We start from the raw sequence: 288,358 nt of genomic DNA, 5'->3' as shown, positions 1-288,358 counted from the left end.
CCTAAAGAGGACCAGACTGGTAGCCAGAAAATTGCACTACCTGTCAGTGAACGAGATATACATCAGGCCTTACCTGCTGGCCTAGGACTCCTGCAAGGCATGGAGCTAACCACCAAAATCAGCCAGAAGGAAAAATGAGAGCTATTTCACAGTTCTTCACGCAGTGATGTGAAGCTGTTTTGCAGTGAAAGGATAAAATCAGTGCTGATCTGTTCAAGCTTTGGCATGCAGTTGAATAAGTACATGGAAGATGAAGAAAAATATTCTCTATAATTATCCTCTTTTTAATTTGTTCTGAATTTTACAAATTCTAATGTTCAGAAAGGTTTAATTTAAAGCATAAGTGGAACAAGCCAGGGCACATTGATGGAATTTTTGAAGATTACACAGCCAGTTAAGTATGTGGCATCTGTCTGCTTTTGAAAGTATTTGAAAGTGGACAGTTGGCCTTCTGGTCCTTCACTAGGATGGTGTCAGCATTCTGAGCGAGCAGATAAGACAAGAGCTTACTGTGGAGGATGCTGGTTGGCAAGGAGAGCTCAGCAGGCTAATTCCTGACACTCTAAAAGAGCAGAAACTCATGAAATATATTTCCTGGAGTTGGTAGCACTGTTTCCATCCAAGCCAAGAATAAATGAGCAAATAAACTAAAAGAAAATGCAATGCTTTTAGCTGAACTTTCTCCTCGGCAACTTTGCTCAAGCTCCTGGTGTTTCCCTTGAGTCCACACTGACATGCTATAACCAGCACCAAAAAAAGGTACTTCAAGGAGTTCTGATCTCCCTTCTCTCCTTAAAATACATCTGAGATTATCCCAGGAGCTTGCTCCCTAGGAAACAAAGACAGAGAAGCAAATGAAGACTCAGCTGCCCCATAAAATATCCAAAACATACGAATACATGGTAAAAGTTCAATACTATTTTTGATCTTGCACAGAATGTGAATAAAAAGAAATATTGAATTTTTCACCCTCCTCTCAGAAAAAGACTCAGTATGAGAAATACATACTTTCATTATAAATTTGGAAATTCCATGTTATAGGTAGCCTTGGAGACATAAGGGACTCTTAACTAGAGATAAAAACTTTTGTGGTTGTTTCTAGCTGCCAAGAAGGCACTGCAGAGACACAAATCTAAGTATAAAGACACATTTCTGGATATTAAGACCAGCTGAGATATCGTAGTACCATATCAAAATGATGAGTGTTAGTAGCACAGAGGAAAATAAGGCTTAAACTCACATAGCTCAGAAATGAAAGAAGAGGAAAGAATTTACTTGGAAATCTTCCTCCCTTCTCCCAGGACCCTTCCCATTAGCATGGTACAGTGTGATGGTTCAGTGTCTCCTAGTCCAAACCACATTTGTACTTACCCCATAATTTCCAGATGAGAGAGAGCTGTTTTATGACTGTAGTATATTCAATGACTCTGCATTACCAGAACAACCTGCCAGAGATTCAGCTGCTAAATTTTCAGCTTTGCTGAGATCAATGACCAATTCAGCCCCAGCTGGATGGGGGGAGTCACTGCAATGTAATTTCCTGCAGCGCTCCTAAGTGGCACCATTAGACTCTGGAACTGTGGCCAAGTGCTATTGATATGCCACAGAAGCTATCTATGAATGCTACAGAAACATATGGCCTCTAGCATATCCACAAAAGAGCAGACGTTGTCATTCAGAGTCTTCAGAAATAGACCTTAGGGACATCTTTTACTCTGCATGTCAGAAGGGCACTGTAAACCAAGGTCTGAGAGTAATACTGGGAGTGGCTGGTAACATAATGCTCCCCAGGTGCTGCATGCTAAGCACTCAGCAATTAATCATCTAATGTCCCTCTAGGCAGCCCCAAGCTTCCTGAAACACTTGATCATGTTACTCACAGAGGAGTCATTGAAAAAATAACTGGTCTGATGGAGATGAAAATGTGTCCCCTGAAACAAAAAACAACTCAGTATCAGGGAGGAAACCCTCTGGTGGACAGCTTTCATAGTCCCACGGACCAAAGCACTGACTATGAATTCCTGTTTAGTAGGAATAATTCCTGTTATTAAATCTGTGAAGGACACAGGAACCCATTCCTAGGGCAAAACTATCTCTTGCCAGCAGCACTGAGAAGTCCTTGCATAATAAAGAAGGTGGTTAGCTTTCTTAGCAAAACTGACAGAGAGGTAAAAATACTGTTCACTCTGATCTGCAGGAAACATCAGCCAGGGTCTAGAGGTTAAGTGTGAACTGAACCAAGGGTCAGAATTTCAGCAAGGATTCTCTTGGAGGAACAGAGATGAGGCAAAGACAATCCAGGAACATGATATTAAGTTACATAAAATTCTTTGCAAGTACTTTAAGCATAATACCAGGGAGGCTGTCTATCCATCAAACATAAAATATTGAGGACATGAGAAAGACTCCAGCTGGGTCATCCAGAAAATGCTCAGACCAACGAAGCAAAAGTACCTTCATATCCTTCACACAGCTTAGAAGATCCTGAGGATACTCAAGGCAGCCTGTGCATGCAAGTGACCAGAGGAGATGGTCAAAGATCTGGGAACAGATATTTGACTGGACAGGTGAAGAAGTAAGCAGAGAAGTGTTCCTAGCAAACTGCCACTAGATTAATATTAGTGAAGAGCTGGCCCATGCACCAGCCAGAACTGTGCTGCTGTTCAGGAGAGATCTGAGACTGCAGACTTCATGCAGTCCCCGTAGTTTGGAACACATGACACAGCCTTGGCAAAACAGAAGCTGTTACAATAGGGGCTGAAAGCAAAGATGGTCACTACTGGTGGCAGAAATACTGAAGAGCACATACTTTCTACAGCACCACACCATAAAGATTTCAGCCTCCTGCAATAAGCTGACATGCCTGACTGAAGGTTCAAGACAATGAAAAGGAAGAGTTATTGTGGGTGCTCAGAAATTGTTCACAGGCAATTAGTCTGTTTAGGTTGTATGAGGCAAATGTACCTTCTTGCACCTCCTGCTGCTGGGTGGAAGATGTGGTCCCCATTCAAGACTGGATTCTCTCTGGGGGAACTTTTGTGCTGTTCCAGAAGAATTAAGAGATGACAGCATGAGATGAGCAACACAGCTGGATAGGCCATCCACCACAATGACAGAGTGAAGGCCAAGATGCAACAACACACAGATGCCAGTCCAAGTTGCCAGTTAATTATTTAATTGCACAAGAGAAAAAGCAGAACTCTAAGATGCAGGAAGTGGAAGATGGCTATTAAGGGGAAAAAAAATTAAAAAAAAAAAAAGATGGAAGTAAAATCAAAGACAACTGCAGAGTAGCTGCACAGTAGATGCTCCTTATCTGCATCAGGCAAAATTGAGCCAACTCCTCTGACATGGGCAATTCAGCCCCTTGGAGGGCCAGCAGGAAGCTGCCCAGTACTATGCCACCTGAAATGTTAAACAGAATGTTACCACCTCCTGGAACAACATGAGCTAGAAAGGGGAGGTTAGTGAGGGGTTATTTAGAGGAATATGAAGCCTACTGGGTAGAATGGGCTGATGGGCAAAGCACCAGCAATCTCAACAAAAAAAGAAAATATTTGCAAAAATATACAACGTCCTGCAATGACAAAAACAGAAATAGAAACCTGTCATAACTTGCACAACACTTGGAAAGAGGAGCAGATCTTGCAGAGAATGCAGACTGAGGACTGATCAATCTAAATGTATCCCCATGGCTGGCACTGCAGCTATACTTACAACATGTCTGCAAATAGCTAATTCAGTTGCCTGCTGTTACATGACTCATGAAACACAGTGATTTTCCTTTCCTTGCTGAAAAAGATTAAAATATTACTTCCATATACTCAGTGGAAGGAATACTAAAGTTATTAGCAAAAAAATTGAAGTGAGTTCAAGCTTTTCAAAACAGTTTTATTTTCCCTTCGAGTTCTGCTTGAGCAATAACTCATTTTTAGTTCTGTCTAGTTTTAATTTTTGCTCCCCAGGTTTTTCTGAAAATAAAAACTTTTTTTTTGCCCTGCTTTTTTGTTTGCTGATGTATTATCAAAGATAACAGAAAGTATCTATACTGTCTTAAACTTTAATTCTGGAACTACAGAGATTTTATTCTAAATACTACAACTTGCGATGTATGATGTTAGAGAGAGAGTAAGAATAAACTTTCTCATACTAAACATTTATTCATTTTGGTAATCCTAATCAATCCTTCAACCAAGTTAAGAACAGATGTGGATTCTAGTCAGATCAGGTTCTCTTCACCCTGCTTACAAGAATCAGAAGGAACAGAAATCTCACTGCAGAACTACTTAGAAAATAACATAAGAAACAACAGTGAAGGTGAATATCTGATGATGTGTCTCACTGAGATATCACCCACCTTCAAAACGGAGGGGGGATATTTCCTTCCCCAGAAATAGAGAAAAACCTCAAAAGAAAGCAAAAGCCCTGGCAACTATCATATATGTTTTGTTAAGAAAAAACACTTGTAATCTGAGAGCTCATTAATCATTTTTCATTCCTGAAGAATCAGCTTTCCTCAGAGTTATGCCATAAGGAATATAATAGATCATGCATGCCACTGACACAATGTAATTTGCTCTGTATGCATACATTTATGGTTTCATATTGACCTACTTCACTTATGATATAATAACGTCAACCTGTGGTTTTTAGAAGGAAAAAATAAAGTAGTAAATCTCAAACAAATGGCCACTGTAGCAAGAAGCCACATTTCTCAGAAGAGGACCTGATCCTGCCATTAATGATGCCACCTCCTGTCAACCAGCTCAGTTCCAAGGAATGCTGTTTAAAAAGTGAAGTTGTTAGTGTCATTCTGTGGGACTTGCATCCCCCAGCATGAAGCTCACACAGAGAGGCATTGCACTGAGCTGGTCACAGCATTGTGCAGCCTGGGCTCCAGATTGATGCCATCACTGATGTGATGCTGGCCTACGCCAAGGTAATGGCAAATTCTCTCAGAATGGTGAGAAGTTGGGTCTGCTGCTCTGATGACAAAGTGGTGTGGTAATCCCCTCATTTCTGAGAAGATCTCAACTTCAGGTCTTGCTGCTTCATCTCTCCTGCTTCACCAGCCATACCAAGGCTGCCCTTCCAGAATGCTGGCTCAAGAACCAAGAGCAAAGCTATTTGCTCCCTGACCTCAGCAGCTGCCAGTGGCATCTCTGCCAGGAGCCAGCCCTGTCCTCTTGGCCTTTGGGCCCTGTCTTTGCTAAACTTCAGCTTATCTTGCATCCCCTCTGGGGCTACTGTGACTTTCTCATCAGCTCCCCATCAGGGTGGCCTGCTCTCCTTCCCCACCCAATCCCATCAGTCGCTCAAACGTTTCACTTCTCCCTGAAAAAATTCCCATTACGCTTATTCTCCATCTCCTTTCTGTTCCCATAAAAAAGAATTTCCTCCATTTCCTCTATCTATGATCTTTTAATTAATCTGCTTTCATTTGTTCAACTGCAGCACAATGTCTTTGCAGTGCTATTTTCTGTGCTGTGCACTACCTCAGTTATCTTAAATTCTTCTAGAGATGGCTTATTTACAAGACATTCTGTAATTATAGGAAGGTTTTTACATTAAACTGGAAATGAAGTTGTCATTGTGAAAGTAGCAGTGAAATAAACCGTAGGTTGAATCCACTGTTTAAGTCTTATACTCAAGAACAAACAACACCCAACTGCCAAAGCCATGAATGCAGGTTTCACAGTAAATTAGTTTACTCCCAAGCAAAACAAAAACATCTTCCCATAATTGCACCCACTGAAATGATTTATTAGTTACATTTTAAAATCAGTATTTGGAAAAGTTGTTCTAGCAGGTACTACTGTATGTCATTCACAAATGTTTCAGTATGCCAACTGATGTTTAGGTACAGTGTTTAATGAAAGCAAACCCTTGTCCCTGCTCTAACAGCTGGGAAATGGCACTGCTGGGACTGGCATAACATGGGTCTGAGGTCTGTTCTGCAGTCCATGGTGGCACACAGTGACAGCACTGTTCTGGTGTGCAGGCAAGTCCTTATGTAGGGAGTCCATGTAAAATGTGTTTCTATCTCAAGCTGCAGCAGAAAGCAGGAAATATCAGAGACCATCATTAATGTATTTTCAGTATACTGTAGGATGCTGGTGACTGCAGTCAGTAAAAGAATTTCTAGCACCAGAATCCCTTCCTCTACAACCACAGACAAGGAACAAATAAAAGGATGAATCCAGTACACATTGATGGATTTCAGCAGCAGGACGCCAGGACTGCTGTGCCAATGCTGTCACTCTGGTTACTCACTAATGGCTTACACTGGTCGAAAGATGTAAATGAGAATTTAAGAAGTACTTTTTTTGGACTAGGATTCTACAGCAGCTTTAGGCATTCAGGTTTCTATATATTGCATACCAGCTTGCATCTAGGACTGCCAAATGCATTGTTTATTCGAGGAGGCCAGATTTTCAAATTCAATGCAGACTCCTTATTTATACATCAACTTCTTGGGATTTTAAAAGGACAAGATTCCTCTGCTATCCTCGTGGTAAATTTAAAATTCTTATTTAAAGGGCAAAAGAAAATGCAATAAAAACTTGTTTTAAGGTACTCATGATGGAGTAACTATAGTTGGCCTAGCACATTGCTTCTTGTACATAATTCAAACTCCTTCTCCCAACACACAACTAAGTTTGGATTTATCTACTTAGAATTTCATCTACTGTCATGCTGCCATCATTATCTTCAGTTTGTTGGGTCCCATTAGGGATTTGCAGTCTTCTTCTAGTTTTCCCTTTCCTAAATAATCCTTTATTATCTATAAATGTCACTGTTCACCCTGCACAGACCCTTTCTATTTCCTCTCCCAACTGCAGTCTCTGATCTCTTTCATGCTTTCTCAGTGAATACAACAGATTCTGCCATCCAGTTGTGACTGAGCTCTTCCAGCCTCACACTTTTTACCTCACCCTAAACTACCTTGGAAATGTGTATTTAAGGTTTGCCCTTTTACTATGAACCATCTCTTTCCTAGAAGATCAATCCTGGATCAAGAAAGAATGAGCCCCTCTCCGTGTGCATATGTATACATATATAAAAAAAACTACACCGCATATTTAACAAGTCATCATGACAGTTCCAACAGTAACACTCATACTTGTCACCTCTTCAAAATACTGTTATAACAATATTCAAAGTCTAATGGTGTTAACAATCCTGATTTCCCTTGAGAACTGCATGTTAAGAAAGAAGATCTTGCAGGCAGCAGTAACACATAGCAATATGACACAATTCTCCCAGTGCTATCTCCTTCCAAAAAATTGCAAATATAATGACAAGATAGGTAAAGCAACACTTTGGAACAAAACTACACAGGATAACAGATGATTGCCTATGAGGCTGTTAACTTGGCCAAGCAGCCTGATTTGAATGCCAGGGGTGCTTTTGACTCAAGAGTGTTAAATAATAAGCTGGAATAAAAGTAAGTTCAAGGCAGAGCAAAATGCAGTGTGCAGGTAAACTCACTTAAGTTAATAAAATGTAAAAAAGCTCAATGGGCAATAAGGGCAGTGAGGCACTGGAGCAGGTTGCCCAGAGAGGTGGTGGAAGTTCTGCCCCTGGAGGCATCCAAGGTCAGGTTGGAGGGGCTCTGAGCACTTTGATCAAGCTGTAGGTGTCCCTGTTCATTGTGAGGGATTTGGACCAGATGACTTTTAAGGGTCTCTTCCAATGCAAATGATTCTTTGATTCTATGAAATTGAGCCAGAGTCACAGGTGGACAGGCCAGGAAGTGAATAAAATCAAGCTGCAACTCAGCTGTTGCCCTACAGGGTTAGGAGAGATGTGCAGCACCGGGCCAGGTGTACCTATGGGGCAGAAAGCAACAATGCCCTGGGTCACAGATAATTGAGATAAACATTGCACAGTGTGCCAAATGCACAAAACTTGAGGGTATTTAGAAGTACCACCATGAAAACTCTTGCCAAGATCCCATGTTTCTGCAGCATCCACACTTCATTCACTTGATTAAAAGCACAGCAGCAATCTAATATTTGAACATTCTGACAATTCAGAGCCTCTTATACTTCAAAGTGAATCTTTCACTCTCAACACAGTTTTTCTTTTGATGGCCGCAGGATATTTATTTTCCAATCCTGTTTTCTGCTCTTCTAATGGTCAGCTATTTAGCAACTTTATACCAAAGAATTCACCATATTCCGTGACCAAGAAAGATAACTACTCATATGGAAAACACATTTTCTTTGTGAGGAAGGCATGAAAGAGATCAATTCCCCAAATACACGGATTTTTAATTATGTTTGTAGTCCTAAGACATCAGGAATTTCTTATTTTTGTTATATAAATATGGAAAAGCTTTCTTCTTTTCAAGATAACTGAGTCTATATACCATCAGAGATGATTGAGATAAAAGCCATAAAATGCCAAAGAATGAACACACAAGTACTGACTTCAGCACAAAGCCACTTAGCCTCAGCTCATCTCACAGATACCTGGTTCCTGTCCTGTCATAATGGCAAACAATATAGTTCTGCATTACACTTTTCACTCTTTGCCTTATTCTACCAAACATGGTATCACTGCAATATGGGCTGCAAAGCCCCCAACCACATTGCCAGTGTAACTGCTTACAGATGTGGAATGGCTGAACATTCACCTATTAGTGCTATAGGAACATGACAGAAACATCCAGAAACCTCAAAAGGCACTTGCAGTTTGTGTGCCATGACTCTCAGAAAAGGTACATAAATCTTATTTTTCTCTGCTGTTGCGTGTGAAAGTTCAGGTTGATTTGGACAGATGCCAAATTGTAATTGCAATTATTCTGTCTTAATAAATCCACATTTTCCTAGCACAAGACACAGACCATTGCTGTCTTACTATATTTTAACCTTTTATTGTTATTATTTGGCTAAAGTCATCTTAGCCTGTTGGCTTTACTAAAAAAGGAAATTCAAATGCTTTTCTTTTAGTGTTTTGTTTGATTCACAGATGTAGGATTTGAAGTGACATGATAAAATGCCGCTTTGGTGCCAAAGCATCTGGGAAAACTGATCATTTTTATATGACATACTTTCTTGGGCACATCTTTATCTCTAGCTCCTGTAAATAGATTAAAATGACTATTCCCAAGTCCTTTAGAATAAAGTTCACATTTCCTTGAGAAAAATACTGTTACCTGGAAGCTCTGAAGCAAAACGAACTGATGGTGCTTTCCTCAGCCATCAATTGCCTCAGAGAGGAAGGTTCATTTCAGTTTGAGTGGAGTGATTTTTGACTACATAATTACCACCTGGGTTGCCTTTAGCGTGATTTTTGCTATACAGTTCTTAGAAATATCAGTGCATTGCTGATCTAGTTCTATGTGTGTTATAAAACTTCCTTGGGATTCACAATGGCAAGTCAGTACTAACATTACTGCTGAGCTGAAGGCAGGAAAGAGCTGGCAAGCGAGCTCATTCTTTTTCTCAACACAACTTGAATTAAAATGTCACCACAAGTTCATTATACTAGGTTTCATACCATTTACCACTTTACATCTTTGTCACATTTCCTCTTCTTGTTTAAAGCATACAAGGATTGCTGATTGTCTGCTTAAGCCAATTCTGTTTTACTGAGGATACACTGTAACTGGTTTTTATCAGATGAACTTTTTGAAACTGGTCTGTTAAAATACATCCACACTAAAGCACACTAACCCTTTTCTATACGAGTGATATTTGCTCACATAACAGTGGTTGGCTGCACAGTGGCTTAGCAGCAAGGTGCACAAGCGGCTGTAAGTGCAGTCCAACTCTTACATGCTGCCCACAGAAGATGTGGATGCCCCATCCCTGGAAGTGTTCACGGCCAGGTTGAATGGTGCCCTGGGCAGTCTGAGCTGGTGCCTGATTTAAGTGGCTGGCAATTCTGCCCACAGCGTTGGGGTTGGAACTAAATGACCTTTGAGGTCTCTTCCAACCCAAGAATTCTATGATTCCATTTTTTGTTTAACAGTTTAGGAAGACAATTTCTTAGCCCATAACTGTTCTCAGATGCAGTAAGAGACATTTAAGAAGTGAGACATATGAAAGACAAATCTCATTATGTGAAATGAGGTTACTTAGTAACTGGGGCTCTTTTAAAGTATTACCTGGAGACATCCATCTTAAAGAAGGCTCACACACAGCCTTGCAAAACTGAAATATTAGCAGGAATTAAAGCCCTAATCCTAACAGAGGGACAAAGCATCACAAGGACAGCAGGCATGAGGATACACTTAGTCCAGAGCCTGGCAACTTGTCTGGATTCAGAAAGTCAGAGCCCGGACTGATACAAAGGTGCTCTGCAGCAGTGTAAAACATGCTCTGAGACCTTGTTCCCTTAACAGAAACACGTAAAGCCTACGTGACCTTTAAAATGTTGTCCACAACATAGTGCCATCATGCCCCCAGGAGCATCAGCTGGGGCAATGCTCGCACTACACGGTGTCACTGAAGAGCTCTGCTGGAGTTACAAACCAGCTTTGCCAGGGCAAGTGTTTCAACAACATGGGAAACAGGGCTAGGAGGAGCTTGCAAGGCCCACCAGCCTCTCCTCTGCCCTCTACTTTGGGAGACCAAAGACACAAGGTAGCTTCACCCCCCTTCCCCACCCCCCGCAGAAAAATTCCAGGCTTCATTACACAACCCTCCTATTCTGTCTCCTCTTTCAGACTTCTGCTCTCCTTACAATTATAAGGTTTTCCTTAATATCCAGAGCTCACATACTGTAGGTTAAGATTTTTATTCCCTTATCTACTCACTGTGGACAGAGAACAGATTATTCCTTTCCTGTCTGCCACCACCTTTGCTCTGAGATAACAGATAACCAAAGGGACATGCACAACATCCTCAATCTTTTCCCTGGGGGTGCACACTTGGAAACCTTGTCTTCCAAGCCTTGACTGCCCTTGCTGTTCTATACTGAAATTTCTTTCCCAGCTTTTCCATCTCCTCCTAAAAGGCAGTGCCCCAAACAAGGCAAAATACTGCAGCTGAGATCTTCCTGTTGAGATCTGCCAGCAACAGAAGGAGGATTTCTCCAGGTATCTTCCAGACAGCTATCTTCCTCCTACCTCACAGTACGCTGTCTGTTTTGCAGCACTACAACATTATTGGCTTATGCTCATTTTTTATATCACTGTAACTGTCCTACCCACGGATCTTTTGCTAGAAAACATCTGCTTCTTGCTCCCCATCCTTCAGTTGCAGGGTTTTTTTTTCCTACCTAAATGCAGTCACTCTGACTGAAGAGCATCCCATGTTTTCAGACCACTTTTCTATTTTGCAGTGATCATTCTGAGCTTGACTCCAGCACATCTGCACCCCTGAAAAGTTTGTGTCATTTGTTAATGTTCTCATAGTATAGCATATCCTATCACCTTAGTATCTAACAAATTATTGTGCAGTACCAAACACTAGATGGACTTCATGAAAAGCCCTGTTTGAAACATCCTCCAGGGTAACAGCTTCAGTATCTAATCTTTGCCTGTTTTGGGTGTTTTTTTTTGTTTATTTTGTTTTGTTTTTTTCCTGAACAATGAGGCATTCACATTATGAGTGATACTTTCATAAGTATAAAGATTCAGCAGCTTGCAAATGAGAACATCATCAAAGATTTTGTCAAAAAGCTGAAGAAATATGCCAACTACTATTTCTCCCATATCCAGAATACTTGTTATTCCATCACAGAAGAAAATCATGTGGCTTTCATACAATTTCTTCTCAACAATCCCAAGGCTTCTACTCATCTCCTTGTTATATTCTATGGATGCATCAAAAGCTTATTTGCTAAATAACTTTTCCCAGTCAGTTTTATTCCAGGGATTCATGCCAAAATAAATAGTCAATAATTTCCTGTTTTTTGTTTTGTTTTTGTTTTGTTTTGTTTTCTAGATGTGCTAGATTTATATGTTTTCTAGTAAAGCTGTCCTGTGCTGTCTCCATTAACCATAGTTCTTCTTCAATACATGAAGGTAAAATTAGCTTCTCTGCCTGCACTGTAAGATGGAAAGGAAAGCTTTCTCAGCATTGCTCTTTCCCTCTAATTACCCTAAAAAGGTCTTTTTAAAGCCAGCCTCTCCACTTTTCTTTCCTTCTGCCTTTGAAAATATCTCTCCTATTTGCTTCAAACATAACTCCTTTGTAGTGGGATTCTGCACTGGAAGGCTGCTTGGTTTGAAACCTCTGAGGCCAGCAGCAGCTGCCAGATGGGTGAGTTTTCTTAAATTTGATACTCTGGCTGCACATATCCAGAGCTTCAATCATCATGGTGTTTTAGCTTGGGTTAGCAGTGGTTTGCTCTGAGGTGTCTTTATTTAATTCACACAAGTTGTATGTCAACATTGCCCCAGCAGTACCAGAATACTAAGTCTGCAATTCTGCATGGTAGGTTTTCAGAATCAGAGATTAACTGTTTCCTTTGAATAAACTCTTTGCCCTCCATGTAAGCTTTCTATATGAGGACTTGGGTCAGGAATTTTTTGAGCTGGGGATGTGTTTAAAAATTATCTTTCTCCCACCTGAGAACACCAGAGCACTTGGATGCTGGTGAATGAGGCAACGTTGAAGTGCATCTGCTGTTCTGAAACATAGCACTGCCATTGCTTTCAATATTTTCCATTTGTTTCATGAGGCTGTCATTGCTGAATTTGACTTAAGTTTTCAAATCAGTTAAATCAGCATAAAATTGTATACTCTGCTATTTACTTATGGTCAAATAAGCACTGAAATGTTTGCTGTGTGCCACTGTTTTCTGAATCAGTACAATTTTGTCACTTACTCTTGGTCATATAATTAGTTTCGATTTTTATAAGGCTTGATATCTTGGAAAATTATGATAGTTTTTCATCAAAACAGCAAAGGTACACCACTCTGTCAAAAAATATTTACTGTAAAGATTTGCTACAGCTACTGAGCAGAATGGTTATTAAGCTCTTACTAATATTAGCAGAACATTTCTACAATGATATATAAAATAACTGAAATGCGTTAGCAGAAACTTCAGACAGGTAAAATCATCTGACAAAAGAAACACCAAACCTCATCTGTTTTTTCATAATCTGCCCTTTTCCTTGGCCCTCACTTTCTTGCTGCTGCTCAGATGCCACAAAATGCAAAACCTAACCGCTCAAGCTCTGCACAGATGAGTCCTACCCAGAGAAGCAGCTGTTCAGTTCTGGCTCCTTATTCATCTGAAGTATTCTCCAGCAAAATTTTAGGGCACCAGGCCAGCACAAAAAGAACAAACAGAGAGCAGCTGTAAAAGATGTGTTTCTTCTTCTTAATATAAAAAATATGGGACTTAAGTAATTACAAGAGAGTGAGAGAGATAAGAAGGGGAACATCAAGGTTATCAGCAGAGCACACAAAACACTAATCCTGGGTTTGACCTGAATTTTTCTAGTAAATGTTGGATTAGCTCAGATACTTTGCATTAATCTTTTCCATCAGACATTATAATTCTGTGGGCTGAAAGTGGCTGGTTTTACACAGCTTCCCTCCCAGGCCATTTTCATGATCATTACATTATATTAATTTAAAATAATACAAATAATCTGCCGAAGAGATAATGGTCTTCCCTATTTATTTTACATCTCACTCACTAAATTGGATTCAACTTGTCTCCTCCAACATCATATATAACCCTATATTTATTTATTTACAGCCAAGCTGCCTGACAGAATAGACTCTTTCCTCCCGAGCACATACACTCTTCAGCTCATGGCTCATTTAACTTGAAAGAATGACTGTTGTAATAATTACAAGTTTTCAAGATTATGCAAAGGAAAAGTTAACTTTTTTGTTAGGCATTCCAAACAACTAATTAATCAGTTCTAAATATTTTCTGGATATTTCCTTAGGAGAGCTTGTAGGAGAACAAATTCTTTTCTGTCAGTTCATCAATGAAAATGTTCTTGAAGAGTAACGGGTATACTTCAGCAATGCTCAGCTTTGCTGGCAAACATGTTTTTTAATGGGTCACAGTATGACAAGCTTGTTCTGAACCTCACATGACTTATATTGATCATTAAACTTGAATGTCATAGATAATCTCTTGGTACAGGAGCTGGGAAGTAGTAAAACCAAAAGTGAATGGAGTAAGAGAACGAGTGAGACAAGATGATACACTTTTCAGATATAAATGTAATAGTATGTATGGGTTAATAGCAGTATGATTACTGTAATGATGGACTAAGTATATAACATTGTTACGTACCTGTTTCTTCTAAAAAAGAGGTAAAGCAGTTGATCAAGATGATATATACAGTAGTAAAACTACAACAAAATTCAAATTTGTGAACGTAGGAAACTGTGCTCACTGAAAAAGGACGTTACATTTCAACAGATACAACTGCAGAAAGAAATTCTAAGAAATCTGGTCATAAAAAAATAGAGATAAAGTATTAGCAGAAGCTCCTAAGTTTCCAATACAAATTAAAAAAAAAAAAAAAAGAGAGAGATGAAGAGGAGATGAAGTAAGCAGACAGTGCAGGCTTTGATAAAGACCTCAGCAGTGCCAGCTTTCCCTGGGCTCTCTCCTGGATAACCCGTGGCCTTTTCCTGCTATTGCCCTTCTGCTACACCTCAGGAAGTCCCAACAACAGAGAGGTTCAAGCAGCAAGGCTGGATGCTGCTCCTGGAATCAGGGGAACGGAGAAACTTGGTACAAATAAAACTCAGCCTTTCTATTGTTGCTTGGCCTGCTTCATGCCATTAATGTTTGTTTTGCTATGGAGCAAAAATGAGAGGGAGCTCTGCTGAATTCAAATCAATTATGGCATAACTACTTTACATCAAAGAAGATGAATATATTCATGCTCCAAATAAATATTTAAAGAGCATTCAGTTTCCAGTTTATTCAAATTACCACATCTTCAATCCTGCATTCAGTTCCTGGCAGGAACCTGCACCAATGGGACCAACAGCACCAGTAATTGCCCACTTCACAGTCCACTGCTGACAGTAACTGTCACACTTGAACCACAGAATCACAGAATTATTAAGGCTGGAAACATCTCTAAGATCATCTAATCCAACCACCAACCCATCACCACCATAGCACTAGACCATGTCACTCCCTTCCACAGGCTCCTATTCCACAGTTTGGACCTTTCATGCACATGCTCATCAATCAGATTTCTTTTTCCTAGAAGCTGACTCAGCTTAAAGCAAACCTATGAGAAAGGTAATGCCCTGTGCAGTGTTCCAACATACTGACTCCCCACAGGACTGCTGCTGTCACTCACCACACCGGGCACACTGATGCTCACAACATCAGAGGCACCACAACAAAAAGCAGAAACCAGAGCTTCCCCATCATGGTGTCAGACAGCAAGGTCCTGGATGCTACATCCCATCATATCCAACTTTGGAAGCAGCTTGGCCCTGCAAACTCACAAATATGAATAATCTTGTCTAAAACAAAAGCAGAGAAAATATTCACATGGAAAGGGAATTGCAAGTGCAAGCCCATTATTTAGCAGAGCACACAGCTGATTACAAAACCAGTCACTTTACATTCATAAGGCCCTTAGGCATTATGCCTGCTGTTGCTATTTTTTTTTTTTTTTTTTCCTTTTTCATAGACTCGGTTTATTTGAATCACTTAGCTTTGGAGCCTAATTAAATAATAAAATATTCTGTTTGCAAATTGTGGCACATTGCCCTCACACAATGTAAAGCACCAGATGGGGATTTGCTCGGTTGCTAGAGGTTCAATGGTTGTTTATTGTTTTGCTCTCACTTTAAAAACTGTTAATTTCAGGTCATGATTTTTTCAGCCCCAATTTGCCAGGGGTGGCTTTTCAGCCTGCAAAACTGGTCTCTGGAAGGCCTGCAGTACAAAACTAGCTGTTTGCTTGTAGAAGTCTGAGAAACTTCTAAGTGCTCCATTCTTTTGAAAATCAGACTATCTACTTTATCTCCAAGTACACAGACTTGGGTGCTCTGCTTTTCAAAATGCTGTCTTAATTAAATAAAAGAAAGCCAACTCTGTTGTTTTCAAAGATATTTTTGAACACCTATTCACTTGTTCTTCAATCTCTAGCTTTCACAGTACTACAATACTTACCAGTGCACTGTCAGCAAAATGCAACATGGTGATGCTGCCAGTTGTGCTGGAAGTACAAAAGAAAATGAATACTATCAAACCAGTGCTGGCATCTGACTGTCATTGACCAGAGTGCCATAAACATCTCTACACCTGAGGAAAAATGGGAGTACTTCATTGACAATGATATATGTGAAGTGGCAAGTGCACATAAGAAAATATGATTAAAAAAGATGCCTTGTGGGGTGTCTAATAATTCATATTAACTACATTTAAAAAAAGAAGATAATAGAATTACTTTGACCTCGTGAAATGATGCCACATAAAGATATATTGCTTGTGTTCCTAGCATTTATCTTTTTTAAAGTACATGGATCAGCCTCATGTCTCAGATATTCTCCTGGGTTTATTATCATTAACAGAAAAAAAAGAACCAACAAAATAACCCAAAAACAAGACAGAAAAGTTACTCTCCTTATCCTCCAAGATGCACATTGCCTGTGATTCCCCTACGGTCTCACAAGGAGAACAGGGGCAGCCCAGACACAGCTACTGTAAAGACCTGATCCATCAGCTTTCTTAAATCTACTCCTTCCAGCCAACAAATCTGGCAGAATGAAAATACAATCATTCAGAAACATTAAAATGTTCAAGGCTGTGTGATGGCCATATCATGTCCACCATAAAAGTCAGCAGTGCAAACCCAAAAATGCAGCAGCTCTGGCCTACCAATATGTAGTCTTGGTTATAGCACTATTAAAGAGCTGATATATCAGTAAGCTTGACTTCTCTAGAAAGAAGAAGATTAACTAAAGTAACTTATTCCTCTGTGCATCTGTTTTTAAATAATCCACAAGTATACATTTGTATGTCTATGTGTGCTTAACTCTATTTGCGTCATAGATATCTGCACTTGAAACACTGTCCTGTATTTAATAATTTTCTTTACCTGAAACCAGTATATTTCTTAAGAAGCTAGGTGGTTTGCCTGAGATCACATAGCACACCACATGGCAGAGATGCAGCTGCCACAAGGAGCTGAAGCTACACCCTGCAACTCTGTGGAGAGGATCTCTGTCTTGGCACTTGGATTGTGTTTTTTCTGCTGCTGCTGGCCTTCCAATTGCTGCTGGAAACAGATGCAGCTTGAAGAATAACTATCTGTAACAAAATGGCTATGTGACATTAATAAGCTCAGTATCATAGACTCATAAAATGCCTTCACAGAATCACAGAATCACAGAATGGCCAGGGTTGGAAGGGACCTCAAGGATCATGAAGCTCCAACCCCCCTGCCACATGCAGGCCACTAACCTCCCCATTTAATACTAGACCAGGCTGCCAAGAGCCCCATCCAATCTGGCCTTGAACACCTCCAGGGATGGGGCATCCACAACCTCTCTGGGCAGCCTGTTCCAGCACCTCACCACTCTCTCTGTAAAGAACTTCCCCCTGACATCCAACCTAAATCTTCCCTCCTCCAACTTAAAACCATTTCCCCTTGTCCTGCTGTTATCTACCCTTTCAAAGAGTTGGTTCCCCTCCTGTTTGTAGGTTCCCTTTAGGTACTGAAAGGCTGCAATGAGGTCACCACACAACCTTCTCTTCTCCAGGCTGAACAAGCCCAGCTCCCTCAGCCTGTCTTCACAGGGGAGGTACTCCAGTCCCCTGATCATCTTTGTGGCTCTCCTCTGGACCCTCTCCAACAGCTCTCTGTCCTTCTTGTACTGGGGGCTCCAGACCTGGACACAGTACTCCAGATGGGGCCTCACAAGAGCAGAGTAGAGGGGGACAATCACCTCCCTGTCCCTGCTGGCCACCCCTCTTCTGATGGAGGGTTCATAGTAGTGGTTCATAATCCAAGCTTGATCCGCTATTTATATTTTAAAATGAAATTCTTATTTTACAAAGCATATTCAAGAAGTCTCCAGTTCTCTTTTCTAAGCTACAGTTCAGAAAACAGGATCAGGAGAAGATCCCTACCCAAGTCTGTGTTTTCTTTGGGTGCTTCTTCCGTATTTCATGACACACTAGGATCTTCCTGTAAGGAGATTAAAAAAATAAGGGAAAGAACAATCTGTTGTATAGTTCAATATTTTCCCTATGTTCTGCTGCCTTGTGGCTCTTCAGGAATAGTAAATTAGCTTGCAGCACTGATTTTTCCCCAGACACTTCTATTACTTTGAATTTGCATCCTATGCCTGTGCGTCACTGTGCCTGAATTAGACTACAAGTTCCTCGTAGCACAATACCTTATTCTGTTCACAGCACTACACTCAATTTTCATGTTCAAATAATAAAGTAACATAGAAACATAATGGCAAGAAAAATCAACCAAAATACCCTTAGCGCAAGATTGACAGTAGGTCTAACAGCTACTTGACAAAAATCAATAGGCCTCACAACCTAAACGTTTACAGTTGAAGACTTAAAAAAGTAGCTCCGCAGACTTCAGATGATCATTTCTTTTCCTAAACGTTCATCGTGGGAGCTTTTCTACTGAGGGAGAAGAGCTCTTCCTAAAATAGCTCCCTGCATGGAAAGTCTTATTCTGAGATCCTAAGCATAAGCCATTTCCTCCTTTTCCTGGCTCCCAAGGCCAGTGGGATGGAAAGGGCCAAAGTCCACCTCGGGGCTGGTCTTTCAGAGATGAAAGGATCTTCTCATGTCCAGGTGTGTGTGGTGGCAGAAGCGACCCCATCTTCAGCTCAGTGCAAGAGAGCATTAAGAAAACGTCTCAGGACTCTTCAGAACTGCATGCAGAAATCTTGGAGATGCATGAGGAGGAAGAAACCCAGCTTGTTCTGAGCTAAGAGCAGAGCCATGGATAGAGTCTCACCAGCTGAGTCAAATACAGAACATATACAAAATATATAGCATTAAGAGTAGCCCATTTCAGACAAAAGGCAGCAAATGAAGAAATGGCTTATTGAGCAATTTCTATTCTATTTTGTAGTCATTCACAGACTTTCATAGTGACTTCATAATCTCAGTTTTTTCCATCAGGACCTTGTTTTTTAGTAAGGAGACAACATTCAAACAAATTACACTGCTATATAGTATATTGAAATTGTACCATGCCAGGCCTAGAATTACTGCAGATGAAGAGAATTAGAAGAAGGGAACAGTATATTCTGTCTTGTCAGCTGTTTTTTTTTTTTTTCTTATGTGCTGGATACTCTATGTATGTTTTTTTACTCAGTAGTTCCAATACCCATTTTCATTTTCTGTTCTCCTGCATTTATCCTGCTTTCCAATCTTATAAGTCCTGACTTCCCTGCACAGCTGCTGCAGGGAATGGATGCAACTGGTGCAACTCTCTCATTTGGCAAAATGTTTGTTTGGGGTTTTTTTTGCATATATGACTGTACAAAACATTTATACCTGCTACAACAGTTATGCAGCAAGCGTTAAGTTTTAGCTATACAGGTGTGATCCCTCGGAGCCCCAACTTCTGTGGAAGCCCCTCCTGGTGGCATCCCCATCTCACAGCTCTCACATGTGCTTACCACTCTCCCTCAACCTGCTGATGGGGGATTGCTGCTCAGAGCCGTGCAGGGCATAGGGAGAGGTGATATCATGCTATGGCAGCTTCAAGGAGATGTAGTGGTTGTTTCAAAGACAGCAATTCTTTCAAAATGGAGAGCAAAGCTTAATCAGCAAAAGTTAGTGACCTGGAAAGACAGGTAATTTAGTGCTTGGCTGCAAGATGAACACCTAATTGAAGCTTTTTCAAGTGCGTGCAGAATTTATTCCCACAGCTTGCAAATGAACCTAAATACCCCATGAAGCAAAAGGATTTGGTGATTTCTTCCACCATCCAAAAAAGATGTCTTGTCTTTCCAAGCAGCCAAGCAAGCCAGATGGAAGTAGGTAGGGCTTCCTAGCACTCCAGTGCCTTCCATCCTCCTGGCAGGCAATTTTCTGTGGTGCCAAAACAGCCACAGATTAAGCACTGCAGGATAAGCATCAATGCTCATGTTCATTATCTCTAGTCTAGGGGCATGCCTGTATTCAGACAGCTCTTGAGTTCTCAGTTTAGACCACATAGGTGTCGATACAACTGGAATAGGATCAAAAGCACCAGTTCATTTTTCATCTACCATTGGTAAGCTGACCTCCAGCCTAGACTGGGTTACAAAACACAACCAAACAGCAAAAATCTCAGCAACTAATTGCCACCTGCCCATAAATGCTAGCTACTGTGCTGCATCTATTGACTTGTGTGAACTGGCTATGGAAAATGGACCAGTAAAAGCTATTATGTTAATTCTTTAATTGACTCTGGGCGTGAATAAGAAATTGGGATCAGTCTCCAGCACTTCCGTATGGTCATCTCCTGTCATGAGTGTTGTCAATGAACATAAATGTCAGGGTTTGCAATGCTTCTGACCAAACTAAGTATAACTCTGCCACGTCAGTTCTTTCCCCTCTCGTCATCTGGAAAGTACAAATAGGACATAATTTGGTTCTAATTGCCAAATGGAAATCAGCAGCAATGGAGGGGAACTCTCAGCAGGAAGAAAGGCAGCCAAGGCTGTGCCCTGCACAGGCAATGGCTTACATGAGAAGGGAGAAATCTTGTCTGCAGCCTGCTTATGCTGATGCGGCAAGGGCACCTGCTCAAACAGGTATCAGCAAAGGGCAGTGTGAGAGCTGTGCAAGAACTGGAAGCTGTTGTTAGTACTTCCACACTTTGTCAAAGCAAAGGATGGAACTTGAGAAAATTTGGACCTTTACTTCAAGTGTTCCTATTTATCAGAAGTAAGTAGAAAGCCAATGCAAAACCTTGATCTAGAGGTTAATTAGTTTTAAGACATAAAATAAATCTCCATGAGGCTGTTCCTCATGATTCTTTCAAATGTGTATTCTTGTAGCAGTGGGTGAGATACTACACTCCAGTTCTTCTGAAACTTCTGCTGGTGTTGCAAAATGCACAGTCAATTTAGTTTACTGCAGTGGATTATAGATAAACCTGCTGATCTGAAGAAATGACCTTCAATTTCTTTTTTATCAGGAGCTCAGTAAGCTCTTGGATGTCATTGGCTTGACAGCACAGCAGAGCATTTCTCTAAGCCACTTACAAATACAAGTAAAAATGCACTACAATGGAAGTGATGAAGTCCATTTTAAACCCAAGCATTGTACACTGCAGCTCTGCCTGTTCTGTCCCCATACCCTGCCCCAGGTGCCACAGTCTGATCAGTTTACTGCAGATAATCAGTCAGACGATTACATTAAGCAATCGCGTGACATTTCCCTCCTCAATTTAGAAATTTACAGCTTTAAATGCATACATTTATCATCTGTTTCTAAACTTTGGCTAAACCATCTTTCAAACCTCTTCTACAAGACAAATTGCACTTTACACACAAGAAAGAGAAGATATGAAAGGCTGCCCATGTTTCAGTGATTGATGTAGCATTATTGATGGACAACATGACATGAACAGCGGTAGGTGCCACTCATTCCTGTGTGGATCTGGTGGAGTTAGAGCAATGGCTGTAACATATCCTAACCAATAAAGCAACAGGCAAAGCCCAAGTGATTGAGGGCAGACTCTTAAGTATTGCCAGGATCAGAAAGCAGGTCCCCCTTCTTTACATTTTCTCCACTGAGATCATTCCATTATGCCATTTTTATTTCTCTCTAGAAGAGATATTTAAAAACCAAAAAGGGCTAAATAAAAAAGAAAAAATACAGTGATTCAAGACAGTTCAAAACAGTGAACTCATTGTAATGGGAAATGAACCTGAAGAAATCTACCAACGATGTATTTGGCTCCAAACATTTACTATATAATAAAGTAGTCAAGAAAGCCCATGCTTAAAAATTCAGCATCTTCCTGGGTCTGAAGAAGTACTAGGCTTGGATTGTTGCTATCCTATACTGACAGTTTCATTATGCTCTATATAACTGCAGTATTATTGAAGAAGATACCGTAACATACACTGGCAGTACTAAGTACATTGTCTCTGGCTAATCAAACCCAAGTAACGCATCTCAGTGTAACTCAATAATCACTTCAATGCTGTGTTCCATACATCTGCACTTAGCCTGTGCAGTGACTTTGCACTTTCTCTTGCTTGGTTATTTGTTTTTGTTGTTGTTTTGTTTTGCTTGTTTGGTTGGTTTGCTTTGTTTTATTTCAATAACAGGGTAGACTTTCTAGCTGGCTTGCACTGCAGCTATTTAGATTCAGATGAACCCTGCAGACACCATCAAAGCAGATTTAAACCGTGTCAATTTTTTGCTGCATTTAGGAATACCTAAACAAGATTCCTGGTTGTACCATTACTGGTCATTGCTGATGGGCTTTCTTGATTGCTGTATCCACAACATTTTGGAGGATTTTGCCTTATTTTCTCTAAAAATCCTATGCATTTAGATACATCTAACACGGAATTTCATTAAGCAGTTCAAAATCAATTTCAACACTACCTGTTTTAATACCTTGCCAACAACATCAATATTTTCTTGTCTTTTTCTTTGGGAAGTTGCATGCCATCATCATACCCAAGGGAATTTTACTTCCAGATACGATCATCTCAAACTAGATTTTATGGTCAAAGTGAGAAGTTTGAAAAAGAGCAATTTTTATCAAGGGAGATCTGTGAGATATTACAGAATTAAACCTCACCTAATCCAGAATCTCAACACGTTCACTCTGATGATTTGTAAGAGCTGCCGTCCTGAAACTTGCACTTACATTCTGTATTTTTTGTACCATCTTATTATGATTGTGCTGAGGTTATATCAGGGGAATTATGGTATTTTTAAAAACTGCATAATTGTCTTCCACATTTCTCTCTTTTGTAACGTGCTTAGCATACTCACTGAATAAAAGGAAATATAATGTATAATTACTTTCCAAATACTTTGAGCTGTTTATGGAAAGAAGAAAACATTTGTTATTGATGCCTTTTAAGTCTTTAATTCAGTGTGAGGTTTACCCTTGCATATTTATTTTCACAACCAACAGTATGAAAATGAGAAGTAAGAAATGTAATCCAAACTTTTCTGTGGATAATGTTGAAAAGTGGCCATGAAAAACATGAGCTTAGCCTCCTCATAATACTACTTATTTTTTCTCTGTATAAATTAATACTGTGCAAATTGAATGCTGATTTTCACAGGACCAAATCAGCACTGAGAGTACCAAAGAACAAAATGTCCAGTTTGAATGCAACTTTTGCTCTTACTATGTTGTCTGCAGGTTGTCAAAAAATGTCACAACTCTCTCACTGAGCATTTTTGGCATCAGTAGCTCTAGATGGACATCTTTCTCATCAGTTTCATGCCATAGTAGAACCAGTTCAATTGTTTGCAATATCCTCAACACTCTAGTCTCCTAAAAAGGCTCTTCAGAGACTCCACTGTTACAAACCAAGCAATCCCTTGTTGCTCACCAGTCTAACCACAAGAAGAAACACTCCTCACTTCAATCCCAAATTAGGCGTTTTCCCACATAAGCCTCCTGCAAATAGCAACACAAACAATAATGGGAATCAGCTAGCTGGAACTGAGGAGCTTCTTCTGTCTGCAAATTAATGTCTCATATTAAAAATTAATTGAAAAATTAATCTGTTTATTTATTTGGTGCTCTTTCTACCCAATGATCCTGAAAAAAATGTTATATTAAGGTAGAACATTTTTTTTTTTCTTTTCTTAGTTGTGCATTCTATAAGCTTCAAGCAAGGCACTGTTAATTTCTAGTTATTTAGTCATCAAACTCAATATAAGATTCAGAGCCCGTGAAATCTATGGGTCTTCTGTGATTATGGCATGAATATGAACGCCATTTATTTTACTTTAATAATCTAATTATTTCTCTGTGCTGGCTGAAATATGTTTATGAAAGAGAAAATTATAAATAAAATTAGAGCTTAATGGCAGTGAACAATGTAAGTTTCCAGATACTATATCCTATCCTCTTTCTTCTGCAATTTTTCTGTGTTAATGCTATATCTGAAACATGCTTCCCCATCCCAATTCATTGTTCTGCCTTCAGTTCCCCTTTAACAAAAAAACAAAAAACCCTCATTTCTTCCTAGAGGAGAAAGGTACAGCGTGGAACCAACTTTTCTTTTCTTTTCTTTTCTTTTCTTTTCTTTTCTTTTCTTTTCTTTTCTTTTCTTTCCTTTCCTTTCCTTTCCTTTCCTTTCCTTTCCTTTCCTTTCCTTTCCTTTCCTTTCCTTTCCTTTCCTTTCCTTTCCTTTCCTTTCCTTTCCTTTCCTTTCCTTTCCTTTCCTTTCCTTTCCTTTCCTTTCCTTTCCTTTCCTTTCCTTTCCTTTCCTTTCCTTTCCTTTCCTACCCTGAAGAATAGAAAAGCCTAATTAAAACCAAAAGTACACAATTCTAAATTCCCTGGGCTGATGCACTTTTCCTGCAGCCTGTATCTGCTCCTTGCAGGCTGCTGGTATGCATCAGAAAGTGGAACGAGACACTGTCAACACCAAGAGTAAGTGACAATTAACAGCTGTCAGCTCTCCCTTCCAGCATGGGCAAGAGAAATTGAAAACACTCTACCTGATTTCTTGAGCGTCCTCAGTAAGATCCAACTCTAAGCTCAATACATCTGTGCCACTCACAGACTGTGAGCTGTGCTGGAAAACTCTTGACACTGCTGCTTCTCATCATTCACACTTCCCCTTGTTCTTGACATTCATTTCTACTGCTCTAGCAGGGTTGTTCCTCTTCAAACACTGGGAAGCTTTTTTTGAGTTGGCCAAGAATTTGCATAGAAACAAGAGGATATTTTGCTTCTCACCTCTACAAAAAATTTCTGTCCATTGTTCAAAGCAGACAAAGAGGGATTTGATCCCTGTCCCCACTGATAGGCTCATGTGCTGACATCTGTATTCTCTGGGACTTTCTCTGTAATAAATTTCAAAATTACCCAAAACAGGCTAAAAAAGTTGGGAGCTTAGAAATGTGGAGGGCAGCAAAAATTGTTTACCAGCAGAATTCAAGAACCCACAATATCAGGTATTGGACATCATTCACTTTAAAAAAAAAAAAAAATCTCCTGTCTCAAGTGCTTATGGAAACAAAATCAGCAAAAACCAGAAAGTAAGATGTGCTCAATAATAAACAAGAATTGGAACAAACTTTGCTTGCTTGCCTTTCTCACTCATTCCCCATGACAAATGTATGGACTATTTTCTAAAACTCCCGGAATAATACTTCATAAAAACTGATACCATTTCATGGAAGAAGAGGTGACTCTGAATTTTAGACTTAACACCATCCAGACAGCTATCACTAGCCACAGGGAATCCATTGACTGCAGCTGAACAGCAGCTTCTGCCTGAGCCAGGCAACACCCTGGTGCAAGAGCAAGATGAAGAGAAAAAGCATGCATTTTTACTTATGGATTTCCTCACAAAATGGAGCACTAGATTCTATTTCACACTTTCACCACAGATTTTCAATTACATCAAATCCTGCTGATGCTTTTATGTGGGGAAGAAGTTCCTCACTGCTTCCATTTATCAGAAGCACCTGCCGCTGAATTAGTTAATCCCACTTGAAGTCTGAGCTTGCTCAGCAAAATAGCAATACTAAATCCAGAAGGATTAACATTGTACATAAGCGTTCAGCATCTTGCAGTTAGCAGGGTGCAATATTTATTGGCTTGTCAGACTGCTTATGAGAGGAGTAACAAAAAACTTCTCCACTTTCTCAAAGTGTAAAATTCAACAAAGAACTGACCCTTTGCAAAGGTTGCAAGCCTGACTTTTTCTATATCAACTATTAAGTTGCGCAGGGAGGAAATGGTCTTTGTGGGAAACCAAGAGTTCTGTATATCCTTCAGAGTAAATCAATAAGTCTCTAATTTCCTTGGCACAAAATTAGGTACTTAGTGCCCTAAAAATGCCCTGTGGAGGGGCTGAATGTCCTATTTTGCCCTCTGTGCTTCTATTTATGCAAACGGCTGCCTCCGCTTTCTGAGTGTACTGTTATCAGAAAACCATAAGCGTGATTACAGGTAAAAACATCTCCATGATACATTCCAATTATAAGAGAGAAACAGAGATTGGAAGATCATCCTTAGTAGTATTTCCTGATCTCTGAAATTTCTCTGTCTTCAGCTTACAAGCGCACTAAGATCATGACATATCCACTGCCTTAATTCAGAAAGAATCTAAAGTGAAAGCATGAGAAATTTAACTCATCATGAGGCCCAATGGGTGGAGACAAGGGAAGGCCCTTTTCCTGGGATCATGTGTTAAACACAGCTCTTGTTCTTGCACTGGGGCTGAAACAAGCAGGTAACAAATCCCCACAAAGCCGCATGCATTGCAGGATGCCGTGCTGTGACAACTGTCTGCAAATGGTGCTCCAAACAGCATTTCAGATGCTTTTCTCATTCAAAATTTGTAGTCCCATGACTGTGACTCACAGGCCAGACCTTCTGGTAAAGCTTCTGAAGCATGGCCATACCCCTGATAGTTTCAAGGGCGCTCAATTGAAGTTTTAGCTGTTTTTCTCATGGCACTTAGGACAGAAGAATTTCTGAGTTTGACTGATTACAACTATTACTTGCACTATTTGTATTATGTCCTTTAGTAAAAATTATAATAATGTGTAAGGAAAACATTTTCACTGTTTAACTGGGTTTACATTTAACACCAAAACTGTAAAGATAAAACTCATGCTCTCTTAATAGCTAATCAAGAATTTCCTTTCTTTTAAAACTGGCAAAGTATCTTTTGGGTGAGATAGTCAGTTACAGCCCTTACTGCCAGCTTATTTAATTCTCAAGGAAAAGAAAAGATACTCAGTTGCTTAGGATAGCAGAAGTAAAAAGAAGCACACTTTGGTATGCCAAATATATATATATATATATATATATACACACACACATACATATATTCTCCATATGTTAGAGCAGGATTTGATATTTGATGGAAACTCAATATCCCATTAAGACAGACTTTCATCAGCCATGTGAAATCTACAAATTTTTTTTAAACTAAAAACTTGGTAATATTCTCATGCTGTGGTCAAGAACACCTTAACAAGGATAATGTTTTCTCACCTGCACTTAATCCTGTTACAGCTCAAGGGCATCCCTGCAGCAGTTGGAGTAAGAAAGCAGAGACCCTCTTTCCTGGGATCTCCTGGACAGCAGCCATACCATATAGCAACAAAGAAAGAATTATCCTGATGGAGCAGAAAAAAGGCTTGTAGCTGTAGAAAATACTTTTTTCCTTTAAATTACCCATTACACATTATGAGGGAACTCTGTAGTAACAGACATGTTTTCCCCTTGTGACCCCTCTGCCTAGAGATTAAACAGCATGGCTCCAGGCTGACTTTGCAATGCGCTCACACCTAGGACGGAGAAAACTGAAGCTCTTAAGTATCTGTCCTACATATATTGCCAACGTTTTTCTCAGTAACAGAAGATGAAATTCCTGGATTTCATATTGCCTTTTAAAATATTTAGTTGTTGACATATTAAAAAACTACATCAAAAGAGTATTTAGTTTGCAATATCAAGCCACCAGACTTGAAGAAATGCCAGGTTTAAGGCTGCAACAGTGAAATATGCTCAACATTTTATGCTTATGCAATATGATACGACCACAAATAATTTTTATCTTCAGTGTGCACTTGGGAGACATTTCTGAGACAACCACCAATTCCGTGTGGCCTCTCCTTCAGCAGAGGGGGAGCTGCATACAAAAACAGAAATTGAAGCTGCATGAAAAGAAATGTTGGTCTCTGGTTTAAAGAATCTGAACTTTTGTCTTTAGGTAGTTGATTGTATACCCACCTCTGCCTTCAATGCAGAAAAGGGTAGATGTGGCACCGAGGGACACATTTAGTGGGCATGGTGGTGATAGGTTGATGGTTGGACTAGATGATCTTAGTGGACTTTTCCAATCTTAATGATTCTATGATTCTAAATAAATGGCTTAAACGGGTACCCAGCTTTCAACACAAGATTAATAAAAGCTATGATACTCACATCTCTGGCCTCACAATCTCAGTTCACACCTTATTTTGATTATATGAAATGCTACAATACTATAAAGGCATCGAAAAAATCATGCTCTTGAGATTTCAAATTCAGCGCCCTAAGCTAATGGGCATTTGTCATTTTCATGCAAAATCTCACCTTATCTATAAAGGAATAAGAACTGGCAACGACAACAAGAAGGGAAAATTATTTGCCATCTGGTGATCAGCAGAAGTTATGCTGATAAGACATAAAAATACATCTATCAAGATGGCTTTTTTTGGAGCACAGTTTGAATCATACATACTAACCATGAGACAAGGAAGACAAAATGGAACACAGAAAAACTCAGAGAAAACCACTGCATGTGAACATCTGACTAAAGTCTACAGAATAATGTATAGATGCAGCCAATTCTACCATTTATTAATTCTTAAATCATGGATTTTACACTCTCACATGCCTTTTAGTATAATAAAGCATGCCTAGATTACACAATGCAAGCACCCACGAATCTACTGCACTACTCACAAAGCCATATCTGAGGCATAAAATCTATTTGTAGGCTTACAGATGTTTCCAGAAAATGCAGTTCAAAAGATACAAGTGGTAAAAATTTGTCCTCAGAAAATGTTTTTCCTCTGGAGTCTATAAAGAGAAGAGGACATATGTTTGACAACAGTGAAGCAGAAATATCACTTCAATTGCAAGTCAGTTAGCCCAGAGTGCACTGCAATACTAGAGAGCTTCAGAGGACATAACAATCTAACCAGGCATCATGATATGCCCTGGAAAGAAAAATAACTGAGAATGCTTAGACAGGCAAAGGCAAGCATCAATGATATCAAAATTATTTTGCAAATATCCCAAATACTTATTTATGTTCTGTAACAATATGATAATTCCCTTTTCCCCTCACACTCTCTGGAAGAATAAGCTATCTGACATGAGCAGGGCACTGGCATAGGTTTTGAGAGGCCTGAGTTCTGCTAAGACACATATTTTTGTATGATCCTGAGCAAGACATGTAAATCTTTGACAATTATGAAGTTTCTATGCAGTAATTGTCACAGTGTGACTGAACAGCAGAAAGTGCATAGCAAATCCCACACATAGGGATCATCACAAACTGACCTTAAGAAAATGTTGAAAATCATTGAATCTGTGTCACATCACTCTCACTGCTTCTCATTCCGCTCCCTCTTGGGACTGAAATGAAGCAGATATCCTAAACCCATCTGCCTTTCCTCACTACTTGTCTTTTCAAAATAACCCAAGAGCCAAAGTGTCCTTCAGCAAACAATGTCACATCAGGACAAGCAATGACCTGCTGTACACCCTCACTGCAACACCTACTGAATTTCAATTCTATCATTTGCCTTAAGTTTAGGAAATGAGATTATCATACTGAAATTTCACATGGCACTTTTGGTCTTTTATGCCTCTGCATTGAAATGTGACCTTTAACTCTGTCATTGCGTTGTTTTCCAAACACTTAATGGAAAATCATTGTTGTTGCAAGGAACGTCAATCTGTGAAACAATCACTGCTGAACTGCTGTAATTCAGAGGTGTGACTGCGTTCCCTTCCTTCTCCTGAAGTCTGGAGAGGTTTCAACTTTATTTTCCCCTTCTCATCTAAAATAGAGAACTTCTATGGCAATAACCTCAAAAACCTTGGATGTTATCCAAGGCAACATTGCCAACTTCAGTATGAAAAGCTTGAAACAATTCTGGCCAGTATCAATTGCCTTGTTCTTCTTCATTATGTTTTTTTGACCTCTAGATTTCATAATTATGGAATATGCTGTTTTCCTAGTGTATTCAGGAAAATAATATTCTTGCTAATGAAGTCATCATTTTATTTGGCTCTTAGGTTCCAATCCTGTTGTCCTGCTAAATCTGCCTGTAGCTGCCTCTTGTCCAGTTTTCAACACGAGCTTCACAAACTCTTGAGACATACCAATAGTCTCACAAAGCCTTGGATTTCAGCTGACATTTTATAAGAACTCATCCTCGAGGAACTCTCAAGTTCGTTAACAAAAAGTCCAATATGACCAGTGAAATATTGTGTCTAATTTTCACAAAAAAACAGTTTTGTCAAAGAAAATGATCTGGAATGGGAATAATCTGCTGGGAATCCAAAACAGATAGTCACCAGCCAAGCTTTTCCCTACAGCAAATTGGCTCAGAGGAGGATCAGTCTTGCTCCTCTTAAGTGATTTTGATAATTAACTTCTTCCTTAAAAAAAAAAAAAAAAGAAGCACAATTTTTCTATACTTAAGGCCAAAAGCACCATATAGAATATAGAATTAACATCAGTACTGCAAGGGGCTACAAATAGGAGCAAATAAATGAAGTTTAAAAAAATCTATCCTGAAGCAGGCATCTATTTCAACCACCAGCAGTGGTGATATAAAACTTACAGGTAGCTTAAATTATACTGAAACTGCTATTCCTAGCTTCCTATCATCAAATAGCCATAGGCTCTTATGAGAGATTTGGGACACAGATCTCTGATATGCTTCAAATTGCAATCCAGAATCTCTAACTTCTACTATTGTACCTATGGAGGAAGCATGAGGAGCCAATCTGCTAGGATCATGGTGTTTTAGACACACTGCCAATATAACACGGTCCTAATCCTGGCTTGTGTTATACAAATATTGACTGTTCAAAAATGGTTATGTTTTTAGGGTGCCAGACTGGTGCCCAGGTGTGCTGATGGCTCTAATTTCATGTTGATGGTGTGCTAGTTCAGATTTGACACTCAACAATAATTACGAAGAGCTAACGCTAATACTGAAACAATGCCAGGGAGTGTATTAAGAATAACTCAGATCTTATGTAAATAATAGTAATAAAAATTATCCATTGGTAATATGGGCTTTCAGGTGAAAGCTGCGTAAAATTCTTGGACAGCAAGCCTGTCGGCAAGCCTGATGGTTAAACCCTAAGTGAAGAGTCTGGAAATCTCTGAACTCAGACTTCACCATCTCTCAGGTCTTCTCTCAGGGCTGGATTTGGAGACACATTTGGAAGTATGCTTGCTGTAAATCCTCCTTAGGTGGTAGAGGGAAGGGACGGTATTTTGAGTGTTGAGGCCTTGATTGTTGAGCCTTGCAGTGTTGTAATCTCTACATCCAACTCTAAAAAAATAATACTGTTCTCTCTACTGAAAGAAACATGAGTCTTTCTTAAAAATTATCTCTCAGACTCATGCTCTCTTAGGCCAAAATCCATCCATATGCACAAAGCTGTGTGCCATTAGGTCTCCTATCTGGGGACTTAATTGCAGCTTCAATGATATTCATCCTGCTCAGAGACATTGTTCTTAGAGATCAAACACTTGCATTAACATACTTCAGTACTAAAACCCCTTCCACTGGGATGCTGAGGAGCTGTCCAATACCTTTTCACCAGATTATTGTTTCATTTTATTCTGCAGACAGAACAGCATAAACATCTTGATTTTAGACATCTCAGATGATCAGAACAAGACCACTTGCATTTGGTTGACTTGAGTTTAGGTAATCTTATCTTCTTCATACCTTCCACCAAAAAAAGACTACGAAGGTTTCTGAAGTAATTCTGAAGTAAATACTTTGTCTCTAAACTTTGCAATTAAATTTTATGTTCAGAAGTGCTAAAGAAACCTATAAAATAGAGCAGACCTTCAGGAATGTTTTAATTCTTTGATTTTCCCCCAAATAAGCAGGCCTAATTCTGCCCCACTGGTTCTGAAATGACACAGTTGTGATTTATTCTATGCAAGAGAAAGTTATTTAACTTCCAAAGTTGCTCAATTTATTGTCTAGTATTTCCTATGAAAAAAAAATTGTTCCAAGCAAATCTGCATGGCATGAACAGAAAGCTCACAGTTTCCTTGAAGAGTCAATCAGATCTACACAAGTGCTATACTGTTGTAAAGACAGAAAGCACAAATGTCTGAGATCTGAAAGGCATAGAGTGAAAGCACTTAGTAAGAGGGCAATGCATCCACAGAAGATGTGTTGGACATATTTAATAATGCCCAAAAGGTAAATCTTCCACACAAGTATGGAAAAAAACCACAAACACTTCCCAAAGTACCAAACTCCTTCTGACATGTTATGTAGCATAGCATCCAAGCACTGAGCTTTTGGACATCCACAAACTGCAAATGTAGCAACTGGGCTGAAGACAGCTAACTTGTTAATGCCCCCAGACATATAGAGACAGATTTGTAATATTTGCAGTATTAGAGCTGCAAAGTCCTTGAAATCAACGTGTACAAAATCTACAAACTTAGAGAAAATATTCAGATAAATCAGTAGAAGTTAACTAGATGAATAAAAGAAAGCCTAGAAATTGCAGTCAATTCTTGATACATGTCAATACTTGTATTGCTATGGAAGAAGCAAACAAAACTACAATTAATACAACATGTAATACATAAATGTAGTGGATATTATAACATGTGATTACATGAACTATATAAGAGTATAATGTAGCACATTACCTTTCAAAACATTTGCAAGCAGTTTTCACAAGGTGCTTTGAAAATCACTAACCAGTGCACTGCCTGGTACTGATGACTTGAGCTCTGCATCATGCACATCCCAGCATCACATGTATCACATGTCAGTCTGGGACACAGAGGGAAAATGTGGTGCAGTTAATCCACCGCTTGCATTCTTTAGCTGGTGACCATCAATAGCTGCATATGTCTTGTCCAAAAGGATATGAGTACACAGAAAGTATAAAACTAACAAGACTAGTTTTAATGGAAATTAGTGAGCATTTTGTAGGAAAGTATTCCATTCTGTTTGTAACATAAATGCATATGACAGTATTTGTGGAGTATGAAGTTTTAAAGAATTTGGTTTTATGGACAAATCAAGTGAGGAATGCATAGTTATCACACACAGAGAAAAAAAAAATAAAATAATGCAGTGACTTCATCAGACCATTGGGTGATTTCAGCTGGCTGCTTTTTTTTTTTTTCTTTCCCCTCCCTGCGGTTGTTTTCTATGCAGTCTTCAGACATTCTGCAAAGGAATTAACATGACACCATGCTGTGAAACAAGGAAGTACTATGCATGCATCCCTGTATCTCAGCATTCATGGGATTCCTAAGAACCAAAAGCAACATCTGCCTACTTGGATTTCTTGTTATTTGGGGGTTTCCCTCTTCTCTCTACCTCTCAAGGCTTTTACAGGAGCTTGCATTTTTATTTTTTAGCTCAAGGCTACAACAGGATGTGCTGGCAGAATTTAGGTGCAGTCATCTCAGTTGCAGTACACAGATGTCAGATTCCAAATGTAAACATCCCATTGCAAGCTCATGTGGTTTAAACTGGAAAAAATACTTCAAATTTATTATTTTTCTTCTTTCTCCTTTGCCTCAAGACTATTTGAAAAGCACACTGCATTATATATTTCAGCTTTTAAACTTTTATTGAAAAAATACATGATTATGCTTTTAGGTTGAAAATCAGCTTTTACAAGATAGTCTTTCAGACGTGACATTTTTCAAGTGAGCACAGTCCTTTGGATTAAATGTTAGGTATGAGTGTAGATTTTAATGTAGGAGAATGTCTGATATTATAATAATAGCTTGAAAATAATAATAATAATGTGCTGTGCCACACTTAACTGATCTTCAGAATCATTTTGATTGCACATGTATTTTGTACATCCTCTTACTTCTAAAGTTTAAAATAATTTTCTAAGGAAGAAAAAAACACAGTAAGCACCTCAATGTGCAGATGCCTACACACAATTACTTATTACTTTTAATACAGAGAAGTCTAAGCTTTGTCTCCTAAAAGCAATGCTGTGACCTACAGGCACTCAGGACCATTTCCCCACGTGTGCTAACAAGATCATTGCTGGTCTTATTTCACAACCAAAAGTTTCTTTACTGCTGCAGTTATGTCAGAGCTTATTGAAACAGAGCAAATACAGACATCTTTGTTCCCCACTTAAAAAAAAATTAAGAAACGCAGACCTTAGAGCCTTTTTATAATAGACACTGGGGAGGACTGCTTTAGGGATAAATGTTGCTTAAACAACTCATTGAACTGCACAGATACCAAGAGGAAAGGCAGGTCTGCAGCATGCCCTCCTGGATTGGTGAAGAGAGAAACAGGTCTCTGCTGCACCAGTGGGTGCAGCATGATGCCATCATGAGCTGATGAGACAGCTGACTTGGGCCACTGGCATCTGGGCATGTGCTGGCCCCTACCGTACTTTTGTTTCATTTTTTTTTCTCCTGAAAGCAATGCAGCAGGTACCTCACTGCGCCATGAAGTCCTCTACCTGCAGATCTGTGTGAGGACTTCTCCCCCTGTACCTCTTGCAGGTGCTGAACACTGAATGTCCTGCTTTGATCCCTGAGTGTCCTTCCTTCTGCAGTGCGCACACACACACCAAGCCAACACACACAAATACCCTTTCCTGTCTTTTCTGTACTTGAGCACAAAACAACTGCAACATCTGAAAGTTTTTACTCATTTGGGAGAGGGAAGAGGTACACAAACTCTGCTGATCTAAGCAGCTCATGTGAAACAAGCCCCTCTGAATTACAGCATAAACCACCAGCAAAATTATTTTATTAAGCCATGGCATAAAACACATTAAACAATGAAAATAATTTCTGGATACCGGCATTTCTCTTTCTAGAAAAGGGCACTGCAGAGACAGAATTAAATCTTTATTCTTATCCTACTTCATTAAAACAAAAGTGTAAGAACACATCACCCCATTGCCTCCCTTTTAAGGCATGTGAGCCTAGAATGAGTTTGAGCCTGTGTTACATCTGACTTCAGCAGACCTTTAAAGATTTAGTCAAGTCGTTATTATTCCTGCAGTGTGTAACTGCTATGCGTACTCAACTCACATAATGGATTCACAATATAAAAACATGTAACTTAATATTTTTGCAGTTCTCTCACACTAAAAGGCAAGTATTTGCATTTACTTTTATGTCTCACACAACAAACAATTATGTCTAAGGTCAAAGACGTCTGTGGACAAAATAATGACCTTTCTTACTTGCAACATCAGTGCTGTTAATATAGATTAGGACACGGATTAAGTAAGAAAAGATTTAATTTAGTTGCACTTCTTTTCTACTGTGGAGTTGTAAAAGAGTAAGAATTTGCAACTGTATAGATCAGAGAGGGATGAGAGGGTTGCTTGTGCTGTAACTTCTCGTCCCAACCAGTCAGCACTTTAAAGATGCAGAAGGTCCAACTAAAATCTATGTCATCAGGTGTTTCTACGTGTAAAATGCTGGAAGAGTGAGTCCTTCCTATGCCAATAACACACACAGGCATAAACCACATGTACTCCGCACTCTTGCACACAAGGGTGTCAGAGTTTTCTGGATGACTAGCCAAAGCAGGAACTATCCTTGCCCTTCTGCCACAGCAATGCAGACCTACAGAAATGAGTCATCTTCATCAAATCTCTCCTTCAGTTCCCCAGAACCTTAAGCCATTGCTGCCACGGGTGATCGCGAGCAATGTTCAAGCCTCCTGTTTCAAGGACAAAGAGGCAGCACTCAGATTGCAATCACTACTTCAGAGCTCTGAGTCAGAGAGGGGAAAAGAGCAAAAATCAAGAGAAAACATATTTCAGTTAGCTCACAACTGCTATGAAGTAGATGAAAATGGTAACTAGCACTGAGTGAAGGTCACGAGGATTATCTGAGAACACAGGGGGAAAAACAGACAGGGAAAGGAGAAAGGGGAGAGGGAGGGAGGGAGAGAGCATGAGCACTGCAGCAAAGAAGCTATGCTCAGCCAATACATGCTGGCACTTACCATAAAAATAGAAAGATCCAAAGAGAATCAGATTAAAGATCCTTTTTATCTCTCTTCAATAGAAAGATTTCCACCTGAAGCTCTGAACACAGCTGCCCAGGGAAAAGCAAGGCATTTTGATGCTACACAGAAAACATAACACAGCAGTGACAAGTCCTTGCTCAGCCTTCCAAAACCTGCTAGCAGTTTGTGCTGAAAAATCTACGGTAAGAAGTCTGGAAACGACTCCTACATAACACTGCAGCTAAAGCAGACTGCTGTTTTCCTCCAGTCACTCAGGCTGCACTGTTTTCATGTTCATCTTCTCACCATTACTTACATCCTAGAGGTGGGCTTGGGGGTGGGGAAAGAGATTTCTCCTCCAAGTGGAAAGGAGCGCAGAGACAGCATCAGCATTTTTAATCAGTGGCTGAGAGTACCCAATCAGAGGAACTGAGTTATGCCAGCGTGACAGTTGTCCAAAGCACGGCAGCCTGGCGCGGTCCCTGCTCACACAAGAACACTTTAGGTAATCTGCTGCTTAACCCCTGCAAGCTTTTTCGTGCCCACACGCAAACAAACTGTCGTCATGCACTGTGCCTTCTGCTTTGAAAACTATGAGCTTTTTCCTGGGATGCTACTCTGATGTGCTGTTTTCTATATCGAGCAGTAGTATAAAAGCAAGAAAAGTTTGGAGGTTTGAATCCCAGCATCATTTTACTTTGCAGTTTATTAATCGGTAGCTTCCATGTGTGAAACACACATGAAACTCCTCCTTCTCTTTTGGGAAGAGAAAGAAGTCTGAGAGAGATTTTACAGCACAGATCCATTGCTGTGGAATGTCTTATTAAAAGCAGCACTGTTTTTGATGTGAAATCATGAAACTCTGACAGCAGCAGATCCCCCAAAATATATAATCAACATCTCCTCCAGCATCCCCTCAAAAAACAACTTATGTTAAATGTTTGTGATGTTATCTATTTTGCTATTGGACATTTTAAAAACAAAATTAAACAGATAGACCACAACCTAATTTGCAATAAGGATACCCACAGTCTGGAAACAAACCATTCTGTGGCGTTTAACCCAAACAGGACAATAGTGCAGTCAACATTAAAGCTGCCAAACTCTGCAAGTTCCAGAGAATGCTTCTCCTTCCAAAATATAAATGCCTAGATTTAACTGTGGAGGAGAAATTCTTCTGGTCCTACTGCACAATGCAATCCATAGTGGCACAGGCAAAAATACAGCATGCAATTTGCATTTAATTAAAGCAGACACTCTGCTAGTAGACATGCAATGTTAAATCTTCATCTTCTAAAAGCATTTTTAGAATGGTCAGTCCCAAATTTCTGCCATGCCGTAAAATAAACATAAATATCACCAAGCTCATATTCACATTTTAGAAGTTGGCCCAGGTACCTATAAAGGTATTTTGGAAATTAGTCCCATTAGTCCAAGATTCAATTCTTTCTAAGGTGCCCTGTTGCCACAAGACTTGATTTTCAAGGCCCAAGGTAGCATTTTGGGCAGCAGCATGGTGCTTGATATATGTTTTCCGATCTCCAGTGGTTGCTTCTACCATTGTAAGTACACAGCATTTGTCATGGCGGGTTTGTGGGAGTGTGATATAATCAACCTGTGAGGTCTTCCCATATCTATACTTCTGCCATCATCCTCCATACCAAAGAGGTTTTATGTGCTTGTCTTAATTGCAGCATACATTTCAGATTCATGGACAACCTATGTAATAACATCCATAGCCAAATCTATCCCTTGGTCCCAAGTCCATCTATAAACTAAACCTTCCTTGACAGCCTAGAGGTGTCATAAGTCCACCAAACTAGAAATAGTTCACTCTTACGTTGCCAATCCAGATCTGCCTGAGCCACTTCAATCCTCACAGCCTGATCCACCAGCTGATTGTTTTGATATTCTTCAGTGGGATGACTCTTAGGTATGTGGAAATCTACGTGATTTGCTTTTATAATCATGTTCTCTACCAATAGAGAGAACAGCAGCAATATTGAGCAGTAATACCTTTCAGTAATGCAGTGGCAAACAATGACAATGCACTCTTTTACAACTTTTCACCACCTAGATTCCAGACACCTGATATCATCAGAATCTTGGGATAACTGATCATCATCCAGGTCATTATTATACATCATCTCCAGCACAGACAGTCCCCTCAGGTACTGAATATCTTTCTCCATGGTGGCTCACCTGCCTGGGAAATATACCAGATCTTCCTTGAAGGACTATCTTTCCTTGATGGCTAACAAGAGTCGTCTCATTAGGGTGAAAGCTTCCAATCACTTTGTCAATGCCCCCTTCCTTAGAGAGGCCTTCCAACTGCCTGGCTTTGCTGCCTATTAAGTCCAGGTTACTGGCCCCTTTAGCATTGGATCAACCAAGTGACAATACATACGCTTGCCTAGATGACATCTGAAGTCTATTCACGTATCTGATAGCTCACTCAGAGTTAGAGGTTGGAAAATTATGACTCTTCATGCTCCCATCCTCATGATGTCCCTGCTTCATCTTCGTCTTCTCCTTCCATCATCATTTTAGTACGAGTTTGTGTCCTTACTAAATGAGCTGAATTTTGTAGCCATTTTTGTCTTGTGTATAGCAGTGACCGATGCTGGCACAGACTGGTTCCTGATTGAGCTGCAGGGTTTGAAGCAACCTCAGGGTCTGTTGCACTGTCATCAGATCTGGAGACCTCTTTCCCTTTAGAGTGCTGAATAATGTTAAACTTGATAGTCACTAGCCAGACCTCAGGATGTGGCAGTGATTTGTGCCCCTCTAGAACTGCCAGGGCGACAGCAGACCTTTTCAAAATATTTCACTTGTTTCTAGGGATTCTGCAGTTGTTCAGGAGTGAAGTTGCAAAACACTGGGATTGCCCACTGTTCAAGGTACCTGCCAAATATCCCACTCTTCATAACTATCCAGCCCCAGGGCAGATCCCTGGGGGATAGTCATAAATAGTTAACTTTAAACAAAACCAGAAACACGTTCAGTAGACAGAGCAATAATAACATGCTGGCTTGAATACTCCCGCTTTTCTCCCTCATAGCTAGGCTTCCCGAGGAGAAAACTAAATAGTGAAATTATAAATAGTTTCCAAGATATAGTTTCCAAAGTGTGAAGATGACTGCATTCAAAGATGAAGACTGTATACAAATACCAGATTAGTTTCTCAACCAGAATTACACCGTGCACAGAAGTGATAACCTTAATCCAGCCCCTGGAAATGGTAAACAGTGCAACAAGGATCATATGAAGTCACTAACACGGTTCGATGAAAAAACTCTGAAAGATCTCCAAAAATAGAAAAAATATCACCATGACCAGCAACTAATAGACTACTCTAACACATCAAGTGTTTCAACATACTCTGGTTAAATCTGTCATTATCTCAATGCTTAGAGTTCCACACTGGGTGCCAAAAAGATTGTTGTGCTGTAACCTGGCAGCAGCTCAGCACCACACCTCTGTGTGCTCACTGCCTCCAGGTGGGTTGAAGGAGAGAACTGAAAACATAACAGAACTCACAGGTTGAGATGAAAACTATTTACTAAGACAGAAGAGGAGAATGGAAGCAAAAATGCAATTATTATATATATATATCTATATATAGCAGCAATGCATTCACTTGCCACCTGCTGACTGACACCCAGCAACAACACAACTGGCACCAACTGACACCAGTAACACAAGGCCTCAGTTGATACCCAGCAGCTCCTGAGCAGTAGTTGACCCCACCCAACTCCCACAGCTTTATGGCCTTCCATATGGTATGGAACAACCGAACAACCCTACACCTCATTCAGGCACTGTCCTGTCTCTTCCCACCATGCAGCTTGGCCTGGCCCTGGGCACACTCCCATCACTCAGCAACAACCAAACATCAGTGCGCTACTGAAACTGTTTAGGCTGAAACCAGGACATGGATGTCTGAAGACACTTTGTAGAAGAAAGACTTCACACCTACTCCTAAGATCATGTTTTAATATTCATTTTACAGCCTTTTTCCTTGCATCAATTCCCTTTTTCTCATATAGGGATGTATGCAAAGCCTAACACTGTTATAACAGCTCTTCAAAGAGAAGGAAGCAAGGCAGACTTTGGTGGACAGTGCTATGAATATTTTCCAATGAATCTCTTAAAAAATAAAACTGGATCTTATCTTTGTAAAAGGAAGGGATAGCATGGTCTGTCCCCACTCTTTTCATTTAAGCATAGGAGATGCAAGAAGAGGCTGCCCACAGAGGCAGGAAGAACTGCAGTGGTGCCATCCAGATCCTCTCTGATGTCAGCTATAACAACACATAAGATATAAATAAAGGCTAATAGAGTCATTACTTCAAGTTTTCTGCTAAGAGCAAAGGATTGAACACTCAAGTATTTTATGTAAGCTCATATTGAAGCCACCTTCAAGAAATACAAAAAAGTCTCTCAGAGATGCTCAGAGTATATATAATAATGGATCAATGTTTCTGGTGAACAAAAGATCTCAATTTCTTTGGAAAAAACATACATATGTCCTCAGATATTTAATTACCTCCTCTGTTCCAGTACAACGACTGCTGCCTGAGAAAAAATACTGAAACCAGCTCTTTTTCTACATCTAGTTAGAGGGGAAAAAGAAAAAAAAGTGTTTTTGTTTTGATGAAAGAGAGCCAAAAGAGCACTGCTCATCAAAACTGAGGTTTCTTTTGTCCTACCTACGTATCTGTTAGTCCAGAAAAGAAAACAAACTCAGGACTGGGTGATTCAGAACTATTCCCTCTATTCCTCCTCAATAATTTATGTGACACAGTTCAAAGCAACATTCCTGAGGTGGAAGTTAAAGATGATACGTATGATTTAATAAAGATCCCTACTGGAGTGTCAGATGAACTGTCAGCTGCTCAAAGAAGTGAAAGGTTTAGGAAGGCACAGGGGGGATGGACTCTGCCAGCATGCAGGTCCCATCTTCATAGTATACTTTGACAGGTGAATGTGTGAATGCTGCAAGGAGCCAAGGGAAGAAGTAGAACTGAGCATAAAGGAATAAAACAGAGTGCAGTGAAAGACGTCTAAGGTTTCATTGAGTAGTTTTGGTGCAAGTGTTTTGTTTCTCCAATACATCAGGATCAGAGAGACCTGGACAAGCTGGAGAGTTGTGTGGAGAGGAACCTGATGAGGTTCAACAAGGACAAACGTACAGTCCTAAACCTCAGGAGGATCAGTACATGCATCAGTACAGGTTAGGGGCTGACTGGCTGGAAGGGAGCTCAGGAGAGAAAGGAGGACAACAGGTTGACCATGAGCTAGCATTAAAAAGAGTGTGACCAGAAGGTTGAGGGAGGTTATCTTCCTCCTCCGGTGAGGCCACACCTGGAGAACTGCATCCAGTTCTGTGTTATTCAGTTCAAGAAAAACTGGGAACTACTGGAGAGAGTCCAGCAGATGGGCACAAAGATGATTAGGGACCTGGAATGTCTCCCCTATGAGGAAAGGCTGAGAGACCTGGGATTGTTCAGTCTGGAGAAGAATGAGAGGGGATTTTATCAATGCTTATAAAGGTATAAACAGCAGGAGTCAAGGGAATGGGGCCAGGCTCTTTTTGGTAGTGCCCAGCAACAGGACAAGGGGCAATGGGCACAAACTGGAGCACAGGAATTTCCATCTGGACATGAGAAAGAGTGACAGAGCACAGGAACAGACTGCCCAGAGAGGTTGTGGAATATCCTTCTCTGGAGATATTCAAGACTCGTCTTGAATGTTTTTCTGTGTAATCTACTGCAGTGAACCTGCTTTATTGGGGGGTTGGACTAGATCTCCAGAAGTCCCTTGCAACCTCTACGATTTTGTGATCACTCTTGAATGCAGAATGTTTCCAAGCTCTGAATTAAATGAAGGAGACAGGAAGGAAATAGAAAAATCAAGAATGTAAGAAATGCATAAAACCTTCCTTCTCTGCTTGGCAAGAGTGTTGAGGCACCTGTCCAAGGAATTCAGCACAACTCTGGTACCCTGTATTGAGGTTCTTGATGAGAGCAAGGAAAAGCCTAAGCTTCTGCCAGCCAGTTTTGCCTTGGGTGAAGGTAACTAAGAAAAATTAGTACTGTTCAATTCAAATACCCTTCAATTTTATTTTTGTTTTTGTTTTCCACTTTGTAATTGTTATTATCCATTGTTTTCAGTTATCAAAATTCTAACCTCTACACTGATCACTGAGTGCTGTGACGTTTCTCATTAGTCATCCTCTTGGCAGGCTTAAAACATTTTCTGGTCTATTCCCTGCCACATGATGGTTCTTTGCATGTTTTGCAAACTTTCAGGACTATTTTTGAGGCCATACAGGATTTTAACTAATTCTTTTAAAATACACCAAGAGAAGGTATCTTTCTGTTGATTGTAAAACAGTTTGCTTTGTGCTTTCTTACTAGAAAACTCTTGAATTAGTGCTGGAGCAAAGTATCTCAAGTTATGCTTTTTTTTTTTTTCCTAAAGGCAAAACAGAAATAGTTATTGCATTTTTCTGCTTTTAAAATTATAATTGCCTATCCCAGTATTTCTACAAAAGAACTTTAACAGACAGGACCAGTTTAAATAAAAATACAATTCCTATCATACTGTAAAATCTTTCCTCACTCTAAGAGACGCTTTATCTATTTTCTACTGCATTACACATTAATATTCATAGTTGTCAGCATAGCAAATTTTCAAATCTATTTTATGGCTTTCCTTGTAAAATAAAAATGATATATTTTTAACAAGAGAAGACTTCACTCTTCAAAACGTTTTTTCCTTGGAAAAACTAAAATAATCTTAAATTTCTTCAGATAAATAAACAATTCCTAATCATATAAAAGTGGCTTCCTTTTTCACAGAATTACAGAATCACAGAATTGTAGGGGTTGGAAGGGACCTCTAGAGATCATCGAGACCAACCCCCCTGTCAAAGCAGGTTCCCTACACCAGGTCGCACAGGTAGGCGTCCAGGCGAGACTTGAATATCTCCAGAGAAGGAGACTCCACAACCTCCCTGGGCAGCCTGTTCCAGTGCTCCGTCACCCTCACCGTGAAGTTCTTACGCACATTCGTGCGAAACTTCCTGTGCTGCAGCTTATGTCCGTTTCCCCTCGTCCTGTCTCCACGTACCACTGAAAAGAGACTGGCCTCACCGCTATGGCCGCCACACCTCAGACATTTATAAACTGGATCAGGTCCCCTCTCAGTCGTCTTTTCTCAAGGCTAAACAGACCCAGTTCACTTAGCCTTTCTTCATAGGGGAGATGTTCCAGGCCCTTCATCATCTTTGTGGCCTTCCGCTGGACTCTTTCCAAGAGATCCCTGTCTTTTCTGTACTGGGGAGCCCAGAACTGGACACAGTACTCCAGATGAGGCCTTACCAGGGCAGAGTAGAGGGGGAGGATCACCTCCCTCGACCTGCTGGACACGCTCTTCTTAATGCACCCCATTTTTCATGTCTGCTGATAAGAAAAAGCAAAAAGAATCAGTATCTGTCCAGGGAGAAACTTTATTTATCTTTGTTTTCTAGATAAATGAAAACCAAGGAGTTCACAAACTTCCACACATGCTGCTGATGCAGCATTTGGAATTGAGTACAGGAGGTTCTGAACTGCTCATAGAGATGGAAAGGAAAGAAAAACTGAAAAGCATGATGGAATTCAAGGAAAGATGCTGCTAACGCAAAGTCAATATGACCACTAATACTTTCTACCTTGGGTTATTTATTTATTTTATGTCATTCATATAGCAACTTCAGAAGTACCAGAAGCATTCAATAGGAAAAGATGAGCATAATTAATCATCTAGACCTTCATTTCTACAACATAAATTTAATTCTAATGCAGGTGGGAAGCAGTACAAATAATTGACAAGACTGTGTGGATAAAAACTACAGCTGCTGAGTATGCCATCTTTAGTCCTAATTAGAGTGTTTGTAAGACTTGTTTGATAAAAATAAGAAAATCTGAGTTCTTCAGTGATTAAGCCAGAATCCCAAGTAAAAAAGCAGTTCGGGGGGGGGGGGGGGAGGAGGAGGGGGGAAATCCCTGAAAAAACAATGTTTATAAACATAATTTGGCAGAAAAAGCTATGATATTCATGACCATATTCTAGAGACTCTCTAAAGGAAATTTATCTAGGGAATAATGACAAATTCTCCCCATAGGTTTTTTTTTCACTAATATTGAATTTCCCTGTTTATTACTGCATATAAGTTCTGACATTTAGCTTCATCATGGGGAAAAAGGCACAGTCTTGCACCCCCATTTGTCAAACAAAGCCACAAAATCTAATGTCTAAGCATAAAAATGGAATATTTTTCATTTTCTTTCTACAAGAAAAGGTTTTCCCCCTCCTCACCTCCTTTGCAAAGAGGACTGTAAATCAAAGCCACAGAGAGGTAACTGAGGGCTATGACTCATACCAAGCATGCCATTACTAGTTCTACATTTAGGGTATCACATTTGGTCTTTACTTCAGGATCTCAGAATTAGACTCTATAAATCAAGAAAATTATACATGTATTACTTCTTTAAGTATAAAGTACATCTTTGAGAAGGCTGTAATAAGCAACAACAACAAAAAACCCACAGCAATGTAGCCTGAAGCCAAAACTAGTAGGTACAAGTAGGGAATATACAGAGCCCACCAAAGTGAAGTCTTAATTTAACATTGCTTTTTTTCAAGTGGGGAATCAGTATTTATGATTACCAATTTTTAAAATATTTTAAACTGAATGATACTACTAATGGTGTTTTCAGTATATTAATGATATTATGCACAATGAATATAAAATTAGCACTGATCAAATCAAAACAAAAGCTTAGGAAGCAATTTTAACACTCTTTACAGATCATACTTTAATGGTTCACCATATTCTATTAATTTCTAACTACTTCCCTATTTTAATCAAATTAAACTTAGGGCAATGAAATGATCTTATAATAGGCCATAAACCTTACATTTCTCTCCTAAATAATGCATTTATCCCCCTATCCATACTAATTCCAGAAAAAATGGTCAGGAGATAACCCAGTTAAATAGTAAAAAAAAATACAAAAAAAAAAAATTCCTTTTTTGTTGTGATTTTGTTGTGCTTTTATCATTAAAAAAAAAAAGAAAGAAAAAAAAAGAAAAAAAGAAAAGAAAAAAAAGAAAAAAGAAAAAAAAAGAAAAAAAGAAAAGAAAAAAAGAAGTTTGCTGCTTATTTGAACCAAAGACAAAAAGGACAAACCCTTTCAGGATGAGTGACTGGAGAGAAATGACTTAGAATACACAAAGGACATAATCTCCTGAAGCCCAATCCATAGGTTAGTTCCTAGAGTAGATAAACATGGCACAAAGAAGATGGAGTGTCCAGTAAGAGATTAAACTGAGGTCCACTTACTTTTTAATGACAGAAGTTAGATCTTGTCCCTGAAAACACTAAAGTTAGCAAACAAGTCGGAAGTGACAGTGTGCTAATCCATTACAAAAGAAGGAAGCAAACACAAAAATATTACAAATTAGGATACACATGCAGACATGCACATGAGAGACAAAGATTTTACTTTACAATATTAACAGCATTGCTGAGCATATAAACACTTGGCACCTTTCCTGCTAATTTTAATAGGTTTATAGGCAATCATTCAACATTAAACAATAACTGAGTATGTGAGATCTCTACAAAGAAATATTTTTATTAACTATAGTTTTGAAGTTTAACATTACTTGATTAAAGGGTATGAACTTGATCTAACCAAATTGTGAACATAGATCTAATCAAATCCTGAACTAATTAAGCTGATTGTTGGTCCTGTTTTCTGTGGAGGGCTGGACAAGACAAGCTTCAATCCCTTTTACGCTAAATTATAACAATGATGAACTCTCTCAAATAAAAACTCTCAAATGAAACTGTAAAACTGATCAGTCCATCAGTGATGCTTATGCACACATATACATGTACCATAATAAAAAACCGGAATATCTTTTAATAGCAAACGAAAAAAGAGAAATTCATAGGAACAAGAGGAATTCAAACCCTCTTTCCCTGCCAAGCAAGGATCCAAATGAAAGGGTTCTTGCTGAGAAGCTTCAAAAAGTAACTGATCAAGCTTTGGATGCTGACTCCATCTAATGATAAACGTCCGTACTTGTTACCCATATAAGTGCTCCATTACTTATAGAAGCATGGACCTTTTAAACATGCTCTATTTTTGGATTCTCCGATAAGTTAAACAAAGACTCACGACTTAGGTGAGATTTCAGATTTTTAATGGATTTTTAGTGTAAAAAAAGAATTCTAGAAATTTCACCATTAACAAAAATCTTGAAGTATTGTTGGAATTATACTTCTAAATGCATCACGCTAAGGCACAGTCATATATACTGCCAACCACTGACAATACTATTTCAATAAAACCTTTTATTAGCAGCTGTATTCCCTTATAAAAGATCTTTTACAAGGATCTGAAAAGTACTAACTCCTCACCAATAAGTAAATGGTATAACATGCACTTAAGCCAGAGTCAGTGTTATTTTTACAGGTTCTTTTGGTGTAGGCAAAGAATCTTTCTGGGACAGCGAGAGTTAGCTTTCACTGAAGCAGACCAAAGTAGACAGAAGTGCTACATTTAGTTCTGAGTTTATAAATCCTTCTATTGAATTCCCTCCCTCCTCCTTCCCTTCCCTTTACTTAGATGAATTTTTAAATGTGGAGAAGAAAAGTTTGCAAAACATTTTTGACAAAGCTTCAAAATACATTTTTTTGGAGAGAGACCTTAAAAGAGAATGCTTGTCACATAATACTTGGCTTTTCCCATTCACCTCCAGCACTTGTCCTGGAAGTCTGCTAGGAAACCAATAGCCTCAGCGCACAAGGAAACCAAATTTGCAGTGAAATGGGTCCTGCACCTTATCATAAAGCTGCGTATTGCTCAGACACACAGAAGCAGCCACGAATTTGGGAAGCAGAGTCATGTGCCTAATGTTATAAATCAGAACAACAAAAAAAGCACTCAAACCATCAATAATTTGGAAAATATCAGTATTTCCCAAGTGAAACACACTAATGTGAAAAAGGAAATCAAAAGCAAAAAGACGCTGACATTGCAACAGTTACAGTTAAATAATTCATACCAGTGATAATAAATTCACCCACTCCAGAGTAGCTTCTCATTTCTAGGAAGAAGCAAGAATCTGCTCACTCTTGGATGCTTGCTGGCACATTCCTGCACTATTCTTAGGAGATGCTAAAAGTGTGAAGTCCTACACAGCTCAGCAGAAAGAGTCAGGAAGAAAATCCAGATGTAGTCCAACAAGCCTGTTCTTACTACTGGCTATAAAGAATTGACATCTAGGATTTAAGTTGCTTTAGGTCCTAAGCAAGTTACTCCTGAAACCAGTAAGTCATATGCAAGGAAAGAAGATTAAACTGTTTGAAAGTGTAGATAACAGCTGGACAAGGGAAATGGTTTTAAGTTTAAGGAGGGAAGATTTAGGTTGGATGTCAGGGGGAAGTTCTTTACCATGAGAGTGGTGAGGTGCTGGAACAGGCTGCCCAGAGAAGCTGTGGATGCCCCGTCCCTGGAGGTGTTCAAGGCCAGGTTGGATGGGGCCTGGGCAGCCTGGTCTAATATTAAATGGGAAGGTTGGTGGCCCTGCCTGTGGCAGGGGGTTGGAGCTTCGTGATCCTTGAGGTCCCTTCCAACCCAGGCCATTCTCTGTGTGATCTGTGTGATTCACAGGGCACTGTGAATGAGCTCCCTAATGGAAAAAAAGCTGTTGTAATAACTTAAAGGATTTGATAACTCCCCATGCACCCCATGCATACTCTGAGGGGAAATCCTGTGCACACTGCAGGAGATATTAGGGCCAGAGAGATCAGAAGCACAAATAAAACACACCTCTGGCTTTTGATCTACTGTCAGTTCTTCAGTACCACCACAGACTGATTAATGGCCACTGCACACTTTGAAGTATTAGAGGCCATGTGATCTCATATTTTTTCACCTTAAATACTGTTACCCCCTGATGTCAAACACAACTTGAAGACAATCCTGAAAGCTCGAAGAGGTTTTGTAACCAGATATGCTCTCACGCTCTTTTCCTGTCTTCACCTGAGAAAGGAACCTTGCAATTCACAAACCAACATTTTGATATGTTCAACACTTTCCAAAAAAACACAGATTCAGAACAGTTTTGTAACTTGATATCTTGCCTCATCTTTATATTTGTCAGGTGTGGATCTGAATCAATTGTTTTGCTCTTCAGATTCATGGTCATTTCTACACTGACAGTCCATTGTAAAATACATGACATGAGAAGGCAAAAGAAAATCAGCTGAGGAACACAGAAAATACGTCAAACAGATTATTATATAAACTCACTATTTTCTTCCACCCTCTTCCCTTGTGTTTCTTCCACTTTATTGCCTGGGGCTAGGAAAAAGAATTGACTAGGTCTCTGTGAAGAAGCAGAACAGTCTTATAGCAATACACTCAGAAACGTACCTTGCTAAATTTAAAGACAGTAAGACTGTGTATAATTAACGTCAGAAAAGCAGCTTACATGGATACATTCACATACATTTCTTCCCAAGACAACATGGGGCCGTGCACACTTTTCAGATTGCTGTGGCTACAGAGCAGACTGGAGGAAAGCAAGCATCTCCACATTCAGAGCCCAGCTAGAGCTCTACTGGTACAGTCACAGAATAACACAAGCCAGGTAAGCAGGGCAGACGGGTGGCAGACTCCTGCAGAGCTCTTGCAGTGGCTGCTGTAGGGCCCAGCTATCAGCCCTCACCAGCCCTGATCCACAACCCCAAGGCAGATGTTCCAGATTAGCTCATCCCCAGAAGACACACAGGGCCCGTAACGGTGCCCAGGGTCACCTCACTGCCACCAGTTGTCCTGCTGGCTGGTAGGACTAGCTGCAGGGCTTTACCATGACGGATGCAAACAAGCCTCTCTCATTCCATCTCTGCATGACTGAAAGATTTCCAAAGAAAGCAATTGTTTTTTAGAATGTTCAATTATATCATGAAGTGTTCAGTTCTGCTTGAACACATGTGATCAATTCCCTTGCTTCATATAGTTTGCACAGGTTTTTGGGTTTTTTTTTTTTTTTGTTAATTTTTATTTGGAATACAGTCAGTCAGGGGAACTTCAGAAGTTCAGATTTCAATCTTACATACACCACTGGCACGTGTGCTTGCTGCCAACAAAGCAGAGCGTCCGACTGCCCTGCTCCCTTCCTTCCTTCAGCAAGAAGACCCAAGTGTCCATCCTGTAAGCATCCTGCATCTAGCTCCTCAGCTTTAGGAAGCCTCAGCCAAGTGCTTCACCTTATCTCTCTTCCATTGGATTAGCTCACTGGCAAAAAGACAGTTCATAACTCTGAGGATGCTTCAGGGTATATTTTTTGATAATTCAGATGTAGGAGAACAAACAGAACAGCACAACCCTATGCCCTTGCACATGGCCGTCTTCTCTCCTTTGACTGAGCTTAGGCATCCTCCCCATTACGCATGCTCACTAACATTTAACACTGTTTTTGTGACTTCTATATATGCAGATGTGGAAATGAGCTGATGAGTGTTACCATGGATCTGTCTGCAGGTGGGATGACATGCCAATGCATGTCTCCTCACTGCTCCTCTTCCCATGCAGAAGTGTGTGGGCATATACTGCTGCAACTGCCTCCACAGACTCAAGAGACAGGACTTCTTTAAGGAGGACTACACTCTTCCAAGTCACAAATCCCACCAAAGATATTCTAATAGCAGTGAAGCAACAACAGCAAGCATCACAAAAGGGACCTCCAGTTTCTGCTGCGTGGGTCACTTGGTGTCTCTGGTAGCCACGAACAGCAAAGATTCAGGTAAGGGCTCGTTGTGTTATAAAAAACAAAAATTTAGAGAAACACATGCAACACTCTCTCCTGCAAACTTCTGTGTGTCTTAGATTGAGCTTGAGTTGACAGACAAGATCTTTCGATTCGCAGGTTTTTTCACGGTTACTAGGGAAAGTAATAGCATGATACCAGTGAAAAAGAATGGCTGCAGGAACCAGGACAGTGTAAATGACCCCTTCATGCAAAAATCAAAACCTTTCAACAGCTTCGCACGGAGATGAAACCATTCCAGCTTCAACAGCCCCTTTTCTCAAACACAGCACGAGGTGTCCAGGGGAAGATTGAAATGTTTTTCTTCCACCTGTCCTTGTGAGGACAACACTCATCTATGCCAACGCTCCCGTTTTACATTGTAACTTGGCCTCTCCTAATACCAGTCCTCAAACTGCCCTTGCCATTTGGAACATGTTACCCATCCCCTCCTCTCACACCTCCCAAGTGGCTGTCTATATGTACTCACTGTAATTGGAGGAGTAACGTACATTAAGTTTGCGAGCTTCATTGGGATTCATTTTTAATAACAAGATTGAAAAGGTGAAAGAAGTACAAATTCATTTTGTCAGAGCCAAAGACTTGTTCCTGATGACAGAGTAGCAGGAGAGAGCAGAGGAACCCAAACCTGTTTTATGATGACACATTCCTTCCCTGGGCTGTCACGCAAAACCCTTGGAGCAGCTTTTTGCAGTAAGAAAAAAAAAAAAAAAAAAGTGGGGCAACTGCACTCCCTCAGAGCAGAGCCTTACAGACAGCCCAGATGCTGGAGCACCAGACTGTTCCTCTTGCTCAAGCAGAGCCTCCTTGCTCATATATCCCCTTTATTCATAGTATTTCTATTGTTGCTGGTCTCACTGAATTTCTTAACGTACAGGAAAGCTGCTCCCAGCTTCATGCTCCTTTTTTAACAATTGTGCTGCTATTTTTCAAGTCTAAAATCCGAAATCTAAAAGTGCAGGAAGCGAGGCCTCTCCTGTTCCTGCAGCCTCTCTGATCACATAGAGCCATCATGACAATGTATTTCTCCTAGGCTTAGTAGTTTTTCAGGTGCTTGCAGCGTTCTCAGGGCCATCATGCTTTTCTGCCTATAGCAATCCATCACAAGGGTTTGTCATACACATGCCTTATAAAACTTGACCAAACTGCAGAATCAAAACACAGGAGACAGGTCTAGGTTGTAAAAGCAGCCTTGCAGTTGTCCCATTGATCAGAGCCCACAGAGAATTTCAGCTTTCTTGTACAGGCCCACTTCCTTAGCACCCTTTCTCCACATCCTGGCTGCCAGTGAGTCCAGTACAGCCTGCATCAGCTGCAAGACGTTACAGAATAAAACAGAAAAGGGGAAAAACCTTTTTCTGAAGTCTGATAGTCACTCATCAGGTGAAGAGAGATATTTAGGTTCCTGAAAGTGCTTCTGTGGGTACCCAACTTTACATATTGTTAAAATTCCTTAAGAATAAATTCGTTTTGAGGCCATTCAGCCCAATCTTTGCCTATTATAGCACCATTTAAGGACTTTGTTGTTGTTGTTGTTTTTTTAAATAAATTTGAGTGCAGACTGAATTCTTTCTTCACTTAAGCTGTTAAAGAGTTTTCATGAGTGGAACCACCAGGAGGCCTCACACTGACAAGTTTCCCTGCAACTAGCAAAGGAATAATCTTAGGTCATGTGCACAGGGGACCAAGAGCCTTCACTGGAAAGGCATTAATCAAGATGCCAAAAACTCAAGGTATCATCCATGATGCTGAGGATTTTGCTGTTCTTAGCAGTATGCACTATCTGCTGGCTACTTAAGCTAAGAAAACTATGGGTCTTTAAAAAAAAGCTGGACATAAGGTCTAGACCTACAATGTGAATATGCTTCAATTTATTACAAAAGAAAAAGCAACTATTATAAAAAACACATTAGCATGAATAATCAGCTAGTATATTCAGAATGGTTTACTGACATATTTATACTGATTAACTATTTACCTTCCCTAAGTGTGCTGCATAAAAGTGTATTAATTTATAAAATTAACCCAGCTAACTCAATTAGAACATTTATCATCATCATGAAAAGTCATTTCTTATTAAGTAAATGCACCATTGAAAGCAAACATATTTTTACTTTAAATGAAAGAAAAAGGTTGAAAAAAAAAAGGAGGAATTTAACAAGAAGTTTTAAACAGAGGCAATAAAACAAATACCTTTGTACAGTCTGTTACGTACAGATTTGGAGAATTCTTTTCAAACAACTATACATAGAATCTGCAGAGTGAAATGCTTATCACATTTGTTAAAACAGGTATAAATGTTTTTAAATGAAATATCCAAATATGCAAATAATTACGCATGCAACTTCTAGACAACTAGCAAGCTTGAGGTGAAATGCATCTTTAAGTTGCTTCAGAATGAAATCTAAATCAGTATAAAACAACGTTACAAATGAAATACAGCTAGGAAGTCATGTAGCCTTCTATGTCACATCCCCTTAGCTGCCAAAGAGGGTTTTAAACAATGCTTGAAAACTAAAAATGAAGCCTCTGAGATTCAATTATTTTGAAGAATCACTAAACAGGAAACTACAGTATGCCACCAAAAAGGATTCTACCAATGAAATATGTTTGATTCCTAGCTAGAAGAGGGTGGGAAGGCAACTTATTCAAAAGAATGTCAGAATGTTGACTTAAAGCACAACAAAATCCTACACTATTTTCCACAGCTAAAGAGGAAGACAAGAGTTAGAGTGCCTACTGGAAATAACAAAATAAGATGGTGTTACAGTAGTACTGATCAGAATTCTATCACCTGGTGAAAAAACTCCAAACACCTAATCAGAATATGTTATACTAATACATCATAATTATCCTAAAATACAAATTTAATAGACATTGATAATGAATTTATCAAAAAATGATCATATAATTTCCTTATCTGAAGAAAAAAATTGTACACCACTAGTTAAGCTTATATGCATTAAAGTTTGCAATTAGATTTCTTCAAAGGTGGATTTATTAAGTCACAATAAATAAGAGCAAACAGTATATTCACCATCCAAGTACGATATAAATGAGCTTGTGAAACCACGGACAATGGAAAGATTTCATCCTAAAATATGTGTTGACATTAGCACTGTATCAGTTCTATGCATAAGGACATTAAATAAGAATTTCAGGGGTCCATTTCTGTAAAGATAACCTTGTCTGATGTTATTCTGAAGTATCTCAGGAGTTGTATTACTGAAGCTTATGTCAGTCAAATCTCCAGGTTTTTAAGTAAAATTCTCTTTGTTCAACCATTGATAATTCTTGTGGTTCAGTTTTGGATTATGCACTGACCAATTTATATAATTGAACTCAGAAAAACTTTTTACTGGCAGGTTTCAATAATATTTTTAGCAGAAGGTACTTCTAAAAGCCATAAAAAGTTAGGCAAAGATCTTATTTCTGGACTAAATAGCAGTGTGCAAGATATGTATGAATAATTTTACTGAGCTCATGAGGCTCTCTGTGTAGGATGCCTGAATGTTTACAAAGAAATGCAGTGGTATTATTTCTGAAAATGACCAATTTTAGTCACTGCTTAATTGAAAGAATTCTTGACTGTGCTTTGAAATAATTGGTCTTCAACCTTGATGCATGTCCTAAGAGCTAAGCACTAATACTCTTGCGTGGAGCCAAGAGCTGGACTCAATGATCCTTATGGGTCCTTTCCTTGGGGAAATCTATGTTTGTAATATTTATTTATAGTATTTTGCCATGCTTTAAAGATGATTCTTGGTATTTTGCAGTTTCATCATCTCTAACATCTAAAAAGCAAGGTAAAGCCGAAAAGAGGAGATGAAAAACCTGAACCACATAGATATTTATGGTAATTGAAAATTATTAGAAAGTATTAACAAATATACAGCCTCTTCATCAGAAGTCTTATTTCCAAGATGAACAGCATAGGATGCTGAATTAACTCAAAGAAGGATGCTTTTATTTCCCTCTAGAGCCTTAACCAAGTGGACGTCAAGACTGGCATAATTCACAGTACTGTTTAACCTAAAGAAATGGGACCCGATTGTGGGAAGAATCACTAGTACTTATGCTACTGTACTTATGGAAAATGTTAAAAGATTTTTTTTTTTTTTTTAAGTCATCTGAATTACAGTGAGAAGCAAGTGAACCACTGTTCAGGTTCATCACACTCTACCTTTAAGTTGTGGAGGAATATAACCTATAGTTCGGTACATTTTGTTAGATGAGAAGCATTCTTAGTCAACTTTCTGAAACTTTCTGTCCACAGTTCTAACCAAGTCATCATTTCCTGTTGTGTTGATCATTAGAAGTGATCGCTTCTTCACCCACTATTAATTGGCCATGAGACAAACTCCATTGTTATCTGCTAAAGCTTAAAACCAAGTTGAGCTCATGATTTTCCTTATTTACTGATATAGCCTCTTTTTACTTTTGCAATTTCTACTTGCCTCATTAATCACTTGACCACTTACCACTCACAATACTCAATATGAAGAAAGATTTAGAAGTATTGTGCTTCATTTGGCTAACCAGTGGACTAGCCAGATGCTTTACTTTTCCTTTGTCAGTTGTAACAATACGCACTATTCCGCAATCATTTTCCTTTTCAAGCATTTTTTTTTTAAACAACTAACTAAAATTGCCAGTAACCCATAATAACAATGAGTTTATTTATCACCTAAGGTTTTACATAGTGTAGACACAGCCAATTCATCACAGCAAATTGCATCCTTTATTCAGCTGCCCATCTAATTCAGGTCCAAGTCCTATTTTTAACAATGACTCATTTAATTTCATCCTCACCATCCCGCTATCTCAGCTCAAGATTATTACATAATTCAACCCAACAAAACACACTAGAAATTTTTGTGTTGCAGATTCATTACTTACTCAAAATCAGTGATGCCTTTTACTTCAGGTCAGCAGAGAATGTTTACTAACGCCGATTTGGAACAATCAGCTCTATTAATAACAGGAGAGACAACAGTTTCTTTGCTATCCTGAAGATAACCTAGAGGGGTCTGATTTCTGCTCCTACCGAAAACTAATTTGTGACCTTGCAGAGTAGTTGGAAAACTGTTCCACCTTTCTGTCTCTTCTTCCATCACCTACCAACCATATAAATTGCAATTTAATATCTCTGCCTAAGAAAAAAATATTGAAGCCTATTTTCAGCAACCACTTGGTGCAGAATGTTCTTATCTTTATGTATAGAGCTACAATGATACTCTCCCCTCCCCCACAAGCTTCCTTTCAAATATCTCATTTTCTTTTGCAGTATTTTCATCTTAAAGACTGAAGTTTTCCAAGCATGTGAATGATGAGATTTCTGGCAACAGAGAAATGAAGCATCTAGGAGAAGTATTTAAGCACGAAAGAGGTATGCAGCTTCTTTTACATGAGGTGTTTCCAGTTTTTATTCTGGACACGCAAAAGATGACTGGGCTTTGAGAACTTGTCGTTTGCAAAGCAGCAGTTATTTCTGTAGCCACCAATTAGCATCTTGAATGTGCATTTCTCTTCTCTGCAAACAAAAAGTAAGTGTCCCTTCCAAGAGATTTTTGAAGTTTATTTCTAAGGTAAAAGGAAACAAGGGGATAGCAAATATTTGGACAAAAGGAAGGATAGGCAGTACAGAGAGAAAACTCTTGTGTGACAGCAAAACAGAGCTTAGTCTTTAAACACAACTGAAAGATAATGCATGATTTTACACAGGAGGCAGCAAGGAGCACTTCTAAAATACATTTGAAGAGGTTCAGTCAAATCTGAGTAAAAGTTTTGCACATTCTGGATTATATCACCTCATACTGCACCACAAGTAAGTCTTCCCATTGATTCCAGTGGAGCATAAACACAGTCTTGAATTTCAAACTGAAAAAGTAAGGGGGCTCTTGTACTCTGGTCAGAGGGATTCAAACACAAGCACATCAGTGGACTTCAGAAATCTGCCTGAGGATTCTCCCCAGAAATAAACACTTCTCAGACTTCTCAATCAAAAGACATTGCCTAGGCATAAATGCCAAGAGAGTATTAAAACCGATGATACACAAATACAAAGCAGCTGATAATCTACTGAACACTAGATCAGCAAGTGCCAAATAAGCCCCTGCTTCCCTCTTACAGCTCAGGGAGTTCTCTGCAGAACAGCTCTCCAGAACATGGGGATCTGCTCTCTCCTTGGCCCTCACTAGCTAGGTCAGCAGCCTGTATCTCCACAAGCCCACAAACATTAATCCTGATTTTGAGAGGTATGCAGTGAATACTAGGAGAATGACTAAGAGGAAGAAACATAAAATTGAAAGAAAAATATGAGCAAAAGAGAAAGAAACAAATAGGTGAAAGAAAAAAAGACAGGTTTCAATTAATATTTTCAGTTTTGCATATCCAGCTTTTTTGAGGAAATCAATAATCTGTCTTCTAAATGGGGGAGCGAGGAGAAACCAAGCCAGTTACCTTAAGCCAAGCTTTAAAGGCAAAAGGACAAAATAAAGAAGGGCTTGATTGGAGCTGTTCTGCATAGCTCATTCCATTTTAATTTTACGGCTCCTGCTCCCTGTCTCAGTCTTGAACTATAGTGCTACATTTGAATGCTTCCTACTTGACATCTGCAACTCTGATACATCCTTTCTCTTTCAAAAGACCAAGACTTCATTACCTATACTGAACTGGAAAAAAAACCTCATTAAGAATTTGTGTTTTCTTTATAGTTTTGCCACATTAACCATCATTTTTCCTTCTAATTCAGTCTCTTCAATATGACTATCAAAAGGAGACTTATTAATTTTTTTAATATGTTTTTCCAGCACAAAGTTACTTATACACACAACACTTCGGTGTTTAACTGTGCTATATTCACTAATGACTAATAAACAAACATTCTTCTGGACACTTAATTTCTCTGGAGACATAGTTGGGAAATGCACCCATTTTTGTTCTGTGAAGTTAATAAGATTTTAAATAAATATTTTATCCTTATCTTTTACTATTCACTATTAATTTGGTTATAAAATATACAAGATAGGTACACAAAGTAGGGCATGTCGTTGACAGAATAGCTAAACAGACTGTTGTTCTGCAGAATATCCATAAATCAGATTTAAAGTGTTAATTAAACACTTCCATCTTGCACTAGGACTCCATAGTGCTAGAGGACACCATTGAAAAAGTGTGGAAGAGGCACATTCTTATGTATAAACAATCTTGTACCATCCATAACTCCATCCTAATCCTTCTCTGCTTTAACTAAACAGTATGCAACAGAACGATGGCCAGATGAAAGGAATCTCCATGAAGTCTGAAATTCAAATAAATTTTTTGCAGCTGTTGTGGTCAATGCACATTACAGATGCAGGCAACTAAGAACATGGCAAGCAAAATGAAGGGACACTTATAAATCCAAGACTGTTAGCCAAGCAGCAATTTGAGGAGAGTGCATTATAGATCCTGCTGAGTTTAAGCAATAGCAATGAGCAAATGGTGATAGCATCAATTTAAATTTGTGCAATATCAGGCCAACCTCAGATCAGCAAAAAGGGCAAATACCCACAAGAAATACCTTGCAGTCAACTTCAGAAGAGATGTTAGCAGAAAAGTCTGCTGTAAATGCACTTGTATCTCTAAAGATCTTCTATAAGTACAGCATTGAAACACTGATGCAGTACTACAAGAGGCACATGTTAGCACTGTCAGTGCTGAGTGCCTTCAGTCAGCAGAGCACAATCCAGGCTGTTGGCATCTCTAAAAATATGACTTACTAAAGGAACTGCCAGCTCACTGTTCTTAAATGAGTTTTGGTTTCTCATTGCTAAGTGGGAAGATCCGATAGAGAATCAGATTGATTTCAGTGGCATAACTCTCAAGTTCAAAATTAAGCATATACTTAAATGCTTTTCTGGATCAGAACCAGACACTTCAGTAGCTTCTGGGCTTGAATCTATGATAAAGTCAAAAGACATAGTAGTTCCAAAATTTTTCTTTAAGTACACGTATTCAGATATTTGAAAATAAATACCTAATGGTACTCTGTGTCCCAAGAGTCAGCAAGGATGGCTAATGTTACCAAAACACTTAATATTCTTTTGTAGGATCCCAGTTCATCTAATTCATCATACTCATTGAATGCAGTATGGTGCTTTTTTTTTCTTTTTTTTTTTTCTTTTGCCATCACATGCTTAAATTTAAACACTTTTTGTCTGATTTTTTCGCGAGTGATAAAAGCATACACTGACTTTTAGGAGGCAAAGACAACACTGCATTTCAGGAAAGGTATTCTGTAACAACTTGTACTCCCTCTAATTTTGATAAAAGTAGTCAGAAGTTGTTGTTCATTACACTGGGAAACTGCTGGTAGCTGAATGAAAGAACTGAGGGGGTAAGCATTCTACCCAGGGCCACGTACTGCAGCAGAGGCAAGGTGATGGTTAGTCAGGCCACAAGTCATCACCTAGGCTGCATCATTTTAGGGTTCAGCTTCCTTTAGGGTTCCCAACTTACATTTCTGGAAGCAATATTTTTCCTCTTTATAAATCCCATTATCTTTATGACTGTCTAGCATAGAGCTCCTGGACTGCTGAAACCTCATTCTGTTTCAAATTCTTTGAATACGCTTATTGAAAGAACATCAAACAAAACTTCCCCAGCTAACACCTTTCTTGATATAAGCGTGCAGAGTGTAAGCAAAGAAGCAGAAGTAGTCAGGACCACAGCGAATATTGCCTTTGGCATCAGTACATGAAACAGCACACAGTATCTGGATTGTCAGGTGAAGACTCTAACTAGAATCCAGATGTCTAATCAGAAACATGCACTTTCTATTTCTCAATTTTATGATTTCATTAACCCCTTTGCAGCTGAAAGCAGAGCAAAAAGAAAGTAAAATCTGAAGAGTAATAACCACCATCTTTCCAGTTCTGTCTTCTCCTTCTTTTCCTCTGATATAAGGAGTCCCCTTATTCAGAGCCCTTGAGAAGAATCTATGCGCAATGACAAATCGTGGACGAAACTGAGTCTCCGACTGGAGTCACTTGGTGGACGAACACGGAAATGCCACATACACCAAACATCGCACGTTGCTCTGCTGCTTTCATAACGCTTCCACTCGTGATAAGGAGAGGCAGCACCATCTTGTGGCATTGCCCCTTGTATGCAGTCCCGAGAAGTCAGTCAATTACCAGCACTCCTAACCACGATTTGCTACCAGAACCCATTAACCCATTCAGCGTCTACCATCGGCAGTTGCACCACTGGGTCACCTAACAGTTTCATCAATCTCAGAAGCTACTGAGATCGGGATATGTGAACAGATCAGATGCCTGTTCTTTTTGTAAGAGGTATTTCTCAGGCTTAATAAACAGTAAATCATTAAATAAACAGAAAATGAAACTTACTGGCATGGTATTTCTTTATTTCTTTTTTAAAATTGTTTTTGCTTTGCTAAACACAGCAAGCTTTTTTACCCCCTTTCAATACAATACGCTCTCCTCTACTATATTGTATTTTTCTGCTTAAGTTCCAGTAATCTCTGTCCTTTTGTGAAAATAAGCAGTCAGTTTTCGTTAGACAACTTTAATCTCTCCTTGCGCATCAAATATTTCACCTAAGACATCTCAGGCTTCCATTTCCTTTTTCACAGCTGCAGCACACTTTTTATTAGTAGCTGACTTTATATTCCTCTGTCTTTTCCATTTGAGGACTCCCAGTTCACCTGACAAAATAAAATCCTGTTATGCAGTCTGGAAATCTGTGCTTTGTATTTTATCACGCTTCCCTTTTTCTGTTCCCAGAAGTCATCCTTTCCTTCCCACATGGCTTTCAGGTTCTCCTCTGCAGTCATGATGACTCCAGCTTACAACCATAAATTCATTAAGGTTGTAAAAGACCTCTAAGATCACCTAGTCCAACCATCCACCCACCACCACCGTTACTCACTAACCCGTGTCCTTCAGTGCCACATCCACACGTTTTTTGAACATCTCCAGGGACAATGACTTCACCACCTCTTTGGGCAGCCTGTTCCAATGTACCACCACTCTTTCTGAGACAAAATTCTTCCTACTATCTAACTCGACAGCTCAGACCATCTGTGCGCTTCTTCTTTTTCCTAAAAATATTTATCTTCTTTCCAAGACCAACAGTGAGGAAACTCCACTATTAATCTTCCTCCTATTTAATATTCCTTCTCCCAGGATTCTTATCATGCCCCCCTCAATCACCTCCTTACTCACATTGTAATTCTAAGCCTCAATTATCTCCAAGTAAAAAAAAAAATTAAAAACCCTAGGTAGGCCTATAGTATGCCTGTTACAAAATTCAGCTAATATTAGATCTATTGCATTATCTTTCTTTAATTGGATTCCTCCATCATACTAAAAAGTAGTCACTGTCACAAGTTATTTCTTCTACAGCTTTTTGCTGTTATTAATGTGTGATTTAAAACAGGCCTTAAAAGCTGCATGAAACAAGATGAGTGTAAAAATATAAATATATGGAAGCTACAGAATCAAAGAATGCATTTAAGTATGCACTTATACATACAGCATCAAGAAACACAAATTAATTTGATTTTTGTCCGTGACAAATATAGCATTCACAGCAGATGGCAATATTATTGTGAAACTAAATCCTGCGTCATAGAAACAAAGGGGGAAGGTTCAATGCTATAATCACATCAGCAAAATAAAGCAGAGATGCAGTGCAAATGTAAAAGAAGCAATGCATCTTTTTCATGTCTGCTCAGAATACAAGTTCTCCTGAAGTAGCTCCATCTCATACGTTCACACATCAGGCACACAGGCACAGACCCAGGAAGGACAGAGAGGTGCCTACTTCACATTTCCCATAACTGCTATTTAGGAACATATATACCTTTAAAGGTGTACACCAGCTAAGCAAGGATGAGGTAAGGTCTAGCAGTGGAGAAGGGCATAATAAAGTGCTTTGGGTAATTACAGCACAGTCAGCTTAATGTCGATATTTGAGAAGAGATGGTGACAAATTAGAAAGCAAGCAATAAATCAAGCAGTCGGTAAGTACCTTGAAGAAAGACAAAGAGCTAAGAGATTTTTCAGAAACAATTTCTGGTAAATCAATATAATTGCTTTCAAAACAGCTGATCTAGTGTTTGAGGGTGACAAGGTGCTATAATAAACAAAAAATAAATACAGTCTAGAGGAAGGTGTGCTAATTTCAGTACGGAAATGGTTGAAAGAAGAAGGTGAGATTATTAGTAGTAAAACTGGGAAGTAATTTCAAGATTTGTTTTCATTATGATATTTTGTACTTAAAAGCTGTTGATGACAAAAATTGGTCATGCAATGTAAGCCACATGTAGGACTGGTTCAGAACTCAAAATGAACCTCATGAATGTAAAAGAATGGCCTAAAGATCAAAGGCAATTACAGGTAGCAAAATAAAAGAATCTAGGAAAGATATAACAAATGCATTACAAAAAGTTTAGAGGAGAAGAGATATTTAAGATGGTGGTTAGCAGGTTATACTGGTAAACACATACAAGTGGAATCAATAATAGCGCTCTTCAAAAAGATGTTTTAGCTAGGGAAATTAACTTGCATCTTCATACAAGTCAGAGCTGGTAACTATTCTACACAAATTTGAGCTGGTTATACTTTCATTGCAGAGTTATGCCCTGTTCTAGATATCATGCTTCAAATGAAGACAAACTGGAGCAAGCTCAGACAAAGGCAAAGATGAAAAATTGTTGAAATAACAAAGCCTATGAGAAGAGGACCAGGTTTATTAGTTCTGGGAAAAAGAAAACTAAGCATGGCTATGAAAACAACACCCCATTACTGAAAAATTATGCAGCAAGCGGCAGGTGAGGTATTTTCCAAGTTTGTAATATCTATTTTAAAACCTTCAGAACATATTATACCCAAAGAAATCAATATATGTCACACAATTATCATAAAATATTTATTTTTATTATGAAGCACCTGCATTTTAAATAAGTAATTAAATTACCATTGACTATGAAGACCATTCTCAAGTATCACTTCAATTTGATAGAATACACATGCATGCATTTCCAGTTTTAATGTAGTCATCTTCTTGTCTGGGCCCAGCACCAGCAAAAGCAGAGTAGATTACATTTAGCTTTTTCTTTTTTTGCTGCTTTTTTTTTTTTTTTTTTTAATAGGCATTTTAAAATTTATCTGCAACCAGAAATTCACATAACAAATGTAATCCAGTTTAAAATGTAAGGCTTTTAATTAAACAGTTATCAAAACTATGTTCTCTGCCTGTACTCTTGACAAGATTTCTGAACTGGGAAATTAGTACAGAATAATTCTTGATGTTTTGTCCTATTCTGAGCAGAAGCATGGGGTTTTTGTTTGTTTGTTTGCTTTTAATCGGTTAGTGTAAATCTCTCAAAAATGTTGTTTTTTTTCTCTTCAAAACAGAAGTTATATTAGAAACTCAAGATTTCCTTCCTGAAGTACAGAAAATGGATTCTGATGTTTATTATACTCTAGCATGCAAGAACAATATTTGGTACCATTCTGTAAATTATCTAGTTTTACAGAATGCTGTGAAGCACCAAATGCACTGAATTGAAACTAATGTTTGAAGGAGGATGCAAAGTACCCACTGAAATGTGCTTGCCAAATGCTGTTAGTGGCAGCTCTACATCTTTCATACTGCATATCTAAATGCACAGTTTTATTGTGTCAATACCTCATTTTAAGCACCATTATCTTGTTCCATAATCGAAATCCAACCCAGACATCCCAAGCACAGCTCATTACAGGGCTCTGAACACACGCTGCTATGGAAGAAACAGTCAGAATTTTCCTGGTATCAGTGTTAAGAAAATAACTCGTCTGAAAATACAGTCTTAAGTCTTTATCTCGTACTGGTGGTTTAGCATAGTTTATTTTTTCATTATGCTATCAAAATGTTACAGTTTGGTATGAATCCACAAGAGAGTAGCTGCACAACTACCCTGTGGCACAGTATTCTTTCCCATCTTTTCTGTAGATAAGCTGATCAAGTAGACTTGGACACGAGCCTGGATACAATGTTATGATATACTCTATCTCATTAATCAATTTCTAAATTACCCTCTCTCTTTTCAGAAAATCCCCCCATTTCAGCTGATGCAGTGCTCTTCCTGAGCTTGCACTGAACTCTGTATGCTACTGAGCAGCTGTTCTCTTTTCTCCAAACCAACTTCTCCCTTATTGCAAGAAAGACTCTGAAAACTTGGTCAAGTTAAAAAAAATAAATTGAGAAGCCTTTTTGTTATAGGAATGTTACATAATAATGTATGGATTATTAGTGTGGCAGTCCAGTCACACTGAATAATCAGATAATCAATTTTTGCACTGGTAAGGAAGTAAGGAAATTAACTCAGCATAAAGGTTGCACCTCCTTGGGCACGAGTCATGCCATGCAGCAGCACCTCCCAGCCCTGTTAAGAATGGACATTGCCTCAGCCAAGCCGCCCTGCTACTGGGTAGCTCTTTGGTAGAATACCTACATACATTTCTTGATATGTTCTCTTCAAAAGCACTATAATTTCCTAAAGAACAAAACTAGGGAACTTGTATTTGACTTGCTAGTTTCATACCAGCACCTTTGGCTATACGTAGCCATGGTTTAGACCTATGAAGGCGTTTATGCAGGGCTGGCAGTTCCTTATCAGTCTTTACTATAGCTTTATTATTGTACTACTATTTTTACTAGTATTTCTCCCTCATCCACAATGCCAACTCTAGGTGGCAGGTACACTTGAACCTTGGGGTAATGCGCACATGCCAGTAAAAAACTTCGCAATTAAAACTGAAGAGTCATCACTCCTCATATGGGAAAGATATTGACTATTTCACAGCACATACAGTATTTATATAATTACAATTGGTGGTAGGATACATAAATTAAGCTTCTAGGATATAGTCATGGAGTTCATAAAAAGATCACCAAATTGTGCACAAGATGTGGATTTATACTGCTCTTAATTTGAACTACGAATGTAGATAAGTGAAAGCCACATTTACCCTTGCATGAATTGCTTAGCAATTGCATTAGCACTCCTGCTTTACAAGTGTAGCCATCAGAGCAGACATTAGGAGTGTAGTAGTCCTAGTAGTGTAGAGCAAGAAGTACTTGCTCCCAGAATTTTCGGCTGCCACGAGAATCCATCCAATTTGAGAGTACAAGTCATTAAATTAGAAAGCTCTGGGAAATAAAAAATCAGTTTTGCTTGGATTTCAGCACCATTCCCAATTTTCAAGCCCATTATATTTTGGTGACATGATTACATCAATTACAGTCAATTACAATTACAGCGTTTTATGTACTAGAACAAAAATTAAAAAAAGCAGTAATACAATCAACTGAATAATATCTACTTGATTATACTTTTCACTACGAAGACATTCGGCCCCTTGTTGTCAGCAAGTATTACACTATTACATGTATTTTAAGAACCGGAACAGAACTAGGAATTCAGACTGGCCCTTTTGCAGTAGTACCCCATTCAACACTGGATCCACTAAGACCCCATTCACCATACAAACCTTTCTGCTTCCTGGCGCCTAGGCAGAACCTTGCTAATCCCACCCTATTATCAACACAAGAACGGAGATATTAACCAGTCCTTATACGTGAATCCATTTAGGAATCATAGAGATCAGGGCCTCATCTGCAAGCCAGAAAATTCACCGAGTTCATGACCAGTTTCCTTATCGACACCTTAATCAGAGATCCTCCAGATATAAATGGGAGCAGACTATGGGTCAAGTGATTTGTCCTGTCACCACAGTCCCTTGCCAGTCATCCTCTTTCCCAGACACCTTCAGATGCTTCTGAACCCCTGAGTGGAAGCACCCCATCACTGACCAACACACTTCTTTCTCTAATTTCTGATAGACATAAGCCTGTAATGGCCAGAAACACAAATGCATTCCCATGCACATAACTGGATACTTCTTGTACATTGTAGCTTGTGATAAGCCAGATGCTCATGGTGTTTTGAACACATGATGAGCATATCAGGGTATTCGCCATCACACAAGCTTTTACCATAGACACAGAAGAGACAATGGTGCCCTGAATACCTCCACATGCTTGTCAAAATGTTTCTACCAGTATCTACCAGTTTTAAAGTAAGCATACATTAATTCAATAATATTATGGTTGAAAACATGTCACTATTTCTGATACTTTTTAAATCATGAGAAAATTTGTTTGAAAAAGTATTACTTGGTACAATCTTAAATTCTACACGGAGCTTCTGTGATCTAATCCTTCCTTGGGAGCAGACAAAGCTGTCTGGCAGCAGAAAGCTATTTCACTTAAGTAATAAAACTGCTGATTAAGTTCTGATGTGTAAAAAAGAAATAGTCACTTACCTATAGACTCTAGACTTAAAGTTTCTTGACTACTACTGCTGTACGAAGGCACTGGAGTGATAGAAAGTGAAGCTGGACAGGATAATGGATATAAGTCATTTTGTGTAGGAAAACATTGAAATGCTGGACCACAGGCATCTTCAGATAAGATGAGGGGGAGATGAGGGTTCCCATACACATGTATATTTTTCCAGCGAAGCAGTCCTACTGCAAGAGTGCCAGCAGTGTTGGAACCTGACAACAAACATCTGAAGTTAAAACTTGTGCCCTTGTTATGTAATAACTTACGATTTTGGAGAAGGAAGCTATAATAAGATAATATAATTTCTATTTAGAGTTATATGAAGTAGTCACTGATAGATATACACATACATCAAGATCTCGCAAGTGTGGCCACTCTATAGAAGGAGCAGGGTAGCAGTGCAGAAAGTTAAGTAAAATATAAAATATTGCTAGATAATAGAGAGAACTATTATTAGTAGTAGACTTATTAGCAGCAGATATCATTTAACAAAAACCCTTATTTCCTACTTTAATTCCTTTCTTTAGATAAATTTTTGGTTCTTGTTTTTCTTGGAAACAGGATTGGTGGATTTTCTAGGTAACTAACCTCCACAATATTGTTAGATTACTATTGGAAATAGGCAACGTTTCAGCGTATCAATAATACTGGCAGTAGAGCTAGTAATGCATAGCTTTGTCTTGGTGTACCTGAACCATGGCTTTTTAGTCAATTTTTCTTGTTATTTAGACTTCTCTGAATACAGGTACCTACCTACTAAATAACTTATATCATTGTGCCTGATTACTTTATTAAAAATCATAGAATCACAGAATCATAGAATTGCTCTATGGTTGGGAAAGACCTTACAGATCATCAAGTCCAATCACAACCCAACTAGACTACTCTAACAGCCCTCCGCTAAATCACGTCCCTGAGCACCACATCCAGACGGATTTTAAACTCATTCAGGGATGGTGACTCAACACCAATGTTGAGGAAAATGAAAGTATTGACACATCCACATATGATATAGAATTTATAGCTACTTTTTAACTTGGATATAACAATGAAAAATCCATAAGTAGTTCTAGCATCTTACTCCATGTCCAGATTTTTGAAATAAGCTTGCAGCCCCTTTTTCTCCATTACCATTTCCAGCAGACATTGATTTTCACTTTTAGAAATAAATAATCATTCTACAAACTCATCTGAAAGCACATAATTGATTTTTTTCTGTGAAAAAAGAAAACCCCAAACCACAAATATAACACATGGAGGAGACCTAGTTTTCTTGTTTATCCATTAATCAATTCAGGAACATGCTGCCTGTACTAAAACTCCAGTTTCATTTTGAGGTTTATCTGTTAAAGAGCACATGCTGTACAGACTGAGACTGACAAACTAAATTTATAAATAAAAACTACTCAGAAGCCTTGAATGAAGACAAGACCCTCCAAGGTTTTAGCTGATGTGGCTATCAAGCTTAAACAAAGTAAATAACAGCTGTCACCATAACCACTTTTTGTAGTCACACTGTCTAATGAAAATGTTGTGTACAGAAATGCGTATGTACTGGTGCACCCAGGTATAAATATCTAGATATAGATCTATTCCTTCACACATAGAAGCATGAGAGAGAACCTGGGACACTCAGTGAATGTCAATTCTAAATCCATAACAGTTGTGTCTGGTGAAGTTGTGGAAAGCTCTTGAAGAAAAAGAAAAAAAGAAAAAGAAAAAAAAGGCTCCAAACATGTACCACTTCAAAAAGCACTTTATAAAATAGTTGTCAGAATTCACAAATCTATCTTCCAGGGTGTGTACAACTCTGTGGATCACAACCAAAGGCAAGGATCTGGCTAACCTTGCTGCTGCATGGACAGATGTGCTCAACTGCATGGCAGCAAAGCAGCAGCAGAGACAAAACAAAGTACTCAAATAAGAAACCTTGCAGTGATATCTGAACAAAATCTGTGCCAAGATTTTCTCAATTTGAAGCAAGCACAGAAAGCTCTATCTAGTTCTCAGTGCAGCTCCTCGATTGCACAGCAGGGAAGGGGTTGCTGAGATGAGCTGAAGAGTGCTTCACAGCATAACAGTGTACGGTTGGAAGCACAGCAGCACTTATGAATCTGTGACAGCATTCCTGCCATGAGCTTAATGCTGTTCCCTGGTGCGCTGGTACGGTTATGCTTCACAGAACAACAAGTACACAAACCCTTCATTAGGTAAATGTAAATTAAATTGTACATTCTGGAACTTTTTCTTCTAGTGTAGACAACGGGACTTGATATTTCCCTAGAGCTGTGCAGATGCATTGCCCCAAGGATTCAGTCTTAAGGTTTGAAAACGGATTCAAACCTGGCTACCCCAGTCCCTCAGGTTTCCTATCAGCCAACAAGTTTTTGTGCTGTCCTGCTCTAGATGCCTTCCTCCCTCTCTTCCCTTCCCATAGCATTCTGTGAAGCAGTGGATCTACATCACCAAGCTGTCACTGCTGCACACAGATGCTCCCAGGCTGGTTCTCTCTCACAGACTCCACCATGCACAAAAACTCCATGAAAACCTAATTTTTTATTTTTAATATCCTCATACACCAGTAATCCTTAAAAACAATCCCTAATATTCCTCCTCCCCTACCACCACTGGAGGGCCATACAAAAATGCATTACACAGTAAACTCCTGTCTCTGCCCCGTGACAGAACAAACTCAAACTACCTAAGCAAGAAAAAAAATATATTTACCCTGTGTTGTCTGTGAGCCTGCTCTGCCTGGGCTGCAGGCTGATGATGCTGTGGCAAGGTGACAGTGGCCGGTCCCCTGTGCCCCACGCACCCGCAGACCCCTGCTGCCGGTGGGGGTGCGGGATGCCCCCATCCTGCAGAGCCTCTTCCCTCCGCCGCTGCCGCCCAGAGCCTGCAAGGTGCACGCTGTCACATGCTACAAGCTCAGTCCTGCTATACAAAGCTTCTTTTCTTTTTCCTCCTCCTCTCTCCTTTGCCAGCTCGTCCCAACCCTCACAGTCAGACAGACACGGATGCTGCTTCAGCCAGGCTGCTCCATAGGGATCCAAACTCCATCAGGAGGCTTTGCAGAGTAACACAAGTGTTTGTTCAGTTAGCACCTTCTCAGTGCACAGCCCTCCCTGAGTGACAGTGGTAATGACAACTAGGCTCAGCAGTCTCACACGAGGGCATGAGCTTGCTGAAGGCTGAGCCAAACGCACCTGCAGGAAAGATAGTATAGCAAAAAGAGCGCATGTATGGAGAGCTAACCCCCACAGCATTCCTTCGACAAAAACAACAGGAGACTTTGGGGATTAACTTCAACCCTATGTTTCTGAGCAGGCTGATCTCCTGCCTCACCTGCCCCTGCCCAGGGCACAAGGTAGAAAGCCCAACAGAGTTTGAAGGGACTCATAACAATCATCAAGTCTAACTCCCAGCTCCACACAGGCCTGCTCAAAAAAAAAAACCCTGGGTCTGAGAGCGTTATCCAAATGGTTCTTGAAGTCCAGAAGCCTGGGGAGCCTGTTCCAGAGCCTGACCACCATCTGATGAAGAATCTTTCCCCAATATCCAGCCTGGTATCTGGACCTCATTGCCTGCTACGGCAAGCAGGGCCGGCTCCCTGCTTCCCCTCCTCAGCTGAGCACACAGAAGGGAGACTTAAGATTGAGATTCCTATCCAGAGACTCAATTCCAGCTGTGTATGTCCTGCTTACAGCTGCTCAGAAACACCAAAAACTTTAATGCACTGGGGATGCCCTGACTCTGCTCGTCACACCCAGACCAGGTGGCTCAGACATCCCATGTCTCCTGGTCTAAACCTGGCCCAGTTCTAGCAGCAGCTCTGGGTCTGTTCCATGGGGGAGAATCAAAAGCTCTACAGGACAGGGAAGGAGGACTGAACAGGAGCAGGACTATGCTTTAGATCAGAGTTCAGCTTGCTGCCTGCTCAGCTTGCTTAGGAGCTTGATTCAAAGCATTTCCTTGGGTACTTGCTCTGGAAGTCATTCTCTTCATCTGCTGGTTAACCCTTCTAGGCAGTTAAGGGGGGTTTAGACACCACATTTCCAAATATCTTCTGCAGTTTGAAATGTCTTGTTTTCTTTTGTTCTCCACAGATACTGATTATTCTTTTTTCAGGTGACCTATTTAATACAGTACCCTCACAAGGAAATACTGTTCTTCATTTTACTGAATCAGATCTTTATGTACATACTATTAATGAATGTTAAAGCAGCACCTACAAGCTAAAAGGTCACATTAAAAACAAACAAACAAAAAACAACTAGTAACCAGCCCACAGAAACAATAAATAAAGTTAGAAAATAATGCTTTGTAAGCCCATGATTCACAAACAACATCCTTAAAAGAGTAGGAAATTAACCTACTCTAAAGTGGGTGTTGAAACAAAAACAGGATTTGGGAGTGGGGAAAGAATAGGGTTGAAACATTTCATCCAAAAATGAGCCCGCTTCACCCCATTTTGAGATTGATCCTCATCAAGTGGAATCTCACTATCTTAAAAGTTTCACAGTCTCTATCAAGCTACACACTAATTTGAACAAAATTGCAGAAATGCTGAGTTTGTAACAAATTTAAGCTTGGCAGAGCAAAGGAACAGATGAACGATTGCTCAGAAAATATTCAAGAATGTTTTTATTGCCCAAAAAGAGACAGAGCATTAGAGGAATGGGGTGTTCAGAGCCCAACAGCCAACATGTGTGTGTCTTATTTAGATCAAGCTGATGAAAATCCATTTCATTCTAATTTTTCTCACCCCAACTATTCTGTTTCAGGATTTCTGCCCCCAACAGATTCTGCCCTCACTAACTTTAGAAAACTTTCGTTTCTAAACAGATCAGCACTCGCTCTGCAGCACTATACTTGTCTAGCTTCTTCACCCTCACCCTACACCCACCCTGCTCTAAACTCATCAATCAATCTGACATTTACAATCCAGAAAGTGGAGGATCACAACTCTCCTGTACTGATGGGCCACATGAAACTATGGTAGTTCAGCATACACGTTAATAGGTTACAGGTTAATAGGTTAATACCTGATAAGTCCAGTGCAATTAGACAGACAGATGTACATAGAATATTCATAGTCTTAACTGCCACTCTTCATGAAAAGTATATATAATAACCAAATATTTACAAAAATATGTTAAGAATCAACAATATTTTTAGCATAAAGGTGATTTATAGGTAATATAGCAACAAAAATCACAGCAACAGACCAACAGTACCAATCTCTACAAAGCAAAAAAACTCATAAGTTTATATCAGCACTTTTTTGTCTTGCATATATTTGGTACATATACGTATGTAGAGATATATTTAGCCAAATGGGATGACACTAACTACTTTCAAGAAATTCTGTGCCAACTAAGCATATTTGACATTTGCACACAGCATAAAACTAAAAGTGCTTGTGCAGGACTTTTTTCCAAAGTTTGGGTTAAGCAGAAAAACAGCTTTTAGCCTCACTATATTTATATATGCTCCAATTCAAACTTTTGAACTTAACATCTCCTTGCCCAACTTTCAAATGCTGGCATTAGCTGTTTGAACATCCAAGACAATTGAATACAAAAAAAGCAACTTGACTACATTATGTTAACAAATGTGTGAAGTGAGAAATTTGTTTTCCCTATTGGCAACCACTATTTTTTCCCCTTTGTGGAAAGGGAATTATCCTTTAGTTGCCTGTCATTTAGATATTTACTCTCAAAGGAGAACCAGATTTCCCATGGCTGTTTTTACTTGCTTCACATCTAGATTGATCAAGAACTGACGTTTGTGCAAAGTTTTGCTAAAAGCTAAGCATAGATCTTTAATAGAGAAAATAAAATGTGTCACTTTTATACACATACACACATGCATATACACATTAAAGAAATAAAATGAGTACTATGATTGCACCTACTGATGTCCAAGCAACTTTCCATGGTTCACATCAAGACTGAACCTTCACATCCAAGGACAGAATTTGTGGTTCAATCACAGAAACAACTGAAGCATGGCAAACCCTAAGGCATAATGCAGAAGGGCACATAGTCTCTAACTAATTTAGATGGCCGGTATTCCCAGGTTCTTCAAACAAATTGCAAGAGCAAGGATCATCTCAAGAATCATTTGTAGCAAGACCGTAGCTCTGGTCTGTGAATTATTCTCAAGAGTTTTTGTCTGATCCTCTAAGTACAGATACAGCATAAAGGAACTAGCTACCTAATTTGGCTTGTTAAATTAATTCCCTGATGAGGGACAGTGCAAACAATCACTTCAAGTATCCATTTTGTGACTCAGTCTTCTTGAAATTTTTGCTGGGTTCATCAAGCACTGAAAAGCTTATCATGGAGAGGCAGTTCCATGAGGAAGGGTTAAAGGAGAAGAAATCAGAGACCTAAAATAAATTTACATACTTTTAAAATTTATAAACCATTCTGAAACAAAATCTTGAAAATCTTCTCATACAGTATCTTCTTTTTTTTTTTTTTTCTCCCCTTTACAGGAAGAACAATTACTGTCACTTATCTAAGTACTCATTTCTGTTAAAATGTTCAGAAGGAGCTCGTTGGCTCAGTAATCAGTGGCTGTTAAAATCAATAAACAAACAAAGAAAGTCATGGGATGTATATTATCTGCAGTTACTCTTTAAAATTTCTTTATTTCACCTTTATCACAGGAACTGGACTGTTCCTTGGTAGCCCAAACTGAGAGCCCTGTCTGAATGTGGCTTACTTTTTTCACAAAACACTTAACAGGAATGCTTGAGTTCTGAGCCCTCTGACACAAGGAGGACTTTGAATTGTTGGAGTGGGTCCAGAGGAGGGCCACAAAGATAATCAGAGGGCTATAGCACCTCTCCTGCAAAGAGGGGATGAGAGACCTGGGACTATTCAACCTGGAGAAAGGAAGGCTCTGGGGGAAAGTGGCCTTCCAGTACCTGAAGGGGACCTACAGGAATGCTGAGGAGGGACTTCTTATAAGAAGGAACAGGATGAGGGGAAATTGCTTTAAACTGCAAGAGAGTAGATTTAGATCACACATTAGGAAGAAATTCTTTACTGCAAGGTTCATGAGACACAGGAACAGGCTGTCCAGAAAGGCTGTGGATGCTCCCATGCTGGAAGCATTTAAGGCCAGGCTGGGTGGGGCCTTGAGCAATCTGGTCTAGTGGGGGGTGTCCCTACTTAGAGCATGGGGGTTTGAGTTAGATGATCTTAAAGGTCCCTTCCAACCCAGACCGCTCTATGATTTATAGTATGATCTAGAGCTTATAGTGCACCAAGTACAGTTCAGATTTTATTTCTCAGAGGAACACGTGAAGCCTCACCTAAAGTGCTGCAGAGTCAAATATTATAAAAATAGGAAAAAAAATTATCAGACTGACGCAGGCCACTTGAACTCAGATTTCTTACACGTTTTTAAGATGAGCTGTAATTTCCTAGACTCACTGCTTCTTTTTCCATAGAACTGATGGATGATCCCACTTCAGGAAAATTGGGTGATTCTTTTGCCTTCCGCATCAGACATCCTAGAGGCAACTTATGCCTCAAGGCATATAATATATAAGTCCTTTTTCTCCCTCAGAATTTCAGCATTGTACCAGAGAAGGAAGCTAAGCTCACTCTCCCATAAGGCAGCAGAGGAGGGTTGGGGTTTCACTACACATTCCACTTCATGCAGCTGCCTTAAGTCCATTAATCACATTTACTAGTTGCTAAACACTCCCAGCTGTGAGTAAAGTCTCCTGAATTTATTCAGTCTTGTACCTCACTAGCTACTTTGACTAATGAAGTGCAAGACAACTCAATTACCTCAGCTGAGTGAATGCTTTAATCTCAGCAATTTAGAGCCTTGATTTTTCTTTCTGTTTAAGGAGATAAAAACTATTAGCTTTACACCTCAGGAAATAATCAGATGCCAGTGACATGACCCTGGAGAAACTCATATGACAATGAGTCATGGTTTTCAGCACGGTGTGGAGAACTGACCAAGGGACCACATGCTGAAGTACAGGGAGAATCCCAAATGCTGAACGGCTACTCTTGCACTCAGAGCTCTCTCCTATATGATATCCTGAAGGAAAAGATCCAAATCATGTCTTTTAATGAAAACACGTGTCAAGATGCATCCATACGAGAGAAATTTGAAGGTAGCACTAAACATCTGAATTATGATACTTTCTAAACTATATTTCATTTTACAGTCCCGGTAAATCACTTTCACAGTCTAATTAAAATGGGCTGTGAGTTAAGTCCCAGATTTTCAAGAACACTACTGAGTTTTGAAACAAATATTCCAAAAAACTTCCCACCGTTTTCATTTGCAGTCTCAAAACCAGGCATAATCTAGTGTGGAGGCTTCCATGATCATTTTCATACATATGGGCCACTGGATACCAAAATTGCTTCTTTATGCATTTGTTCAGTAATCTGACATAGCTGAATATCATGCTATATCTGAGAATGCATTAAAATTTAACCATACAACTGTGTATTCACAAAACCCTCCCAAATCTAATGTACAGTACAGGAGTCTAATTCCAGCACTGCAGACCCAAAGCATACATATTTGCCTTTAAAAAAACTCTTTCTGCTGGTCTTTTCTTTGGATGCAGCAACAAATAATTTCAAAGTACAGCAGTGCTGCAGTATATACACAATAAACATAATTAATTGCAGTCCTGTTTCACAGGTGTCTATAAAATAGTATGCTCAGCAAAAAAAAAGAAAGCATACTGTTCATCATCAGAATGACACACCATGGTAATTATTTATGTTATTCGGGGAATATAGGTTCCAGTACAAGGTGCTCTCTGTTGCAGTAGCTACACTTCAGAAAGGTATAAAAAATGATAACATTTATATAAATGATCAGAAAATTGCAAGATTCTGACCCTGAAGTCCAGCAGTTACTTTTACCTTTAAATGCAAGAGAGGGGTAGAGCACATTTTTATTTCATATCTGCAAATATGCATATAAACATCTTAATATGTTTCTTGAAACATGCTACATTTTACTATTTTGACAAGCGCTATTTTGTGCTACTTTCCCTCTGTGTGACTACCTAGCTTTTTTTTTTTCTTGAGGAAACATGCAAGCTTGGCTTTATTTTGTAGGACTGCAGTTTTGCACAGCACTTTCTGACTCAGCACTTCGTGCCAAGTTGATATCTAAGTTCTACACTGCAAATCTACCACCAAAAACCTCTTAACACAACTAATCTGTCAACTTTTTCTGCCTAGGTACGTGCCCCAGAGAAATGGCCGGTTGTCTCCTGCCCTGTAAGGTTTTTCTTCTATCTGGAACACAGTACTCCACACAAAGTGCCATAACAGCATTGATCTGAGGCAGCATCAATTCTCCTCTCCAACTGAAAAGCCATCTGCTGCTGGCGACATACCAGAAAGTTCAGCTCCCAGTTAATGGGGATTACTGGGGAGCTAGGAGAACTGTGCTTTGAGTAGACCACACCTCTCAGATATTTTAACGCTTTAATCTTTCTTAATGGGCCTGAAACTGTGTTCAGCTTATTTACATTTAACACCATTTATTTTTCAAGACTTTTATTAATGATCTTGGCCCTCATGAAAAGGAAAATTTCAATATGCACGCACATTAAATGAAAGCGTCTTACAAAATTAAATCTCTTGCATTCCACACCTGGATTTTACTAACCTAGAGCTTTAATTTGAATCAAAAAGAAAGGTTTTGCCTGTGGATTTTAGGAAGATTCAGAGGCCATCACTTGCTTGAGCAGCACCTATAAAATTGTTGGGCAGCAGAGGGCTCCATAACACTCACTGATCTGCCAAACCGATTTCGGTTTCCCGATAGGGACACAAAGAAGGATCCATTCGGTGTGCTGTTTGAAGCTAAGGCTGCTTGAGCCCTAGAAGGAAAACTGCCTTGAATTTTAACAATTAATTTACGTATATAAAATTGCCAAACAATAAACGAAGTCTTTCCAACTGTGTACATACTAAGCATTCATGATTGTGTTCTTCATTAACCCAGATGTTTTCCAGATGATAGTAGGTATCTGCTGCTCACACTGTCATGTTTCTTCTGAGCCAGGTATTGATAGAGAGGAGAAAAAATTTGAAGCGTCACAGAGCACTGCAGCTCTACAGGGCTCTGGTATCCGCCACATGCAAACAAAGGTCTCAGAACTTTACCTGCACACCTATGTTTATCAGTGACTTTGTTTGTCTCTTAAGATTTTGTCATCAGCCATAAATGACCTACATTTTAACTATTGTGGAGCATTTTCTTACAAGGCCAAAGTCCATCTGAAATAAACAAAAGGCAAAAAGGTAATCTGTTCTGAACAAGATTTGTCAGTGAAATGGTCCAAATGGCTTTTTTTTTTTTTTCCATTATAAGCAGAACACCATTAAACTGTGTGAAATATGTAAGACTTTGGGAAGAAAACAGAGTAATCTGTAGCTTCATATAACTCTCTTGCATTTTTCAGGATGAAACAGTAATAAATAAATAAATAAAGGCACTTGGCTTCTCCAGGTTAGGAACTCCACTTAAGTGTGAAAGATGGAGCTCTAAGTCAATCACTTACAAACCAGCAGAGAAGCTGCCCGCTTAGCAATGAAGCTGTATTTTCCATTATCTAGTTGTGAACAGGGCCAAAACTTGAAGTTACATTCTTCTCTGGAATTTGAGAAGCAAGAGCTTAAGATTTCCTCTCCACTGAGTTAGAAGTATAGATTTGGACTGTGGATATTAGAAATATGAGATACAAGCAATGTAGAACAGCAGGTAATAAAGAAGGAAAATTAGCTCACCCCTTCCAATGACCTGTGACAGCTTGAGAAGAACCCACTCTCACCAAAGAGATGCTACTCCCTCAACTGCTAACCCTTAAATGAGGTTGAGGAGGGGTGGTTCCAGGCTCCACTTCTGGTCACTCAGTTACATTGCTTGCACCTGAGCTTCCTGGGTTAGTCATGCCTTCTCACCTGGTATTCAACTATTGATTCAGATCATGACCTGGCAATTCTACTGCAGAGGTTTATCTGAAAATACTCAGGCCAAGTAGGAAAGAGCAAGAAGCCTCTTCTTCTCACATACTGTTTTACTGAAACACAGTTCAGAGGTCTTGAACTCCAAACAAAACAATAGCTATTTATGTCTTCATAATACCCTGACACGGAAGCTATTAATTAAGTCGTGATCAAGCAAAAACATAACCCTTCTGAAACAGCAAACTCCATTCCCTCCCCCTAAACACACAAAAAAAATGACAGCAGAAAAAAATGTGTGCATGTAAAAAGGTGCAGTATATATTTATTTAGAATAAGTACTCAAAGACATCAAAAGCATACAGAGAAGTAAGATTCTTGTTCCAACTAATCTTTCCCAGTCAAGAAGTAATATAAGTTGAAGATCAAATTTACTGTTTGGCAATATAAACATTGAGAAAAGAGTATTTTTCACCAGGAGGTATTTTCTTGTGTTTTGATTATTGGCTCACCTTGTGCCACATGACATCATCAGTTATAACATGACTGAATAAAAAGTTGAAGACTGCAATTATTTGCACAAGTTAGATCGTACTATTTTTGTAATAAAAAAACAAACCAAGCTAACCCATACGTAGCACATGAAGCATCTTTAGATTAACTGTTTAGGTTTTCAACAGTCAAATGATTTTTTTTTTCCTTTTTCAGTGCCTGTATCCTAGTTTACATTTTTCCATTTTACTTTGAACAACAAAATTCAATCTATAATGTGAGATAACAGATTACAAAGTTGAAACCCTCCACTTTACTTTCTCTCAAGTAATTGCTCTCAAAGGTAGATGCTGAGATAACTGTTATGCAGGGATCCAAGAGTCTCGGTTTTATAGTAGTACTGTGAAACTTGTAAACAGTTCAAAAAGTGTTGAGGGTTGTTGAACCCAGCAAGAAGCCAAGCACCCACTCCCAACCCACTTGCTGTCAGGGTCAGCACGGGGGAAAAGAGAAAGCCTTGATGCCATGTAAACAAATTTTGGCAAGTGCCCAAATCCTGCTGTGCTATCAGTACTGTGTCAGCTACAAATCCAGAACACAGCACCATATAGGCTGCTGTGAAGAGAGCAACCTCTATCCCACTCAGACTTAGTACAGAAAGAAACCCCAATTCATCTATTGCATGAGATATTGCATCACAGCTCATTCTATGGGAGATCAAAATTAAAAGCAAGTCATCTATTGCAAAATACTTTCAGAGTATGAAATAGCATGCCAATTTTAACCTAACTCCCCTACAATCAATACTATTCTTAACATCTGCAGTAGTGGCTTTGGCCAGCGCATTTATAAAATAAGCAAGCAGTAAGGTTTTCCCCACACATACAAGTTTGAACATAAGTTTGTGGGAGCTGTTATTAAAATTGATATTTTCCTCCAACAGTTTGTATATCGTTATTTCCTGTTTACTCCCAGCAGGTTGTAAACGGAGTTGTACAGTAGAGATGCATAAATAGATTGATAAATAACTGAAGCTAACAAGGTGCTCAGAAAGGTAGCTTGATAATGTCACCGCTGCACATGAAAACTCATAATCAGTTTACAATGCTTGCTTATTCTAGTTCTAGGAAGAAAACATTCAACATATAGCATCAGAAGCTGCAGTTTCCATGTGCCTCTTCCACCCATAAGTAAATATCTTGACAGCAGGAGTAACAACAGCCTGTGGAAGTCGGCAGTCACGGTCTCTCTCCACAGAACCTGAGAGTTCCTTGACATTCATAGGATTGACTGTTCATTAAACCCCAAATATCTTAAACAATGCTACTTCCAGAGACAGTAGTTTTTATTCATCTACCATGAAACTCATTTCTGCTGAGTAACACGGACCTACTAAGAGCCTTCAGGAGTTGATAGTAAATGGCACTTCACTCTGCGGCACTTCCAAAGGCATTAAAGCAAAGACAGGCCCTTGTTAGCTCTTTGGGAAACTACTCCTCATCTCTGGAAAAGTAATACAGGAGAGCCAGTAGCAAGGTCTCCATAAACAAAACAAAGGCCAACAAAGACTAAGACTGCCCACACAAATAAATCTCAAGCATCAGTAACTATTCAGCAGTTCAGTTTTACAGAAAAAGGCCACTCCTGCACTGCAGCAAGGCTCTGCCCGAACAGGCCTTGTGCCAGCCCCATGGGGTCCATCCTGCAGGAAAATGACCTCACAGCAACTTCTTGCCATGCAGCGAGAGCTTCCTTGGAAAAAAAACAGGCTTACTTGTTTTTTACCTATAGTCACGTTGGAACACATACTAAGCAAAGTTGTCTCCTCAGGCCTTTACAAGTAGCATTGCTAAGGCACAAAAAAAAAAAAAAAAAAAAAAAAAGAGTGATCAAGGCCATGGTTTTCTATGTGCAATTTAAAGCAAGCCAAGGCTCTACATCCAAGCAAGCTGAAGCCATGTCAAGGCATGTAGGAGCACAGTGAATGCTGATAGCTACAGCAGTCAAACTGTAGAGAGAAATCTCTAATCTTCTTATCATAGAATGGTGTAGGTTTGGAAGGACATAAAACCCATTCAGTCCCACCCAGTGTCATGAGTAGGGCTGCCACCCTACAGTTGAGGCTGCCCAGGGCCCCATCCAACCTTGCCTTAAGTGCCTCCAGAGATGGGGCGCCCACTTTCTGGGCAGCCTGTGCCAGTGCCTCACCACCCTCTGAGTTTAAAAAGAAAAAAAAAAAAAGTCTTCCAATGTCTCTAATACACACAGGAGACCCAGATTTGGGGTCCTGGAACACTAACAAACTTAAAAATTAAACAAAAAAAAGAAAAGGGAAAGAACCCTCAACAATTTTGTTTGAGGTATTAGAAATTTTGTAGCATCTGCACAGCTCTATTGCTTGCCACAGGCCTTGATGCAGATGTGCTTAGAACAACCAGAATTGCTCAGCTTAACTCCCTGGAAAACAAACAGCAGCAGCATTCCCAGCTCCCCTTCCTCTCCCCTGCCTTTCCCCACAGCAGGTCAGGCTAGCAGCAAACACGGTTACCCTCTATTCCACAGTGCAAGCAAACTTACTTGTAAATATATCTAAAAAATTTTTTAAAACTGCAAAATAAATACAGTTGTTACTGTAACTTATGCAGCAAAATGTAATTATGCCTAACATTTGGCATGGCAAATGTAGTGTTAGTTAACTTATTTTTCTCCTTAGCATAGCAATTTTCAGAGGCCCATTTGAACGTTACAGGGACTTCCACAAAAGTTAACAGATAGGTTTATTTTCTGGGCTTTTTACTCCCAGTCATAACAAAATAATGATCATCTTGTTTGCTCTTCAGAAGAGACCCTTTTGGTGCAGTAGGTGCTCCTTTGTTACAAGCTGTTGCTGATTTTCCTTTAGAGAGAGGTTTCTTGGCTGCTGGGACCAAGTTTCCATTGGCTTGCAAGTCTCTGCTTGAAGGCTGACTTTTTGTGGAGGGCTGCACTGCTTTTTTGGTCACTGCCACTTTGGCTGAAGTTTGAGGAAGCCGCACAACAGAGAGCGGAGTGCGTTCAGGAGGTTTGGATGAGGAAGGCCCAACCTCAGGGGGCTTATTGACATTTTGGGTCTGTAGATGCTCTGTCGTTGGTGTCTTATTGACAGATGCTATGAGATTTTTGCTTGCAGATCCCGGCATAGGTGGTGACTTCAATGATTTACTAACCGCCAGGGAAGGTACAGAAGCTGAGTGCTTTAGGATTGAAGCAGTCTTCAGGTTCCTTGCCAGGTGAGAAGCTGTTTGTGGAGCTTTCTGAGGATGCTGAGACCCAGTTCCTGATCCCTGAGTAGTATTTTCAGAAGGAGATTTCACATAGAGCTGCTGGGAATGTGCAAACTTGGCAACAGCACGCAGATTGCTAGCAGGTGGCCGGGCTGGCCTCGGAGCAACAGAATTTACCTTGGTTTTAGTGACAGATACAGGTTTAGATTTCGAGGGGACACACTTCTGTTTCGAAGCCAATGCTTCACCTGTTGCAGGCAACTGAGACAACTGTCTCTTAGATGCTGAGAGCGCAGAATGCATCCCTGTTGCTGGGGAGCCTTGGGCTGGGGCAAATCTCACCTTTGGAGCATCAGGGGAACGAATACGTTCGCGTAATGTTTCAGAGTGAACAAGAGCTGCTCTTGATCTTGTAGATGAAGAACTCTTGCTTGCAGGCAGCGAAGGAACAGGAGCTGGCGAGTGGTGCGCAGGAGACGCCAGTTTCTTTGAGGTGCCCATCAATGGTTTGAAAGGAGACTGAGTATCTGCTAGTTTGGGTCTGGCTGACAACAACTTGGCAGCGGAGGATGTGTGCACTGGCACCTTTGTTGAAGTCAGGGCAGGAGACTGAGGATGTTTAGACAAAGGCTTCTTAGCTGTCGTCCCATGGACAGCTTTTAGGGCTGGAACAGGAGTAGGGGGGTTAGCTGGTTGCTTTTGAAACATATTGACAGCTGACATTGGGTTCATGACAGGAGGTTCCTGAATTCTGGCTGTTGAGTTGGAGATATTGTCACTGGTGACTCCCTTCTGAAATGCCAAGATTTTTTGCTCCAGGGTTGCAAACTGAAGCACTCGGCAGGGATCATACTTAAGCAGAAAGCCTTGGAGTGTGTCCCAGCCTCCACCAACACGGACCATCACGTGTTTGCCATGTAGCATCTGAGAATGTTGGAGGAGGGGTGGGAACAGAAGAACATTAGAAACCTTGTTTTATGCAGCACTGAGTCTTCACCTCATATTATGAAATATTTAAATTTATGTAGGATCTCCTTTCTTATGGAGAATCATTTTAAGAAAAAAAAATATGGAATAACTAAGAGATTTATACTTCCCAGATCTTTTATTAGTTTTTCCTGCAGACGAGTCATTATGTGTCAGGAAATAATGAAAGCGTATACGTAGAAAATATATTAACCATTCTGTCAGCATCCTTATTTAGTATACAATTTTAGACACCAGTTTTGATCAGTTTATGAATGCCCTCATTTTTTCAATCCCACAAATTCTTATTCCTGAAGAACTAGCTCAGCTAGCTGCAAATTATGTATAAACCCATATGTATGAATTTTGAACAAGCAGTGTTTTCAGGATATTATCTTGTATTACCCTTATTATAGTTAGTTATACTACAAATCACTACTGAAATTTTACAAACAAGAAAAGCATTAACTTTCTCAGTTTGGTGTGGTTCTAACCGTAAAATCAGTGGTTGTAAGATCTAGCTAGCCAGACCTGCTTTAAACAGGATTGAATCATGTGGTATCCCTAAATCATTCTGTAAACCTGAAATAATACCACAAAAATTAGGTATTTAAAAGTATTTCTCTCCCATTTTGAATGTAGATTTTAATATTGAGAAACTACTTACTCGTATGAATAATATTTTATCTCCCAGTCTATAACGTCCCTCAGATAAGTATTCAATGGAAAATCGATGGGAGCAGCTGCAAGGCGGATCTTCTGCTATGTGTTTAACCTAATTGTTTATATTGAAAGTATGTATTAGTACTTTGACAGAAGCATATGTTTAACCATTTATTGAGATTCCATTATCTCATTGCATTAAATATTTTCTCCCCTTAATTTAAGGAAACACGAAAATTTTATTCCCTCACAAGAAAAATCCTAGTTACATAAAGCTTCAAAACAAAGAACAAAGGACTGAACAAAACTGTACATGCAGTCAAATATTTTGGAGTCGTCTAAACCCAATTTTCACAATTTCTTCAATTTTAACATATTTTTATTTTCTTTTTAAAGATTTGTCTATCTATCTATCTACTATATAGTAGTATCAAACTCCAGACAGAATGCAAGAAATTGAAATGCAAGTACCTGGATCTCTTTTGTGACAAAATTGACACTCAACAGAACCAGTTCCATTGCTACACCTTACCCAGGGGCACTTCAGCATTATCCCTCACTTTTTAGAAGGCTTTTAAGTTAACATTTTATGTGACACCCAAGAAGGAAAACACTGAACAAAAGAGAAAAATAGCTCCCAAATAAGTCAAGTTAGAGAGGACGTGTCTGTTAAAGCCACTTAGAAGCTTCAAAGAAATTAGAAGGTCAAAACTATTGGTAAGCAGCAAAACTAGTGAGTTATCAGAGTGTGGAGATCTGGTGGTTAGCATTCTCAAAGAAGCAAAAGCTTGTAAAAACATTACAACACAAAGGACTGTTTAAATAAGTTAAATTTCAAATCTCATTATGCATTCATAGTTGTTCATCATTTCTGTCAGGCCTATTCACAAGTTGTACAAGTCATTTCTTTTCCTGCATACATTAATTTCCAATTGGTACAGCTATGCAGGTTTTTTTTTCTTTCCCCCAAAGCATTTCATCAAAACTTGCTTCAACATTTTATGAAGTTCACATTGGCCATAGCATATTGATGCACAACACTTCAATGAGAGGCAGCTCAAAGCAGCAGCGAAAGAAGGGGCAAATCAAGGTAAGTTACATGCATTGAAGCATTAATATATACAGTAGTATTTTTATAACATCAAAACAAATTTATTGTTCAAAGATGTGCATCCACTTCCGTTTTCTTTTTAAGAAGACTCACAGATATTAGATGAAAATTGGCATGTCATATCACACAAGCACTAAGCTAAGAGTTTAAGTTAAAGACCACTTCACAATAAATAAGTACTCACTGCCTCGTGTAGATCCCCATGATGACAACATGACTTTGCTGTGTCAACAGGTGATGCTGGACCAGAGGTCCTTAGCAGCGTTTCTTCTAGCTCAATTTCCTTCTCCAGTTTTACAAGCACAGGAGGTTCAACTCCATATCTCAACACAATCACATAAGTAGAAATTTTAATTGATAATTTGATAAAGAAAACAAAGAAGTGATTATAACAAGCAAGCAAAATTGTGAGTAGTTAGACTAGGAGTGAACAGCACTACAGCAGTCATAGGAATAACTGTCTTGATAATCCAAAGAGAAGGAGGAGCTCCAAGTTTCTGGAAGAAGTCCTCACAAAGGTGGTCCTAGAGCTCCCAGGGAAGGCAATAACAATACTGCTAAACCTGAAAAACTTAATGTATCTGAGTTGGTCAGGAACTACCTTAAAGCTTCCTGCTCTGTGCTGGAAACAAATCAGAAGTCAATTTAGAGAACAGTAAAGAGTTGCTTCCTATTTAAAGCTTTCTTAAAACTTCCAAGAAACTTAAAACATTAAAGACCTTCAGGACTATTCACCGAATTCTTCCAAGATGTACACATATCTATAAGCTGAAGGTAACATTTAAACATATGGTCATAAAAAACAGTGTAGATTAGCACTTCCCCATGAAAATAAAGTGATAAATATTTGGAAAAAATACTGATACAGTGGTCCCAAAGGTGCTACTCATTACTTTCTGCACATAATTAATATCTACTGCTTTGCATTTAATGGCCATAGACCATCATAGCTTTTGATTAATAGAGTACATTCTTCAGTTTCTACTTAAAGTCATGAATGGATCAAATACCTGGATACAATGCGTCCAATTTCCAACAAACAAAGATACACTTGTCTTGGATCCTTGTGCAAAACTAAAAAGGAATGAAGAATAAAAGGGAATTGTAACCCATTTTTATTGTGGGAAGGCCTCTGCAATTGGATAAAGAGAATAAGGAGCAGATGACTGCCATTCAGCCATCATTCTGCTCAGAGGCAAGAAAGAGGGTGGAAACCTCCGACGGTAAGAAAGGGGTGAGGATGATATTGATCAAACACTTAAACTCAAATAGCAGGTATTGGAAGTGATCACACTGAAGCAGAAACATTAGCTCAGATAAGTTATTAGCACTTTTGTGCTAGGCTTTGCTTCTCCACAACTCTGCCTACATTCACTGCACAGTACACCCCTTATTTCAGAACAGCTCTAACAGCTGTATGCACTTGATCACGTAGGCACATGAAATCATGAGCTCCTGAATCTTGAATCATGAATACAGACGAATCCTGAAGCTGAAGAATGAGAGGGAAAGATGAAGTGATAGCCAAATTGTATGCAGATGACTCTGGCAGCTGCCCTGGGTTTTCCTGACAACTTTGAAATGAGAGCACTGAATTATTTTTAATGCCACTCTAAAGAATGGAAGAGCACAAGAAAACAAGGTCTATTTTGGTTTTGCTTCTTGCAGCGCCTAGGGAAAAATAAAGGGACAGAGAATAGTTTAAAACATCACACAAGTAATTACCTCCTCCTCAGCCCCCATTTAAACCTCAAAGTTGAGACTGTCAACAATTTCTAAGAAGCCCACAAACAGCTGTATGAACACAAATGAGCCTCATGCTTTCTTAGCCATTGAGGAATGCTGCCCAATAACTCAGAAACCAAAGGCTAGAAAAAACGTCATTGAGCTTGCTTCACTCTACACACATGCCATTGTTCTTCACGCACCATTAAGCATAAGAAATGGGAAAAACTGTAGATAGAATTTTATATGGTGTATACCATTTAGATAAACTTCCTTCATGCTGCGCAGTACCAATATTAAACAGAACATGAAAATTCACTCTGAAGAGAAACTTAATAAGCCAGCTCCATATTTACAGATTAAACCTAATATCTTTCCAACGTTCAGCTTGGTAAGTAAAATGATTTCACTTTAAACAAGATTAAAACATTTACTAATGTATAAGCCGAGCATGAAGTCAAATGTTCTTGCTTACATAGAATGGCTTGTGTTGGAAAGATCATCTGATTTCACAAAGTTATTTAATCTACTCCAACTTGTAATTCTACTTATTAAAGGATCTGATTATGATGGCTAATTCAACAGAAAGTTGACCCAGCCGTAATCCAAAAGGTACTAGAGATTTTTTCTTCATCTTTTTTTTTTTTTCATAAGTGGTTTTGTCAGCTGTGAGAGAAAAGGTATAATTTGCCTGATCCAGAAGAGAAAAATTCAAATACACCCCTAGCAGAAACCAAAACTTGATGTTAAATGGCACCTCATAATGGCTACTTACTCTGATAACTCAGGAACAATTAAATTAATTTTCTCCATGGCCACCCACATTTATCAGGAGATGTTGCTACAAGTTTGACATGAAAAGGACAATTGCCAGGTTGTCTTTCCCCTATTTCATTCATAAAGAACAGCTTGAAAGTTTGATGGAGAACATCAATGGAAAGAATATGTCATCAAGGAGACTTCATGTCGGCTCATTTCAACTGCCAAATAGGCTTACAGACGATATTTATGCCACACAGCAAGCTTGTGTCATGAGTTACAATCAGACTTCAAAACACTTGACGATGAGCAAAAGCCACAGCATTATGAAATCCTGTCTACTTATCTCAGGGAGGCTAAACTGGTTTTAGTTACCCAGCCAGTTAAAGGAACTTAGATGTTTTAGCAGTGTAATTCCTACAAGTTAAAATTAAAAAATACTAGAACTAATTTCTTATATCTCAATTCTCCCGCTCATCTGTATTTTGTGGGTCTGAAAAGAAGATATGGTCCCTAGTTAAATCAGAATGAGACAGATGCAAATAAGGATGTTTTCTCAACTGCTTTGAAAGATGTGTGACGCAGTAGGGAAGGCATAGGTAGTCCAACTAGCAAGGAGAGTTTAAAAGAAAAGCAGCTAGTCAAACCAGCACCTCCCATTTAAATAGCATTAAAAGGCACAAAGACTTCAAGAAAATCTAGTAAGTTTTGTGACATATTCATATGATTATTGAAAAAAAGGATCTTTGCATTTTTGCTGTTCTGCTTCAGAGGAAGATTTCTCTTTTTTTTTTTTAAAAAAAAAAGTATTTGGCTTGCCAAAGAGAAGTTTATAATAATTATTTTCTAAAGACATAATAAGTGGTAGAAGAGCATTACATTATTTCCATACAATGGAAGCAGTTTCTCTTAATTAGCAGTAAAAAAAAAAAAAAAGTATTCCTTCTGGAATTATCTGTCTAGTAGTTGCTTATTACAAGGGATGGGCTGTGCACTGTGGCAGGCATAAAAATAAATATTGCCAACTGTGTGTATAACTATCCTGTTAAGACAGGAGAATACACATGGTTTATAGTTACACCAAGTAAGACTTGAACTAAACGTTAATTACCAACAGACTGTTGTCATTTCAGCCCCAACGCTCTGATGCAGTTACCAGACTTAGTAGTCGTAAGTGCATTATTCTGAATGCTTTCTCCAATAAGAATTATCTCTAATACCAAATAAAGGATCTTATCGTGAGTTGACTCCACGGTCCTGTGGTCTTCCAGCATACAAAAAGAATGAGGAGTGGAGAAGGGAAGGGACACCACAACTTCTCTGTTTCTTGGCAGAGCTTTTTACAGAAGAAAAACACGTGAGTTCACTGCACAGCTATCACTACCCTTCTTCCTCTCACGTGGCAACTTATAGAAGCCTGGAAAAGCATCCTTCACTTTAGAGAAGTTACTGAAATGATATTTCAGTGCTTTCACACAAAACCCTGCCCTATAAATAAATGTTTGCACAAGACAGACGCAGTCATGACAAAAGCTTTGTAGGACTACATGCAATAGTTCTCCCTGGTGAGGTAGTTATCCCCATGCAAACCATGAAAAGTCTTACAAAAAGGTAAATTTACCTAAACCTTCAGATTCAAAGAGGTAAGTCTCATCAACTCCAATGGCCCTACACCAGTTAAGAAAGTTGGCTGTGTTATCTCTGGCAAAAAAAGATCCCGATGGAGCATCCTTCTTACATGGAACTTTTCTCATTGGAAAATTCTGGCAAGAGAAGAAAACAAAGTACACTGTGCACATACATTGACAACAGATTTCAAAGCATGTTTTCAGAAAAAAAAAAAAAGCTAAATTTGGAGTACAGAAGCAGTGGTTGGTATTATTGGTTCAAGAAAAACAACATGCATTCTATTAAAAAAAGCTACTCTAAAGTAGATGATATTCAGTCTTATCCGCGTTAATAGTCACAGAATTAACAATACTTAACTCCGTATCCTCTCCCAAAAAGTTTTCTATACAGTTACTTCCCCATTTCCCCTCTGCTGGGTTATATCTGTTGATTTCACATGTCTAGATAATGATTCCTTCCTCCCAAGTTCTGTTCATAGCCACAGAATTAGCACAAACAGAAAACTCCAAATCAACTAAACTTAAACTCATTGCAACATTTTAGAGCTCAGTTTAGAAAACAGAGGAAATAATATGGGAACAAGGGACAATATAATTTTAAGATAGTAGTCTTAAAACAAATACTAATTTGCTTTAAAGTTAAACAAAAAGGTTTGGACAAAAATACAGAAGTTAGGCATCTTGCCTTCCTTACTAAAGTGTTTATCTATGTATTAAAAAATTAAATATAACTCACCCTTAAATTATTTGAGCTACATGATTTTTTAATTGTGTTTTGAAGAACACCAATCAATTGGCAGAGTAGTACTCCATTATCAAGTTCTTCCAGCAGTTGCTCTGCTGTGACTTCTATTCCTAAAAAAAAAAAAAAAGGCCAATACTGGAGTTACTCCACAGAAGACAAAGAAATTTCATGTGAACTCATAGGCAACTCCAAGACTGTTCCAGTGCTAAAGACTTCAGTTAAACTAGAGCCCACAAAGGAAGAGAAGCCTGGTGACCAATACTCAGCACTGTTGTTACTTAGGCTCATCTAACAGAGGCGGACTAACTTTAATAGTTCTTCCCGTCTATTGGCTAGACCAATAAAAGAAGTTGATGCTGAAATAATAAAATAATGAAAGCTTTTAGAAAGAAATTTCCAAAATATTCACTCTAAATACTTGATTATCCAGCCCAACTATATGCCACTGATATCTCCACATAATAAAAGAAAAAGGGATTTTATATTAGTAGAAATATAAATAAAGTAAAATCAAATATTCACTTAATTAGACTAACGAGACTCAGAACTATAAATTAGAAGGATTAATCTAATGAGGTTCAATGCAGCAAAGTGCAAGGTTTTGTACTTGGGCCAGAGGAATCCCAGGCATCTATCTATACAGACTGGAAGGAGCGGTCCTTGGGAGCAGCCCTGCAGAAAAGGAGCTGGGGGTCTTGATGGATGAAAAGCTTAACATGAGCCAGCAGTGTGCTCTTAAAGCTCGGAAAGCAAATGGTATCCTGAAGAGGGGTGGCCAACAGGGACAGGGAGGTGATTTTCCCCCTCTACCCTACTCTTGTGAACCCCATCTGGAGTACTGTGCCCAGATCTGGAGCCCCCAGTACAAGAAGGACAGAGAGCTGTTGGAGAGGGTCCAGTGGAGAGCCACAAAGATGATGGGGGGACTGGAGCACCTCCCCTACAAAGACAGGCTGAGGAAGCTGGGCTTGTTCAGCCTGGAGAAAAGAAGGCTGTGGGGTGACCTCATTGCAGCTTTTTGGTACCTAAAGGGAGCCTACAAACAGGAGGGGAACCAACTCTTTAAAAGGGTAGATAACAGCAGGACAGGGGAAAATGGTTTTAAGTTGAAGGAGGGAAGATTTAGGTTGGATGTCAGGGGGAAGTTCTTTACTGTGAGAGTGGTGAGGTGCTGGAACAGGCTGCCCAGAGAGGTTGTGGATGCCCTGTCCCTGGAGGTGTTCAAGGCCAGATTGGATGGGGCCCTGGGCAGCCTGGTCTAGTATTAAACGGGGAGGTTGGTGGCCCTGCCTGTGGCAGGGGGGTTGGAGCTTCATGATCCTTGAGGTCCCTTCCAACCCTGGTCATTCTGTGATTCTGTGATCACTTTACTTCTAACAGTTGGAAGCTAATAAGATCTGAAACCAGAACATGCATTTTTAATGCAATACTCCTAATCACTCAGGCTCAAATGCTATTAATATTATGGATATTAAGTGTCAGCATTGAGTTGGATATTTGAATGCGCTTTGAAATTTATTAGACAATGATATATTTTTAACCTCACCCAGCAAGCCAGACAGCCAGATTGACAGGTCTTCTTGCATAGGCACCAAAGTTGCTTCATGCCGCACAGATATCCACTGGTCATACAGGCACACATCTGCCAGACCTGGGCCGTGTCTGGGAGTCAGAGGACTTCGGGGACTTAAAGGAAGGTCATCTCCAAACCACACCTGCAGGAGATTTCAGTATGCGCAAGACAGTGAGCTGTAATATTTGCAGACAAGAGGACGGAATCTCACGGTTCTGAATAATACATCTTTAGCATAATTCAAAGAGTAAGTTTTAATTTCCCTTCAGACACACCAAACCAACACAGCAGTAATCAAGAATAGTACAGTTCTCATTAGTAACTCCTGCATCAAAAGCACTACCATGTTCATTCTCTCGTTTCTGGTTACCCTATCGTAATAATCTATAAGCAGATCTTCTTTAGTAAGCAAACAAAATAAACATTACTCATTTATGCTGTCTTCCTCCTCACCACATATTAATACAACCTGTAGTTTATCATATAACTTATTACAGACTACTGACTTCTGTGATCAATCATTTCAGATGCATTGAGAGTTTAAATCATTAAAGTGATGATACTGAAAGAAGAAACGTGAGCATAGACAGCTCTTGAACATGAATCCTTAGCATTTCTCTTAAGGATCCCATGTTCTCAGACTGATGGATACCTTCACACTTGAAGAGAAGGATCACGCTGAAATGGCATGGATAGAATTCCCAAAGAAAGAGTCCTTCCAATATTCCTAGCTACTTTCTTCAGCTCAGGAGGAATGTGTGCCTAAAATATAGACTTCTATTTTTGGAGCAATTTACTAATATGCAGGTTTTTTGTTGTTGTTTTTGTTTTTTAATCAATAAAGTTTCAAATATTCTCATCCTTTAACTTGGAAAACTTCTCAGGAAACAGCACTTAGAAACTGAAAGTATTGCCTAGCTGATTACAACATTGGGTTACCTATCTCACCACAGTTCTCCACTTGTTGAAAGGGAAAATTCCTATTTATTTATTTGTTTAAAAGGCTAGAGATTATTCTGGGGATTTTATCATTTCATCTGCTTCAGGGTAGATGTTTACATAAAAACATATAATATAGAATTCAAACATTACAAAAGGCATTTACCTGAACTGCATTCTGCATGGTCACCAGCATTTACATCAGTTTCTCCCTCTGGGGAAAGAGAAGTTTAAATACAGTCAATCCTGCTTTCTAAAAGATCCCAATAAAAACCCACCAGGCAAAACACGAGCAAGTCTAAAACAGATGCAAGAAAGGAATAATTATTTTAGCATTTAAGGTGTTAATTCAGTATTCAGGCTCCTTAGGCACTCTGTCTCTAAATAAAGTAGTAGTTATTACAGCTTAAAGTAGCAACTAACTTCAAGTGCATAAATAATGCTTAAAGGGTTGCACTGGTTTAAGGCATTTGCTTTTCCAAAGAGAAATACTAATACTCAATCAGTTCTCAGACTTGGCATGGCTGGCACTTACTCTTCCTTTCCAACCTACTACAAGCATATCTTGTACATGCACAGAGATGCACATACACATCCTGAGCTTACATAAAATACTTAAAAGATTAAGAACAATCCTGATGAAATCACTTCAAAGAATGAGATTTATTCTATATGGATTTTGACATGGATTTCCAGGCAGCTACCATAAACGTAAGTTTTTGATGCAACGCTGCAACCTATGAGGACAATGCCCTTGCAGAACAATCCTTAAGGAAAGTTTTAGATGCAATCAGGTCAACACTTCCCCGTTCCTTTTCCAGCAGTGTTTTCAACAACAGGAAAAAACAGTACAAACTCTTCACCAGACTGGGGATCATGAAGTCTCTCCTTACAGACTCGAGGTTTAGAAATGTACAGCATTAGCTATACGGGCACTTACTAGAAGGAATTTCCTCAGCATAGTTCTCCACAATGGTAGCGGAGTGCATTACTGCCTACACACACACATATCTGTGCATGTCTTGAAGCCAGTTAAAAACAATTTTCTTGGTGTATTAGTTAAGATCAGGCTGGAAATTAGACTGCAGACTGATGACATCAATAGTTGAAACACACATTTTCCTTTGAAACTTAATAACTCCTCACTCCTGTTCCAGATGCAACCTCGCCTTCCTAAGACAAAAGGTCCATCTCAGAGGATCTAATACTTCCACATACTTGAGCCTCACGCATTACATAGGACCACACATGTCAGAAATTTCAGACAACTTACCTCTATCATAAGAAATGGAGCAAGCACTTTGTTTCCAGACTGAAGCCACTTCCTTCTAGCAGAACAGCCAGCACTACTTCAACTTTACCAAAGATGCTTTAAGTGGTATCTTTTCCCATTCCTACTTTTATTTCCTAAAAGAAAAAAAAAAACAACAACAAAGAGCCATCCTCACCACAATGCCATTTTTCCTTTGATGAATGAACAAGGGAAGGGGAGAGTATATACCAAACATTACTAATGAGCATGTTATGCTTCCCACAGCTCTGTCCAGGGGAATACATTTTCCTTTAGCATAAGGAAGCTATTGTCCCAAGAGAGTCGCAGTAAGAGGCTTCATTGATCAAAAAGAAATAAATAAAACAACAGCAGAACAGCCAGCAGAGAAGCTGGTCTCATTAAAATAAGGAGCTCCACGTTGGCCAACAGTCTGGCATGCTAACTGCCATGGGAGGAACAAAAGGCAGCCTAATTCACAGGGTGTGCTCGAAGCAAGAACAAAGCAAAATATTCACACGACAGTTATCACAAGAATGTTCAGCATCTGCAGTTTTGCAGAAATGCCCAACAAAAACTAGTCATAAATATGGAGATTGAGGAGAAGAGTTGTAGCACTTGAACTTCAAGGGCCTGCAGTTCTAAAACAAGTTATTTTGTAAGCCTATATGCATCAGGGCCCTCTAGAAAAAGAAATGGGTTCACTTAGCATTGGGGTACCTGAATGGCATTTAACAGAAAAATTTCATCAGAACAGACTATCCTGAGTAGATTTTGAGCTGACAGACAGTTAACTTAAGAGTTTGTCATTCTCAGATCCCACATCTGTCTGTTTTCAGACTGCAAGGAATGCAGATGAACACAGCCTCATTGCTGGCAATGAGAGGGATGGTGAGGAAAACACTGCAGTAACAGGTGGTCATAACAAAATTGGATTTCTCCTAAAACCAGTGGTTTTTTCTGCATCAAGAATTTGTATGTAATGAATGAAACAAGTATTTGACATTGAATTCAGGCAGCTCCAGCTAGAACCATATCAGTTTCTTCAACTCATCTTCATTCAACAAGCAGTTAGTGCCCAGGGCTCACAGGTGTGAAAGAAAAGGCTCCAGAATGAATATATAATATGTCATTTGGCCACATCTGGCTGTCATTTCCATTTCCAGGCCAGCTGGTATCTTAAAGGTGCCTAGAAAGGCTGTCTACTTGCTTCCCTCCTTTAAACAGGGGAAGCAGTAGAAACTGGAAAGTGCTTCCCAATCAGGGAATAAAGCCCAGTGCTTGGCAGATGTAGAGACTCCTGACCACAAGCACCACTCCCAGGAAACACATCCCATCTAATCTCCTCTGGCCCTTCTGCTGCCCACTGGCTCCATGGGATGGGCGGAGAGGAGAAACACTGCTTAACAGCACCTGATGGCAAGATCGATACAGCAGTGCTGGTCTGCATCAAGACAGGTGGGCAACCTCAAATTATACACTGGGGAAGGCAACAGCTGCCTTCAGCTGGCTGACTGCTGAGCCTCCAGCAAAGGACTGGAGCTTTAATAAAGAGAGGTGGAAAATAAGGTACCAAACACAGCATAGCGACAGGCATTTCTCAGGACAAGGGGTGCAGATGCAGTCTGACAGCCACACAAAACCATTCTGACTGCTTTGTTCCCCAGTGCTCTGTCCACCACTTTTCCCCCAATCTGAGGAAGCACCAAAGCCCTTCAGCACCAGTACTGTAGGGTGCTAAGCACATGCTCTTAGATGCTGCCCAAGATATCCCACTCAGTATCAGTTGTATCAGGTTGAATACGTGGGCCCCAACCAGCAAGACATGCTACCCTAATTACAAGCCATTCTGTAGCACAAGATGAACCACATCCAAATCTCATTTCATTAGATGGCTCCGTTTACAAGGAAACAAAAAAGTCCACAGCTCTGCAGCTATTTAATACGCAGATGAAGCAGCCGTTCATGTATCATATGGAACTTAAAGGGATTCACAGGCTCATTAAAAACCCTTGGGAAGAAACACTTTCACATCCTCATCCTTTGCTTAAGAAATATCACACTTCATCTTCAGCTCCATCAGCACCCAAAGGCCAGTATAGCAGACTAGCCCAGAGCAGCTGAAATCCACAGGTGAGTCTGACAGCACCTATCGAAACCCACATTTTTAAACACTGTCAAATGAAAGAAGCTGTCAGATCAGGACCTGTTGAAACCTACCAGAAGACATCCAAGATTTTTTCACGCATAGACCCTAACACGCAGAAGAGAGGTTAGCACAACATGGCACATCCTCAGAGCGCTACTCCCTGTCACTACGGCAATTACAGAGCCCTTTCGCTCACGGCTGAGTCAGCAGGAGTTCTGCCTCCCTGGGAAGGCCTCAGAGGCATGAAAGGGAAGGAATCAGACGACTCGGCACGGCAAGGCTGTGGGGTGGCATCACAGTGTGCTGGCGGCTCTCCTCGGGGCTGCCTTTCCACATCCTCCAGCGAGGGCAGACACTGCCCCGGGGCACCCGGCAGGGCTGGAGCCCACCTGAGCTTCAGGGCAAGCACTTCATCCCGGAGGCTGCCACAGCTCCTTCCCCACAGGAGCATCCCGTTTGAGAGCCTCTGGTTCTCCCATGCCAACGTTTGCACTGAGCCATCCTGCTTCACCAGAACCAGCTTTATTTTCTCACTTTCCCACCTCAGTTTTCTTCCAGTGAAGTAACGCAGCGGGAAGCACTGCTCAATGCCCTCTGGCCAGCAGGAGGAACGTGCTGGGAGTTGATATAAAATCTCATCTCGTTATGAAAGACCCACCTGCCACACTTATCACTACCACGCACAAGCCAGCCATGCCCTGAGTCCCCTCGTCTCTGTCTGATACTTACGTCAAAGATGTCACACAGCATCCCTGGAGCACCGCCAGCCTTTCGGCAGAGAAAGGAACCGACGCTTCCCAGTTCGCTAAGCGACCCTGATGGGCACTGTAGCCCAAATCACGGTGCACGCTTCCTACATTACCAGCACCGCACCCCCAAACGCGAGAACTGATTCACGGAGTTCCGTGCGAACGCTTCCCTCTCCCTTCCCAGGCGGCCTCGCGGCACTTCCCTTGTACGAGAGTTACCGAGTTCCAAACCGCCGTCCCGCTCCAAGCGCCCACCACTCCGCACCGCCGCCACGCAGCACAGCACCCCCGCCCCGCGCCGGCCGCTCTGTTCGAAAGAGCCAATCAGCCTTCGCGGGGCGGGGCCGCACCTGGCTCCGCGCCACCGACAGCCGCGCCCCACAGCACCCTCTGTGAGAGCGCGATGTGCGGGGCCGCGGCCGCCGTCCTGCTGCAGGCTCTTGGACGTTACCGCTCTAGAGCAAAATAACGTGATTTTTACTTTGAAATAGTAAGAACACAGATTAAGTTACACGTCTGTGTCATGAAAAGGGCTTTGTGTGCGTGTGCGTCCCTCTGCCCGTGGTGGTTTTTCATCTTGTGAAGAAATTGGAGCTTGCATATCTCACGTGGCAAGCACATTTCAGTTACACACCGTGGCAATAATCATTTCTGCTGGTTTATTGTGGTAAATATTTGGAATATATTCTTTAATGGAGGCCAAGCACAAAAACACAGCAATGAAAAATGTGAATGGAAGCCCGCATCGCCCCATTTTGCAAGAGGAACTCTGCAAAGAGAGCAATTGCAGGAGGGATTGGTGGGGTTCCTGTGAGGAGCCGCTGAATTCTTTCTGATCAGAGAATATAAATACAGAGAAAATTATAACTCACGTGTGGAAATCTGACAGCTATACAGTATTCTGTGTATAACGCCCAAAACGGCTTTTGTGAGCTCCATGGCAAGTTTCTATAAAAATGCAGTAAAGAAAAATTAATGCACTGTGGTATATTGCTTTTCCTATGAAAATAAATGCTGCGTGGTCCTTTAAAAAGATGTTTGTCCTGAAATAAAAACAACCGGCATCCATCACTGCACATCCCAGATCTCGCAGAGGAGAGGAGTGAATTTGTGGTCGTTCACTCTCCAGGACATCAGCATCTCTGCGTGGTGGTGGTTAAACGTCCGTAACTCGGTGAGGCGGCCCAGGAGGCACGCAAAGTGCTGCGGGTTGTCCGGGTGGTGCAGCTTGCAGAACTTCTGCAGGATATCCAGCAGTGGCTCCTGAAGTCTTTCCACCGACTCTCTGTCCTTTATGTATTGTCGGTCTGGTTTCGGTTTCAAAAGGAAAAGAAGTAATTAGCAAACGTATGTGTTGATACAATCTAAGGATTTACTCTGATAAACAAATATCAATATATTTCATTGGGCATTGATGTTCACACCTAACAAGAACATTTTTTTTTTTCAAGTGAAAAGGGAATAAAAATGCCTCAGCATGATATTTTTTGGTTCAGCGTTTTCATAGGAACAAGTTCTTCTCCAAAAGAGTGGTTGGGCACGGGCACAGGCTGCCCAGGGAGATGGGGGAGTCACCATCCCTGGAAGTGTTCAAGAACTTTGTGGATGTGGCGCTAAGCGTAATGGTCAGTGGGCATGGTGGGGATGGGCTGATGGTTGGACTGGATGAACTTAGAGGCCTTTTCCAACATTAATTATTCATTGATTCTAGTAATTTTTTAGTGTAAAAACATTCCTAATCAGCGCTAACTCAAAGAGCAATGGAATTGCTTCAGTTTCACCATCTTGCATGAAACCTTACTTGGAAGCCTTGGTGATCCAAGTAAGTTTCACGTGAGATGGCAAAGGTGAAGCAATTCCATTGCTCTTTGAGTCTTTTGTGTTGAGGCATTGGGGTTCTCTTTTCCCTTCCTGCAGGAGTCAGTTTGTTTAAGGCACTGTATAACTTCTCCATAATTTGTAGATTACTTCTGTCTTGTCAAGGAATTGTTTTTTACAGCAAAGCCTGGCACTACTGTGGAAGATCAGTTTTCAGCTCTCTACAGCCTAAAGGACAACTCCCTGCTGTCCTTTTGCTCTCTCCCACTGCTGTTTGTACAATAGAGGCCAGAGCCCTTCATTGTCATTCTCAGTTCTAATACATGGGATTTCCCAACTGCCATTTAAAACATGTGCCATTCCACAATGGACTTGCAATGCACATGTAACACACCTGGGATATTCTAAGGGAGTAAGCCCATTGCTCTGAGCACTGATAAGCTACCAACAATTATTTTAAGCAAGGTATTTAAGCACTTTTTTTCTCATACACAAAGACAGATTGTGCAATTGGAGTTTGGATTGCATAGAATCATGGAATCATAATGTATCTCAAGTTGGAAAAGTCCTCTAAGGATTGTTGATTTCAACTCCTGGCTCCCCACAGGACCACCCAAAAATCAGATCCTATGTCTGAGAGCATTGTCCAGACACTTCTTGAATTCTGGCATTTTGGTCACATGCCCACTGCCCTGGGCAGCCTGTTCTATGCCCACTACCCTCTGGTGAAAAACCTTTTCCTAACACCCAGCCTGACCATCCCCTGATGCAGCTCCATGCCGTTCCCTTGGGTGCTGTTGCTGTCACCAGCCTTCTGGTTGAACAACAGAATATACTGAAAACTAGAATGTATGGTCACTTACTCTGTGTAGAAAGTGAGTCTTCATAAGTCTCAGGTCACACTCCTCACGCTTTTTTTCCAAACATACTAACATTGAATTCTGAATTAGGAATTACCTGGGGACAGGATCACTATTGCTGTGAGCAGTGCATATTCCTCCTGTGTCATCTTCAGCTCTCCAATACTTTTATAAAAATTAAACATGGGAGTTATGAATTCGTCTGAGATACCTGAGAGGAAAATAAAAGCTATGTTATTTCTTTAATTATTGAAATAGTCTGGCTTATTGCCGATGAGCATTAAGTTAATATTTAAAGCCATGATTGTTTGTCTTAGTGGGAGAAATTTACTATACAAATCAGGTCTGATGCAATACAATTAGTTTACAGAAGTGCAAGCATGTCCTTGTTTACCAGAACAGAGTTGAAACAGGTGAGTGCTGGCACTTTCACAGTTTCAAAGTCTTTCTTTCAAGTAAGTTCCTTTTCTCTCCAGGTTTGTCCACCTAGCTCCTCGTAACAGCACTCATTTGTGTTCTTGCTGTCTGCTGATTTCCCAGTTGTCTTCTTTTTCCAGTATTCACAGTTTGCAAAACAGTCTCATGTTCCCCACCTTCATGCTAAGTATATGGAAATCTCCCAGGGCAAATGGCTTAATTTTAGCCCAACTCTACTATACAGCTAACTGCCATGGGCAGTTACTTTGGTTGTCTTCATAAAGAGACTTAATTGCTCCTTTTATGTAGCCTGAAACTTTAGCTAGGTCTAGTATTACCTGTAGTCTGAGATCAACTTGCTTGCAACTATTACTACCTCCTAGCATGAACCAGTGTATTATAAAGTACAGAGACGTAAATAATGAAAACATACCCTAGTTTGAGTTGGGATCATGTGATTCTCTCACCATCATGAAAGCCACTGGGTTACTGCATTGGGGCATGCCGACTGGGCTTCCTCTTACGGACTTTGTCATCGGGTCACACTGTTCTTACACAGCCTTCAATTACAGTTATATTTCGCTCTAACCTTTGGTGCTTTGGTGTAAAACAGAAGTAGGTCCTGTGGCATCTTTTTTTTTTTTTTTTTTTTTTTTTTGGTGTTAGAGTTACTCATAGCAGCCACTGACTACTGCAAACGGCCTCTTGAGCTCAGAAGTGGATGCACCTACAAGGTCTAGAGATTCAAGCCAGTGGTTCTTGGCTGAAAGGAGAGGGACTTCCTCTGTTCGCACAGAGGAGGGCCATGGGGTTTCTTGTGCTTTCACTCTGTTTAGTTTTAAGCTGTTCTGTGATGAGGCTTTACAACTTAGTTCGGAAACTGCATGAAACCATGCAGTTTAGAGTGTTTTACACAATAAGAAGCTGAACCCGGGTCTGATAGTTAGAGGCTGTGAGGGCTGGAGTGCCTCCAACAGGGGAAGTTCAAAAGGAAACCCAGCAGATGCAGCTCAAAGAAAGGAAGTGTGAAGTCATTTGGCTGAACTATGAATAAGTTACATTTTGCTGTGACAGTGACAACTGTTAGGAGTTGGACTCATTGATCCCTTCCAAGTTGGGATATTCTATGATTCCATGAACTTATTTTGATCAGTTGAGTAGTTATGTGACACAACAGGGTGAAAAGTATAGTCCTGTGTGGTGTAGCATGTTTTGTGGCTAAATAATATATTTAAATATGTGACATTTGCAAGTTTGCTTCAGATTACAAACCACAAATCTAGTGTTTGTAACAAGTTCAATGTGATTGAGAAGAGTCCATGTTCATTAAGCAGATCTATATGGTAAGAGCTCACCTATGGTAGTTATAACACAGCTGGAGCCTTATACAGAGCAGGCAATAGTCACAGCACTGATGTGCTGCAAGCTTAGTCATTACAGTTAACTATTTACAAATTTGAACACTTGTCATTGCTAACTTTTGAGAAACTGCCTGTCTGTATGGCAGTTTTAAATGCCAAAATTTCTTACAGTATGATGTATGTAGGGAACACATGCATGTAATTAAAGGTTCACGTGAATCTGGAAATATGAAAAAAGGAAGTCTAGTTGAGCCCTAAAGTGAAGTAAGTGAATTCCTCTTGTGAGTAGTTTAGCAACAATGAGAGAAGTCAGAGTCAACTACAAATATTTTTAGTACTCCCCAGGCAAGGTGTCACACTGCACATCATCTTGGCAGCAGGCAGGGAACAGAAAGAAGTGGGCTGTGACTAAGAGTCTCCTCGTTTGTTTCACATCTTCATCACTTAACTAGTTTTACTTTTTTTTTTTTTCTTTTCTTTTGTGGAGAGAGGAGGAGGAAGATTAGTTTTCAGCTGGACAAACTTTCTCATTGTCTTACTGATGACAGAGCTTCTCAAGTTCCCTTGTCAATACAAGAATCATAGAATCATACAATCATAGAATGGCCTTGGTTGAAAAGCACCACAATGATCATCTAGTTTCAACCCCCTGCTATGTGCAGGGTTGCCAACACCAGACCAGGCTGCCAGAGCCACATCCAGCCACATGAATGCCTCCAGGGATGGGGCATCACAACCTCCTTGGGCAACCTGTTCCAGTGCCTCACCACCCTGTGTGAAAAACTTCCTTCTAATATCTAACCTAAACCTCCCCTGTCTCAGTTTAAAACCATTCCCCCTTCTTCTATCACTATCCACCCTCGTAAACAGAAGAGTGTGATGAAAGAGACACTGGTGAAATACAAGGTATGAAGTACCTAAATTCAGGTCCTCCTTGAGCTCATGTGCAAGTATACAGTAAAACAGTCCTTGCACCAGAAAGCTTATAGGCTAACATTAAGAAAATTAAGAAATGAGAGAGAGGGTAGAAGGGGTGAAAGAAAAGTTGTGAAAGCAAATAAAATTACATCAGAGGGCTTCTCTGCACTACTGCAATTCAGATAAATAAGACAGAATAGGTAAAAGGGAGTAATAAAAAGGAATGTAATAGCAATGCAGCTGATGTTTACTGCTTTTATGAAAGAAAAAAAAAAACAGAAATTTGAAATCTTTAAAGAGATGTATATCACTATGCAATTATGAACAAAACCATGCAAAAGAGCAATTTTAAGTCTAGAATAATGTTGTTGGTTTGTTTTTTTCTTGGTTACTGGTATTGCCCCTGTCCCATCTGTGCTGGCTTTTCCCAGTTAATTCCTCGTTTTGAATGAACACATTACACAAACTGCTGTTCCATCACAAGAGGGGGCTGTTTCCCAATGTGATTGAAAGCGCGTCAGTTTGGATTTAATAACCTCCAATAGAAAGCAAAGCAAAAAAAAAAAAAAAAAAGAAAAAAAAAAAAAGAAAAAAGGCAGGAAACAGATGTTTATAGTTCTTGCTTTTTTCCCCTTATCTACTGTACGAGATGTCACTTCCATTCAGATTATCAAAAAAAGAATTAAAGGCAATTTGTTCCAGCCCCCTGGAAGGGCTGGAGGAGTAATGAATTGTGTGGCTTTTCAAGTGTCATTCCTACCAATCACACTCCAAAAGTGAAAAAAAAATCAAATAGATAAAGTTATAATGTATTTCAGTTCTCAGTGAGAACTGAAAAGTGAGCTGTTTATATTTCTTTATTTAGCTCAGACAAGAGCACTGTACTTATCAGAAAGGCAGAACTTCCTGCTCTGTATTTAATGATGTACCCTGCTTAGACTTTTTTCAAGAAGGTTTGAAAAACTTTGCATGATGTTGTCTTAAGGCACTAGAAACTGGAGTCTCCTCTGTGTTTTGTTATGCAGCATTCTGAATTAGGCAGATTGCTACTTAACCATCAGCCCAGCTCTATCATCTGCTGAAGACACTGCAATTCAATTTAATTGATTTCGCTCTGTTAATGCCTGACTGACTGGGAACTCCAGGTAGTCAATGGGAAAAACTGCCTTTACTGAGTATGTTCCGGCAGCATTAGCCTAGAGGAGATGCAAATTTGTCAGCATTATTCATTCAGCACCCCTTACTTCTTATACAGTTTAGTTCACCTCTGTAACTTAAGACAAAGTATTGTTTCAGACTTTGCCTTGATTTTTATAGTTTTGTTCCTATGATTTCTCAATGAAGGTAAGAGGGCTTGCTTTCATAAGGTTTGCAGTTTCAGGCTATAAATAATTATGAATTTAACATAGCCCTGGAATAAACTTCATTTTTTTCCTGTGATATCAAGTCAATATTGCCATTTCTTGAGACCAGTATTCTCTCTTTTATTTTGTCTATTCATAAAAACAGAGCAGATCGATCTATTGCAAAAGAAAGCTTGCAAATAAATGCTAATTAATAGCAACTAGCACTGTGTTATTAAAATGGATGAAGATATCTTTTTTTCTTGATAAATGTGGAGATGACTAGATATTAAATCAAAAGTATGATAGTAGCTGTTTTATGAAAATAAAATATATTAATTACTCACAAAATTACACCTTATCTTTCACAATGCTCCATCTACCAGAACTGACTTCCGTGCTGTAAAGTATTTGTTATGAGCTCTGCATTCAAATATATTCAGCAGCCCTTTAAACATGGGCTGAATTCACCCTATTGATGCTAAGAGCTGGATAAGGGAGGAATATCTATCCAGTAGAGAAAATACACTAGGATATGGACATGGGACCTCTCTTCTACCTCCTCTTCTAGAGGTGAACTACTTAAACAAGAAGTTAGTGTGTGTCAGGGAGAACTCACAAGCAGGATTGCAAAACCCCTTCCTCCCAAAATCAATTAATAGTACCAGTGTGGAGCCATCAGTGCAAGTGATGAAACACCATCAAGGAGGATGCAAATGGCACTGCCACATTCCATCCTCTGGCAGCAGCCGTGTTGGGGCAATCTGCAGGGAGGTGTGGCCTAGCACACAACAGCAGCTGTGCTGCCTTCAGCTAGTCCTCATGGGCCAAAGCTACTTATCTAAGTAAGTTTCTGGCCTAGAGAAACACACTTATGCAGAAGGAAAGAGATTGGGTCCTCTGATATCTGTTCTTATTTTCATATACGTAAATTAACTCCGTAGATATGGCTTAAACAGTTGTGTAAACTTTATTTGTAATTCAGAAACATGGCACTCAGCAGGAGAGATCAGGACCATATACAAGCTGAGAAGTTCTTTCATATACTCTGTTCCTTCCTATAGTCTTTAATTAAAAGTGTCCCTAATTTCTAAATGTTCTGTGCAGGGTGCTGATTTTGGGTCGAGTCACAGGATAGGAAATGTCTCCTTCCACGTGAATGCGTGCAACTGGCAGAGTTGGACAGCTTAGATTTGCACCTATGTTTAAAAACAAGGAGTGACATAAAGAGATTACACTGTCTCAGATTATCTGTTCTCGACAGTGAAGATTATTTTGTTTCCCCATACGGCCTCCAGCACAGCGGGCTTTTGAAGCGCTATGGTTACTCAGTACAAATAATCAAATAATGAAAGCCAAAGGCAGCGGAAGTTGGTTAGGTACCATTGTTCCTCTGCCAAATTTTTGTCCTTGGTTGCAGGAGGCCCTTGTCCAAATCAATGGGAACTTTGTATCCACGTTCAAGGGCGAAAGGTGGCCTTCTGCCAATGCTTTGGAATAGCGGCTGTTTCGTTTTACTCTTGGATTGCATTGCACTTCAACACTTGTAACCCATCCAGCAAGACGAAGGTGTACTTCACAATGGCAGGTCTCCTGCTGCCAACTGAAAGTTTGAGTCCCAGTTCTTCCACTTCTATTCACATCAGAAAGTATGCTATCCCTGACACTGAAATCAGTAGAAAATGATGACGTAAAAATCTGTGGCTCTTAATGACTACTGAAAACAGATGTCCTTAGGAAAGGAAGGTATAAATGCTCCCTGAGAAAACATTCAGAATTTCAGCAGTGATTTTTAAATTATTGTCCTGCCCGACAGTGGGGAGTATTTGCTTTTAAAACAACAAAAAGAAACAAGATATTAAATTGCCCAGATGTCAGCCTTTAACAAAATGAGTCCATCAGTGACAACAAGGCATATGCGTAGTGAAACATCAAGTAAGATGAGTAAATTTTATGAGCTCTCATTAACATTAGATAAAATGTCTGTATTTCTCATTAGGTCTTAATATAGATTGAGTAAGAGAGGATTTCAGTTTCAGGAGCTGTGAGAGAAAGAATTGCTATAACAGGAAGACTGTACAGGCAAAAACGAAGGCAGATGTAGCAGGATTTATGCAACAAGCTCGAGCTAAGAAATAAAAATATACCTCATCAGCATGAGAATAAAAATGAATACCAATAATGCTCAAAGGTCATCCCGATCAAATCTCTGGCTTCTTTATTAGAAAAAAAAAAAAGCCATACGTTCCACAGAATCAGAGTGGGGAAGGCATAAATATTAATAGATGAGAGCGACTTCTAAATGGACACAGTGGCAGGTGACAGAAGTTTGGATAGCCTGTGGCTTTTAGGCAGGATCCCCCCATTCCCACTTGATTTTATGGATATGGATATCAAGGCTTGACAATAGGACTGTGTGACATTCAGACATTTGTCTGCATCTAAAAAATGCTGATAGAAGTTCTGACTAATGACAGTTTATGGCTGATGGCCTGATAACGCTTAGGACCTCACCAGGAGCTACGAATAGTCATGATGCTTTTTCTTTGCTAAACTCTCATCCAACTGTCACTGCCTTTGCTTTGCTACTCTCACTTGGTTTTGCAGGGTATTTTGGTTTGCTGTGTTCAGTCAGGTGTATGCTAAAGTTCCTGTCTCAATACCTATATATAATTCTCTTGGGCTTTCTTCTTTATGTAATTTAGATTCGATCTCTCCTGGCCTTATCTCTTGGACTAGTCTATAACATGATAATATTCAGCTGCAGCTTTTAGAAAGTAGCATGTTTCCTTACTGGTGAAGTATAGGAGAGGTTGCTAAAGTTTCTACTCTAAAATCTGTTGTGTTGGCTGAGCACCACACAGTCTTTTGCTTCACTTTCCCTGTTCCCAGTGGGATGGGGGAGAGAATCAAAAGGGAAAAAAAAAAAAAAAAAAAAAACAACAACAACAAAGGAGAACTCATGGGTTAAGATACAACTATACAACTATTTACTAAGATAAAAGGATAATAATTATGAAAAATATATATGTGAATATGTGTAAGAAGTGATGCACAAGCAATTGCTCACCACCCCATGACTGATGCTCAACTAGGCCCTGAGCAGCAGAAGAGAGTGAGATGACCTCCCACTTTCAAAACTCTCCTTCTATATGATGTCATATGGCGTGGGATAACCACTTGGCCCCTTTAAGTCAGTTGTCCTGATTCTGTCCCCTCCCAGCCCTTAGTGAACATGAGCTGAGAAGTCAGAAAGGCCATGGCTCAGTACAATACTGCTTAGCAATAACTATAAACATCACTGTGTTATCAGCATAGTTTTTCTCCTGGAACCAAAACATAGCACCATACCACACACTCTGAAGAAAGAGTTCCAGCTGAAAATAAGACAAAATCACATCTTTTCAAGCCAGAACCCTGGTGCTAGGTCCTACAGCAGGGCTGTGAGCTGCATTTTTAGTGCTTTTCAAAGCTGTATGTGTAAGCAATGACAGCAAAAGAATTTGGATGCTTTTCTTTTAATTTATTTAAACTCAGGATACCCGCAAATAATCATGAATTAGACCACAAAAGAAAAATGCCTCAGTAGTAGATACTTTATAATATTTTGAAATGAGTCAATTTACCTAAATGTGTAATTCTAGAATTTATCAGAAACCAAGACAAAATGTGCAGTAAAAATGCACTAAAGCAGGAGCTTAATATGAAAACAAGAAACTGATAGCTTGTAATGTAAGAACAATATTCTTTTGAAAAGTGAGGGAACACTGAGAAATGTCTTTGGGAAGCATGAGAGAATCAAACCTATCTCTCGACTCTTCCTCTTAGAAACTCATCTGCTTGCATTGCCATTGCAAAGAAAGAGATAACACTATTTGACCAGCACTGAACGGAGAGGCAAGGAGGCATTTTTAAAGCACATTTAAGCAGTTTCCTATAAGAGACATGGTCAACTTTAACTGATATTCTCTAACATGCAACAATGACGATGAGGCAATGTTCATCCAAAACAAGAGGGAATCTTGCACTCTTGGGAATTCTGCGTGACTTCTAGTTCTGTTCAGTAGCACTTACAGTCAACACCACCTTCAGCAGCATTGGTAGCAACAGTTAACACAGCTACAAACACAATGATTTACAAGCTGCTTTTGTTTACTGTCAAAACCCCATTAAGTGCAGTCAAGGAAACTGTTTTTAAATAGACTTGAATTTGCACAGGAGAAAGAGAATACATGACAACGATTGTTATCTCTTGTATTCTGGTTATAAATGGAAAGAAAAAGGTGCAGCCAGCAGCAGGTAAGATGGCTCATGCTTTACTCTCCTGCAAAACAGGGAGGGAGCAATTCTAGTAGCAGTATTTCTTTTTATGTTCCTAGCTTGATTGCAGCTTCAGGAGAGATGCTTTAGAAAGTCTTTTTTTTTCCCACAAGCAGTAAATACATGTGTATTTGTTCAGCTTGTATATATTTAAACACTAAAGGTTGTAGTGCTTCTTTCCTTGGGAACTATTCAACACAGGTTCTGATCCAGAACTCATTTTTAATTTACATAGGTGGCTTTTGTTCTCCAAGAAAAAAAAGAATTGCAGGAAATCCCTTTGGAATCCCTTCCCTCATTGGAAGTTGTTAGTTGTCTTGAAACTTTCTTATGCATATAATGCTTGGGTTTTTAACTAGTTCATGAGAGGTCAATAATATTACAACAGGATACAATGTCATATTACAACTAGTTATGCTATGGCAGGTAATGTTATCTTTAAGTCTAGTACTAACTCACTCAGAAAGAAGGACGTTGCATTTCATCTCGACTCAACAGTTGCAGAGAATTAAGACTATCTGAAAAGTACAAGTAAGGAAAAAAGTATTTGTATGACTTAATGGGCTATCTGATATTCAGGATCAAAATATTTCCTCTGCGTCTGGCCTTCCTGGCACATTCCTCTGCCCAGAAGCCATCTGTATCACTCTTATATCACCCTCAAACACACTGTCTCCAGTCCTTCAAATAATGGTCTCTTATAATTAAATAAAAGAAATATTAAAAACTGCAAAATGTAAACCTAGAAATGAGCATTCTAACTCAAACTAAAACCGTAACTTCAGCAAGTGAGTTATTCTCAAGTTTTCTGATTCCTTTTCAGGGTTTCAAATGTATAATTATTGGCATCATTTTGCATACATTGGTAGTCCCCTCACGTCACGGGTATTAATTGAATCAGAACAGAATTCAAGCCCATTTCTATGATTAGCATTGTTCTCCTATATATATTTTCCTTCTGGCCATTATAAAGGAGGGCCAGAAGCTAGAATCAAAGCAGCCTCTCTTCGATTCCGAATTTTTATTACATTTGAATTTTTAATGATGAGATGAAGGGTAGATAAAATTTGCTAGTCAAGACAGAAAAAACAAAACACATTGTATATTGCATCAGTGGAGCACAAAGGCTGTGTAACAATGCAAAACACGGCTTTGCCTGCATTAAGGAGCAAATATCAAGCCCAGTTCATCTTTTTGTAACGTTCCAGACTTATATCTTTAGAAGGACCTTAAGAAGCAGCAAATATACTGAGAATATTCCTTTTTTTTAGTTCTTCTATGCACTATGAATCATTTTTGCCAAATTGACCTAAGAATAGATGTTTCTCTTCTACAGTAACATCCTAAAATCCTCTTTTTCTTTTCTCTCCCTTTCTATCTTTGAGTAATTTCATTTCCAAGCAAAAATACTGGTATTTTATTTGAACAATTTGAAATGGAATCTGTTTTCTTCATTCTTCTATGCTTATCATTGGAAAGCTGTACTGGGTTTATTCAATGTTGCATTATTCATATCACTTGTGATGTATTTACGAATAAACCTTTACCTTATGATCTTTACACTCAAGGCTGAATTGGATTTGTTCTAGTTAATATGAAGAGCAGCTTTCAGATGAGTCTTTTTCAATACTAGAAAACTATTTTACTAGCTTTTCAAGGACAAAATACTGACACAGAACTGCGACTGTGTGGGGTTTTTTTGCCTTGTAAACAAGATGCTTACCACTATTACGAATTCTTTCTTCTAGAAGGACAGTATGTCCTGTAGGAAGTTTCCTACTGAAGATCTCAGCTGAACGGAGGAACATGGCTTCTACTGCTGAGCCCTTCAGCAAAGCAATCTGATCTTCATGGTCAAGAGTTTGGAAGCCTGGGAAGACATTAGAGACAAGTAAGTCATCAGCAGAAAACTCCCCACTACTTTCTGTCCTGAACTTCTCAAACATGAGGTGCTACACATCTGTGTAACCTTGATGCTGGTGTTAGCTTACTTGACAAGTACAGAGGCTGAAAGTCAGATTTCACAAAATAACAACACAAGCTCAGTCCTCACCAAAGTCAAGTGGGCAGCATTTGTGGAAATTTTTAATTCCAGGCCTTTGCCTTTTCCTCAGCATAAGGCCATTTGGCTTGCAAAAATCTGGTAGGACTTTTTGCCTCTTATCAAAATACTATCATGTTTCTAGCTCTCAGCCTTGCTTCCTCTCAGGTGTGTACATGCACACATAACCTTGTGCTTGACCAGTGATTGATTTCAACCAGAGCAGCACGTAGCATATTGAATTATTTCTTTTGTGCCATTAAGGAGGTGTCTTAGAACCTTTCAGCTGATATTGCTACACTTTTCTTTGCTTAATTTGTACCCCATTCATGTCCTGTGAGCCAGTTAGCATAAAAGTAAAGTTAAGGCTGAGATATTAGTCTTTGAAGTAAGTCTGTAACACACAGAAAAACTCAAGATCATGGGAATGCTGGGAGAATAATTTTTTCTACAGCTAGGCATTCCACTACACCTTCCTTAAAAAGAAGGGCCTGAAGAATCTCTTCTAGGGTGTCTCAGTTCGAGTCTTCAAGGCTGAGTGTAGGGAAAGATGCTGTAATCCCTTTCCAGATGGAGACTGACTCTGAATGGTGGGCAAGTGCTCAATGCTGGTGAGAAAGCACCTGCAAACACTGCTTCCTTGCAAAGAAGAAGGGACTTGTCTCACAAGGAATCTGTACCATGCCTAACATTCACTCCTGAGGTAACATCCACTTGATAGTTGAACTTAATAATAATTATAATATTAGAACTCATGTTTTAAGTGTTTGTCCATAACACACAATGCAAGATCCATAAATATTGGTGCCTCCAACTAGGCAGACTTGTTTAGCATCCACAGTTCACGACTGAAACACCTTTCCAGAACGGCAGCAAACTGAACAAAGCAGTTGTGCCAATGTTAGTTGTAATTTAGAGGAGACTATTTGGCATTGCACTGGTATATGAGAATAAAGTCTCTCTAGAGATATCACCCCTTCTCTGAACATTTTGTTTTCGAATAGGCAGAAAGTGCCACTTCTCAGAGAGACAGAATTTGAATTATTCAAAATATTCTCTGCAGAGCACAAAGCCCCCTTTCTTCAGATTACGTGTCTGAAGAATGCATGTGTCAGTGGAGGTGGCATTTTGATATAGCATTCAAAATACACACAACAATCAAATGGCAACTGAAAGCAAAGTTTTGAAATAACAAAATGTGGCCCAGCAGACCGCATATACCTGGTAGTTTTTTAGTGAATTCCACAAGAACTTGTACATGACTGGTAGCCATTTCTGTTAAAATCAGAAAATTCCCTTCAGCACTGAATTCCTCGTGTAACTATTAGAAATCAGAACAAACAAAACCTGTTAATATTCATCAGCACTTCACATTTAAAGACATAAAATATAAGAATTATTAGAGTGGGCCGGGCAGGAGGCCTATCTAACCCTGTAATTCGTTTTCAATCATTCACAAATCAGGTATTTTGCTAGGTGTTGTGACAAATAAAATATGTAGGAAGTGTCCTTTCCTTTGAGTATCTGTCTCACTTTCAATGTCATGTCTAGCAGTCAATGATCTAGGCACTTCCTGACCTAGAAATTACATGTGCACCACAATATTTTAAACTGTAAAATGAAAACCATCAAAATATCTCTTATGCTGTGTGTTAAAAAAGAGTTGGCTATTTCCAAATCTTTTACCATCTAAGCATGATAACTGGAAGTTTTTAAATGGAAAGCAGAATTTCTAGAAGATAGGGAGGAAAAGAAAAGAAAAATGAACTAACAAAAACCTGAAAGATGCTGGGAATTTGGAACAATAAACTGAAATATATTTAAGCATCCAGGCTTGTAATTTAAAGAAAGAAAGCTTGGTTACAGTCAAACTCACTGTCTATATTGATACCGCAAAAAAAACCCCGAAGTTCCAATTGGCAAAAATTAGATTTGAGCATAAAGTTGCATTTTAAAAGAGTAGAAAGCTTTTTCTTGGCATTTAATTTTGGTAAACAAAGATGAAGTATAATTAATGACTGAATAGGAGAGACTCTGCCCGCTCACAGCATGTTTAAACTTATACTCATAGCCTACTTAATCCTCTGCCTCTTCATCCACAACTCAATAATTAATTAATCAATGCACCTACTTACCAGCTTTTTTGACACCTCCTGAGGTATTTGTTGTTTGCTGTATGAATCCATGATGTAATCAAGAAGGTTCTGCTGTTCTGGGGTAAATTCTACTTTCTCCTATACTGGCAAAAACAAAAAGCCCATCATGAAATGCAGTTATGTAGAAATGACCCAGAATCACTTGTTTTAGGCAAAAGATATGCATCCATTTCTCGCACCTGGACATCAAGCAGACTAGGTTTGCTTGTCACCAAGAGACACTGGATTTCTACAGAAGTCAAAAGAGGAGAGGTGTTTCAGGTTTCTAAACAGCATGAGTTTGTGTGGTTTAATATTAAAAATAGGGAAATGATTAGCAACTAGCCAGGTGTGCTCAAACTTCAGTACCATGCCTCACTGTATGTGAAGTATACCAGACATGTATAACAGAAGATATATTTTATGGCTTTTGTGGAGGTTACTGAGTTTTGACTAAAGATACCAGAACTATTATACTCAAGGCATTTTTTTTACTTGAGTGAGAGATGGATTTTTAGTTGATGCAGATAGCTCCACAGACTTTACAAGTACTTATTCACTGTACTAACCACAGCTAGCTAAAAACACCACTACTATTGCAAGAATTTTATTACCCTATAAATTTTAGTTGTAGATGTCACTTGTTTCATGTCGTGGCCTTCATTATCTTCATTGACTGTCTGATCTGGGAGCTGTTTCACATTTTTCCGTAGCCTTTTTGACTTGCATTGTATTTCTGTTAATAGACCTGGAACACACAATACAATAGATTTTGGATATATATTATATCCTTCAGGCACTGAGTAGGTGCATAAACATGCCTTTGAATGCCCTTTATGCTAACAAACACACTTACCTGTACAGACCATTTCCTGAACATGTGTGATGTGAATCTAATGAGACACACAAGTATATACCAATGAGTAGTCCAGCCCATCTACAGAGGAAAACCAGTTGGTGCCCAGCATCTGCACAGTGTGCATATCAGGGGGATTGTTTTGGATCACCTCTTAAATGCTCTTACAGACAGAGTGTGATGGGATTGTGCCGGAATATGTCTTTAATTCAGCTTCATCCAAAAGAATGCCCTTCTTTGTGCTCCAGGATGCAAACGAATGCGCAGTAAATGAGGGCGATTAGAAGACTGTCTAATTTGATCCAAAACAGTAATCAAGGTGTGGCTGTTCTTACATAAAGGGCAGTGGATTTTTTCAATAAACTTTAAGTTGTGTTATGGCTATAGTGCAGCTTCTTTGTAAAGTTCTTTTAGAAGAGGACTCCCAGGCTTCAGCCATTAGTGTCAGTATACAGATAGACCAACAGCTGAAAATTTAGGCCAGAAGTAACTCAGGCTGGCAAATACAGCTGAAAAATGTATTAATTTAAAATTTTACCCAGTTGCTCTTGATAGTTTGCATTTCTTTGTCTTAGAAGACTGGATAAAACTGTAGTTTTACTCTAGGGTTTAATTTGCCCCAGTGAAAGGATGTTTGCATTGTTGTATTTTGTTTTAGACTACATTTCAGTCCTTTGAAGCAGGGAGCATCCCTATATGGATGTCATAAAAACTAACAACTTGCTTGTGTAACAAAAGGAAGGGACAATGTGTACCCTAAGCAACCAGTGGAAGACAGCCAAAAAGCACAAATGAAAAAGTAAACTGTTAAGTATTCATCTAAAAATAAACATATCACCACAGGACTTTTATTCAAGCATCCTTCCCATTCTTCACCTTTGAAAACACAGAGCAGGGAAAGGTGCTCATTCAGTGAGTGCATGATGGTAGAGGAAGATACCAGGGAAACAGTGAATTTCGTTGTGAATGTTTTTAATTTCCTGTTTAAGCACTATATAAAATAACCTACCTGAACTGCTGAGAGAAGAGGAAATTTACATGATTAAAATAAGACCTGCAAATAATACCTTGAAAGGGGGGAATAGGAATGATGGAGATAATAATTGGTATTGAGCCATGTAATTTGTGCTGCTGCACAGCATCATAGATTTCTTTTTCTAAATGATAATATTTGATACATCCTTTGGCAGTGCTAATGGGCTTGCACCATTTTCCACCAGCTTAGGATCTAGCCTGCTGCTTTCCTAAGGAAAATGTGTCTTACTTTTGCCTTAAGCAGTTAAGACTAGATTTTCCTAAGCTTCCTGCTACTGACATCTTATTCTAGCTCCAACTAAGTTAATTGGAAAACTCAAGCGAGAGACAGGACTTTACTTTTTATCTCAGAGCTAGCTGGCTTTCAATGGTTATTAAACAGTTATTAAATTCTAGAAAGAGTAGCATAATCTGGGTCTTCCCTAGGTAGACATTTCATACAAGAAACGTGCAGTTTGTAACAAAACCACAGGAAGCAACTGAAACTGATGGTGAGCAGTTTTGATCTTTCATGTATAAAGGGCAGGAGCAGGATTATTGAGTAGCCATACCATAAATGTTTATAAGACTTTACCTCCTTATTCATTGGAAAAAAAGGAATTCACAGTGCTTGTAATTACAATCCTACAAAATGAGTAAGAGAAACAGTGAAACAAAGTTCAAGGTTGTCTTTTATTTCCTAGTCACTTTTTTCAAATAAATGCTTTGTACTCCTAGAAGCTTCATGTTTTACTGTTCTGGATTGCCTTGAACTAAAAGCAATTATACAGCACACTCCTACTTAGAAGCCATTAAATAGTACCTTGCAAAACATCCTCATTGCAGTGCATTAAAGCACGCTTATGTTTAAGTCATGAGCGACACAAGATACCCAGTGTTTCCATTGCAGAAAGAGAGTCAAATGGCAGTGCCACTCACTAGCTTTTATTTCACATGTGCCAATTTCTGAAAATGATCAGCCAGCTTAAAACTTTCATGCATACTCTGCTGGTGTTATTTACGGTGACCTATTTTTTTTAGGGATCGCTTGTTTTTCTACTGAGTCATTCGGGCTGTTTTAAACCCTACAAACACTGAAACAATGGATCAGCACCACAGGGGAGTCATTTCCCTTTGACGTGGAGGGACCCACTGAGTGCTGTCATCACAGTGGTGGTGTCTGCTCATATATTTACATATTGCACAAGAATATGTTATATCATAGAATCTCTTTGGCCTGTTCAATTTGCAGAATGGAAGATTAATTACACTATGCTGGCAATGCATTCCAAACACCGATGGAGCTTATTGTTTCTCACAAAACCAACAGTTAATATAGCATCTTCTGATCAGATTGAGGGATGGAAGTATATTAAAAATTCCAAGTAGATTAATTTCCTGTATGAACCCAAATTGGTTTCACACATATGTGTATGCTAAAATGATTGGAGACGTCAAGAAAAATAAATTGTTGTCTTGTTCATAGAAGGCAGAAGAGCAGATATTTACAGACTATTTTCAGGAGCTGGCTTGAAAATATATTTTACTGAAAATGCTTTATCTATGCTTAAAGTTGCACTTCAGTATCTGTGTTCTAAGTTGGCCAATGTAAAGCTTAATGAAATTTATAAGCTGTCAGCCTGAACAGAGTATTCTCTTTAAATGAAACATTATTGAAGTCTATCTGCTTCATCTCTGGATCCAGTCCTAACTATGCATCTGTACGAGGGTAAGAAAATCCATAGTACCAGTCAAAAAGCAAATGAGACTATAAAAAAGGGCCAGCCCTCAGTAGTCTTAACCTGATTGCTGGGTGGGGTCTGGGAACGTACACTTGGCAAGTCCACAGACACTGCCTGCTCATGGCAGTCTTCCTCTTTTCTGAAAAACGGCGTTGTTTGAATGCCAGCATTTGGACTTGGTTAGCAAGAACTGGACAGGGAGAGGACCAGAAAGAACAAGAGGAAGCACCAGGACTTTTCCTGCCCTGCCTCCCATAGCACTGCAGACTGCTCACTGCCAGAGACTTGCTCCACCTCACCGCTTTTCCCTCCCACTCACCTACTGAAGGACAGCCTTTCCTTCATCAATTGCTCAGCTCCTATACCTTTGTGTCTCTGACCACCAAATCCTGTTCTTTATAAATGCGCTTGCCTTTTTCAGTGACACAGTAACAGCATCATCTTTATTGCACTTTCCACCCTCCAAACTGTATCTTTTATAAGTTTATTATTAAGACCAGCTCAATTAAACAAATACAGTATTTGGTGTGTTCTCTGCTCACTCTGACTGTATGATGCAAATACCTGTATACATACATTCAGCCAACATGCCCATTTGCTTGCATTTCCTTAGACGGCACTCTTGGCACTTCCTCCTCATGTACATGTCCATCTCACAGTTGCCTCCATTTTTACACTTGTACACTGCATTTTTTGTGATGCTTCTTCTGAAGAACCCTGTACAACACAACAGTGACATAGATCAAAGAAAACTCTCAAAGCAGCAAATAACAAAGACGAAGAACACCTCCATAATGATTTTCTGAATGACACTGGTTCTGCTACACTGCAGGTTTCTTTTGGTGCCTGGGTGATCAAATTCTTGCTGTTTGTGTTGAGAACAGTATCAAAATTGTGTAATTTAATAAATGAGCGTGTTAGATCACATGTCCACATTAGAAATTAGCCCCAAGTAAGGCCCTGCAACTGGTGACCTTGAGAAAATTCAGACCCAAATCTGAAACCTGCCAGGAGCAGTCTGAGCACCTGCTTTAGGAGTGATAGCATACATACTGGTGCAAAAAAAATACCAGCCTGTTAAGTCTCTTGAGGTACAGGATGCACAGGAAGAGAAATGAATAACTGGTTATACTTCCCTGCAGCTCCTGGGAGCTGCAGAAGCTCCACATGCTGGTCTACTTGCCTATTCCAGGTCTAGTAAAGAAGTTGTACCATATCCACCTATTGTACATGAGGCCTCCTCACCTGTTAACAAGATACCTCGATCCCTTTCCCTAAACACTGTCCCCCAATGAACTAAGCACTTACCTGATTTCAACTACTCAAGCACTTGAATTGATATCATCACTGGATTCATGCAAAAGTTGCGCAACAGTTACTGCAAACCAGAATTCATCCCAGAAATCTACAGGGACTTGACTCAATCTGTAGAAATCTACTATTTGTTTTTGCCTAGCACAGCTCTGTGAGAGGAACCATGGAGAAAATGTGCAGTGCTCAAGATATGAATTTTTTTACAGTAAGAGTCGTCACAGAAATATCAGAGTCTTTGCAGCCAATCATGACTTAAATGTTTCCTGAATTTTTAGAGTGACTCACTGTGCCATCACAATCTTTTGAAGTTATCCTTCATATGGCAGACTATCTAGCATCAGCTGCAGAGGGAATTAACTACCTTTGTCATAGCTGGGAAGGCTGATTCTCCTCCTCACCTGAGGGCAGGCTTTTGAGGTAGACTTCTGGGAGCTTCTCCTGATATGTCACTGACTTATAGCGCAATTGAAACTAGAACTCTGCGTAAATTTGCAACAAGGAGAACTATTCACAAAACTTTTGCTTTCTTCTTGCCCCTGGCCAGCACAATAAAGATGCCATTGTTTTCCGGCCTGGTACTTTCATGCAATACCAGAGGCACCGAAAAAGATCCAGTCTCCTACACTTAAATTGCAGGGCAAATTTAGATGTGATTCTGAATTTTTGTGCATTGAAGGATTTGTCTGTGTGTTTTCACAGTCAGTGTGAATGTGAATCCACAGAATGTGTGGAGCTAGGATAATATGCTGCTGAATCTGAGCAAGATAACGTGATATGCTATGATGATTTTGCCATTGTCAGATGACAATTTCCCAGTTTTGGCTCAAGTTTCTATAGCTGTGTCATCTCTTCCAAGTACCAATACGTAGCTTTGAGTAAAACTATTCCGCTCACAAAAAATCTAGTGTTTCTTTAAATCTGCTTTATTTCCTGCTTGAAATAGCTTTCATTCTTGGCTTCTTTTCAGATAAATATATTTGACTGGCATCAGCCTCTTTTGAAATGCAGATTGCTTAGAACCTTCTGCAGCCCTAGGCATTATTTTTATTCATCATTTGCACTGTGTTTAATACATTACCATTTAATGCTCAGGGAAGGAAGAGAAAGGCCTGGATTTAAGCTGTTGCTTCTCAGTGTCAGTTAAAGGCAACTATTTGTTAAATTTAAATCCTGTAATCCTGTGATAAGTATTAATTAGTAGTAAATATTAAAAAGCTCTGTTCAAATATTTATGACATTTTAAGTCCAATTTTTCTCTCACGCTCTCTGCTAGCTTGCTTTCTCTCGAGGGAGCAAAGGAAAAGAGCCTTACTAAATGTTTGCTTAAAAAACCTGAAAGAATGTACGGATCCAAAAATAGGGATGCAAAAAGGTAGAAGTTAATAGGACTCAAATACTTACTCTTAAAAGAAAGTTTTTGGAAAAGCAAAATTATATGGAGTAAGAAAATAAATAGTTTTGGTTGTTGTTTTTTTTTTACAAAAAGTAGTTTTATTCCTATTCTCATTGCAGTTCTATCATGAAGTGACTCTTGAATCATTTTCTTCTCTAATAGACTTCACAACTGATTTTGAAATAAAAATTTTGGTACAAGTAATTTTTTAATACATTGTCTTTACTAATAATTCCAAATAAACTTATGTTGCTTGAAGTATTTTATGCACAATCTCCAATACCAGATGGCTGTTTACAAAAATGTGGAGAAATGGCATCTGTCAGAACAATGAAGGGGAAGCCCTCAAAAGGCTTTTCTGGCACAGTCTAACTTTGGTTTGATCTTACCAAATTACAAAAATCTCACGTTGGCTGGAAATGTTGATTTTGCTTTGTTCTCTCAGCTAGTAATGAATATAATTAATTAAGACTACAGTTGCTCCTGTGTTACCGATCCTAATTTTTCCTAAGGAAATTATAAACACTGAAGGAAGATAGTTGTTAAAAACATAGATGAAAGCTTTGTAAGTATCTCAGTTTGCCATCCTGGTGTCTAATTGTTCTGAGAATCTCAGTCTAAAAGATTTGAAGTTCACAGTTGCTAACGAAGCACTACTCCACTCTGTCAGACTACCAGCACATGCTGTGGCACCTCCCTCCACCCATGCCCACATGGTGGGTGTGAATCTGAGGAGAAGATTAAAGTAGCACTTCACGTCACAGGAAGTATGCTCGGTCTGATATAAGAATCATTAAGCATCATCAGCAATGCTTTGAAGAGTGCCAAAACTGGTGTCGTTCTATGTAAGGGGAATTCACAACCAGCTTTTCTCTCAGCAAACATGCTCTGTAGATTCAATGAACAAATACAATACTGCATCAAACTTGTTCTGCAGCATCTCAAAATGGCCTTCAAAGCCCATTACCGCTATGCAGATTAAGCTGTTCCTAGTGTTTATTATCTTATTATGAAGTGGCTTAGTGTATATTTTCAAAGATGTGTAATTATAAACTATTGGCTGTTTTAAAAATGTCTTTAGGAGCTTTGATGTCTGCCTGCAAAGATTATCAGGGGATTGGCCTCTAGAGGAGCAGGCTTTAAAGCACAGTACAATGGTCCTTATAATGAAATGTTGCCCGTGGACTGTCTTATCCTTTATGGATCACAATTGTGATGCTAGTATTATTGTAGAGCAAGGTAGTATCTTCAAAACTGATGTGCTAGACGTGAGAGAAACCTCAAGAAATCCTCTTATTTAATTTAATTTCTATTTTTATATACTAGAGGCAACTATCCTATGAGAGCAAATGTTTTATCTGCTTTTATATAATATGTAAAATATTAAATAGTTAATAAATATTTCTTAAAGGATGTTCACGTACTGCAAAAAAATAAGATAGAAATGTATAATTCAATCCATATCTTCAGATTGCTATTCTCATGAGGGATGGTAAATAAGATCTTAATATTGCTCTACTCAAGAAAGAAAAATGGGGAGTGTTGCTGAATGCACTATCCAATAAAGTAATAATGGTAAAAAAAATTCACATATTCATCACAGAGAACTGACTCCCATATAAATATTTGCTAAGTGTCCAACTTTGAATCAGAATTTCTACAGCATCATTGGAGCAGGGTCACTGCAGGGTATGCACCTGGCCTGCAGAAAGAGGTCTGTGTATTATTCAGGACACTCAGTGAGCATGAATTAACAGTCTTGTTACTGAAAAGAAGAGTTAATGCCATGCTCAGATATGAGATGTGTGAAGTAATCCTACTACACTGATAAGAGTACAACTGTCTTACCGAGCCCAGTTTTGGTCAATGTGTCTTGAGGTAATAGATAGCAATGTGAAAAATTCCACAGAGAGAGAAGAATGATCAGAGGTCTAGAAAAGGCTATATCCTCTTGTAAAAGAGAATTACTGCCCTCAGCACATCTTTTTCCTGAATCAGCTGTTATTTTAATGGCCTCTCAAGTTTATTGTAGAAATTGAATGCATCGTCTTTAAATAATTCAAGTTTTACTATGTTTGATCAAGGGTACTATTCCTCATAATTGATGTTGCAATCATGAAATAGAGAGAAAACATAAAATAAATTATCCCAATAAAGTAGTATAATTATAATTATGCAGAATGATTCAAACTGAATCAGTAGAGAGATGAACACATATTACCTGTGTATTTACCTGATGGCTTTAACAAACTCCCAGAGATGTTTTTTAAACACTCTGGAGTTTGCAATTATAAATCTTTGAAAAATAGAGTAAGTCATTTCATAACTGAAATAATAAACAGTGGGAACAGCTAGCTAACAAAATAAATGTTGACTTAGAATCTTCACATTAAAACTGAATATAAATCTTGTTTATAAAGACAGCATTAGTAAAAGCTATTTATTTTATTTTTACTTTGAGCATACTCGCGCAGGCAGCTGAAAGAAACCAATCTCCTATTTATTGAAATTATTCAGATAAACTATATGACCTTTAATTGCATTTACGTTTACAGTAAGGTAAGTGAGGTCTGTTTTGCCCTCAGAAATGAATCTGTAAGAGGTAAAGCAAAACCTAAAAGTACTTCAAAGTCCACCCTCGATGACAGTGAGCTCCACATTAAGATTAGTATCCATGTTCATACTGCAGCCTTTATCCATGGAACAGAAACCTTAATTAAACATTTATTCACAAAATAGGATGAAAAACTGAGGGATTTTTCATCCTACCTTGCACCTTGGCCTCATCACAGAGTGACCATCTTAAGGTACAATAGTTGTTCCACTAGTATATCTTTTTTGTTTCCTCTGCTGAAATATCTGGCAATAATGTCTTCAATAAAGGCAATGATTTTCTATAGCGCCTTTATCCTGACAGATTTGTGAATACTGTTCCCCTAGGAAGTAAGATATCTAGGCTGCAATTGCAACTGGAAAAAACTGTCTTTCTAGGGATAGAGGCTGTTTCTAGAAACACACCTGGAATTAGAAAGGTTCATTCATTTCACAAGCCTAGAGACACACTGCTTCCACATTAGGACCTGAAGGAAGAGGGTTCTTTGGGAACACTTTGGAAATGGGGGCTGACAGCTTTCACTTCCTTTCAATGTACACTACATATGGACTGAAGTCACAGATGATTTCTATGGCAGCCTAGCCCAGAGAGAGATCCTAAGGGGTGGCCATAAGTTTGGCTCTTTCCATAGGAGCAGGCTGGGTTCAATAGCCACTGAGACAGCAAAACCAGGCTGCCAGGCACTGCATGGAAGCTGGTCTTAAGCTTAAGGAAACCTGATGATGGCTCAAGACCATCTGATGACCAACTGTGCTCTATATTCATAGGAAAATGGATTCATAGGTAGAAGACATTGACAATTTGTCTTGGGGTAAATCCAGAATAATATATATCAAATCTAAATTTAATTTTCTACAATACTTAATACAAAAAATGTAAAGAAAAAAGTGAAAAGCTGATACTGCTACACTTAACAGTCAAGTAGTATTCTGTAACTGATTTCATCTTACCTTTGCATCCTTCACAAGTGAGAGCATTGTAGTGGTACCCAGAGGCTTTGTCACCACAGACCACACAGAGCTCTTCTCCTTTCATTCTTCCCGTGGAGTGGCCCAGTCTAGGCTTTTTGGCTGCAGGGATATCCATTATCTCTGTCTCTCTTGTGAAAAAGGTCTCTGAGGGTATTCTCCTGAGCTCGTACATCCCAGGGGAATACCATTCCTCGTGCTGTGAAGGGTAGAAGCCCAGGTTGGAGTAATAAGGTGGTGATGAAATCTGAGGCTGAACTTGGGGAAATGGCACACTGTTGTACTGTGTGTAAGGTGAAACATCTGCTTCTTGCACTGGAGAACTCATTGGTTCTGAAAGGATACCTGGAAAATAATAAACAAACAAAGAAGAAATCCAAAACACAAATTATTACTACTGTGAAAAGACAATTGTCAGAAAAGTTTCCACTTCCTCAGAAATCCATCTCAAAAACAATATGGCATAGTCACAAAGACTGCATGGTCTGTGCATGTATTTTGCAAGGTGTTTTCAAATCAGCCACTCTCAGATACTCCTTTATCAGTGGTGGATTGTCACACACTGCCATTCACATTAAAAAAAATTGAAAGATACCACGTAGCTAGTAATATAAACGTTCAATTCATGAGAAAGAGTAATCATACCACAAATAAATTAGTAACCTGAATTAAGATTTGCAGTAGAATAAAAGAAATCCAAGTAAATTAAAAAATCCTATGGTATTGATGAAAGCTAGATCAAGACACAAAACATCGTGTTAATTTCTATATACTTCTGAATGAATACAGTGTGATGGGAAAGCTACAATGGGGAAAGACAAGAGAGAGACTTGATTATGTGGCTAAGTACGTGAAATAAATTTTCAGGAAAAGTCTGAAAGGGGGTAGTGAGGCTGCAAGGAAGAAGTAGGGAAGATATTCCTGATGTAAGTGGAAAAATGGGACTTTCCCAGCAGCCAGCCTCCATTGGTCACCAAGTCAGCCCCTGCAGCCCAGTCCCCAATCTCTACAAGCCTATGGGACTTCGAGCATTGGCCCACTAGGAACACCTCCCTAGCCTGCACTGTTCACCTTTGAGCCAACAACAAACTTGGTAATGGTGAATGAGATATGACAAAGAATTGCATCATTTCCTGTAAAAGTAGTTTGTAAAGTTGGTATCAGCAAAGTACCTGGAGGCTACCTTACTTAGTTCATTGAATTGCAGGTTCACATGCTGCTTGTCTTATTCAAAATACCAACAATTTAGATCTCATTTTTGCAGTAACACAAGTGGAATTACATCTAACAGTCCTTAGATGATATCAGTAAAAGAAAGCCCATGTCAACCAGATGAAAAGGCTAATTAAAAAGTTATTCCCAAACTATTCTATATTTTTTGTTGGAAAGTCACGTCTTGCTATTTTATGAAAATACTGACACTGCTCCTCCATTAATTCCAAGAAGATAATTCAATAAAAATAATGTATGTCACTGGAGAGATGCCTAGTCCCACTCTTATCGAAATCAACAGCAGAATTTACAAGGAAATCATAGATAAAAGTTTGTTGGTGACCATTACTTAACTGTGCTTCTAAAGCACTCAAAAAAAGCTTTTTCTGACAAAATCAATTCCTGGAAAGTTTCCTTCACTTCTGAGGAATCAGAAACAATGAAGAAATGCTAGTAGCAAAGAAGGAGCATTCTTTAATGACAGCTAGGAAGAAAAATCTGTAGCAGGGGATTTTTCCCTCTCCTTTGTCTCTCTGTGGTTAGTGACAGAAACTAACCTTTGCTTTTTGACTACTTCTTCGCTTTCAAGGTCCCATGCTTGCTGTGCAGCTCTCTGCCCCTCCTACTTCACCGTGCTGCAAAAGTGATACAGCTGGCTTGGATTTGGCTGAATGCTGTATTGTCCACAGCACATCTTTGCCAATAGCAAATGTAGAGGTTCAAGTTCAAGAATAAACAGAAAGACACAAGTCTGGAAAAATAAGACACAAGCCTAAAAGAGAGTGATGGCGCTATTTATTTTTAGCAGTTAGTTTTGTTATTGTTGCATTTTGTTCTTCCAGAAGATGCCAAGACCCACATACTACAATAGTATGTAGCAGAGGGTACTCCCCAAGCCTGTGTTTATGCCCTTCAAACAAATAACATGGACATCTGGACTCTTGAGAGAAAGCATTGGCATCTTCTATAGAAGAGCCTGAAGATGAAGTCAGAGCTTTGTCAGTCTAAACTTAACTGACACTCCAGTGATACCTATCAGCTGCAGTTGTGACAGAAGTCATGGAAGGTGAAAACAGCAATGATATAATGCTGAGCTTTGCTGTTCAGAATGAAATTCAAATGCAAGGAAAGGCCTACAACTATAGGTTTAATGAGTAGGTGGTCTTTCTTTAATTTTATTTCCAGTTTGTTGGGAATGCTGCCCTTTGAGATTGTTCAAAATACTTTATGCACAAAAGCAGTGTTAATTTAATGACAAGACACACAATCATTATACAAATCATTCAGTCTCTTTGGAAAGGAATCTGTTCACCATGGAAACCTAAGCTATTGCTTGCTAGTTAGGAATTAATTTGTTGACTAAGTTCCCTAAAGGAAAGAGGAAGATCCCAAAATGAAAACAAAGAAACTGTTGATTTTTATCTTTATGCCATCCACCGGAAATTCCACAAAAGCTTTTTATCAGTCTCTTGAACTGTTGGAAAGCAACATTCCTTCTACAGCAGAAAATCATCTCTGGACTCATTAAAAACTCAGGGCTGCAAAAGAACTGCAGCATATGCAGAGACAACATTGAGCGTTTATTTAAAGTAGCGTTTGCATTACAGATGTGTACAGAAATCTCCGTAATTATTAATTATATTCTACTAGTGAAAGACACAAAAACCATCAACCTATAAGGTAAAATACAAAAGAGAGATGAAGACTTTCAGCTAAATCTTATCATTGGTTAGATTAGTGGAAAGAAAAAGGGAGAACAGGGTAAAGAGAGACACAATCTTGTTTTCTGTAAAGCTAGTTTGCAGTTAAAACTCTGGAAGTATGCAGATGGCTCACTGATGGAGACCAAAGTGATTTTTAAGGATATTTAGTTACAGTGTAGGCTTTCCTGCTTCAGCTTAAGGCTTTATTAATTTGAACTGATTTGTCTAGTTTGAAGAGCTTTGGTGAGAACTTCTGTTTCATCCTTAGAAATTAGCAGATCAACAACTGCTGTTGAATGATTATTATTCCACAAAATAATCAATAAGGCTTGAATTAAACACTGCAAGACAAGCATTAGCTATTTAACATTTTTCCTAAAAATATTTGTTTAAAATTGTAGAGGTCTTCCATAAACACAATTTAAAAATGAAACTCTCATTCTTGAGTTGAAATGTCCTTTTATTCTGAAATATTTTCTTTAAAAATGAGAAGGCTGAAACAGAAATCAACTGCTTTGAAGTTACCACGATGAAGAATTTCTTTGGCCTGATCCAAAACATGTGGTCCGAGCAGTGTTCCTCAGCCAGCGGTGTGCACAGAGCTTTTCACAAAGGCTGCAGGGATTCTGCTCTCAGAAGCATACAGTGCGCTGCTCTGTCTTGCATGACCTTTTAAAATCACAGCAACTTTGAGAATTATGCTTTGCAAAGTATATGCGAGTCTAAAACACGTAGTTTTCTTATCGCAAAAAAAAGTACCCTAATCTTATCTTGCTAACCAGAATGCACATATGCTTTTATCAAGACATTAGAAGAAATAAGTCTGCAATGAGCTGGTCTCGTGCTACTGTGAAGCATGAGCCAGCCACTGAAATCATTGGAATTGAGTAGTAAAAAGCAGTGAAGTCAGAAATGGACTCGCTGGAATATAGTCATTTTTTTTATTTGCTTAGTCTTAGCTATTTTGAAACAACTGTTTTTCCTTCTGAAATACTACTTTTTACAATTTTAAAAATGATTTAAATGCACATAAATGTGGATCACTTACAGTTGTTGACCTTTTAGGTTATCTTTTGCAAATAAGTGACTTTCAATGAAAATATTTTACAGAAACCAGGAAAGCTTACAACGTGACATATTTATATGGATGCAATCAGAGTTTTGCAAATATTTTTCCACAACACTGCTTGCAACTGAAACACATGGGAGAGTTTTGAGTTCGTTTCTTCAAACTCTACACTGAGTATTTTGCATACAAATTAAAACATTTTTAATGTAGGTTTAAGCACTTGCTGAATTGAAAAGGAATTTCCCTTGAAGGAACTAAAGAAAGTGTTTTCAGTTAGTAGCTTTAAATTGAGATTCAAGACTCAAGAATAACACTGGTTGATTAAGAATATTACAGAAATTACAGTGATATCACATTTTAAGGTAAAATGTTATTATTCCATTAATACAAAGCTAATAAAGGGTCAAAAATATAAGAAGGTTTCCAGTATGAACTTTTGGCAGTCTTGAAGATATTCACAGTGGAACTTAAAGAAATCAGCACAAACTTCAGGATTAAGTAATTGGAAACCTTAGAACAGCCATTAATGAAATCCTGACGCGATTCCAAACAAATTCTTTTCAGAACATTAAAGATCTCTTGAGTTAAACAACCTTATAGCACCCTACGGTTTCAGTGAAGAACACAAGTTCAGATCACAAACACAACTAAACAAGAGCATAGAGATGTCCTACCTCAGCCAGTCTTCAGTCAGACCATATCTTGATGCAAAATACTGTCCTTACGTTACCCAGTCCTTCTTTCCCTCTTTCTCTGCTTTTCTCTTCCCTTGAAGTTTTTGCTTTGTCTAGATCCCGTTGCCTTCTTTACAGTGAGAACTTTCTTTAAGACTCACAAAGGAGTGACACAGGCCAGAGGTTATATCGTTTACTGATTAACTTCATTACAGAGAAACTTGTTAGTAAATGCCTAGAACAACAGCAACGCTAGCATCCACTAGTAATTTACCTGGATAAAATCTGGTTTCCATGTGAGGAGGTGCCTCCAAAAAGCTTAGATATTGTAATTTTCTGTAACTATAACAGTTTACTCATGGCAAAACGTTCATCAGTAAAGATTTAACAACTTCAGATGATTCTGAGCAATAGATTAACCACTTCAGTAGCCTGTTTTAGTTGACTGGATTAACAGGTGCTTTTTAAGCCCAGAAATGCTTGTATTCTCCAAAACAAGCCAGAGTGCTTAGGCCTTGCTGGACACATCTATATGATGACATAGAAGAGTCCCAGGAAGATGCCCTTGACCCAAGGCCAGTTGCCAATTCTTCTCTATGTTGGTTAGGGGTAAAGCTAACTCTCCAAAGAACAGGTAGGATGCAGCTGAATTTGTAGTCCATGTTGCTGACCTTACTCTTCTGGGCCCACGCAGCCTTCCTGTGGCTCTCAGGTATTATCACTTAATAGGTGTCACTTCAGCTCAAATCATCTGTAATATCATGAGGGTTCTGTTGTGTGCCACCATAGTGTATTGGGTCTGCTTGAAGCCAGGAGAGTATATTGTATGCCATCATTTGAAAGCAGCAAAGTTGTGAAGATGTGCAAAACCTACTGAGATAGAGTCTTAGAGAACAGTGTAGGGCAAAGCCAGCCAAACCTACAGCAGTCTTGTCCAAGCAGCTTTCCTGCTAGGTTCCTGTGTAATTTCACGAAACAGCCAGATTTCCAGGCTAAGATGCACAGGAGGAAGCAGTATACATGCATTTTGGTTTTGCTTTGCTCTGTGGTGCGATCTTCACTCTCAGTCCTGTTCAGTTGCATACTTTTCCTTTAATTTCTTGTTTTTTTTTTTTCCTCAGATCCCACTCGGTTTGCTTTAGCTTTCCTCATAATAATTATTAAGCATACACGATTTTCTGTTTTAATTTGTGTTGCTTTGTTTCCTTTTGGTCTAGGGGTCTGTTACAGGCCTAATTATCTTCTCTACAAGGATGAAGCCAGATGTTTCATCCCTGACCAGGTGTGCTGAGGACAAACAGTTATTTAACAAATCTTATGATCTGGAAGGTGTTTAATCAGTTTTGACACTTTATCCTACTACCGTTAAAAAGAAAAAAAAAAAAAAAGAGGGGAAAAGTGAAAAAAAAAGAAAAAAGAAAAAAGAAAAGAGAAAAAAAGAAAAAGAAAAAAGGAGAAAAAAGAAGATGGGCATAACAAAAAAAAAAATTATCTAAAATTGAATGAGCCTCTTTAGTTTATATTAGGTACTGTTCTATGCATAAAATACTTTCCAATGGCATTTTCATTGTTTTGTCAAATGCAGATTTAAAAAACATTTTTTCACCTTACAGTACTCTTCTCCAATAGGGGTATGCAAAATTAGGAAAACATTTCTTGCCTTGTTATGTTTTGATACTACATTACAAGAAATTTTAAAAATCAATATATGTGACCAATTTATGTGTCAGCTGTATTCTCACACTTGACATCTTGCATATGAATGACCTCTGTGTAAGGTGTGCTGACAGAAAATAGAATAGGGCTATTGTGATAAAGTCTGCTGCCTATGATTTGTCACATTCTCTAAGTTCAGGTTGAGAAGTTGGGCCAGTCTTCACACAGCTGGCCCTAATTGACTCAGAGGGACTTGTGAAATAAGAACAGTTTATCTGAGGAAGAGAACCATCTTAGAAGGACAAGTGCCATGCAAGCTCAGGCACCCCAGGGATTTCTTGTCATTAGGAGTCCCTTTCCCTCACTGTGAAAAGCAGAGCTGCAAGGAAGAAAAAGTTAATCTTACAATGCAGGTGCTATATAGAGTGCATTTTATGTAGCTGGTTTTGGCCACTTATTCAAATAGATGTTTTCTCTAAAGAGATCTACAAAGTTTCTAAATCACAGTGAGTAGTGAGGTAGGAAAATAGAAGCAGGTTTGTCAGAAGATGGAAGAGAGAGGTACCCACTTTTGCTGTGGTCAAAGAGCTTCCTGCTTTCTCTTTCCTGTTTTGAGTCCTCTTTCCAGAGGTTCATAATGACAGAAATGAAATATCTCTTAAAGCCAACTCTGAAGACATGAAGAGACAATTTACCATAGGCATACTCTGTTAAAATAGCAATGTACAATTTTCAACTCCTGAAAGGCAGAAAACCCTTTTTTCCTTTATGATGTTCTGAAATCTACTGTGACTATAAGTGTCGAGGGTAGAAAGGGGCAGCGCCCTTGGAATTACCATGGTGATGAGGCTCACAGCACCAGCAAGCCAGGATTTACAGCCTCACTTCTGAAAGACCTGGACCCAGTGCTGATGTTCAGAGAGGCACTTAGTTGTGAAGATCTACAAACACTCATTTGTAAGTTTCAGTGAAGCATAATAAGAAGAAAATACACTTTCAAGGATTCCTTTTTCCAGACTGTGAGTGCATATCTTTGAAAAATGAGGCTATTTATAAAGGCTGATGTTTATAAGTCAGCAGTTTCTCATTTATATTACATCAAAGCTGTAATGTGTGAGAACTCCTTTAAGAAATGTATATTCTAAAGATGTCATTTAAGAGAAAAATTTGCTTCCTATTTCCTTGGGTACACAAGTCTCTACTTGCCAAAACAGAATGCCAGATGCAAGTAGCTTACAAATACAAAACTCAGAGACGAAGCAAATTGCTACAAGAGTCTTGAATAGATAGATCCGTATCTTCACAATGAGTAACTTGTTGCATGGAATTGGCTGCATATTATTTCTAATTTTGGGGGGCTCTAAGAGCAGAAGACATCAAACTTAGGAATAACTCAGTACTGAGACTTAGTCGAGTGACAACGCACGAAATAGGACCAAGTGATCATAAAGAGCTGGAAGTCAGCTTAGGTGAAACAACAGGAATGCTAAGTCTCTTTTTTAATGGGACCCATAATTGAGCCCCATAAAATAGATTATTTCTTTCTGTTACTGAAATGCCAGTTTGAATTAAATCTCCTTAGCCCTAAGCTCTATATCTATATCTATAATGGGAGACACAATTCCAAGACCTGAAGTTTTCTGAATGTGATTTCAGTGTGGAGGAAAAGTCTTTAACATACTTTCTTGTGTTTTGAAGCTACCTGATCCTCTTGAAAAATAACTAGCAAAAAAGTAATTGTTAGAGGAAAAATGAGGAAAAAAAATCTGAAGTAGCACAAATTGTCAGGAGATTTAAAGGAATGAATGAATATAAAATTGAGTGTCCAGAATTTGGATGTCATCCTCTTCTTTAAGTATTATGGCCTGAAGTGTTTGAATAATTTTACATATACTTTTTTTTAAACTATTGGCAAAACATTTCATCCGCTAAAGTATTTCTTCCATTAAAAAAAAAGTAACAAAAACAAAACAAAAAACCACAAAACCACCAAATCTAGGGAAAGGAAAATAGCACAATAACACACAGTAGTGAAATGTTTGTGTTTATCTTTAGCGATAGTACTTTGGACTAGTTGTATGGGGTTGTGTTGCTGGCGGTGGCCTGATTCATGGAGATGCTCCCAGATTCTATGTGCTCTATGAGCAGGAGTGGCTCCATGTCCCTCTGTGCCCAAAATGCTATTCTTGTTTCAGATAGAAGAAACCAAAATGATTGCAGTGTTTTCCACCACTCAAAAAGACAAAATTTTGGTCTTATTTGGAAAGGAAATTTCTGAAGTTCTGTAGCTTTCTATAGGATCAGTATTATGTGTGAAGCTATGAATGTATCATGACTCTCAACAAAAGTCCTCTATGCTGCCAAAAGGAAGGATTAAAATTGTCTTATTCTCTCTCTATTTAGTTTTTTTTTTTTCCCCTGAGCAGAAGACAGCTTCCCCAAGGCCATAAGATACTGACCAAAAATTCTTCATTCATTAACAAGACTGTGTTTATCCTTGGAAAAAAAAATACTGGAAGAGGAACAAGGATGGATTTTTGCAAGCTGCATTATACATTGCTTTTGCATCAACATTATTAGCATAAGTTTTTAATGGTCACAGTTTTAATTTAAATGCAATTACTATCATAAAAACATATATTATGGCAATGCAAATAAATGGCAGTTTTTATTTGAAGCTAACTGAAAATATGTTTGCTTAGCCTGGTTCAAATAACCCACATGAAGATAACATCCAGCCTACATATGCAGGTCTGCCTTTCCCCCCCCCCCCCCCCCCCGCCTTTCAGGTATTAGAAGTGTTATAATAGATAATAGTATAGAAGTGCTGCTGTTAGCATTGATGGCAGAATGCAGAATTAAATGACAAAACACTACAGACTCATTATTTGTTCTTCTTTCCATAGGGACTGATGATTCAAGTACGTGGGCACATGTCCACCACATATCCTTGGCTTTGACTTGTTTTCAGTGCATTTTTTTCTAGGTCTCTAAGCAAAGTTAAAATACCAAACTATCCTTAATTCATTGACTTACCAAATAAATGAGGACCTTCAGCTAGAGAAAATCCATCTGCAGCAGCTAGCTGGGAATGTCCTATTAAATTCATTTCAGATCCCATTTATTCTTCAGTTCAGGAGGAATATAATTAAGAAACAGTTTGAAAGGAGATCCTGAAAGATATAAACCAAGAAGAATATTTAAAACAAAGTAATTCATTTTTGTGTACCTGTTGCAAGGCAGGATCGAGGAGGTTGTTTCAGTATTTACTGTAACAAACCTTGGATTGAAGTTACAGTATCTAGTTCAGCCTTCAAATAAAATGCTGCATCTAGTTTGTTTGTTTTTTCCTTGCTGTGCTGTATCTTATTTGCCATCCTTCTGCTGTTCGCTTAAAACCAGTTTATGCTCAGCTTTATTCAAATATTCACAAATTGAAGCACTGAGCTGACCTGCTGAGGGCAATGCTGCCCATACCCTCTCCCAGGGAATGGTAGTTGTTTCCATTATTTTTTTTCATCACTCTTTCATCGTTTCTTTGTTTTCACTTACTGAGAAACCGCAAGCTTATGGTTTAAGTCAGAAGACCCCAAGTCAGGAAACTTGATTTTAATTTCAAGTGACTGGTTCTTTATCTTGCCCTCAGTAATTACTGCCTAAAGAAAACAAATGGTGGCAAAAACAGAAAGCAAATCCTTGCTCTAAAAACCAGGCTAGCTCACCTGCTCCCTCAAGCAGCCATACAACTTTCTCGCCTGGGGAGGTTGAGAGATGCTTATGCCTGGTCACTGGCAGACTTTCCTAGTCATTAAACACAGCTGCCACCTCCTGAGGTTGCCAGTAGCACTGAACCCAGAAAAATAGCAGGGTTTTCTCCTTTCCACTCCAACCACTAGGCTGTTAGGAGGTGAGAGGCCTACCAGTGCCTCTTGCTCAGGTCGGGGCTACGGTGATAGCATCACCACAGTCAGCGGGAAAGCATGCCAAGAGTCTCCTGTGCCCAAGTCTGGCCAGTTTGGGTGGAGCAAGAATGGGGTTGTGCTCATTCATGTGTGGGATGGAACAGCTCAAGGTTACATGTGGGGCAGGACTGTCAGCAGCCGGAGAACACACTCAGGACGTCTCATAGGCTCAATGCAGACACCAAAAAGATTCTATCTTAATTCTTTCTTTGATTTCATTCCCATGGGACTGTTCCTGAATCTGTGTTTCCACTCACTGAAGCTGCTTGAGAGTTAGAGCCTGGCCTGCTACGCATTGAGGGCTCAGCATACTTCTCAAGCAGCAGTGAAGTCATCTGACAAAAACGTGAGTGCAGCAGGAGGCCTCAGAGCCCCACAGACTGGGAAGGAGCTTGTGAGACCAGCAAGCACGCTGTGTAATTATACTCAGATTTGTCCATAAGGATTCATTAAGTTCTTTCTTAACATAAACAGAGGCTCTCTAATTAGACCGATGCATCTTAAATGTCTGCCCACAGATAATTTAAACAGTTTACTCAGAAATGTCAAAAGCTACTTGTGTCACAGACCAGATTGGGGTCCTGCAGCAAATAACATGTAAACACTCAGTCTCAAATCTAGCACAGAAGCAGTTTTGCAGCAGCAAAAAACTCCACGTATCTTGGAATGGGGCTTAGCAACCAGCCTAACCATCCCAGCAGGTTCACATCCTCTTCCAGCCACTTCACTACCTTGTGTGTCACGTTTACTGGGGAAGGTTTCCATTGCCAAAACCCCTCAAGAAAAGGGGCTGTCCACTGAGGTTGCTAAGGGAAGTCAGCAGCAATACAGTAATTTTCTCATGAACTTCCCATGACAGGCTGTAGGGGGGGGCTCCTTTTACATCCCCGTACTAAGGGTCCTGCAATTGGAGAGGAGAGCAGCAAAGTCAGGACTGGAAAATTATAATAATGCAAAAAATGGAAAGCCATGGAGAAATGCCAAAATGAGGCCTTTTCGGAGGAATTCTGAAGTTTTCTATGAATTTTCTTGCTAAAGAATAGGACATCTTCACCTTGCCTACACATGCAAGCCCATCAGTAGTTTTCTTACTGCCCACAGGAGTGCAACCCATGCAGTTTAGGGGTCTGTGCTGGGTCCGGTCTTGTTCAACATCTTCATCAATGACCTTGATGAGGGGATAGTGGCCACCCTCAGCAAGTTTGCTGATGATACGAAGTTGGGAGGATTGGCTGACACGCCTGAAGGCTGTGCTGCCATTCAGCGAGACCTGGACAGGCTGGAGAGCTGGGCAGTAAGAAACCGGATGAGGTTCAACAAAAGCAAGTGTAGGGTCTTACACCTAGGGAGGAATAATTGCATGCACCAATACAGGCTGGGGATGAGCTGCTGGAGAGGAGCTCTGCAGAGAGGGACCTGGGTGTCCTGGTGGACGACAGGTTGGCTGTGAGCCAGCAGTGTGCCCTCGTGGCCAAAAAGGCCAATGGCATTCTGGGGTACATTAAAAAGAGAGTGTCCAGCAGGTCGAGGGAGGTGATCCTCCCCCTCTACTCTGCCCTGGTAAGGCCTCATCTGGAGTACTGTGTCCAGTTCTGGGCTCCCCAGTACAAAAAAGACAGGGATCTCTTGGAAAGAGTCCAGCGGAGGGCCACAAAGATGATGAAGGGTCTGGAGCATCTCCCCTATGAAGAAAGGCTAAGTGAACTGGGTCTGTTTAGCCTTGAGAAAAGAAGACTGAGAGGGGACCTGATCCAGGTTTATAAATATCTGAGGTGTGGCAGCCATAGCGGTGAGGCCAGTCTCTTTTCAGTGGTACGTGGAGACAGGACGAGGGGAAACAGACATAAGCTGCAGCATAGGAAGTTTCACACGAATGTGCGTAAGAACTTCTTCACGGTGAGGGTGACGGAGCACTGGAACAGGCTGCCCAGGGAGGTTGTGGAGTCTCCTTCTCTGGAGATATTCAAGTCTTGCCTGGACGCCTACCTGTGCGACCTGGTGTAGGGAACCTGCTTTGGCAGGGGGGTTGGTCTCGATGATCTCTAGAGGTCCCTTCCAACCCCTACAATTCTACGATTCTGTGATTCTGTGAGTTCCATGCAAGATTCTCTCTCACCCTGCAACCAAACTTGAAGATTATGTTCTGTTATTACTGTTAAGCCTCATGTTTCCTCAGCAAATCTAGCTAACACTACATAGCTGACAGCAGCATTGGTATTGAGAATTCCTATATATTCATACAGAGTGTAGTACCTCATGTTCTTAGAGGATTTCGGGTGTTATATCAGGACATTTTAAAGACAGATCCCCGTGGCATTATTTACTGAGTATTTTGGTATACAGTTAAAATTTTCATGTATAGTTCCTTAGCTTGTATGTTATTTATCCTGTATCTGTCTAGTCTGTGCTGCATATAAGGTAAGAAAGTTGCATGTTAAACTCTAATGATATTTGCATTTTTACAGTCTCTCTGAACTGTTCCTTTGAGGCTATCCACTTATTCTTTTCTTAACATATCATTAAATAACATCACTCAAGACAGAGTTCCTAGGCTCTGTTATTCTTTACACACACACATACGCAAATGATGCCATTAACAGTGCTTTGTTCATTGTGATAAATCTGTGGCATATTTGGTACAACTTCTCTGTATGCTCAGACATTACGAGTTTTGTAACTCCACCCCTCCTCCCACATTAATTTTGATCTAGAGAGATTCAATTCCAGTCAAATATTCATAAAGATTTTAGAGTTCCCATTTTTTTAATATATGTAAGTGCATATCTATCTACCTATCTATAATTTCCTTTAATATATTCAGCTGATGTAGACCATTTACTGGATTTCATGAAAGAAATTGATCATATCTTACTAGGATTTTTGTCATATATAAGGCATGATCACCACTGAAAAGGCTAGAAATATATTTTTCCATTACATGTAGCTTTGCTATTGTAAATTTTCCTGAATGCCAAACTCTTCATTAAATACTGATTTATATTTTCCTTTAGAATGCTCATAACTACAACCTGCTGTGAACCTGTTAGATTTACCCAATTAATTTAATCAATAATTCAAAAGCAGCAGCTAATGATCTTCAGCTTTCAGTTTTACATCACTTACACAATATGGGATATTTAAACACCACTTCTTCCACACTTCTTTCAGTTCTAGGAAATAGTACAGGTAGGTCAGCATAAGTCAATGTCACAAAGCACCACAGACCCAGAGGCAGTCTTCTCTGCTTTCAAATAGCTGTTACCATAACTTACACCATGTCATTAGCCACTTCTCAGCTTAATCCTCTGGTCTCAGCTTGCTCCAACTCTCATGGAGCAACTTCAGAAGCATTGTACTGACAGGCAATATAGTGCCACTCAGCAGGCATATGAAGGTACATTACTTGCTGGTGACATGGCTGGGAGACATACAGAGCCATCTGCACCACCTGTGCACAGAACCTCTCGACAGAATTTTTGTTTTCCTAAGATAAGACGTTTATTTGTTTTGGTGACATAAAACTATGTCATCACAGATTCTAGAGGCACTTCATCTCTATGAAGGGGGATCAGCAACCACTCTCTTAACTCAGATTTCTTTATCAATCCAAACCCTCAACTATCTTACCATACTTAACCAATGTTCCATCGTGATGTGTAACAAAAAAATCATCAGATGAGGGAAAAGCTGAAATAAGGGCAATAAGTGCATAGGAAATCAATACTGTTCTCCAAAATAAGAGCCCCTCAAGAGAAATGAAGAAGCATGAAATAAGCAATAAAACTCTTTGTTTCAAATGATTACTTTAAATAAGTTTATTCAAAAACTATTTGAGATTATTTTCATAGGGCAGAATAAGGCAGTAAAGAAAAAGCTCAGTACATATGCAGAAAAGCATGTGCTCAGTTTCATGAAATTATCTTCACCAATTATGTATGAGGAGCTCTGAATTACACAATTTTAGCATACATCAAAACAGTCAATACATGGTTATGCATTTGATATTTAACTGAGAAATTTGAGATATATACGGTGAAAGAAAAACATATACGTGCATGCATGTTTATTTGGCTTTCTTATGGGAGATGTTGCTGAGTGTATGCAAATGTGTGTATGTACACACACATGCACACAGATGTGGGTGTAAGTTTCAGTTTTATTGTGTACTCTTATCAGTGAACTGCCTCTTTGCCTTCTATCATCAATACAAAAACTTCCCCTGGCTTCTGTGTTAGCAAAACCAAGCCTCTTTATCAAGTAATTAAAGTTAAAATTGACTGGGCTCACTGAAAGTAAAAAGCACCATAGACTCATCCTTTCAGCTAAAGCAAAAATATGTTTGATCATCAGAAAATCCCCTTAAAATTCTAATTACCTTCAGAAGACTGACTGTATCTATTTCAATATCTCAGTCAAGGAAGTTATGTCAAAGTACTGGCAAAAATTTTCACAAATATTAGTAAGACTTTTCCTTCTTTCTGCCCTGTAATATTTTCCTATTCTTTACACATGTGGCCATCAGTTCTCAGAGAAGCTTCAGTTAATCCATGGCCTGATCTGAACACTGTTAACATCAATGGAAGGATTCCCATCTAGTTCACAAGCTTTTGATCTCACTTCATAGGCTTTTTGTGGAATATTCAACACAAAGCCTCACTTTTACGAAAGTCTTTCTATGTGCCTGCCTATTCACTTTAAAGTATATCAAAGACATGAAAGCATGAGGAAGATTCACACTCCTCATTTCTAGCCTTTCACTGCCAGATCATCATGGCATGCATGGCACCATGAGCAGCTACGCAGCAACTGATGCAGAACATAAGCAACAATATGAGCAAGTTTTAGAAATGCGTTTGGTTGAAATTTAGTCTGTGTGTGGCTGTCCAGTTTTAGTACGATGTTCAAAACCAAAGGAGTTAAAGAGATACAGCACACAGATAAAACACAAGATATTCACACAGCTTATTTTGAAGGGACAAATCACAAGTAGAACTGAAAGCTCTGCCAAAAGACTTGATGCCATTTCTGAACATAGGCAGGTTGACTTCAAAGAGTGAGGCAGCTTCTGACTGACTCTGGGCTGAACTGAACACCATTCCTTTGCACTTTCCTTTCTCCAGCACCTTTTTCCTGTCTCAGCAGCCATGACTTCTTTCTTATCCTGTTTTTGAACTCCCATATAGCCTAGGGGGGACTCTGAGCTCTCTCTAACATGAGCATCAACAGTAAAAATAAGAAATGTATGTCAAATGTGTGCCATTCTTGCAGTATTTTGAAGGTATGAGGCTAGCAGGAACATTCAAAGTAAACTGACATTTTCCTAAATTTAAAGATTTAAACAGTAGTCACTTGAAATGTGAAACCCCTTTTTGCTTATGTTAGTTAAAAGTGCTGAAGTTCTGGACTTCAGAAGATGCACCCGGTATCTACACAGAAATCTGTCTAAATGAGAAATTATATAAAATGAGTATAACTTTAGATTATCCTATGTAGATTATTCCCTGTTTTTCCATTAACCTATTCTTTTCCATTTCTTAAAATGAAAAAAAAAAAAAAGCGAACAAATCAGTGCAATCATAAAGCTGAGGCACATAATTAACAAGATTGTGTTATTTCAGGAAAGATGCAGGGTCAAAGTTAAGCTTCATTTTTCCACCAACACAGAGACACTAAAGTCAGCTTTCTAATGACAAATTCCAACCATGACGTTTTTTTTTCATGATCTCAACTTCTTTTTTTTCCCAAGGGGAATATCTGTTGTTGCATCAGTTTTATAGATGAAATTACTTCTCCTCTTGTTATTCTTTTAAAATTTCTTCTATATTGACTAAGAATTCATTAACATCCTCTAAGTAATTCCGGTGAGAAAATTGCTTTTATGCTGTGCAACATAAGAGCAAGATATAGCAATGTAAGAAGTTATTACTTACTGTCCTTTTCTGCAATATCGTGGATGGCAGGATGTAAAACAGTTCTGCACTCAGTTCAGTATCCTAACGATTCTCACACAGGAACATTTTTGTTTTGTTTTTAGGTTTAGCAGAAGCCTGTAGTGATAACACAATGAATCAAAGCTTGGGCTCATTGGCTCAGTGCCCTAATGGACAAGGATTACTCATTAACAATTCTTTCTTTGCGAAACTCTCTAAACACAGGCTGTATTAAAACATTTTGAATCCCTGCATGTCCATCAGCTCAGAGATCCGAGATGCTCATTAATACTCTGGCTTCATGTGTGGGGGAGGCTGGCTCAAAAAGTGCAGAGATAGTACCACACTGCTAATTGTAATACTTTTCTTGCACACATATATTTTTATGACAATCTCAGCATCCTTTCCTTTTTCAGTCAAGGAGTTCAGATGTCATTCCAAGCCGTATATCTGATTTTCAAGTATTTCTGGTATATTTACACTTTTGAGGGCAATTGCACATTTCAGAGTATGATACCAAATACTGAAAAAGCAGAATGGGCTATGAGTTACAGCATTCCAGGGACCGTGAGACACTACAGTTCAGTTCCCAGATTTAGCACATCCTCTAACAAACTGCATCGTTTTGATTCTAGCACATCCCATAAAACTTTGGGAATGCAGCTGAAATCCTTAACTTTAAAGCTAGTTGTTTCTTGCACCTTTTGTGCACAAATGGAAGAATGTAGTCCCGGATGGTGAAACACATCTTGGGTGCAGTGTACATGAAGATGCTGATCTCTTACTACTGACAGAAAGGTAGCCTTGAACAGTTATGTCCTCACTTACCCAGTAAGGAAATTGAAAGCAAAGAGCAGCGAAGCCAGGCTGTTCTGTTACAACATGGCATCCACATAAGGAGGGTAATAATACCTTGTTCTGTATTGATGACATATCCTCTGGGGATGAGTTGATTTGGCAGTGGAATTGAGGCAAATTTCAGCTAGGAAGGACAAGTGGCAGCATCGCTTATGGGAAATGAGTTCGTGTTTGCCACACTGTAGTTGTTCTCTCTCCTTCTCCTTTTCATATTTGCACTGTCTGATTAAGAGTGCGTGCACACAAGCTGTGCCTCCTACTCCAGGAGACAGGCACTGGACAACAAACACAACACTTTCTGGGAGAAAGGTGACAGTTGCCTGTCCTGAAGTTATCAACAGCAATATTCCCTTCACTCCAAGTTAAAATAAATAAATTAGAAAAGGTGTATTCATCCTCCAGCTTACGTCAAGGAAAATGGAACTGTCTTTCTCTTTAAAAAGTAATAAATATTCTTTCTCATGATCTTTTTCTTGTAGTTTCACCTGATAGCCAAACACACATGGCCTGACAGGTTTCTGATGGGATCAGTGCCATAAAGCTGCTGCAGGACACCACTGTTTTCAGGGGTTTGTGCCCACAGTTTCTTTTAGCAGACACTGGCTGCATGATAAATAGACCAGATGTCTTCGCTGGTTCTCCGGAAGTCATCATCACTGTAAATGATGAGATTTCCGTTTTACAAATTAATTCTCAGCAACATTTTCAGTGCTTGCAATAAATCTTCCAAAACAATTCTGCCCACAGGAAGCAGGTGGTATCACACAAAACATGCCGACATCCCATTTGACAATTTTCAGTAAGTACACACTCTGGTGGTGCCTAGGAAACATATGCAAAAAAAACCCTTCAGTCAACCTGAGGCCACTAATAGGGTTTTGTCAGTTACCAGGTGAAGCAACAGAAGCTGCATGAAGATATCTCACAAATACCATATTATGTCTCACACTGTATTTTGTCTCGTCTATTGACTAATTCTGAAGACCTTAAATTGGGTCTTCCAGCTTTCAGCCCCTTGCAGGATCAGTCCTAGGTATTTAATGGCACAGCTCAATTGATATTTAAAGTCCCTAGAAACAAACCTTCAGTAAAGGCTCTTCCTCCAAAAGCATTTTTCTCTGCATGGATGTTCTTCAGATAGAAAAGAGTTCACAAAAGAAGGAAGCAGAATTTAATACCTCCATTCACCAAAGAATTTGTAATGTTAAAATGTCTTTAATTTTCATCCAATAATAAAAGACGAAGTGGCAAAGTTGTGCTTTGTCCACTAATCAGTATTTCTGATACATTATTGGAAAAAAAAACAAGAAAGAAGCTGCATGATCAGAAGTGTTGCCTGTAGCAATGACATGTGGCATTACTAGTTCAAGCCAGCTGTTCATATTTTATTGTGGCTGATATGCAAATGAAAAGAGAATGGAAAGGATTTAGAGCAAATCAAACGTCTTCTATAGCATTCTAAGAGACTATCTACAAGGGAGAAAAGTGGGAGTGATATGGTTCAAATCCAGTTCCCCACAGATAGAAAGTCTTTTCTAAAGAGCCTACCGAAGCCACACCTCCGCAAAAGCCATTGCTTAAAACTTGTAAAGAGTTTCTGATTTGGTTATAAATAATGGTCTATCCACTGAATACAGAGTCACCTGCACCTCTTCTTGCATCCTTGCAGCACTCTATATTTATTGATGCTGCACAGAGGACACAAGTCACCTACAGTCTATCTCAGTGGATTGGCCATTACATACTCTTGGGCACTCTCAGAAATACCACTCTTCACCAGTCTAATGAAAAGAAAGCATTTCATTTCTTGAAGAATGGCCAAAATTATCACCAGTTTACAATAAGTTTTATCATAGAAAGATAATTATGTAATCTTAGTAGATAAGGGTGCTTCTTTACGGGCAAAAAAATAGGAAAAGAATGGGGTGCAAAGTTTCAGTGAGTTTACTCTAGTAACTTTATATCGTTCTTTTCCCTCTTGTATTTCAAAGGCAGAAGATTAGCTCCAGTGTTAAGATCAGTTTCATTTATAGAAAAAATTATTAGTGAAATCTTGAATTTCACTAATCTGAGCCACATAGTTATAAGTTACTCTCTGATTATTTGGTTTCTGGACACAGCAGAATTTGTTCAACAATTTTATAATTTGCACTGATGTAATCCAACATTTTGCCTTTATCACTCACATATTTAAAGTAGAGACTCATGAAACATAACAGCAAGGGGGGAATTCCTCTCTGATGGCAAACAGTTAATAGTTAGCCAGTGTCCTCTACCAGGAGCACATATGTAATTAATGTGATACTATCTTGTAACTGACCTGGTGCAATGGAAATGCTGACTATACGTGGAATCAGAAACACTGTCAGATAGTGGACTTCACTGTGTGGAACTTGGTCTACCTCCCTCTAGCTGACTCCAACTGGAATTCAGAATGTGATTTGCTATAAATAAGTTTTATGGTTATTCAACAACATCAGATTCTCTCATTGGTTTTAAATTTTAAGTAAGGCACTGATGTTATATCCTTTTCCCCCATTCTCTTCTTTCCTGCTAGGGGTTACGAGTTTAAAAGTTACTAGAGGAATCACAGCTTTAAGTCAAAAGTGTTAGTACAGTATCAGCTGATAAGTTCTGCTACCGGCCTTGGGGTAAATATACACTTTATTCTTTCTTTTTTTTTTTCCTCTTGATATTTTGATGTTATACAGTAAGATAGTAATTGAGTTCAATTAGGGTTAGTCTTCATTTATGTAAATATTTGGAGAGAGAAAAATATTATGAAATGTTGAGCTGTTCCAGTAAACAAATGCACTACCCTTTCATTAATAAATAGTTCTTCTAAACTGAATGTCAAAGGTGATGAGTGAAGTATCATTAATAAGTAAATATTAGAATATTTTAGTGATTTTTTTTTTTAAATTGCTGCCTGAAATGCACTAAGGAAATTCCTTCTACAAACATTCAAGCTCCTGCTTGCTTTTAATAATGTATTTTGCATCAAGGGAAAGATGTTTAGGACTGGTTCAGTGATTGACAAGAAACTGATTCTTTCAGGATAGGAGAGAACAGGATTGCAGATTACACAAATGGATTGTAGAAGCCGTAGATCTTTGGAGGTGAAGGAGGAGTCTCCACCAATGTAATTGGGCAAATCAGAGTCACTACTGGCCTTTTAAGTAGTTCATTGCTATTTTGTACCTTTTCTCCTAAAAGAGACACTACCATGGTCTGAAGCACAAAAATGTTTGCTCTCATTGCTTGTTGATAGGGAGGATAGAACAGGTGCTGCACCCCAGATGATATCCAGAGGCAGGGACACAGCCTCATCCTGTTCCAAGAGTTCCAGGACCACGGAGGGTGCAGGGGGGCCATCATACACTCAGTAGCCATAGAAAGCTCATTATCTACGTGTGTCTACACTTTCAGAGAAAGGGGGAGCATCAGATTTGGCTATGAGAAGTCAAGTAGAGTTCAGTTTGGAAGAAGCTGCGTTCTTCATTCTGCAAGGAAGATCTTTATGTATCAGGGAGGAACAAGGCTGCTTCAATAGGAAAAGAAGTCAGGAGCCAAAGATAGCCCCACTGACAATGCACAGTCCCACAACACCTGAGCAAGGCCCAGGTGCTGTAGCAACAGAACCAAAGAAAGTCAGGTGGCAAATCAAGCCCTCAGCACTTCCAGAGATCAGTCAAGAGCAACAGGAGCCGAAGGCAAGGCTAGATACAGGCCTAGAGATACACTACCTGAGGAATCATTATGAGATTCACCCAGGAGGCAGAGCAGAGGCAGGACAGGAGACTATGCAGGCTACATCTCATATCTACAGCAAGCCTGGATAGAAGACATCAAATACAACCTTAACTTAGCTCAGGCCAGGACTGAAGACCCAGGCTTGAGACTGACCACTGACAGGGTCCAGCTGAGGAAAGTCAGGGTCATCAAGACCTCTTAGTGCCCTCAGGCTCCTGATGTATAATTGTCCTCAAAGCCATTGTTGGTTTTGAAAACTGCTTGCTCCTTGTTCCTTACCAGATGTAGGAACAGTGGTGAACAATTTTAGATACTTGCAGCAGACAAGAGGAACAGCAGCAGGACTAGACCCAGTGTTCAAATTCTACTGTAAAGACTAAGATGAAAAGTCCATTGTCACAAGTTCAGCTGAAGTGACTCATGACTCCACCTGCTTAAGAAAAAGCAAAAGGGGCTGAAAATCAGATCTTGTATGTAGCTGCAATATTGTCAAACTCAGAGAAGTGAGAAGATATATCACATTAGATTACTCCCCTCTGAATTCTAAGAGGCATCCATGAATGTGTTCGTAGAGCCCTTCCCATCCCAGCAGGAGATTTTGTTGGGATGACGTTTAGTGGGAAATATTGGTGATGGGTGGATGGACTGGATGGTCTTAGAGGTTTTTGCTAACCTTGGTGATTCTATGATTCTATGACTGATGAAACTGAAGCACTGCTAATAGGTGCATTCCAGCAAAGAGATCTTTGGGCACAACTTTCCCTTGCCACAGAGGTGCACAGAAGTGCAAACAAAGCATGAGGTACAGTCATAGTACCCTACTGTGCCACACATTAGGTGCTCATTAACCTGGGGGAACATTAGCTATACATGGTTATGTGGAGTGCAGTAAAGAGCAACTGAATGGGTAAGTGTGTGTGTGTTGGGAGCTAAGAAACACAGGGGTGAAACGGAGGAGAGTAAGAGCAAACATAGATAGCTGGGCAGAGGATCCTAACTCCGTGCACCAAGCCCCAGGTCACTGACCATCCCATTGGCAGCCACCTGAAAACAGCAGGTATGAGGAGAGAAGGGCAAATAAAGGTGTGGAAGTTGAAGAAAAGTATGGTAGGCAGTAGGTCTTGGGAGAATTGAGGGATTCCATTTGTTTTCCTTTCTTTCTTTATCTTCAGTTTACGTCTTGCCATTCTGAAAACAAATTACTTCCCTTTATGGAAGAAATTAAATGCAATAATAATTTTATTAAATTTAAACAATGCAGATAAGGAAATGCAGATGTTGCTTATCTCATTGCATTATTAAGTTGGGCACACTGCGAAGATCTTTTTATATCAGAACCTGATCTCACCATTCTTTTTGTTCAAAATTGGGTTATATCCCAAAATATGAATATTTGCATTGGCAGTTCCCTCATTTATTTCTAATCTCACTTGGCAAATGCATTTCATTTTCCCATCTCACATTGCAACGGAAACAGTATAACAAAAACAGGTTATCTAGAGAACAGTTATAGAGTAGATTATTTGCCTGAGAAATTTGTCTAATTCTCTTTCTGCCTTTGGGCTGAAAAAATTTTCACAAGGAAGAGAATCTTACAAATTTGTGACTTCTAGGGTTTTCTCTGTTTCTATAAATAAACATGTAGGATTGAGACAATATAGGTGAAAATGTGGAAAAATCAGTTCAAAGCATCAGTACTGTTCCACCCTCTGTACTGACTCCTCAAAAATACAGACCCACATTAGGGGTTTCTATCCTTTTCCTCAAGGTTTCCACAAAATCGCCTCAAGCTGGGCAGTGCATGTGGTCTCCCTCCCTCCACTGACAAGCCTTTTCCCAAAGCTGGTCCTTTTCCCAGGAAATGGAATTGCCTGCCCAGAGGATGAACTCTGTTCATACAGGCAGCAGCCTCTCCTCAGCAGCTAACCCATGCTGGAATAAGTCCTTCGGTGCCTGTGGGATTGGCCTCAGTGTTCTAATCAGCCTACTTTAGATATATTTGCATTTTTTGGGCATATATACCAGTTACCATAATGGCAGATAGATAAAGGTAAGCGTTACTGTTACAGAAATAGTGGCTATTCCTGGAATAATGGCTGGAATTAATGAATTAAATTTCAGTGAAAATTTAAGACATAACAGAACAATCTATCAATAACTAAGGAGCTGCTTTTTTTGGTCATCATGGGGACTACAACTGAGTATTAGCTACAGCAGACTTGCACGTGAAAGATTTTTGGCTGAAGGATTTGTGTGTCCATATGTGCAGGTGCTGCTATATCTACTCAAAGGAAACAGAATCTGCAACTATGGTTGACAAATGAATTAACGCCAGTGATTTCTGAGGGGCAAATAATGTGCCCTATCCTTTTCCCAGTACTTTCAAGTGTAGTAGTTGCTCATATGTGCATCAAAGGTACCAAGTGCTAGAGCAACAGTATGCTGGTTAGATAAAAATAAAGTTCTTCTAAAGGTGCTGTTCTAAAATTGTTAAACTGATAACTTCCTACATGTCATGCTTGCTCACAAAAACACAACAAGAATTTGTGTGAGTTTTCTTCCTGTGGACATGGAAAGTTATTCTGTGCAGATACACACGGATAACTGTATTTCAGATTGGATGCTTTATTAACAGCAGCAAATAAATATACATCTTGCAAAATAAAAGATTGATAGAGGAAAAAAAATCCTTGTAGCAAGATCATTTTTTTAAGAACAGAAAGTATTTTTCTCTTGAATACATGACATCAACTTGGAAATACACATAAACCCTGGAACTGCATTCGCTTAGCTGCATGTCCAACTCATTCCAGAGAGGGCCAAGGAAGGGTATACATAGCTCTTACCATTTGCAATTTAGTCTAAGAAGGTAACTCAGAATCAGAAAATAGGAGAGAACTGCTGTTCTCCAGGTGGGAGAACGGCTATTCAAGTCAGTAATGACCACCTTGAACTATGCAAGACCTCAAAGTCACTGCGATAGCACAATACCTTCTATATTCAAGAAGTTTGATTGGAAAAGCATCAGTCCTTAAATATTTTGGAAAAATATAGGAACGAACAAGCCTGTTGTAAAGTTGATACAAATATGAGATTTACCAGATATATGCTTTTCCTCTGACATTAAAGATTACACAAAAATAAATTTCCCAAGGAATATAATTAATAAATATTGGAGATTTTATTAAGTGGTAGCAAACACACACACATACACACACACAAAATCACTGATGCTGAAAATCAGTTCAACTTGCAACTGAGAGAATTGTATTTTACATACCTGATACTTTCTAAAGCTCTTTTAAAACTATTGTAGTGGATACTTATTTTCTCAGTTTAATCATTGACTTGTTGCTTAACCTGTCTTTTCACTCAGGTCTTTAAAAGTCAACAGATAATAATATGAAATAAATAAAACCTTTGTCACTCATTCCTACATCGTTTTACGTAACTCTCCTAAATATGAGTTGCAACAGAAACCTTTGAACAGCATGCCAGTAAAATGGGCTGTATTGCAAAGAAGCTGATAAAGTCTAATTTGGAATATTGTCAATTTATTCCAGGAATTTAAGTGTCTGTAACCAGACATTTTAAGCTTCTGGAATTTTATAAGTCTTTGTTCTGTAAATGATACTGTTCCCTATTTCTTCAAGTGGAAAAAACTTGATCTATTATGGCCAAAATAACTGTCTTCTTCTTCAAGGCTGCCAGCAGAACCAGGCAGACAGAATGATTTCTGTAACAGGAATGTCAGCCAGCAGGTGTTAAAGTGAAATGTGACCTCGACTGCCTTTACGCCTGACCTTGGATTACTTCAAAGGAATAACTGAGGTGTGAAAAAATGCTTTTTCTGTACTCACCCTTGATCCCTTTACTTAATATCCCAACATAACGATATTTTAGCAATCACCTTACTAGCTTTGGAAGTGAATTAAGCGAATTAAGAAATTAAGATGCCTCCAGTTTTTTTTTCCTTTAGAAGACAGATACTCACTCAGTTCCTGCTGAAAAAATTAGCTGCTCCCTAATGCAGCTACAGGGGAAAAACAACAGAAATTATACATATGCTGCAGGGCTCTGGCCTCACTGGGATCATGGAGATAGGATGTGATGATTCACACTACTGGAACACTGCCTTAGATGGATACAGGCTCTTTAGCAGAGGTAGAACAGGGCAGGGAGAAGATGGAGTTGCCCTCTATGTGACAGCAGCAGGAATGAGGGAACTCTGCCTTGGGATGGAAAGTGAGCCAGCGTGGAGCTTGTAAAGTATGGATTAGAAGCAGACCAATGCGCGCAATGTTGTGGCTGTCTTTTCTAGATTGATGAGAAAGAAGTATATGAGACCTTCTCTGGTCAGCTAGAAGAAGTCTCTTGTATTCAGCCCCTGGTCTTCATGAGGGATTTTAATGACACTAATGAGTCCTGCTGTCACTGGAGGAACAATGCAACCAGGAATAAGGAATCCAGATGGTTTCTGAAGTGTATAGACTGATTATATCTGATAAAAGGTGATTAAGGAGCCTGAGAACACACTTTGCTGGACTTGATTCTTTAAAACAAGGAAGAAATGTCAAGGAATGTGAGGGTCATGAGCAGCTTAGCTGTAAAGAAAATGAGAGAGTGAAGTTTAAGACCCAAAGAGGTAAAAGGAAGGCAAAAAATAGGAACGCAGCCTTGCACCAGGGTAGCATCCTCTGTGCTTTGTAGGACTTGTTTGGAAGAATCTCATGGGAACGTGACCCTGGAGAGAAGAGTGATCTGGAAGAGTTGTTTGATAATCAAAAGTCATCTCCTCCATGCTCAAGAAAAGTCCATTGTGGAAAGCAGGAAATCTAGCAAAGGCAGCAAGAGACCTATCTGGATGAACAAGGAGCTCCTGATTAAATCAAATATAAAAAAAGAAACTTACAAGATGTTAATAAAGGGTTAATAAAGCTAAAGCCCACCTGACATTACATCTGGTAAGAGATGTGAAAGGCAGTACAGGTTTTCTACAGGTTTAAAGGCTTCTACAGGTATCAGGGTTCTAATAATCTTCTATAGTGAGAAGGCTCACTTGCTGTACAAGAGGAGACCTTCAGCACTGTATCCCCAAACATCCATAGAGAGGTGGATAGAAAACTGAAGGAAAAAAGGCTTTGAGGTCAGCAGCACGAAGTCCAGCTGTACGGCATTCATTAGTGGTTCAATATCTGGATTTAACTTCATTAAGGATACGGATGATGGGAGAGTACACTCCCAACAGCTTTGCAGAAGGTCTAGAACTGGGAGGAGTGGCTGAAACACAGAGTGACCGTGTTGCCATTCAGAGTGTCTTTGGCAAGTCAGAGAAATGACCTAAAAGAAATACTGCAACGTTCATTGTAGGGAAATCCATGTCCTACACAGGCGGAGGAGTAATCCTGTGTACCAGTACAGAATGGGGGCTGAGAAACAGTTTAGCAGAGAAGGCCTCGAGTGTCTTGGTTGACAAGCTGAACATGGTCCAGCAGCATGCCCTCACAAAGAAGGCCAACAGGTCAAAGGAGCTGAATCCTCCTGTTTGCTCAGCCTGGAGAGACCCATATGGAATGCTAGAGACAGTTCTGGGCTTCCCAGTGCAAGTAGGACACAGACTTAGTGGAGCAAGTCTAGTGAAGAGCTATTAAGATGTTTAAGGTGTTAAAGCATGATATGTAATGAAAGGCTGAGAAAGCTGGGACTGTTCAGTTTGGAGAAGATAAGGCTCGGGGGGGATCACATTAAAGTGTATGAATATATGGAGGGAAGTAAAGAAGATGGAGCCAGGGTCTTAAAAATATTCAGTTACAGTCTGTTATGTTTTAACCTGGCAAGCAGTTAAGCATCACACAGCTGTTCGTTCATCACTTCCCTTAACCAGATGGATGGGGGAGAGAACTGAGAAAAAGCAAAACACATTCTCAACATTGTTTTTCTCCTAAATCCATAACATAGCATCATACCAACCACTATGAAGAAAATTAACTGTCCCAGCCAAAACTAGGACAAAGGAAAAGAGGTAACAGGTATTGACTTGAAATTCAGGGAAAAATATTTAACTTTAAAAAAAAAAAAAGAAAGAAATTGTTTCACTGTGAGAGGAGTCAAAAACTGGAACAGGTTGCTCAGAGAAGGTGTAATTTCCATCTTTGGAGATACTCAAAACTTAACTGGACGTGGCCCTGGGCTACATGTTTTACCTTACCCTGCTTTAGCAGAGAATTTGTACTAGGTGATGTCTAGAACTCCCTTCCAGCCTTAATTTTTCTATGATGCAGTAAGAAATTAGGTGTTTTAGAATAACCAAATTAATCAGGGCCCATTTCAGCAAGTCACTAGCTACAGAAATCCATCTTTCTGAATAAAACTAATGTCATAAAATAAATGAAAATATTACTCACACACTTGGGAGTACACCGTGTGCTGAAACTTCAACTCTGCCCAAATTTGGCAGCTTTGATGGTCTTTAGTTATTTTGTAATTTTTTTCAGGGATGGACTAATGAAAAATATTAAGAAGGAAAAACTATGCTCTCTAAAATGATTTGTACTAAACAATCCTTCTGAGGAAATCTACATGTGTAGGCTGTTGAGCATAAAATATGCGTGTCCTGTAAGAACCAAACACTGACAGAAGCCAGAGAACAGCCTGTTAGCAAACTTCTCCCATGTGCCTTTTTGAAGAATCAAATTCTTTTGTAAAATTGTGGGGAAGTCTTTTTCAACAATTTGAACCAACACCATTCCTTCACTAAAAAATATATAACTGTCGAAGGCCTACTGCTAGATAACCCTCCCTCCTGAGGCTCCTGTGTGAGCCAGCTGGTCAGTGGGCTGCAACCTGGCCTTACTCCTGCCCTCTTCATACTGTAATTTGTGGGGACCCCACAATGTTAAGAAAGAGTATATCCCATCCCAGGGCTAGCTAAAATCATCCATCCCAATGGGAATACAAACACATTGCTCCATTCACAGAATCACAGAATCACAGAATGGCCCTGCTTGGAAGGGACCTCAAGGATCATGAATCTCCAACCCCCCTGCCACAGGCAGGGCCGCCAACCTCAGTGTCTAATACTAGACCTGGCTGCCCAGGGCCCCATCCAACCTGGCCTTGAACACCTCCAGGGACGGGGCATCCACAACCTCTCTGGGCAGCCTGTTCCAGCACCTCACCACTCTCACACTAAAGAACTTCCTCCCGACATCCAATCTGAATCTTCCCTCCCTCAACTTCAAACCATTTCCCCTTGTCCTTCTGTTATCTACCCTTTTAAAGAGTTGACTCCCCTCCTGTTTATAGGCTCCCTTTTGGTACTGAAAGGCTGCAATGAGGTCACCCTGCAGCCTTCTTTTCTCCATCCACATGCAGACAGCCTAGATATGGCCCAAGAACACTGAGTTGGACCAGGAGCACTGGAGAAAATGGAGGCTTAACTCTATATACAGAGGGGAATGAGAAAGAAGGAACTAGCTTTGGGCTGCTCCTTCTCAAAAGTAAATATAACAGCACTGGGCGTGGGACAGCTTTAAACTGGTCACAATTATTAATGAAGCTGGGACAGAGATTGGCACTAGTACAAACACTAATGAGGTACGCAGAAAAGGACTTGGAAACACCAGCTGTTTCTCATGCTTGTATAGTTCCTGTAAGCACTTTAGCCAGCAAGGGTAGGGGACAGAGATCCTGACTGCAGCTTTCCTCCCGGTTTTGTCAGCAACTTTGCTCTCCAGCTCTGTCCAAGGGTGATGTTTCCCTTAATGCAGAGCAGACGTGCAGGGCAGGCCGGGGCGGCCTTGGCCTTTGGCCACCCAGTGTAACACTTCAGCGCCACAGCTGCACTGCCACTGGAGCAGGAACTTCAACACTAAATGTCCCTCTTTCCGGTAAAAGATAAGGGAAAAAGAAAAAAAAAAAAAAAAAAGGAAAAGGAAAAATAAATAAAAATAAAATTTGCTAAAAATAAAATTCTTGTTATTACTGACTGTGTGCTGGTCCAGGGTCTTGTGTACCATTCCATGAGCTGGCAAAGGTTGGGAGGAACCACTCGTGAAAACAAGAAAATATACAGTAAGGATGATGTCCAGCGCAAACACAGCTATTCTTCTCTGTGCTGTGCCCACAGCCATGTGAAGTGTATCCGTTAGCTAGTATAGAGCAATAGGAACCAGGGAGTGAACTGTGCAGGACAGAGGATATTGCATTCCCTTGCTAAGGGAAAATCTATCTTCTAGGGTTCTCCAAGCGGCTTCTGCCTGCCCCATACAGCTGTGTTGTACCACAGGAGTAACAATAGGCACATCAGTGTTGATTGTGCTTCTCTTGTTTTTCCTCTTAATGTTAATGTTCTTCTCTTCTAAATTCAGGTTACCCTTTGGTACTATGATTTCCCCTTACCCATCATGAGTCAGGAGGGACTCATAAACTACTTCTAAGCTGTGTAAATTTCTATCAGTACAAACTACTGATCACTGCCAAGAATTAGACTGAGTGTCTCAGGACATATAGACTTTTTTTTTTATTATTACATATGCAGGGAGATTGAAGGGAACAAGCAGATAGGATCAAAGTCCTCTCCCTAAAGCAAGAGAAAGCCTCACTGCCCTTATCTTACAGCACTGCTTACTTACATCAGCAAGTTTCTCTGACTAATTCCTTTGCCATTCATTACTCCTGTGCCCAGCAGACAAAAAACACCTGGCACAGTGCTAATGATGACTACCAGTTCTTGAGAGGAGAACTGTTTTTATTGGCTGCCTTAAATATTTACTGTTTTTATGAAAGTTTTTCTTTTCCTGAGTTGGTGCTCAAAAGGAAAAAAAAAAATAAAAAACTTTGAGCTAACGGAGATGTATTTTTCATGAGTTCCAATTTTTGCCTAACACTTATTTACCAAAGCAGCCATGATCTGCTCAAAGAAAATCTAGATTTTTTGTGCAGGTAGAACTACTGAGCCTAAAACAAGGATAAAAGTAGATGCCAATTTCCTATACCACAGTTCTGAGCTCTGGCTTTGTTGATCAGATAAATCTAGTTGTAAATGAACAAACATAGTCTGTTGACTGCTGCAGATATACTCAATGAGAGGTTAAATGAGTCAAGCTTTTGTTATGATGAAGGATTAAAATATCCAAATGGTATGCTCTCAGGAAAAGCGTGTTGGCTCTCATTTTATTTCCAAGATATTTCAGCATGAAAGAAAACAACTCTTACTTCATTTCTTACACGAATTCCTTTCTTTCCTCATATAATTCTGCATATAAAAGAGTTCTAAGAATAGTAAGCATTATAACTACTAAAATCCAAAAAGTTTGAGATAAGAAAGGACATTTTTTTGCTGTCACGTCTAAACATTGTTATTAACTGGATGTTAAGATATAATTGCTGTTGGTATATGTGTAATTAAAAGCACTTTTAGAAAGAAGCCTACCAGACTTCTGTATATACATATGGATCTATATGGTGTAAGTAGTGTTATCTGTATCATATAGACATTCAGATGGCATAAGAATGGGGAGTTTTGAATCTCTCCATTTATTTCTTCCTGATCTAATGCGATTTAAACTTTGAAGGAGATTGCTGAACTTTGAGACTGTGCAGGACATCAGGTCTTGACCCATCTTGTAGGCTTCAAACTCAAAAATCTGCAAAACTTTGAGTTCTGTTTCCAGGATTTGAATGCTGAATTCTGGTGCTTCCTCATCCCTCTGTCTGCATTGGCTTTCAGCTACAACTTGCATTCATTTTTTCTCTTTTTCCCTTTCTGCTTTTTCACCACACAGAATGCTCACTCCTCTTTCTTAAAATACAAATAGTTAAGTAGAACTTTTCTAATTATCATCTTTAAAGGAAAATGGGAAGTAATTCTATTTGTTTTTTTTACAAAATTTTTATTTAAAAAATCCTCAACGTTATGACTAAACTTAAAAATAACTATCTGACATCAGGAGTCAATTGGAAGTACTTTCATGACACAATTTGCATAACCTTGAATTAATTTTTGTTGTGCTCCTTTCAAATTAATTATGTTACACACATGACACTCCTCCTGGCACTTTGTTAACATCTGGATCCCTTGTTATGTATTTTACCCAGAAGTCTGCATGATTTTTTGGACCAAGTGATTATTTCCCTGGATAAGTTTCTACTGAGGTGAATTTTCATTGTTTCTGTCATTATTTTTTCCCTTCTCACTATAGGGAAAAATTTATTTAACTCTTATAATATAAGAGGAATATTAAGTTAGTAAATATTAAAACTTCTGCTATTTGTATTCAGAAAAAAACAGGTGCCAAGGAATTATAACTGCAGTTTTGTTAAGAAAGGCCAGTGGTTGGTTTGAACAACCTGCACCTAAGACTTGCTGTCCTACTTTTTCTTCTCATATTTAAATTCTTATTCTGTGGCCTGTGTTTATCAATTCACATTGATAAGAGATGAATGATAGAAAGCTTGATGGCGATCTCTTTTCCAATACAAATCAAATTTTTCTTCCATCTACAAGTAGAAAACATTTTTCAAATCAAACACTGTGTGTATGAGTTCTATCTTATGTTGGGAAACATGAAGACGTTATTTTTGACACAAGGACAGAAAAATATGCAGTTACTGGAGTTTAATCAATGTCCCTCCTTTGGGTTATTCGCATCCATTAGCCTAGAGCTATGACATTTTAGGAGTCAGGTTGGATTGTGCCAGTAGTTTCCTTTATTCTTTAAATGTTTCATATTCTAACATATTTTAAGAAGACACTTTTAGAAGAAACAACGCAGTGATTGCACTCTCAGATCCTGCAAGGGATCGCTCTTGAAGCGAGTTGCAGATAAAGAGATTCAGGATCCTGGAAGCCTGTTTAATCCCAATACAATGGCTTCATACTCAGACATACGGTATTGTGGAAGCCACCGAGTAGATCAAACACTTGATTAACTATCACAGATTTCCAGGAAAGAAAAGTAACTTCCAAGTAGTGTTACTGTTTACATTTTATGCAATACATCTGAGCAATTTAAAACAGTTGAAAAAGAAAGGGAGAAAGCCCCAGTATCCTACTGTGATTGCCTAGAGAAGCATTGTGGTCTGTAAATAACTTCAGCTACTCAGATACTATATTCTACCCCTGGCAGCAGTTACACTTAGAAAAGAATGAAAATACTTACTTAAGTGCAAAAGCTCATCCACAAGTTTTTAACCATTTCTTTCAAGGCATCAAATAATGCCCAACTGTCCACTGAAGTCAAACTACCACTGAATTAAATCAATGTAGTCTGTTTGCAGATACAAAATAGTTTAACATCATCATGTTCATCTGTTTTGATATTCTGGTGGGAACATCTGACCACTTCCTGCCACTTAAGTCCCCAGATGTTGATTATAACCTGTAAGAAGTCCAAGCTGAAGATTAAGATTTTGAGAAAATATTATATTCCGCCCTAATAAAATAAAGTTATAAAGATTGGAGGTTTTTTTTTTAAATAGTTTGTTAACAAACTGCATTGTGCCAAGGTAGGATTGCTCTGCACCGCAGCAATACCTGTATCATTAAATTATCAGTTTAAAATTCCTCAGTGAAGCCACATATACTCTTGTAGATTGGATTTAGCTGGGTAGAAAAGGAACCAGAGACATCTGAAGAGAATTAGATGATTTCAGGTTCTCCCTGTGTAGTTACACTTGTAGGAAAGATAAATCATCCACAGATTCAAATGATTGTACAAATGTTCCACTCATGGCATTCAACTGTGCTTCTACAAAGCAGTAAAATGAGTATCAGAGATGTTGTCACCTTGTGTGCATCACAGTGTCTGTATATGAGAACAATAGTACTGAAATGTCACAAAGCACATTGTAGACTAGAGAGGATAGCTTTCATTTGAATTTAATGAGGCAGTGATAATAACGTAATACAAATTAAATCATATCTTACTGAAATTCTCCATTCTGAAATGAATATTAATGTCACAATGAATCTGAGTTGCAGCATAATATGGCATGTTCCACTGTCTGATTCTAATAATCATTGAAAAAAGTTAAAGCCACACTATGCTGTAAAATATATACCTATAGAAAAAGAAAATTACTTATAGACATAGGTATACTGCTATCTCTCAGATACTACAGTACTACATCTTTTGCAACAGTGAGACTGTGGCATTGATGAAGAAAAAGTTGTAGATCCAGAACTAAAGACTTTACTCATCTAAATAGGCTTATTCATCTAAATAAGGGCTATTGGGGTTGAGTCCAGGAACTCTATCAGTATAATACTAGAAAAATATATTTAAATTACTTCACAATAATTAATTGAGTGAGAAATCTAATCCCAGCAGGACAATTATTTCCTTTCATAAGGATTTATAATATTGCACCACTAAAGATGATTTTATATTCAAAATTATTTCATGCCAGCACAAAACCTTTAAAGGGGGGCAAATCTTACAAGTATCCATTTAATTGTCTCATCCAGACCCTGTGGATTATACCTACAAAGCAGATTGACAATCAATTTTAGGGAAATGTTGAAGCAATACTGTGCCATCTCTGCTACATGTTAGCTTCCTGTAGTTGAGTGACCATTACTGGTTATAGCCTCATGTCATAAATCTTTTTCCCTCCACTTTGATCTTTTGCAGTTTTCAGTTTGACATGGGTTAAGCAGCTCAAATGTTAATCTACAGGAATCTTCAAATGGCAAAGCAGTGCTACTCAGGGCAGATTTGTGTGCCCCACTAATCACATACATCAGTGTGGATCCACCATCTTATATGATCTTTTCCGTTGTCTGTTCAGATGAGAATAAAAGGCTGCTCCTTGTTCCAACAGTCATAGGCTCACACAAGTCAGAAGCTCTGCCAGGACCAACCATTGAACAGGTACAGGAGCTCTGTCCAAGGGAATCCAGTGGCAAAGTGAAGATTTAGTGTCAATTCTCCCTGTCCCATTGTTGTTAGATCTCTTCCATAGTATTAGAAAGCAAGTATTACCCCTCATGTCTAGCCACAAGGACAGACATTACACAATTGAATCAGAAAATAAATATGGATACCAGATGATTTGGGGTAGCTATGCAGAAGGGAAGATGGGAATAGCTGCTATACAAACCTTAGAATTTCAAGTATTTATGACAAATCTTGAAAATTCCCATTTTCATAATGGTAAGAAGTCTGTTCTTCCGTGTCTTGAATCATTTGCTTTTGCTTTCTCCATTCCCTTCTCTGTATTTCACTGTTTTGACTGGTAGCACCGTATGTTTTCTTTGCACTTACAAAAGTTTCATTGTTCATTTCAGTTTCTTCAGCCAATTCATCCTGATCAATTATACCACATTTCTCTTCATTCAGGTTTTCAGGGTCAGCCCATTCCTGCTTCTCCCCAGAAGCAAAAATAGCATAGAATATTACTCCACTGTAGTGCACCAGGGCTGCGATCAGAAAGACATTTTGCCATTCTTCACGAGTCTGAAAAAATGGTCCAGGTCTCATTAAGTTTGCAGTAAAAAGAAATATTAATGTCTGAACTATACTATGAATTAGCACATACTGAATCTTTGTTTGATTCCTGATGTTATAGGTAACACAATTTATGAGAGGTGAATATTTTAAATTTCATATCAAGGGCTAATACAATAGAAAAAGGGACAAGAAATATTCATGGAAAAGTAGATCTCTCCCTAAAAACTGAGTTAATTGGTGATTGCTCAGGAACCCTACTATGGGTGCATTGCAGAGGTGTTTCCTGAGTAAGCCTGTTAAATATTCACTAGTAGCATGAGGATATTGAAGAGATTTAGCCTGAGGTGGTATAAAATAGTATCTCCCTTCACAGATAATTAGTTTATAACAGCTGAGAATCTAGCCTCTGCACTGTTGTAGAAGTGAATTTTTAAAAAAAACAATAGAAAACAGCTGAAGATATTAATGATGAAATTGAGTTCCCAGGAAAATTGGAAATGTGTTAATTTTCACTGCATAGAACAATCCTTTCCCTAGGAAACGCGGAGAAACATTACCTTGTGTTTTGTCATTGCACCAACGATGAGTGGGCACACCATGCCTGACAGCGTCCCCACACCATTGGAGATCCCCATGAGGATGCTGGCATAACGTGGGGCTATGTCCAAGTGATTCACATTGAATCCTACAACGTACCAGAGACAACAGTCAACTTCGTGCTACTGGGCCAATACAATTTTCTCTTGCTGTTCTGGCTGAAGAAACCTGAAACAGGTAGGAAATCCTAATCCACATATTAAAAAAACAGGGTAATATTTTCTTAGTGATAAAGATGGAAGATACACTGTAACTCTTTATTCCTTTTCAAAACCTTTTTTTAAATTCCCCAACTCTGGAGACCATGTTGTGTAGAAAAAATAACTCATTTTGACTTCGCAGTGGTTTAGAGTATCCGTACTTCCTATCTTCTCATACTGGAACGATGCATTCAGGAAAAAGTTTTAATTAGGGAGGGAAAGCGTCATGTTTGTAAAATACATTTTTCTTTTTAAAAAGATATATTTTAATTTATGTAGTAGTGTTTTTTAAACATATTTTCCAATTCTTTAGTTATATTTAATGAAACAAAACAAGAAAAATCCCACAGTATGCAAACCAATCAGAAAATTAATTACCCTGACTGTAGCACATCTTCTTGCTAAACATTTCATTGGAAAATAAAAAGAGAGAGTATAAATCAGCTCAGATAATTATCATGCTTTAGGTGATGAAAATTAGTTATAAGTGCTATGGATGATCACTAGAAAGGATGATGAATTCCAAATTCATGTGATTAAATACTGTAAAAAAGCTGAGTGCTGGGAAAATTCTGCAATATAATTGATTGATAGAAGCTGCCTGCCAAGCAAGCACCTCATAACTGAGCAGCATAACTACTTCCTATCAGTGTAACCCTGAAAAGATGAAAGATCAGCACTTATTTTGTTTTGTTCAATAGATCCATCTTCTTGGAAGTCTTCCAGGAGGTGGGCTTTCATCTTCATAGGAAGATGTGCTACTTTTATAGCAGAGATAGTGGTGGAACTACAAAGCCAGAGACTGGTAAGCCTCATGAAACAGGCAGAAACAGCAGTTCAGATTAACAGGGTCAATTATAAGATACAACAGAGACACAACTGGCCTAGGAAGCACAAACTGCAGATAGAGTTGGCAGTGGGATTGCAACGAGTATCCCTTGACTTCATTTCAGGGCAATTCTCTCTCCTTCTTTTAAGGGATACTCATTGTGGAAGGTGGCCGCCACTGTAAACGGCATTAGCACAAGGCTGGTATAAGCTAGAAAAAAAACAGAGCAGGTTCTTTCAAAGCTTCATGTCCTACACGCAACATCTTTCATAGACACTGAAATAAATTATTTCTGATATAGGAAATAGTAGAGAACACTCCATAAGTTGCCCTGCTAAAAGCAAACAACAATAAAATGACAACAGGAACAACACTGAGGGTAACATTCCTTTTGTCAGTAATAAGGAAATGAATAATAAGATTAATTCTTACCTGAAATTGCAAAGCCACTGAAACCTACAGCTAAGACCAGAAAAGAAATAGCCACGCCTTTTGTATGAGAATAGCCAACCACCAAAAGCAAGGTTGCTTCCATCCCAAAGCCTGAAAATTAAACACATGGAAATAAATTATATTGCAGGTACATGCGAATGTTTACTGTTGGGAATATACTTGCTGGAATATTTTAATATCTTTTATTGAGAATATACTTTTTACTCCCCCACCCCTGTGTAAATGAGCTGAGTGATAGAATAAATTGACTCATAGAACAGTATAGAGAAATAATGAGACAGTGATTCTCTATGAAACACTGTAAAATCCACAAAACAAAACAAAAAAAAAAAAAAAGGGGGGGTGGGGGAAGGGGAGAAATATTTCTTGTCTTCAATTTCTTATGGCTGTGGTGAAGTGACAAGTTCTTGGCAGATGGAACAAAAGACTGTTTTTCAGACAAGTGTGTCAGCAACAGAAGAGGACATGCCTGGGTATCACAGAAAACTCCAGGCTTTGCATTTGGTGGAAATCAACATTTCCTAATATTTAACTTTACAATCCTTCTGTTGTTTTGTTTGTTTGTTTGTTTGTTTGTTTGTTTTTTAAATAATACTGAATATAAACCTTGAAAATACAATTAATAAAAGAATCCTTTGTGAAGATATATAGCCAAGCACTGCAGGCATCTCTATTTCAGGCACCCCATGCCACCCATAAATAATGTAAGTTAGAAGCCAGAAGAAAAGCATGACTCCACAGTCATGTTACAGTTTAGCATCTATACAGTTTACAGATTTGCCAATTACATTCAGATGCCATTGATTTTTCAGTTCCAATGACCAATCTAGAAATAAATTATTTCGTGCTCAGCAAAAATGAGTTTGTCCATCCACCATGTTTCTTTCAGCTGATCTCTGCAGCCTGAATTTGTCAGTGGATTCTTCTTGAAGTAAAACACAGGAACACAGCCAGTTAATGCAGGGTTGTGAAAGGATTCCTGCAGCACCACAGGATGTGGCTAGCTTTGTCGAATCAAATTTTCAGGATGAGGCCTATTTTATCACAATCTCTTCTTGAGCCAGTCTTCATTGCCCTTCTAATTATTAACAACTTGTCTTGCCTCCTCTCTTTTTAAAAGCATGCTTGTATGAGTAAGGACTTAAAGCATAAGGATGTCCAATATCAGCTTTCCATTAAATATTCCAGATTAACCAGCTGCAAATGCAAACTAGAGTAATTTTCTCATGTTGCAATAAAACACTGGCCAAACTTTGATATGTACACCAGGTGCAGCACACAACTGAAGTACTGTATTTTGGGAATCCAGTAGTACCTCCACAGTTCATGACCTTCCTTACAGTGGTAGTAGTTAAAATCTTCCTGCTCCGTAAGAAGTCAGCTATCTGCCCTCCAATGGGCACAATGATTGTCATGACCATGTGGGGAACTGCAGACAAAAGGCCAACCTGAAATTACAAAAGTAAGTGCTTACTGCTCATATCCTTCCTTGGGATTTAACGGGAAAAGAACAGGAATCATATATATAGGACACATCTTTAGCATATATTCTTGTGTGGACTGTGGACTTTTTCTTCAACAGAACCTGCAGCAAGGAGTGGCTGACCTTAAGCTACGCTTGTCCCAGCTTTAGGGATTTCTAGGAGCTTGAGGGACTCCAGCATGCTCCTATCCAGGCAGTGGCAGCTTTTCTCCCAGCTCTGAGCATCTGTATGCAATCTATAATGGGTCTCAAGCTACAATAAGAAGGAAAAAAAGAGAACTATGTCTAAAAATTCTGAAGTTGGTGCTTTAGAGGAATTTTCTCTCTCCAATGGCCAGCACTGGAATTCAAGACTACTACAGTTTAGCTCATTAGCGTAGATATCCAAAGCAGGGTGATGTGAATATCTCCTCACAGTCCTGGAGGAGAAGGCATAGCACAAGAATCTCACTATAGAAATATCATGCAATGTCTCTGCTTTTTGGTGGTTGCTCTGAAGAATGACATAGAGGACTGCAAATATTTTCTGTTGTAGATACCAGAAAGCACTTACTTATATGTTCTAGTAAAGTGTTCTGTCTCTCACTTTACAACTGCTTTTATGTATTTTTATTATTCTGTTCTCAAGGAGATCCTTTCTGCATAGCAAATCTGTTTCTTGACACTATTATAATGGAGGCAGCACGTGTACGTTGCATGGGCAATAAGTACATGTAGTATAAAACCTGAAATTATATTAGAATCTTATGAATAAGCATACATTTGAAGTAATGCATATACTTCTGCTCTTATGGTAGTAGGACCTATAAATTGATGCTCATTTTATCACATTTTTTGGCAGAGTTCTTAGTTTTTCTGTAGGCTCTGGTACTTATTCCAAATACAAGAAAAGACTATTTTGTGGCCAGCACGTCATCTTATAGGGGCTTAAATCTGAAGAAGTAATTCAGTAGGAATTTTGAGTTACACTTTCCTTACACTGACACTAAATCAGCTTTATGTTTGTTTTTAATTAGTGAACATTCTAATATTTATGAAAGACAACTTAGAATAAACAAATCTACTTTCTCTTAATAACCCCGTTCTTCATACCATTGCTATACTAGGTCACTCAGAGTGTCATTGCCCTGAATAAATAATTATTGCTATAATCAAATAGTATGTTACTATATGAAAATTACTGTATAACAAGTAGGTTTTTTAAAGGAAAGTTGGAAGAACTTTTTTGTACAACCACTCCACAGTCCACATTCACGCTCTAAAGGGAGATTGTAGCAATACTGGATTTAGTGAAGTGGCAGAAAATATTAATCCATGGAAAATTTTACCTCTGATTGTCAATGAAATGTACTGAAAAAGAAAGAAAAGGAGGAAAGCCATTGCCTGCTAAGTACTGCTAAGCCACCAGCACTTAAAAAAAAAAATAGTGCATTTCTATTTACTTACCTGCTGGTTTCTATGAAGTGTTTCTTTGTTACCAGTGAAAGCAATTCTTCCTTTCTTTCTTTTTGCTAAAAATTTGATGCTAGCATGTTTTCATGTCTATCAAGTTTGTAAACATATGTCATCCCTGGAATTATCTACTGAAATGACTGCAGTGACATCTGGGGATCCTCTGTCTCCTAGTGTGGAGTCTGAAAGTCATTGCTTCATCTCAGACATTTACCTTACTTATCGCAAATCCAAAGACTTCTTCAAAGTAAGCAGGCTGACTTATAAGGAGCAAATAGAAGGTCCAACTTCTACAAAAGTTAGCCACAATGATTGCATAAACTGGCATTGAAGTGAAAAATCTTTTCCAGGGAGTACTAAATTTCTAGGGAAAAAAAAGAAAAGAAAAACAATAGGCAGAAAGTATCTTCAGTATCAGGATTATTCATTATATTGCATAAAATTTACATTGCAAATTGCTTACAATGTAAGCCTGAATTAATGGCGAAAGAAGAGAGACAGAAAAACTTTCTCGGAATCGTTAAGATTTTTAGGATGACTACTGTGCTATTATTGCTCTGCTTATTGGAATCACAAAATTCTGTTCTGAAATCCTGCTGTTGGGCTAATAGGATCAATAACAGAGTCAAAGAATACTAGAGGAAATATTGTTCTGTTCCCCGCTCTCTGTCACAAGGAGGTTTGAGATGGTTCTACAAAGCGATTATGAAAAAAGTGTTCTCCAAACTAAGAAACACTTAGTAACACACCAGCAGGCTGCTACTTGCTTCAACTAATTCATTTCATTCAGCAAAAAAGCTTGTAGTAGAGGATTTAATTCATATAATTTACTTTCGGCATTTCCAATTTATATTTATGCTTAAATATTCCATACAGCAGGAGCAAAAAACAGTTCAGAGATCTATTCACTTGAAATAAATATCAAGTCAGAAGCCTAAATCAGTAATTACTGTAATATTCATTAGAATTCTCCTTTCTTTAAAATAGTAGCTGTGTTCCACAGGCAACTGTGTGTCTGCAGTCATGCGTGAACACATGATGATGGTACTAGTGTCTTCTGTAGTCAAATCTTCAGTAGCAAGGGCAAAATCATGTCTTGAAACAAGTGTGTATGTCTCCAAACAGTGACTTCAGCCAAACTTCATGCGCATGTCCAAAAGGAGAGCCTGATACTTCATGCTTTCTCTTAATCTGTTATCCAAAACATGTAGAGGATAGGGTTTGGAGAGTTGACTTTTTTTTTCTTTTTTTTTCTTTTTTTTTCCCCCAGAATGTTAAATAGTAAAGCCAAGGAGGGGCAATGTATTGAAAAAAATCTTTGTTTTTTTGCCTATAGCAATAATGAGTTACTTAAAGGGATAATGTAATACTTAAAGGGATAATGTTTGACAGGAAAATAAGTTTTGCTTGCAAATTCCCAGGATCCTCCTGAGGAGAGAACTCTTAATACAGAATACTGAGCTATTGTGTGAGAGAGCAGGGCAGAAGTCCCAGCCTGAGCTCTCAGAATTTCAGTCATCCTTGGTAGGAGCCCATAAGGCAGCTTGGTAATTTAACATCCAGAGCCAGATCCTTCTTAGGTATTTCCATTAGTTTGGGGATTTATTTCAGATCAAGTCTGATAATTACTCAAGAATATACCAGAATGTGTTGTTTACTGCTCTCCCCACTCCATCCTCTCCCTGACTAGGGATGCTCTGTAAACCAAGAGCTGAAACAGCCCTACGGGTTTTGCCTGTTCCTGAATTTGTCCTGTACCCTTGCATGAGGCTCATACTGCAATCTCATAAAACAAACAGACCTAAACTTCAACAGAAATAGTTTTGCTGTTCTTATGAAGCTAACTGTATCTATCCCATTATGTGCTGATGTTATGCAAAGAGCTCACGAATTATAACTAGCCACTGGAAAGCTTTTTTACTTACGCCTGCACTAGCAAGGCTGGCTCCTTCTCCAATACTTGTTTCTATATATACTCTTTCTTCTCTGGTTATTGTTGGGTGTGCAGCTGGACTCTCATAGGCATGAAGCAGCCAGAACATGTACCAAACAATCCCAAACATTCCTAGAGAAGCAGGAAAAGCAAAACTCAGTTTTAAAAGCCAATTAAGCCATACTTCTATATCTAAAGGTGTTAAGGTAATTTCAACAGCCAATTAAACCAAATCTCCATTAAAAAAAATGCTCAGAGAAGGGAGAAAAAATGATTCCCGACTGTGTACATACTAAATGCCTGTTTGCAAAGTGTTTCAGCATTCTGTTGCTCTTATGACACAGTATGTGTAGGGCAGAAAAAAAGGTAGAAACAAAGTTTTATGTGGAACTGAGAGAAAAAAATAACAGAATGATCTTAACATGTTCACATCTGCATACAAAGGCTTCACAACCAGAGAAGACAGAAAACTCATCTCAACTGCATGGGACAGATTTTTCAGGGCAGAAGGTTTCTGAAGCTTTAGGCTTCCTATCAGTAGTGTATGTGGACCCTTATGCTGAATAGGGTGCTCTGGGATATGTATCACTTGAGTGCTTGTGTTGCAGAGCAACCTGCACAACTGTATCCAGCCCTGTCATGGGACCACGTGTCACTTCTACAAAGCACACTACAGAAAGACAGAAAGTGTTTCCTGTTGGTCCTTTATACCATGGACTGTAGTCTGGTCATTACAATTTTAAAACATGCTACAATAGATTACAAAACAAAAGTTTTCAGAAGCTGCCACAAGTAGAGAATAATTGGGAAGACCCACTTGCAACCACTTCAGTCCTCAGAACAACTTTGATACCCATCACACAAGATTAACAAAACTGCAGGCAATACCATTTGAGGAGAGGAGATTCTTTATGTTAAGAACTCACCATAAATATAGAAGACTGATGACCATCCTATATACTGTACTAGCACTCCTGCCAATGGCATGGCAACCACTGCACCTGCATATGACCCTGAGGAGAAAAAGGATTAAGAAAACACATCAACAACGTTAAATGAATCTAGCCCTTACTACAGGCTGACATCATTTTTATTTATTTATTTCTTCTGTGTGTGAACATTTGTGATGGGATGGCGGTTGTGATATTTTTACTGGGATGGAGAGACAGGCTCTTTCCTGGAGTGGGATCATCTAGCTCATTCTGTGGCCAGAAGGAATGTGGTAACCTAGGTAAATGAGATTCACAAAGCTGACACTGATGGCGTACCACCACACAGGCGTAACTTAAGATCTGAAGAGGGGATTCCCACTTAACCCTGTGGCATATGAAGGAAACCTCAGAGAAGCCAACAGCTTGAGTTTCAGAAGCCCTTTTGGTGCCCAGAAAGCCCGATGGCTGCCAATATGCTGAGAAGCTTCTGTCATGACTCTAGCCCCACCACCCGACAAGCACTGCAAGTGGAGGCTCACATCAGCCCTGAGACTATTTAATCACATTTAGTTTATGCAGTGGCATGAACAAACGCACAGAATAAACAGCCTAATGTTGACACAGGACAATTTTATTTATTTATTTATTTTTTAAAGTGAAAAAGTAATCTATGCCAAGGTTTTCAGACTGAGAAACATACATTACTGGCTAAATAAATTTCTGAATGACTTGCAGAAAAAACTGAGAATTTAAGTACTTGGAAATAAATTTCAATGAAGATTCCAAGGAGGATTCATGTAATCTGGACATTTGGCATCAGCACAAAATAATGACATGTGAGAAGTGTTGCTTTGAATTACTTTAGGAAATAAGATACACATGCTTTTGACTTTATTATATACTTTGCTAACAAACACCTACAACCTAAAGCTACAGGCAAATGCAGAAGTACACCTCACTCCATTCATTAGCAAACACTTCTTGTTGCAGAGACCCTTTGCCTCTGTACAATTAATTCAATGTTCTTGCAGAAGTAGCGAAGCCCCAGGCAAGAAAATAGAGAAACCAGGAACACGGGTAACACAGGGCTTCCTAATCTTTCCATCATCTCTGTTCACCTTACAAGAGTGAAAGAGAGAACTGATGATCTCTGAACTGAAATGGATATTGAGCTACAGGATGAATCTTTATCTGCTGCCTCTTTTTTAGTCTGTTCCTCTGCAGAAATTTGAAACTCCTAAATAATCACTAAATACCAGAGTCATTTGTAAAATGTAGTAAAAACAGTAAAAATAGCATTCCCAGAGTATTAAAAGAAAATACATTTTTTCACATTTCAGTCTTTTTTTTTTTTTCCTACTGTTCCACATGCATTTTAGACCTGCATTTTCCCAAGCTTTTCAGTTCCACTGCTAACAGACAATAATTTCCTGTGACTTTTATATTTTCTGTTACATATTCTCTCTCACAGACATTTGTCTTCAGCTGGCTTTAGCCCATCAACAATGCTTATTTTCTTTGTTGTTTCTTCCTCCACTCTCAGCTGCTCACTTTTCAAAGTGTTACTATTTCTGATTTGTCTTCAATATTATTAAACACCCTCTCACCGTTCCAAGTTCCCTTTTACAAGTGGGAAAGGACAAGGCAAATAGAGATGTGTGTCTTAGAGGATAAGAAACAACAGACCGAAGTTAATAAGTAGGACTTTTCCTTCACTCTCACAGCAGCCCCCCTTAAATCACACCACAATCATTTCTGCTCCATACTCTGGACCTTTTAGGGTATGAGAATGGAGGAGGTGCATTTGGGTTATGCCTTATCTTCCTCCCATTTAGCCTTCTATCCAAATCCACCCTGAAGTCAATAAGAAGACACCCTGAAATCAGCAGCTAGGCTGGCCACTGAAATAAGATGAAGAAATGAAAGGGCTAGAAAGGCATGAGAGTCAAGATAGTCTTCTCTGGAATGAAAATGTGGTAGCACAAAGTGACCTGCAGCATTTCTTTTAAAACCTGCTACTCAGAGGATAGAATTAAAAGAAGAAAAACCCTTTATTCTTAATATGGACATGAATGAAAAGAGAACAAGATGTAAAACTCAGTATTTTTCCTGCTCCATGTTTCATAGAAAGATCTAAGGCTCTTGTTAGAGGCTAAAATTGAATGAAAGAATTTTATTTCTCCCAACTTTCCACTGGATTCCTTTTCCCAAAGCCTTCTGAAATTTCCTACAAGCCACCTTCTAGAAGTCTGTCTGCCAGTAGTAGGAAAGACCCAACCAGCAGAACAAAAAACAAGACTGACCAAGCCCTCAAGTCCTTTAAAATAGTTGTCAAGTGCATGCTTAATTAGTCAGTTCAATGCATACAGCAGATAGAATGCCTAAAGACTGAACAAATGGAAAAAAAAAAAAGTGAACCATAAAATGAATAATATATATGTCAATACACTCATAACCCTATCAACTTACCACAGAACGATGTCGTTGCCAACCTGCTTCTCTCCAGTGGAGGAGCCCATTTACTCCACATCCCATGGCAGGCTGGGTAGGTGACGCCCTAGCAGACATTTCACACATCATATGATTTTCTTTCACTGCATTCCTACTTTAAGCAGTTGCTGAAAGAGTTAACCTGTCTAGCTCATTGTCACTACATCGGAAAGCTTAAAATAAGCCTGGGAGAGTTTTCCTTTGGGGAGTGTGTAGATGGCAAATTAACTTAAATGGTATGGTGTCCTGGGTTAAAAACGCTGCTTAGTGCATGCAGTGGATGGCTTACATAGGCAGAACTAGGTCTATCTGCAGTACTATTAATCAATTATTTTAAGCTCCTTTAAATTTAAAAATATGAATCAACATAAGAAAAAAAACATCACCGTAAAAATACCAATGGAAAGAAAAAAAAAAAGAGTAACAAGTAGAACTGTAGATGGATCAGAAAACCTGACCAAAATGTTTCAAACTTTTTTTAAAAACCAAATTTCCCCAAATGAAAGTGGTGAATGTTCTTACCTCCACCAGACCTTGCAGAATTCTTACAAACATCACACAGCCGTAATGTACTCTTGCTGCAGAAGGGATGAACATGTTCAGTGTAGATGTTAGAAAAATAGCTGCTCCAAACACCCTTTGAAAAAAGTATCACAAAAGAGAATGTCATTATTATCTGCTTTTCAGAAGCAACATTGTTCTCAGGTACAATCTCAAAGACAACTTCTCCACTGCCCACCAAGTCACCAACACAGATAATTGTAAATTTATGGCAAAAGGGGTAAATTCACATAATGTCACTGCATTTTCTTCGCTGAATGAGATAGGAGTTTTATGCACACGTAAACAAAAGTTTTGTTTTATTCCTCTATCTCAGAGGATGAGACTTTGGTGTAGTTGCTGGTGGCTAAGCTGTTTACACAAGCCCTGAACTAAGAGCATTATTCCTATTCTGGGAAGTACTTGAATTCTTTTGTGTCAGTAGGGTTTGACTTAAATCATGTAAAGTCTTGTTTGAGTGCCTTACTGAAATGTGGGAGCATGCTGATTATTTCCTCTTCCTGCAGCTAAAACTCATAACAGCGCAGTTTGAGATCAGCTCCTTCCCAACATCAGTTCTCTAAATAATAGATAAAAGCGTTCTTTGCAACTGTGGCATAGAAGGGGTGCTTCTACAAGAGAGCTTCTGTGAAAGATATGATACGAACATTTTGTTCCTTGCTTGGGAAGAACACTTCCTGCAGCTGGGTGCAAGTCAGCCAGAGTTCTCCATGTATCTGGGGCCTTTGGGAAATCTTTGCAGCCTTCCAGAGATTACCATCCATTAGAAAAATGGGCAGCAGAAAAATCTGTGTGGTAGTTATAGATCCAAGCAACATCCTCAAAACTTCAGAACACTCAGAGGCCCTGGGGATACACTCAGAGCTGGGTCTGTCTCATGCCTCACAGTCTGTGGGAGCTCTTCCCAGTAGAGACATGGGCTTTTCTCAGCTTAACTGAACAGCGGTGCAAACTTAATGCATTGTATTAATAATAAACAATAGTGACAATAGACATGATGGACAGCTGGGCCACAGTGCAGTCATTTCAGTACAGGATGGTTGCAGGCTTGCATACATTTTCACACCCGGCTGATCGAAGTCTCGGGTTCTCTTTTTGTACTACAGACAGGATTCAGTATCTGCTACACTTTGAATATCAAGAGTTCATGACTCCAACATCTTTGGAAGATGATATGCAGGAGGATCCCCTCTCAAATTCTCTCACAGCACAGAAAACTATTAGAACTGGCAGAAAGAGTTCATTCTGCAGATAGAAAGCTGCACTGGCTGACGGCCTTGGGAATCACAGTGTGTTAGAAGATGGGAGGTTGGGTCAGAACAGCCTTCTCTTATCCCAAGACTGAGGGTCACACCTGAGTTTCATCTCTCCCTTGTGGCAGAGGTCCTCAGCTCCTGGCTACACTGATACTAGCTGGCAGCAACTGCTCTTTGAAGCAATTGCTCTTTGCTCTTCAAACTCACTGGTGTTGAACAGTTCTGCATTGGCTTATTATGCCTGTGGCATTTAAAAAATGACAGATGACAGATTAAGCTTCATTCTGATATAGGAATGGTATTAGATATTTAAACTGAAATAATGACAGCAGAAATATTTTCTCCTTTTTGATTTTTCTGCCAAAGACATATGGAGATCTCACTATGTATGGCTATTTATCATCTTCCATTGAAAAATATTCATAAACTTGTAAAGTCTTCTGATGTCAGCAGCATTTTTCTTCTTCTTCTTCTTTTTTTTTTTTTTGGAAACATTCACAGGAAATATATGACACATCATATTTTAAATCCAAGTTTATGATCTACGGAGGAATTAATGATTGCATTATAGCGCAAAGAATCTACAGTCAGAGATCAACATTGTTTTTTCTCATCCTGTACACCTCTTGACAAATGCAGCAGCTCATACCTGGACAGCTCATAACCATAGTGACAAGAAAGCAATCAACACATGAACACAAAAGCAAAGAAGCTGAGCAGGCTGACAGAGGGAAATGACAAAGGAATGAATTTGTATAGAAACTAGTCTGAAAATCTGAAGTAGTATACAAAGCCTGTGATTGCATCTTGACATTTAGGAGGCTGCTTTCAACGCCAAATAAGCATTTAGCTAAGAAATGAGCATTACTGAGAGCTCTGTTATGATCAGTGAAGAGTTTTGTGCCTTGAGTTTTCATTGCCATGGGTAGAGTTATGTTATCATAGTGCAACTGGCCATCTTAGGGAACTACAGCAAATTATGTAGAAAAGTAAGTTATAGAGCAAGTGGAAGAATGAATAAGCCATAAGAAAGAACATGTTTTACTACCCAACCAGTTAGCTCTTGGGATTGAGTTTCCAGTCTTTGCCACTTCACTTAATGTCAACTCCTAACACACCCAGGTTGTAAATGCATCATGTACACTGTGTTAGAACCAGCCCCTCTTTTGTTACTAACAGGCAAGGCAAAGTAGTGTTTCTGCAAATAGCCGGCCAGCGTCTTTCCAGCAGTTTCAAGCCTTCAATCCCAAAGAAGCTGGTCTCCACCATGGACAAGAATACACCAGTTCTTTTCAATTCACTAATATATTCTTTTCTCCTCACTACTGTGATCCATAGCCAGTTACTACTTAGCATCAAAACAGCTTTCTCCAGCAACAGACTCCTCTGCCCAGCAGTGTGCCATTACCAAAAGCTGATACCATGGGGTGCTTTATGTTTCATGTCTCCTCGTCACCACCAAGAATCAAGAAATTTTGTTAGGACACATGTTGGAGGATAAGCAGTAAATCAAAAGAACATAGTCAGTAAACAGTGAACTTTTTGGTGGAACACAGATATATACAAATTTGGATATGCATAAAGCAACCTACTTGGTGTCAGGTAGTTTTAATGAAAAGCATTAAGTACTTAATATTTTCCTTTGTTCTGAGATCTGTTTGAATGCCACGTTATTAAACACAACTATTTGCATTAATGCTTGTTGGGGGGGGTGGGAGGGGGAGAGTTTCCATGTGTGTTCAAGGTTCCACAGTGGTGAGCAGAATTTAAACAGGTAACAAAAGACACTATACCTAAATCTGTAACACAGTAATAGGGCAGAGTAATACTAAGCAAAGTTGTGAGACAGAAAACGTTTCTCTTTCTAGGGGAGGTGAGTTCACAGGTTTGCCCCAGCTCTGCCTGTTTCCTGCCCTGTGGTGTTAGCAAGCAGATGTTACCCCTCTGAAAGGGAAATACTGCTGAATCTACCCAAGCAGAAACTGGTAGGGAGAACAAAGAATATAGGAAAAACGTAGAGTTAGTCAGGTCTGCGAGTCCTATTATTACAAACAGGAATACTCTTTTAGTTTATCTTTTAGGGGGGGTGTTCTTCCTCAAGCAGATTCTATTCCCAAATCCAGTCGTAATTAAATCTATAATGTGGTGTCATATTGTAGAACCAAAGTGAGTCTGAAAGTATAATGGGGACAGAAGTATAGCTTCCTGTGCATATGCATGATAGATACCTAAGGAAGCAGTTAGCTGATAGAATATGTTGAGCTATAGGGTATACTTGGTTGATTTTACTGTTAATAAAAAATATAAAGGTAACAGAAGCGAAATTAATAACATACTGAATTATTCAGCCAACAGTGTGTACATCTGTGTTTTTGAGCCCTTCAGTGGCCAAATTTTGTGGCAAGACTGGAAAGAGAAGGAAAATGATTAAACCTAGCTAATTTGTTTGGCTTATGCAACAGAATGAAAAGCATCCTGCTTAGGCCCCTCATATGGTAGAGAAATGAAGAACTGAGGCTGCTAGTACTGTTGAAGAAGTGCAAACTAAATTGAGAGTAACTCTTTGTTTCAGATAGAACAGAGCTGGGGCTGAACTTCTGGAAAATCCATGGGATGACTCCATCCTGAAGTCATTTCCATAAGAGACAAGGGTGAGGAGAATGCTTAGACAGCCTTGTAACCCCTGTAACTCTCTGAAGAGTACAGAGCACAAAGTACTTTTATTGAGGCAAAGCAATGCAAAGCTGGTCTTAGTTTTTTTTCTCCAGTTGTGAAAGCCATTGTAGATGTCAAATCTTGTTTGCAGAGAAAAGTATGAGTGCTAACCCTCTTTTTCATCTGTAGATCTCAAATGTCTTCCACATTCATATCTCATGAGTTCATTTACAACCAGCTGTCTTCAGACAAGCACTTTGTTTCAGTTGGGATCATATTCCAAATTCTGCATACTTTTTGAAGTAAAGCTTAAAAACAAAATTATCTTTGGCAAAATTAGCAACTTTTCTTATTGTTATTTTCAAAAATGGTTGAATTAAAAACAAAAACAACAACAACAAAGAAACAGCCCACAAACAAAATGGACATGGAAATAATCTGTGTAGAAGTTCAGACTTTGTTATACAGAAATCATGAGACTCCATTAGAACAGTTCTGGGCAATCCTAATTACTACTGTATCCAACCACAGACAGCATAACTATGTTGATTTCATAGAAATGTGCATGAGAATGGGCTTGTGCCTTCAGAATATAAATAGTTCTGTACCTTCTAAATGCCCAGCTTCAAAATTTCTGGAAAATTTCAATCCACAGGGAAATTTTAAAGGAGAAAAGTCAAATTTATTTGGAAAAAAAAAACTTGGTAAGTTGAGTTAAAAGCACTGAAGCACTTCTGAAACACAGATGCTACAAGCATTATCTCAAGCATCAGGTGTGTGTTCCTAACATCCTCCAGAAAGCACTGTTATTTAGAAAACAATAAATGTGTAAACATTTGAGATGAACAAGTCACTTGGAAGAAGCAGAAATCAGACCTATTACAGAAGTCTAGCTCCTTTTTTGGTTATAGACATTAATACTGCAAGTTCAGCTTCAAGTTCTTTAAGCACCTTTGTTCACTGTGTTAGTAAGAAATATAAAACAGACATTTGTAACCTGTAAAGCTTAACTCTTTTGATTATTGTTTTCTAACCTGTTAGCAGCCAATTTGTTTGCAATGAAACCTCCTGGAATTTGTGTCACAATGTAACCCCAGAAGAAAGAGCCGTGTATGAGTCCCACTGTCTCAGGATCCCAGTTGAACTGGGCTTTCTGTAAAAGAAACATAAAAAATGTAAAAGCACGCTTATTACGAGGTAAACACTATTTGCAAGTCTCACAGAAGTCACTCCATCCTACAGATCAAGATAATCTCTCTGCACTGGTGTTACTTTGATTGAATCTTCTCCATTTGTGGCAAAATGCTGTCAAACTGGTAGGTGGAATTACTGCTTCTGCTCTGTCAGGTCGACTAAGAGAAAAGAGTTCAACCAAAAGGCAGTTGGTGCTGGCCCTTCATCTTTGGCTCTTGCCACTGCTTCCCTTATGCTGCTTAGACTTGAAGACTTTGTTTTCAGGCCAGCTTGTTGTTATAAGAAGGACCTGCTACCTTTCAATGGGCACATCCTTTTACTCAACAAGATTGCTCAAGCTGGAGTTTATCCCATCCAGGTAAAACTCTGACCATCCAGTATCTACATTAAATAGTAGTATGGGAACAGAAAACGTTTATAGAAGAATAGAGAGAAAGGGTAACATCTGAAGAAGTAATCTGAAAGTTAGGTTAATGCTAGCTGACTAGTGTATCTTTTATAAAAAGTGATGCCAATCATAGGGTTGGATTTGGATACAGAATACCATCCCCAGACAGGTCACAGATGATTCCTAGCCAATAATGTCTAGAACTAAGAGAAATATTTCTACATGTCATCCTTGAATACCAAATAGTTTCAGTCGTCTCAAATCTTCCTGATTAAGAGCATTTCTCTGATGAGTCTGTTTTAACATATTCTGTTCAGAAGAGGGATAGTCAAAACCCAGAAAAAAACATACGAGAGTGAAGATAAGGTGACCCAAGGTGCCCTTCCTGCCCATCATTCTAGGACATCAAAACAGGGCTTGACTCAGTTCAATCACACTAACGTAAGACCAGTGTCAACATTTTCTCCTTGAACCTTCCATTCAGAAGAGCTATTCTGGAGAAAAGAGAAACAATGTTGTTTTGCTTCATGATTATTTTAGGGCTAATCACATGGCAAGGAAAGGTGGTTAAGCATCACAGCACAGATAGTCTTATATTCTGAACTAGAATCGTCACTAAAACATGACAGAAATACAAAAATTAGAGTGATAAACCCTACAGTCTCCTTTTTTCATATTACTTTGTGTGTATAGAAGGAAGTATATGGAGTTGCAATTCAGTTTTCAAAATATCTATTTTTCTACTAGTGATTTCCAACTTAGTGTCAATTTGTTAATTGCAGAGACATCATGAGACATAGAGAAAATTCCATTATCAAGAGTTGCTGATGCCCAGAAAGAACAACTTGGTGGTGTTATCTGAAGGGAAACACAGGGAAATATCAGATAAGAGTCAGTATTCCTGTGAATAACTTGTTATAACAGAATCCAACAATAAGTGAATTTTATACATGCAAGAACCGGCGCACATGATAACCCAGCCCTGTACCAAGGCAGGACTGGAGAAACTTAGATATGCTTTGAATATACAGTTCATTGGGTTTTAAAAGTTTGTGGACATCTTCTGTGAACCATGTGCCATCCGTCACAAATCTGAGATAGCTTAGTACTATTTCCAATTACTTCTAGATGGCACTCCCCAATGTCAATAACTTGCAAGTAACTATTGCCCTATTACCTACTTTAAGGTCCTGAAATTCATCCACCGATCTGAATAGGGATTAGTGATACATAAAATGATTAATAATTCCTTCTGTAGCAGCATCAGTGTGTATTCTCCTGAAAGACAGTAAATAGTAAAGTCTTCTGCAGCTGAAACAATATCTGCCTACAGCTGAAAGACTGAAAACTTGATAAACACACAAGCCAACTCAGTTCTCATTTCTGCTATTTACTTTCTGTATGTCATTGCAAATGCTCATATTGCACGGAATTTTTGTGTGACTTAGAGACCTAAATAAGGATAAAGAAACCACACGTCTGTAGGAATCCAGACTTGCATGTCTTCCTGCCTCAGTTTTTGACCTATATATGCACTGTTCTTCTATATGTGGCACTTAGACAACTCTACAAAGGAGGCACGTCAGAACAGGAGATAGAGGATGGCTTCTCACCTGCAGCTCTGGTTTGCCATTAATATAAATAGTACTATTGTTCACCATTTGCACGATGGCAACACCCAGGTTGCACCGAATTCCAAAGGAAATGCAAAAGCCCAGGCCGCTCATGATGGCGATGATGTAGCGCTTGGGCAGTCCACAGCAGTAACAGTCACACACTTGCGGCTTGCGGGCGCTGGCCTGCACAGGCCTCCCCTCTTCTGTCAGCTCAATGTGATCTTCCTCGATGTTGGTGCCATCGATTTTCCTAAACAGAAGAAGCAAGAGAAAATGGAAATGCCTTACTGTGAAATATAGATGGACAGTTAGGTGCTGCAGTCAGCTATTAAAGCACCTCTGTGTGAGGGGTTTGCCTTTTGGTGCTTCGATGAGATCATGCTGGGCACACACAGCCTGTATTTTTGTCACGAAAAACCCCTGAAGTTCCAAAATCCCAGACATTTGGCTGGACAGCTTGCATAGAAGTGCTTGTGGGCTTTTCACAAGCATGGTTATGAAAGGTCTGATGAGCTCTGCTGTGATAAATCCTGCTGGTTGTTAACAATATATACACATGAAGAAATCCATCTTAAGTTCTAATTAGATCCACTGAACAGACTGGCAGTGTGTTTCAAGGAAAGGGCAATTACAGCATGGAGCGCATTTTTTCTCAGATTCAGATTAGATGTTGGGGGAAATTTTTTCCCTGAGAGGATAGTGAAGCCCTGGCACAGGCTGCCCAGAGAAGCTGTGGGTGCCCCATCCCTGGAGGAGTTAAAGCCCAAGCTGAATGAGGCCCTAGGCAGTCTGACCTGATATCCTCATTTAGTGGTCACCAACCCTGCCTTTGGTAGGAGGGGTTGGAACTAGATGATCTTTCAGGGTCCTTCCAACCCAAGCAATTCTATGACTGTAAGAGCCAGGCCCAGGCTCTCTCTGTCCAAGGGGATTTGATGACAAGTAACCCCTCTGTTGTGAAATATCACTCACCAGCTCATTACAAAGCTCAACTCCTGTTGTTGAGCATTCTAGCCTTTTCTTTAAAATAATTAATGTTCAGTGAGATCTGAAAATTAAGCAACTTTCTGCTCACTGCCCCTCAGCAGCAGAGGCTGAAGGGGCTTCACCTGGGAGCAAATTTTGTGTAGGCACTGCAGTGCAACTGGGAGAATACAGAGGCAAGGTCCATAGACACGGACTTTTCTGTTTACTTAGGAATAGGAGCAAATGGTACCTATGCATGTCAGCCTGCTCTCACTGCACCAACTGCAGGGAAAGGGAGGGCCCATTGGAAGGCAAACAGCTGCTGCTATCATCCCAGGTTGCACTCTATAGCAGCATCTTACAATACAGATGGTCTCATCAGTACAACAGTTGCCCATTGCTATTTCCTGCACTTATGGAAAGAGTTTCCTGTGCTAAAGCAATTAAAAATTTATTTGGTCTCCCAGTGTGATTGGAAATACCAACACCCTGTGCTGTAGGAATGGGGAATGTCTCTGGTAGGAAAGATGAGATCAGAAGGAACTGAAGACACACCATTAAACCGGAGCTAAACACTTCCTTTCCTAATATTAATTTCTAATGCCTTTGATTTAAATGGAGTATACAGGCTTTCCAACATGCCAAAACACTAAGCACACTCTGAATGCATGACTGCCCTCTGAACACCACCTGCAAGATTAGGGTTAAGTGTTCTCTAAAGGAAAGCCTTGATCAGCAGCTGTGTTAGGAAGCCTTTTAGCTTTGGCACTGCTGTGAATCAGTGGGTGCAGGATCCAGCTTTTTTTGTGTCCGCCATGGAGGTGCTCTCACCACTACTAAAATGTGAGCACATACTTAATATAAAAAAAGCCCGGCTTAGTGTATAAGATGATGAAATGATTTAATTCATGCTTTTCTGGTAATGGGTAACTTATTTTCTTCTTTCAAACATCTGGTCTGAAATGTATCTGAAATCTAATGCACTTCAGTCTTCCATATAATAATCGGCTATTCAAAAATATTTCCAGAGCTTGTATGGTTGGACTACACCTGGTTACACAGTGGTTGGCTGGCTCTTTCAAGAAGAGTTTTTTGTTTAATCACAGCTTTCTCCAACTCCTTTGTGTCTAATGTACTGCCCATAACCTAATGGATGATATTCCATACTAAAGGTTTTGCAAATACAGATGATATCTGTAGCTTCCGGGGCTGCTGCATGTGGATTTAAATAGGAAATTTCACTTTAAATTTTTAGCATTTATAGCTTCAGAGCTCCATTTCTAGCTTCAGGTGCATCATTTGCTATATTACTCTTTTTTACATCATATAATAAAACTGTTAATCCAGCTTTACTCTCAGCAACAAGAAAAAAAAAAAAGCATGTTAGAATACATCAGTTCACACTTCCAAGAAATACCAAAACTGAAATGGTTATTTGATTTAACCCCTTGCTCAGAGCAGTGCTAACTGTGGAGTTTAATTGGCTTGGTTTAGGCTGGAGTGAAGACTTTGCATTAAAGCAAAGTAACACAGGAAACATGATAGGATTGTGATGTTACTGAAGGTGACTGAGATCTTGCAATCCATTGGCAAAGAGACAGCACTGTTGGTGAAATGAGAGTACAGACAGAAACACAGCGAGGCACTTTAAAAGAAAGACCCTGTGTTTTCCTTGCTCTGTGCTCATGCCAGCTGGTGTAAACCATATAAAATGTCAAAAATGAAGAAGGCAGGAAAAGACAAATAATTATTTCTAGAGCTATTATTGTTAACTCAAAAGATCTATTAACAACAAAAAAAGTAATTTTATTGTCTTACTCCAGCGTAAACTAAGATACTGAATGAATTAAAGCATAATTCCTCATTTTTTTGTACTTTTACCACTCTGCTTATATGAGAGAGATTGCGCTTTAATTGGTGCATCATTTTTTGGACAGCTGGCAAAGATTGGACACATCATCCAAAGCAAAAACATCTGTTCCTTTCTGGATGCTTTCAGCAAGCTGTCAATTCACATAGGCACGAAAACATCCTTTGACTCCAAATTCGCTGTTGGGAGTGTTGATGCAGGAGGATGAACACTATGGTCCAACATCGCTTCTGCAGTGGAATTAATTATTTTGCTATTGTATTCAACTACTCATTAATAAAAGCAGATGAGAACTGATTCATGACCTCAGATAATCACAGAATATTTGGTATCTTGAAAGCTTAATATTAATCCTTCTACTATAGCAGAAGTGTCTCAGAGAAAACAGTTCCAAATCCAAAAATGAAGCTGGAGCAAAATGTAAACAGTGCAAGCATTCACACAGTCCGTGTTCCACTTTGCATTTTGGCCTTGTGTCACTGAACAGTGTAGATGTAGAATGAAGGTATGACACATCCATAAAGGATGAGCTGATCAGTATCATTTGGCGGTGCCACTGAAATTTTCCTTGTACACTAATAATTTAGAAGAGAGCTGTTCAGAAACAGTCGTCTCTTTAATTATTTGAATAATGCTGGAGAGCATTTTGCTGGATGGGAAGATGTTTGTTTGGTATTTATATCCCTCTGATGTTTTCAGCAAACATGCAACACTTGGCACATAAGAACATCTTGGCTGTTTGAAGGTATCTACATCTATATTCCATGACCAAATATTATAACTACTGCATGTAACATTTCTGTATCTGACGTTGTTTCTCTTCTTTTCTGAAGAGCTTTAACTCTCATTCATGCAGAGTTTTGGAAAAATTGAAGTTTTTAAAACTTAATCAGTCATAAATAAAATTCATAGGACACATACACATTTTGCAATCTGTAATTTATGTGTTTTAGCATAGGAATTAGTTGTTCTTCTAATTATTTAAGTGGGATAGAACTGCGCATGTTGCTCTGAAAGTAATGTCTCCTATTTATTCCTGCAGAAACCACAACTGATACAAAGAGTGTAATAACAATATCTGATAGAGAAAATTATCAGCTATAAGACACTATTTTTCAGCATAGTCACCATCATTAGTAGTGCACTTTCACCAGCCATGGACAAAAGCCTGCGTGCTGTACTTGTCAAGATCTGCATTAGCAAAGGTGACTTTATAGCTGCTATCATGACATCATGGCTAGGAAAACATTGCCCACACAGTCTAACTTCCACGTGCCCAGATCAACTGTTTGGTCTCCATAATCATTCAGCCAGTGTCAATGAATATCAATGGGTGCAATGTTTTCCACATTGAACAATTCACCTACACACCTTTGCTTCATCCATTCTTCCACGTCAGATGTCATTCTGTCAGACTGCCCTTCTGCTGCCATTTATTATATGACAACAAAACATAAAGGAATATTGGTGGGAAGGTTCTATTGCCATACCACCAATGTTCACCTCTGACCAACAGAATAAAATAGAAGGCATTATTTTTGGAGCAGCCCTCATATATTATTTCATTTAATTTGATTAAAACCCCATGGATTCTACAAGAAGGAAAAAAACATTAATGCTTGCCATGTAGTAAAATACTTTATCAAATTAATTCTACCAGACTACACAGTTTCATAGCCAGTAGCAGCCATAGGTGCTCAAACTTCACACCTACGTATGCAACAACAGTCACCGCACACAAAAGTTATTGATGATCCTGGTGTAATTTCAGAATCCTACACACAGGCTATTGAAAAATATTATTTATCCAAAGGCAGATACAATCGTCTGAGATCTCATCTACTCTGTGGATTTGTTTGCGTGATAAATGTCTACAGCAAATCCTGAAATTGTTGCAGTAGTACAGCGCTCCAGGCAGAGGAGCCTGTCCAACACAAGGGTAGATCAAGCAGCTTCAGGTTGCAGTTTTTAGCTGACTAGGATTTCTAATTCATTAAGGGCGGTCTGCAGGTGCTACACCTAGCAGGGCCCAGACTCCAGTCAGCCAGTGGGCTGTGACATGTTAATTCTCACATTTACAATGTTGTTATTGGCAGGTGAACCTGTTCAGCTTCTTCTCGCTCTGTGATAAACCCACTGATGTCACTGACTGACCAAAGACTTCTGAAATCCTCAAGATCAGAAGAGCCTGAGATTTTACTTGAATTCACATTTTTTACTTTGCATACACTGAGCACACAGATGGTCAAAAGTGTTTGTACCTATCAAGAAGTTCTGCAGAAAGTTTTCACTTCTCTTAAAGTGTTTTCAGAGCTCCAGCATTACTTACCCAGGTCTTGAATCCTCTAAATCAATTTTATTTGCTGCCCTGTTGTATTTAACTAATTAAAAACAAGCCCCCTTTTATATCTGGTGAATTTATTCCAGCTTGGTGGTACTCTAAAAACAAGTGGATATTTCTCTGAGGTGTTGCAAATGAAATTGCCCAGAGTCAGAACGCTTCCTGCATCTCTCCTGTTCCATCCCCTTTGACCCCCACCAGCACCTCAGCTACCCCAAGATAAACTCCTGGGGACAGTCCTGTTTTGCAGCACCCACATCATATCTGGAGGCTGCTAACCACCCGTGGGGAGGCAGTGTGTTACTTCTGTTGCATAATTGAGCATCAGAGTTTATCAATCTTCAAGCAATTGCTATGAAAACAGGACCTGGTAGATGGTCTTGCCAGACACCAGTTGCTGGATCTTCTCTCGTTTGATGAAATGTAGGAGGAAGATTTAGGCTCATCATATTTACCAAAGCTAAGAGTAGTTTTTCTAGCCATTTTGCTGGTTACGACAGCCAATAACATCCTCAGAGATCTGACCTGTGCTAATACAACTAACCACCTATAAATGTGAGAAGTGAAGCCAAATTCTTTGTTGGTTTACAATGTATTAGAGTCAGTTAGCAAAGCTGGGGTCACAACTGGTAAATACACACATGTATCACATGTACCATCACACAATATATAAGCATGCACTCTTTTTTATAGGCTAGGTTGTGGAGAGTTAACTTCAAATTAAAAACATGCATGTTTCCTTCAGAAAACTTTGGATGTGACTGCACATTTCTTAAGAGACTGCTAAACTTGTGGCAGTTCTTGCTTGGGTCTGATTGCAGACACAGTAAGAAAACTTGTATTACTTGGAGTATTTCTTCCATTGACCTGTACATTTAGAAAAGGCATAGGCATACCTGTGTTTAACACAGAAAATGAGGAAGTTCCGCAAACTTTCTTGTATGTCAGCTCAGATCTGGAACAGGTTGCCCATGGAGCTTGTGGATGCCCCATTTCTGGAGGCATTCAAGGCCAGGCTGGATGTGGCTCTGGGCAGCCTGGTGTGGTGGTTGGCAACCCTGTACATAGCAGGGGGTTGATACTACATGATCATTGTAGTCCTTTTCAACCCAGGCCATTCTATTATCTGTTCCGCTCTGATTCAGCAGTAAAGTTGACAAAGTTAGGTATCAGTGCTATTAGCAGGGCATCTCTGTTACACGGCTACAAGAGGAAAGAGATCCAGATCATTCAAAGCCTTTGTGCCACGGGCACATGGCAAACCCTCCATACTGGCACAGTAAGTACTCATTAGATACAAACCCTGAAAGAATTTGGGTAAGTTAGCAAAGGAAGGCCACAGTACTTAGAATGTGTGACTGAATGAACAACTCCTTGGAACTATGTGGAAGGAGATAACTCCATTCAGTTGGTATAGGAACAGTGTAACTGGCAACGTAATGGTGAATGTTAGTAACTTTCACCAAAGTATACACGCATGTTTTTCCATACATTCACAATGTAGTATGATACATGTGAATTACTGTACATTTTTTTGTGATCAAATGCATGTTTGGATGTGCCAAGAACTGTATCTTGACTCAAAATAACTTTCCCAAGAGAAAGGAAGAGGTTACACACAAAAGAAAAACACTAAAAAGATGTAGGATTCAAATAGTGCCCTGACCTTTGCAAAGATGAATAACACAACATGAAGCGTGCCAGCAATGCCACTGAGCTCCCTGCCTCTCAGCTGTCCGTTGCACATCTCAGTGCTGCCAGTAGCCACTCCAATAGAAATAAGCTTCCCTTTAAACCAACGGTCTCGTTGACCAAACTAGTCATCCGTTACACTGTACTTTCATTTATTCCAAACCGAAGATCTTGGCTCACTGTCTTGTAAACTGCCAGATTAAGTTATAAATCTTTAATCCTCTTTTTGCAAACAGCTTCTGTTTTCCTTTGTTACTCTCAATAAGCACACACGCATGCATACACACAGCTGAACTTGGTATTTTACTTCTGTTTGTTTTCTCTTACCATGTTAGTAAGAGAAAAAAAGATTCTCCAGAAATCCTCTGTAATTTAGGAATGTTAAATCTGATTTCAAGAGGGGCATAATTTGGGACAGTTAGTTCCCATTAAATAATCATTTTTTCTTCATGCAAGATAAACAGAATAATTCACATTTAATCACATAGAGGTTTTCTTAATTAAAACCCTTCTTCATGCTCCTTGTAACATCAGAACAGTATTTTATAACTTATTTTCACCTCTCCTTTGCTTGGTATAAATATTATCTTATCTGCAGCCACATGCTGCTCCATGCCACTCCTCTGGCACAGTTTGCTTTGCACAGCAGGGTGTCTCACACTATGGGGATTCAATAATTTTGCAACTCCAAATTGTTTAACATTCAGATATTTTTTGATACTTCATTTCTCTTTAAGCAATGTAACCAATGGATCTCGCAAGGAATTTGCTATCAGATTTTACCTTCGCAGATTCCCCAGCGAGTCGCTAACGGTGTTCTTCACCTCTTCCTTTCCTAGGTTAAAAAATCTTTCCTTCAGTGAATCAAACCCTTTGAAAGGCATTTTGTCCTTTTTCCTCAGGAAATCCCTGACGTTAACAAGCGCTCAGTTCTGCTGTCATATTTCTCGATGCCAGACTCAGGAGCCTGCGCCGGTCCCCTTGGTGATCCCTAAAATGACAACCAGTTGCTCAAGAAAGGAAAACAGAAAGAAGAATTCAGAGCAGATCTTCCCAAGCAGCAGGCCAGTTCGGGAGAGCCGTAGTGTGGAACCCCTGGCAGTGCTCAGGGTCTCGGCAGCACACTTGCAGCAGCTCCACCGTGCATCTGTACACCTCACGCTGCCTTGCCAGGGCTCATCCTCCCTGCCTACCTCCCTCCTCCCTCCCTCCCTCCTTCCATACTGAGAGCTGTGCGAGGTGGTGCTATAGTAACAGGCACAATACCTGTCCTCAGGCCACACCAGTTCAGTAGCAGGACCTCATCTACAGCAAAGGCAAGAAGTTTATTAAAAATTTATGAGCCCTTTCTGCAGCTAGGGGAAGGCAGGCTGCAGCTCCCATTCTCTATCTACGCCAACCCAGATGGGCCGCTGCCCTCTGCATCTGCTGAAGGGCCCACGGCCTCCATCCCGGCCCTAGCATTAATTATGGATGTTGCTGGGCCCTTGGGCCGACAGGCACAGAGATGGACTGCCACAGTGCTGTTTGACTCATAGAATCGCTAAGGTCAGAAAAGACTGCTGAGATCATGTGGTTTAATCAAGCAGTGAAAGAGTGGCCATGAATTAAACGCAGTGTATTTTCAAAACACAATATGGTCGAAAAAGGTGAACCATTTCAACTCAGTATGAATTTGTGATGGCAACATGCCTTTCCTAGCAAGCAGAAGAAGCATTTCATGCAAACTCCTGTGGAAATGCTGCCTCATCAAGCCTCCGTGTTGGCTGGAGTCAAACAAAGCAGGCCTCATTCATCAGGGAGGGGAGAGCCTGGCAACTGGGGAGGCTTTACTTAGCTGGGATCTCTCTTGCTGCAGAACTGGTTACTGTTTCTTTCTGCCTCTTGAATAATTGACACACACTACAGCAGCCTTGGAAAACTCTAGGTTCAGCACAGGTAACCTGCACATCGGGTCTAGAAGACAGCCCTCCCACGGCGAGCAAAGGGGGAATGAGGCTGCAAGGCCATCTCCTAGCACTTACCACCCATGCACCTCTGGCAGAGCAGCAAGGTCATTGCTTTGGGAACATGGGCACAGTACATTCACCCATACACAGCAAAGCTGGGTCTCTAGTTTTCAAAGGGTATCCAGAAAACAAGGTATAAATATTTGTAGAGATACACACATGTAGGAGCATATAATGAAATTGTCTTACATTTCAGCAAATATGAATTTGCCTTGTAAGAGAGCTTGCTCATCTTGACAAGTGGTTTTCAATCCATCTATTCCAGAAGCTGTAGAGCAGAAGCTTTTAATTTGCCCCCTGGTCTTCTGGTCCTGCTTCAGTTAAAGGGAGCACACACCAAAAAGAAGCTGTGCTCTATATTTAATGCCTTATTCACTTATCCACACACACATTAGTTGCATTTAGTGTGAAGTCTGTCTTTCATGCAGTTGGAAAACTTTCATGCAGCTTCCCCAGAGCTTTGTATCAAGTGGATGGGTATGTTCCCCTCATGGCCATCAGTGCTCTCTCCCCACCCCTAAACGTGCCCAAGGCCATGTTGGATGGGGCCCTGTGCAGCCTTATCTGGTGGGTGGCAATCCTACCCATGACAGGGGGTTGGAACTGGGTGGGCTTTAAGATCCCTTTCAACTCAAACCATTCTCTGCTTCTGTGTTGCATATCTCACCTCTAGTACAGCTGTCAATTTCTCACAGCGGTTGTCAACTCTCCCTGCCCTGTAAGGTTTGCAATCCTTCCACTGCCTGCAGTTCTGCTGTGCCACAGTAGTGGCCATTTTGCAATTTCCTAATCTTTTTCGCAAGGCTTAAAGCAACAGTGTTGCTAACCCACTTTTCTGCAGGGAGGCTTCTACAGAGGAGCAGCACAGCTTCTTGCTTTCCCCTCTCTGGGTTCAAAGGCTGGCAAAAGACCCTGATTCCAAGCAGCTGATGCAGGTCCAAAGAGCTCTGCAGGGCTCTGCTCCTGATGGACACTTTCCATGAAGCATCACACAACTCCCAACAAGGATGCACTGGAAGAGGCAATTGCAATCTCTGTGCAATCCCTGTATGTATTTCAGAGCACCATCTGAGCACAATCCAGGTCTGCGTATGCAAATAAATACTTTGTAAAATTAAAATTACTTCCAGCTACATACAGACTGTAGCTATAACTGGAATTACAGACTCACATCACCAAAGGCTCTTGCAAGGCTATATTAAAACTGTATTTTAGAGACATAAAACCAGTATGCAGACAGCAACTGCTGGGGCTCACCTGCTATCATTATCTTGGGTGCTCAAGAATAAAATGAGTGGTAAGAAAACTCAGACGTTGACTCTTGACTACAACTGTGCACAGAGGGCACATAGCTGGATTCAGGTTGGCAGCATCCTCTCAAGAATGACAGGCAAGAAAACATCAGAGCTAGCAGGAAACATAATTCTCAGCTGTACGTGGTTAAGTAAATGTACACCTGGAGGCTACCTACTTTGTTAGAGCTGTTTCTTTTGTTGAAAAGCCTAGAAAAATCATCTTTATGCTGCTTCTGCTTTTGACTGCTCAAAATAATGCTTAGGGTAAAATTTGTTAGTTAAGAGGAGATTTTTGCTACTGCTTGCAATGTGGGCTGGATAGCATAGACTTTGCACACATGGTGTCATTTAAAAGGCACACCTCTTTTAACTGTGCTCCCTGACACAACCTTGCAGGCAGACATTTCTACTAAGGCTTGTAAACCAGAAAAAAAAACAACACTCAGGAGACCCTAGGAAAGTCAGTTTAACCATCTAGTTTTGGAGAATTAGCAGATAATTCTTTCAGTTCAGGCCAACCTTGACCAAAGGCTGCTGAGGTCCCTCAGTGGAACCATATGCATGTGTGTAAAGCATCCTAAAGCATGGCCAGTCCAAGGCATACCGGGAAAACACTGTTAATTTTTAATCTGTTTCTTCTCTGTTTCAGGCCATGTGATCACGTCCCTGTTGCTTGTGAGCTGCTTATTGGATCACTCTTGTTATTCCTTTGGAAAACCAGGTTTGTAAACCTGGTTAAATCTAAAGCAGAGCAAGTTTGACAATGCTCTTTTCATAGACAAGACCTTTTTTAAAAGCTGCCTCAGAGATCTGATGCATCTTATCATGTGTGTCCTACTCTGCTGCTTATTGCTTGAAATAATGTAGCAACTTAAGATTCTGGAAATTTCTACTCCTCTACAAAGTGTTGAAATTGGCTCAATAATTAAAGGAAACAGAATAACAGACAAGATTATCACATGTACTTTGTAGTGGTAGGACACAAAGCTAAGAGTCACATTAGGTGCTCCAAGAAATCTTAAGAACATAGATTAGAAAGCATGAGAGCCCTTATCTAAATGGATATATTTTGCTTTCCTCTTTTCAGACAGAATTAAAGTCATTTAAAGCTGAAATTATCAGTTCACCTCAGGAGGCAAAGCATTAAGTAAGACAGATAAAACTCTCACAGTGAGAGGCAGGAGTTGTAATGTGGCACTTCTGAGCACAGGGCTCTGTGCACAAGGAACAAGAATGCTCTGATGACTCCTGCTGATGCTCAGCTCCTTCAGTGGAGGGGACTGCAGAGGTCTGTAACCACTCATTTCCTAAGAAAAAACATCAAATGTAAATTTTATGTGAGAGTCTCTTTCAGTCATGGTATTTCCAACAGAAACCATAACTACAGGTACAGTAAATAAAACCAAGAAAAAGAACATATCTGAATATCTGGAGGTACTTAAACCCTGCCTGGACACGTTCCTTTGCAACCTCCTGTCGGGATCTGCTGTAGCAGTGGGGTTGGATGTGATGACCTCCAAAGGTCTCTTCCAGCCCCTGAGATTCTGTGAAGAAACAGAGACTGGGGATGTTAACAGCAAATCAACAATGAAAGAAAGAAATAGCTTTCTTTATTGGAAACTGCTAATAGAATGAGAATTTCTTGCACCTTACACAGTGGGTATATTTCTATAACATTTGCAATTTACTTGAAAGTTGCTTGGGTTACAGTGACACCTTATGGTAGTTTTATTGTACTTTACAGGTCGTTTGGAAAGTTAAGATCTCTTAAAACCTTTAAAGCCTGTCACTGCCAGTGAGGAACTGCTCTGATACATTTAGAAAGCTTTTTCCTTTAATTTGCTCAAATCCGTGCTTAGAATATATTGTAAATTACTTTAAAAAACACTGAATAGCCAATATTTATTTAGCTGTTTGTGTGCTTGTGCATAGGTAGGAAAACGCTTTCTCACACTAGGAGTCAGCTCCCAGTCTACCAAGCAACTGCAGTGGTCTCCAGGTAGTGATGTGAGTGCAGGGAGCTTCAGAGATCCAGCACAAAAACACATCTGTCTCTAGCAGCAGGAGAAGAATATCAAGTGAACCACTTCTTGCATAACTCCCCACAAATTGCTCATTTCTTACACCTCACATTCCTCACAGCTTCAAACATGATAGGGTAACACAGCTTTATAAACACTGTCATAAGAATGATTAATCTAAAGCTTTGGTATACTATATACTCAAAAGGAGGGACTAGAGATACTAAGTAAAGGGATGGAGACATACTTAGCTGCCAGCATCAAAGTGTCCCAGGCAATGAACAGTGAAATGCAAAGTTCTTCAGCTTTTCCTGTTTGACACATAGGTTAGCTGCATTAATGAAAGAATTCATGAAATTGTGATTTCTAAGGCACTGCAAACCAACCCAGAACATCTGGATTACAGCACTTTCTTGCTCAAGATACAGACAATAGTTACAGATCCAACCAGTGCCTAGGAACGGAGGGGATGAAGAGAACCACAAGGACAGTAAAAGACACTCAAGTCAGAGTACATGACTGTGATTTTCACTGTTGAGTTTATCTTCACTGGAACTTCATTCTCTTCTCTCCTATGACCAGTGAATGAAATCTGGCATACCAGAAAGCTGTCCTCCCTGCTGTACTTTCCTCTCTTACCAGCCCCAGCCAAAGATCTGCTTCTAAGCAGATGAGATCTCTGACATCACATACTTGATCAATTAATGTTGTTGAAAAATTCGAACATCACCTTCCTTCAAAGTGCTGGTAAACTCAAGAGCCTGACAATGCAGCATATCCTGAAACCCAGCTTCAAAGTAAGTGATGTTTTTTTAAGAAATGAACAGTGAAAAAGAAAATTTAGATCACTATGTGGCATCAGAACGCCAACTTCAAACATGGGCTTAGCGTGCTTTCAGAAAAAGTATATGTTAATGTCAGAGAAATCCTATTTGTCAGTTCTTCCCCACAACTTTCATTCTTTTCATGAGGGAAATATATGATCAAATTTCACAGGAACCACTTTAAGAAATAAAATTATGTTCCATAAACTATAATTCAAACAAAATATGAAGTGATAAAGTTCTCCACAGAAGTTAGTATTTTATGGAGATTTAAAATAATCTTTCAACACAAATATATGAAAAGTTCATTTATTTCCATAGGCAACCTCATTCACAGTACAAAGTGATAAGAATTTCTCAAAACAGTCACTGTACCTTTTACATATTTTAAGTAACTGATCTAAAAGTTGATACAAGAATAAATTTGTTTTTGAAGAGCTGTCCATTAAATTGGAGATACACCAATGCCATGCTATGACAGTTCTAATCATGAATCACAGCTGACACTACAGTAACACTACTTTATAAATGAGGATCTTCATGTTTTACAATCAAAACATAAAATTGCCACTAGTACAGAGACTGTACGATTAGACAAATAAACAAATATTAAATATTTTGCACAAGGCCTGAGTTCACTATAACATATTTTGATTTACAACTTCATCTCAGAAATCTGTACAGCAGTTAGAATTGTTTCAGAGAACTCAAAGACGATACAACTTCACAGGCTTGTATGTTCGGTTGATAGAGGTGTGAGGCCTGGAAGGCAAGAGGATTTGGTGTATGAATTCAAAGTTTTACTGCCTTGTGTAATTTCTTTGTAGAGCAGTCAAAACCTACTGGAAAGATAGATACAAAGCAGAACCTCACATGAAAATCAGCTCAATCATTCGAAAATCTCCAGACAGGTTTCCTCACAGCTATTTCAGAATAAAAGTTCATAATTGAGTATATAAAATGCAGCATATCTCTTAACAAAGAACATAAAAGGGTTATGTGTACAGCAAGATATTTCTGTATTCCCCTTCCTTACGTTTCTTTAGTTGGAAGTGGCACAAATTAGTGATATTTCCCTCCTTTATAAAAAACTCATCAATGAACAAAAATCACTGTAAAAACGAGGGACTCAGTCTTCATAAATTTACCTTTTAAAAACCATTCTTTTCTGCTCAAATCTTGCAGGTACGGGTAGACTAACCGAATGAATTTACAATACATAACAAAGTAGCATATAATTGTTTGCCCAAACGGAAGCCTTGTAGAATTTGAATTAAATTTTAAACTAATTTTTTTTTTCTTTGCTCTCCTGGGTTCTCCTTGAACTGAAAAAATCTACAGTCTTGCAGTCTAAATACACACTTACCTATCTGTAGACATACACACAAAAGAGGTTACAATACTAAAGCTACCACATTTTCCTTACTCTAAGGTGCCACTGGGATATTTATGGAAACATGTGAAATAGATGTTGCTACAAACCTTAACAGAAAAGTTTTAAATCGTTAAGACTTAGGTGCACAATGTTTCAAGCATTCAAAAACTCAACTTTTTACTTGGAATACTCAGCATCTGGGCAGACATATAAGGCCTCAACTTCCCCAGGCCATTTCTAATTCACTTCTAATCCATTCGGAGAGGAAGACATACAGTATTCAATAAAACAAACTAGGAAACACCCTATCTCTGTTTTCAGTAAAATTTCTTACTTTGTCTCCCATACAGCTGGTGGATTCAATAACTTTCAAAAGATTGGTACTGCCCTTCAGATAAGAAGACTTCACAGGCCTTACTATGCCTTATCCACAAAATGCGTGGGAAAAAGAAACAGAAAATCTGCTCCTCCCTCCATTCTTGAAATGGCACTTGAGCCATTTCATTTCTGCTTCCCTCCTCTTGATTATTGCAGGCCTATGGCCTACAAAGCAAACTTAGTAAGCAACTAGTTTCAAGGTTCCTCTCAATCAGCCCCAGTAGTGTAGGTTTCTCAGGCCTCTTTAATACCGTCCTTCCATCTACAGAATTAATTTTCTAAGACTGGGTTTTTAGAGAATGCTTCAGAGGCTTTCACACTTCAAGAATTTGGAACCAACAGTTCTAATACGGAAAAACTGCTGTGTTGGTACGAGAACATTCATTTAACATACACCAGAGCAGCCAAAGGACAACTGATGCTTACGCTTAAGATATGCAGCAATTTCTACTTCTCTTCTTTGCATTTCTCCTTTCGTTGTAAACATTTCATAGACAAATCAATTAAAAAACACGTCACCCTTCTTGTCTTTGCTAATCCTTTACAAATGAATGGGAAGTAAGGAGGAGGGCCAGGCAAGCAAAACAGATGTGCAGGGCAGAAGCTGTATGGTGACGATTCAACCAGTCAGCTTCCACATTTTCCTTTAAATTAGGTTGAATATAAAGGGTCGAAATTTTGTGTAACTTACAGAATTGTTCAGATAATGAAGACATATTTTATATCGGGTTACTTTTCCAATAAAGATTTTGCAATTTCTTTAACAGACACCACTTCTGAATTTGTGTTATCCATTTTGTTTTGCATTAGGGCTGAACAGACTCCTCTACTTCAGGCCAATTGAGATATAGCACTATTTTCCATCCAAATCAAGAAATAGAAGGCCTCTGGAAAACTCACATTTCGTAATACGGTTCCTTCCTCCTACTCCTTTCCACAAATTGAAATGGATCTGAAGCACAACCGTTGCTTTCAAACACTGGTCTTCACTCTGGCCATAATATAAGTCTTTCATCCTCTTGCAGGGCTTCAGAATGACGACGTGCAAGTGAATACATGAACTGGACAATAGTTTCTAAAGAAAGGCTATTGCAGCTGGAGCCAAGTGGCACATAGCCTTGGTGACTTACCTCTTGCAACTCCTTTTCCCTTCAAGTTAAGCAAAAATAATTTAGATATTCAACATTCAGTTCTCTGACACACTAAATAGGAAGTATGAGCAAAAAAGAGGGATGTGATCCTCTGATTTTAACTGAAATTACTTCTCCAATTTTATTTTTTAATAACTGGAAAAAAATGCTACAATTTTCATAAGCTCCCTGTTTTCTTTGTTTCTATTCATCAATCTGGTCATTCTGAAAATTGAGGCAAACAGAGAAATCAAAATTATGTGTGGAAATGTGAAATAAAAAACATTTCATATTATTTGAGCCACATAAAAATATTATTCCAACACATCAGTATCGCAAAAAAGAATCTTAGTTTTATCTTCTAGGATATTTTTTGCTTTGTTTTTACCAAATATATTCTTCAACAGTAGATGCCAAAAATATACGCCTCAAGAGTTCAGTAATCTTATGCATAAAATTTGATCACAATATAATCAAAATTTTTCAGTCAACTTTCTCTCCATAAACTAAATCTAAATGAAGTTCCGAAATCTCCCTAGGACAAGAGGATCAGCGACTGAAAAGCAAGATCAGGACACTGATATTTAAGACTGCCTTTAGCATAGATATATTAATTGAATACACTGTAGAGTCCCAAGAGATGTTATTTTGAATATAACCTTCTTTTCCAAATAATTTAGAGGAATACAGATTCAAGTAATTTTTCAAAGTCTTGACTTAAGTTATCCTAACAAAATGTAGCTTTCAAAAAGTTGATGTAAAAGAAGACATTAGTGTGATTGAGAGTATAAAGTACTAGTAACTTTAAATGAATTTAAATAATTTAACAGTTCTAGTATAGTACTTAGGTTTACACAGATACCTTAATATAACCTATGATGTTTACCATGAATATTAACAGCACATAAGTATCACAATGTGTTAGGCTTTGTTTTCTAAACCATAATTTCACTGGTCCCAGGTATTTTAAAATAATAGGGCTAAGGCAGCAGCTACAATACATAAACAATTATTTAGGAAATATGCTTAATGCTATTACTGCTTAGAATTGTGGAAGTATAACAAAATACATATCACATTTACAGCATAAGGCCCTTTGGTTTCTTAAGCAGCAAATGAAAGAACAATTTCTTCAGTGAAAGGCTTTGAAAAATAAAGCATGTAGGCTTTCCATAAAAAAAAAGTAACTAGTTCTTTCCTTCTCGAAATAGCCAGCTAGAGTCTCCAAAATATTACATAAGAAAGTTCCTGAAATTCTGAGGAAAGAAGAAGTTAAAATCCAACAGTAGTATCTGACAAAGCAGAGATTCTATCATGGGCAAGCTGAACGTCTACCTTCTGCAAACTAGAACAAACTACTGCTTCTTTTTCTGGAGAGCTTTATTAAATTTGGAGTAATACAATAAAAAGGATCTGAAATATCTGTGTATTTATCATATATTATAGAGCTTACAAATCTGTATTTGAGAACTTACTTCATATTAATCTATCCTTCATAAGGACTTGAGATAAAATAAAACTAAAATGAAATAGTTTATTTTAGTCAAGGCAATTAATGGCAGTCTGCTTTTTCACAAAACCATGTGAAACTTCTAGGCAGGCAACTCTTTCCCATCTTCCCAACAGTGTCCAAACCAAGTAATTCAAGACATTTCTGTTACCAAATCAACTGCAAGAAATTGGGACAGTCAACACTTGAATTTTATGGACATTTTTTTCTGGGAATTTCTGTAACAACTCATACTGTTCTTTTCTGCCCTCTCACCAGTCAAAAGCAGTATCAAGCAAACAAAAACTATTCTGAAATGAATAGCAAATGTGACTGAATCACCACATGTATTTTTAAATCCTTTTATGTAGTATGTGGCTTTTGCTATGGAGTTGGTAACATGGATCTGATGTTATAAAACAGGTTGTCAACTGTAGCAGAATTTTCCCACTGCCCAAAATTTGCATAAAATTTTAAAATCACTTTATCTCGTAGTTTACTACCACATCAATTCTAATTATCTCACAGGTGAAGAAAGGCAAAATATTTTTTCATAGTGTCTTACACAGTTATCAGGTAGAGATATTTCTATGTAACATGGCTACCAAAACATTCTGCGTCAGCGTAAGAATTTACTTTCTGCAAACTGTCATGGGATATTATAACAGTTGGTACCAAATTCAGATGACATAAAACGTTAACAATAGTTGAATTCAGCAGGCACCAAAAAGACTAATCCACAAGATAGGACAGCACTAAGTTGCATTTCTTAGTGTTATTATCCCCCTAAACATTTCTGTTTAAGAAATGCAGTTTTGTTTAAATTCAGGAATTGTGAATACACTTCTTAATCATTTTTAAATATATAGCTCCTTCTTTTTCAATTGAATTTATGCATCCTACCTTCAGTGCTTTGAAGCTGGGTAAAAAGATGGGAAATCTTTAGCACGCAAAATAACTTTGCACTTGCACAATTCCACTGCAGTACCAGGTGAATGCAAAAATCAGTCTTTTCCAGTGCAGAAATCTTTACCTTGCTGGATGAACCAAACCATGCTTTTATCATTAAAAAAAGATGTTTATCAGCTTACCCACAATTCAAATTATATCAATCTTTGAAAAAAGAAAAGACACACATTACCCGAAAAGATCTTTTAAGTCATTACTAGCTGAGCTGCTGTTTGTCATTGTGTTTGCTGGTTGTGCAAAGTTCTGAGGAGCAAAGAAAGGATTACCCTGTATACCAAAGCCAGTCTGTCCTATCATGTTCATCTGAGGCCCCATGACTGAACTGCTCACACTTGGAGACCCTTGTGGGGGCACAAACTGATTAACCCACTGGTTTGATTTCTGTTGAGCCAACTGTTTCATACTAACTTTGGGTTTTTGAGGACCAAAAAGATTATCTAAAGCGGACATATCTGGGGGTCTGTTTGGTTGTGTCAGTGGAGAGATCGCAGATGCAGCACTCATAGGACTGTAATTTGGCATATTGGCAGTTGGTACGATGCTCATCTTGGTTGTTCCTGCTGCGCTTGGACCACTGAAGAAATTCTGAGCAGTAGGGCCACTTCCCATACTGAATCCAGCAGTCTGAAAACCCATATTAGTATTTAGTCCGTTTGTCATATTTCTCTTTGTGCTGTCAACAGGTGATGAAAATCCCATTCCAACACCCATACAAGAGACAGAAGAGAAGCTGTTTGAAGATGCCACTTTAGCTTTGTTGATTGAATGGCTAGTCAAAGATGACATACTGTCTATTAAGGTATCTGTCAAATCTTTTGTCTGCAAAATAGATAAAACTTAGTTAAATATATTTCCTGTACATACATGCTAGCAACAGTTTTTAATCACTGCTCCCGCAGAACGGGCACTCATTTTTTCCAGAAATTCTCATTTATTGCATGGAATTGGCTATAAATTGTAAACTAATTCACCTCGCATACAATCATTTTCACTCTTTGCTACTTGGAACTGTTTTGCAGCTTCAGCTTGACAACTATGACTATACAGCAAATACTGTTAGGCATATACTGAGTATACCATTTGCTTGCACGTCCCATTCTCAACTCCACGCTTTCTATATTAGTTAGGTAAACTGTTTTGAGCAAAATCTTCTTTTCCTATCTGCTTTTCTCATATCTAACACAATGGCCATGCAGTAAAAATGATGTCTTTGGAAACTACTGCACTTAAGAAAGAGGGAAATATTGCTAATGATGCAAATACAGGACAAATTGCAATTTAGTTTTTCACAACTGTAACACTGTACTGCAGGTGAAAACAAAAATGACTCATAGCAGGAAAAAACTGCTAAAAGCATACAGCAGGTGGAAAAAAAAGCATCACAGCAAAGTATTATATTGTTTCTACTGGAACTGTATCTCACCTGCTTCATTGGAGGCGTTACTGAAGTTGCTAGTGGCTTAAGAGGTTGTTGGCTTTTCAGTTTCTGTGCCTGTTCCTGTTCTTTAGCTAACTTTTGCTTCTCTTCAAGTGTAAGTGATGCCTTAAAAGAGAAAGTACTAAGTTGAAAAGTATAACTACTTATTGTGTTTTTTATTATTTTTTTTTAATAAATAGCACTACCATTTCAGAGCAAAAAGTGGATAAGCACATAATGATAAAAAGTATTGAAAGCAAATAAAAATAATAGTGAAAGCAGCATGACGACAAATTCTGGGCAGATCTCAAATAAAGTAGTTTTTCAAAAAAGTCATTTCAGGTTTGACTTCTAAATATTGGGCGTGAGAAGAACTCTTCTCAGTTTTTGTTTTCATATGATTACCCACTGGCACTTGATACAGAATTTCAACTGATAGTGTTGTTTATTTTAAGATTGTTTAGATCTCCCAGGATTCTAATTCTACTTTCTTTAACAAATGATAAAATCATAAAATCATTGCCCCTTAGACTAAAATTAGGAAGAGAATTCGGATGACAGAAATGATTCAGAAACAAAGTGATAAACTACCTATAGTCTGGGGGAATTACTTGTTGATAGCCATGGCTAACAGCAATGGAAATAATTTTATCATTGAATACTAACTACAACCACAGGCTGCATCATGCCATGCTTATTCTTTGTTTCTTGCACTTATCTTCATATTGGCTGTTTTCATTTAACTTTGAATTTTTACACTAGCTGTTATTGTCAGCTACCTTATGAAATTCTATTTTTGATTTCAGCCTCCATTTGTGAGGTCAGTTGCCTGACCATTTTGATTTGACAAAATAAATCCACTGCTGCAGCTTCAATTTCATTCATATCCATAATTAAAGAGGAATGATTAAAAACATATTATCCTAATCACTGACTTCTTTGTTCAGAGAAGAGCTATTTTTTCAAGAAAAGACTTTCACAGAAATTCAAACATGCTATTTGAACACTTTGCAGTGGATCTTCACATGTGACTGGGTTACATAGTGCTGTACTCTACAGAAACAGTTTTTCTTGTAAAGTTTTAAATACAGTAAATACATACACATATTCTTTTAATGTAGCCATGCCAAACTTACATTAGACAAAAAGATGTAAGAATTCCAGAACAAAGAAAAGCATACCTTTTTTTGTACTGATGACAACTCATTTTCTTTACTATCAGGTCCACTAGTTAGAAGGTCAGTTCCAGTATTATTGAATACCTTGTCAATCTGTTTAAGGTCAAAGAATCAACACTAAGTTATTTGAATAACTGTAACTTTAAGTCATGTAAATACTACGTGATTTTAAATTCCAAATTTCTATGTTTAAGTAACACAATAAAACACTGACTCTTACCTGATTATTTGTACTACTAGATCTTGCCTCTTCAGACACGCTCATTTGATTAGCTATATCCAAAGATCTATATGGTGCAGAGTACAAATATTTTAAAAAAAAAAAAAAAAGTTACAACCACTACATTAATTTAGCAGCACAGATTTCAAAATAAACAAAATGCTATGAGAGCACTGTCATATTCAGAATGCATATTGCTTGTGTTCTCAACAACTACAGAAAAGAAACTACTCTCGGTGTACAGATGTAAGGTATAACTGTACTGCTGGAACTCAATATGGACTTTTATATTTAATGAATTCCTTAATTAATAAGACAATAAACTGTGAGTGAACAGGGTAAAGGAAAGAATTTTACACTATAAAAAACAGACATCAAAATAATACTATCATTCCACGACTAATAAATAGGTGTCGACAATTGCACTTATTTGAGGTAATTCTCTACCACTGACCTGAGAATTATGTACATTTTTATTGCTATGGCTAAAAGTTATCTCAAATTTTCCTAAACAAATGAAGAAAAACCCCAAATTTTATCTCTGCTCACTTAGTCCATCTCTAACACACCCACAAACACTTACTTCTGTTGCTCTTGCATGACATGAAGTTGTTCAAGTTTTGTTTTATGCTCTGCCTCCAATCTATTAAGCATATCTTTTATAACACAAATAAAAGAATTGAACTGTAAAAGAAATGTACAAGAAGTTTGGATTTTGCAGTGACAGAATTCAGACGTATAACTAAAAGGTAGTCTCTCACGAAAGGTAGTCACGATGTGAGATAAACTACAGGCTTTTAAATTATTTTTAATCTGGCTTCACTATCTTGTGTTGGGTACTTGGCTACAAGCAGAGTGTATACTGAAACAGTGAAAATAATGTATCACTAAAAAAAGGACAACATCACAACAGAAGTGAGACAACTCAGACAAAAAAAAAACAAAAACAAAAACAAAACCACAAACAGATGAATATTACCAGATTCATTCTCCAAAAAAAATCCTATTAGGTATCTTATTTCCTAATTATTTCATACAACACTACTACATTTTTACATTATCTACAATAGTCACAAGCAAAACTAAGGAAAGAAATACTAAGATTGTACTTTAGCTCTTAATTTCAATTGTAATTATGCTAGTTGTTCACTTCTTTTGCAGGCTATTTGGAAGGTGACGGTATTCACTTTGAAATTTTACACTAGATTAGTAAAATTGACTTTAAAACAACAACCCTTAGACATGCAAAGAGTAATATTGGAAGAGGATTTATTTCATTTCATTTCTGACAGTAAAGAGACCTATAGCAGTGTATGAGTTTTTCAGTGATAAGAGTTTAAAACTATTCTCTGACAATTTATCAAGTAAAAGCATGCAAAATATTTCTGTTCCTACCTGATTGAGATTAAGATTATTCTCAATACTAAGAGGAATTAGATGGGGCAATACTCTCCCTGCAAGTTGTTCTTTGGTAATTCCCAGCTTCTTATGAGTAAATGTACATTTGTAAATACCTGCCATACAACATCAAAATAGAAAACCTGTTAAATTTTGTAAATAATGTGAAAAAAAAATTCTAAGTGATACTCTATACATGTATAAATCATCTGAATATACACTGGTTCTAAGTTACCACATACTGACAAATTGCAACCAAGAAACCAATCTGCATTAACTAAGCCCATGTTCTCACCTGGCGCTTCAAGCGATTAGGAGTAATTGTCATGCTACCATAACTTATGCCCTGAATGCATTTTATAAAGACTTCTACCTAAAGGTGTGGGGCTGTGTTATACATAGGATCAGAAATCATGAGACATATTTTCCGTATTCTAAAAATCACTTAAAAAAAATAAAAAGAGAATTACTGGCATGCACACGTTATAAAGCAGCAAGCATACCAGTTCTATAGAGTTTTTAGTAGGAAGATTCTTCTGTTTAAACAGTTCATGTCTAGTGGCAAACACTGAACATACTGGCACAGTATAGGAAGAAGCTTTCCTCACTTCCCATAGTTAGTATTAGAACAGAGCAGTCAGATGGCCGAAGAAGATATCATGCACAAGATGGAAAGTGTGATTCCAAGAAAAAGAGGAACCCTAGTATATTAAATGGCTTTCAGCCCTTCATTTTCAACAGCTGTACTCAACTAGAGTTCAGGAATAATACAACTAAAGTAAAAGATACACTGCCTCTTATTCTCAGACAATAAATGTAAGAGTTAGAAATTAGGAAATTAAGGGAGAGAGAATATCTCTGAATTATTACAGATAAATGCTCTCTTGCTGACTTCAAGCAAATTAAAATAGTTCTCCCATCACATTTGTTACTGTGATGTCACAGCTTAATGAGGGTTATTGTCCAGACAACAGTTCAACTATTACATCTCTCTACCTTTTTGCTGCCACTAAGTGAAATGGTCACTGTCCTCCACACTTGGCCATTCAGTCACACCTCTTTCTTGGTCACTGATCAGCTGGTCTCCTTTAATACTCAAGCTATTAAAAGTGTGCATCCTACATTGGCCACACACCTGAGTGGTACTAGGAAAGCTTAGCTCAGCATTGGAGGCCTCCCCCTCCAGAAGTAACGAGCCATTAGATTTTCTTAGCTGTTTTGTGAATCCTCACCCAGACTACACTCCATTTTAGTGCAAAGGCAGCAATGTTTGCTTAAACATCCAATAAAATGAGTCTGACAAAACTTGCAGTAAAGAGCAATAGATTTGCACAGCAATGATTTAGAGCATCTGACCTGCAAGAGCAGGCAATAATAACACCTTAAAAGCTCCAGCCAAGTGCTCAGCATTTGAAAGAGAACAGATTGCATACTCGTCTGGGGAAAGGAGCCTCTGATGCCACGTGGGCCATATAATCCATGAAATTGTCACAGCCCCAGGATAGCAGAGTACTCTGAAGTGCACTGGGCCTTGAAGACTACAAATATATGTACCAGAGATCAGAAGTACCAGCAATACATAAAGTAAATGAACAGGGACATACTTATGAAGCAGAGACAATTAGTTTTTAATAGACATAATAGCAATGTGCTATGGAAATATTATTAATGATGAAACAAACTCTCTGAGATTTACAAAATCAAAAGCATAAGAGAGGAAAGTTTAAAGCATTAATTACCTAGAATTCCCATTAGTACTGCAGGTTCCTTGGATGGAATTTGTTGTAGAAAAGGTAGAATATCATCAAGAACAAACCATTTATCTAAGTACTCCAAAATCTTTCCTAAGCAGACTAGTGAGTTCACCCGGACCTAGGAAGTATAAGAATTAAACAAAATCTTAACCATGCTTCTAAGGTAAGAAGCTACAAAACTCATAAGTAGAGAAGTGTTTCTGAAACTACAGCCATCATGTCTGAAAACTCAGTATAGTTTGAAACAAACTTTTGTGTCAGGAAAAGAAAATACACAGTTGTACACCACTCACAAAATCTTGGCTTTTCTGCAAAACAGGCATTAGTAGCACATAGTACTCAGAAACACACATTAGAAATCGCTATATTAACAACTGAATGTTGTTATCACTATTTTAAAAATTCCTAAATTTAGAAGTAAATTGTGTTTTGAATTTGAAAAAAAAGAAGAAAACTAAAAAAAATATCTGGGCATGCTGTTTGTGTTTCCTTTGAGAACACAACAGCCAAAAAGCCAAAGTAATGAAAGGCAACAACATTTTCTAGGACCGAGAAAAAGACAAGATTTCAGAATACTTACAGCAAGAGAAGAAGTCTGCAAACATGCAGTTTTAATTCTTGGAATTAATGAATTTTTCATTGACGGGTAATCTATTAAATTGGCAAATGTGGGAATTATGTTTAGGCAAAGCTCCTGTAAAAAAAAAATTCCACATTAGTTTAATGTTCCACATAAGTTTAAATATGACTCCCTATTATAAAATTAGTACTAATATTACTCAAGATTGAAATTAGCTTGAAATGTCCCCCTAAACTTTCAATTTAATGAAATGTTCAACTAGGTAGACTCATTTAAAAATACCTAAAACAATAAAATATAACATTATGAAGATAGAATTTGGAAAACGTATTTGAAAGTGTATTCATACATTTGTAATAAGATATTTGGATAACAAGAATATCTTGTATTTTCGCAAAGCACCTTTGTGTGTGTGTATATATATGTTTTATTACAAGACAATCATCAAAGTGCATTATTTTTCTACAGAAGTCAAGCAAATTTGAATGAGCACTATGAATAACATTATGCACCAGTAAAATGACACACTGAAAGATAAAAGAGCATATTTAACCAACAGAAAAAAAAATTACTCAATTTCAGCCCAATCTGAAGACATAAGAGTGATATTTACTATAGATGGCAAGGAAATATCTGAGTAACCAAATTACTACTGCAGAGAAATCTCAAGCCACATATGTTTTTCCAAATTCTTCTTTAATTAATATCATGTTTATTTCCCTCCTCCCACTCGTGAATGTCCAAATGAGTGTTAATTCCAATAGAAGTTGATTCCACTCCCAGAGCAAGCTAATTCCAGTGGAAAATTTGCAAAAATCAAAACAAAAACAGCAAAGTTAGAAATATATAGAAAGCACAAAGAGAAAAAAGGATATATAAAAATGTCATCAGAAATTGTACTAGCATGATTTTACAGCATATTGTATCTCCCAAGGTAACTATCAGTACATATGTTCTTACCAGTGGAATCCCAGAACAAGCCACCTATCACTAACTGGTAGTCACTGGTATCACTAACTGGTGCTGTAACAGACTGCCCAGAGAGGTTGTGGATGCCCCATCCCTGGAGATGTTAAAGGCCAGATTGGATGGGGCCCTGGGCAACCTGGTCTAGTATGAAATGGGGAGGTTGGTGGCCCTGCATATGGCAGGGGGGTTGGAGATTCATGATCCTTGAGGTCCTTTCCAACCCTGGCCATTCTGTATTCTGGAAGTTAGTGCATGTATGTTTTCTGCAGAGGTAAGACATGATAAAGGTACATTCAACTCTTCGCTATGGTACTTAGTAAAAATTTAGGATGTTAGAGTAACAGTCAAATGGTTACTCTGGAAAATCAGGGAACTAAAGTTTATTTTAATATGCCAAATTGTTCTTAACTAAAACATTATTCTCTTTCAACATTCAAGTATATTACAGTTATATCCTTCGGGTTTTTTTTCCCCTCATTCAAGCAATCAGACAAAAAGTTAGTATATCTGAAAGAAAGAGTAAAACCTGTTAAGCAATGTTAAATAAGGCTGCAATTACTATACCTGAATCTGTATTGAAGGTGCTTCCAAGGCTCTATAAACCATTGGTAGAACACTGTTCTTTATTTCATCTGGTGGAGTTTTGGTTAGAAGTAAGTCCATCTTTTGCAGGAAAATCAGTAAAATCTATTAAAAGAAAGACAGTTAGGAAGTTAAAAGGTTAAGTTGTCAGTACATCTTTCTGGAGTTAAAAGTGCATTGCACCATAATATTAAAACTTCAGAAGTTTTCTTGTAACTCAGTAAATGTGATCACTTACCATGTTGCTTGCCTGAAGGCATGGAAAACAAAAAACACTTTGACATATTATTGCATTTTTAAAACAGCGAATACAGATCAAACAAAATATGTCTTCTAGACTAGTATTTTTGAAATTAGAAATCAACAGCTGAGAAGAACATTCCTGTTTCTATTTACAACTTTTTTTTTTTTTTAATTAAAATCAACCATATACATTCTTTAGATACATCACTATTGAAAAAGGTAAGCCCCCCCCCCCAAAAAAAAAACTAAGTTCAAAGTATTTGATCAGAACTCCACCTATAAAAGCTGCATTCCACCTGAATCTAAAATCAAAACTGGGACCCGATGACATGAATATTACAGCTACTATATGGAAATAAAATAGCTTTATTATATCTCATATTGGAAATGTCTATCATAAAAAGAAAAAAATTTCAAGCACCAAACAAAACAACACCACAAACTCACAGCACATTTAGATAAAAAGTAACACTCCAATGGCACATTTGCAAAGTGAGATTCATCTTGGTTAGATTAGCTATCTAAAAGCTAGCTGATAACGTGAATTACTTATCCAAGCTAATTCTCATTTCAGAGAACTCTGCAACTAATTTTGAAGGGAACCATTTGAGTTCAAGACAAGTTTACAGGGACTGACTCTCCATCAATATCCAACCTCTCTTTAGAAAACAGGTTGGACCAGGTGGAAAAACTGTGATAAACGGTGTCACATTCATAAAAAGCCAAGTATTTCACTGGAGGAAGTGATTTCAATGTTCAAGTCTTAAAATAGGTAGCAATCTGCGTCGGTGTGGGTCAGATAAATAGAGGCATCAGAATGTAGAAATGTAAGCATATCAATGTAAAAAAGTCTTCTCCTTTCATTTTCTTTCTGCTACAGGATAGGATAGCACTCCAGGTACCCCAGAGTAACTTCTGTCATATGAACAGTTTAACTAATTATTCCATTTCAAGGTTATAAATTCCCTCATACAAAATCATTTTAACACTGAATAACAATTTCTTCCTTCTATAATACAGTAGTCTTCTCATACACATTTGCTTCCTAACTCAAGAGTCTCACAGAAGCCAAGCAACGTGCCTTATACAAATCCAAAACATCTTAAGAGAATGCGTGGAAAAAACACTGACGTCCTCTCTATGAGTTAGAAACACACACGAACTGAAAGTTTGTGCCCTGCACAAAGACATGATGTTGCCAGTCAGACCTGGAATTAAGTCTTCTAGCACCTTTTACATTTTCCCTTGAATCCCTAGTGTATTGACTTTGAAAACAAGTCCAGTTAGATGAACCTTCCATACTGAAAAGTCCAGAGAAATAAGAGCAGAACAAGCCACCTCGTACTTAAAATATCAATGTAAGAGTATATAGTATCTAGTAAGCTAAGAAATGTTACAAGTCTGTATTTCAGTTTCCTCTTATTTCCTAAAAAATAAAATAGCTCTAAATATAATAAAATATCTCATAAATATATGAGTTTTAAATAGAAAACTCATTATGTTTAAGATAAAACCTAGATATAAAGTTTTTGCAGGAAGGATTGTCTACAAATCTGATGTTATAGGTAGAAAAGCTGAGCATTACCTTTTACGATCAAACAGCAGAAATGAGATGTTTACTGGCTGTGAATTAGACACTTAACTTTTTCCCGATAAAAATTAAGATATAAATAAATCCACAATGTACCAAAGGAAAAGAATATTAAGAAGTTCCAACTTTATGAGCTATTTTGAGGTAATACAGTTGTCCTCTTTCCCTACTCTGCAATATAATGGGAATTCTCTCCTCTGGTTCTTTGAAACTCAGAGGTTAAACACCCACTTGCTCATTCCTACATTTACCTTGGCCTTTAAGTTCTTTGCAGACAAACAGCCGCAGTAAGCATTAAAACGGGTTGTGCTAGAAGGAATGCATAGCTACATTTTCTCTCCTGTTGCATGATGCCTAACCCAGTGACAGAATTCTCAAAAATCATCACACGCTATGTTGAGAAAAGGGATGCAAATCTTGTGCTCCTTTGCTACTTCTGTGCAAGTAAACAACAATGGCAAAACATACTTTACTTAATCTAAGATGGTAACATTTGTCAAATGAAATGAAACACTTCAAACTTGTGTACAGCCTTCAAATAAACACTATTTTATCATCATCAGTAAGCACCACATTAAAGAGAGTGTCAAATTTATGACTTTCCCACCCCAAGATCCCAATGTTACTAGTCCAGACACAAGAAAAAAATCATAGGTTATCAGTAGAATATGTGTAAATACTGTACCATGCAACCCTGCTTCGATCTACAATCACGATAAAAAGATTTTAAAATATACTTTCAATAACTAAACAAAGATGAGAGCTAAGTAAAAACTGTTTTTTTTTACTATTCTAAATCTCATCTACAAAAATAATATAACCTCAGAAAACCCAAGTAAATAGCAGGAGTAAAGACTTTGTGAATTTCCTGGAAAAATCTAGTATGAATTGAGGTTGACTACTTGGACAGCTACGGAGCAAGCTGGACAAGCCACGTGAAGCTGGAAAAGGGAACTAGAACAAACAGTCATTTTTCAGGGAAGAAGCACTGAAGAGAATAACTGTAATCTGAACAACTTTAACATACCTGGATTGGTTCTTGTTGCTTAAAAACAGGACCAAGATCAGGCAGAATGAGCCTGATGTATTCTTCTTTGGTGCATTCCTCAGCAATGAGTAGAACGTTCGGCAAGACAAAGGGTACCATATCAGGATTCACAAACTCGGAGGTCAAGCAAGGCAAAATTCGCTGAATTATAACACGCTGAGAGAGAAAAACAAGCATGCACCACATTACACCATGATGCTACTGTGCCAGCTCAACAGCTTTTGCATTAATCTGATATTAACAAAACAGATAAAACTTTCAATTTTGATCTTACTTTCACCATATGTTTAAGCTAATTTACACTGTTCTACTTTTCTTACTTGTCTCTGCTTGCACTCAAGACACAATCTGAGACTACAACAGCTAGGAAGGTCAGTAAAAACTTAATAACTGTACAGAAAATAGGACTTTAAGTCACTTATATGAATTATGAAAACTTCATTCTACATCTTTCCTTCAGGAAAAAATTAAAAAGTTTTATCACCCAAGACCTCAGCCTTTCACTACCTCACAACCCACTGAACAAACTCATAAACCTGAAACTCATCTCCCTGAACTCATCTCCCTGAAAACTCCAAGTACATTCTCTAAGTGGGATTCAGCTGACAAAACACAAAATTACACTGTGGATGCCTAGGGCAGAGACAGGCAAGCTTAAATGCTTTAAAAATCATTTAAGAGCAAGGGCACAGTCCATCTCCATAATAACATTTTACAGACAGAAAAACATGAATGCCCTAAAGACTATTTGTGGCTGTCTGAAGTTAGCTGAAATACATCCCATCTATGCCCAAATTCTAAGTATCAAGAATTTCTGATCAAAAGAAATAGTTACTCAATTAAAAAGATGACAATGTTAAATCTGAATTTTACACTGTGTAGTTCAAAATTCAATTAAAAAGAAAGAAGTTTAATGCAATGATTGAAAAGCTCATCTATTCTACCATGTATTAACCTAACACTACTTCTAAATCACATACACAGAATTTCTTATATAAATATGAGAATACAACAAGAAGAAAAAGTCAGTCTAGACACAGTGTCTAGCACTACATAGGAGAAATGTGGAAAGACAGACATTAGCTTTTGAGGTTTCTGGGTCCTGCTAGCTCAAGAAAGCATTTAGCCTTCTGAGGGAAGGATACTTTGCATCCTTCAACATTAAAGTACTACCTTGTTATAAAGAAGTTGAAACAATCCTATAAACAAACTGGGAGAAAATAGGGCAAGATGATTTCAAAGAGCTAATGATAGTGTCTAGAAAAAAAGGGAAAGCCTTGTAAGTGCAGAGGAGATAATTCCCTTTTAAAGTGAGATGAACTACATAGAGGATATATAAACAATAATTTCATAGATGAACTAATAGCACATTTTACCATTTCCTGTTTCCTGATTTATCAACAGCTGAAGAAAATCTACACGTTATTTTCCAACCTTCCTTTCTTTCCTGCTACTCTATTCTGACAATATTGTGGCAGTTTACTATGCTAGATACAATGCTACATAAAGTCAGAATTCTAACACTAAGAATGTTAATAGTTTTGTATGCATTTTTAAATGATTTCAATAAGTCATACTTACATACCTTAGGCAGCTTTGGGAGAACCTTTGGTAGTCCTTTAAAAAACTGTGATTTCTGAAGGTTATCTCTTTGAAATAAAGAATCAAAATACTGAAGAGTCATTGCTCCTACATCATCAAAGAATGGTATCTAAAAATAAGATCAACGCCATTAGAAAGCTTACTCACACTCACATAATTGTATGCTTACCCTCTCAATGTACTATAGTAAACTTCTACAATGAAGTGTCTGCAACCAACAGTTAGAAAAGTAAATATTTACATACTGAGTAGTATAATACTCACAGACAAAGGTTGATCATTAAGACAATTTTCCTAGCTTTTAAATAAGTATCTAAATTAACTTATCATATAAGAAATATTTTTTTTTATTTACAAAAAGAAAAAAAGATAAGTAAAAACACAAACTAAAAGTTCTCTAGGAGTAAATATGCTATTTAATATCACAAAGGCCACCTAAAAGCCTTCTGGGTCTAAGTACCATCCCCAGAATATTATAATGTTTCAATAAGAATTTATATGCAATAGATATCTGATTACACAAATTTATGTTTGGTGTTCATATCAGCTTATAAAAAGCTAGAATGGATAGGATACACATGATTTCCCATGTTTGCATCACTTCAGCTGCAGCTCTAGCTGTCAGAAAAGAGGGTCTGCCTTCTTAAGTTTTGTGTAACAATGTAGTTTTGTATATATACATAGACCAGGCTTATGAACAGGACATTAACAAACATGACTGGATCATCCTATTGCATTGGTAAATCATTAATACTGACATAGCTGCTTCATCATTAATGGAAGGCTGATAGAAATGCATGATGAGGACAAGACTGTTTTTATCTAAAATCCACCCCTGAATATTCAGCTTTCAGCTAGCAGTTGAACGAAAAGAATAGACGAGTGTCTATCTCAAACCTACAGACACTGTAACACGTTTGAAAACCTGCATGAGTAAGAGTCCTCCTCCTTTCTGCTAGTTCTTGGGGAAGGATATATCAAACTTTATGGTCTTGCAGTGGTTAGAGAGAGAGCTCAGTCTCTCTGACTGTAGATACCTGTTTTCAGTTGAAAAATTTGTGCAAAATGAAAGCATATACAAACATATAGAGAAGTTGTGCTGTCAGGCAAAAAAAGAAAAGTTGATAGGAGTAGGGCAGTAAAGACAACAACAAAATTTACCTACTTCAGGCTAGTCTGCACTATAAGACTTAAATTCTGTATTCCATATCATGCATGAAGAGAAGTCTTAAAGACTGTGGAGCTCTACATAGGCTAACTTAACCTCACTAAAAACAGCAAGATAAATTTTCCCATGCAAAGCTCCATATTAGCTTGCACCATGCTGGCCTTAATTAACTGTTTAACTCACATTTGTTACAGTATATATTTAGCCCTAATATCTCTATCCTACAATTCAGAAAATCAATAAAGTAGTGTTGTATTGAATGATTACTCTAAATTCTGTTTCAGCACACACTCCTTTCATATTAAATGTTAGTGTAAGAACAATACTTGCCACCAGCTAACAGCATTATTTTCAAAGTTAGATGTTTTTTTAAAAAGATTTCAGCCAAAAAGATTAACAGGGAAAAAAAACACTTCAGAACAGCTCTATTATTTCCATAAATTAAACATTGTTTTCCCTTTTTCCTTTAGCTACCATATTTTCCATGAACTGACCTTAGTCATTTGATCTGCATCTGGTCTGACTGCTGGAGCTACATTTAAGAGTAGCTTTACATGTTCACGCACCTCCTCTGGTATATTCTGGAGAGTACTGGAGCTTAAACGGCTGAGCTGCATAGAAATTTAAGCATATGTACCATGAAATCAGAAAATCTTTTATATAACTACTTCCAGTATACACTAGCACTACAATTTGTTTCTCATACTGGCTTCTTAAACCAAACATTTGATACCATTCCCTTCTCGCCTTTCACAACCCATTTGCTCCTGATCCCTCATAGTTTTCCTTCTGCTTCCCAACAGCCCACCCGTGTCCAGTCACATTCTCCTGTTCCCAGCTTCTAATTGTGTTCAGGTTATTGAATAACAAAAAAATCAGTATTTTTAAAGAAGTATGTGTTATTATCTGAGATCTTGTTTAGATACATAAAAATACATCTGGTTAAGGCAATAGGCACCCAAAGAAGCTGCAACAAAAGAAACTTGCGCATGACCATATTACACCAATTGTTCCAATTAACTTCATCTGTGAATATACTCATAGTCCACAAAGAATGTGAAATAGCTGGTAACTGAATGGCTGCCAATTGATCAAATCACTCTAAACTCCACAATCTCCACCAGTCCTATGCTGGTCATACATTGTCTTGTGTTTGGGACTATTTGCCCTAACAGGTAAAGCATTTATCCCATAAAACCAGCATTCAACATAGTTATAGAGAAATCAGCTGAAAAACAAATCCTCCAGCTGATAAAGTTAGTACATAAATTTATCTACACATACTTCATTTTCCATATTTTGCTTAGGACATTTTAACTTGTGTCTAAAATATTTAAATTTGTTCAAAAAAAAAAATGACTTTTCAAACTTGAAAATAAATGTATAATATTCATAAATAGATACCTGATCAAGTTGTCTACTAAAACTTTTATAAATATCCTGTTTGTTGACCTCAAAAATTGGTTTCCCTTTATTAAACACTGCATACATAACAGCTCCTAGAGAGTACATATCACTTGCTGTCTCACAGCTCACAGAGAGAATGTATTCTGGTGCCAGATATTCAGGATTTGGAAGACACAAAGATGGCAAGTTTGGATCCCATTCCTTACAAGGGAACTTGGGCTATAAGAGAACCAAAAAAAAAAAAAAAGAACTTATTATGGATTTAAAAAAAACTAACATGAGTTTTGAGTAGCAGCAAAAAATAAAGTTTTAATCCCTTCAAACCATGAAACAGAAATGGAGTAAAGCAGAACTGTTAAAAATCAATGGCTGTAAATCAGAGTGATCAGTTCATGCAGTAAAATCTGGACATTAAAATTAAGAACTGTAACGCAAATGTAAACGCACTGCTGTAAGGAGAGAAACATGAACTATGATAGAAATTAGTTTGAGGACGTAACAACAAAGCACTGAAAGGACATAAGAGAATAATGCACAGCTATGCATGTCATTGAACATGCAGATTAGCAGAATCACATGCACTTTCAGCCTTTGTCTGAATCTATCACTAGCCTATTGCGAGCCTACTGAGCAAATCAGGCTTTTTCTCTGATGATCAAAGGCAGAACTTCAACACAGACCTGTGCCATGTATTCAAACTTTCTGCCAACAAAATACAGATGTGAATATTACATAAATGTATTGAAATGCAAGCTCAAGAAATTGGTTTCAGACAAAGATCCGAATATAAAATGTACTAGTAAATAAAAATATAAAGATGGATGTAGTACCTCCTGTTCAGATGGATTTGTTGACTGGATACAAAAATCAAAGCCTGTAATTTTCCACGCTCCACTTTTATTCAAAATGATATTTTCAGGAGTAATATTTCCATGGACCATTTTCACACTGCTATGCAAAAAGGACAAGCCTTCAGAAACCTGTTAATAAAAAATTTCAGGTTAAATATTTCCTAAGATGGATGGTACAACATCTACAAAAATTTCTGTCATATCTATGGTCTTATTTCCTGTGGTCATGGTATACTAACACATTAACTAAGAAGCCATTTCTCATCACTGATTTTGGGCTATGTTTTAAAAATTATGTAGGAAAGAAATTAAATACAGATATGGGTAAGCAGCAGGCGAAATTACTAACATTGATTAACTACCAAAGCAAAAGAACAAAAATGTTTTTTGACGTTGAACAAAATTTCCACCAAATAAAATCAGGAAACCATTGTTCCTCCATAGAAGATAAAGAAAAGATTCGTGTACAGGAGAGACAGTTGTAGAACTGACATTCATACAGAATATAAAAATTAATTCATTTCTTAATTTTCCATATCAGAGTAACCAAAAATAGCAGCAACTTACAGAGCTTCCAGTATTCGCTTTCTCTTATATTTACAATGTTCAGGTCACTATCATCTTTCTCTTAACAATTATTTAATTTACTATACACAAACATGGCATTCATAAAACAACTACTAATAATAACAGCACATGAAAATAATAAAAATGTCACACCTGAAGCAGACCATATTTAGTCTCCACATCATAAAGCTTGTATTCTTTAATGTCAGATGGTACAGGAGAAGGTAGGTTGTCCCAGCTGCCAAGAACATTAGCTAAACTTGCACACACTGGTTCTGTACAAAAAGCCAAGCAATCTCTATAGAGAAAATAGATTAAAAAAATATTGCTTATAAATAATGTAATACAACACATCTTGGCCTGGAGCAACCATGAAGGCATAGTATTATACATTAGCAGAGACTCCATGTTAACCTAAAAACATATTTTATTTCAGGCTTCTAATCATTAAATAAGGGATTTTATATATGCATATATCTATGTGAAATGAAAAAAATATTATAGTATAGAAATCAGCTTAAGTCACTGTATTCTCTAACATCAACATATATCACTCACTGTGCACACAGCACTTTACTAAAGTTTTAAGAAAACTATACTTTCTCCTGCCCTGATCCAAGAAAAGCAAATATTTCTTACTACCATTAAACCCTGTAAAATCAGGCTGTTAGCTTTGCCTAAAATTGATATGCTCCTTGACTGAAGCAATGCTTAATGTAGTCAGACAGTAATCAGAGACGCACACAACTACGCTTGTTGTCTGAACTGTTTCTCTAGTTAATTTATCTACTGCTTTATTCCTGTATGATAGGTCTTTTTAACATATCTGTGGTAGCACTGTTTAAAAAGCACAGATGAAGCACAAAGAGTAGAGTGGTTGTAACACTGTGATCCAGAAAGTCAAATTTTGAAGTCCTGAAAACAGCACACATCACAGTTTCACAAACTTCATCTGTAAAAAGACCAACTTGTCTTATACATTCCCAGACCTCACCCTCTTCTGAACAATACTGGAAGCTATAGTCTGTGTGGATGGTAGCATATATATCCAGTCTAAGGATGAATATTTTTCATGCAAACACATTGTGTTCAAACACTGCACCAGCATGAACACAGAAAACAAAGACTGAATAACACAAGATATTTTTGTGAGTAATAAAGCTGCTGGCAAGAAGGCAGACGCCTAACCTTTTGTTTATTCCTTTAAAACAATCACAGAAGACAAAATGTTTCAGCATGAATCTATCACAAAATTTTTATATATCTCAGTAGATTAACACACTGGCTCTTTGAGCTAAAAGAAGGTTGACGAAACATGCAACACTCTCATTACTCATCCAGACTAAGAGTGACTTTAGTTTTTTCCTGATGCCTTCTTGAAGGAAAAAAAGAAAATCAAAATTCACTGGTCCGTAAGCCTCACCTAAACTGACTGAACTGTAATTGCTCCACCACCTTCACACCATTCTGTACACAACATCTCCTCCACTTCTCTGTTAACACAGCTAGCGCTACAAGCCTCATTTTTTGATTAATCACCAGGAGGAATCAAAGCACAGAAAGACAAAGATTTCATTTTTTATCTTATTTCAGCTTTACTGTGGAGCTTCTCCGTTTAGTTATGGTTAAGGCACTGATGGCAGAAAATACTTACAAAACAGTTATTCGGTATTTTGACAACATAAACACTCCAATTGTGGCTGGTTTTTTTTTTTTGAGGGAATAGAAAGATGTTTGGTTTTTACTTCAGGAGTTAATTAAATAAGGTACCACATCAGAATTATGGAAGGATGGGGCAAATCTAATTTAAGCAATTTAATACTGTTATCTGCCATGCAGTGCATCCTCTTTACCAGTTCCCTGAATAATATCAAAATGACATTCTGAGTAACAAAATAAAAAGAAGATAAGTTATAAAGAAAAATAATGGCCAAACACACATATGCTTTGGGAAAAACTACAAGAGATGGAGTGTCTATGAAATTAAATATCTGGGAACCCTTCATTCTTTGTGAATGGTTTTACAATTTGGCTTTTTCATGCTTTTCTGCTACTGGAAACCAAAACAAGCTGTAAGAAAATATATGTTATATTAAATGTTTAGTATAAATAAAAATATATATTGTATACATTATATAAATGCATGTAGAATTTATATCTAACAAAATATTTATAATCAACATAATTATGTTGAATACCAATTATATGAAACAGAAGCTAGCTACATACTGGGATCAAAATGGCATGGCTTGGAAACATCTACTTGGTGCAGATACACCAAAAGCATTCTTTTGCACCACACCACAAAAAAAGAATAAATTGTGCAAGCAGTTCAGCACAACTGTATGTTACTTTGGATCCACCAAAAAAAGACCAGCTCAGAAGGAGCCCCCCTATAGATATCTTCAAAAAATAAGCAATCTGCAAGCACCTTCTTCTAGTCTAAAAAAATTGTCAGTCTTACAGTACACTTATACAGGGATATATACACAGTCTAAGCAAGTTTTCCTTTCATGATCCCCACAAATCTGGCATAATGCCAGTTTCTGGCACAGCAAGCAGCTGAGCAGGTTTGCTCATAGTGATGCCCCTACAAAGAGCTTATTGAGTATGAACAGTATTCAGACCAAAGCACAGTGTTACTAAAAACTCATGAACAACAACTCTGACCGAACTGCAAGATCAATTTTACTCAAAAGGCTTAAATTGTCTGCAGGAAAAATACTAAAGCCTTCTTAACTCTCCAAGGTACGAATCTTACCATTGCCTGCTTAAGTGTAGAATTTAGGAAAAAATACAAGGTTTCTGGCTCAACTGAAACACCACGACAGTTTTAAGTGAAAACCTTGAGGTATATCCAGGGATATACAACTCACCTGCATAAACAGTGACTAAGACAACCCTAGGCCATTAAATTGGTTATGATAGTTTATATACTACTGTACAATATTGACAGTTGTCTTCAATTAGCAATCCACCTTAGACTTACACAAGGAGTTTTAGAACAGGAGGAAAGATATATATGAATATGCAGTTGCCATTTGATCCAATAAATCTTTCCCAAAGTAGGCAATGCAGAGATAAAGAAGTATTCCCATGGCTTTCTCAGCAACTAGAAACCGGTGTCTTTGGAAATGTGCAGGGTAACAAACAGAATAAAAGGTGGACAAGTTTGAAAGGTAATGTACATGAATCTTTATTAGACTCTACTTAGAAAAAACTTCCTTGGAAGAAGTTGAAAAGCTTCATGATCTTCCTCAGTAGGATCAGCTTTCTATTTTAACATGAAATCTTCATTTTATTTATCAGATTTTAGTGTGCTCTTATCACTGTAATTGAATAATAAAGGTGTAAAACTAACCCATTATTGTACCTAGTAACCAATCTTACATAAATCAACACTAAGAAAATACTAATTTGTCTCCCTCATTTGGTACCTGAGGGTCTTCTAAATGCATATGTGCCACAAAAATACAATTTGCCAACAGTCCCCAATCTCATAAATGGAAAACAATAAATGAACATTTTTTTAAAAGAAAACAAATTTAAAAGGCTCTTTAAAAGTGAAATTAATTGAACTCCTAAACGTCCTTGCTGTAATGGTCACGTGTAGTCCTTCAGCTGCAGCAGGACTTAGATCATGCAACAGATTATCAATTAGATTCACAGAAAGGATGCATGCTATGGCTTGGTGAATAAAGATTTGAGGATGGGGAGAATACCATTCTCACATGAGTAAGTATGAGTAACTTGAACCTCATCAGATGCAACTGCAAAACGTTCCAGACTTTTTATAATCAATAACAAAACAATAATTAAGGAAGTCTGTTCTCACCTTTACTATAGCTTACCTAGATTCTTCCAATGGATGTTGAACAGTAAGCAGTCGAGGGTGCCGAAGCCTTGTTAGCTGTTGAACACCTCGTTTTAAAGAGTCAATTATCTGATCCTTTTCAAATTTTTGATACTTGTCTATTAGCTTCTTATCAAACACAAAAACAGCCACTTCCTAGAAATAACCAATGAAATTCACTCAGTACATAACATATCCAAAAAATAAAACCTATATAAAATTAGGTACATGCACACTTTTTTAAAAATCAACAGTACAATCCACCAGTGCAAGAAGCACTATATCTACAGCTACACACTGTCCTTACTCTGTCCCAGTCATTTTCATCATGACTGTATAGAATTTCTGGAATATGTTTTTTAAGAATTACTGCTCCAAACCTTATAAACTATTGCATAAACGACAATCATTTTCTACAGAATTATAGAACAGCAATAGAAGATAGAAACAAAGATAGAAATCAGCTTGATTTTTAGGTAGACAAAAGCATTTATATTAACTATAAATAAATATTCTGAGGGTACTCACTCATTTGGCATTAAGAGATGTTTCACTAAACTATACTCTTTCTCAAAGTTCTGTTCCAAACAAGTATGTTCCATATTGAAGTACACTTTCATAACAGAGAACTTGTGGTGATGGAATAACATCTGAGAGATCAATTAACTTGATCATTCTCATGATAGTACAGGCCTGGGGCCCCCAGTACAGGAAGGACGTGGAGCTCTTGGAGTGGGTCCAGAGGAGGGCCATTAAGGTGATCAGAGGGCTGGAGCACCTCTACTAGAAAGTTGAGGGAACTGGGCTTGTTTAGCATGGAGAAGAGAAGGCTCCGGGGAGACCTCATTGTGGCCTTCCAGTACTTGACGGGAGCGTATAAACAGGAGGGGAAATGGCTGTTTACGAGGGTGGATAGTGATAGGACAAGGGGGAATGGTTTTAAACTGAGACAGGGGAGGTTTAGGTTGGATATCAGGAGGAAGTTTTTCACCCAGAGGGTGGTGAAGCACTGGAACAGGTTGCCCAAAGAGGTAGTGGATGCCCCATCCCTGCAGGCATTCAAGGCCAGGCTGGATGTGGCGCTGGGCAGCCTGGTCTGGTTGTTGGCGACCCTGCATATAGCAGGGAGGTTGAAATTAGGTGATCATTGCGGTCCTTTTCAACCCAGGCCATTCTATGATTCTATGGTAATACATTAAGCATAACAAAAAATTCCTGAATGTGTAAAATCAGTCCCAGAAATGTAGTAAATGTTAAAAGAGAGGAAATAGATTTTCCAATGAACCTCTGCAAATGGAGTGGGAGAGAAAACTAAGGAATTTAAATGAAACTTCAAAAATTACAGAGGTGGACGTGAAATTCAAAAAAAAAACAACAGCTGGACATATCCATCATGGAAGTTACTAAAGACAGATAAATCAGTTGGAAAGAAAGTACACTTGCACCCATACTTAACTAGCCAAACACCCTACAAACATAAAAAAGTATTTCCCAAATCTTAAGAAAGCAGGTAGTAACAGTGAAAAGTCAAAATTAGAAAGCAAGCCCTACTCTACTCTCAAGTGAAAAGAAAAAAAAAAAGTTGCTGATTTCTATCAACAAAGGCCATGACCAAGAGAAAGAAAATAAATAGTGCAACCACACTTGCTGATTCTCAGTAACCTGTGCTCCATCGCTTCCATTCTAAGCTCCTGATGTACTCTGCTTCCAACAACAGAAGGCAACTAGGCCACCTAGACATGTAATGCTTTCTTTTTCACCACTGAGAGGAAGGCAAGCCACACAAAGACTGCAGAAACACTGAGTATGTGTGTTGCTAAAGATGCAAACACAACTATAAGGCATTTCTAAATAAAAACTCTTAGGAGCTGTGAAAATGTAATGATGCAACAGCATCAATCTGTCCTCTCTATTTCACTGCATGTTGAGGAAAGATGTTAACAATATAAAAAACAACCAAGCACTGTAGTGGTGGACATCAGAGAAACTCAATCACTCCTTTCAGGAGATTTAGAACAGTGTACAGTAGTGACAGCAGAGATCTAGCACAGGACAATAAGGAAGGAAGAAAAACCCACAGAATGCTGAATGACAGCTGTCTGCCATCCACCCTATGATTTGAATGATGTGGTGCTCTTGTGCAAAATTTAACGTGATCATGTTGTTAAAGACTAAGCTGTAAACAAAATCAAAGGAGCTCTTGATTTTAGAAATTTTGTTTGCTTTGCCTTTTATATTTCTTCTCTATTTTACCCAAATGCACTCACTTTTTTTTTAATGAATAATCAAATGCCACTCAATATGAACATACATGATGTTTTACCAAAGCCTCCCACTGTGCAAAACAAAATAGTCTCTGAATTAAAATACTGCAAAGCATTCCAGTATTATGCTGGTCTTTTGCCAGAAAAGATTTTCCTACAGCTTTTTTTTTTTCTTTCTTTCTTTTTTTTTTTTTTAAGAAGTTAGACAATGTTTCTCTACAACCTTAACTCTATTTCCCATCAGGTTGTTTCAGTCACAAAGTATACAACATTACCATTTAACATCTGAAATGAATTTGCCCTCCAAGTTTAAACAACAGAAAGCTTCAATTACAAAATACTATAGCTGAAATCCAGAAAGCTGATTTTTACTATGACAATAAAAACTAACCATGACTACAATAGCCCCGAAGTGGGAGCCACTATCTCCTTCATTCTACTACTTTTTACTATCAAGCCACCACGAACATCCTGAAGTAACTTTACCCTGTGTATTTCCTTCTGATTGCTCTACTTGGAAAAAAAGGTGCCAGATTATGCCAGAAGAACATCAGCACTTTCAGATTACGTAAGCAAATCCACAATGGGCAGAAACAAATACTATAAAATTAGCAATGTGTTGCTTCATGTAACATGCTGTATAACTGGAAGGTAAAACAAGAAAGACTCAAAAATATTTCAAATAAACAGCAAACATCACCAAACACAAGCACACAAGAAAGTAATTTCCTCACATTCTGTTCGGTTATTATTCAGTCACCTATAAAGTAAGCAAGAATAGATGAGACATTTAAAATATATATATATATATGTATATATATATATATATGAAATAAAAGAATACTATCATACTTATCTGCTGTCACTGGAGATTGAAGCTTTGAATTTTTGCATATGTCATAGAATTAAAATAAGAATCAAATTAATTCACATTTGAATTTTAATTTCAGTTGCTGACTTCCATTTGTTCTGGGAAACAAACTGCTGATGCAAACTCCTATTTAGCTATTTTATATGGCTACAATGACTTAAATTACCACTTGTGTTGTAAAATAACAAGAAGGGCAATTAAGCCTTACATCCTCTTTGTTTAATCACTACACACATTTATTGTAAACAAGCAAACATGCTAAGTGCCCGTAGCTCCAAGTTAGATACACACGTTTGCAACACAGGAATTGCATGCAGCTCATGACAGAAGGGACTGCAACCACTTGGAGTACGACAGCCACCTCCTCTAGTGCCCAAACCAACCTTCTAAAGGCCCATGCAAAAGAAATACGAAGTAATGCTAAAGAACAGACCCAGCAGAACAGAGTGTTTTGTCCTGATGTCTTTCGCAATATTAAACTGAATGTTGACATGATGTTACCTACCTGGCAATATTAATAATGAATGGTAATTGCCAGCTAAAATTTTCTGCAATATAACTGTTGCTGTCCCTTTAATGACTGACAATGGTATACAAATGTACAGGTGTTAGTCAAGGTTTACAGAGAGAATGCAGGTTCAAATATGGTAACATCTGAACTAACACCCTTTAAAATCAACAGTCAGACACCCATTCAAAGGCTTGGAAAATAGACACACAACCTGTTCACAGGAATGGATTTCCATACATTCTGTCAGTTGAGCAGAGTGAAAGAAATTACAAAACTCCATACCCTCAAAGCTATGCCCACTACAGGTTACTTGCTTATGGAAGATGGAGATTGTATAAAACCTATCAAAACTTTCAATATTGTTACTGTAGTGCATGACTGAGTAACACCAAAAACCAACACAAAACAAACACAAATTCAGCACTGAATTTGATAAATTCAGTAAATATTATGAGTAAAATCCTGTCATGGCTAGACAGATGCATGAGAAACATGGTACAACATATGATGAACATTATGCAGATTCTAACACAGATCACACAGTTCCCACACAGCATTTATTCTGCATACTATACTTCTCCACTAGCTACCGTCTGACAGGCTGTATACATGCTTACTGAAGTAAGTTACTCTGACCATTTCTTTTGGCACATTTACAGCAAGCTGATTCATTCTACAAGTGACTTCATATTACTTCAGCATCAAGTTTAACTGCATCTTCCACTTAATCAAAGAATATTCTCTTTTCTCGCCAAGTTTTAAAAAGATATTTCACATTTCTCCCAATCAATAAAATCATGTTCTATAACACCAGCTTTAAAACTCTGTTTCACATAAATTCATAGAATTGATTGAGTTGGAAGTGACCTTAAAGATCATCTAGTTCCAATCTTCCTTCCCCTTGCAGGGATGCTACACACCAGACCAGGCTGCCCAGAGCTCCAACCAACCTGGCCTCAAATGCCTCCAAGGATGGGACATTCACAATTTCCCTGGGCAGCCAGAGCCTCACCATCCTCTGAGTGAAAGATACCTGCCACTATCTAATCTCAGTATCTCCTCTTTTATTTTAAAACCATTCCCCCTAGTCCCATCACTATCAGATTGTGATAAAAAGAGGGGAGACCGACTTATAAAGTTCATTTTAAGTATCAGAAGACCAAAATGAGCTAACCCTGGAGTCTTCCCCAAGCTGAACAAGCCCAAATCCCTCAAACTTTCTTCACAGGAGAGGTGCTCCAGCCCTCTGATCGTCTTTGTGGCTCTCTTCTGGACCCGTTCTAACAGCTCCACATCTTTCTTGTGCTGGGGGTCCCAGGCCTGGACACAGCACTCCAGATAGGGCCACACAAGGGCAGAATAGAGGGGAACAATTCCTTCCCTTGCCCTGCTCGCCACCCTTCTTTTGATGCAGTTTAGGACACTGTTGGCTTTCTGGGCTGAAAGCATGCACTGCTGGCTCATGTCTAGCTTTCTGTCCACAAGAACCCCAAGTCCTTCTCCACAGGGCTGCTCTCAAGGAGTTCTTCTTTTCTGTAGTTGTGACTGGGATTGTCCCAGCCTATGTGCAACACCTTGCACTTGGCCTTGTTAAACTTCATTAGGCTCACGTGGACCCACAGACCTCTCTGGAAGACATCCTTTCCTTCTCTTGTATCAACTACACCACTCAGCATGGTGTTTCATCCCCAACTTGCTGAAGGTGCAATCAATCCCACCATCTCTGTCATTACTAAAGTTAAATCTTCTTCCAAAGTCAGTCCCACTTTTATCTATACATGCTGCTTCAAGTGAAGCAAAAGTACATATACTAGTGCTCTAAACTGTAACACTTTAAGATAGAGTTACTTCTCCGGCAACAATACTGGTCTGAAAGTTGCACAATTATGGCAGAATTCTCTTCCTCCACACCCGCCTCCAGCATGCAATGCCTTTCTGCCAATGTATCTCATTTCTTAATAAAGTCTAACCCTTCCATTCATGTATCAAAGCTGAACAAAAAAAATCACAGCCTGTTTTGCTGAGATCAAATAATGGCACGGTTCATGACCTTTTAAAACTGTAAAAAGCCAGTATAATCGTGCCCCAAAACTGCAAGGTAAACTAAGCTGGAGAAATGAACCGTGTTAAAACAAACAAACAAACAAACCTCATCTTTCTTGTCAGGTCAGATAACTCAAATCAGTTCTTAATCTTGGTCTTGAGTTGTACGCTATGACTACAGAACCACCTTTTTCTCCAGCAGCAAAGCTCACTTAAGTAGCTGATAACATCATATTTAAATAATTTGAGGGTCTTCAATTCGTTTTTACACTCTTAGCATTTGTCTGCACAGCTGGATTTTCCTTCTGAATATCACCAAGCAATCCCCACCAGTCTGTTATTTAACACTTATAAGTTGTTACTTGACAACTCACCTGCTTTGTCGATTTTTTAGTTCCATTAAATATCTTCCAGGCAAGACCGTTACCACCACTGGCAATATGTCGACCTACGTCAAATTCCCTGGTAACAGGATTTCCCATGACTGCACTGGTGACATCGGCTGTTACCTTTGTAACAGTGCTCTTCAACTTATTCAGCATGGACTCCATTGTGTCAACTGTACACCAACGTATTATCCTAAAAAGACAAGAAAAAAAGCTTCATAGTCTTTTAGAAATTCTATAAACAAAGATAAATGTTGAAAATAATATTAAGGTCATCTGACCAAAGATCCGTAGAATACTGGAGGCCTGGGGCTGTATGTCCTTGCTATTCCTCCTCAGAAACTGCTGAATCTGTTGATGACTCTTCATAAGACCTATCAAAGCAACTGAGGACTGAAAAACTCAACCACTTATTGGAAAAAAAAAGGTGACTGAATCAATTAGAGAATCTATAAATTGCTCCTGTGAAAGGAAAGGTTCACAACTTCTATATTAATATCTATCAACAGAACCAAAGGTGAATGAAACCAGAATCCATCAATTCAGTGTTTGTGGAATTAGACATTTTCAGAGGGAAAATATTGCTCAGCCTGGAGGGCCAGCAAAAGAATGATTTCTATTATGCAGAAGACAATTTAAAAAAAATCAAACTGTTTTTTCCCACATCATGACTAACAAAACACAAGCTCAAAATTCAGTACTTTAGCTATTAGAATTGCTGACATTATTTGTCTGACCTGAATATTCAGGAGGTGATCAGCTACTGTGAAAGTAGGAAACAAGAAACTGCCTTTTTATGCTTTTTTCAACAAAATTGTACAAGTTTATTAGCATAATCCTTGCAAATTTGAGAGCTAAACGACTGTGGTTCCTTACAGTTTATTTCACTTTCCTGGCCCTCTACTGTGTACTTACACAGTTTCTTAAGTTGACATGATTAGTTAAAAAAAAATCTGATTTCTCTTTTCTGCCAGAGAAAAGTTTGAAGGATATGCACATTTATATAATTGTCTCTCTGATAATGGATATATAAGAAAGAATGGAGACAAGAAAGAAATAGTGAAAGAGAAAGACAGGTATTCATCTTCTTCATTGGTATATGCACAGACAAAGAGAGAATGCAAAGAGAAATGATTTCCTGGAATTGGTATCATATGGCATATTTTGAAGAAATACTGAAGAATATTTCTTCATTCATCGTTTCATTTAAGGTATGAAGAATACTAATGTCTTCAACTTGTAGAATAAACCTATGATAACACATTAGCAAATATGCTGAAACACAGCCTTATTTGTTATATACTCAATTTATTGGATTATAATTTATGCAAAACTACCCTGAAAAACAGAGAATGTCACTGCTAATCAAATGGAAGAGACCAGAGTCAGCTGTGATAAAGATGTTTTCCAAGTCATGGTAATGAGGACAAAATAAGCAGAAGACAGTTAATAGGTAATCCAGGGAGCACTGGGGCCAATCAGCCCCAATGTCCACCTGATGTATTTGAACAAACTAAAGCTCTTCCCACTGCTCAGGCATCACAGGGCATTGTTCTAAACAGATCTGGAGTCTAATCAGATATGCATTTATTATAATGTTTTCCATATTCAAGGCAGAGATGGAGCTTGTTTCTTCTCCATGGTTCCTCAGTCTCACAAATCTGTAGCAATTTATCTCTGGCATCTGTGTATTTCAGTCAAACTTGTCTGAAATTGACCACACTATTCAGACATGCAATCTTTCTCCCCCTTTCCTAAAAGAAAAAATTAACACAGTAGGCAAATTTTCTCTTAAGAGAAGAAAAAAAAAGAGTAACTGAAGAATTCATTCCAGTGAAGATGTATTTTTAAGCAAATCTAGATCTCAGCCCAGTGCTGGAAGCATCACAGCTACGTTGCCCTATATTGATTACTGTTGCAGTTACATCCCATTTTCAGCATGACTCCACAGTGAAATGTAGAAACACACTCCTGCTGTGACTCAATAGATGTTTCTCCAACAGCCACGTCAGATGAGCAACACAACTTTGCACTTCTAAAGAGAGTACCAAAATCAAAAATTCAAGAAAATGTTCTCTATAAAAAAAGAGGTATTAGTATAAAAAAAGAAAGACATCAGCTGCACAGATCTCAATTTCACACTCAGCTTTAGAACAGGAAGTAGCAGTTATGGATCCATCAGGACCACTCAAGAGCAGAACTAGATATGATGCATATGCAGGATGAAGAAGGTCTTAATTATGGGGACCGGAAGCTTTAGATAATGAGGCACTGAGACTGAGTAGTCTAAGTCCAATGAGATAAGAATAATTATGAACTTGCTTGGTATGTATTGTTTTATTTAGAACATCTGGAAATAAACTATGGAAACACGGAATTCCTTTATTAAATTACACTACTATTTACAAGTGACATTTTAGAGCAATAAATCAACTTTATCAGTTATGCTATGGACAAATACATGCAATTCTTAACTGTGCAGCCCAAGATCAGTTATTAGACACTGTCCAATATTCCTTTATAAATGAACTTTTTATTAACCTGATGAATAAGTGGAAATAAGGATCACAGAATATTCTGAACACAGTGGTAGGAATCTCTAGAACTTTTTCTGCAGCTATGTCACAGGACAAACTCTCTATATTAAAGAACTGTAAAATCAATCATAATGAGTTTAAAATAACCACAAATCTCATCTACTTGCTGTTCAATTTTGTATTCTGTTTCATTCACTCCCTACTGACGAGTCTTCCATAGCATCAGTGCAATACATTCTTCTGTTGCAAAACTGGAGGGAAGTTCCACAGAATTAGTTGCAGAGAGAAGATGAAGAAAACATGTGCATGCGCATGCTCACATTCCTTTGTATAAACCTGAAAGAGAGCTACTCCAGCCAGACAGTGGAAAAAATGGTGCAGCATTCATTAATTCACAACTGCCCTCTACTGTGGGTGACAGATTAACTATAGTGAGAAGGCTAGAAAAGCCAGTAGGTGAGCATGCCCACAACATCCAGGTGTCTGAAGGGCCATGATTTAAACAGCAATCCTAGCAGGCCCTGTCCAACCTGTTCATTTCCAGCTTGACAGTACACAAATTACTGATTTGTTCAGCAAAGGAAAAGGAGTACTAAAAAATGTACTCCTCAGTAAACAGTTTTTGTTTAAGTCTATTAAAAACTGTTTATACATTTGTAGAAATCCTCATGTCAACATTTGGACTGCGTTCTAAAAGAAATCTTTTTTTTTTTGGCTCTGTAAAAATGATTGTTATTATTGATTTCAGTAAAAACATTTACATCAACAAGAACAGCATACTTTGAAAATCCATGAGGAAAAAAAACCCAAACATTCTGTTCTGGGAAACAACTATAATACCACAAATCTTAATGTTATTGACCATACCTGAAACATGTAACTTTAGTTCTCAACTGCAGGAAACTGTTCAATTGTTCGGTTATTCAAAGACTGAATTACTACTTACAGTAGAATTAACAGCCACAGGGCAACAAAGCAAATCTGCTACCGAGAATGACAATTTCAGCTAAAATTAAAAGGTAGCAAATGAGAAAAGTACAAGATCTTATGAGTAATAGTGCACAGACAAGCAACACAGGACATGTAATTACGCTTAAAAACTTCGCTTTCCCTCTGTTTGAACAGGAAGGGTTATTGATTACGAGTTGATGACAGCAAGAGCCTGGTAGCTACACCAAGTCTACAGAATCTGGAACCAATCCTAAAAGGAAACGCAGCATTTGCTTAGGGCATCGTTTTCATGAAGTCCCCTCGCAAGTGCGGGTGGTCTATGTGCTGATACACATCAACAGAAAGACATCAGCACGGTGACAGCCCTGCCACTGTGCGAGGGGAGCAGCAACATCCCTCACAGCAACAAGAAATGAATCAAAACAGTGAAAATATTGAAATAAAATCCAAAATAAATCCTCAAAGTAAGTCACCTTCACGGCTTTGTTGTTTTTTTTTTTGGTTTGGTTTTTTTTTTTTTTTTTTCTTCTAGCATTTTGGCACTGAACTGCAACTGAAACCTTAACAAGAACAGACAGCAGACGGTCGTGCCGGTCCCTCGTTAACAGGAGAGCCCTGACCTGAACGCCGCGCAACGGCCTCCCGCGGGCCGGCCCTCCGCCCCACCACGTCACTGTTACCTACAGTCAGAACGGACCCGCAGCGGAACCGCTCCCCGCAGCTGCCCCCGGGCGGGAGGGGTTGCACTCCGGCCCTATGGCCCCTCCCGCCCCGCAGCCAGGATGGCCCCCTTCCCCCACTTCGGGCCCTAACGCCGCTCCCGGGCCGCGCACCCGCAGCCCCGCGCAGCAGCGTTAGGCCCCGGGTGGCCCCGCGGGGCCGGGCCGCGCCTCTCACCTGAGCCCGGGGCGAGCCGCCGGCGCGGGACCCGGCCGCCCGTCGCCCTGTGGGCCCGGAGGACCGGCTGTCAGCTAGCTCTGCCGCTGGCTCCGTCCCGTCCCGCTCCGGCTACTCCATAGCGAGAGCCACAGCGCCGGGAGAGGGGCGGTCTGAGCGCGGCTCACTTCCGCCCCGCAGGGGCAGGGCCGAGGCGGCGGCGGAGGGAGGCGGCGGAGGGCGGGAAGTGATGCGCGCGACCGCTTCCGTTATGGCGGCTCGTGCGGCACCGCGCCTCTGGCGGCGTGTGAGGGGCCGCTCGTGAAGTGACACCTTCCTCTATTTTTGTAAAATTGGGTATGGTTGTTGTATGGCTTACATATCGAGAGAGAGGACTGATGTCACGCAATAAAAATGCCTTTAAAATGTGAAAGCAAAGCTTTATACGCTTGTCTGTAAAACTTTCATATAAACGTTTTGCAAATGGTGATGGTCCTTTTCCAGCAACTCAGCTGTGGAATCATAGAACTGTAGAATATCCGAAGTTGGGAGTCCAACTCCTGGATCCACACAGCACCAACTGAAATGAAGCTGTATATCTGAAGGCATTGTCCAGATGCTTCTTAAACTGTGGCAGGTTGAGGCTGTGATCACTGCTCTGGGCAGCCTGTCCCATGCCCACCGCCCTTTGGTGAAGAACCTGTCCCTAACCCCCCACCTGATCCTCCCCTGATGCAGCTCTGCGCTATTCTCTCCTTTGTTATCTACAAAAGCCTGGCACAGTAGCATAAGCTTAATTTTGTTCCTGTTCATACACTGTCCTGAGTTCATATGCTGACAGATGGGTTACATGTTGCCTAAACAGATATGAATAACCAGGCCACAGCTGCAGACTTTGGTTCACCTCAGATATAAGCCTGGCAGAGATTCCAGAAAAATGAGAAGAGGAGGTAACTTATTTGCTCTCCTAAAAAATAAACAAAAAAACCCACAACCCACTAACCCCCAACCTCTTTTTAAGAGGGAAATGTTCCAATTACTTTTTCTCAAAGTCTATGCATGTTATCAATAGCAGAGGTCCCATTTCTATTCCCCTCGGGACTATTCACTAATATAATCGTAACCAAGACTCACATATTCATTTTCAGAATGGGCAAAGTTGAAGTGACCTTTTAATAATCATTCAATGTCCATTTGGTTGCACGACAGTAACATTTATTTTTTGGGGGGGGGGGAAATCAAATTATCCCGTGTGTTATACCAGTACTAGCATTCACTATTTTGCCTCACACTATTAAGACTTTTTGCACTAAGAACAGAATGAAGCCGTCAGTAAAAATTAGGCTTGTAAAACTTTATTCTGAAAATGAACTTCTCCCAATCCAATGAAGTATAGGAAAGCTAAAACACAATCCTAACTGACAGAGAACAGCTCAGAGCTCCACTCTGAGTAAAACAATGGAATAACAATATAACCAACTGTGCTTCTTAAATATCAAATTTCTCTTCACATATATTGTGTCCGTGTTCTTCGTAATCTTCTCTGGTCACTACCAAGTCTTCAAAATCATCATTTTCAGAAATGAGCTTCCCACCTTCCCAAGAATAAGTAATAGGGCTGAAAAATGAACAAAACCATTGTCAGTCTTGTGCAAATTCATTTAAAATACACTTCTTGGAAATCATCACTGCATACTTTTATTTGACCATATCTATCAAAAATATATCAAATCAGAGAAGACTGTTCTCAGATGACTTTTTTTTTTTTTTTTTGACTGCTAAATGATGCTCCAGTCAAGTTTTGAGACAAAGTTTGAAACTTGGTCAGGGCTGACTTCCCATTTTATAAAAAATTAAGTAACTTTTGGGAGGCAGGTGTGAAGAGGGCAGGAAATAGCAATGTCTTCATATTTTCTTTGCGTAGGTGACTATTCTTTAATATTCAAAAATATTCTCTAGTAATACTTTAAAACGTAAAGATGATCTTTTGTATGATCAAAGACTACTTGTTTTGCCTCTACCATATATTCACTCTCTGCAAAGATGTTTTTCCTTCAAGTCCCTGACGTGCCTGCATTAAAAATGACACATCAGCATTCATATACTAATTATTCTTTTAAGTACTAAACTCTAATCACGCATACTTATGTATCCACTTCCCTTAATGAGACTACAGTCTTACTGATCTATTTATAACACTCACCCTGGAAACAACTACTTGTGTGCTTAACTTTATTAGGCAATATACTAGACAAGCAGATGGTCTCTAATACATTCAATTTCTCTGAAAATATAACAAATTAAAACAATCACTCTTGAACGATTTTGGTTCACTTAAAAGGCTTAATATAAATATTATGTATCTTTTTGTCAGCAAAAGAAGTCCTGCCTGATAGTTTGCTCAATACAGTTTAGGACTTACTTTTCAGGGAGAACAACAGAAACATCATAATCAGTTGGAGTAAGGCATCGCACTTCAGAATACACTCGATCTCTGAAGCCCGGAAAAAGCGTGTTTCCTCCAGTCAGAACAATGTTCTTGAAGAAATGAGGCTGCATTTCTTCAAAATAAATAAAACCTGCAGTTAGAGACTAAGGATGTATTTAGAAATGAGATTTTTCTTCCCCAACTTTGTTATGAACTGGAAATGAGTTAAGAAATACATACAGAAGTTGTGATAATCTAGTGATCAACATCATAGTTGTATTCATTGCGAAGTACAACTGAGCAATCATTGTCTGTTCTTTAATTTCTAAAAATCACAACGTTGTCTTTTAATTGTCTGTTAGATTTCATGCCTACCAACGCATTCTTCTTTCAAAATAAAATTCATTTTGTACTCTTAAAAATTGCACCATTTCATAATCTCAACACTTCCATCCTTATATGGCATCACGAAACCTACGAAAATCCTTGTAGGAGTAGTAACATTAACTACATTTACTTATCATCTATACCACAAAGGCACTAATATTACTTCTGTCCAACAGAGCAGTCAGAAAGGTTTTAGACTTTGATGCTTAAATGACTGATTTCAGGCTGAATTTTCTTTCACTGAGGAAAAATGTAAGCATATTCCATCATCAGTGACAGGTAGATCACATTAGTAACACAGCACAGGGCGATTAACTGAAGCAAAAGTAGAAGCCAATCTAGGAACTATACCTCAAAGCTGGGCTTGCCCAAGTGGGCATCTTACACATAATAATCAGTTCTAGGCTACATGATACATGCCAAAAGACAGAACAGTTCGTAACAGCCTGGCTGACATATTGAGAGCATTTAGCTTCTTATGACTCATTGGGTGCTACAACAAATTTAAAATAAAATAACAACTTCCAAAATACTTATTAAATTATACCTTCTGGTAAATTCTGAATAGAATCAACAATGGCTTCAGGAATTCCCATCTCTTGAATACCAATATCTGAAGGATGGAAGAGTATTTCTGGAACTGCAAATCTTTCATTTGTTAGACGAAGTATTTGTTCACCAGTTTTGTATTTTCCACTTAGCACCATCTCTTCCCTTGGCTAAATTAAAGACAGAAATAATAAACACTGCTTTAGAAAAGAAGCTATATTCCTGAGTACTCAGCTCATTTTTTTTCGTGTACTATAGTAGTGGTAAGCCATATATCCCACATTAAGCCATATTACCTATAAATCTTTTAATAATAACAATACATACTCTGGTATTAAATTTGAATTTATCAACTTACCAGCTGCAGATTTGCCCAATGCAAAATAAAATAAGTATGCACAAATGTGATACTTTAAATATTGGGGCTGCTTTTGAAACTGAAACTATGACCAACTAAAAAAAAAAAAAGCAGGATAACACTTAAAATTGTTGTCACTAGTATGAAGACTTTTCAGGCTCTTCTATTGCACAGCTTTGAGCTTTCTACTTACTGGCATGCTTAGATGAAATTCAGATAGACTTACTAACACTTACCAAAGAGAAAACACCTTTCAGCTTCACGAAAGGAATAATAGTGATACATGATAATTTACAGTAGGTTTCGTGACAGCACAAGCATAGTAATCTGCAAGTGTTAGATAACAGGACATAAAATGCTATGCTAGAAAAAGAAGTATTTCATTTTCATGTCAGCTTCCTAAGAAAATGAGTGACAAGTTGTCTGCTTTTCCTTCCTATCTCAGAGGCAAATTAGAGAACCTTCAGGTAACTGCACAGAATCCAATTTTTCTAGAAAATTTACAGATCTCAAAAAGTAGGCGAAACCTATCTACACCAGGAAAGGTAGCAAGAAACATCAAGTCAGCACATCAGATTACCAGGTAGCTACAGTGGTTGCAACCAAATTTAACACAGTATTGCACTGACAGCAATCTGAAACCTGAGGACAGCAAGTCAGTTTCTCTTGAAGATTACATATGTACGTATACTACAAGTTAGCATTAGCACATGTGAATTATTATAAAGGAACATGCTTCAGGAAGAATGTAAGCTAAATGAGTTATTGGTTTTAAGCAGCAGTTACAAAGTGTATGGAATCTTCATGAGAAGCTGCAACATAATTGTATCTCAAAGCCTTCAAAAATAGATGACAACACATCTTGCTATTTTTCTACCAGAATAAGGAAAGAAGAGATGGAGCCTTTGCTACCATTCAGTTTTCAAACCACACACAATATTCCTGCAAGCATCTGAACTAAAGATTTGATGCTGCAAATTAATACACCTCAGGATACTTGGCATTTTAAGAATTTAACCTATTAATGCATGGAACAGAAAGAAGTTACAACACAGCAGTAGAATAAAGAAAATATTTTTAACAAACAGGAACAGACTTGTGCAAAGGAAAACAGTCCAAAAATATTTAAAAATTCTAATATCAATACCTTACAGAATCCTTTTTTGATTGTGCTGAAGTCTGGCAAAACATAATCTACCATTACAGTATTTTCCTCTCCTTTTAATCTGAAAAATAATGTAAAATACAACAGAATAAAGAACAAGTTCTAAATCTCCACATTTTTATACTGATAATACTTCCTTTGACTTAACTTGAAAATTTTCTAATTAACAGCATATTTTCATTTGTTTGTACAAATAGATTATTGAGAAGTACCAAGTTTTACACTTAATAGCACTGCATACATACTTAGCAATCTCCATGTCCTTATAAAAGTCTTGAGACACATAACACACATCTTCTTTTACTTGATTAATTACATGCGTTTCATCCATAACGTGTAACTGCCTGTGCAGGAACAAACAGAAAAAAACAACCAACATATAAAATAGAATCTAAGTTTGACAACTGTTACAATTCTTTGCATTACCTGTCTAGTTTTATACTGGAGATGGGTTACTAGTTTTCAGTGCAGAAATCTAGCACTATAGAACATACTTGACAACCGTCTCAGTAGATTATCAGTCAGCTGTCTCAGAAAGTTTTAAGAACTTGTATCATTGTGAACATACAGGTTGTTTCAGCAACTTCAAAAGCCCTGGTACTGTGATGAATTAGGCTGTTAAATATTTATAGTGACAATTTTAAGCTCAGGACAGCAGCTAGCTGAATGTAACAGACAACAGTTCGCTTTAAACAGTATTTAATCTAAAATTCATAGAAAAAATATCTTTGCAAACTTGCTCATTTTATATCAAGTCTCATGCTTTACCTGTAAGAGATTATCTCCTTCAGATGGTTGGTTAACAGTTTTCCTCCAACATTAATCCTACAGAGAAGAAGTAATGCAAGGATTTTTGTTAACTTCAGCAGGGAGAGGGAAGTGATTGTCTCCCTCTACTCAGCTCTTGTGAGGCCCCATCTGGAGTACTGGGAACAGGCCTGGGGACTCCAGTAAGAAAGACATGCAGCTCTTGGAACTGGTCCAGAGGAGGGCCACTAAGTTGATCAGAGGGCTGGAGCACCTCTACTGTGAAGAAAGGTTGAGGGAACTGGGCTTGTTTAGCATGGAGAAGAGAAGGCTCCAGGGAGACCTCATTGTGGCCTTCCAATCTTTGAAGGGAGCGTATAAACAGGAGGGGGAACGGCTGTTTAGGAGAGTGTATAGTGACAGGACAAGGGGAATTTTTTAATTTTTTAAACTGAGACAGAGGAGGTTTAGGTTAGATATTAGGAGGAAGTTTTTCCACGCAGAGGGTGGTGACACACTGGAACAGGTTGCCCAAGGAGGTTGTGGATGCCCCATCCCTGGAGGCATTCAAGGCCAGGCTGGATGTGGCTCTGGGCAGCCTGGGCTGGTGGTTGGTGACCCTGCACATAGCAGGGGGATTGAAACTAGATGATCACTGTGGTCCTTTTCAACCCAAGCCGTTCTATGATTATATGATGATTCTATGTATAGCAAACAATTCTTAAAATAAATAAATAAATAAATAATAAAAAGAAAACAAAACGTAATGTAGTTTACCTGATAATTGCTTCTTTCTTCTTTTTACTTCTACAATAAGGTACAATATGTGTAAAAGAATACCCACTGTCCACAATGATACAACACAGCTCAGATGGATTATCCCGGAAATACCTGTGCGCACTAAGAGCTCCAGCTGAAATACAGAAAACCTACTCAATATTTACATGAACTCACACTTTTAGAATTTACACTGATATAAAAGTGCTTCAAATTTTAAATGCCAGACTTTCAAAAAAACTCAATACAGAACACTACAACCACACATAAACTAATTATGATAGCGCTAAGAACAAGTGTTGTATATTCCCACCCACCTCGCTGCTTTTTTCTTTCTCATGGATTCAAGTGCTTGCTCTATTTCCTCTCCTAAGGTTCACACAGATTAACTGCAACGTGATTATCCAAGTCTATCTAAAGGGATATCCTATGTCTAATGATGCATTTCATGACAATGCTGCATTTTATTTGCTAATACAAAATAAAATTAAAAAAAAACAAAACATCACCATTCCTAAAAGAAGAAAGTCTTCACACAAACCCTTGGTTGAATTCCTCAAATGCTATCTTATTTCAAAATATATTGATTATCTCTGCCATCTTTCTCTCCTCTTAGATTTCCTTCAACTGAACTTAAAGGAATGATGCACTTAAAGAAGTAGTCTGGGAAGATGCCTAATCCAATTTGAATACATCTACTATCACATTACTCAGGAAGGAACCAAAGTAATTTCTGCATATGCATGTATATATTTATATTTATTTATTCTCATGTTTGAACCTTGCAATGCATAAATGTGAATTAAAATGGGATATACTCACCATTCACTCTAAGAACTGCTTGAAATTGATACTCTTCAAATAGGATTTCATTCATTGATTCTTGTATTGAACTGAAGTTAAAATAAGGTTCAGTGATAATGATATTGGTATCTACAAAATCCACCTATGAAAAATACACCAAAATTGCTATTACTTTCAGGGAGACCTCACTGTGGCCCTCCAGTATTTAAAGGGAGCTTATGAATAGAGGAAAACAGATTTTTTACACAGTCTGATAGAGATAGGACAAGGCAGCATGGTTTTATACTAAAGGGGAGATTTAGATTATATATTAAGAGGAAATTATTTACTCGGAGGGTGGTAAGGCACTGCAGCGCATTGCCCAGAGAAGTTATGGATGCTGCAACCCTGGAATTATTCAAGGCCAGATTGGATGATACCAAGGGCAGCCCGAGCTTGTGAGTGGCAGTCCTGCACACAGCGTGGAGTTGGAACAATATAATCTTTAAGTCTCTTCTGACCTAATCCATTCTGTGATTCTATTCTACATTTTACATCAATTGAAAACTATGTGAATTTAGATACACGATTATAATTTGCCTTATCTGTTAGCAGAAACTAGGCTTCTTAAGTTCTTCTTTTATTTTTAATTTTTAAGGAATTTATGAACAGTGACGAATCTTAACACATTAATGGGTTAAAATATAATAGAAGGGAGCACCTTCATCATGTACTCTGCTACCATTACCTTAACATTATAATGCAGCATTTTAAAGAGATACACATAAAGAACACTACAATACTCAAGATACTACCAACAACAGAAAAGCATCTCTCCAACAGCTCAGCATTTAATCAAGATGAAATTCCACACCAATTAGTGGACTCTAGCCAGACCAGCAAAAGATCCTGGACTTTCTACATTTACTGATTTCTTGAGTTTAACTCAAAAACTTTACAGAGTTTTTTTCCACCATACCTTGATAGGGCCCTTATCCCTCTAAGGCCTTTAGTCACAAAAAGGGATTTAAAAAACCAAAAATTATTCCTGAAATTGTGACTGACTGGAATTCTAGGTCCAAAATTTAAACGAAAGCTAACTATGAAAATCCAGTAGTATTTTTAAGCCCAGAAACTAAGCATTTTGGGATATTATTTTCATTCTGAGTAAAATTCTACCCTCCTAGGTATCACAAAAATAAAAACACCTCAAGTTTCAGCTTAAATAACAATACAGCATTTTTTTTTTTTTAAACAAGAAAAAACAGAAGAGCAGACTTACTATACCTCTTGAGCTAAATCTAGTTGGTGTCACAAATAAGAAAAATTACATTTCAGATCTTTATATTTTATTCATTCAGTTGGCAGAAAACTGTTAGCCAGAGATATAGTTAATTCACGTAATTTGGCCCACTGACCTAGTTCATCACTCTCCTTCACATCAACAGTTCCTTAGTCTCTAAACCACACTGTATCTGCCTAAATTTTTCTTTTTTAACTAACTTGCAGTCTTAATTAGATTGACGTGAATTTAACATTAACATGCATAGATTATACTCAGTATGGATATACACAAAACTGAAAGTGTCAGATGTTTTTCAAACTCCTACTCTAAAGTTCAAAGTCGTAATTTTCCTCATTAGAAGAATAATAAATTAAAAAATCCCTGTGATTTCTAATAGAAGTCATTTTCAAGGAGAAAACTAAGCTCATCAGTTTTACTTAATAGTTGTTGTCTTTACGGTAAATCTCTCAGTGAGGATATAACCTACAGAAATTGATAATTAAACAAACAAAGGAGGGTCTTACTTGATACATTTCTTTTCCAAAAAGATAATCCCAAACCTGTCTCTGGACATCCCAATTTACCAAATAACCCTGTATAAGTTTGGAAAAAAAAAAATCAATTAGAAAATACATTTACATCTAATGCAACCATTAGAAATAAATATTTAGAAAATACAATTTTACTTTATTTTTTAAAAACAATTACCAGAGATCTAAAAATCTAAAAAACATGATAGGCTAGCAGCACAAGCGGAGATTTGAGAGTAAAGATTTCTAAATTCTTACAATTCTATGCCAAGGAACAAACGTTACATAAAAACAAAGAATGTTACTATCACCTTCCATTGATATGTTAACTACTACCTTAAAAAAAGAAGGTGGGTTTCTATACACATTTCTATTCTCTTTGATAGCTGAGAATACACTGTCAAGAGGGGATGTCTATGATACCAGGCTATACCCTGCACTTGTGACCTGTTGTGTGAAATATGTTCCAGTAAGCAATAATTCCCAATTGGCTGTAATTCTAGATTGGGGTTAACTTACTTTCTGAAAAGGGAGAATGTAGAAAAGGCCGGAGGGGTCTTTGATTTCATCTAGTTGATTTGCTGTGAAGGTTTTCAAGCGTGCAGTCTTGGATCTGAACTGGCAGTTGGGAATGACGCTGGAAGAAACACAGACATTTCCTACACACCACAGCTTAAGCCACGAGCTGTCTTTCCGTATATCACTTTCACAGCAGCGTGTTTTCAATGATATATTTGCAGCCACGCCTTGTTCGTAAGCTATTTATCAATACAGGCGACTGAGAAAATATTGCAGCTGCTACAGAGATGAGGCGCAGGCTGCCTATAGGGCTGCAGGTGCTCCATTCCTGAAGGCGCTCAGGGCCAGACTGGACAGGGCGCTGGGCAGCCCGAGCAGGTGCATAGCAGCCCGCCCACGGCAGGAGGTCGCTCTGTAACCCATCAGCCCGCGGCTCGCAGCGCTCGCGCCGCCGAAGGAAGGCGGAAGAGGCGTGGCCGGGACGCGCCGCAGGGGCGGCGCCCACAGCGGCTGCAGAAGCGAGGCGGCGGGAGCGGGCGGCGGGGAACGCGAAGGGCTGACTCGTCCAAGCCGGGATTAGCGGGGAGCGATCGGAAACGAAAGGACGGCGCCGGCGCTGCCTCACCTGACGTGCGCGTGGCTGTAGCCGATCTTGGCGTTGTAGGCGCCGTTATCCAGCACCAGCGTCGCCATGCTCCCCACGGCGCCACGGCCGCCGCCGTCCCAGTATTGATCCGCCACCGCCGTGGATCGCTATGGTTACCATAGAGCGGAGGTGCAGCGCGCGCGCGCGTTGCTTGACGGGACGCAGAAGTGCGACGGGAACCGCCTCCGACCGAGCACCCGCCTCTACCGCCGGACGCTCGCCGCTCACGTGACGCCGGCGACGCTCGAGGAACCGCCGAGCCCGACGATTGGTCGAACGCCACCCGGAAACGCTCGCCACGGGAGGTGACGCGCGTCAGCCCGCCCAACCGTCCTCGGCACCCCAGTGCGCCTGCGTCGGCGTCACTCCCAACCCCGCCTTCTCCGGTGCGCCACAGTGCCCCCCGGCGGCAGCCATGGGCACGGCGCTTTGCCAGATACGAGCTCCTACTCTATCAGTCGTGCTATCATTTAACTGCCTGTACTACATTCAGGGTTAGGTTTTTTTTTTTTTTTTTTGGTCGGAAAAATCATTGGATCAGGACTCAGGTCAACAGGCCCATGGAAACACACATAAAGCTTCCCGTGCAGCCTCCCTTTCTTTCCTTCTCAGGTAACATTTATTTCCCCCTGTGCAGGGCTCAGTGCAGATGCATCAAGAGCAAAGGGCTGGATGAAGGAATCCTTCATAGCTGTGTCTTTAAGGGCAAAGAAGTTGGGAAGAGTAAACCTCTGCTGCATATATTAAGGCCACAGCTGATAACACTCTCACAAGTAGCATTCTTCATAAATTGTTGCCTTCCTCTATTGAATGAAGGAATCATTCTTTGGATGTCGTATCAAGCATCAGCTCCACATAGCAGTACTCCAAAATGTAGGAGCCTTCTCACACTCATCTGCTTGAAAACATGGGATTGTGATGTGGAAGTATATGTATTTATATATATATATATTTTTTTCTATATATATTTTATATATTTATTTATTTATATATATATATATATATATAAAAATCCAAAGTCTAATGAACAGAGTCTGGAAATATTCTGCTATTAATTTCTATCAGGATCTAAAACACCAGATATTCTACTCTGAGCAAGATAAGCTGGGCTTCTTATCATATACACTTACAGTTCCTTGGGGTGGAGGGCTGACTTGTGCCTTTTCCTCCAAGGAGCATGCTCCAAAATATGAGGGGAAGGTGAGTTCATGACTCAGGTTAACCATGCTGGGCAGGAATATTTCAACTTTCTCATTCTGATCGCCTTGTACTCTGCAAGACCTAGGTGGGCACAACATTTGAAAGGGAGCACATGCAAGGATCTTGCTTTCCTTTCCCCTCCCACATTTCCTTCCCCCTTCTTTTCTTCCTTGATGGGAAACTCACATTCTCAAAGTTCTCCAAGAATTCTGAGACAATGGTAGATTTTTTCTAGTTGAGAAATGTGAACTAAAACATGAGTAAAAGTATTGCTTCATTCCCACTTTATAAAAGTCTCTAAAAGTAATACAGTGACATCACTATTACACAACTGACTGATTTTAAACACCCGGAAAAAAAAAAACACATCAATTGAAAGTATTCATCTCCTCACCTCTTTCTTCATTTGTTACTGCTTCACATCTGATATGAAGGTCCTTGGATTATCTTGGTTCATTGCATGTAAATAATTTACATGTGCACAAGAAGCAAAGAAATTAGTGTCTAATATTTCTTCTGCAGCCCTAGAGTACTTCTAAAGCCAGTCAGTCATCTATCTTAAAGAGATCACATCTGAAAAACCTGGCAGTTTTACCATTCTTCTTGCTATTTCTGATTAATATTTACAATTAGAGTTCCTGGTTAGCCACCAATAAGATTTCTTCAAGATATCTTTCCTGAATGAAGTAGCCCCAGAGAAGAGGCTTACTAAATGAAGAAAACTATTACAGATCATTTAATTAACTGTCTTGGAAATTTTGCCACAGCATGAAAACTTATTCTCTTGAAACAATCATAACCTGTATCTCCAGATGGAAATCACCTGGAGAAGAACATGATTTTAGAAGTCTGAGAGTATGAGCAACCACCAAGACATTCTGCTTAAGAAAAATGCTAGACTGGAGCCAACAACATGCTCTCACAGCCTAGAAAGCCAACCACATCCTGGGCTGCACCAGGAATATGACCAGCAGGTAGAGGGAGGTGATCCTGCCCCTCTGCTCTGGTGAAGCCTCACTTGGAGTACTGCATCCAGATGTAGAGCCTTCAGGATAGGAGAAACATGGTCTTGTTGGAGCATGTCTGGAGAAGGGACACAGAAATGGGTTCCAAGGGATGGAACACCTCCATGTGATAACAGGCTGAGAGAACTGGGGCCAGAAGCTGTGCCTGGGCAGCTCTTCATCTTCATCTTGCTAGCAAGGTTGAGTTTATTGCTGGTGGGGTTGTTAGTTTGCCTGGTGCATCATTTTGATCTAGGGGATCCTAGATAGAAACAAATTGCTTTCTGTAGCTGGAAACAAGCATTACTTTGAAAGAGAGGTATAACACAATGGAAAACACAACAAGGACGTCTGAACAGCAAGATCCCAGGCTGCATCAAACAAGGATTCACTCAAACGAAACCATAAGAAACAAGGAGAAATAAGCTACTTATCTCTAAAAAGCCTCAAGTATGGAGAGATCTCCAGAAAGATACCCTTGCCTTCATTGCCAATGCCTAAAAGAGGTCTAGGAAGGGGTGGAGCCAGGATCCACCCCTTCTGGTCATTCAGGTGCATTGCATCCCTGGGTTGGCTGTCTTCCTGCCAGGTGCTCAATCACTGCTTCAAGCTGTGACTTAGCATTTCTGCTACATGAGGTGTAAAAAGAATAAATGTCTTACTGGGCTCATCAAAGTAAAGGTACTGCAAAAGAGAGGGAATACTGGAGTTTATCTGGAAAATTCAAAGCAATTTCAAACACTGTTTCTGTGAGTGAACTTTCAGACCACTTGCAGCTCTGGCTCTTGGGAAGCACATGAAGTGCACGTTGACAGCAGCTAGTAATACACGCATGCAAATTTGCATTTTGTCTGGGTGAATTTTTACTGCATATCGAAACATTTATTATTGCTATTGCACATTACATCTTTTAGCTGCACTTTGTAACAGCTTTTCAAAAAACAAAAACAAAACAAAAAAAACCCAGTGCCAGTCTCTGAGGGTGTAGGGAATGGGCTGGGTGCACTAGGTGAGGGGCAGGCAATGTGGCCTGCAGGAGACATGCTTCACGGGGCAGCGAAGGGAGAAGCTGCAGCTGAGGCACAGAGAAATGCTTTCTTAGTCTACCACCTCATCATCAGTGGGGGAGAGTGAAGAAATGCAGAGAGTGGTACCCAGAAAGTAGCGGTGAATGGAGTTAAATCTAGCCGGTGAATGATCAGGAGTAGTGTTCTCCAGGGGTTGGCACTAGGGCTAGGCCGGTTTAATATTTTTTTGATGATCTAGACAAGGAGACTGACTGTATCCTCACTAAATCTACAGATAACACTAAGATGGAAGGAAGTATTAATCTGCGTGGGAGTAGCAATTAGAGGAATCTGGATAGGCTGGATTGATGGCTGAGGCCGATTGCATGGTATTCAACAAGACCATGTGTGGGGTCTTGCACTTTCATCACAAAAATCCCAGACAATGTTATTTGCTTGGGGAAGAGTGGCTGGAAAGCTGTTGGAGGAAAAGGATCTGGAGGTACTGATCAACAGCAGGCAGAACACAAGCCAGCAGTGTGCCCAGGTGGCCATGAAGGCCAGTGGCATTGTAGCTTGTATCAGCAATAGTGCAGCCAGCAGGAGCAGGGAGGTGACTGTCCCTCTATATTCAGCCCTGAATACACTCCTCGAGTGCTGTGTTCAGTTTTGGGCCCCTCATTACAGAAAAAACATGGAAGCCCTGGAGAATGTCCATTTTAGGGCAATGGAGACATGAAGGGTCTGGAGCACAAACAGCTGAGGTAACTGGGGTTGTTCAGTCTGGAGCTGAGGAGGCTCAGAGGAAACCTCATACAACAACCTGAAAGGAGTTCAGAGGTGAATCGAGGGTCGGCCTTTTCTCCCAGGTAAGAGCGATAGGATGAGATGGCCTCAAGTTGTGTCAAAGAGCATTCAGGTTGGATTTTAGGAAAACCTCTGAAGGAGTGATGCTGCACTGGACCAGGCTGCCCAGAAAGGCGGTTGAGTCACCGTCCCCAGAGGTGTTCGAGAAACATGTAGATGTGGCACCGAGGGACGTAGTTATTGGGCATGGCTGGGATGGGCTGACGGTCGGACTGGGTGATCTTAGCAATCTTTTCCAACCTTAATGACTCTATGAATGGGCGGCAGTACGGGCTGCGGGCAGCGGAGGCTGCGGGCGCCGAGGGGCGGTGGTAACAGAGCGGGGTCCGCCTCTCCCCCGCGGGGCGGTGGCTCCGTCCCGCCCCCCGTCACTAGGCGATGGTGCAGCCAAGATGGCGGTGGGAGCCGAGCTAGCGTGAGTGTTGGCAGCGGCTCCTCCGCTCCCCGCGGTCTCCCCCGCTCGGGCTGGGGGAGGCGGAGGGATGAGGCGCGTTCCCGCTCCGGGCTGGTCGTGGTGAGCGGTGCGTGCCGGCGGGCGCCATGGCGGGGATCATCAAGAAGCAGATCCTGAAGCATCTCTCCAGGTCAGCTCGGCGCCGGGGTGGGTTGAGGTGCGCGGGGGAGCAGCGGCGGCTCCTGGCTGGGGAGAGGGCCCGCTGCGGGGCGTAGGGGCCTTGCGCGGGGCTGTCCCGCCGTGACACGCGTGGAAACGGCCGCTGCCCCCCGCCCGGAGACGGCCCGGCGTGCCTGGCGCAAAGAGGAGTCTCCGAGTGAGTCGCCGCCGAGCAGGCGGTGCCGCACGCAGCCCGGGCGGGCGCACGGAGCGTGGCGGTGCGCCTGCCGCCGGGAGCGGTGCGGGCGTCCCCGCAGAGCGGGCCGCCACAGCCGAGCTTGTGCTGGGTGAGGCCGGGTGGCAACAGGGGTCCGTGCCGCTGCGCGGAGCAGTGAGAGCGACTCGTGCGTCTGCCGGGGAGCGAGGTATTGCACGGGCCTCCTGCTCCAGAGGAGAAGCGGTAATGCTGTGACATTTGGTGTCTGTGCGTGAAAGTTGGGGAAACTCCGCAAAATACACCGAGTACACGATTTGAAAACGACGTAATGAAATCTCTTCCATTTTGTAAAGAGAGACAACGGCCTTTTAGGTACCTCATATTGCAGCATTCCTCAGGATTTACTTTTATAAATCGTTACCTGAAAAATGGATCCTGTGATGCTTTGCTTATGTTTTTCAAAATGTTTCATTCTAATTCCGTGCGGTATTTCTGATGGGTATTTTTCATCAATGCTAGTAGAGACTCAAAGCAAATGCAGCAATTGTCATTTGACAAATCTGCCGATGGTGCCCAGAGAAAACCAAATTCTCACCCTAAATCCTTTGCTGTCTAGCTCTTAAAGGTGTTGCATCAAGCAATAGTAATATAATGTAACTCCTCCACACTATTCTTGAGGTTTTTGTAGCTGGGAATGCTGATGAGGAAATCTTTTCACGAGACGGTAACTGAGCACTGTGAGAATGGAAATGCAGTGTGAAGATGTCATCTGCTTGAAGTGAGCTTTCTCATCAGGAGCGTGCCTGAAATCAGTGCACTTAATTGGTTGACATAGTTCACTTCCTGTAGTGCTGACAGCACGCTGGATGGAGAGCGAAGGGAGCTGCGAAGTGACTTGATCTCAGTGCCAAAATGTGCCTCATAACCAGGCATGAGTAACTCAAGCTGCGTCTTGTCTGGTTTGTGAAATAAGCAGCTTTCAAATCAGCAGATTTTTTATTTTTTAATGTTGATAAATCTGTGTTGTTTTTTTTTTTTGTGTGGGATGTGATGATGTTGATTCAATGAGACCACTGTAATTGATTGCTGCGAGTTTTGGCTTTTTTAAAAAGCTTATGGGATATATTTAACGATCTGAGGTTTGCAGTTTGAAATTGAGGCTCCTGAGCCACGCTGCTCAATATTAAAGTAGCAAAACACAGACCTTATTATTAACGCCCTTATTATGGGTGTTCTTAATCATGTGATCAGATAATAATCTTCTTGCAGAACCTGTGCTTCAGTGATTGCACACAATGCACAAGAGAACAAATTCAGGTGGCATTTTAAGTTTCAAGGATTTGTTTTTTGAACAAAAGTGACAATCGTGTTCTTTATTTTGGGTTTTCCTTTAGTATCATAAGAATGTGCCTTGTGCATTGTTTTATTTTAGTCTGGAGTGAAAGATCTCAGGAAGTTCCTGTAACACATAGGGTGACAAAGGACGCTTTCACTTTGGATTCTGTCACTACCTGGTTCCTGCTCTGCAGTTCTCATAGTTTCTCAAAACTGATGCCCTTCTGCCACCTTCAGCAAGGCAGGCGTTAGTGTCGGGATTGACGTCCTGGTAGAAGTCCACATATAATAAAGGAAGAGTGGAAAAGAATTATTCAGTTATCCAGATTTACTTTCATCTCTGTTTCCTCTCTTTTTATTCTGTTTTTAGCGATTAAATCCTCTTTGTTTGAACAAAGCCAAGTATAGTTTTTACTTCAGAGAACAAATAGAAGACGTGAACTCGTACCTCCAGTTGCAGTTCTATACTTCCATTTTTTGTTACATATCACAGAATGTTTGAGGTTGGAAGTAACCTCTGGATAGCATATCAGCCAGCCCTACCCTAGATAATTTATTAAGCAGTATTTACAGTGGAGATTGCTGCAGTATCTGCCACCAAGTATTAGTGCTTTTCAGCTTTTTTATAGCTGTCTGGATACTGTTTATGCGAAGTTAAAAGAATATTTTGTGTCATTCAGTTGTGTGGGTTCCATTTAGCAGTTTATGGTTCTTTAAGATGGATGAATGGACATTGGGATTAAGAAGCAGCCTTACCCTGCAGAGGGATCTGGGTAGAATGAATTGATGGACTGAGGCCAATTGCATGAGGTTCAACAAGACCAAGTGTGGGGTCCTGCACTTCAGTCAACAACTCCTGGCAGCACTACAGGCTTGAGGCAGAGTGACTGGAAAGTTGTGCAGAGGAAAAGGATCTGGAGGTGCTGATCGACAGCCAGCTGAACATGAGCCAGCAGTGAGCCCAAGTGGCTACGATGGTCAGTGGCATTGTAGCTTGTATCAGCAATAGTGAAGCCAACAGGAGCAGAGAGGTGACCATCCCTCTGTGCTCAGCACTGGTGAAGCTGCACCTTGAATACTGTGTTCAGTTTTGAGCCCCTCACTGCAAGAAAGATATGGAGGCTCTGGAGCGTGTCCAAAGTAGGGCAACGGAGCCATAAAGGGTCTGGACCACAAGTCTGATGGTGAGCAGCTGAGGGAACTGGTGCTGTTCAGTCAGAGGAGGCTCAGGGAAACCTCATTGCTCTCTACAGTGACCTGAGGTTGTGGTGGGTTGGGGGTTGGCCTCTTCTCCCAGGTAAGAGTGATAGGATGAGAGGGAATGGCCTCAAGTTGTGTCAGAGGGCGTTCATATCGGATATTAGGAAGAATTTCTTCTCAGAAAAAGGGGTGCTGGCATAGGCTGCCCAGGGAGGTGTTGGAGTTATTGTCCAGGGAGGTGTTTGAGAACTGTGTGGTTGTAGCACTAAGGGAGGCAGTAGCCATGGTGATGATGGGTTGATGGTTGGACTAGGTGATCTTAGTGGTCTTCTCCAACTTTAGTGATTCTTCCATTCAGGGGAAGTTCTTACACCGATAATGAGTGTTTAAAATCTGAAAACAAGAAGGGAGATCCAGACTGCATAATGGAAAAGTTTTGATATCAAAATAACTTCTTAGCTTTGTAAAAGGGTTTTCTTAATGCCATATTGCAGCTTAGAAACAGTGAAGGTTCACAGAGCTTTGTTTTTAACAAATCTGTATCTTATGTCAAGGTCTATTCTTCAGATTATGTGGTTTTTGGTGTAAAATATGAAACTAAACATTGTTTACTAAGCCGAAGAGATGAGTTTGTTATTTGGAAGCTAGATATCTTGAGTTTTTGACTGCTCCTTATTGCTTTGGGTTGCTTGTTTTTGTTTTTTGTGAACATGGATGGTGGAATGCCTTTGCTTCCTAGCATACCTGCCCTAAAATTAAGCAAGTAGATCTGAGTAATAGCATTATCCTTTACGAAGGTGGGAATGACACATAGCAGCTAGGGGCTTGGAAAGTAATGTTGAGATCACTTTCTTGTGTTGTCAGGCTCTTCCATGGTGAACTGAAACAAGTCAAATCTTAACTGTGTTCTGTTATGCGTTTTCATGGGTGAGAGACATGCCTGCTTGGTAAGGGATGTTGTCACTCCAAGAGATTGGAGGTTATTCTTTTCAGAACTACCAGTGTAGCAGTTAGTGATTTGTCCAGAGTGGACTATTTCCTTTTTGTAAATAATTACTTACATTTGTTTGTAAAACCTTTAAACTTCCAACTTATTCTACTAGCATAAGAAGCGTGCATTTTATGCTCATTATCACACTTCTGAGTATTCCACTTCTGTGTCCATGTAGCTTTGTGGAAGCTAAGCCTTTTTTTTTTTTTTTTTTTTTTTAGCCAGCCAAAGAACATGAAAGTGTCCATTTTTCCTAGAATAAGCATCAATCAGTTCTCTCTCTGCTTTTACTGAAGTATTTACAGGGTGTGTTCTACATGACTGACTTTATTGGCTTAGGTAGTAAGTGGAAAAACTTCACAACACAGTGTAAGTGGAACAATCTCCATTGTTCAGAATAAGTCTATATTTAATCTGAACGGTTGTGGAAGGCATTAGTGGGGTGTTTATGGCAAGCAGAAGCTGCACCTAATGAAAGAATCGAGTCTGAAAAAGAATACAACAGGTAGTAAAGAAGAACTGCTTGAAATGGCAGGAGAAAACAAGGAGAAAGTTAAAAAATTTGTTCTGTATTTCTTTAATTTCCAATTCCTTCTAGTTTTCAGTTTGGTTTACCTTATTTTTGCAAGTGCCTTATAAGTTTGGATGCCGATTCTGCACACGTTTTATTTGTTCTCTTAAAGTTCTGTTGAAGTTTTGTTTGTCAGACAATTCTTCTGTATGCATATTAAAAATTAACACATCTACAGAACCACCATGAATTAATCAGTAGCATTTTGGTTGTATTGTATGTGATCTCTTTCTTTGAAGCCATTTTCACGATAGGCTTACTGGGAAATAAGTTTCGAGAATTAAGTAGTGTTGAAGATTACTGCGTGTACAGGCAGATGATACAGTAGTGCAAAGTATTCTTAGGAAGAAGGTTGTTTAAATAATGCCCCTGAGGAATAAAATTGTTTTATCATTATGCAGTGAGGAGGGATAAAAAAAACCCAAAACAACATATTTGTATTTTTTGAAATCTGGTGTTTCTCCTGCTGAAGCCTTGGAGTTTTTGTACTTAAGCATGTTTCACTCAGGAATGTATTGTTAAAGTGTATGTCACTGTAATTGCAGTTTTCTTGTACAAGCAGATTGGATAGAGGATATCAGATTGCTGATTGAACACTAAGAGTATTATAAGGGCTTACACAAAATGATTTGTTTCACAGATTTTGCTGTGAGAATAGTTGCTAACAAGTGATTACATGGCAGATAAGTAGTTTTTGGCAGGTTGCAGGGACACCTGCAACCAGGATTCTTGATCAGTAGCTTCTATAGTTCTTTGCATGCCTTTGCAAGCTGATGCTAACCAAAGTTCAGACCTCTTTCATTCCATCATCTTTAGAAGAAACAGGAGAGGAATGTAAGAAGAGCTCACAGTCGGGCTTTGGCTTTCAGTACTCCCAGTCTTTGCAGTGTGGATCCAGGAGTCTTGCTGCTATGGGTGTGAGGCAGGCTCTCAGCACAGGATTTGTGGCAGCTCTACTATTCCACTTACTCCATAGTATAATACCAGGGTTTTTGTTTTCTCAGACCAGTTGGCTTCTGTCATCTGACTCTCAAGGGAACAACCCTGAGATGCAGCTACCCAGGAATCTGGAAGATATGTGGTTGTTACTTCTGGAACAACTTTTGTGCTGTGGCTGCTCCTGTTGCTTGGGCATCTGGAGACCATAGAAAAATTATTATCTTAACTAGGCATCTGTGGTTCAGTTTTGTGATAAACCTATTAAATGTCATTCAGATATCTTAACAAATGGCCTATGAAGAGACATGTCCAAATGCTAGGATTATATTGTATCCACAATGGTATTTAGTCTGAGGCATCTTTTCAAAGGGAGGATAGTTAACAATGATTTTTTTTTTTTATTATCATATTGAGTTATATTTTATGTATATATTTTAATTTTTGACAAGCTTAATATACTAAAACTCATACCCCGTGAAATCAGAATGATGAAAGTGTGCCAATCTTCATACTAAGCAACAAGTACAGTCAAATAGAAGAAGTCCTATTCCATTACCTCTGTAGAGTCATGTTTCTGAAGTGTGACCTTCAAATACGCGTATTTGAGACACTGAATGGAACAAGTGCTGTGGATTGGGAAATCACAGGTTAGGCAAAGCAACAGAGTTCTCTCCCACTTTAGAATATACTAAAAGTCCAGGATGGCTGCCTTCTCACGTTGCAAATACGCTGAAACCACTTTGCTGTATTATATAAATCTTTCCTGCATGATTGAAGTTTTCTACATAAGCTGTTCATTTAAATACAGCTGCAATATCGTAGTATCAGGCAGCAAGGGATGTTCTTGTGGGAATCTAGCACTTTACACAGCTCTTTTCAGTTATTTAATGTCATAATGTATAACAAACTGTTGTGACTGCAGTTCTCTTCAGCGACAAATCTCTTACGTTATTGTATCACTCCTTTTTCCCTTTGAACTTGATCCCTTGTGTGTCCCCTGTGTCCCATTCCCTGCAGCGATCCCTGCTGGCTCTGGTGGAGATGGGTTTGCTGTGAATATCCTTACTACCAAAATGAGCACCAGAAGCTTCTCAGAAACTGTGGCAACTGACCACTTGCTTTCATCAGGAATAGGGGCCTTTTGTCTGAATACCTTGCCCTCAGGTAACTTCCCCTCTCCCACCTTTGTAGATTAAATGTAAGAGGGGGTATGTATTTATACAAATTTGGCACTAAGATGAGCTCTATAAAATGTTGATTGGGTTTTCTCTCTTTTGCTTGCTTTTGAAACTTACTGTTGTGCAAAAAGTAGTTGCTTGCTGTGCAGTTATGTTTAAAAACAAAAGTCCTATATTAATTTTGCAGAACTGGTTTGTGAAGTATACCTTTATAAACATATGTTTGTATGTAAGTTCTAAACGTTCTTTTGGGTGGTTCCCCATATCTTTAGGCTACTTGACATTTGCTATGTATTGTTTTCACCTTAATGTTTATTTTGTTTGGACTGATAGATGCTTGGAGGTTCAGTGAACTCTTCATGTGATTTGTGTAAGAGAATAGCTGTGGGTTCTGCTTTTGTTTTCTTTTTTTATTTTTTTGAAATTTTTGAAAATGTCTTAGCAAAAAACCCTTGGTTTGTCGTAACATCTGATCACTTTGCATGTATAAGCTATCTGTTACTGTTACGTAAATCAATGGTACAGTTTCCAAAAGGGATCAGATGGTCTCATGCTTTTACACCACACTGCTGTTTTTTGGTTTTAACTTTTAAAATTATTTTGCATCATGTCTTTTTTTTTTTTTTGGTTCATTAGCTGCAAAATATTCTACTTTGACTGGAGTGTAACTTACCAAATAGCAACAAATTCTCAAAACGTGACACGCTATTTTTGCTGCCCACTGTATGGAAATTGCATGTACTTTCCCAGATGTCTTAGAATGTTAAGGATTTCAGTTTCCTATTGTCAACATTCACGTTAAGGTCTGTCATGTAGAAGATTGTCGTATCTGTAACAGGCTTTGTGAACTTGATTTTATTTGACCATTTGTGTGCATGATAAGTGATATATGTGGAGTAGAGTAGTGATACATGTGAGTAGAGTAGTCCGTGTGAAGTTTTGTTGTGAATGAAATAAACTAAGTACTATTTTACTTACAGAATCATTATCATTCAAGCAGCATAAGCTCCTCATCTGCACGCGGTGCTCAGCCGTGTCTGAACAGATTTGGTACATGGCACATCATTAGATAGTAGCTATTGATGACAGCTGCTGTTTCTGTTCTATCTGTACCCAAGGAGCAGTGCTTACCTCTGGGGAGATTTATATACTGCCAGCTCAAGAGAGTTGGAGGGAATGTGCTTATTGGAGAAAGTATGGAATAAGACTTACAGCAAATGGATGGGTATATTATGTTGTTTTTAGGAATTAAGCTTGAGTAGGAGTCCACACTGAAGCCCATCTGTGTAGTGATGAAATAGAAGCAATTACTTGGAAGATATCAGAAAAGCAGATGCAATACTCAGGCACCCACCCCCCAGAATGGTGTGAGATGTCATAGAAGGGGGGGTTGGGTGTTGAGTCAGGATCTTAATTAGTGGTTTGCCTGCTGAGTGGGTTGGGAAAAGATCTGTCTTTATACTATGCTAGATTGAAAGCCCTGATAAGAGTTAGGTGTTTCAAGTTATGTATAGTAGCCTGAAATGTCCTACCTGAAATTGTAGGTGGTGTCATGGTCTTGTCTTGTGTTCTGTAATACATAGCCAGCCAAGAGCAGTAGCTCCAGGTAGGGATCACAAACAGGTAAATGGCCTCTTATTCTCTGTAAGCTTGGCCTCCGTACACCTCTGCAAGATGATGTCCAGCATCTGTTCATGGAGATTCTCACCACAGTGGGTGTCCAGCAAGTCATGCTGAATGCAGCTCTCCGTCTTGCACTCAGTCACCAAATACACACTTGATTCTACAGAAGTTCAAAGCCTTAAATAGAGTATGAAGGTTAAATAGAGAATGCAGGTATTTATGTGGGCTGGCCACGTTAACCATGGCTAAAAGGTTAAGACCTTTCTCCTGTACAAATTGATGTCAGAAGGTGGAAGAAAGTGGTAATCTGGTACCGTAGACGTCAGGTACTCTTGAGAAATTTCTTGGGAAATCAGGTTGTTGCAGGTATTACAGTTGGTATTGCCAATTATGAGTCTTCTATGAATGCCTGTATGAAAATAAGGAGAATGCCAGCCCTTGAAGTGTATATATCCTGTTTTTTATTTTTATTATTATTTTTTTTAATATATGAGTACCCAATTAACTTTGCAGTGTTCATTTCATCTTAATTTTTGCTTATACTCTCTATTTTTAAATTGGCTTCAATATTTTAAGAAATGAATATAGCATCCAAAGTGAGGACGCACATAATTTCATGGTGATATTTAGAACTACTTCCCATTCATTCTTTATATATACAGCAGTACTTGAAGCTTCTCGTGTGCCAGGCAGTTTTTCATCAATTTCCTCTCATCTTCTCCATTTCCTATAAATATCCTTCACTGAAAACTAAGTAACTTCCATGGATTTTCTCTTTAATGTCTGGTATCTTGCATCTTCTTAGAATTAGCTATTGCTGCAGAGACATTTGCAGATCTGTTAATTTCCTCAGGTCAGTTTTCTGAGAACTTGATGAAAATGACTGTAATGTTGCCTATCAACTATCAAACATTTTACCTCAACCGGCAGAGCTAAAAATAATTTACTCTAAATCTTCCATAAAGTGTAGTTAATGATTTCATGCTGGGTGAAATACTCCATTTAAACTAGAGCATGCCTAAAGCAGCCAGAATTCACTCTCAGGTGAGTGAAGTAAATACCTTCCTGTGCCTTTGGATTTCCACTTATCCTTTGAGTGTATTAGATGTTGTTCTTGCGGTCTCCTTGCTTATTTTTACTAACCTTAAGCCATGTAATGTATACTAAATGTCTGTAGCAGCTTTTGTAACATCTTGACTGAAGTTTATTTAAAGTAGCAAGAAAAGGTACAGGTTGATTCTAATGTGTTTAAGTAGGTCCAAAGGTTGAAAATGGACAACTTCTACCGAGATTTATTTTTTGTATTCAATACACATCAGGCATTTTATTGCATCTGTAAAGTCTGTTGTCTTTAGATTACACCTTTGTTCAGTGGCAGCTAAATATTTTTAATCTTGTATGATTGTTTTGAGTCTGTCTCATTCTTTCTTTTCTTTCTTGTCATAGTTGGATCAGGAAGGGACACCTATGAACTCTTCTGAAGGTCGTTGTGCTTAATGCTATTGATATGTAAAGTTGTTTTTTAATCTAGAGAGTCTGTCTTATCTACGATTTGCTGGTTCACTTTCCTCTTTAATGGAAATAAAAAGTCTTAAGATTTAGAATTATACAGTGAGAAGAATAGTAGACCTCCTCTCTACCAAGTGTCATGGAAACTTTTATTTTCCACACAACTACTGCTTAAAAACAACAACAACAGCAAGACTGTTTTTGCCAGGTGGAACACGTGATGTACTCAGTAGATATGCAGAATGGTCAGTGTTCAATTGGGATTCAGGCTTCTGTAATTTCTCTCTTAAGTCCAGATGTTGTAGCTTCTGTTTGACAAACTCGACAAGGCATCTCTGCAGCCTTTGTGGAGCGCTGCTCTAAAACTCATGTAATCTTTTGACTCTGTTTTACAAAACACTAGCCTGTCCTTTTTAGTATAGCTTCTTATCCTATACTCTAGTGTGGTTTTTCCTCCTGCTTTCATTTCTTGGCCATTTTTCCTGGATACATTGTGGAATACCCATTCAGAACTCCAAGCCTCTCTTGTCACATGCAAAACATAGAACTGCTTTGAGCAAAGAAAAAATTTACCTTCTATATGGATTTTTAGTTCGTTTGGGGAGACCTCTGGATTACTATTCATTGCATATTCATTACTATTAATTATCCTAACGAAATACAGTGATTGTAACTTACTACTCTTATGACTTTCAATACTTTGCTGTTGTTGTGGTGTTTGCTTTTCTCTGAACTCTTAATTAGTAGTTTTAAATGGAAAATTGAACAATTCATCTAACTGCACAATATTACTGTGTTTGTGTGCATACTCGAAGGGGAATGATGTCAAATTACTCGTGGTATTGTTAACCTAGTATTTTGGATTCTTACATTAAAGTGTCCCATATTTTATAACATTTATTTTACAGAATTGAATATTAAACTGAATTGAAGTTCATGCTATCAGGTATAATAAGTCAAACCTCAAATTGTATGTTTTGAGAAGGGAAGAGTATTTTGTCTAATTGAAACTGAAGCAATGAAAACATTTTTGCAAATAGCTTGTGGTATTAATAAGCCAACTATGTATTGTCTCAGAGTGATGTTTTACTGCCTCAGCAAAACAGTGTGACAGAAAACACTGGTGAATTCAACCATGCACTTTATTATATTTCTGTTCCTCTTGCCCCTTACTTTTAATGTTCTGTGTTTTCCTTTACTCTCTTCCCGTGTGAAGTAGTGGTTATTTAACACTGTCTGATCTCAAAAAGAAAGCTCGTGGGATGATGTGCCAGGAAGTGGCTGTGTTGCCTAGGCTTCTGCTGCCAGTTTGACCCAGTTTTTAGGCAGTAACTAATTTGTTCTAAGGAATGTACACCAGGGTGAAAAACAAATGGCACGGTGAGGGAGCTGTTAGCATGAACCAAGTCAGAGAGAAGAGTGTGTACATATCACGGAGTTGGTTACACTGTTAATTCCAACTAATATATGAAAAGCTCAGAGAATTTTGCAATGTTTTTCCATATAATGTGTTCACTACATCAAATATGGGCACAGACTTCTGATTACTACTTATTTGGAACAACAAGATTCTATGTTAACTTTTTGGTAAGCATCTCTCTATTTTATATAAAAACTGTATAATAAACAGGACAGTCTACTATGTTGGAATCATTAGAATCATGGAATCATTAAGGTTGGAAAAGACCTCTAAGAACCACCAAAGTTCAAGAAATTTATGTGTGCCAGGTTACAATTCTAAGATGACACGGTAGTTCCTTAGATATTTGCTAGTCTAAAAAAGCTGTGCTGTGTTTTCCTTAAACTTTCCTTGTCAATGAGCACTTGGAAACATCTCCAAGGCGTTGTTACCACCAGTGTTTTCAGAATGGTATTAACATTCAATTTAATAATGTAATTAAAACTTAATAATATTAAAATACTAAGTTTCACATGTTATCTGGATGAGATTGTTGGTTATGGTTTTGCTGGCTCGTAGCAAGTTGACTGGATCCTGATCTAGAAGCATATCAACATGCCTCTGACTCATTTTCATGTCCTGGTTTGATGTACCATGGGATCCCAGAACAAAGCCATTTGGAAAGTAGTAGTTGTCCCTAATATTTTTTTATTTCTTTGTTTGTTTTAATGGAAAATGCTGTTGTTCTTCTTGGTTGGCCCTTTTAATTTCCTCCACAAAATTTCTCGTTCTTCTGAATTCTGACTGGTATGATCACATTGTATTTTTGCAGGGCTAGCTGCTCAAATAGACAACTCTTATTTATTTATTTATTGGTTAGAGGAGGCCATATAAAACTGAAACATTTCCTATTATTTGAAGTAGAATGAAATGGTAGAGTGGTAAGTTACAATTACTATATTTTGTCAGGACTACAATGAGTAGTAATCCAGAGGTCTTCCTAAAAAAAAACTATGAATCCATATGGAAGATGAATTTTTTCTTTGCTCAAAACATTTTTATTCTGATGTTTTGCTTGTGGCAAGTGGGTCTTGGAGCTCTGAATGTTTCTGTGGAACAACTGATTTTAGAAGGAATAGGGAATCATCAGAGACGCACAGTTAAGGCATCCTCTGTGGAAAAAATGGCTCTTCAAAAAACAGATGTGGTCATCATATGTTACAAAATTACAATGGTTTGGGGGAGATGTCACTGTCTTGCAAGCATCTGCTCATCAGTGGCATTCCAGCCGTAGAAATGGAATGAAGAGATGTGCTTCTAGAGGTGCCTAAGCCTGAAATACCTTCTCACTACTCATCCACTAGAGTTCCATTCTGTTGCTTTTGAAATGAGAGGTTCTGCCTTCCTGGTGGATATCCTCTTGCACTGGCCTGTGCCAGATGAAGCAGCAGAGAGTGTTCTCTCTGGCTAGAGGAGGGGTGACATATTCAAAGCAACACTCTCAGAAGGATTTAAAAATAAAAACACAAAAAATCAACCTTATGCTGCTTGCTGAGATCGTCTTCCTGTCCTTCTGCTCCTTGTTGGTAAGGATTGGCTCCTATCTTGTATGCTTGAAGAATGTTCAAGATTGGCTTTATTGTCTCTGTTCTCCTTAATAGTGTCTTTAGTATCTTTCTCACTGCCATGTTTGGAAACGTGTTCCTGTAGATCCCCGGAATTTCGCTGTAATTTCACTGCAGCTGAGACCAAGCTGACTTATATCTGCCTCCACGTTGTATGGTATTTCTTGTGTGGTATAGCTGTGGAGGGCACAGAGAGGAGTTCACCAAAGAGCTTCGGTCTCAGGGGACCATGTGTGTATATAATGAGATAATATTTTGGCATTTGCTGTATAAATGTGACTCAGGAATTACCAGTTGGTATTATTTTCTAGATGATCATCTAGAAAGTTGATATACTGTGATGTGACTGTTCAGTGTTCAATGTCCACTTCTTTATTTCAGAAATCTGTATAAAGCAGGGCAAATGAGACTTGTCAATATGATTTCTGATACGTGAGGCTTTGCATTTTGCAGGTACTGACAGGACGGTTTAATGAGGCTGGTTGTTCAGATCATCATTTTGCTCTTTCTTGTTAAAAGGAACAAAGAAGGATAACTGGAAAACTGAATAATTTAAATCCTTTATTCCCCACATAATGCTTCTAAATGAAACATTTAGAAGTACATTTGTTGTCCAAGAAAATGTATTTGTCAATACCCTCATCTTAATATGTTTTTAGTACCATAATTATTAAAATATATTCTTGAATCATCACTCTTTCCTTCTGGATAATTATTCTTTTTAAGCAATGCAGAAATACTGTTCTGTCAAAGCAGCATGCCTGGTATTATTTGCAGATGCATCCTGGATAATTTCAGAGTTAGTATAATGTAAATAAATAAATAAATAAGCTTTTAATTATGAACAAACTTCTGTGTTCACCCCCACCTCCAGATGAATTGATGTTCCAGAGTTCCTCTTTGTGATTAAACTGACAGCTGATGAAATTCTGTAGGTTTTCATGGTGGCTGGCTGTTTGTTTAAAGGAATGATACAATGAGCATTTTGGCTTTGTCAGCCTAGGTAAACATACCTCCAGAGCTTACAATTACAACAATGCAATAAAGCAATTGGACTGAGAAAGTTCTCATCGTGTTTCAAGACACAGTTGAAAACTGTTAAGAGAAGCTTGCCAGACTTCTTCACCACCTTCATCCACCTCTTCCTGACTCACTTAATAAGGATTTCATACTTTGTATAGAAACCAAGCTTTTGAGTGGAAAGGATATATCTGAGTGACACCAGAGCAATTGTTTTGGGCAGACAGACCTTTGCTCTCTGCCTGGGAAATATCAGCCAGGCAGACTTCAGTGGGAAAAATCCCAGGTTATAAAGCAAACAGCAGTATTTTTTTTTACTACGTAATCTTCCAAAATTAGACCCGCTCATGAGCAGAAACAAATTGCCGTGGCAGAATGAAGGTGTGGATAAATATAGCCCATTCTTTTGCTTGTAGCAGGTATAATGCTGTGATTGTTAATTTTGTACATCAGATCTTTCAAGCTTCTAATATGTTATAAACACCGTATTTTTGTGTGTCTGTTTTATATTTATGCATACACATATAAAAGTTCTTTATTAAATGCTATGATTAAAATAATATTGTAAATGAAACTTTTCATTTTGAAATTTAAGATATGTACATACACATATGGAAAGTTACTGTTTAAAAACAGCACATTTTTGTTACCCATCCTGAGTGAATTCTCAGCCATTCCTGCGTGCCCCAGGAGCATTACAGAAGTTTTGAACTTACTTTCTTTTGAAAAACTAAAGAGTGAAATGGAATTCTGTGTTAGCTTATGTGGCTTAAAATAAGTAGTTAAGTATTTAGAATTCAAGTGTTATTGTGGCTGATGGACGGTTTGGAAAATGTTTCGTATTTAATTGTTTATGTTCTTGTAAAGGGGCAAATCGAGTGCACAGTTCTATGGTAATTACGATTTTCACAGTGAGATAGTATTTAAGATAACGTCCATTCCCCCCACTACTCAGCCGGGCCATTCCTGTAAGTTGTCAGCTGTGTTTGGGTCAACCCTCATTCACTTTATGTATGAATGGAAGCTTTAAGATATGTGTTTGTTCTTAGGTTCACCAAAAATCTGTCGCCTGACAAGATCAACCTGAGCACGTTAAAGGGGGAAGGTCAACTGACCAATTTAGAGTTGGATCAAGAGGTACTTCAAAACATGCTGGATCTGCCAACATGGCTTGCTATAAACAAGGTCTTTTGCAATAAAGCATCCATTAGGGTGAGTATTTTATTATGCTGGAACAATAGTTAATCCAATCTTTTTTTCCCCTTCTGTTGTTGTGTAGAATTATTCCTCTCTGTTTAGAAATAAAAGTAGAGGTATAAACTTATATCTGCCCATGGTAATTAGTATTCTTTAACTTACTATGCTCTTTTTTCATGCTCTATTTCTTCTCTTTCGCACTTTTTTTATTGCTTTCTCTTTAGATCCTTTATTGTCTACAAAAATATCTTTGAGAGATTTTGATCCTTGTGGGAAATGTGGAAATTCTGTACAGCTAGCCAGTGTTACCTGGTGGCTGCTAAGAATTGAAGCAATGTATATCCTCTCCTCTCCTAGATTATTCTAGTATGTAAGAAATGAAGCTATGGATAGTTGTGACTGAAGTTGTCTGGTGAAATTTTAGGAGTTCTTTAATCTAAAGATTTTTTTAATTGGAGTTTGTTTTGATTTTTCCGAATGAAGGGAACTAATGATTTGCTATGGACATCCAGTTATTTGTAGGCCACCAGAGCAAATGTAGATTTTTCTTCCTTTTAAAGGAAAGAATGTGGAAGGCAGTGTTGCCTTTGCTGATGCTTGACAATCCAGTGTTAAAGAAACATATTCTATTTTGTTCCTGTGCTTTTCCTTCTGGTGCTAAGTAAATTTTGAAGTTTTATTTCTAACACCTGAGTGAAATACATGTATATGTAGAGTCGTGGAATATCCTGAGTATGGAAGGGACCCATAAGGATCATAGAGTCCAAGTCCTGGCTCCATAAGTTTTTTATACAGTAAACTTGTTAATTTGAAAGTAATATTCTTTCGAGTCCAAGAGTTATAATTCATACACCTAAACCACTATTTTACTGTATCTTTAATATTTACTTTCGGACAATATTTTCCTTTGCAGATACCATGGACAAAATTGAAAACACATCCCATCTCTTTGGTGAGTTCTGAGATCAGCTCCTAAATATAGAATACAGAGCAGAATTTATCTCAAACGTTTGTATCTTTCTCTCAAATTGATCCTGGCAGTAGTTGAAACATTAATGGTCGCTTACTAACTAAACCTCTTCAATAGATTTGATACGTTTAACATTAACAGGATTACTGTAACAACCTAGGGTACAGCTTGTATATAAATAGGATGTAGAAATAGGAAATAGGACTCAAAAACAGAGTAAAATAAATGCAAGAAATAGCATTTATTTTGTTCTTTTTTTTTTTTTTTTAGCAAGTATAATGAGAAATGTGGTTAGCATGAGAAGTAATTTACTTGATGGTGGCTAAACTTTCTTAATTCAATTTGCTTACGATTGAATTGTCCTTTAACAGTTGTGCCTCCTGGATTTGCAGTGAGTTCCTGAAAGTGCTTCTAATTCCTCAGCTCTGAATCAGACTTGGAAAAAAAACATGTTTTAAATACTTGACGACTTTGCTAGTGACCTAGTTGTAATGCACTGGTGTCTGTACTGCTTTTCCTGACACATAAAGCTTAAAGCATGGTAATTCTGGAGTGGGATGATTCAACCTCTTGACTGTGAGATGCAATTGCTAAATTAGGAAATTGGTTTAAGCCGTGCTATTCTTAAAGATTACATACAGACCTATAGTAACAAGGCCTGATTGTTTGCTTTGCTTGTTGTGGACTTACCTTAGCAGCCTTTGAGACTGAGATTGTTTTCAAGGTCACTTTTGTTACATAAAGTTTCTCTTGAACAAATCTATTAGTTGAAAACAGATATCAAAGATGACTGTTCAGCTACAACAGACTTTCTGATTTCTCAAAGAAGACAAATGTGAAGGCCTGAATGTCCACTTTAAGCCCATTATTACATCTCTAAATTTTCACTGTTTTGACTGAGATACTTTTACTGCCTGAAATCTGATTATCTTTTCAGCAATTTTCCCTAGTTGGATTTTTTTTTCTTTTTTTTTTTTTTTCCTTTCCATAGCTTAAAAGATAGCTAGAGCCCAGTTGTCCAGTTAAAGGTGCTTGCTTGGAACTGAGTCAGAGTACATATAGTTTCCAGGGGGGAATCAATAGTCAGGTGTCTACATCCAGGTGTTCTTAGTAAACTTTTACTTCTATTACAGAGAGTCCTGAAATCAGTGCCCTGCTGTTCTTTGCATGAGTCACGTAGCAAAGAAAATTCTTCCAGCAGTCTTAATGTAGCCTTAAAAGAGTGATCAAACATCCAGAAATAGTAGGATAAACAGAATAAGTCTATTTTCCTCTGTCTCCCCAAAGTATGGGATTAGTTTTTCATTTTTTTTTCTATGTTGTTTTGTAAAGCAACTTATTCACTGAGACAGCAGAGAAAATTGGTTTAAGATGTCCAGATTTACCTTTAACAGTTAATGTTCCTTCTAAGTGTTGCAATATCATGAAGGATAAGAAAATACAGAGTAGGAACTTTTGACTTTCAGGCAGCTGTCAGTGCAGTTCATGGATAAGAGCCTTGTAGAAAAATGTTTGTGGAGGAAGCGTGGAGATGGGCACAGTGACTACAATAAGAAAGTGCGGTAGGTAGAGCAGGTTGACCTGTGAAAAAACTGAGTTTGAGGGCAAAGCTTTTCATATGTTTTGTCTGACTGGAGAGGGAGTAAATGGAGGATTTAGATGAGGTGATATGATGACAGAGATAGACAAAATGGAATATTAACTGGTGAGTCTCTAATGAGCTTGAAATGGGGCAAGGTTGCAGAACTGTGCACCTTAAATCAAGAGACTTCCCAGTGTATGTCACAAATGTGAATAATGAATGTTGCACTGTAAGTTAGTAGATTACTGGATTTGCTTAGTTAGAAATAAATTGTTGCTTTTTGGCGTATTCACATTCTCTTCTTCATCTCTGTTGTTATGCAATATGTATAATTTGTGTTCTAGCTCTGCTATTTAAATAAATCCTATTTTCATTTAAGGCTTTAGGTGTCTCATTCCCTTAATTCCCTGCTTCTTTTGTAAGGATCCCACCTCAGGTACCAAAAATACAATGACTGTATACAGTTATGCAAGAATACGATGCGTTGCAAATTATACTAGGACGTATCTTTTTAGAAGATACTCCTGGTAGGTTAGTTAAGAGTTTTACATACAGACTTCATATTAAAGATGCAGCACTAAACTTCCACTATTATCAGTTTTAGTGGACTAGGTTAAAATGCTTTCCATTAAAATTTTCTGAACATATTGAGCTGTGTTTAATGTTTCACTGTAAGAACAAACAAACGGGAAGAAAATCCACATTAAGATGCATTAAAACATGTCACTTTCAAAATTCTCTTTATGAAAGTACATATGATGGGTAAATAATGATTAGAGATCAAGAATTCTGCAATCCAGTGTTAAACTGGGACTATCTGTTAGAATTCTTAAAATATGAAAAATTATATAAACAAGTTTAAAAAAAAAACAACTCTGGTAATTTACATAGGTTTACAGGAAAATGACACCATGAGAAAAGTTTTATGAAATCTTTACAAAAAGCTTTTCAATGTTTTTGTTCTTTGTATGTCAACTTTTCACTTTGTTACCTCTTGTGTCTCCATTGTTTTGTTTTGTTTCTCAAGTCCTTGGATAAAGTAGTAATGGAAATGAGCACATGCGAAGAGCCACGTGCCCCTAATGGACCTTCTCCTATAGCGACTGCATCAGGACAGAGGTCAGTGACAATCGTGACTTGTACTTGATCTAAAAATAAATAGTTTAAGTTACTCTTTTCAAATTATTGTAGGACACTTGGAGGTCCTGTGTCTTTCCTGAAGCATATAGTACTGCAACTTGTTTTTTTTTTTTTTTTTTTTTCTTACTGTTGTGTGGAGTTAGATATGTAGATAGAAATGTTTAATTTCAGACCTAAGCTTGGAAAGAACATCTGAACTATATATGCAACTTGCTAGAAATGACTCATTTCAGAGTAACTACTCCATCAAAAATATACTCATTTTATTTGATGTATTTAGTTTTCGGAAAGCTTAGTATCTTCAGCTTATTTGCAAAATTACATAATTTGGGATGTGTGTGTCTTTTTTATCTGATAAACGTTATTAGCATTATTTGTTAGAGTGGTATTCTAAAACTCTAGTTCCTTTATTTTATCATCCAAATCTTTCTGAAGGTTTTAATACATGTTATGTAGCCCAAATGTCACATAATTTTGGGGGGAAAATATACCATTACAACAGGTATATTTTTTTTCTCTTCTCCAATCTTTTTATAGAATCAAAATATTTTTCAATGAACATATCCATATATGGACATATGTCCGTATATGAACAATGATCCATTTATAGAGAAATTAATTTGACAGTACAATTGATTTTCTTATTTTAATTTTTGTGTAATGCCTAGACGAGATCCATGGGTCTCCATCTCTTAGAGCACAATAGATGTTTTTGTTCACTAGCCTAGAATGTTCAGAATGGTTAAGATTTTTATTTAAAGCATTAAGTGCAACTGCTTCATCTTTTTCACTACTGGAATAGATGTTGAATCGATCTGTTAATTCAACTGTGTAGGATGCCTTTATTTATAGAATGAAGCAAAACAAATACTTTACCTTCTTTTTTATATACAAAACAGTATGTTAGTATTAATAGGTGGTAGAACTTAGTTCATAGAAATTAATACTAGCCAGACTGGAACTGTCAAATAAATTGGCATGAAGGAGGAGTAATAGTGTAGACTGTTCTCTTACATAAAAATAAATAAAATCTGTTATAAATATGCTAAGTTGCATTAATTGTTACAGTTTATGGAAATCAATCATTGTCCAAAATATGTTATTTAATGATCATTTTGAGATTGTAGGGTGGAGGAGGAATTACTGTCAAGTCGGTCAAATATATTTAACAAAAATTTGCCAAATGGAGAAGAATACATTAGGAACTTCTTTCATGGTTTGCATCATGTTGCATTTCAGCTGTTTAATAAGTACAGTTTGTGCCATTTCATTTGATGCGCAATTAATACGTTTGCATTTCACCTTGTAGTGAATATGGTTTTGCTGAAAAAGTGGTAGAAGGAATTTCGGTTTCTGTGAACTCCATAGTAATAAGAATTGGCGCAAAAGCTTTTAATGCTTCGTTTGAACTTTCCCAACTAAGAATATACAGTGTAAATGCAAACTGGGAACATGCTGACCTGAGGTTTACCAGGATACAAGAAGCTCAACGTGGAGAGGTAAATATTTTCTTTAGTATTTTCTTTAGCTTTTTTTTTTTTTTTTTTTTTTTAAATTATATTGCTATTGTGGTAGAAGAGGAGGCAGTTGAACTGCAAACTTGCACGGTTTTGGAAACATACTTTACATTAATGGGAATGGATACACTGCTCTCCATAATTTCAGCTGTCTTCTAGGAACACAAGGTAGATGTGAGTCAGATCAAAGGTTATGTCTCTAGCTGTGGCCAAAACTGATGCAAAGTGCAAAAGCCAGTGCAAGCTTATGTAATGTTCCACTCTTATGTTCTCCAAAACAATGATCTTTTTAATGCAATCTGCAGCCGGCATGAAGAATGCAGGAAGAAAAAAGAATTTTTTAAATACTGATTGGAAGTCACGTGATGTTCCTGTGACTTTCTGGAGGTAGAGAGTAAGATCACATATTAATTTCTGTCCCCTCTGAGTGGGATAAATGAGTAAAATGTTCTTGTTCTGTTCATATAGCCCTGCATGAAGGATGTGTTTGTGTCTACACGTGCACATCTGCACATACTGTGGTAGAAGTAAACTAATATTCCATAAATGTCTTTTTGTCTTTGTTTCTGTTTAAAGGTATTGACTTTTAAAGAAATCAACTGGCAGATGATCAGAATAGAAGCAGATGCAATTCAGAGTTCAAAGCATGAAATCATGAGTGCTCCAGTTCGACTCATTACGAATCAATCAAAAATTAGGGTCACACTTAAAAGAAGGGTAAATTTGAAAAATTTGAAATCATTCGTTATTTTATGAATTCATATTTAACTCATAATTTCTGTGCATATGTACACATCGTAATTTTTTTAAATCCATATAAAGTGTGGAATTCCGTAAAATAAATTTGTAATAACTTTAAGACTGTAGAGTGCACAAGTAGTTTTGCTGGCAGAATTTAAAGCTAAAGAACTTGCACAGGTTCTACTAATAAAACAATTTGTTCTCCAGAGCTTTAGTTATGCACTTTGCTTTACTTCTCTAGATTCAGACTATATTTGTATTCCTTATGGTTAGATAACCAGTTTAGTATTCAGTGCATGCCACAGAAGTAAAAAGTGAGGCACGACTCTGGAGTCCTTTGTATATCATAGAAATCTTTTAATTAGTAAGAGATGTAATACAAACTATTTTAAATTATATTCAGTATGCAAGAGATCTTCTTTTTAGGAACTTTGGGGTTTTAGTCAACCTTTTTTTTTATCATTTGATTTGTGAAACTCAAATTTTTATTCTACAGCTAAAAGACTGTAATGTAGTGGCATCAAAACTGGTTCTGATTCTGGATGACTTGCTGTGGGTTTTGACTGATTCCCAGTTGAAAGCCATGGTGCAGTATGCCAAATCTCTTAGTGAAGCCATAGAGAGATCAACGGAACAGAGAAAAAGCTTGGCTTCTGAAACAACACAGGTATGAGGCATGTTTTAAAATTCAATACAGTCTGGTCAATAGATTTTTGAGAATGCAAGTTTATTCGTTTTCATTCAACTGTATATCCTGAATTACATTAGAAATGATCACATAGTATAAAATACACTTTATTTTACAAGGTTTTGTGTACTGGTGTCAGGAAGGAAAATTCCATTTGTTTATCCATGTACCGAGTAGTTTGACTTCTGTTTTACTTAACAATTGATTACTTAGTAAACTTCTTCTCAAAATATGTTCTGGTTAATAATTAAAAAGAAACAAATTTGAGAGACACTAAAGTAATCTCAGTGTGTAGTTAGACATGCTTACTGTAATGGTTTAAACTGTTTTCATGTTACTGAAATACTAGGATTTAATAAGTGCTTTCCTTCTTACAGCTGTCTTGTTGGAGCACATAATGAAAGATAATTCTACATTCAACAAATATGTGCTGACATAGGTCTGATATTTGTGCTGCCTCTAAGATAGCCTTATAAAAACTTTTGTCATCTTTCAGATGACAGCATATAGCAGACTAGACCAGTTGAGGCTTTGTTCATGAGTGCTGTGGGAGGGATCTGTTGTCTGCGAAGAAGGAGCACAAATACACTGATAAAAAATAGTTCTAGAAAAACAATTCAATACTAGGAACTATAGAATTACAGAATTACCAAGGTTGGAAAAGACCTCCAATATCCAACCATTCACCTACCAGCAGTATTTCCCCAGTAGACCATGTCCCTTAGTACAACGCCTAAACGTTTCATCAACGCCTCCAGGGACTCCAATCTGAGTCAGTAATTTCTGTAACAACCTTCACAACAGAATATATGTATTTCTTCTGATGTATCAGATATTTCATCCCTCTCATCTCCCTATTTGGGAGTGCTGTTTAGGCATGCAGATTCACTGGTGAAGGTTATCGGGCTTACAACCAAGCAGTGTCTTTACCAGGAAGAAATGAATTTAAAGTTTAGGGTGCAAAGGTTGTGTAAAGAATAGTTGAACATGAACTTGTACTGTAGAATCTCATACAATAAAACTGGTGTACTGTAATGCAGAGTTCAGTAGTTGTGGTGGTCCTGATGACTTGCAGAGTGATTCAGCTACAGCAATCACGCAGCTGTTACTGAGCAGGGAGATCTTGATTCTTCAATTGTCTGTACATACATCTTGCTAATTGCCTTACTGTGGTGCTACCTCATGTTTGACCACATAGTGGTGTAGTTTGAGAAACGAAATGAGTAGAATCCAAATGGATGTTTTTCTGCTAGTTTCTTGAACAGCTTGCAGTAAAATTTAGGGAAGCACTCATGCTGCAGTCATCAGGGTGTAAAAGGCATGGGGGAAGGGAAAGATGGGGCATGAATCATCATTGCATCTTTGTGACACTTAGCCAGTGTTTCAACTTAGCTGTATTCTAAAACACTATTCGTAAATCTCTTTAATGATCCAAAGTGTTCATATATGATGTGGATATTTCTTTATTTGAAGGATTTGTTTTAGGTAAGAAAAATATTGTGGTGGTTTTATGCTTGATGGAATGAATAAAGTTCTATGCATTGATATGACTAAATATTTTCAGAGCTCAGCTCCTGCACCCAGCTCTCAGCAGGTGAAAGCACACCAGACTACAGCAGCACCTGATCAAAATGATGCAATAGTAAAATTGTTTAATGATTTTGATGTTAAGGAAACTTCTCATCACTTAGTAATCTCCCATTTGGACCTACATATATGTGATGACATCCATTCTAAAGAGAAAGGTAACTTTTATTTATTTATGTACTTATTTTATGTAACATATCTGTGAACCGTAATTGTCCTTAGAAAAAATTTTGAAGAATCTAATAATGTTAATTAACAGTTTTTATTTTAGAGTAATTGTCTTCCTGTGTCTCTAGGCACATCTAATACTGGCTAGATACATTTGTCAAGACAAGGTTTCATTACTAAGTGCAGTTATTTTAGAATAAATGTAAAAAAAAAACAAATCAGAAACCAAAAAAACACATGCTAACAGTCCAAGTAGCTTCAGTTGTTTTCCTGTCTTGTAGAAACTGATTTTGCCGTTTGTTTCTGCTCATTTTCCTTTGTATGCCAGCTTTGCTGGGTTCCCAGGAATGCTGTGGCAGTAGTACTCTGGCTTGAGTCACTGTAAAACCTGCTCGAGTAATATTCCTTATAAAATACAGATAGTTTAGATAATAAAAAAGCAACCCTCTCTGTTACTGATTTAGAGAATTTAGGATGTTCTGCAATTGGGAAGAATGAAACAAATGTTCTGATGTTGTCTGCAGTATATGTTCTTATTTTTTCTGTAGTCCATGTACTTCATTAATGAGAGAGTACTGCAGTGGACCATATTTATAATCAGGAAAACAAAAAGACAAATTACATTTTTCATGTTTTTTACAGTGATCAGAAGAGGATGATATATCAGTGTTGAGGAGATGGCTAGTTGTTGGAAAATGTGTGAGGGATACAAGGTCCACTGAAGAAGAGAGAGAAAAACATAAAACTTAGTGAATATATTTCTCTGATTTTGGGAGATACTTGTTCAGAAGCAGAGCATAAGGCTCTCTACCTAGTGATAGATATATTTCCTATGTCTGCTTAAGCTGGAATTTATTGTTCCTGTCAAGATTTTTTTTTTTTTTTTGATCCATTACATTTTTTTCTATGAAGTTTGAAATTTAATAGTGGAAAAAACAGAACTGAATGCTCAGAAACTTTCTTCACCGCAATAATATCTTGTCAGATAAAAAAGATCGTATTTTCAGTATTCTGGAAAGTCAGCCTATTGTCTTTGAATTACTGATCAAAATCTTCAGTATAAAGAGTTTTCATTCAGGAAAACTTCAGGTGTGTGTGTATAAAGAATTGCATTTACTGTTTGGTAGCATTTAAAGCAATATGCAGTTGTTAGTAATGACTGAATACAGAACATAGATCTGATGTATAGAAAGCAGCAAAGACCACCAGAAAGAAAATTTTGAGGGAGATTAGTGAGGTGTTAGTGAGAGCAAGTAGAAGTAATAGCTGTTAAGTGTTTCAGAGAACGCTTGAACATGAGAATTACGATCCTAAATCTAAGGTTTGCAGAGCAGCATTGCTTTATTTTACAGATTCAAATAGACGTGTAACAGGAGGAGCCATGCAGCTTTCTTTCAGCTATTTAACGGTGGACTATTACCCCTTTCACAAAGCAGGTATGAACATGTTATGCATTACCTGTGCATGTAACTATGTAGCTAAATTACTAGCAACAACTGCAAGAACAACAAAAGAAGTATATGTATAAGACTTATAATGTTGTAAGCACTTGAAATGTACACTTTCAACATGCAAGATGAAACAACAAAAGCAACAACTTGAAACAAATTTAATTCCTGTAAATCAACTGTTTTATGCCAAAAAGTTTTCCAGTTCACTGTTTTTTTTGCCAACAAAATGGTGTTTACACATTTCTGACATGGAAAGGATTGTTTTGACAGCAGAAAGCAGTACAGCAGATTGAGAATTTGCTAGCTGGTTATCTACAGGAATCAGATGCAGCCTTTTAATACAGCAGACTTCTTTCTGTGTAGAAGTCTATAATTTTGTAGCCATTTATAAACAATACTCGTGTGTTTTTTTTTAACTTTGCTAAACAAGAATGCTAGTGTGTAGAGAGCCAGTTGTGCAGCCTTTTTTAAGTTCTTAGGGAATTGTTATTGAACAGACGTTATCAATTTCCAGCTAAGCATTTCCTTCAGATCATTTCTAGTAAATGTTTTTCAGAAATCTGAGAAAAATAATAATTCCAGCAGCTATTAACAAGGAAGAGATGAAAGTAATCTGCTGTTGAACTTGAGATCAAATTCAGTACAGTGAAGGAAGTTCAGTTACTTTGGAGTGATATCGAAATGCATTAAAAATATGAACTAGCAGTAGCTTGCTGCAGGTGCAATATCAAAGGATTCCATTCACAACCATAAGTTACATTTCATTCATAAGTGATCCCTACTATGCTTGGGTGAGAGCATAATCTCACTACTTATGCTTTCTGTGAGATCTCCTCTAAGAAAACATAGAAGACAGAAAATAAATAATAATTAGATTTTCTTTTGGAGGGATTTTATTTTGGAAGTTGAATGCAGAATCTTGGACAGGCATGTTGGAAGCTGACTAAGAATACTTTAAAAGTAATGGGTATGAGGGACTTGACTCCCACTGCACAAAACCGGAAGTAGAAAAAGTCATCTGTAGAGCAAATGTGTTCTCCTGCAGTTTTAACTGATGTTTTGCACGAGCATGTTTGAGAAACAGCTATGATAAAACTCTGTCAAAGGTTTCTTTTTCTGGAAGAAGTTGTCATCTTTGTATTAGAATAGTGTATTAATTCTATGGGCAAACTATTGTCACAGGTGGGAGAGACCTTTTACACAAGGGAAAAAGGTTACTAGACTGTTCTGCTTTGTACTTTTCTGGCCTATGAAATATTTAGAAATGCCTCTTTTGGTATAGTATTTCTGGAAATTAAAATTAACCCTTCTGGAAGAAGCTCTTAATAATTAATAATCTTTGCCGATTGAGCTCTTGTGGGTTTTTGTTGGTTTCTTAGTTTGCTGTTGACCACAGCAAGACCAATGGGAATGTGAGGCATAATTGCCATAAGGCAAACTTGTAATCCATTGAGCATCAATCCTTCCAGCAATTAGCCTTTGATAATAACTTAAGGCAAGTGAAACAGGATTGGACCCATTGACTGTAGTAATTGAAGCATAAGCCAGACTGTTGGATTTTTTTAAAGGCTGTCTGTACAGCAGTCCATCTCTTTATTTGTCCTTCCAGAATTGCTCTGGAAAAATTGCTTGTAGCAGATGTTATCTGTGCAGCTGATGTGCTGCTGGATGACAATCAGAGAAAGCTACTGATTTGCCATGATGCAGAATGTTTTTTCAGTCCAAGAAATTCTTGATCAAGCAGATACATTGAGACAATATGAAAAATAATATAGATAGATAATGATATCTTCCTGGGCAATAAATTCAGATGTATCAACATCAGTGCTAAACCCAATAAAATGCTGTTTTCTTGTTACAGTCTGGCTTATCTCTTCATTTTGTTACAGATAAATGTGGCTATGATATCTCCATGTATAGAACTGTAGAGTAATTGAAGGTGGAAGGGACCTCTGGAGGCTGTTTAGCCCCATCCTCTATCCCTAGAACTATCTATCCAACTAAAGCAAGGTCACCTAAAGTAAACTGCCTGGGATTGTGTTTAGTTAGGTTTTGAATAGCTTCAAGGATAGAGCCTGTACAGTCTCCCTGATCAACCTAAGCCCGTGTTTAATTACTCTCACAGTAGGAAAGCTTTTGTTTTGTTTTGGTAGGATTTTCTGTATTTCTTTTTATGCTTCTTGCCTCTTGTCCGATTAGTAGGTACCACTGAGGAGAATGTGACTCCATCTTCTTTACCTTCCCATCGGGTATTTATGCACACTGATGAGATCTTCTGAGCCTTCTTTTCTCCAGAATGAACAGTTCTAGCTGTCTCAAATTTGCCTACTCTGAAATATGTTCCAGTTTCTTAAGCAAGTTGTAACCTTTGCTTTGTTTTGCTCCACTATATCCATGGCCTTGTAGTATTGGGGAGCCTAGAACTGAACCAAGCACTCTCGATATGGTCTCACCATGGCTGAGCAAAGGGCAAAAATTGTTACTCTTGAGCTGCTGGGAGTGTTTTTCCTAAACAGTCCTAGATGCTGTTGACATTGTTTGCCTCAAGGACACGTTGCTGATTCATGTTCAGCTTGTTGTCCACCTAGATTCCTAGCATTCTTTCTGCGAAGCTGGTTACTAGCTGGCCATATCCTAACCTATACAGTTGAATGGAATATTTCTGTCCAGGGCTTGGATTTCTCTTTTTTTTTTTTTTTTTTTTTTTTTTTTTTTTTTTTTTTTAACTTTCTCTTTGTTTTTGTACCACCTTCAAAGCTGCAATCTGTGCTACCATCCGGGTCGTTAATGAACTTACATTGGCCCCAGTAATGACTCTTAGGGTACACCTCTATTGACTCCCTCCAACTGGACTTCATACTGATCTTAACATTTTGAAATCAGTTTAGCCAGTTTTCTATCCACCTCACTATGTACTTCTCTAGTCTATACTTCAGCATTTTCTCACTGAGCATGTTATGAGACTAATGTTGAAAGCTTTGCTAAAGTCAAGGTGGGCAGTGTCAGCTGTGTGTTCCTCATCCACCAAACCATTCATCTTATATTAGAAGGCAATAGAGTTCGTGAGGCATGACTTCCGTTTCATAAATTCATGTTGACTGGTCCCAACCACCTTCCTTTCCTCAGTGTGTTTTGAAATAGTTTTTAGAATTGTTTGCTCTTTTACCTTCTGAAGAATTGGGATTGACTAGGCTCCCTTTGTTCTATTTCTTAAAGATAGGAATAATGCCTTCTTCCAGTCCTTTGGAACCTGTCTTGATCACCATTCGTTGGTAACCTTTCAAAAATGATTTAAATAGCTTCCCCATGACATTAGCCAGTTTTCTCAGCTCTCGTATGCATCTCTTCAGAACCCCGTGGACTTGTATGTGTCTGATCTATTTAAATGTTTCCTAGATTAATGCTCCTTTGCTGAGGGGAAGACTTCCTTGCTTCTAACTTCCACATTGGTCTCAGGGACCTGGGAGTTTGGAAGGTAAGTGCTAGTACTTTGAAGAATGAAGCAAAGAAAGCACAGGGTACCTCTGCTTTCTGCATGTGCTTTGTCTCCAGGTCTCCTACTCAGTTAAGCAGCAAGCCCAAGTTTTCACTAGCATTCCTTTTGCTGCTGGTACATTTGTAGAAGTGTTGTTTATTGCTCTTCACGTGTCTCACCACATATCACGTCTACCCATAAGGTCAGCTTTGACATTCCTATACTTATCCTCTGTATTCTTTCTGGGTTACCTGATGCTGCTTCCATTTCTTATATCCTTCTTTTTTGTATTTGAAATTAGCTCCTGGCTCACCCAAAGAGGCCCCTTGCTACTTTTGTTTGATTTCCTGCTTTTCAAGGTGGACCGTTCTTGGGCTTGTAGTTGATTCTTGAATATCCACTAGCTCTCCTGGACAGCATTATATACCATGAAATTAATTCAAGTACACCAGTCTGCCTTCTTGATGTCCTGAATTGTTATTCTTCTTTTTGCCTTGTTCCTTCACCTCAGGATCCTGAAGTCATAATCTCATGGTTGCTGGAGTGACTTCATAAGCCTGCCCAGTTTGACTCTTCCGTTCCCCCCAACAAGAATCGGGTCTAGCAGAGCAGGTCCTGTCTTTGACTTCCTGACTACTGTTAGAAGGCTCTCATCACTGCACTTTGCCCTTTGGAAACCACATAGATTGCTTGTGTTGTAATGTGTTGTCATTCCAGCAGATTATGGAGTGTTTAAAGTGTGCCTTGAGAACCAGGGTTTGTGAAAATGATACTGCTTCCCCTTGTCTGAAGGGTGCCTCATAGTGTCTACGATTAGATAGTCTTTATCAGATATCCACCATGTTGTTATCCACGTTGGTCTGCCCTGACCTATAAGCTCTGAGTTGCCTGATCATTCACACCAAGGCAGAGCTCCATGCATTCCTGCTGCTTTCACAGTAAGGGAAACTCCCTATGCTTTCCTTCTCAGCCTGCTTTTCCTAGAGAACAGTATCAATACTTGGCAGCATTTCACTTGTATGTGCTATCTCACTGTGTTTCTGTGGTTCCTGTGAGATTATAGCCCTGCAACTGCATGCAGATCTCTAATTCCTCCTGCTCCCACATGCTCCTCATGTGCACGCGTTAGTGTGCGGGTGCTTCAGAGAGACACTACCTGTCCTGACTTTCAGGAAGGCTATGAAGCCTTTCTCTCCAATGCTGCTGTCCTGTAGTTGTGTGCAAATGTTTGAGGTAACCCTACTTTTTCCCTGTTTTGGAAAAACACAGCTTCATGGACTTGAATTTAATGTACCTCTGCCTTCTTGCACTCGTGCTGTTTTCTTCCCTTCTTTCTTCTTTCTTAGCTAGAAAGATGGAAATAACCATCAGAAAAGACTAGAATGCAGGAGGATGGGGTGAAATGTCATCTCTTGTGATACATTTCTCTGTTGCAGTGTCTTCCATGTGAAAGTCTTTACATTCAGACTCGAAATACTTTTCTCCAAGTCATTTTCCTGTTTTAATACCAGCTATATTTACTCATCTCTAGCATTAGTTCAAAATGAAGCGAGCTTTTACATGCTGATATTTGAAGAACAGTGCGTGACACTTGGTAGAAATTATTTGTATTGCACGCTTATTATTGAACAGATTAGTAGACTGTATTTACAGAGTCTGTTAGAAGAGATCTCAATTTTTTTCAGTTGTTTGAGTGCTTTATCAATAAAAACTTGTCAGGAATAAAAGAATTTTTTGATTTTTAAGGCTGTGTCTGATTGTGCTTATCTTCTTGGTTGTGTGCCATGAAAGTGCTAAAGAAACAAAACAAACAGTACACTTCTGAAAAGGGACCAGCAACAACTTCGTCTTAAAGTTTTGGTGGGAAAATTAATATTAGGAAGAGTGAGTATGGGAATGTTTTCCTGTTACTGGCCCTCACCTTTTTTTCCTGAATCAGTGGGGTTTTTTGCATCTTCTGACATAAGAAATCAATGTCTCATCAAATTTCTCTGGACTAGATATACCAAGTGATGCTTTTTAGCATTAGTTAGTGGTGTTAAAAGATAGGTAGCAATGTTATGCCATTTTCGGAGTGAATTTACAAAGCTGTGTGACTTGCTTTTTATGCAGTGTATAACTTGTTATAACACCTGTTTTAACTTCTGTTGTTCTATAATTGCAGCATGCAAAGGGATTATATTTTGAATAAAAGTATAAAAGTGAAGTAGTGAAAATTTGTTACCCAGTTAGAAGCTTGTTTACAAATGAAATGCATTAGTATTTTCCTCTTCTTTTCAGGAGACAGCTGCAATCACTGGATGCATTATAGTGATGCCACTAAAACCAGAAGTGGGTGGGCCCAAGAGTTACTAAATGAATTCAAAAGTAATGTTGAATTGCTTAAGCAGGCTGTGAAGGATCAAGGCATAGGTTCTCCTGCCACATCACCACCTGCTGTATCTCCTCAAAAGCCACAAACAGGTACTCTGCTTCTATCTCTAATGCTCTAATTCCATTAAAACTATGCTGGGGATGACTGTTGTTTTCATTGATTCCATCACTTTCTTTCAGGCAAGGAACAGACACTGAAAGGAACTTCCCAGCAGCCAAAGGGCAAACTGATGTCTAGTCCTGTTGTGGTTAGACTTGCGGATTTCAATATATATCAGGTATGCTTCTTTGAGCTTAGAAAACTGGGGCTACTTTGACCTTGACTGCTGTGTATGTTTTTCAGGGAGAGATCCAAAGTCCATTGAAACATAATAGAAGTCTTTCTACTCATTATTGGATTAGACCTTTATGGACTTGCTTCTACTATGTTAAAATTGGTGGATGTTTCCTTACTGACTTTGTATTAGGAAACCTTTCATAATCATGTTTTAGATGCAACTCCTGCCATCCCAGAAATCCTGACATTTTCACCCTTCATTGTTCTTTCTTAGGTACCTAGAATTTTAATGTGTGGGTGTTTTTTTTTTTTTTTTCATGCTTCTCTTATTGCTTTCCTTTTCTAAGTGCTTAGGTTTTCTTTTCGTTTGTTTTTGCTTTTATGAAATGTTCAGTGAAGGCTTTTATTGTTCTCCAACACCTCTTTCACCTAGTGAGATTTTGAGTATTCTTTAACCATTATTTTATTATTTGTTTCAGTTAGCAGTTTTAGTTGCTTGCTTTTTGTGCAGACAAGGCAACTGGAGAAGGAATGTAATTGTGAAATGGTTGTGGTATTGGAGGACTTAGTCTAAATTTCAGGTCCTAACAAAAATACCAAGTGTGTTCCTTTAGTCATTGTTACTTCTGCTTGCTCTTGTTCCTTTTTCCAGGGCTTTTAGTTGTATCATTTCTGGTAGAGTAGAAGGTTGGAGCTTTCCAGTTGCTTCCAGGAGCTTTCATCTGGGTTTCAAGTGTTTCTGTAATATTACTTTGTACTGTCAGTGTTTTCATTTGTCTTCTGCTCTTCAGATGCTTGTTGTCTTCTCCTTCCTACACAGCTACCTTTTCAATGTTTTTAATGTCATTTTTTCTATACAATTTACAAAAAGCTATTTTTCTGGATAGGTTTATCTGTTCCATTACTTTACATTTGTGTTAATACAGAGATATTTGCAATTTCAAAACAGCTACATGGAGTGAAGCAGACTTATAAAGGTTATCTATTCATTATTTCCAGTGAAAATAATACAAATATATCATCATACATTCAATATTAGAAAGCTGTCTAACCAGATTAGCAGTCAGACCTGAAAAGTGTTGGATGAAAGAGCTTTGTTTTGGGAATGTATATTTTTAACTATGGTATGTTTCATGAAATTTTGAGTCAAATATATATCAAAATGTGATGTCTTTATTGATTTTACAGTTTACATTGGAAGAAAACAGAAATGATAGATTATTGTTCTGTGATGTTTTGATTCTCCTGTAAAGTAGACCTTTGGGCACAGCTGAACTTAGACACCCCTGCTAGAAACGTGCTGAACAGCTTGCTTAGCAGTCTACAGTCCACAATTGGCCCATATGTTGGAATTTGTCCTTTTGGAAGTGCAAGGACATCATAACACTTTTTGTTAACAAACTTATCTAGCTTATCCCATGTCATCTAGATATAGGACCCTTTTGGAGAGCTGGTATACAGATATGCCATGTCCTAACATAATTGCTTATATAGAAACTTTAGCGTTTCCAATAAACATATCAGTTTACTTTAGACTTCTACTGAATGCCTTTGAAAGTGACCTGCTTCACAAGAGTGAAAGAGATCAGATACCATTAATACTATTTAGTTTTCTTGTGCAACTATTCTGTGCAGACTCCTTCTACTACAAGGCAACTGGATATTTCTTGTTTGGCTTTATGTAGCTGGGGTTCTACATCTGCAAGCGGTGAAATGTTACCCTGCTAGGGGAAAGCTTTGCAACTACTGCTGCTTAATGATTTATAAAACGTAATGTATTAACAGAGTTAATCTTCTACAGGTCTCAACAGCAGACCAGTGTCGTTCTTCCCCTAAAACTTTGGTCTCTTGCAATAAGAAGTCACTTTATCTTCCACCAGAAATGCCAGCTATTCATATTGAGTTCACTGAATATTACTATCCAGATGGAAAGGACTTTCCTAGTAAGATACATATATATTTTTTAATCAATATATAAATCTAGTATGTAATTTTCACTTTTATGAAGCTTAATATTAATTCCAGGTTGATGATCAAAAATAGTTAATGTTTTTTTTTTTTTTTTTTAAATGAAAAGGGCACAACACTGCTTCATTTCTGCTCTCACAAATCCCTATAAATACTGGCTTTTACAGGCATAGTTTATTGTCTGAAAACACACAATGATTTTACTGAGACATTACTTGTTCTTTACCATACGCCGTTTCTGTAGTTACACTGTGTAGCTACATAAAAACTCCAACTACTGTAGTTGTATCTAAGATGCAATAAAAGATCTGCAGGAGCTCACTTCATTTATGTGTTATGGGCTGTCCCTGTTCTATATTACAGAAATGTCAGTGGTTTTCTTGGGGATGGAACATGAGGGCAGCAAATCTCCTTGGTCCTGCCCTTCTCTGGTAATGAGGACAGTCTCCTCCTCTCATCTGATTTCACTGTATTTTAGTAATTTAAAGTGAAAAATTCAATTTGTTGCTTCAGGTGAGGGACAGGTATATTATTTTTTAAGCATCCCCTATCCAAAAGAGTAGGTTTCTGTTACTCTGATGTAAAATACAAGTGAAAACAGGACTCTACGCTTATTTTAAAGAAAAAACAAACAAAATCCACAAAATCCCTAAATGTTTTACGTGTTCTAATGATTTTGTTTTGTCTTCTCTTTTAGTTCCTTGTCCAAATTTGTATGGCCAGCTGAATGCTTTACAGTTCACCCTGGATGAGAGAAGTATTCTTTGGCTAAACCAGTTTGTGTTGGATTTGAAACAGAGTCTTATTCAGTTCATGGCCATGTACAAGTTAAATGACAATTCAAAATCAGATGAACATGTTGATGTCAGAGTTGATGGACTAATGTTAAAGGTATAATGCCATTAATGAGGCATTTTGAGGTTCTTTGCAAGAAAATAGTTTTACTTTGAAAAGCTATTAGCCAAGCAGCTTAAGGAATAAATGAACAACCCATGCAGTAAACTGCAATGCTCTAGGGAAAGTATGCAAATATGATTTGAAGGCAAACTTCTTTCTTGGTACTAATTAATCTATGTCCTATGGTGTTTTCTTCTTTTTTTCTTTTTTTTTTTTTTTTTTTTCTTTTAGTTGAAGGTCTAAACCAAGCCTATTAACAAAAAATATTTCACTACGTTTATTTCACTGTGTTCAGTAAAGATTACATTGCAAAAGAAAAAACTTCAAATCTTACATTAAGATAACTATATTAAACTAGCAAAAACCTCATGTTTGCAAGTAACCTTCTTTGCTCGTCTGGTTGTAGCATATCAGAGCCCTCTGGTTATGTTAGAGAATTTCTGGGATAAAGAAACTACTCCATTTGAAGGCACGTGTCCTTCTCCAAAACCCACTTTTACCATTTTCTGTTTCACAGTGGCCCTGTGCTGTAGTTCAGGTACAGAAGTCTGTTCTCTGCATGTTTGTTCCAGAAGAATGGCAGTAGATATTACAGCTATACATCAGCTTTTTGTTTTCCTTGTCTTCTTTGAAACTGAAGGTTTGTCAAGCCATCGGTTGTTTTTGTTTTTTTTTTTTCTTCCTTCCAAGATTCAGAGGTGAAAAAAACCATCTTTTCAATAATGTCCACAGGAGAGTTTTCAAAGGTTCTAAAAATTTAGCAGCTTGTGGAAAGACTGTTGCCTTCTTAAGGCTCTCATTTCATGCTTAATGTATCTCTAAAAGGGTCTGATGAAGTGATGCTGAATGAAAAGATGATTGAGGGCTAACGACCAGTCAGCTACAAGTACAGGCTGACAAAATATTTAATGACTGTATGTGAATAGCCCACTAAACTAAGAGAAGGTAGAACTAAAGTACCCATCAATTCCTCAAACTCTGATTCATATTATTTATTTAATTATATCTTAATTGCATTATTTTTTTTTCTTTCTAATGAGTTAGGATATTTGCATATTATACTTAATTACTACATAGCTACATATTTGGTTATTTTGTTCTGAGTCTTTTTATTTAGATGGGAAAGCTTAGTCACTTCCATCTTTTAAGTGTAAGGATGAATTTTTTACTCTGATCTTTCTAGACAGAATATGAGGATGTGTTATAACACAAGGTATTATCACTGATACTAGCAAAATGGGTGTGGACAGAATGTTATATTAGATACAGGAACAGGCATTAATACTCATTTCTGTTAAAACTCAAACTAAAGGTGTTCAGGTTAAAAGTAAGTCTAGAATACTCTCATATTTTGAGTATTTTTAGAAGTTGGAGTGCACTATTTTTTTCAGATAATTGTCACACAACACCTCTTCTGTATTCTGCAATGTTAAGAGTATTACCTGTGTTAGCATATATATATATATATATATATATATATATATATATATTTAGTTTACAGTGCAAATAAAATAGTGTAGTACTCAGTGCAGGGAAAAACCCTATCTGACAAAGTAGATTTAAAACCACAGGATTAAAATTTGGAGTTCAAAGTTTTAAATACTTTGAACACTTGCAGAAACTTTCTACCAAGCCATTTCTCAATTCAACTAAGAAATTAGAAAATTTAGCCTAACACAGCTGTCCTAAATTTAAGTCTTTTGGAGAAGAAAAGTGTGAGTCCCATGTGTTTTTGTAAAAGCATTGAATTTTTGATACTGCATGATCTCTTTTAAAAATTAGAAGAAACATATAATTTCCAAGCCTGATGCTTACGTTGTTGTGGATTGAGGGCCTTTTGTCTGCAATGAGGGACTAGGCCCGCCTCACTTTTCCCCCCACAGGAAAACCGTGACACCTTGTTCCTTTATTAGTGTACTTGTTTACACGCTAGTGTACTATTAGTGTACTCAAAATTCTAATTACATTCCTGTATTTTAGCTCTTGTGGTGGCTGCTATTATTAAATTTTTAATTGTATAGTTAATTTACATCTTTATAACTAGATGAAATATATTTCTCTCTTGCAGTTCATAATTCCAGCTGAAAATAAACTTGAAATTCACAAAGATCAACCTCGTGCACTTTCCATTCAAAGTTCAGAGATGATTGCTACAAATACAAGATACTCACCAAACTGCAGGCACTCTGATCTGGAAGCTTTGTTTCAGAACTTCAAAGACTGCGAATTTTTTAGCAGAACTTTCACAACATTTCCTAAGTCCCAGAAGAATTTTAATCTCCTACATCCAATCTTCCAGAGACATGCTCATGAACAAGATACTAAAATGCATGATGTTTATAAAGGTTATATCATCCCCAAATTGAATAAATATGCGTTAAAGACATCTGCAGCTACTGATGTTTGGGCCTTACATTTTTCTCAGTTTTGGATAGATTATGAAGGAACGAAAAGTGGGAAGGGGCGACCAGTAAGCTTTGTGGACTCATTCCCTCTTTCACTTTGGATTTGCCAGCCACTACGATTTGCAAAGTCACAAAAAGAGCTTTTATCACACAATCAGCCAGCTTTTAACATTCCAAAAAGTGAATCTAGTGAGCTTGCTAATAGACTTCAACGCAAAAAACTTCTAAAAGAATATTACAGCAGTGAGACAGAGCCTTTGGCCAATGGCATTCAAATGTCTCATTTTTCAGACAATTCAGGAGTGCTTTCTGAAAGCTCTTCCTCTGATGCAGATGTGCATGTTCTTGTCCACGTTCAAAAACATGTAAGCATGCAGATCAATCATTACCAGTATCTTTTCTTGCTGTTTCTCCATGAATCTCTTGTATTGCTTCTGGAAAACTTAAGGAATGATGTAGAAGCAGTGACAGGAAAACCTGCAAAGCAAACAGATATCTGCATTGGGTTCCTATTGAAAAGTGCAGAATTAGCCTTACTACTCCACCCAGTGACTCAGGGAAACCCGTGTAAGTCTCCAGTTGTGGAAGAAGGAAGTCCCATGGCATCAGAGCTCTCTCCTTTGGGGAATGGGGAAGCTCTTACTTCAGAAAACAAGTTAGTCAATAATAAGATGGAACAAGGTGGTATTAATAATATTGATTATGTATCTGACTGTAAACCTACGAATGCCGAAGTTAAAGGCGTTTTAATGGATCCTCTTTTGTTTAAATCAGACAGTACTATGGATTTTCAGAAAGGAACGTCATTTTCAGATGATGCATCAGATAAAGGTTTGGGAGATACCAGTGAAGGAGGAAGCAGTGGACTTTTCAGTAGAAGTGATTCAGAGGAGGTCTATGGACCTCTAAGTGACAGAAGTGGCTTGCATCATAGGGATTCACTGTCCATTTTAAGTAAGAGAGAAGATTCTACAGAATTTTTCACTGATAAAGAGGATGACAAAAATATGTTCTTAAATAAGTTAAATGAACTGGAAGGTACAACTGAAGCCTGTCTTAACCAAGTCACTGACTTGGAAACAGAAACTGCCTTAGAATCCGAAGAGCTTGAAATCAGCAAAGAGAAGGTGGCTTCAGTTAGAATGCTTGCATCCCAGTCTTCATCAAGGTATGGAAGATCTAATACTAATTACTGCTATTTCAAAAATACTTCTCTGTCTTGTCCATGTCTTTTTGATAATGATCAATGAAGGTGAACCTATCTACCATCTAATAGATGAAAATTTTAAAAGTGTATAAATTCTGAAGATATGTGATAGCATTCAGTAAAAGATACAATGAAAGTGAAAATAAAATTAATTGGCTTAAACAACTTATTTAATTTAAATGTTATAAAGTATGTGTTGAGAAAAATATTGGCATGCATACAGGAATGCATGTTGTTTCTTTGCTTGATTGTTCCATGCTAAAGGATTGTAAAATAATGTGGTTTCGGTTTTTTTTTTCTTGCCTGGCTTAGATGACTTCTCTAAAGTAACTTCTAGGAAATTCCCTTAAGGTGAAAAAATAATTTCTTATGTCTTAATGTTTCAAAGTGCAAAGCCTAGGGATCGCTACCCATCCAGCCTTCCCGCATTCTCTGTTTCCTACAAGAATATGAAAAGAAGTCCATCACAGGTCTCTCTGGATACCATCTCTATTGATAGTATGATGCTAGAGGAGCATTTAGCGGAGAGTGATGGAAGTGATAGCCAAAGCTTTCTAGAAAAAGGTAAATACGCTTAACAAAATGTTTTTAAACAATGCATGAAAATGTTCATTACTAAAATGATATTCAGATGGATTGTGGTGCAGCAAATTCTGGATATGTTACAGCACTGTTTCTGGTAGCTCCACTGGTGAGTAATACCAAGCATTTCCACAACACGTCATCTCAAGGGAAAGCAATTGCATGTGCTACTTAGATAGTGCAAATTAAATTAAGCACAATGTAGTTTTCATCTCTTGAGGAGAGCTAATGCATTGCAGCTCTGTATTGGAACACTGAATTAAGCAAACTGTTTCCTGCTTTGCTTTAAGCACTTGCTTCAGCTGTAAGTTTTTACAAACTTGTGCCCTGAAACTTGAAGTGGTAAAGGAGCTTCAATTTTAATAGTAGATGAGGGGTGGAGGAAAAAAAAAAATAAGGTTCTCACTAGTACTTGTCATGCCACCTGGCAAATAACTTGGTAGTCTACTTGCAGCTCATTCCTTATAAAGCAGTTCATACGTACTGACTGTGTAACAGCAAATGCTTGTTTAGTTTTTGCTTATCTTGCATGAGTCTTTGGTTCTGATCTATGTGGAAAAAAATGAATTTATCAATATAATTGTCTCTATATAGTCAGCAGCATTGTGGTCTTGTGCAACTAATGATGTAATGGATGAAGTAATTTTCTAATGTCAGGAAATATAATAAGTAGACATTACCTGTTTTCTAATGAGTTCTACTTTTGAATTATAATGACAGTAATTTTGTCTATAGATTTATTGTTCTAGGCCAAAAAGAAAGAACAATAATTCTTCACGTGCAAACCTGTTATATGTTTTGGATTGTAGTATTCCTGCATATGTAGGAGTGTGCTATAAAATAAATCTTCCATTTTTAATAACCTTTTATATGTCTTTTTAACTTAAACGCTATTTAACTGCAAGATAAGTCTGCGTGCTTCCTAGTTGTCAAGGAAACAGTAACCTCAATGATCACTCTAATGAAAAAAATATGTATCTCATTTCTTTAAACATAAAACTGCATTTGCTTTAAAGGTGCTGTATGGTATTCTAGATACACACCTTGGAATCCTTAACCTTTTTTCTGCTGAATTAGATTGATATTTGATTTAGAAAACTAAGAAAGGCCCTTCACAAGTTTTCAGGCAATTCATATAGAGTGCCATTTCATTTTTGTTACCACCCTGCCTTAATTGCATTCCTCGTTGTATGAGGAATAGATTTGGCAGTTCAGTCGTAGGTATTTGTTTAATAAGCTATTCAGCTCATTTTTTAAAAATGAGTTTGTGCATGCATACGTTATCAGATGCTGACTTTATTCTTAATGCAACAGTGATTCAGGCTATGCTGTGTTAACTTTGCATTTTTTCTGGTGTGTGTGTGGAAGGTATTACAGCCACAAACTATCAAAGCCCATCAGAAAATGCCCATGAAGGAGGCACAGTGATTGAAAATTGTGATGGGTCATCTCCAGATGCCATGAGTGCTGCTTCAGAGAATGCCCATGAGACTAGTGAAGAAATGGTAATACTATTGAATTCCATTAGAGTACATGGTTCAGTAAATTAAAGATGAAAACAGAGCAAAAATGAATACTTTCTGAAGGGATTTTCAAGTAGTTTGGGGAGGTTTTGTTAGTACATTATGTAGGCCTGTAGAACTGGTGCAATTATGTACAAATGAAGATTATAGTCCAAGTTCTGCTGAGCATTCTCTATCCTTGTTATCTCCTCTGTAGCTACCATTAATAAATGGCAGTAGCTATTTCCAATTTAAAATCTTTCTGTGTTAGTACACAGCAATATTTTGTAACATCATTGTGTTCTTTTATGCTCTTAAGTATTGAATATGGTATTTTTAATGTTTTTTTCACACTGAGTTTAGATTAACCATTATAATTTAAAAGTCTCTTAGGTGGAGATGTTTCCTCAGCACCATGTGACATTCTGTAGTATTTGCAAACAGGAGCTTGCCAGTGGTCCTCCTGGCTCAGATGAGAGATGCTTTTTGTCCAGAATTATGTCAAGACAATGGCCACTGTTTAGTGAGGACAGTAAGAACAGGGGATATAGGGAAATATCCTCTTCCTCAGACATCGTGCAAGCATCATCTTTCTTTTGTTTGCTTGTTTACTTCCTCCTTCCTGGTCTTTACGCTAATCAGTACATCTTCAGTTATATTCTTGTATCAGTTAAGATCGTGAACCAGAAACCCAGGGATGCATGGGTCAAATGAAATGGAGTGAATTTCATTTTCACTTAAAAATAAAAACAAATGAAAAAAACATAGCTCATTTAAGTGATTGGTTCCTTCCAAATAAGCTCTCGTTTACTTCTGTGTATGAGTAATATGGAGAGTACTAAGTTCATGCAACTCGTTACACAAATATATGCTGGCATGTTTGTTCTACATGCAGGATATACCAGGAAAAAAACAAAATTGAGCCCAAATTTGTAGTAATGATGATGCATCGATGGATGGATCCTAATACCAAAGCCGACTATTGATACTGGCTTCTACTTTTTTCAAAAGACATGGCAAATAGAGGAAAAAGGATTGGCTACTGAGCAGATTGCTGAAGTTTTGTATTCTGTGTTGATTCTTTATCTTGGTCTGATTCAGCACTGAAAATGCTTGGTTGTCCTTATGATATGCAGGAATTTCAGTGCATCCTTAGAAAATATTGAGTATGACACAGGCCATGTATCAAGAGTGGGGAAAGTCTGTCTCAGGACTTTTATGGCCAGTTCTGAATTGTTATGGTGGGTTATGAATACAAGACTGTAGTCTGAGCAGACAATTGAACCAACCTGTTGTCAATCCAATGGGTGCAAAAAGAGAAGAAGAAATGAGAAAAAATTCTGTTACTCTTCTGATATGGATAGAAAGATTCTATTCTTTTTGAGAGAGGGGAGAAAGTTTTAGGCAACTTCATAGACAATAAACAATATAAGTTAAATTTAAAATGTTGGTTTTTATCTTATTTTTTGTTGACAGATGTCTGTTGTGGTTTTCCAAATATTTGGTGTTAATGGTGAAATTGACATCAGAGGGGAAGACACAGAAATATGCCTTCAGGTCAACCAAGTGATACCGAATCAACTTGGAAACATCAGTGTTCGACACTATCTTTGCAACAGAACTGTAGGTAAGAACTAACAGTGAGATCTTAATTAAAAGAAAAACAAAAATCCACATTTATTGTATTGAATTCTCCTGATTAATTTGCTTTTTTTTAAAGCTCATCTAAGTTGCATTACATTTTGTTATTGTTTCATCAAGATAGAGTTCTGTTACTGCTCTAATGATGCTTTGCTTAACTGTACCTTGTCTTAAAAGACTGTTTCTGAATAGAGTTTATTCTTTTCTCCAAAATGCTTTCTGTGTGTTAAAGCCCACAGATTAAGCTAATTTATAAATTATGATTTAAGAAAAATGAAAACTGACCCTTTACCAGGAAAGATGGCCACTGTGATGGCCTTTTTTTCCTTTCTATTTTTTTTTTTTTTTAAATCTTGATGCAAATGTAGTTTCATGCCATGTATTGGCACAACTAGATCAACCAGTGTATTAAGTCAGAGCTGTTCTTAGGTATGGATCCATGTATGTTCTCTGCCAGAAAACCTAGTTCACATACTGTGAGGTTTTTTTCTTGGCTTGCTGTATTGGCATGCCACTTTGTCACAATTTGTTTTCCTCCCCTTTGCCAGCCTTCTATACAGATTGCTGGATGCCAGCTCTGTTGCAACATAGGGTTTTGGGGGTGGATCCCCAGTGCACCTGCCTTCTGCTTCTGGTTCAACTCTTTTCGTGAGAAAAAGTTACAGCAGTGCTTGACTGCCATTTATTTCCAGCCTTTCAGCAGTATGGATTTTCTTCAGGAAGCTTGGTGATGCAGCCTGTGATGTCCTAGCTAACACAAAACAAAACAAAAAATGTATTGGTAACCTGAGCAGCTGTTGCATGATGTTGCAATTGAGTTCTTGCATCTGAAGACGAGAGGGTGGTCCAACAGGGGAGTATTTATGTCTGACTGTCAGTTCATGCATCAGCAGACAGCTTTGGTTATCTGTCATGTCGTTATGAAAGCAAGAGGGACTAAATAGAAAAAACAACAATAACAACAAAAGCAACCACACGTGCTACAACTTTTTTTAGCTCTAATCCAGACAGATGGGATTTAGGTATTAAAGTCCTTAAATATTCCTGAGAGGAAGAGGAACACTCTGCAGCAGAGACTGTACACTTGGCTTTGTTGAATCTCATGAGGTTCTCCTGGGCCCACCACTCAAGCCTGGAATTTGACCAAGCAGAGTGACAGTGTGACTTATGAAATAATTGTCCGGTTTTCTACAGTTTTGGCCTGTGCTGCTTCTGGTTTAGAGTATCAAAAATCTTTACACGCTGACACTGTGAGTGGTTACTATAGCACTGCAGGAGCAATTAACAATGTGCCAACTATGCCTTTTCAAAATATGTTCACGTAGTGCAAACATCTTTTCTTTGACAGGCAGCCTAAGTGTGTCTGTAGAGACGTGATGTATCAAAAAGCTTATGTCTCATGAATGTAATGTGATCAGCAGAGACATCTTGGAATTTTAACCAAGTGCCTTGTGAACTGGGTGCATAATTTCAGAAGCAACACTAATTCTGTGAAGTATCTTTTTTTTCATTTGGAGATGTGCAGGATAAGCATTACTGAATACATATCTTTTTTCCTTTTTTTTTTTTCCCTCCCTAAGTTAGACATTACATGTATTGCTAACAGTGGAGTGTGCAATGCTTTAAATTGTGTAGGAATCTGTGACCAAGAAATGTAGCTAACTTGCAACTCATCAGCGTACTAGTTTCTTTGATTGTTTTTGTAATGCTTGCCAGATAATTCAGAGTAGGTTATTTCTGAAACAGAGGGGTAAAGGGTAACAAATATGATATGCTTTATGACTTAGTGTTAGCAAAGCAGTCACCACAGGAAACCATAAGATCACAGGATAATTGCCCTCATTCCTTACCTTCATTTTCAACTTGAGCTTTTGTCTCTCAATTAAGAACCACTGTGAAGATCCTGGCTTGGTCTTTCTTGTAACCTCATCCTAGGTATTGGAAGACTGCTTGTAGATGTCCCCTAAGCCATCTCTTCAGCTTTACTTTTATAGTTGCTCATACTTACACAACCAGAAATGAAGAGGGAAGATTTCAACAAACTGCATATCAGTAATGTGAGAAGAGCATAAAGAACAGGATAAAACAGGCTTGCCAGCGTGACTCCCATCTACAAGAAGGGCCATAAGGAGGATCTAGGGAACTACAGACCTGTCAGCCTGACCTCAGTACCAGGGAAAGTTATGGAGCAAATCATCTTTGGTGATATCACACAGATCGTGTGTGGCGTCCAGGGGATCAGGCCCAGCCAGCACAGGTTCATGAAAGGCAGGTTGTGCTTGACCAACCTCATCTCCTCCTATGACTGAGTGACCAGCCTGGTAGATGAGGGAAAGGCTGCTGAGTCTAATCTACCTAGTCTTCAGCAGAGCCTTTGACGCGTTCTTCCACAGTTTTCTCCTGGGGAAAGTGGTGCCCATGGCCTGGACAGGCATACCCTTCTTTGAGTAAGGAACTGGCTAGAGGGCCGTGCCCAACAGGTTAATGGAGTTAAATCCAGCTGGCGACCTGTTACAAGTGGTGTCCCCCAGGGGTCGGTACTGGGGCCCATCTTGTTTAATATCTTTACTATTGACCTAAATGAGGGGATTGAGTGTACCTGTTTACCCTCAGTAAGTTTGCAGATGACACCAAGTTGGGAGGTAGTGTCAATCTGCCTGAGGGTAGGTAGGAAGGCCCTTCAGAGGGATCTGGATAAGCTAGATCGCTGGGCTGAGGTGAATTGGATGAGGTTTAACAAGGCCAAGTGTCGGGTCCTGCACTTTGGCCACAATAACCCCACGTAGTGCTATAGGCTTGGGGACGAGTGGCTGGATGACTGTGAAGAGGAAAGGGAGCTGGGGTGTTGGTTGATACTCGGCTGAACATGAGCTGACAGTGTGCCCAGGTGGCCAGGAGGGCTAACGGCATCCTGGCTGCATGAAAAATAGTGGCCAGCAGGAGCAGGGAGGTAATCATTCCCCTGTACTCAGCTCTGGTGAGGCTGTACCTTGACTACTGTGTTCAGTTTTGGGCACCTCACTACAAGAAAGACACTGAGGCTCTGGAATGTGTCCAGAAAAGGGAGAGGTGAGAGGTCTGGAGCACAAGTCTTATGAGGAGTTGCTGAGGGAGCTGGGATTGTTTAGTCTGGAGAAGAGGAGGCTCAGGGGAGGCTTCATTGCACTCTACAACTTCCTGAAGGGAGGTGGTGATGAGGAGCAGTTTGGCTTTTTCTCCAGGCAACGAACAGGACCTGAGGAAATGGCCACAAGTTATACCATAAGAGGTTTAGATTGGACGTAAGGAAAAACTTTTTCTCTCACTGGAATGGCTGCCCAGGGAGGTGGTGGAGTTGCCGTCCCTGGCAGTGTTCAAGAGGCATCTGGATGAGGAGCTACTAGATATGGTTTAGTAGCTTGTGGCAGCAATGGTAATGAGAGGACAGTTGGACTGTATGATCTTGTAGGTCCTTTCCAACCTTGTGATTCCATGATTCTGTGATTTTATGTAAAGAAACACAAATAGAAAGGAAGTTTTACTCCATCTTTAGTTTTAATCTTATACACTTCTTTTTTCTAAATTCTAAGCCCCTATGTATTGGATATGGCTGATGTAACCAGAGTTTAAACAAAAAAGCATCTCTATGAAAAAAAAAATCTCATTTTAATTCTGTCTTCAAATCTGTTTAACAGGTGGATACCCTACTAATATAAACAGATATAATTCAGATGGTTTTACTTGAGTTATTTTGTTTTCAATTATCTTCCTAATTTCAGTGCTTGCTTCATAATAATTGCTGTGAACATACTTTTTTGTTATATAGATTGTTTTGCTAAGTCAGCCATCGCAGTGATAGATATGACTTCAAAAAAATCTGTTGGGGTATTTATTTCTGGTGATGAACCCTCTTTTTCTGAAGTACAAATGGATATTGGACTTATTTTCTCAATATCTCATTGCCATAAATCTTTTATTTAATTTCTAGAACTGTTCAGTTGAATGTTGCAATTGTCCTTACTGGTTAAAACGTCTGAATCTAACAAGAGAATGCCAGTTCTTTTAAAGTTCAAATCTACTGCTACAAATGATAGAACAACATATAGTCACATTCTCTATCTTAATTGCTGTTTATGTTCCTGTGTGTTACAAAGTAATTTGCTGTGTCAGGAAATTCTACCTTTCTAAGAGAATACCTGCTTTCCTGAGAGTGTGAACTGACTTGCAGGTTTTTCTGAATTAAAATTGAAGGAGTTGGTGGAAAAGTATGAAAATAATTGCTCTTTGATTGTCAAGGCATTGAGAAAATACATATCTTTTGTGTACAATAGTACTTCTATATTGTCTCGTTTGTCACAATGAAGTACAAGTACTTGTTATATACTGAAAATTTTGTACTTTTAGGTGCTATAATTACAAAATCAGTCTGAATTTAGTATGTACGTGCAATGCTGCATTATCCTGAATAATACTTCCCAAATACTTTTGGAAAACTATGTGGACAATGGAGATGGAAATAATTGAATCATAATTGCTTTTTGTACATTGCAAAATTTTAATGGAAATTTATTTTCCTTTTGCAACAGGTTCTGATTGTAAAGCTGTGGCTGGACCAGTTAAACCATCACCTGAGATTAGTCTGAGATGGGAAAGTGGGCCTAGTGCCATCATACATTCTCTGCTGGCTGTTAAAAATGGTTTTCTTCAATGTCACGTTGAGAACTTCAGTGCTGAATTTCTAACGTCTTCCCTCACAAACATTCAGCATTTTCTAGAAGATGAAGCTGTTGCAGAAGTGATGCCTATGAAGATAAAAGTTTCTAATGCAATGATTAATTTAAAAGTATGTTAACAAAGAGTTATTTAACTGCTTTTAGGAAATTGTGTTTTCATTTCCTTGATAATAACTTGGTAATCTGGATATAGTTAACTTCAAAGAAACTGCTATCATGATTTGTAATGTCTTTAGATAATACTAAAACAATTTAAAAATCCATAGATTTGGTTAACTCTGATGTGTCCAGAGAGGAATTCTCTGCGTGACCAAACTATTTACATAAATCAGTATTTGGTATTTTTTTAAACATTCTCTCCTAGCCACTTTTGTAGAGTGACAAAGTTTTGGAGTATACAGGTAATGTATTCAGTATTTCTAAAGGTACTGTGGATTTGATTTTTATTTTTTTGTTTTTAAACTGGGCTTTTTTGATTAGCTAAGTAATAGTATTTTAATTACAAAACAGTTTTTTAAGATTAACTTTTTCTTCTTCTTTAAAGGACAGTTTTCGTAATGAAAGTTCAGTTCAAAATAAGGAAAAAATAACAAGAATTCCAGTTCAAACCTCTTGAGTGCTGTTTCTCCAAACTCAGATTTTCAGGTTCTGCCCTACCTAGAAGCAGTTACTAAATGCAGCTCTTCTCACCACTTTAGCTTAAAATAGTAAGGCTAAGAGGACAGTGCTACTCAAGTCTCCTCGAAGACATTCTTTCAGACACCTAAATGAAGTGGTGAGTTCTGTGCTGCAGAACCATTGGATGCAAAAATGAGGACAGCTAAAAAACAACAATAATAAAAAATCATTGTTTCATTTCTTTGGAAATTAATAGTTGCACACGTAAATGATGAACGCAGTGAGAACTGAAATAGTAGGTCAAATTCTGCATCTGAGGCTCAGGCCTTGATTCTCTTAAGATCGTTCTTGACCAGAATGTCAGCTGTTGCCTCCACAGTGTTCTGCTCAGACTTGTATATCAGTATTCCCTCTCTCCTTTGTGCAGCTTCTTCATCCCCTGAGGATCCATACGCACCCCTTCAGGACTATTTCTACAACAGAAGTAGTGCAAGGACATTTGTTAAGAATGGGTCTGTTCCCCAGATTCCAGTGCATCACAAATGTGAATTCTGAAGTGGAAAAAAAAGCTTTTAACATACAGTCACCTAAATATGAAAATCAGGGTTGTGCTGGCTTATTGGTAAAAAAAAAAAAAAAAAAAAAAAGCTTAGGCAAACGGTTCTTAAGAGAATGGCTGTGTGAGGTTGGGAATATACACCAATAAACTGGCAATAAGATTCTGCTTGGCAGTGTAAGTACTCAAGTTCTTGCTCAGCAATGCATACATCACAGTGAAGTTGCTTGTGATGGCTGACCAATGACAGATTTGGCATACAGATTATTCATTTTTGTATCATTGTTGGTAATAGAGAGCAAGAGAGTATGGTTTAACCTTATACCCCATCATCTGTTCAGAGCTGCGTGTATTCTTCTGAACGAGACTTGTTGCAGGATGTTTTGTGGGGACAAAAAAAACCTTCTTCAAACTCCTGATTTGTTTTTGTACTTTCTGCTGCCATCTCAGTGATGTTCAAGAAACTTTGACAGTTACACCTCATCCAATTTCATGTTAATGATAATATGTATGATTTTTCTGCATTAACCTGCTTGACAGGGATAATGAACTATAAAGATTTTCTGGAGGGACCCCAAAGGAAATAATCAGTGACGTTTTCCTTCCTCTTGGTACAATAATGAACTGAATTGCAGTTGGCGTCAAACCAAACTAAATTCTAAAAAGATGAGGTTCTATCAAGAATGGTAGCTGTACCATTGAATCTTCAACTAGGTCAGAGGAAAATCAGATACTGTATAGTGTGGGCTTCTTATCTTTGACTCTGAGAGCTCCTGAGCTAAAAAGTGTCTTCAGTTGGGATTAAATCTTATTGAAATGTCTGTGAAAATACTTTGAAGTATTTTAACCAAACTGTATATATTGAGTTCAGCAGACTTACTTGAGAGATAAATTTTGGCCTTTAATATGATCCACGGGAAAATTTAAAAAAAAAAAAAAAAAAAAAAAAGCAGAAGTATAGTGGAAATCCCATTAGAAAATTCTGCTCTGAAGTATTCCCTTTCAAGTTTCATTAAAGAAACTTACATTTAATTTAACATCTTAGCAATTTTGATTTCCCAGTAAACTCATTTTTGGATACTTGTATTTTTCAGGATGATAGTCCACGGGAAAATCTCAAAGCGTGTGAGCTAGTACCCATAAAACTACATATTGACATACTTTGGATAGAAAGAAACGATGATGGCTCTTTCTTCATTAGAGGTTTGTATCTTCCTGCCACTGGTTAACTCAGTATTATAATCCAGTTATTACTGATTCTGTATTTGTGTTTGTTTAGACACATACCTAATAACGAAAAGGTAACTGGTGGTTAATTTATGTCAGTAGTGCTGCAGTAGAATTTTAAGTGTAGTCACACAGAAGAAATATTCCTTTTTGAGTAGCGTATGGTTTGTGGTAACAACCTGCAGCTGAATCTGTCTGTGAGGAATATGCATAAAACACCTCTCAGGGCCTGTTTCATCAGTCCACATCACTTCATCAGATGCCTGAGATTCCTTCCTTGAAGGAAGTTGCATTTCTTTACAATTCAGCAAGATAGCTATCTGCTTGCTTTATGATTTTTCTTGCGTTACAGATAGCAGATAATCTTCTGTTTTACAATATGTGCTATTTCAGAAATTCACTAAGTTATTTTAAATGGTGCATATTATGGTAGCATCTTGGTTATAATGACTAGGTTTGTGCTGAGACTTGAATTTCAAAAAAGGATTTAACTTTGTACCTTTTATGAAATGTTTACAATATGTTAATTTTCTTTCCTGCATATATAGGCAAATACTAAATACTGGTAACTGCTGTCTTTTACAAATAGGTCAAAATATCAGAGTAATTTGGTCCTTCCCCTTGCTCAAAGCAGGGGCAGATTTTGGCCATCTTCAGATATTAGACATGGGAGGAAGGAGTAATTTAAAGAGAGGATTTAGAAGGATGAAAAAAAAATATTGGAATATAAAGAAAAATGCCCTCATTTAACACTTAGTGTACAGCAGTATGTTTTAATAGATCATAGAATGGCTATGGTTGGAAGAGACCTCAAGGATCAATGAGCTCCCTGTAGCATGCAGGGCCATCAACTTCCATATCTAATACTAGACCAATCTGCTCAGGGCCCCATCCAACTTAATGTTATCATGCACTCCAGTTAGAAAGTTTCCTTAATAGCAAGCCATTTAAGTTATTTTCTAATTTAAAATCTTGATTTTGCAGGTTTATCCCAGTATCTTTAAACTTAAATGCAGACCTCAGATCTGATTTGGACCTGCAGACATTCCTGCAGTGGCAATATTAATAGTTCTCAAACTTGTGCTCTCCTCTCCCCCCAGTTTTAATGCATGTTCCAGGCATCTGATAATGAAGATCTGAAATACAGTTATTCAAATCTGCTTTTTGCATTGGCAAGCTCTGTTGTCTTAGTACAGATAATTACTCAGAATGCATTCTCTATAGCGATGATAGCACTCGGTATAAAAATGTGATAATTTTCTTGGAGCTAGAAAATGTGTGTTGTGTCTTCTTACACCTCCTCTACTTTTTTTTATTCCTTCAAAAGAGTATTTGGCTTCTATTTCAGTTTCATTTCAATTTTTATATTTAATTTTGGAAGGTAAATATGAACATGCCTGATATTAAAATTGTATTTGTTGAAGTGGCTTTAGTTTACTGCTGCTGCTGATTAAGTTTTATTTCAAAAAAAAAAAAAAAAAAAAAAAGAAAAAATATAAATGTGAACACTACTCTCAAGCATCTTTCTGTGATATAGACAATCAAAGAGTAAATGATGGGTCAAAGGTGAAGAATTCAAATAGTGCACTGCAGCAAGCAACAAGACCTGCAGGACATAAAACACAAGACCAAGCCACGCAGACTACTTGTGAAATTCCTAGCCCAGTTAAATCAAACAGAGATTCAGCTGACTTCATAAAGAATGAGGTATTAAGAATTTTTTTTTTTTTTTCCCTTTATTTCCCCTTTCCTCAAAGTTGCTACAGTCATCACAATTTTTAGATTACTTGAGAGTGAGCTGGGGGTTTACTTCTGTTTAGAAATCTGTTTGGGTTGGAAAGTAGAAATTGCACATAATACAGTATAGCTCAGTATATTAGGCATGCAAAATAAATTTAATACTGCTTTCTAAACAGAGTGGTAGTATATTGCAGACCAATTCTTTCTCTCTATATCAGATGGAGTTTTATGAAGGAGAAAGTCACAAACTATGTAATACTCCTGTCTTCCTTCTCCCCACCTCCCCAGCTTCTGTACAGCACAACTATCAAAGGCAAAGGACCAGATGGCTGAGTCAGGTTATTATTAACCTCTCAGTCATATCTGAATTTTGAATTGATGGTGAAAAGGTTCACACATCAGTTTACTTTCTTTCGCCACTGGATAAGAATCCATTCTTAGACCTCAGAATGTAGTGTTACTTCTACTCTGCTCCAGGATGGAAATGGCATAACTGAAACATGGAATCTGGGGGTCTTGCATCAATTCTTTCCATTTTCTGCTGTCATTAACTGGGAATTGGTCACTGACCCCAACAGACCCTCCCCAAACAATGGGTATGACTATCAGTGCATGTCATTTTAAGAGGTTACTGTCGCGGATAATGTTGAAAGTATGCAGAAATACCAATAACATGTTTTTCTAACCCAACTGTTTCAGCTTATTGAAGAAAACGAATGTCTCAAACAGGAACTAGCCAAAGCTAAAGCAGCTCTTGCTGAGGTCCAAATGGAAAAAGATGCCCTGCTTCATCGTATAAAGATGATGAATGTTGATCATCAGTAGGACAGTGTTCTGTTGGTGCAAGGCATTGCCAGAACTTCAGGTGACTGCAACATCTGAAGAACTGTTTGTGAATTGCTTGAAGACATGGTTTTTGGGTTTTTTTTTGGTCACAAACAAAAGTTTTCTCATCACAAACAAAATGTTTTTGAAATAGTTACTATTCTGAAAATGTAATTAGATATTGTAACTTTTTTCAGCCCATTTTAAACTGAAATGACTGGAGAAATCAGTTTATACCGTATTTTATTAATTTACTGAAGAAAAAAATCATATCACCTACTTTCAATATTATTAAAGGAGATGTTATTTTTAAAACATTTGGGATTTTTTTGAAAACTGGATGGCTCAGCAATGAAAGAAGGTGCCCAGTTGCTTAACTGAGTAAAGCGTACCATGCCTCGTTAACAAACTGTACCTCTGTTTGTTAAGATTATGTTCTAGTATTACTAGACAGTTTCTATATAGGAGGTTACATTTGCACTATGATGATATGTTAGATCCCCTAGAATAGTATAGCTACTGAAAATTAAAATAGCCCTAAACTGGCCCTAAATTCTATGTAATTTGCCCAGAGAGGATTTTAAGAATAATCCTCTGGTGCTATAGAGTTCCATGTACCCTTTCCACACATGCTCCTGAAATACCACAGTAAATGCTGGAGAATGTAAGTTAGAGGGCACTACTGGACTTTATTCCAGCATGAAAGCCCGCAGCATCTGTACAGCTGGTCTAATTTAGACATTCACACACATGCTTTTCTCTCTCTGTGATGAGGAGATAGTCCTGCAGAAGGATCCAGCACTTTGTGAAAGGTGATCTTTGAGCCATTTTGCATCCATGTCTGATTCTGTGAACTTTATCAGACGTGCCCTAAGCTTTGGTCCAGTGTAAGGTTAAATATGTAAGGTTAATGCTTGTGGGGGGCGGGGAGGGAAATTCCTACAAGGATTCATTAATTGTATATTGCTTTTTTGATTATAAATATATATATATATATATATATACACACACATATATATTAAAAAGCTTTAGAGAAACATTTAATTACCCTGTAAAATTGTGAGGTTACATGAGATGTAATTATGCAATTTAAACCATGGGTGATTTGTACAAATTTTCAGCTAAAAACTGGTACGAATGAATAAAAAAGCACAATGCTGTGAAACAGATTATCAGTGTGCTTCTGAACAGTGTTGGAAACAACATCAAATAAATGCATACCTGTAAGAGACTGTTTTTGCTAGAAGTGAAAATGACTGAATAATTTAACTGGTGACCTTGAATCTGACAACTAGGATCTTTTATTTACTACCATGAATTGTTTCTGCTCCATGGGATGTCTGGGGGATATTTTGTTTGTAGATACGCAGATAAATGTAGATACATCTCAAAAAGTATTTAGTACCCCATGGTTTGACTTTGTGTATTCAGGCTATCAAACTGGTTTAAATTAAACTGCTTTTCATTAAAACTTTTTGGAGGACACAGAATTTTCACTGCTGTAAAAAGTTATTGAAAGTGTGTAATTTTAATCAAGGGCTCTATGGAAGAACTGGTTCAGGCACTATTTTAAAGCCTGCCTCTCAAAACCCGGAACTCCCTTTAACACCCATGGAAATTTTTATCTTACTCTAAATAAGGTGAACAAAAATGTGCATGAAAGTTTCTAATACAGAAACTGAATATGTGTATTTCAAAAAGATACTTAAGAAATCACAGTGTTAAATGTGGGTAGCCCAATTTACACAGATATCATGTCCAATTCAGGGGAGGAGTTCTCAGCTGGTTGAATTCTGATTGGTACTCTCAAAGTTGGTAATTCTAACTCGGCTTGCCCCTGCCAAGATCTAGTTAGAATTATTCTAAGGAGAGGAATGTGTAGAATGGTTAGCAGCATGATGCTGGAATAATGTGTTGAGACTTGTTTAATTTTTAAACAGAAATAGTAGTATCAGACACTTCTTCCTTGTTACTGCACAAGCTGACGCCTGTTTCTGTTAGCAAAAAGGAAAACCAAAAAACCCAGCCCAAACAAAGCAGCTCTTCCCAGTGCAGATACAGAAATTCTGTTTCATCTTTTTGCACTTCATTACAACTGAA

General features: G+C 38.5%; 6 protein-coding genes and 1 long non-coding RNA gene across 53 annotated transcripts; 2 read left to right on the top strand and 5 right to left on the bottom strand.

Annotated features, from left to right (window-relative positions):
* Positions 1 to 76,417: 76,417 nt before the first annotated feature.
* On the bottom strand, positions 76,418 to 94,484 carry GAS2L3 (growth arrest specific 2 like 3). 3 transcript variants are annotated; one of them, XM_085223903.1, is made up of 10 exons: positions 94,370 to 94,484; positions 91,256 to 91,389; positions 90,149 to 90,196; positions 89,017 to 89,185; positions 87,462 to 87,580; positions 86,719 to 86,860; positions 83,624 to 83,687; positions 82,798 to 82,936; positions 81,507 to 81,614; positions 76,418 to 80,797 (listed from the first exon to the last, which is right to left on the bottom strand). In XM_085223903.1, the coding sequence occupies exons 3-10, from the start codon at positions 90,176 to 90,178 to the stop codon at positions 79,388 to 79,390; spliced, it is 2,181 nt and encodes a 726-aa protein (XP_085080029.1). In that variant the 5' UTR covers positions 90,179 to 90,196; positions 91,256 to 91,389; positions 94,370 to 94,484; the 3' UTR covers positions 76,418 to 79,387. The 3 variants fall into 3 exon arrangements, with proteins under 3 accessions (XP_085080029.1, XP_010707798.1, XP_010707796.1); XM_010709496.4 differs by having other exon boundaries at positions 94,131 to 94,460; XM_010709494.4 differs by having other exon boundaries at positions 91,256 to 94,460.
* Positions 94,485 to 94,794: 310 nt separating this feature from the next.
* NR1H4 (nuclear receptor subfamily 1 group H member 4) lies at positions 94,795 to 135,593 on the bottom strand. Of its 6 annotated transcripts, XM_010709473.4 has the most exons (11): positions 123,923 to 124,075; positions 122,705 to 122,848; positions 121,034 to 121,111; positions 119,247 to 119,609; positions 113,540 to 113,692; positions 109,978 to 110,111; positions 109,364 to 109,462; positions 108,450 to 108,549; positions 106,911 to 107,057; positions 96,926 to 97,039; positions 94,795 to 95,457 (listed from the first exon to the last, which is right to left on the bottom strand). In XM_010709473.4, the coding sequence occupies exons 4-11, from the start codon at positions 119,590 to 119,592 to the stop codon at positions 95,219 to 95,221; spliced, it is 1,332 nt and encodes a 443-aa protein (XP_010707775.2). In that variant the 5' UTR covers positions 119,593 to 119,609; positions 121,034 to 121,111; positions 122,705 to 122,848; positions 123,923 to 124,075; the 3' UTR covers positions 94,795 to 95,218. The 6 variants fall into 6 exon arrangements, with proteins under 6 accessions (XP_010707775.2, XP_010707751.2, XP_003202217.2 ...); XM_010709449.4 differs by lacking the exons at positions 121,034 to 121,111; positions 122,705 to 122,848; positions 123,923 to 124,075 and adding exons at positions 128,615 to 128,751; positions 135,471 to 135,593; XM_003202169.5 differs by lacking the exons at positions 121,034 to 121,111; positions 122,705 to 122,848; positions 123,923 to 124,075 and adding exons at positions 128,615 to 128,751; positions 135,471 to 135,593 and having other exon boundaries at positions 113,552 to 113,692.
* LOC146545285 (uncharacterized) lies at positions 104,016 to 190,537 on the top strand. Of its 38 annotated transcripts, none has more exons than XR_014883308.1 (10): positions 104,020 to 105,166; positions 106,936 to 107,078; positions 107,799 to 107,931; positions 138,886 to 138,979; positions 143,785 to 143,912; positions 154,073 to 154,309; positions 179,346 to 179,759; positions 182,397 to 182,468; positions 184,351 to 184,565; positions 187,371 to 190,537. It is a non-coding gene; the product is annotated as an uncharacterized LOC146545285 (long non-coding RNA). The 38 variants fall into 38 exon arrangements; XR_014883302.1 differs by having other exon boundaries at positions 179,346 to 181,499; XR_014883288.1 differs by having other exon boundaries at positions 104,023 to 105,166; positions 179,346 to 181,499; positions 182,835 to 184,565.
* On the bottom strand, positions 149,156 to 179,666 carry SLC17A8 (solute carrier family 17 member 8). The gene is made up of 12 exons (XM_003202173.5): positions 179,227 to 179,666; positions 171,572 to 171,824; positions 169,411 to 169,529; positions 164,427 to 164,541; positions 163,884 to 163,971; positions 161,409 to 161,495; positions 160,475 to 160,614; positions 158,764 to 158,913; positions 156,930 to 157,062; positions 155,594 to 155,704; positions 154,093 to 154,220; positions 149,156 to 153,541 (listed from the first exon to the last, which is right to left on the bottom strand). Exons 1-12 carry the CDS (start codon positions 179,325 to 179,327, stop codon positions 153,203 to 153,205), a joined length of 1,764 nt encoding a protein of 587 aa, XP_003202221.2. The 5' UTR covers positions 179,328 to 179,666; the 3' UTR covers positions 149,156 to 153,202.
* On the bottom strand, positions 184,886 to 221,029 carry SCYL2 (SCY1 like pseudokinase 2). The gene is made up of 18 exons (XM_085223743.1): positions 220,822 to 221,029; positions 216,425 to 216,629; positions 210,360 to 210,517; positions 206,662 to 206,806; positions 205,921 to 206,070; positions 205,088 to 205,309; positions 204,178 to 204,294; positions 202,499 to 202,624; positions 200,893 to 201,069; positions 198,014 to 198,136; positions 196,481 to 196,594; positions 195,886 to 196,018; positions 194,144 to 194,262; positions 193,332 to 193,432; positions 192,749 to 192,815; positions 192,532 to 192,621; positions 191,357 to 191,476; positions 184,886 to 190,752 (listed from the first exon to the last, which is right to left on the bottom strand). The coding sequence occupies exons 2-18, from the start codon at positions 216,599 to 216,601 to the stop codon at positions 190,102 to 190,104; spliced, it is 2,790 nt and encodes a 929-aa protein (XP_085079869.1). The 5' UTR covers positions 216,602 to 216,629; positions 220,822 to 221,029; the 3' UTR covers positions 184,886 to 190,101.
* Positions 221,030 to 222,139: 1,110 nt separating this feature from the next.
* Positions 222,140 to 231,228, bottom strand: ACTR6 (actin related protein 6). Of its 2 annotated transcripts, none has more exons than XM_085223729.1 (11): positions 230,954 to 231,228; positions 230,329 to 230,446; positions 229,804 to 229,872; positions 228,034 to 228,157; positions 227,212 to 227,347; positions 226,456 to 226,512; positions 225,933 to 226,031; positions 225,670 to 225,748; positions 224,163 to 224,334; positions 223,223 to 223,379; positions 222,140 to 222,418 (listed from the first exon to the last, which is right to left on the bottom strand). In XM_085223729.1, the coding sequence occupies exons 1-11, from the start codon at positions 231,019 to 231,021 to the stop codon at positions 222,289 to 222,291; spliced, it is 1,209 nt and encodes a 402-aa protein (XP_085079855.1). In that variant the 5' UTR covers positions 231,022 to 231,228; the 3' UTR covers positions 222,140 to 222,288. The 2 variants fall into 2 exon arrangements, with proteins under 2 accessions (XP_085079855.1, XP_085079861.1); XM_085223735.1 differs by having other exon boundaries at positions 223,223 to 223,361; positions 230,954 to 231,225.
* A 4,167-nt stretch (positions 231,229 to 235,395) lies between these two features.
* Positions 235,396 to 287,748, top strand: BLTP3B (bridge-like lipid transfer protein family member 3B). Of its 2 annotated transcripts, XM_085223721.1 has the most exons (22): positions 235,396 to 235,636; positions 241,876 to 242,022; positions 250,262 to 250,424; positions 251,323 to 251,361; positions 253,989 to 254,080; positions 255,411 to 255,600; positions 256,195 to 256,335; positions 256,856 to 257,026; positions 258,612 to 258,792; positions 260,155 to 260,238; positions 266,009 to 266,191; positions 266,282 to 266,379; positions 268,180 to 268,321; positions 269,044 to 269,237; positions 271,312 to 272,816; positions 273,244 to 273,419; positions 274,806 to 274,942; positions 276,416 to 276,566; positions 281,146 to 281,402; positions 283,561 to 283,669; positions 285,231 to 285,400; positions 286,133 to 287,748. In XM_085223721.1, exons 3-22 carry the CDS (start codon positions 250,362 to 250,364, stop codon positions 286,256 to 286,258), a joined length of 4,209 nt encoding a protein of 1,402 aa, XP_085079847.1. In that variant the 5' UTR covers positions 235,396 to 235,636; positions 241,876 to 242,022; positions 250,262 to 250,361; the 3' UTR covers positions 286,259 to 287,748. The 2 variants fall into 2 exon arrangements, with proteins under 2 accessions (XP_085079847.1, XP_010707721.2); XM_010709419.3 differs by lacking the exon at positions 241,876 to 242,022.
* The last annotated feature ends 610 nt before the right edge of the window (positions 287,749 to 288,358 follow it).

This window comes from Meleagris gallopavo, chromosome 1 (genome assembly GCF_905368555.1).
Source record: "Meleagris gallopavo chromosome 1, MGAL_WU_HG_1.1, whole genome shotgun sequence".
Lineage (NCBI taxonomy): Eukaryota > Metazoa > Chordata > Aves > Galliformes > Phasianidae > Meleagris > Meleagris gallopavo.
Note: the sequence above shows the minus strand (reverse complement) of the source record. Positions and strands in the feature narration are given on the sequence as shown.

Coding starts and splice junctions, on each gene's coding strand:
- GAS2L3 (XM_085223903.1), bottom strand. CDS start 90,178: ATGCTGGTGACCATGCAGAATGCAGTTCAG. Junction 83,688..86,718: donor CTTTGAATCTGAAGGTTTAG/GTAAATTTACCT, acceptor ATTCCTTTTTAG/TTTTGCACAAGGATCCAAGA. Junction 81,615..82,797: donor ATGGGGATCTACACGAGGCA/GTGAGTACTTAT, acceptor ATAAACAATTAG/GTTAAACACATAGCAGAAGA.
- NR1H4 (XM_010709449.4), bottom strand. CDS start 128,699: ATGGGATCTGAAATGAATTTAATAGGACATTCCCAGCTAGCTGCTGCA. Junction 108,550..109,363: donor AGGAGGTGTCAAAAAAGCTG/GTAAGTAGGTGC, acceptor GATTTCTAATAG/TTACACGAGGAATTCAGTGC. Junction 97,040..106,910: donor AGAAAGAATTCGTAATAGTG/GTAAGCATCTTG, acceptor TTTTCCTCTCAG/GTATCTCAGACGAATTCATA.
- SLC17A8 (XM_003202173.5), bottom strand. CDS start 179,327: ATGCCTTTCAAAGGGTTTGATTCACTGAAGGAAAGATTTTTTAACCTA. Junction 171,825..179,226: donor TCGCTGGGGAATCTGCGAAG/GTAAAATCTGAT, acceptor TCTTCTGTTTAG/GAAAATCGATGGCACCAACA. Junction 160,615..161,408: donor ATCAGTCTTCTATATTTATG/GTGAGTTCTTAA, acceptor CTGCTTCTCTAG/GAATGTTTGGGATTGTTTGG.
- SCYL2 (XM_085223743.1), bottom strand. CDS start 216,601: ATGGAGTCCATGCTGAATAAGTTGAAGAGCACTGTTACAAAGGTAACA. Junction 202,625..204,177: donor ATGCAGATCAAATGACTAAG/GTCAGTTCATGG, acceptor TCTTATTTTTAG/ATACCATTCTTTGATGATGT. Junction 192,816..193,331: donor GTCATGCAAGAGCAACAGAA/GTAAGTGTTTGT, acceptor TGCACCATATAG/ATCTTTGGATATAGCTAATC.
- ACTR6 (XM_085223729.1), bottom strand. CDS start 231,021: ATGGCGACGCTGGTGCTGGATAACGGCGCCTACAACGCCAAGATCGGC. Junction 228,158..229,803: donor TTGGAAAAGAAATGTATCAA/GTAAGACCCTCC, acceptor TATTTTTCATAG/GTGGATTTTGTAGATACCAA. Junction 224,335..225,669: donor TCAAAAAAGGATTCTGTAAG/GTATTGATATTA, acceptor TCTTTAATTTAG/CCAAGGGAAGAGATGGTGCT.
- BLTP3B (XM_010709419.3), top strand. CDS start 235,593: ATGGCGGGGATCATCAAGAAGCAGATCCTGAAGCATCTCTCCAG. Junction 266,192..266,281: donor TCCTCAAAAGCCACAAACAG/GTACTCTGCTTC, acceptor ACTTTCTTTCAG/GCAAGGAACAGACACTGAAA. Junction 268,322..269,043: donor AGATGGAAAGGACTTTCCTA/GTAAGATACATA, acceptor CTTCTCTTTTAG/TTCCTTGTCCAAATTTGTAT.